At 53.8% G+C, this 278344-nt stretch overlaps 11 protein-coding genes across 21 annotated transcripts; 7 read left to right on the top strand and 4 right to left on the bottom strand.

The window, feature by feature from the left end:
• The first annotated feature begins 39069 nt into the window (after positions 1-39069).
• Positions 39070-61932, top strand: ZNF507 (zinc finger protein 507). Of its 2 annotated transcripts, XM_066242076.1 has the most exons (6): positions 39070-39203; positions 45275-47403; positions 48507-48624; positions 53613-53727; positions 55012-55146; positions 55236-61932. In XM_066242076.1, exons 2-6 carry the CDS (start codon positions 45277-45279, stop codon positions 55582-55584), a joined length of 2844 nt encoding a protein of 947 aa, XP_066098173.1. In that variant the 5' UTR covers positions 39070-39203; positions 45275-45276; the 3' UTR covers positions 55585-61932. The 2 variants fall into 2 exon arrangements, with proteins under 2 accessions (XP_066098173.1, XP_066098174.1); XM_066242077.1 differs by lacking the exons at positions 55012-55146; positions 55236-61932 and adding an exon at positions 54871-54999.
• Positions 61933-62105: 173 nt separating this feature from the next.
• DPY19L3 (dpy-19 like C-mannosyltransferase 3) lies at positions 62106-109688 on the top strand. Of its 2 annotated transcripts, none has more exons than XM_066242465.1 (19): positions 62106-62235; positions 63601-63742; positions 65663-65796; positions 72835-72925; positions 74494-74615; positions 75174-75319; positions 77027-77150; positions 78324-78458; positions 79490-79621; positions 80897-80998; positions 83689-83762; positions 83956-84114; positions 85627-85737; positions 86419-86530; positions 87164-87220; positions 90714-90796; positions 95676-95808; positions 96932-97090; positions 108597-109688. In XM_066242465.1, exons 2-19 carry the CDS (start codon positions 63622-63624, stop codon positions 108756-108758), a joined length of 2157 nt encoding a protein of 718 aa, XP_066098562.1. In that variant the 5' UTR covers positions 62106-62235; positions 63601-63621; the 3' UTR covers positions 108759-109688. The 2 variants fall into 2 exon arrangements, with proteins under 2 accessions (XP_066098562.1, XP_066098563.1); XM_066242466.1 differs by having other exon boundaries at positions 96932-97112.
• A 12078-nt stretch (positions 109689-121766) lies between these two features.
• CPNE7 (copine 7) lies at positions 121767-136119 on the top strand. Its single transcript, XM_066242241.1, has 15 exons — positions 121767-122009; positions 123638-123820; positions 127369-127443; positions 127870-127944; positions 128619-128702; positions 129132-129221; positions 129378-129476; positions 130210-130296; positions 130675-130734; positions 131529-131662; positions 132308-132362; positions 132825-132876; positions 132940-133073; positions 134552-134788; positions 135496-136119. Exons 1-15 carry the CDS (start codon positions 121836-121838, stop codon positions 135631-135633), a joined length of 1677 nt encoding a protein of 558 aa, XP_066098338.1. The 5' UTR covers positions 121767-121835; the 3' UTR covers positions 135634-136119.
• Positions 136120-144741: 8622 nt separating this feature from the next.
• Positions 144742-160256, top strand: DPEP1 (dipeptidase 1). 2 transcript variants are annotated; one of them, XM_066242243.1, is made up of 11 exons: positions 144742-144889; positions 154083-154257; positions 157318-157450; positions 157689-157821; positions 157988-158138; positions 158263-158332; positions 158715-158891; positions 158983-159067; positions 159143-159218; positions 159670-159805; positions 159884-160256. In XM_066242243.1, exons 2-11 carry the CDS (start codon positions 154154-154156, stop codon positions 160043-160045), a joined length of 1227 nt encoding a protein of 408 aa, XP_066098340.1. In that variant the 5' UTR covers positions 144742-144889; positions 154083-154153; the 3' UTR covers positions 160046-160256. The 2 variants fall into 2 exon arrangements, with proteins under 2 accessions (XP_066098340.1, XP_066098341.1); XM_066242244.1 differs by lacking the exon at positions 144742-144889 and adding an exon at positions 153723-153837.
• Positions 160257-161988: 1732 nt separating this feature from the next.
• On the bottom strand, positions 161989-169406 carry CHMP1A (charged multivesicular body protein 1A). Its single transcript, XM_066243220.1, has 7 exons — positions 169277-169406; positions 167772-167791; positions 166030-166107; positions 165035-165181; positions 164468-164596; positions 163870-164057; positions 161989-163410 (listed from the first exon to the last, which is right to left on the bottom strand). The coding sequence occupies exons 1-7, from the start codon at positions 169281-169283 to the stop codon at positions 163389-163391; spliced, it is 591 nt and encodes a 196-aa protein (XP_066099317.1). The 5' UTR covers positions 169284-169406; the 3' UTR covers positions 161989-163388.
• A 71-nt stretch (positions 169407-169477) lies between these two features.
• SPATA33 (spermatogenesis associated 33) lies at positions 169478-177562 on the top strand. The gene is made up of 3 exons (XM_066243834.1): positions 169478-169605; positions 169869-169991; positions 176530-177562. The coding sequence occupies exons 1-3, from the start codon at positions 169569-169571 to the stop codon at positions 176739-176741; spliced, it is 372 nt and encodes a 123-aa protein (XP_066099931.1). The 5' UTR covers positions 169478-169568; the 3' UTR covers positions 176742-177562.
• A 2165-nt stretch (positions 177563-179727) lies between these two features.
• CDK10 (cyclin dependent kinase 10) lies at positions 179728-187582 on the top strand. Of its 5 annotated transcripts, none has more exons than XM_066242459.1 (13): positions 179728-179828; positions 182104-182176; positions 182776-182847; positions 183411-183513; positions 183616-183697; positions 183794-183861; positions 184734-184786; positions 184936-185005; positions 185537-185596; positions 185963-186086; positions 186169-186308; positions 186589-186641; positions 186958-187582. In XM_066242459.1, the coding sequence occupies exons 3-13, from the start codon at positions 182829-182831 to the stop codon at positions 187053-187055; spliced, it is 870 nt and encodes a 289-aa protein (XP_066098556.1). In that variant the 5' UTR covers positions 179728-179828; positions 182104-182176; positions 182776-182828; the 3' UTR covers positions 187056-187582. The 5 variants fall into 5 exon arrangements, with proteins under 5 accessions (XP_066098556.1, XP_066098555.1, XP_066098553.1 ...); XM_066242458.1 differs by having other exon boundaries at positions 179728-179866; positions 182053-182176; XM_066242456.1 differs by having other exon boundaries at positions 179734-179866.
• Positions 187583-187586: 4 nt separating this feature from the next.
• On the bottom strand, positions 187587-191802 carry SPATA2L (spermatogenesis associated 2 like). Its single transcript, XM_066242454.1, has 3 exons — positions 191589-191802; positions 191035-191338; positions 187587-189560 (listed from the first exon to the last, which is right to left on the bottom strand). Exons 2-3 carry the CDS (start codon positions 191335-191337, stop codon positions 188601-188603), a joined length of 1263 nt encoding a protein of 420 aa, XP_066098551.1. The 5' UTR covers position 191338; positions 191589-191802; the 3' UTR covers positions 187587-188600.
• A 956-nt stretch (positions 191803-192758) lies between these two features.
• On the bottom strand, positions 192759-205969 carry VPS9D1 (VPS9 domain containing 1). Of its 2 annotated transcripts, none has more exons than XM_066242449.1 (15): positions 205666-205969; positions 203701-203776; positions 201872-201964; positions 201612-201774; positions 199952-200063; positions 199818-199880; positions 199340-199392; positions 199154-199241; positions 198560-198645; positions 197726-198219; positions 196501-196594; positions 196059-196267; positions 195672-195768; positions 193764-193868; positions 192759-193465 (listed from the first exon to the last, which is right to left on the bottom strand). In XM_066242449.1, exons 1-15 carry the CDS (start codon positions 205762-205764, stop codon positions 193372-193374), a joined length of 1926 nt encoding a protein of 641 aa, XP_066098546.1. In that variant the 5' UTR covers positions 205765-205969; the 3' UTR covers positions 192759-193371. The 2 variants fall into 2 exon arrangements, with proteins under 2 accessions (XP_066098546.1, XP_066098545.1); XM_066242448.1 differs by having other exon boundaries at positions 196501-196630; positions 205666-205967.
• Positions 205970-206098: 129 nt separating this feature from the next.
• ZNF276 (zinc finger protein 276) lies at positions 206099-224076 on the top strand. Of its 3 annotated transcripts, none has more exons than XM_066242453.1 (11): positions 206099-206502; positions 210925-211228; positions 211592-211638; positions 211868-212183; positions 213173-213251; positions 214469-214552; positions 220933-221043; positions 221110-221185; positions 221448-221565; positions 223322-223421; positions 223495-224076. In XM_066242453.1, the coding sequence occupies exons 1-11, from the start codon at positions 206413-206415 to the stop codon at positions 223739-223741; spliced, it is 1572 nt and encodes a 523-aa protein (XP_066098550.1). In that variant the 5' UTR covers positions 206099-206412; the 3' UTR covers positions 223742-224076. The 3 variants fall into 3 exon arrangements, with proteins under 3 accessions (XP_066098550.1, XP_066098547.1, XP_066098548.1); XM_066242450.1 differs by having other exon boundaries at positions 211710-212183; XM_066242451.1 differs by having other exon boundaries at positions 206100-206502; positions 211737-212183; positions 223495-224075.
• A 233-nt stretch (positions 224077-224309) lies between these two features.
• On the bottom strand, positions 224310-267672 carry FANCA (FA complementation group A). Its single transcript, XM_066242447.1, has 43 exons — positions 267594-267672; positions 267085-267194; positions 266766-266850; positions 263809-263951; positions 263593-263688; positions 262586-262659; positions 260762-260871; positions 258515-258594; positions 257617-257650; positions 257069-257135; positions 255697-255809; positions 254655-254731; positions 254277-254418; positions 253769-253902; positions 250631-250741; positions 249884-249979; positions 249741-249800; positions 248886-248974; positions 247754-247814; positions 247609-247658; positions 246053-246126; positions 244158-244271; positions 242851-242987; positions 242395-242465; positions 241989-242085; positions 241720-241907; positions 240065-240161; positions 238583-238759; positions 237392-237465; positions 235338-235466; positions 234568-234652; positions 232255-232421; positions 231447-231552; positions 230705-230764; positions 230463-230567; positions 229553-229662; positions 227896-228049; positions 226527-226589; positions 226026-226128; positions 225593-225668; positions 225290-225446; positions 225052-225144; positions 224310-224557 (listed from the first exon to the last, which is right to left on the bottom strand). Exons 1-43 carry the CDS (start codon positions 267670-267672, stop codon positions 224450-224452), a joined length of 4356 nt encoding a protein of 1451 aa, XP_066098544.1. The 3' UTR covers positions 224310-224449.
• Between the last annotated feature and the right edge of the window lie 10672 nt (positions 267673-278344).

Genomic DNA, 278344 nt, shown 5'->3' with positions numbered 1-278344 from the left:
GAAGACATCCACAGGAAGTGAACCCTATTATTCCTCTGGATTTCTGCTGGGGTAGGTGGCGGGGCACCTTTCTACCCTGGGCCAAGGATGAGGAGTCCAAACAGAATAGTATTAATAGCTGCATGAACCTGAAGAAGGAGAAAGCCAAGTTCCAGGCTGTTGAAGTGGAGGAATTGTGTGGAGCAGACAGCATAAAAGAGGGAACTTCACAAAGACGGGCCTTACAAATCCGGTTGGGGGGTTCACCACAGGACCTTGGCTGAGGGCTGGGGTGTGCATGAGCAAAATGAGATCCCAGGAAGCCTGGAAGACATGTCCTGTGTTAGGGCAGAATGTGGCCTGATGACACTGAAGTTGTGCGTGGACACTGGACACTGGCACATCGGCAAAGCCAGACAGAGCAGCTTCTGTGCATACGCCAAGCCTCCAGCTGAAATCTTCAGAAGACCATGCCTCCAAAGTAAGAGCCGCAGCCCCAAAGCCAAGGCAAGTGCAGAATTAAAATAGATTCTAACCACAATAAATCCAACAAGACAGAAAGGATCCACTGGTCGTGTAACTGCCAGACAGAACGAAAGTTAACACTCTATGCAGAAAGCTGACACCATGTGGAATCCCCACAATGCACCATCACAATGTCCTCTACCCACTCAAAGATTACTATGCATAAAAATAAGCATCAACATCAATTTTTAATTTGAAAAAATGAAAAACATTCCATAGAAACTGACCCCAAGGTGACCCACACGTTGAAATTAGCAAGAAAAGGTTTTTTAAGCAGCTTTAGAAAGATGTGGTCAAGAACTTAAAAAAGACCATCAGAACGACTGAATAGCTGACCTACCCCCTCAAGGACGTCCGTGAAATGAAAGAGGCAGGACCTGAGAAATACAAGCCTGAAATTCAAGCTCTGTGCAGACAGGCTTAGCAGAAAATTGGAGGCCGCAGATGAAAGTCGGTAAACTTGAAGACAGATCAATAGAACAGAGAGAAAGATGTTGAGGAAAAATGGAACAGAGCCGGAGGGAACCTATGGGGACAATATGACATAGTCTAACATACGTGTATGAGAGTCCAGGATGGGAAGGGAAGAGAGAAGACAGAACACTATGTGAAGGAATAACAACCAAGTTTTCTGGAAAGTATGAATCTGTAAAGCCAAGGGGCTCAATGAATCCCAAATAGCACGAATACAAAGACAGCTACACCTGGATCACATCAAAGTCAACCTTCTGAAAACTGAGGATGAAGAAGACATCTTCAGGCTTCCAGTCAAGCTGGCGGCCCAGGTAAACATGGTACTCGCCTCCTCCCACAGCCACGTCAAAATCACAACTACAGAACAACCACCATTCAACATCTCAGGAAGTCTAGCCAAACAGGAGTTGTATAACTAAGGATAGAAAGAGGAGGGATGTCTGGGCTGCAGAGGTCTGCCCTGCAGAGTGAAGGGTCCCCCACACCAGCCCCTCCGCACCCAGGGTTCCAGTGCTTGGGAAGAGAAGTCTCCCCGCCTGGCTGTAAAACCAGCAGGGACTGCGGCTGAGGGAGACAAACGCTGCCTGAGTTCCAGGCATTCCTTACCCAGACTCCCTCGTTCTGAGCTCCAGAGCTGGGGCCACAGTGTGAAAGGCACCCGGGACCCGAGGGGAGGAAATGAATTAATTGTCCAGAATCAGGGAGCTGGCAGAGCCCTCCCCACAGAGCCGGCAGGCGGGCACCAGACCCGAGTCACCATCCACCCGGCAATCAGTGTTCCTCTCATCCTGGTGATTCCCTGAGGCCCCATTCCACCCAACCTGTGAGCCCACTCAAGCCCTTTCCAGTGGCTTTTCCATACAAATGGCCTGTCTTGGTTCACGCCTCAGACTTTCCTTAAATCTCTCAAAGGTTTACAAACCGCAAACAAGCAGCATCTGGCCTCAGCATGTCCCATGCCTCTCAATAAGTGGCCCCAGGCCCAGCATGAGTAACAGCTGGCCTTGGTTCACAGCTTGGCCTCTCCTAGGCACCTCCCAGCCCAGTCCGAGTAGCAGCCATCTGCAGGTCGCCTGTAGCTCATGCTGGGTGGCCCCAGACAGAACACCAGTGGTCGCTGACCTTGGCCTGCACCTCCTGGAAGGACCCCAGAGCCAGGTCACCTGGTAGATAGTTTCAGAACACGACTTAACCACCTCCATGAATGACATACTCAGGGTCACCAGAGCCCCACGGAAGCAAGCCCTGTTCCATGGGGTCAGCCCCTGCATAGCAGTTCCTCTGCTGCGGTCAGTGCCTGTCCTTGCAGCCCATTGGCCTGGGAGTCCATCCTTCCCGTTGACAACAGTGTGCACAACAGAAGGGGCACACCGTCCACTCAGGGGGACGCACCTGGACTTCCCAGCGCAGGTCACTAAGGAGGCTGTGCCACTGAACCCTATAGGACACCTGCTACAGAAAGCCACTCTGCCAAGGTCCATTCGACTGATACGAACATAGTCGAACAAGCTTCCTGTGTCCTTCCTGTCATTTTCCCATCCCTTCACATTCCACCTATTCCTCTTCGTTTAAAACATCTTGGACAGACAGCATTTGGTTGCATATTGATTTTTGAATTCCATCTGACGCTCTGCTTTTTAATGGCCGAGTTTAGTCGGCTGTATTTAAACCTAATCGTCTGCCACAGGGTTGCGATTTGTTCCCTACTTGTTTCTTTCCCCACTACTTTTGCAATGCTGCACTCTTTCTAGCACCCCCTTGTCGTGCGTGCGGCGCGCGCACACACACACACACACACACACGCCCCAGGGGCAGAGACTGCTCTGCTGCGCTGTGTGTGGTCCTGAGGCCGCCTCCCGCCTCTCATTCCCGGTGAGACGGATGCAGCACCAGAACGGAGCTCCTGATCTGAACTTGACTCAGTGGAAACTCGGCTTGGGTTCCGCAACTGCCGAACATAGTCGTTGGGGTTCCACTTACCGGCGGGGAGACCTTGGGCAAGTTACCCATCCGTGCCTCGACTTCCTCATCTGAAAGACAGGAATAAGAGCAGGGCTCAGCTTGTGGAATGGCATGAGGGTTCTGTGAGTTACTCTAGAGCAGTGGTCCCCAACCCCCAGGCCGTGGACCGGTACCGGTCCGTGGGCCATTTGGTACCGGTCCGCAGAGAAAGAACAAATAACTTACATTATTTCCGTTTTATTTATATTTAAGTCTGAATGATGTTTTATTTTTTAAAAATGACCAGATTCCCTCTGTTACATCCGTCTAAGACTTACTCTTGACGCTTGTCTCGGTCACGTGATACATTTATCCGTCCCACCCTAAAGGCCGGTCCGTGAAAATATTTTCTAACATTAAACCAGTGCATGGCCCAAAAAAGGTTGGGGACCACTGCTGTAGGGGAAGGGCGTAGATCAGCTGTGTTCCTTTACATCAGTTACAAACATCACATAAAACTATCTTCCTGGACTTCAAAAAAAAAGGCGTTACCGCCTGACCAGGCAGTGGCGTAGTGGATAGAGCATCGGACTGGGATGCAGAGGACCCAGGTTCAAGACCCCAAGGTCGCTAGCTTGAGTGTGGGCTCATCTGGTTTGAACAAGGCTCACCAGCTTGAGCCTAAGGTCACTGGCTGGAGCAAGGGGTCACTCAATCTGCTGTGACCCTTCGGCCAAGGCACATATGAGAAAGCAATCAATGAACAACTAAGGAACCTCAACGAAGAGTTGATGTTGATGCTTCTCATCTCTCTCCCTCCCTGTCTGTCTGTCCCTCTCTCTGACTTTGTCTCTGTCACAAAAAAAAAGAAGAAGGCATTACCTAGGGGGAGAAAATTAGTCCAGAAAGCCAAAGTTCATGCACATGCTTTGAAATGCACCACTTGTGTGGACATTTTCTATTCTGTTGAGGAAAACTTTACATGTTCTATACACAAGGTTGCTTTTAGCTTAGTCCACGTGAGCGGGATCCTCACCACGGCAACATAAAACAACATCGGAGGCCCCGCCGGAGGAAAGGTGAATGATAAAATTGGGGTCGAGCCATCTTAAATGCAGGGCAATGTCTCAGCTCTGCTCCCCTCACGGTAAGAAATACAGTTGGGGGAGTGAGAAGGGCTGAGGGCCCAGAGCTGCCTGGGTGTCCAGGGCAGCGGCTGCGGGTGGCACTCTGCACTTGGACTGCGCAGGCAGCGAGGAGCCCTCCTCAGTGCCGAGGGCAGAGGCCCGAGTTCCTCAGCGGTATCACTGGCAGGGGAACCCCACACATAGAAGGGTGCTGTCCTATGTGCCTGTCAACAGGGCGGACTCTGGAGTCCCTGCTGTGTGCCGAACCCTGCTGGGGCATGCAGCCACGCCGACATCCGAGAACCAGGCCAGGGGAGGTCCTCACCACCGTGAGGGCAGCCAGACGACAGTGCCACGTAGAACAAGGAGGCCAAGTGCGCAGCGAGCGGAAAGGAGGAGGGTGTGGCTGCAGACTGGGGGCAGCGGGGCCAGGCGGGGGCCAGGCTGAGGAGGGTGAGGCGGTGCCCAGGCTACCACAGGTAAGGGGATGCTCACTCCGGGTGGGGCAGACGCAGGGATGGCACCTGACACTGAGCGCTGACCACACTCCACGCATTGGCTCCTCCCTGCTCGCCTCACCCTGGTGCTGGCCCTCTGCGCGGCCGAAACAACCTTGAAAACAAGGATGCAGCTGAAGTCCTCACGCCTCCTGATTTCAAACTTCCTACAAAGCAATCCCAATGCAAGGAGTGCAGTGCGGGCATAGAGACAGGCCCGTAGACCCATGGCCAGAACAGAGGACCTGGAAGTAAACTCTTCAATGATCGGTCACAAGGATGCCAAGACCACTCAGTAGGGAAAGGTCGGTCTTCTCCACAAGTGGTGCTGCAAAAAGGGGCGTCCACCTGCAGGAGAAGGGAGCTGGCCCCTTGACTCCTAACCGACACAAAATGAACTCAAAATGGAGGCACTACCTAACCATAGGACCTAAAACTATAAAAAAATCTTCGGAAAAAAAAAACCACAGGAAAAGCTTTAACGATGATTTCTTGGATACCACACCAAAACAAAAGAGATAAATTGGACAATAAAAGGAAAGAGATAAATTAGACGTCACCAGAATTTAAAACGTCAGTTCAACAAAAGATAGAATCCACAGAATGAAGAGGCAATCCATGGAATGAAGGAAATATTTGCAAATCTAATGCATCCACTAAGGGGTTAATATCTTGAATAAATAAAGAAGCCCTAGAACTCAACAGCAAAAAAAAAAGCAAACAATCTAATTTTATTTTTTCATTTACTTTGAATAGATATATATTTTTCTCAAAGAAAGACCTACACACATGAAACGATGTCACTAATATCACTTGATGTCACTAATCATTAGGAATGTGTAAATCAGAACCAGGATGAGATAACCCCTCACACCTTCCAGGAGGGTTACAATAAAAAAAAATAATAATAACAGGCCTGACCAGGCGGTGGCACAGTGGACAGAGCATCGGACTGGGATGCAGAGGACCCAGGTTCAAAACCCTGAGGTTGCCTGCTTGAGCAAGACAACCTCATCCGGCTTGAACCCAAAGGTCACTGGCTTGAACCCAAAGGTCACTGGTTTGAACCCAAGGTTGTTGGCTTGAGCAAGGGATCACTTGTTCTGCTGTAGCCCCCCCAGTCAAGGCACATATGAGAACGCAATCATTGAACAACTAAGGTGCCACACGAAGAATTGATGCTTCGCATCTCTCTTCCTTCCTGTCTGTCTGTCTCTATCTGTCCCTCTCTCTGTTCTCTGTCGCTCTTGCTAAAAAATAAAATAACAGGTGTGTGAGCAAGTGTAGTAAAAGTGCCCTCATGATGTCAGTGGGGGTGGGAGGTGTTACAGCCACCAAGGAAAATGGCGTGGATGTCCCTCAGAAAATAAAAATAAAATTACCGTATGACCCAGCGATGTTACTGAATGACCCTACTGACATGAAGGCCCTGGAGGGATCAAGTTCACAGAGACAGAAAGTAAGTGGTGGCTGTCAGGGGCTGGGGGAGGGGGAAGAGGGCTAGTGTTTCACGGGGCAGAGTTTCAGATTTGCAAAATGAACAGCATTCCAGAGAGGACGGTGGTGACGGCTGCACATCCCTGTGACTGTCCCTCATGCCGCCAAACTGGACACTTAACAATGGCTAAGATGGCGAATTTCACGTTGACATGTACAATTTTAATTTTAACACAATTAGAAATAATAATTACAAAAGGGAGGTGAGGTTTGGGCTACGGTGATATCTGGGGGGAGAGTGGGTGGGACAGAAGGTGGGCAGAGGCAGAAGCCGTCACACCCCGCTGACACTGCAGGTGACGGAGGACATTGAACCTTAGTCCTTCATGGGCAGGCCTTGGTGGACTGCCCACATGTGTAAGCCCCTGCCGGTCAGGTTTTAGGGGTGACAACCTCACGAGGCACCCCGACAGTGCCTTGCTGGTCCCAAACCAAGGCCCCTCAGCTGCCTGTGCATGAGCAAGGTGCTGGGGACGAGCACAGGGCAGGAGAGAATGGCGTTTTGTGCCCACAAAGGAATAAGTTCCTTCAGATCCAAGGCTCGGGTGTCTTAAGGGGCGCTGTTGACTCACCTGCTTGGGCAATAAATACACTTCTTTATCGCGGTCTGTCGATAATTAGCTCTCAGACCAATCAGTGACCACACTTAAAAAAGACAGTCTGTGAGCCCCCCCCAATCTCACATGAGGACAGCTGCCCCCCCCTCCGTCTCACACGAGGGCAGCTGCCCCCCGCCCCCCCCATCTCACACGAGGGCAGCTGCCCCCGCCCCCCGTCTCACACGAGGGCAGCTGCCCCCTCCCCCCCCATCTCACACGAGGGCAGCTGCCCCCTACCCCCCGTCTCACACGAGGGCAGCTGCCCCCTGCCCCCCTGTCCCACACGAGGGCAGCTGCCCCCCACCACCCCCCGTCTCACACGAGGGCAGCTGCCCCCTACCCCCCCGTCTCACACGAGGGCAGCTGCCCCCTGCCCCCCTGTCCCACACGAGGGCAGCTGCCCCCCACCACCCCCCGTCTCACACGAGGGCAGCTGCCTCCCCCGTCCCACATGAGGGCAGCTGCCCCCCTGTCCCACACGAGGGCAGCTGCCCCCCACCACCCCCCGTCTCACACGAGGGCAGCTGCCCCCTACCCCACCGTCTCACACGAGGGCAGCTGCCCCCTGCCCCCCTGTCCCACACGAGGGCAGCCGCCCCCCACCACCCCCGTCTCACACGAGGGCAGCTGTCCCCCCCCGTCTCACACGAGGGCAGCTGCCCCCTGCCCCCCCCCCGTCCCACACGAGGGCAGCTGCCCCCCCACCACCCCCCATCTCACACGAGGGCAGCTGCCCCCTGCCCCCCCCATCCCACACGAGGGCAGCTGCCCCCCACCACCCCCCGTCTCACACGAGGGCAGCTGTCCCCCCCCCCGTCTCACACGAGGGCAGCTGCCCCTGCCCCCCCCGTCCCACACGAGGGCAGCTGCCCCCCACCACCCCCCGTCTCACACGAGGGCAGCTGTCCCCCCCCCGTCTCACACGAGGGCAGCTGCCCCCTGCCCCCCCCGTCCCACACGAGGGCAGCTGCCCCCCACCACCCCCCGTCTCACACGAGGGCAGCTGCCTCCCCCGTCCCACATGAGGGCAGCTGCCCCCTGCCCCCCCCGTCCCACACGAGGGCAGCTGCCCCCCACCCCCCCCGTCTCACACGAGGGCAGCTGCCCCCTGCCCCCCCGTCCCACACGAGGGCAGCTGCCCCCCACCCACCCCTGTCTCACACGAGGGCAGCTGCCCCCCCCCCCGTCTCACACGAGGGCAGCTGCACGGAAGTCCACGGCAGCCGCTGGCTGGAAGGGGTTTTATGAAGCTCTTAAATCTGCGGTGCACTCAGGAGCCAGGGCTGCCGCGGTGCATCGAGAAGTCTGCGTGGAGATAAACATTTACTGCATGTTTGGGAGGAAGGGAAAAGTTAGCCGGGATTCATATTTTTCTAGGGCACATGAGGTCATGCTCTGCTTTGCGGCTGGCTCTCCCTCCCACAGGGTCCTGTAAAGACCCGCGAACACGCCCCACATGGCTGCTCTGTTGCTCCCGGAGATCCACGGGCGTTTGGTTCCGTGTTCTCCCTGAGACAGACCCAGGGGCAGACAGACCCAGGGGCAGACAGGCCCAGGGGCAGACAGGCCCAGGGGCAGACAGGCCCAGCTGCTGGGAGGTGGCACGCAGCCCCATCAGCCAGGACAGCAGTGTCCACCACGCCCTCCTGCAGCCTGAGGACGAGGAGCCCGGAACCTGAGCCCAGACCTGGCCCAGCGGGAGCACATACAGGCTCCTCCTTCTGCCACTGGAAAACATTTCGAAATGGGCTCGATGGGCTGGAAGGGTCAGAGCCGTCCCGAACCAGGGTACCACAATGCAGAACCCTGAGTCTGCTCTTCCTAGAGCGGTAAAACACACACAGCATGAAGCTACCGTTTAACAAGTCCAAGTGCACAGCTCAGTGGCAGCAGGAACATCCACTTTGGGATGCAGCCATCACCACCATCCATCTCTAGAGCTTTTTCCATCTTCCCAAAACTGAAACTCCACCCGTTAAATAAACACCCCAATCCCCTGCCACCCCCAGTCCCTGGAAACCACCCTCCAACTTCTGTCTCCACGAGCTTGAGGACTCCAGGTACCTCATCACATAAGTGGAATCACGCCGTATCTGTCTTCCTGTGACTGGCTTTGTTCACTCGGCACAATGTCCTCGCGGTGTATCCATGTTGTAGCGTGTGTGCCAGGATTCCCCTCCCTCCCTAGGCTGAGGAATGCTCCATTGTATGCATGCACCACGTTTTGTTGATCCGTCGTCTGTGAACGGACACTTGGGCGCTCTCCATCCCTTCGCTGTTGTGAATTAACGCCGCTGCGAACACGGGTGTACAAATACCTGTTCAAGTCCCCCCCCCCCCCCCCGCTCTCCGTCCCATTGGCTGAGTTGACGTTTGTAGGCTGCCAAGTGTGAGCTGCATGGTCTAGTCTTTCTATACAGGTGATTTACATGAATAATGTCTTTCCGAGCACTTGTGTGCAGAAAGCTGTTGCCAGGTCCAGGAGAGAAAAGATGGGTACGCTGGGCCCCATCTCCAACACCACGGGGAACAAAAGGGGCTTTGGCACGGGAATGTCAGGAGTAATGGCTGCTGCGCTCCATGAGGACCAGACAGAAGTGCAGGTGACTCCACTAGGAGTCCGAGGAGGGACAAGCCAGCATGGGCTGGGGGACCCTGGGACGGGGCAGTGGCATGGACCATTGTTGCTCAGACCACGCATCTTGTGGTAAGAACACAGGGTTTAGGGCAGACCTTCCAAAGGCTCCTCACCTGGTTGGCATGCAAGCCCCACCCCACACATGGGCAAGGACTTCCCCAGTTCCCAAAGGACAGCAGTGAGCTTCCCGGGGGATGTGATCTTGGTAAGTCACCCGTTCCAGGACGAGCCTCCGTCTCCTCGTTGGAAAACTCAGCAGCTTGTTGCAAGAGCCAGTGGGGTCGTCCGTGTACATACCTAGCTCACAGTACGCACTGTTTCTCCCAGCCTCCGACCTCCATCCGAGCAGGAATTCTGTTTTGCTCCTTGTGCGTCCCTGGGGCCAGCAGTGCCTGACGCTGAGTGGTTATAAAGTAAGTATCTGTGACGTTCTCTCCTCTTCGGGGTTTAGGCCACAAGGGAAAGCAGGACGGGCACCAGTGACTGCAGGCTCTCTGCTCCCTGCGGCTGTGGCTAGTGCCTGCACACTGCCTGCCCTCCGTCCGGGGCTGACACGGGCATGTCTGCTGGGAGGAGGCACCAGAGGGAAGTGGAAGTCCAGGCTTCCAGCTCTTCTCCAGCAGGATGGGCAGCAGTGGCTCCAAACCCTGTGAGCCCTCTAGCCCCAGGGTGGGCACCACTTCCTCACATATTAGTCTCTGGATAACTTTAATTTCTTGTCTTCTCCCACTCTCCCAACACCTTTGTGTTCAATTGCCTGTGTCAGATTCCCTTTAGAGCCCCTGGCCGGTTGGCTTAGTGGTAGAGCATCAGCTGGCATGTGGATGTTCCAGGTTTGATTCCTGGCCAGGGCACACAGGAGAGGAACTCATCTGCTTCTCCACCCCGCCCCCTCTCACTTCTCTCTCTCTCTCTTCCTCTCCCACAGCCATGGCTCCATTGGAGCAAATTGGCCTCAGATACTGAAGATGGCTCCATGACCTCTGCCTCAGGCACTAAGAAGAGCTTGGTGGCTGAGCAATAGAGCAACGCCCCAGATGGGCAGAGCATCGCCCCCTAGTGGGCATGCCAGGTGGATCCCGATCAGGGCACATGCGGGAGTCTGGCTCTCTGCCTCCCCTCCTCTCACACTGAATAAAAAGAAAGTCACTTTAGAAATGGACATGGAATTTTACTGATTTAATGCCCACTGACACAGTTAACTTACTCTTGGAGCAAGTGTCCAGGGGGCCCAGTGAGGCCCTTCCTCCTGGGACACGATAGATGTGAGGTCACCTCTTTGTTGGCACAACAAAGGCTGTCTGTCACAAGGAAGCCCATGGTCCTCTGCATGGAGAAACGGGGCTCTCTATACAGTAGTGCTGGTTGTTGACTGCGTGTTAGCGCCTGGTCAGGACACTCGTGCACCGAGATCCGGCCTCCAAGCCCAGCAGAGACTGCAGGGCCTCTCACCTTCAGGGGCCTTTCTCCAAATTACACCTGAGCTACTGAGAGACGGCCAGGTCCACACCTGAGGGAGGCAGGCTCTTTCCCAGAAAGCACGAAGCCCCAGCCTCCTCCCACGTAGCCCCTGCAGCTGTTTTCTGGGCCAAGAGGGGCATTCCAGAGGAGAAGCATTTCAGTTAGGGTTGCTGGCATTTCCACATGGGTGTAGGCTCAGCCAGGGCTGAAGGGGCTCAGGACTCAGCAGACCTCTGGAGGGACCCTGCCTGGGTCTGGTATTGCCCAAAACATCCCCGGCATCCTCCCAGCTGGTGAGGCCTTGAGCTGGGTGCAGACCCACCATTGCCCTCTCAGACCTCCTGGGCCTTGGGACCCTGGTGGCCACAGATCCTTCTCTGTGGCTCCTCTCACTACATGAAGAACCCAGAAGGCGGCTCCAAATCACATGCTCTGCAGCCAGGCTTCGGGGCCACCAATTCTGTCTAGGCATCCATGCCAACCCTGCATTTTCTAAGGGCTCCAGAGACTCCCACGAGTGAAACAGAATGAAGCAAGCCACCCGCTCTGGGCTCCCTGATCCTGCTGGTCTGTCTCACCGCTTCCCCTCAAGAGAAGCAGGGCGGCTGGAAGACCACACCCGCCACGGCATTCACCCCCCACCGAGGCGGCCCAGCTCCTGCAGGAGCAGACACGGATATGCCTGAACCCCTTACCCACCGTCACCATATGTGCCGATGTAAATAGAAACCAAATGGGACCGTCTGTCGCTGACACACTGCCTCCTGCATCAAGTTCTGCCTTCCGCAGTCGGCTTGATGCTTTGGAAAACGCTCCGCCTGCGAGGGCGCGTCTTCGCCCGCGAGTTCCCGTGCTGCGGCCCCGGCCCGAGCGCGCCAGTCACCGGGAGACACTGCAATCTGCCAGTGCCCCATCCTCCCTGCTCTCTACCTGTATTAATTAATTGGCGCTATAAATACGACTCTTCTAGAGCTAATCAGTCACTGACTCAGTGCAGGACCCGGAGGGAAATTAGAAAAATTGAATCTTTCAAAAGTTGGGCTCAGACGAGATAACATACTCAACTCTGTTCTGGGTTGATTTAGGCTCCAACTGGGTAGAAAGCAGTCTCCTGACCAATAAGCTGGCACCCCAGTTAAGGCGAGAATGACCTGTGTCCTTGCAGGTGGAAGGTACAGGCATCTACCAAAGGCCAACTATATGTCTCATCCTGGGCACCATGACAGTCACAGGGGACAGTCTCAGGCTTTTCCCACTACCCTGTTTGGGTGGGGTCGAGCAGAGCCACGGTACAGTCCTGGCCAGAAAGATCAACTCCAACATCTAGCCAAAGAAATCAGGGGACTTGGAGTTGATGTGAAATATTATAGATTCACTGAGTCATTAAAAAATGATTACTGAACATGTACTCCAGAAACACTGGGAGTAACACTGTGTGTCCTGAAGTTACCCAGGAGGTCTAATGAGGCAGAGTGTGAGCCCTGTCCCAGATGCCTGCACTTCTGTCCACTCCAAGTGCCATAGGCTCTTTCTCTTCCCTATCATTATTGTCCAATAGGGAATATATGACATCGCTTTTTAAAAGTCAAAGGGCGTAAGTCATTGTAGAGTGAAAAGCAAGCCTCCCTTCATCCGACCTCAGTTCCCAACCCCCTTCTGCAAACGCCACCACGGCTGCCAGAGTTTCCTCACTGTCTGAGCTTCTCTGGGTCAGATGGAAGCTTCTGTGCACCTTCTTCTTTGCACTAAGGTAACAATGTATCCTGGAGACTGTCCCACAGCAGGAAACCCAGCTACATGGTATTCTAGTGCACGGGTCGGGTAGGGAACCTCTGGCTCACGAGCCAGATGTGGCTCTTTTGATGGCTGCATCTGGCTCGCAGACAAATCTTTAATAAAAAAAAATGTTAAAAATATAAAACATTCTCATGTATTACAATTCATTTATTCCCTACCGCTCATGTTCATGGTTGCAGGTAGCTGGAGCCAATCACAGCTGTCCTCTGGGACAACACTACATTTTTATTGGATAGTGAGTAATGTACACGGGTCGTTGTATGGCTCTCACGGAATTACATTTTAAAATATGTGGCGTTCATGGCTCTCTCAACCAAAAAAGTTTCCCGATCCCTGTTCCAGTGCGAAAAGATAACAAATTACTAGCCAGTCTCCAACGGATGGACATTCAGGCTGTTTCTTTGTTCTGTATTCCATTGGTTGGTTGGGATTTCACTAACGTGAGCCGTCTGCAATAAAGAACACCTAAAACAGCCCCCACTTTGGTCAGTCCTTCCCTTTTTTTTTCCTACTTTATTTTTTCTCTCATAGCACTTGTCAGCACCACGTCAGGGTGGCCTGTGGTGCGTGCAGGCTGAGAGACTTCTCAGAGCAGAAGGGGTGCTATCAACAACTATAATGGAACCTAAGTGTGACTGTCCCAGGCCACCTGGGGTGCACGGTCACCCTGCCTGACTTCTGGGCGTGTTGCTTGTGTATGTTTATCATCTGCCTCCCTCCCTAGAAATATAAGCTCCCAGAGGGTAAGGACCAGTCAGTTCTGTTCACTGCCATTACTCCAGTGCCTAGAATGCAGCAGGAGCTCACTGAATATTTAATAAGTGAATTAATAACAAATATCTCTGAACATGCCTCGTTAGTGCATGTGTGGCTCTATCCTTAAGATCAAATCCTAGAATCTGAATGGCTGTGTCAAAGGGTGTGTGCATCTTATAATTTAATAGACGTGACTGTATTGTACTCCCTGGAATGTGTACTAATTAACATCCCCACCAGCGATGGCAGTAGGACTTCTGTTCCCTCTTAATCCTCCTGGCCACACCTGTGAGAACCTGCCATAGCCGGCGGTGGTCGACCCTGGAGGCTTCTGACCCCCAAGGGCACATCTTTCGGTGTGGAGGTGGATTAGGAAGAGGCCCTCCTCACACCTGGTGGCGAGGGCGTTGTGTGTGGCCTCTTCTCCTCAGCACCCCTTGTGGGCAGCATTCACCTCTTCAGGCCCCTGAGAATGAGACACAGCACAGCAGCACCCTGGAGGCCCAGCTCAATAAATGTGTAATTAATTAATCAATCAAACCAAATCAAAGATGAGAGATGAGGTTGATTAGATCTTCTTATCTATACAACACTAGGCAACTGGTTAATTGCTTTTTCTTTTTCTTTTCTTTCTTTTTGTTTTTGTTTTTTTTTTTTAGTTTCCTATTGGAATGACAATATGTTTTAGAATTACATAGATAAAAACCTGGGAGGTCAAAAGCCTGATAAGTTTGAAATATTCCCAGGGCGTCTTTAAGAGCAGACTGCAGCAGAAGCAATAATCATTATCCTAGAAGTCAGTGCCTTTGTGTTACCGAAATGCTGAGGTGTATAATACCCCTGGCTTACGATAGGGTAACTGAAATCCGAAAATATGGCTCTGCAAAAAATAAAAAGCCAAACTCAGAGAACTACGTCAGCACTCTTTTCTCCCACTGTGGACGTCCGTGCACATGCTGGCTGTCAGGACAAAGGGGCGTGCTATTGCATAAGGTTCTTTAGCGTGACTCTCCTTGTGGGGACCAGTCGGAATCTCAGCATGTGGCTTGCTAAGAAAACGTGATATTGGAAGAATGCAGGAGCCTGAACACCTGGTCACGAAACAACCCCAGTGAGGAGAAATGCTATGTGGCGCCTGTGTTTTTGTTTGTTTGTTTTTTTGTTTGGTTTTTTTTTTTTTTTTGTATTTTTCTGAAGTTGGAAACGGGGAGGCAGCCACACAGACTCCTGCATGTGCCCGACCGGGATCCACCCGGCACGCCCACCAGGGGGCGATGCTCTGCCCATCTGGGGCGTTGCTCTGTTGCAACCAGGGCCATTCTAGCACCTGAGGCAGAGGCCACAGAGCCATCCCCAGCGCCCGGGCCAACTTTGCTCCAATGGAGCCTTGGCTGCGGGAGGGGAAGAGAGAGACAGAGAGGAAGGAGAGGGGGAGGGGTGGAGAAGCAGATGGGCGCCTCTCCTGTGTGCCCTGGCTGGGAATCGAACCCGGGACTCTCGCACGCCAGGCTGATGCTCTACCACTGAGCCAACCGGCCAGGGCCGCACCTGTGTTCTAATGAATGCCCCAAGGATTGTGGAGACGTCTAGGAAACCCCATCCGACAGCTTCCTGGAGCTGCACGGTGGACTCCCCAAATGCCTTCATGTGCTCACACAAGAGCCATAAACTATCTGCCTGAGTTTCACTCAGATGGCAAGATGCTGAGAATTTTGTGCTGTTTATTTTTAGCTTATAAATATGCGACTAGGCCTTTCTCTGTGTTGAGGTGGTAGGGAGTGCGCTCTTGGTGGATTTGGTGCAGAATAAAGCAATGGCATCTGAGGGTACTTGCCGGGGAAACAGTCAGAACCTGCCCCTCTCCCCCACGGGCACCTGCATAGCTCGAACACACCCTGGACCTCAGGACCGTGCAGGAAATCCTAGCAGGTTCAATCCAGTCGGAAATTTGGGGTAGCTTCTAGGAGTTGGAAAAAAATAATCCGCAAAAGCATCTTTCCCTCTGTTTCTAAAGATTTGCCTTTGCTTTTTAGAAAGCACTGCTGGGCTGGGTTGGATTGGGTTGGGCTGGAGCACTCACACGTTCGTCTGGAGCGGTGATCTGGCAGCAGCCCACGCCTCCGAGCCTGCCAGGAGGACTCCGGTGGCTCGCCGAGGCCGCGGATTCTCGCAGTCTGAGCCCAGGCACCCAGACGCGTGAGCCCGACCAGAAGCGCCGCCTTCACAGGCTGTCGGGGGAGTGTGAACCCGGGACAGCAGCGCTGGCTGCCGCCGCGGGGGGCCCTACCTCCACCTGCAGCCACGCCCACGCGCAAAGATCAACGGCTGTTGCTTCAGAACTTCCCAGTGTTCAGCCTCGCCCACGCAGGTTCAGCCACACGCTGTGTGTGACTCCATCGGTAGGCACGGTGACACACACACACTTGTCACATGTTAACCTTCATGGAGTCATCTCAACCCCTTTAAGCGGTGCAACACATCCCAACAGGATAGTGCCCACCAGCTCTCAAAGGGTCCACAATCTAATCGAGGTCCACCAAGGCTTTGGGGACTGTGGTGTGGGGACCCCGCACCCTTGCAGAGACACACCTGTGCCTTTCTCAAGCCTGGCTCGCCCGTGAGGGGACAGGCATCCTGCATCTAAACAACAAGTCATGTATGAGAAAGCACAGAAGCTGGGTCCAGGGGGGCAACACCTGAGGCCACACGCCCCCCCACAACGCAACCTGAGGCAGTGGCTATCAGCAGAGCGTTGGTGTATCTGCATAGAATGTGCCTGCCTGCTGGCTGCCGCCACCACGTGACGAATTTTCTCACCAGTTACATGTGCAAAGAGCTGCTCAGGTTGACGTGTGAGATCGCTTCACGTGCACGGCCGACTGTCAGCGCTGAGTTTTCTCCGTCGCCGAGCTCCCTGCCATCGTCTCCCGAGTTGATTGCACCCAACACAAGTTCTTTGCCTGCCACCCACCCACCCCACCCCCACCCGCCGCCCAGGCGTTCACCCATCCAATCTCGGAGCTGGGAGCGCAGGGACGTCGGCTGCTGTGGACAGAACCTTCTCCTTCCAGGGGCAGAGAGTGTCTGACCGTACCCTCCACCCAGGCCCGTGAGAATTTCTCTGGCTAGAGCAGTGGGTGTCCTTCTGTGAATACTCACTCTTCTACAATAAAGCAAACCACTGGCCCTGGCCGGTTGGCTCAGTGGTAGAGCGATGTCCTGGCGTGCAGAAGTCCCAGGTTCAATTCCTGGCCAGTGCACACAGGAGAAGCGCCCACCTGCTTCTCCACTCTTTCCCCTCTCCTTCCTCTCTGTCTCTCGCTTCCCCTCCCGCAGCCGAGGCTCCATTGGAGCAAAGATGGCCCGGGCGCTGGGGATGGCTCCTTCGCCTCTGCCTCAGGCGCTAGAGTGGCCCTTGTTGCAACAGAGCAACGCCCCGGAGGGGCAGAGCATTGCCTCCTGGTGGGCAGAACATCGCCCCCTGGTGGGCATGCCAGGTGGATCCCGGTCGGGTGCATACGGGAATCTGTCTGACTGCCTCCCCGTTTCCAGCTTCAGAAAAATACAAAAAAAAAAAAGCAAACCACTGCCACCGTGAGAAAGTACCTGCTGAGACACAGACATTTCCACCGCACATGGCTGCCCGTGGGAGGCCTGACAGCCCCTCCCCGCTGACGCTCACCCACACTCCTCCCCACTTTGTCACCTGCATCTTTGCGGCAACTGGGCGGAGGAGCTTATAGGCAGCACCGCTTCCCGGAAGGGCCAGTGATCTGACTTTTCAGCAGAGGTAGTCTCTCCTGATTTGCAGGCGCCATCCTGGGCTGGGACCCCTTCGACTCCTTGTCGTCGAGGACAGACGAGCGCTGCAGACAAACCCTGAGTGTTAACCAGGCACACTGCTCTGCCCTCTGCTGTTGGGGAACAGTCACAGACGGCAAGGCCACTTTTGACAAAGAATGGAAGGTAACACGTGAAAAGCCTTCTCACCCAGGAACACTCAGGAGAGAGGGAAGTAAGTCAAGAGACCAATATGGGGGGGGGGGGGGGAGACCACAAAGAGAGAAAGGGCTCCGTGGCCCAGCGCGCTGGCCTTGGGGACGCGTGCATTCCTTCCCCGTTAGGAGGCCTAAGCGCTGTCCGTGGTGCTGAACCCCCTCTCAGCTGATACCGGCTAATCAGGTACCCGGTTTCTCTGCGGAGCACTTACATACTGATAAGGGGAGACTGACAATTATCACAGAAAAGGCGACTCTGCACACTGTACATGCTGTTTGTTTGTTTTTTTAATCCAGGACAGAGTGATTGAGAGACATTGGAAGAGTCAGAGAGGCCACTAGTATAACCTGGGTAGTCAGGGGAGGCCTCTCTGAGGAGGTGACCTTTAAATAGAGACCCACAGGCTTAGATAAAGCCATCCATGCAAATAGCAGGGAAGAGCATCCTAACAGCCTGTGGTGACTTCCCACAGCCCATCGGTGACTGCCAGGACAGGAAGTTCTGTGAGGGTTGTGCACAGAGAGGCCTGGCACTGGGTAAGATCAGGAAGAGGCAGGAGTCTTGTCAAGAAGTTTGGATTGCATTCCAAGGGCACTGGGAAACCCTGAGGATTTCCAAGCAGGACAGTGACACCACCTGACTGACACTTTTGAAAGAGGACTGCCCACTGTCTGCAGGTGGACTGTAGGAGGCAGCTGTGGCAGCAGGGAGACTGAGAAGAGGTTCTCACAGGTGCCCAGGGTGGGGTGGCAGCCTGGGACGGGGTGAGAAATGTGGCTGGACTTGGTTTTGTTTGGAGTTCTTGTTTTCCTTTTTTAGATGGAGCCGAGAAGGCCTGCTAGTGGGTTACGTGGGGTGTGAAGAAGCAAAGAACCTCATAGTAACTTCTGGAGTGTTTTGCCTTGAACAAGCCTATGACGGAAATGAGTGATCACTGTCAGTCTTCCCCTCATTGTTGAGAGGGAAACAAGGGGTTCCCTGTTTGTTTGTTGTTGTTTCAGGGGTTTGGGGAGCCAACCCATAAGAAACATAAAGGCTGACAAGGCTCACCTCTGGCATGAGAAGTGCCCGGGCTCTTGTCTGCACAGGATAATTCTCCCTGTGCCTCTAAGAGAAGCCAAAGGCCACGCTCCACCCACGTCTGAAACTTAAGTGACAATAACAAGAGGTTTGGGTGGCAACATTAACAAGTGTTTTTGACTTGCGAAGACAGGGAAAGGCCCCCTTAGCTTGGAGAACTCAGGGAAGAACATGCACACACTTACATGCATGTGTGTGAGTGCTGTGGGCATAAGTGTACATGGGTGTGTGTGCATGACATCTTCAAAGTACCAGGAGCCAGGCTGTTCATTGATTTTCTGACAAGTTGTATTGTCCCTTTCAACTACCAAAAATAGAAAGAATTCTGTAAGCAGACAGGTGCTGTCAGGAAACTTAGGAAGCACCCAACAAGCAGCTCGGAGCACCGTCTCCAACTCCCATCAGCAGAGTGATCCTCCCAGCCATGCCCACACAGCTATGCCCACCCAGCCATGCCTACCGGATGCAGAGCTCATCGGCTCTCCACCCAGTGCACGCACCCTGAAAAGCTGGCCCTGGAGAACCATGTATTGTTTTTATGTGTTCTGTGATCTAGTATCTGTGATCTAATATTTCAAGCAAATACAATCACTTTCCAAAAGAAGGCATTTCCCTTACGCCCCTCTCAGTATCGGCAAGCCACTTGGGACTTATCTTTCATTTGGTGATGTGTTTGCAGGATGGTTTCATTACATATAAAATAAGCATTATTAAGGAAATATGTGGCTTTGTAAAGTGACAGACAAGAGCTTCTCTGGAGTCCAATACAGACAGAGGACTGGGTTCCGGCTGGACCCCTCGCTTCGAGAGGGTGACACACATCAGCACACAGGGAGCAGCCAGACACGGGCCGGTTCTGAAGCCCACGAACCCTGTCCTCCTGAGTGCCACTCACAGAACTCATCTTGCTAGACCGTTTTACACAAATACTTTCCAACATATTCAGTCAGCCCCCTCAAATTGACACTGTCACCAAAATTAAATCAATACTTCTGGTGAAAAAGGAATAAGTGTTTTATCTAATAATCAACTTATCTGCGCTCCACAGAGCTGGCTGTTCTCACCAAAAGGCATTCCTCCTCTCCTTCCTGGGCTGTTTACATTTAACTATAAATTACTTTGATCCTTGTATCCGTTGCATTCAGATAAAATGTGAGCTTCTAATTTAATTTTTTTGGTTTCCTATGACATAACTATTTATGCCATTGCCCAAGAAGAAAAGGCCATTTGCAATAATAACAGTGTGGAAAACACTTATTGAGCCTTTCCAACGTGCCGGGTTCTGGGGTCAAGCCACTGCCAGGACTATTTTAATCTTCAGACAAGTCTGCAAGCAGGACACAAGGACATCCCGGTTGGTATCCCCATTTGGGGGATGACGGACAGGAGCTGCGACATTCAGTGTCTTATCCCTAGGATGTGACCCAGGCAGTCTGACGTGAGAACCTGCTCTCAAATGTTGCACGGCACCTCTTCTTGGGGGCCTGAGTAGTCACTAAGAGGACCCCTTTCCACTCTGAGTCAGGAAATAACCCAGAGGGACCTAACAGAGGACCCAGACCTTGAATGAAACCAAGGTCACTTCTGTTTACTGTCCTCTGGGTTTGGACAGTAAACAGGAGTGACATTGGGAGTATCATATGAGAGACAAGGCAGCAGTCAGTCCAATACGTTCTTCAGATAAAGGGAATTTTCTGAGTGAGAACAAAAGGGAAACAAAGAACCTTGTGGACATGGTGAGGCATGTGGTGGGGGCTTGTGTACAAATCTCAGCTCGCTGTCTATTAACTAAGTGCTCTTAATAAGGGTCAAGTCTCTGAACCTCGATTTGCTCATCTGTAAGATGGGGATGGCCATAATCCCTCCGTAAAAAGGGGTTAGGGAGAGGGTTGAAAGATACAACGCACGTAAAGGACCCCCCAAGCGCCTGATGCAGAGTAAGTCCTCGGTTCCGTTCCATGAGCCGTGATCAGCCGCCGGGACCCCCACCACCCACCACGCAGGACTGCAGCTCTACACCATCTTTCTCCACTGGAATGTGAGCCCCATGGCCTGGCTGCGTCTGGTCATCTCAGGATCCCCGGCCCCCAACACAACCTCTAGCCTCTGCATACAACACACATTCGCTGCAACGCCAGCTCCCTGCGCAGACGAAGTGACCAAAGCCCAGGACCACGCCACTCACCCGGGCCACAGAGTTGGACAGCAGCCCAACCTCTTGACTTCCAGCCCAATGTCTGCAACACCACCATAATGTGCCTCGACTTTGTATTTTTTTTTACAAAAGTTTCATCAAGACCAAAGTGATCATCAGCACATCATTAACATGATCAAACTAAGAACACATTCAGTGTCTCTTTTCCAACTTCCTACAACTTGCATGTCGCAATCCATCGCAAGAAATGAGAAAAAAAAAAGAAAGTTGCACAAATATGTAGAAATGTAAACATTTTTAGTGTCTTGCACCTTAAGTCATTACACAGTAATATTATGATAATCTAATAGCAATTGACAAGACAAAAAAGGTGCAGTAATCCCATATTGTACCTGAATATAAGCAATATTACATCACCTAATACCCTGCCTTTTACACAACTATTTCATTACTTGGAAGCTCCCTGGTAATGAATATGCTATTAAGCAGGGTTTTTTTAATTTGCATGTTTCCCGTGTAGTGATTCCACAATAAATTTTTCTGACTTCCTTCATAAATAAGTTTCATTATTCCTCATTATTTAAAACAACACATTCTCCTTTCCTGAAAGGATACCATATATTAGATGACCTTCTTATGTAAAAATCAGAAATGAAAAAGGGCCACACCACCTGCAGGAAAATAAGTAATCAGACAATAGGGTCCTAAATACAGTGTGGCAGGCATGCTATGTTAAAAGTCAGCAAAAGAATGTTTTACAATGCAAAGGATGCAAACAGAATCTCGCTTGGTGAGATAAATCCCAGCTTTTGCACAATTTACCGCCGGTTCCTTCCCGTTGTTGTCTTAAGCACGCGTTGTAAGACCCACGGAATACCCAGTAAAATTGTACACAATGCAAATGGCTTGGCAGATCCGTTTTATTGACTTAATGCTCTGATAATAAAATTATAACTATCAGGATTATTCTGATTTATTGCGATTTTTACTTTCAGTTCGTCACGGACTGGGGGCCGCCCCGGGATTGAATGCAACGTTGCTGCCACCTCAAGGTCACTCCTGAACATGAACTGCTCGCTCGGGTCTAACACGCCCCCACAGCACACGGGAGAGGGGAGGTTTGAGCGGGTGAAGACGCCCCGCCCCGCCTTGCGGTCTGGTCGCGGTCAATCTAAACTTCTATTTGCAATGAAACAATGTGTCTTAGGAGCACTCTGCAATGCAAGTACACTCCAGGGACGCCCGCCCGCGCTGTGGGAGCCGGGTCCGCGGGAGGAAGGGCTCTGAGATCCCGTCCGGGGGAAGACGTGTCAGCTTTTCAGAGTGAAGGACCATCTGTGCAGAAGACGCACGGTGACAGGGCGCCATCCGCGTACAGCGGCGTCTGGAGGAACAGAGCGTCCTGGAGTTTTATTTTTCTCTCGTGAAGCCCGCTTGGCTTTTTTTTCCCTCTCCTTCTTCAATCTTTCCCAGTTGGTGACCTCTCTAAACCTGACTCTCTTCCAAAGGGATTTATCAACATTCCCCTGAACACGGACGCACCGTTCCTGGAGGAGGACTTGCCAGGGAGCCGGCGGGCTCGGGGATGCGTGTTGTGCCTGACAGATTGTCAAAGATCAACTCCGATCACACTGGGTTGGCACGGGCGGCGCTGCGAGTCAGAAACCGGGGGAGCGCGGGGATATTTCTCAAACTTGAAGATGCCTATACCCTCTGACCGGCAACCCTATTTCTAAAAATTTATTTTTCAGATGTATACATCCGTGCCCACAGAGATGTTTGTACCAGGAAACCCACGACAGCAAAACATGGGACACAAACTAAAGGTCTGTCAACAGAAGACGTGTAAAGAAAATTATAGCAGAGCTGTCGCCGGGGTCTGTGCAGCTTTTGGAACCAACAAGGCGGCTCAGCCCACCCACACGGCGCGGTTTCCAAGATCACACGCCTCGGTGGGAAAAGAAGCAGCGTGCAGAGCCGTGTGTGTGTGCGTGTGTGTGTGTGTGTGTGCAGGCTTTGTGTGTGTGTGTGGCTGCACGGGAAGAAGTCGTGTAAGAAATGCAATAAATGATTAACCATGAATGGTGCCTCTGCGGGAAAGCTGGGGGCTAGTGGTGGAGAGGAAGAGAGACTTCATTTTCACCTTGACCTGCTTTCGTCTTGACTTCCATACTTGCCATACGTATTAACTGCTTGAAAGGGGTAAATAAAAATAAAATATTTTTTTAAACCGCTTTAGATTGTAATAATTCAAAGGGAAAGCCAAATTATGCAGAAAATCAAAGGAGGGTCCGAGAGAAGGGGTCAGGGATGGGTCCCGGGAAGGCGGGCTGGGGCCGGGACTGTGGACGCTCGGCCTCCGCGATGGTCCCGCCCCGGCCGAGGCTGCCAGAGCCCCTTCCTTCCAGCTCTCTCCTCTTTCCATTCATTCTCCTCTGACTTTTCCAGTCCTCAGTTCTCTTTTCAATTTCGTCCCTCTCTGGGGATCATCTCTCCCTCGTTTTAAAGTCAGGAGAAGAGGAGCCAGCCCCCTGTTCCTGCGGCAGCGTGCAGCCTGACTTGCCAGGTACACGCTGTGTGTGCTCCAGACACACGAGTGTGAGGCAGCAGCATCGCGGTGGACAGTCCGCCGGCCGGCCACCACCCTCTGCCGGAACTCACGCTCAGCAGAGAGCTGGCTGTGTGCAGCTAGCCCCTGCTCTGCATCCCGACAGCAGCACCGGCCAGGAGGCAGGGGGAACACTTGGGACAGAGTCTGGACGCCTGGACGCATTCTGATGAGGGAGAATACTGTGGGGGGAGGGGGTGCCCCTTTTCCGAGCCCTTTCAGTGACGCGTCATTAACAGGGAAGCCTAAATCCTACTTGACATCGCCCCGTAGCTCACATTCCATCAACCACCACCCAACGTGTTTATAATATGGCGGCACGGTGATGGTAGGCACGGTGCCCGTCTGTGTTTCCGTACTGACCCAGCAGTTTTCACCAACTCGATCCATTTTGAAAACAGTCGCCATCGTTTTTATTACACACGGAGTTATTGAAAAAGAGGCAACACAATAAACCAGGGTCATTTCATTTTAAACAAATGCCTTTGTCAAGTTCTGGTATGTGGGAGTCCTCTCCCTTTCTCCAGACTCACAGGGAGCAGGTCCCATGGGAAGTCCTTTCTCCAGACTCACAGGGAGCAGGTCACCTGTGAAGTCCTTTCTCCAGACTCACAGGGAGCAGGTCACCTGTGAAGTCCTTTCTCCAGACTCACAGGGAGCAGGTCACCTGTGAAGTCCTTTCTCCAGACTCACAGGGAGCAGGTCCCATGGGAAGCCCTGCCACGCCCTGTGAGCGGGTCCCCAAGGAGGGCGGTGGTGCAGGGCCGTCAGGACCGCTGGGTCCTTGCCCCTACACTATGGCTCCGCAGACCCCCTGCCATGCCCCTGCCCTCCACCCCTAAGACCTTGCCTACTCTACAGTTCTGTAATAGCCATTCTCACATAAACAGGGAAGAAGAAAAAGATGCAAAAAATAGTGGGCGAAGAATGCCGGAGTCTGGAAAGCTGATGGACCCAATGGTGTCAGGAAATACATTTCCATTTTCTTTTTTTTTTCCTTAATGAATTGAGAGACTATTTTTGTGTGTGTGTGACAGAGACAGAGAGAGGGACAGACAGACAGGAAGGGAGAGAGATGAGAAGCATCAATTCTTCATTGTGGCACCTTACTTTCTCATTGATTGCTTTCTCATATGTGCCTTGACGGGGGGGGGGGGGGCTACAGCAGACCGAGTGACCCCTTCCTCAAGCCAGAGACCTTGGGTTCAAGCTGGCGAGCCTTGCTCAAACCAGATGAGCCTGCACTTAAGCTGGCGGCCTCTGGGTTTCAAACCTGGGTCCTCCGCATCCCAGCCCGACATTTAATCCACCGTGCCACCGCCTGGTCAGGCTGAGAGACTGTTTGAGCCTCCAGATTCCTTCTTCCACCTTCTGTGTAACTGCCTGTGATCCTCTTGAACGCGCCCCCACCTCATCCGGTGTTCCAGACTCAGTTCCGAGATGGTTTTCTAGAAACCCAAGACCCCCTGAGGACACAGGTGTATTGTGAGGTGAGAAAAGGGGGCGGATCTGAGCTCTGACGTGATGGCCACAGCCTCCAGAACCAGAGCCCGTAATGGGGCGAGCAGCAGAAGCAGGCCCGCAGGGGAGGACAAAGACTCCCACAATGGGGTGTGGGAGTGGGATCCCCCAGGAGGAGGGACTGAGGTGAGGCCTGCCCTAAACAACAGAGGCGATCGCGATCCAAGGTGGGGTCTCCCTGCTGACCACACCCCAGCGTGGCACAAAAGTGGGTTGGACGGGGTTCATTGCTGCCACTGTTGACCTGGCAGGATTCTGAAGGTTTTTATTCAGCATTCGGAAAGACTTACAGGAAGTCCCCAAGCAGTGAGGGCAAGGGGTCGAGTTGTGTCTCAGCTGGCACCATGCCCACCGCTTGGAGGGACACTAATTCCTGGGATGTGGAGTCACACAGCACTCAGCAAGCAGGCTGACCCTGGTAAGGTCAGAGTCACGGCCAACTACCCTGGGCTCAATTTAGAGACATAACCATGGCTGAGCCCCATCGGTTATTAGAGGAGATTTATTGAAGGATATGCTTGAATAGCAGGGCCATTAATTGCAATTGCCAGACAAGATACTTTGTTCATCTCGGGAACTGGTTGCCAAAATGCCCTGACAACCTTTGAAAACCCCGTGTGCTCTTGGGCTGGCGCTGGCGTCCTGCCCCGCCTCAGCCTTGGCGCTGAGAGGGAGAGGAGAGGGAGCCACCGGCACGGGCCCCCGAGCACAGGCCACAGGGACTGCCACAGCCCCCCCCCCCCCCGTCACCCTCACAGGCTGTGGGAGGTGAGCCGTCCTCGCCTCCTGACCCCCCTTCCCTGAACCCCAAGACAGAGAGCTGCCCTCCGCTTCTGCTCTGCCAGGCATGCTGCCCAGCCCGAGAGGACCCTCGGGTTGCCTCCTGCGTCTGGGGTAGCTCTGCCCAGGCTCCCTTCTCCTTGTGGTCCCCGAGCTGGGACACTCAAGTCCTGGATCTCACCCTGCTGGCCTCCCTTGGGGCAGCCTCCCCCAAACACCCATTTCTCTACAACGGTGGCCACCCCCTGGGCCTCCTGTCCTCTCACTCACCCTCACTCCCCAGCTCTGCTGTCGAGCTATTCACAGCCCCCCCACACACACACACAGAGCCGGTGCCCGAGAGACATGGGTTGAACGAATGAAGGAATGGATTCAGAATCTTCTGCGGCTGTGCTTAAAGAGCTTCTCTCCAGCAAGATCATGACCTCCCTGAAGGAAGACCTTTCTCCTGGCCTCTCCTCCAGCCCACACCACCACACAGTGGGGGCTTCACAACTTAAAACAAGTATTGAAGAGGTTGGGAGCTCCGGATCCCACCCAGGCATCAGAATGGGCGGAAGCACTGCCCTCCACGTCCAGGAGTGACCATCACCATGCTGCAGCCACACTTTCCACAGGGCATCAGGCACCCCAGGGCACTCACCCATAAAAAAAAACAGGACAGTGAAGTCTAGACTGTCATTCTTTGCATGTTATAGGTGAGGGGCTGGGCACAGAGAGGTGAAGGGACCTGCCCAAGGCCACACAGCTCTTCGTTGATGGAGGCATGAAACAAAGCCAGGCCGTCCAGCCCGGAAACTACATCTCCCACGCTGCCGTGCTCTCTCCCGACTTTGAAATCAAGGATTCATACAACAGCCGGTACACAAGAATGCCCGGGGACGCTTTGCACACGAACCCTGGGTCCCCTGGAGTCACTCCCATTTTCCTTTCAATGTAGATCACAAATTACAAATCTCTGCTCCAAACTAAGTGTCCCCTACAATCTAACCCATATAGATGACAATAATAAACACATTAACGGGAAATTAGGGAGGCTAATGAGTTTTGGGACATTCTTTCTGTGGGGGGAGGGGGATGCAGCTCCTCCCCAGAGCTGTGAGGATGCAGCCCCCTCGCCCATTCAGGGCACCACGGGAATTCTCACCCATCCCCCCCCATTCCAGAGCCCCACGGGAATTCTCACCCATCAGTGCGCAGTGGGCCAAGCCCGGTGCCTTCACCATTCCAGCGTTAATGTACAGGAGTAGTGAGGCCACTCAAGTGGCTGGAATGTTCTACTCTCCACTCATGGCAGAAGCCTGGTGATGTGAATTATTCACTTAAATCAGAATTTTCTCAGTGGGCTCTAGAACCTTCTATTGTAACCCATGTTGCCTATTGTCTAGTTCTATATTTTACATAATCAAACGGGGTCCCGCAGGCTAGGTGCCGTGTCCCTCCACAGTGCATGTGTTGGAACCTATCCCTTAAAGCAGTGGTCCCCAACCCCCGAGCCGCGAACTGGTACCGGTCCGTGGGCCGTTTGGTACCGGTCCGCAGAGAAAAAAATAAATAACTTACATTATTTCCGTTTTATTTATATTTAAGTCTGAACAATGTTTTATTTTTTAAAAATGACCAGATTCCCTCTGTCACATCCGTCTAAGACTCACTCTTAACACTTGTCTCGGTCACGTGATACATTTATCCATCCCACCCTAAAGGCCGGTCCGTGAAAATATTTTCTGACATTAAACCGGTCGGTGGCCCAAAAAAGGTCTGGAGGTGGGGTCTCTGGGAGGGGTGATTAGGTCATCATGAAGGTGGAGCTCTCATAAAGAGAACTGGTACCTTTATAAAAGGGACACCAGAGGGCTCTCTTGTCCCTTCGCCACTGAGGACAGTAAGAAGACACCGTCTGTGAACCAGGAAGCAGGTCGAATGCTGGTGCCGTGGTCTCGGACCCCCAGCCTCCAGCTAGTTGTTTACAAGCCCCGCCCCCAGGCCCCAGTGTTCTGTTACAGCAGCCTGCCCGGACTAAGTCAGAGAGACACTGGGCTGATGCACCGGCCGCACCACAAGCATCTCCGTCACTGAGACGGGCTCTACTGCAGTCCTCACCGTGTGTTGTGTCCTTGGGAACATCTACGGGTGCCGGGCACTAGGCTAACACAGCACGCTGGCTGACCTCAAAGAACTCGCCATTCAGGGACAGGGATTGACATCGATGCAACAACCACACAACCGGCCGCTGTGGCCAGAACTGTGACCTGGTCACGGAGGTCAAGGAAGGTTTCCCTGGGAACGTGGCTCCTTGGTGAGACCTGAGGAAGGGGGAGTGACGACCCCAGGAAGAGGAGAGAAAAGCAACAGGAGGAACCTGTCGTTGCAGCTGGGAAACCAACCAGCACATTTCCGGGTGAGCAGGTGTGATAGGGCCAAAGCTGGGGTGTGGCAGGGACGTCGGGACAGCCCGCAAAGCCCGGACAAAGGCCGGGATCTTTGTGAGAAGCCGCTGGAGACACTTAGGTGCCATCACAAGGGAGCGGATTCAAGGACGATTCATACGGTGGAGCTGCCAGCCTGACCATACATCAGCCCTGCACAGGCTGCTGCTTGCTACGTCAGGAAACTGGACAGACACGCTGAAGAGAGAAACGGGTTGAAACAGAAAGGATTCCTGCCCACCGTCGGATAACCAGAGGGCTAAGTGGCCGGGGCCCGCGTCCCCGAATGGCGCAGCGAGCCAGGCTCAGTCTGCAAACCGGAAACACACCTCCCGACGGGATCCTGCCGAGGGTCAGCTCACGTTCACCATGGAGACAGTTCTATTCTGCACTGTTCTCACTAGAACATTAAAAAAAAAACAAAACTCTACACTTCCTTTGCCGGCACCAAGGTTAGTGTGCGTCATCACAGCAGGGTACTAATTTTAATCTGCACAAAAATCAGAGCATTCTCATGCTGAGAGGAAGCTGAAACATCATCTGAATTGTTGTGAATGTTTCTGGTTAGTTCACAGATAGTTCCATGTATAATTTATTTCCCCTTAACATGAAAGTGTGGTGTCTTCTAAATACACACAGTTGTCATGGGCTTACCCCAGGAGTCCTGCCTCTCGGGTCCCTCTCATTCTCACCTCAACTCCGTGGAGCACCCACATGACCAAGGTGGTGCCCAGAAGCCACTCAATCCGACTGTTAGGTGACTGACTGACAACAGACCAAAGCTGCCCCGAGTCTGACAGTCAAAGCTGTACGGTCAGGAGAACCATACATTTAAAAGAATCTGGTAAAACACACACACACACACACACACACACACTCAGGATGGATTTACAATGGCCAAGATCTGGAAGCAGCCCAAGTGCCCATCAGTAGAGGATTGGATTAAAAAGCTGTAGGACGTTTACACAATGGAATACTACTCAGCCATAAAAAAAAAAAATCATCCTTTTTGGAACAGCGTGAATGAACCTGGAGAGCATTATGTTAAGTGAAATAAGCCAGTCAGAGAAACACTCTACAATCTCACTGACATGTGGGACCTAATGAACACAATAAACGGATGAGCAGAAAGGAAACAGAGGCACGGATACCTGGGACACGTGGGTAGCTGTCAGAGGGGGAGGAGTGAGGGGACTGGGTGGAAGAAGGTGAAGGGATTAAGCCAAAAAATGTAGATGCAAAACACATGGACACAGACAGCAGGGCAGCGAGGGCGAGAGGGAAAGGGGGTGGCAGGGGGAGGGAGCAAAGGGGGGGTAATAGGGCAGGAAGAGACTTTGCACGGGGCGGAGGAGGCGTGATGCGGTGTGCAGATGATGTGTTAGTGAGTTGTGCCCTTGAACCCTGTGTGGTTTGGCTGGCCATGTCAAAGAGAAAGAAAGAAAGAAGGAAGGAAGAGAGAGAGAGAGAGAGAGAAAGAGAAGGAAGGAAGGAGGGAGGGAGGGAGGGAGGGAGGGAGGGAGGGAGGGAGGGAGGGAGGGAGGAAGAGAAAGAAAGAAAGAAAGAAAGAAAGAAAGAAAGAAAGAAAGAAAGAAAGAAAGAAAGAAAGAGAGAGAAAGAGGGAGGGAGGGAGGGAGGGAGGGAGGAAGGAAGAGAAAGAAAGAAAGAAAGAAAGAAAGAAAGAAAGAGAGAGAGAGAGAGAGAGAGAAAGAGGGAGGGAGGGAGGGAGGGAGGGAGGGAGGGAGGAAGGAAGGAAGGAAGGAAGGAAGGAAGGAAGGAAGGAAGGAAGGAAGGAAGGGAGGAAGGAAGGAAGGAAACAGGATGCAGATGAGGTGAACCACCACACTCTTCCCTTAGCTCATCAAAGAATGGAAATCACATTCTGGTCCCAGCCAGAACCTGAGACCCCAGCCCTCTCCACGCGGATGAGGGTCGACCAGGAGAGCAGAGAAGACAGCACCTGTCGGGTCAGCAGGTTGGGGGAACATGCACACACTCAGCACAGTGGGCTGCTGAGGTCTCAGACGGACGGACGGACGGACGGTCGCTTTCTCAGACGAGAGCAGGAGCCACTCCAGCTTGTCCTTCCTTTCCTTCCGTCCAGACACGTTGGGCTGAACGAATGTGTCAGCACCCCTATTTTTCAAAATGTTAAGGAGGTAGATCTAAGATTAAACCCATCGAGACCAAACCCTAGATATCATTGTTGTTGCTGAAATAGCAACTCCTGAGCCTTTAACATCTTAAATCTGAAGAGAGAGAAAGAAGTGTTTGTCTGAATAAGCCCCTTAAATAATGCAAATTCAATTCACTTTCGGTTTCTTCAAAGCCAAGTCCAAAGTCTTCTGGACTTCTTAACCAAAAAATGTAACAAAATCCTAGGGTGTTAGCACAAATTCAGTTGCCAACAAAATCAGCATGTAGGGAAAAAATGGGCTGAAACTCGCAGAGTTGTCTGTGACATGCCCAGCCGGTCTCACATCCAACCCAGGACTGACGAGCTGATTTTAGAGTAGCTGGGTGACTGGCCACCCTCCGTGGGTCCTGTGGCATCGGGTTAGTGTGTCTGGTGCCCCGCGTGCGCCTGTCGTCAGCGCTGAAGCCAGAGCGGTCTGTGCTCCCCACCCAGGACACGCTGAAGAGCGGAGGTGCTCCCTGGCCCTGCACTCCACACCCTGTTCAATCATCCCAGTCTGAACTGTTGCCACCATGACACACCATTGCTGATGGAATATTCACTCTGAGTAAGTACATTGGTGCTACGTACCCAAGACGGTCCTTTCAACTTTTGAACAGCCCCATGAGAGAGACATCACTTTTCTTCGTTAGGGATGAAATAACAGAGCACAGAGAGGTTAACTACCTTGCCCTACATCACACAGCTACTACTGAGTACTCATGGGTTTGCAAGGTCAAGGTGAAACTCCCATCTATCACCAGAATCCTAGGGCCTTTCTGAGGGGCAACTCCCAGGTCCCTAATTGGAGACCATCTCTTTTACAGGCCCCTAGCTATTAATCTGAGGCCCAATCTTCAAAAAACAAAATTGCTTTTAAGTAGCTTCTCAGATGAAGTCCATGCCTGGGAGTGTGTCTGCTGAATGAAAACCCTTTTTTCATTCAATCAGTATCTACTGAGTGTAGATAACTTTCCAGGTCCTATTCTAGGCTCAGGGGAGGAGAGATGTCAGTGAACAAGACTGACAAGCTCCCTGGTTCCTGGAGCTCATTGCCACCAAGGGAGACAGAGGTGAGGCAGGGATTGCAGACACAATGAGTGACCACAGAGTTAAGTTCACACAGACGTGTGACACGAGACAAGCTGCACCTCTCACACAGACGTGTGACACGAGACAGGCTGCACCTCTCACACAGACGTGTGACACGAGACAGGCTGCACCTCTCACACAGACGTGTGACACGAGACAAGCTGCACCTCTGACACAGACGTGTGACACGAGACAGGCTGCACCTCTAACACAGACGTGTGACACGAGACAAGAGCACCTCTCAGACGTGTGACACGAGACAGGCTGCACCTCTCACACAGACGTGTGACACGAGACAAGAGCACCTCTCACACAGACGTGTGACACGAGACAGGCTGCACCTCTGACACAGACGTGTGACACGAGACAAGAGCACCTCTGACACAGACGTGTGACACGAGACAGGCTGCACCTCTGACACAGACGTGTGACACGAGACAAGAGCACCTCTGACACAGACGTGTGACACGAGACAGGCTGCACCTCTCACACAGACGTGTGACACGAGACAAGCTGCACCTCTCACACAGACGTGTGACACGAGACAAGCTGCACCTCTCACACAGACGTGTGACACGAGACAGGCTGCACCTCTCACACAGACGTGTGACACGAGACAGGCTGCACCTCTCACACAGACGTGTGACACGAGACAAGAGCACCTCTCACACAGACGTGTGACACGAGACAGGCTGCACCTCTCACACAGACGTGTGACACGAGACAAGCTGCACCTCTCACACAGACGTGTGACACGAGACAAGCTGCACCTCTCACACAGACGTGTGACACGAGACAAGCTGCACCTCTCACACAGACGTGTGACACGAGACAGGCTGCACCTCTCACACAGACGTGTGACACGAGACAAGAGCACCTCTGACACAGACGTGTGACACGAGACAGGCTGCACCTCTCACACAGACGTGTGACACGAGACAAGAGCACCTCTGACACAGACGTGTGACACGAGACAGGCTGCACCTCTGACACAGACGTGTGACACGAGACAAGAGCACCTCTCACACAGACGTGTGACACGAGACAGGCTGCACCTCTCACACAGACGTGTGACACGAGACAGGCTGCACCTCTGACACAGACGTGTGACACGAGACAGGCTGCACCTCTGACACAGACGTGTGACACGAGACAAGAGCACCTCTGACACAGACGTGTGACACGAGACAGGCTGCACCTCTGACACAGACGTGTGACACGAGACAAGAGCACCTCTCACACAGACGTGTGACACGAGACAGGCTGCACCTCTCACACAGACGTGTGACACGAGACAAGCTGCACCTCTCACACAGACGTGTGACACGAGACAAGCTGCACCTCTCACACAGACGTGTGACACGAGACAGGCTGCACCTCTGACACAGACGTGTGACACAAGACAAGAGCACCTCTGACACAGACGTGTGACACGAGACAGGCTGCACCTCTGACACAGACGTGTGACACGAGACAAGAGCACCTCTGACACAGACGTGTGACACGAGACAGGCTGCACCTCTCACACAGACGTGTGACACGAGACAAGAGCACCTCTCACACAGACGTGTGACACGAGACAGGCTGCACCTCTCACACAGACGTGTGACACGAGACAGGCTGCACCTCTCACACAGACGTGTGACATGAGACAGGCTGCACACGTGTGACACGAGACAAGCTGCACCTCTCACACAGACGTGTGACACGAGACAAGCTGCACCTCTCACACAGACATCTGACACGAGACAAGAGCACCTCTGACACAGACGTGTGACACGAGACAAGCTGCACCTCTAACACAGACGTGTGACACGAGACAGGCTGCACCTCTGACACAGACGTGTGACACGAGACAGGCTGCACCTCTCACACAGACGTGTGACACGAGACAGGCTGCACCTCTCACACAGACGTGTGACACGAGACAGGCTGCACCTCTCACACAGACGTGTGACACGAGACAGGCTGCACCTCTCACACAGACGTGTGACACGAGACAAGAGCACCTCTCACACAGACGTGTGACACGAGACAAGCTGCACCTCTCACACAGACGTGTGACACGAGACAAGAGCACCTCTCACACAGATGTGACACGAGACAAGCTGCACCTCTCACACAGACATCTGACACGAGACAAGAGCACCTCTGACACAGACGTGTGACACGAGACAGGCTGCACCTCTCACACAGACGTGTGACACGAGACAAGAGCACCTCTCACACAGACGTGTGACACGAGACAGGCTGCACCTCTGACACAGACGTGTGACACAAGACAAGCTGCACCTCTCACACAGATGTGTGACACGAGACAGGCTGCACCTCTCACACAGACGTGTGACACGAGACAGGCTGCACCTCTCACACAGACGTGTGACACGAGACAGGCTGCACCTCTCACACAGACGTGTGACACGAGACAAGCTGCACCTCTCACACAGACCCTGCACCAGGACGGCCCCCACCAGTGTCTGCTGCCTGTCTCTGCCTGGGCCAGGACCGGCCCCAACATCCCCCTGGCCAGTCCGCTCCTGGACCCCACTCCAGCCCTCTGCGCCAGGCAGAGGCGTCCGGCGTGATGCAGACAGAAGTCCCGTGTCCACCCTCACGTCGCGCTCCCATTCACGTGGAGCCATCGCCCTTCACACGCCAAGCCCGGCTCACCCATTCATAAACCTGGCTCGGGCTTTCTCCCCATCACTGGGCACATGGGGTCTCCTTCCCTGCGCCCCAGAGGTGAGAGCTGAGGAGGGGGTGCTGGTGCGGAGGTGAGTGAACGGCAGCCTGCCACCTGCTCTGGAGCCCGGGTGTGCCTTGTGGCCTGGCTCATGCCTTGATTCTGGAGGAGCCACTGGATTTCAGCGGGGCCTCCGCTCTACGACAGCCCGATGGTGCTTCTAACAGGCCCCTCTGGCCTCACAAGCAGATAGGGTAGGGTATGGACATCCCAGTGCTGACGGCCTCCGGGCGGCCACAGGCATCTTCCCTGCCCTTTCTCACTCGCGTCTCTTTCTCAATGAAGGAAACATCGCAGGCATTCCAATGCTGAACAGTGTTCTTCCGCTTGGTCTTCCACGGTCCACGAGGAACTCCGAGCTGGACGGCATCAGAGGGAAGAGTCGTGCCGCCTGGGTTATACATCTGCAGGCGTCTTCAGGAAGCTCGACGCTGAACTCCTGGGCGGCAGTGATGATGCGGGGTCCTCCCGTCTATCACCCCGAGACGGGCTGTCAAAGTAACAGACGAGGCGTCTTAGGCCACGGGATTACCCCTCGGCGAAGCCCTCGTGGTTTGACGAGCAGTTACTTTTGTTCCTAAGTGCCTTTTCTCATCTTCTTCTCCTCCTCCTTTTCATTTTCTCTCTCTGTGCCTCCCATCAATAACGGTCACTGGGCTAAGGAGACTGCTTCTGTGCGAAGGATTTAACGGGACCCTATTAGAATCACGTTGTCTTGTTCAGAAGCAGGTGGTATTACCTGTCAACAGGGTGTCGGCTGCGGCAAAGGGCTGCGGCCCGACTCAGAGGAGGCGCCTGGGCAGATGAAGTGGCCAAAGGAGACAGGGCCGGGAGGCCGCAAAAACCTCATTTCCATTCCCCTCGTGGAGAAGAGACTGACTTATTGACAGAGACGACGGAAATCTGCCGGAGCGTTCCAATAACCAGCCTGCCGAGGCAGAGAGACAGTCTGGCGGAGACGCGCTCCGTGCCCGCCGCGCAGCCCGGCCAAGCCTCGCGGAGCCGCGCGCACGTCTGCAGCATATGCCAACCCGACTGCGAGGAGCCTCCCAGCGCCTTCCAACAGCCCGCGGCGTCCCCGCCCCCGGCCGGCTGGTGCCGCTCCTGGAGCCCAACCGTCAATCAGCGTGACTCCAGGGACTCTGCCAGAAACCCAACGTTCACACTGATGCGGGGTTGCGCCTGCGTAACCTGGCAGGGCCGAGCTTTCCAGGGAGTGCTCTATGGCTGCACCGCACATTCCAGACACGCCACTAGATGTCACCACCACGGACTCTGGTCCTTCCTCCCCTGCCCTGGGTGCCAGACAGCGTCCCAGAAACTAAGGGAACTCTCTACGCAGAATCCCACCACCACCTGGACAGCAGGGCTGCTCTAGATGTTACACGACAGCCTGAGCTCCTCCCTGGGCCTCTTCTAAACCAGCCGGCCACTGAGACCCAGAGCAGCGGAGCTGAAGGTTAAGCAAGACCCAGGTCAGCCAGAGCCGACCCCAGCTCTTCCCCCAGCCGTTCCCAGTCTTCCCAGTCACCGTCGGTTGTGGCCTGTCCTTCTGAGGTATTCAATAAGAGGAATTAACATGTGTGCCTCATAGCACATGACACGTGACATGTCGGTGCGCTGTTGAAATAATGTAGGTCTGCGGCTTTTAGCGGAGAATGAATGACAGATGGATAATTTATGATGATTCCCAAGACCTGAACTACAATTACAAAGTATTTCTAGGTGTATATTCAGGATGCAAAGTGTAAAGAACCCAGGGCTAATGTTAATTCGTTACTGACAGCTGTATATCTGATGATATATCATGTCTTTTCATCTTACCTTCCTTCTGACTTACGTCAAGCAGCCTTCTCATTCACTAATAAAATCAGGCCTTATCATTACTCTGAATGACGAAGGCCCATTTGGAACCTGGGGAACTCCTATCATTACACTCCCTACTTTCATAGACCAGACATCTGAAGCTAAAAAAAAAAAAAAGAAGAAGAAGAAGAAGAAGAAGAAGAAGAAGAAAATAAAAGAGGACTGATTGAACTCTTGTTTTACAGACAGGAAGAAAACATCAGAAATATGGAGCCCTCCTAATCTCATGGGAGTGAAACAGAAAGTTGGGGGAAGTGTCTGTTTCTCTTCTTAACCACAACACCACACCTGCCACCGGCCCCCTGCTCCTTTTAGCCTTCCTGCCTCCCCTCACTCTTCCACAACCTATCCTTTCTGGAGTCAGGATTTTCAAAGTGTATTTTTTTTTAAAGGTCATGATAAAAATTACAACTAAAAGAAAGACAGGCTGACTTGTCTCCTCCGGTTTTCCGTGCTGTGCCAAAGACACACACGATTAACCCCGTCAAAGGAAATCTAATCTAATCTTCTTACACCAAAGACAAGGTGTCCTTCCTAAGTATCGTGCCTGGGAAGCAAGTTGGCCTTCTCAAGTTCCAACTGGTTCAGTGTCTCGCTCACCTTACAACCCAGTCATCACCTTAGCAACTTACTCCCTACGCTGCCCTTCCGTAGTCCCAAAATCTAAACAGCGCTCTGTTTGGGGGCTGACTGGTAAACCCCACGTATTATCCGACTCCAGCTGTAGAACAAAGAGACCCGTGAGGCTTGTAGAAGAAGCAAAACCTTTAACCTCATCAACTAATTAATGATCCCAAAGTGGAATAATGAGATGTGTGAAGATAGGGACCCAGTTGTCTGGGTCATTGCTCATCTAGAGACAGAATCAGATTCCACCGAGTAGGTACTAGATAACTCAGTAAGCGAGCTTCCTATCTGTCACACTGAATCTTACTATGATCGGTTAATTAAAGCATGATAAATAACATTCTGTGGCAAGCAGAAAGTGCTTAGAAGAGTTTCAGTGGGAAGTCTACAAGTCCAATGAAACTTCATCTGAATTTCTTTGCACTCCTCTGACTTAAAAATGGTAATTTTCGGCCCTGGCCGGTTGGCTCAGCGGTAGAGCATCGGCCTGGCGTGCGGGGGGACCTGGGTTCGATTCCCGGCCAGGGCACATAGGAGAAGCGCCCATTTGCTTCTCCACCTCCCCCCTCTTTCCTCTCTGTCTCTCTCTTCCCCTCCCGCAGCCAAGGCTCCATTGGAGCAAAGATGGCCCGGGCGCTGGGGATGGCTCCTTGGCCTCTGCCCCAGGCGCTGGAGTGGCTCTGGTCGCGGCAGAGCGACGCCCCGGAGGGGCAGAGCATCGCCCCCTGGTGGGCAGAGTGTCGCCCCTGGTGGGCGTGCCGGGTGGATCCCGGTCGGGCGCATGCGGGAGTCTGTCTGACTGTCTCTCCTCGTTTCCAGCTTCAGAAAAATACAAAAAAAATAAAATAAATTTAAAAAAATGGTAATTTTCTGGGTAGCTTGCGTATCGGAGAGAGATATACTGAGGTTCTGCCGCACTGGTCTTTTTCAGTTACCTAGGTTTTTCTGTTGGACTTTGTTTTCATCTGATACATTCTCTGTCTTCGAGGATGAGGTGCTGATTCTCCTATTACCCTTCCTGTCTTCCTGGAATGGTTTCTTCCCGGCGGCTCCGCCTCTTCCAGTGACTTCGGTGAACAGAGGAGGTGTCTCAGTCAGCAGTGGCTGTCATGCTGCAGTAACAAACAGCTCCAAAACCTCAGTGGCTGCCTCGCCCTCCAGAGCCATCATTGTGGGTCAGCTGGGGACTCAACTCTTCAGTATAATTCTAAAATAAAGGCTGGCAGGGTGACCATGTCAAACACTACCTGGTCATCGGGCCAGCAGTGAACAAGGACTCTGGACAAGATTGCACTAGCATCCCTCGTTTCTGCCCACAATTCATAGCCCAAACCAGTCACAGTCCACATTGCTGGGCCGGAAGGACAGCCAGGAGGAGTCCATCTAACCTGGTGCTGACAGGGCCATTGGAAACAGCTGATGAGCACAGGGACTTCAAAGCTTCAGTTACTTTCCTTCATTCACTTTAGAATTCCCTTATTTTCTTTATGTTATGGTTTCTCCATGATGTTTCTGCACTCCTCCCTGATCCAATACTTCTCTGACTTCAGTTCTGCCCACTTTCAGATTCACAGACGTTACCACAGAAAAGCCTCTCTTCGGGGTGTTACCAACTAGGATTGCTTGTGTTGGCAGCAAAAGAGAAAAGAAGGAACTCTCATACTGACGGATCTCACGTTCCTCTTCTTAGGTATTTCTGGTTTTCCTCAATTTTCTCCTTCTATGCTTCCTCGCTAGTCTCCTGTTCAGTCTCATTAATTGAAAATAATTATTCAACCATTTAGTTTTCCTTCTTAGGTATTTGGTCCAACTGGTAAAATAGCAGAATGCTAACTGGTGCTTCCCAACCACCAAGTTCAGGTGACTAGAGGGACAGTCACATGCCTGAGGAACTACTGACCTGTCTGAGCAGTGACTCTAAGTTCTGTGCGCCCTTCCTTCCATCTGATGGGAGCCCGACCTGCTCCAGAGACTCCAGTGCACCTTCAAGGTCCCAGAGGTGTCTCGGTCCATCACTGTGACCAACTCCTCAGTCTTCCTGTCTCCCCACTGGTGGTGGTCGACCTGCTGAGTGCCCAGCGGCGTCCTTCTGAATGCGCCACCGCGTCCAGCATCCTGGGTGAAGTGGAGCGCAATGCTTGCCTCACTTCCTGCGTGACCCTGTTGACAGCGCCGCTCATGACCCTGGTGTGTTTGTCATGAACCAGACAGACCCCAGTGACAGCCACCCGGTGCCCTCCGCAGACGGAGGCCGCGTTCCCGGGTGAAGCCGCCAGGTGTGGCCCGCAGCTGAAAATCCTCCAGGCCTCAAAGAGACATCTCCCGCGCCAGCCCTGCCCTCTCCGGGCCCCCGTGACTGTGAGCCGGGGACCGAGCTGGACCTCTCTCTGCATTTCAGCCACTAAAGGTCCAGCCCAACCAAAAGCTACACCGAATGCTGAGGCTGCAGGGGACGCGGAGCCCCACGGGGGTGACGCAGCGACAGCGCTGGCGCAACACCCCAGCGACGTGGACAAACGCAGGTGACACACGCCGACTCCGCCCCGCGACCCCGAAGGCAGCGCTGCGTCCGGGGCAACCCACCGCCCACTCGCCCCGCCCCCCAGGACCCGTGGGCGTGGCCTGCGTGGGGCCCCGCCCCCGCCCGGTCACCTGACCGCCCCGGATCACGTGACCCGTCCTGCGCCGCCATCTTGGAGCTCCAGCGGGGAGCGGAAAAGCGGGGGAAAGACGGCGCCGAGCGGCGATCGCGGCGGGAGGAGACGAGGGCGAGGGCGCGGGGGCGCCCGGCCGGCCCCACGAGGCCCGCGGAGCAGCAGCCGCCGCCCGATCGCAGGTACCGCGCCCCGGGGGCCGCCCCGCGCCGCCACCCCGGACCCCCGCGCGCCCGCGGCCCCCGCGCCCCGGTCCCGCCGCCCGGCCGTCCGCCCGCGGGGACCTCAGTGCCGGCCCGCGGGGCCCCCTTCGGGGGCGCGCCCGTGCGCGGACTCGGGGGGCTCTGGCTTGGGGGGCGCCCCCCGATCGCCCAGGGCCCCCGGGGGGCGCGCGGGGCCGCGTGGGCAGCCGGGGCCGGGCGAGTCCGCGGAGCCCCGTGCGGACGTGCGGACGTGCGGACGGGCCCGGGGGCCTCGCTGCGCACGCGGCGGCGGGCCTGGAGCCACGGCCGCTCGGGTCCGTTAGGTCAGCCCCGAGCGGAAGCCCGACACGCAGGTTCTCGGAGAAGGTCCCCGAGCCGCGTCCCTTGTCACTTGTACGGAACCCTCAAGTCCGCCTGGTCCGCCGGGTCCGCCGGGCACGTGAGTGCGCACCGGAGCCGGGTTCCCTCTGACCCAGGACGGAGAAACGTTTCGCTGCCCCCAAACCCGTTACTTTGACTCGCCAGGCCGCTCCACACTTCCCTCCCTGCTTGGCCACCACGGCTGGGCTTTGCAGACTGACCCAGGGGGTCTCTTCGTGTCAGGAACTGATTTGAGAGGCACTGGCTCTGCCACTTAGCAACCATGTAACTTTGAGTAAGCCACTTAAAACACACCTGAGTGTTTCCTTATTTGTGAAATTGTGTAACACCACCTAGCCCTTCCGGAAGATCAAACACGCGTGCTTGACACAAAGTCGCTGTGCCGGGCTGACTCTTGAAAGTGTCGCCTACTTCATACACTTTTGTTCTCACTGGGAAATAAGAGGAAATCGGGGGTAGTGAGAAAGGGTAGATTTAGAAGCATATGCACGTGGGTTCCAATTCTTAACCATTTATTACTTTGTATCTGTGAGCCTCAGATCCCTCATCTGCAAAAAAGGGTTAATATTACCAGGAATTAATGTGGAATGCCCAGAATCTGCACAGGTACTGACAGGGGCAAAGGGCCCCTTGTCCATCTTCATATCTCCAGCACCATATGTGACACACTGCAGGTGCTCAATACATGTTAAGTGTGAATATCAGTTAACATTGGCTAGACCGTATGTATGTCTTCACTGCAGCTGCCAAACTAGGTAATCCTCAGGCTAATGCCAGCTAAGAAATTTTATGCTGTGAAATTTATGCTGGAGTTTGTTTTTTTTTTCTTGGTGGCAATTAATAATCACATTAAGCTGAGGAGATTTTAATTCAAATAAATTAAAGCTGACGTTAGTAAGATAAATCTATAAATAATGCATAAGCAGTTTCGGGGTAATTTTTTGCAGGTGGTTTATAACTCAGGGACACAAGTTCATCCCGCTCTGCTTTTGTGTGTACTGCTGTCAAGCCCACAGAAACGGACTCACCTGAGGTCACACGGCTAACTGATGTTCCTCTAGGGTAGAAACCCATGAGTGTGTGTCCCCCTGCCTTCCTTCCGGCTGGAACAAGGTTAATGTTTTGAATTTTAGAAGTACAGTAATCTAGAAGAATGGGGAATTGGTCATTTCTTAGAGCACAGTATTTTTTCTAGGTGGAAAAGAGCAAATTCTTACTTTGAAAGTAAAGGTTCTTTATAACATATATTGAACTGTCTTTGTACATACACAGAAAAGTTACAGCCTTCCTCCAGTCCCATCAGGCCCACATGAATCGTTCAGCTTGATTTTACTTTGATTACCATACTGATGGCTGCTATTCCTGAAAGGAACTAATTAGATATACAAATAAACCAAATAGAAAGTCCCTAGGATTAAGGACAACTGAGCTAATTTAGCTCAAAAGATGTCAATTATAAGCTTTTGCCTATGGAATACTATTATCTGGAAAAAGATTTGAGATTCAGTGGGAAAAGGTAGAACTTTTCTGGTGTGAGATACAACTTGATTTATTTGTAACAATTTGATACTCTTGGTCTCTTGATGTTATGCGGGAAGACTGCAAACAAGAAACCACTGTTAGCTGAGGCCTCTATCTAGTCTTCAGACTCAGTCATGCTGGTCTTTTCACAGCCCCTCAGTAGCACGCTCGTTCTCACTTTTGAAAACATGACGTTGTGGCTACTCTCCTGTCAGTCACACCCTTGTTTCAACAGAATTTTAGGAAAGCGAATTGCACCCTCAAAGTTGCATAATTCAAGGAGGATGTGTTGACAAAGATGCTCATGGTCAATGTGTAGGACATGGGCAGACAAACCACTGGGACCACAGAGGTATCTGGTGCAGCTCGGGAGGAGGAAGAGGGCTCAGGACCAGGAGCATCTTGTAGAGCACTCTGCCTGCCTGGAGGGACACGGCCAGTTCAAGGTGACCTGGAAGGAAGAGGCCGGGGAAATGAGTATCTTGATGTCACTCTGCTGCTGGTCTTCTGTCATGGCTCCCTGTGGACATAACTGCCCCAGAAACCAGAGCGCAGGGCTTCCAGAGATGTTCTCCCTCTGGGACAGAGCCTAGAAGGGCCAGTGGAGGGTGTCATCTGGACCAGTGTATACCTACCTTACCTCTTCAGGAAGCCTTGCTTAGCTTTCTAGACCATAAAAGTTGTCTTCAGTCTCTGTTAGGATTTGGTCATCACTGTTTGTCGCCTTCTGATGTTTCTACTTTGTGTACTATTGCATTGTTTAAAAGCCGTTGATTCTTTAAACTTCCAAATGTTTTAAACTATGAGAACTGTAAATTTAAATTTTTTCCATACTTCCTGGCACTTTACTTGGTGCCTTGCTCATTAAAGTTTTTTTCCAGTAACTTTTTATGTAAAACATGTAATCATTTGTACAAGTAGAATAGTATAATGAACTGATAGGTGCTCATCGTCCCAATTACACAACCTGTCCATCTTCTTCTATTCGCACCCTCTCCACCAGCCTCCCACCATAGTAAGAGTTTGACAGTTGCTTTCCCGTTGATCTTGGAGACCATGCATAGTATGCAGATGACCGTAATCCGTGTTGCCATTATCATCAAGCCACTGGGATTGTGGTCCTTATTTTCATCTCCTGTTACTCAAGTAAATTTTACTTCACTTGACATGCAGTCTTATATATTTATGTGCATTGATGGCCTGAGTGAGCTTTTTTGTGAAAAATTAAAGAATTAGCCTTAAGGTCAAGTAAACTCCCTCTCTGTAAACTTTATTACAAGCTGTTTATCTAACCTGTTTAACAGAGACTTTGTTTCAATGAGACTTAACTCCTCTGTTGATTTTTTCACGCATGCCCAAACTGGTTTTTCGAGTGTCACCTGGTGTATTTCATGTCCTCCTCTCTGTGTTAGAGCTGCAGTGTCTGTATCTCTCCCGAGTGTGCAGCTCGACAGGGAGGCACGTCAGTGCCCTGGAAGCAGGGCATCTGCTGCATGGGAGATGTTCCTGAGCACACACGGCTTTCAGCATGTGAGCGTCGTGTCAGGCTGTTTTGTTATGTTTTTTTCTTGAGGTGAGATAACACCTCCTCTTCAGTTCACTTCTGAAAGTGCACGCTGAACTAACCACAGGAGCGGTGGGCACACTCTGCCTCCCTCCTGCTCTGAAGAGGGAAGCGGGAGTCACCTGTGTAGCCTGTGGGTGAGCACAGTTAAACTCCAGTTATCAGTCAACCCCTGGAGGTCTCATTTCCTAGGAAGGAGGCCTTAGATCTGCAGTAAGGCACCAAGTCTTGCACAAGAGATTGAGTTCCAGGATACTGTCGTTAACTATTACTTCACTGACTTGTAGTTGACAACTGAGCTAGAGAAATAGAGCCTTGAATGAAGGCCCTGAAGGGAAATTGCTAGTCACACACAGACTCACAGCTCTCCTTGACCCAAAAATGTGAAATTCACAGGCAGTAAAGTGACTTAGAAAGTCACAAAGTGTTTTTCTAAAGAAACTAATTGTTCCCACACTGGTGCTTCTTTAGTGACTGGGGTTGAGAACAGATTTAAAACCCTGTTCTCCCTGCATGAGGAAGATGTGCAGAAGCAAGACATCCGTATGCTCCGTACTTTGTGTTTTGATCTTTTCCTGGGCTGGTAATGTGCATATAATAGATACCCCCTGTGATTCTGGACAGCAGCCGCTCCAGGTCGCCCCTTGATCACAAAGGTAAACAGCTCAGACTCTACAGTGTAGTATGGAGTAATTTTTCGACTTGTAAGTCAAGGAGCATCTACGTCTTTGAGAGGGGGAAGAGAGGATACAGGGTCACTGGGCCAGTTGTCCCCGTTGTCAAGGCTGGAGTGCACCCCGCAATGAGTGCAGCGGGTGGGAAGGAGGAGAGGGAAGCCAAGAGCAGCATGTTCGCACCTCCGCTGGAGTGGACTTAGACACGAAAGTGAGGGTACTGAGAGCAGGACACAGGGGAAGAGGGGGCACAGAGAAGCCGAGAGCAGCATGTTCGCACCTCCGCTGGAGTGGACTTAGACGTGGAAGTGAGGGTACTGAGAGCAGGACACAGGGGAAGAGGGGGCACAGAGAAGCCGAGAGCAGCATGTTCGCACCTCCGCTGGAGTGGACTTAGACGTGAAAGTGAGGGTACTGAGAGCAGGACACAGGGGAACAGGGGGCACAGAGAAGCCGAGAGCAGCATGTTTGCACCTCCGCTGGAGTGGACTTAGACGTGGAAGTGAGGGTACCGAGAGCAGGACACAGGGGAACAGGGGGCACAGAGAAGCCGAGAGCAGCATGTTCGCACCTCCGCTGGAGTGGACTTAGACACGAAAGTGAGGGTACTGAGAGCAGGACACAGGGGAAGGCGGGGCTGCTGCGAGGGGGGTGGGAGAGCAAGCTGAGGCCATCGAGCGCGGGGTCCAGTAGAATCCTAGCATGGGCCGTGTTCACCTGACGTAAGGATTCAGAGCCTGTGGCTGGTCTTCGGGCTACAGCTAGTGCTACTAAAAATTTTGCTGGCATTTATTGAATGTTGTAAGATTCCAAAATGCACCTATGATTAAAAACAAAAAAAACTTGTTGCTGGGGGTAAAAGCCTAATCTGAAAAATGTGCTCCAAGTCAACAAATTAATCTCACTTTAAGCCAAAGGGAGTTCTTGAAATGAAAGTAGTCAGGAAATAGAGTATTTCAGATTTAGGTTAGAAGATTGTATTTTCTGTGGAGACTTCCTTGGCCACGACGCATCACGAGAACCTACAGGTAACACTTTCTAAGGACTGCGTGCATGTGTGGACCCGAGCGCGGCGAGGATGTCAGTAGTTTCCATCTCTGATGCCTCTTTCCCTTTCAGGGGAAAAAATAAATATATGAGTGATAGTTGACCACTAATGCGACCTCTGGAAAAGCCACAGCATAGTTTGTGGTTCATCTTCAGGGAGATAAAGGAAGTAAAAGAAGGAACTGGATCATTGCTTTTCTTTCATTTCATTTGCATAGCACTTCTCAAGGTTCACTGTGCCCTTTCCAGTAAGTTAATTGTTATATGTTCACAATTCCAAAATTTGCAGGGAAGAAAAACAAACTTATGATTTTAGTAAAACACTACAATTATATTTTGTGTGAGAAGCTGTCTGTATCAGTCATGTATTGGCCCTAGGGATGGTGTTTCGTAGTCACTGAAGGTGGTTCTGTGAGCCCCCGGAATGGCTGTGTTCCTTCACCAGTTGTGCAGGCACAGCTGATTGGGCAGGCACTGATTGGGTCAGGCACTGATTGGGTCAGGCACTGATTGGGTCAGGCACTGATTGGGTCAGGCACTGATTGGGTCAGGCACTGATTGGGTCTGGCTAGATGTGGGAGGGAAAGGAAGTGAAGATAAAAGGAGGTGCAGAGTGGTAAGGTCTTTTCCAGAGAAAGACATGAAGGCAGAGCTCTCCATCCTCAGTCCTGATGGGGGCTAGCGTTCCAAAGAGAAATTCTGAACCATTCGGGTCTCTGTGGGGATAGCGATACATCCACGCATGGCTCCTAGTGGAAGATAGTAGGTCAGCTTGTGCTCTGAGACTCATTAGGTCTCCTGAGCTGCACACTTGTGACTGTCCTGTGACCTGGCATCTCTCTGTTGTCTGTTACTCTTTCTAGATATGGAAGAGGGCAGCAGTGTCACCATGCTGGTGCCAGATATTGGGGAGCAGGAAGCTATATTGACGGCTGAAACTGTCATCAGTTCTTCCCTGGAAATTGACGAACAAAGTACAGTCAAAACAGACCCATTAATCCATGTTATCCAGAGGTTAAGCAAGATTGTGGAACATGAAAAGTCACAAAAATGTCTTTTAATTGGAAAGAAGCGCTCACGTTCAAGTGCTGGGACACACTCTCCTGACACCCCAGAACTCGGTGGGATTCCAGCTAAAGTCGCCCAGCCGCCTGCTGCTGACATTAGAACGGCTGGGCTGTCACAAATAGCTTTTAGCCCAGACCTTGCCCAGAATGATGGGAAGGCTATGTCTTACCAGTGTAGCCTTTGCAAGTTTCTGTCCTCGTCCTTTCCTGTGTTAAAAGACCATATCAAGCAGCATGGTCAACAGAATGAAGTCATTCTGATGTGCTCAGAGTGCCATATTACATCTAAAAGCCAAGAGGAACTTGAAGCTCACGTAATAAATGACCATGAAAACGATGCCAACAGTCACGGTCAGCCCAAATCCCAACTGTGCATGAGCCCCTCCAACTCCGTGTGTCCGAGACCCGCTGAGAGGAAGAATGAGGCCGCTCCTGACCTCCCCGTTAGTGTGAGCAGTCCACAGCCGCATGCGGCCCCGGCCGCAGCCGAGGCGGACGTGGGGAGGAGGAAGTGGTACGCCTACGAGCAGTACGGCATGTATCGGTGCCTGTTCTGCAGCTACACCTGCGGACAGCAGAGGATGCTGAAAACACACGCCTGGAAGCATGCCGGCGAGGTTGACTGCTCCTACCCGATATTTGAGAATGAGAACGAGCCCCTGGGCTTGCTGGATTCTTCCGTGGCTGCGGCTCCTGGCAGGGTCGATGCCGTGGTCATCGCCATCGGAGAGAACGAGCTGAGTATCCACAACGGGCCGTCCGTGCAGGTGCAGATCTGCAGCTCAGAACCACTGTCCTCTGCGTCTGCTGTCGAGCAGGGAGCAGAGGGGGGTGCTGGCCTCCGCCAGCCGGTGACCCTCGACCCTCACGAGGAGGACGTGCTCGAGGTGATTTCTGACGCCGAGGAGGGCCTGGTGGCCGACAGCCTCCTTTCCTCAGCACAGAAGATCATCAGCAGCAGCCCCAATGAAAGAGGCCACGTCAACGTGATAGTGGAGCGCTTGCCCAGCGCTGAGGAGACCGTGGCACAGAAGCCGTTCCTCGTGAGCGCTGGCGTGGAAGAGCGGAGCGGCCTGGCCCGCACGGGAGCCCAGGCGGGGTGCGAAGGACGGGGTGAAGTTTACCGTGCAGAGCAGTGTGCTGTCGATATCGGGGGGCTGGTCATAGGCTGGAGCAGCACGGAGAAGAAGGAGGGCGAGTTCATCCACCAGGGACTGGCCCCTGACGAGAACGCCCCCCCAGGCCGCAGGAGAACGAACTCTGAGTCCCTTAGACTGCACTCTCTAGCGGCTGAAGCCCTGGTCACTATGCCGATCAGAGCTGCCGAGCTAACCAGAGCCAACCTCGGACACTATGGAAATGTGAACCTCTTAGACCCGGATACTGGCCAGAGGCAGGTAGACGGCACATTGGCAGCATATTCTAAAATAATGTCACCACTTAAACACGCTTCGAATGGATTAACTGGCTTTAACCAAAGCAGCTGCCCCTTGGTGGCCCTCCCGGAGGGCAGGCAGGAACTGTCCGACGGGCAGGTGAAGACAGGCATCAGCGTGTCCCTGCTCACCGTCATCGAGAAGCTGAGGGAAAGGACGGACCAGAACGCTTCGGACGAGGACATCCTGAAGGAGCTGCAGGACAACGCGCAGTGCCAGCCCAGTGGCGAGGCCGGCCTGGCCGGCGGCATGGTGGAGTACGTCCCGAACGCGGAGCGGCCCTACCGCTGCCGCCTCTGCCACTACTCCAGCGGGAACAAGGGCTACATCAAGCAGCACCTGCGCGTCCATCGGCAGAGGCAGCCCTACCAGTGTCCCATCTGCGAGCACGTGGCCAACAGCAGCAAGGAGCTGGAGAGCCACATGATCCACCACTGCAAGGCGCGGCTCTACCAGTGCAAGCGCTGCGCGGAGGGTTTCCACTACAAGGTAGGCGGGCTCCGCTCCCCAGGACCTCAGCGCCTCACGGGGGTGGGCCTGGGAGCTGCAGTCCACCCGCACTTGATAGATCAAGAAACAGGCCCAGAAAGGTCTGGTCGTTGGCCAGGGGGGTCGCAGCGAGTCAGCGTCAACACTGGGCCTGAGAGCCAGGTCACTGGGACTCCCTGCCTGCTCCCACAGCAGCCTCGGTTCCTGGCTGTAGTGTCTCGGTGGGTCTTTACAACATGTGTGGGTTTTAAAGCACAGGGGAATGTGCAGTGCAGGACATCACACTCACACACACGATTGCAGATTTAACCCCACGTCAGCAACACAAGAAGTACCCGTGTTTCACCATCCGTGGCCCCAAAATGCAAGCCGTTCACTTCAGCTACTGCTCAGCTGACCACAGTGCTCCTCTCACGCAGAAGGGCAGGCGGCCTGAGGCGCTCTGGGAGACACTGAGCAGTGGCAGTGGAGCTGTGTGGTCACTCAGCTCTATGGGCAGAGTGAGGGGCTTCCGAGGGTCACTTTGCCTATGTGACTTGAGACCAACAACCAGCATGGACTGCTGTGTTTTGTAAAGGACACTTCCGTTCATTGTATCGTTGATTTAGAACTTCTTTTCTTCAGTGTAATATTGACTCTTTGAAAAGTATGCATATATATTTTTGGTATCCTAAAGGGCTCACCAATAAAACGGGGATGTGGACTTTTTCTCTCGGATCCCCGGGATTGGGGTCCAGCTGGTAGCCAAACAGCAATCAAGGAATAAAGGCCTTTGAGTGAGATTCCAGTCCACTCAGATTCCCTCCTAAAATGTGGGGTGGCCTCAGGCCACTGGACACGGAGGCGTGCAGATGGGGGGCAGACCCAGACGGTGGCACCGTGCTCTCGAGGACGTGGAGAGCACTGCCTTTCTGATGATTCTCCTAGCGTGTTTCTTTCCCTAAGCTGTCTGGTGTGTCCGATAACCTCTGAGCACCTTTGCATTTGAAATCTGGGTGATGTGTTGCAGATTCCAGGCCGTGACAGCAGTTGCTTCTTCCACAGCCTCCTGTGACTGCAGTGTATTCACTGGAAATTGCCTGTTAATTTCTCTCTGTTTGTAGAGTCAGCTGAGGAACCATGAGAGAGAGCAGCACAGTCTTCCAGACCCCTTGTCTGCAGCCGCTCCTGTGGAGCCAAGGGTCCCCAGGGACACAGCTGAGGCAAAGTGTGCCCCGGAAGGTACGTGTGCATTGCGTGCCCAGGCTGCACTGCGCGCCCAGCAGTGGGGGTCGCAAGGGTCCGCAGGGACACAGCTGAGGCGAAGTGTGCCCCGGAAGGTACGTGTGCATTGCGTGCCCAGGCTGCACTGGCACGCCCAGCAGTGGGGGTCGCAAGGGTCCGCAGGGACACAGCTGAGGCAAAGTGTGCCCCGGAAGGTACGTGTGCATTGCGTGCCCAGGCTGCACTGGCGCGCCCAGCAGTGGGGGTCGCAAGGGTCCGCAGGGACACAGCTGAGGCGAAGTGTGCCCCGGAAGGTACGTGTGCATTGCGTGCCCAGGCTGCACTGCGCGCCCAGCAGTGGGGGTCGCGCTCAGGACTGGAGCTGCACCTGCCCTCCCCCGTCTGGTGCTGTGGTCTCTGTGCCCGGGAAGCTCGGATGCTGAACGAGGCAGTCTGTTAGGACATGCTCGGCTCCACCCTGTCGTTGGAGATGGCATGGACATTCCTGCTCTCCTATGAGAGCAACATAAACCTGGGGCACACGCTAGCAAGCAGAGAAGCCACGGTGTGGAAACAGTCCCCCCCCCCCCCAGGAGCAGCTGACCTGAGCACAGCTCACAGATGGCAGCCCCACCTCAGACTCTAACTGAGGCCCTGCTGTGGTCTTATCTTAACCAAGAATTGGCACTCTTTAAAAAAAAGCACCAGATCCTTTTATGTACGGGTTAGGTACCAGTCGGCCAAGTTCCTGCTAACAGGAATATTAGAATCAAAAGATTTAATTAGAGTCCCATGAGAAGGCGGGCACCGCGTCCCAAGAATGAGGGATAAAGCTGCTGAGCCGCGCTGCCTCGCCCAGCTCCCTGGAACTGAGATTCTCCCGTGTGCTGCGAGTGTTTACGGGAAATAAACACATTGGGGTGACCCCCTTTGTAGATTTCCTGAGACTCAGAGGCAGAAGCAACTGCAGAGTAAAACGTTTGACTGTATTGTTCATTAATTACACCCAGAGGGCCCTGGTCGGTTGGCTCAGTGGTGGAGCGTCGGCCTGGCGTGCAGGAGTCCCGGGTTCGATTCCCGGCCAGGGCACACAGGAGAAGCGCCCATCTGCTTCTCCACCCCTCCCCCTCTCCTTCCTCTCTGTCTCTCTTCCCCTCCTGCAGCCAAGGCTCCATTGGAGCAAAGATGGCCCGGGCGCTGGGGATGGCTCCTTGGCCTCTGCCCCAGGAGCTAGAGTGGCTCTGGTCACGACAGAGCGACGCCCCGGAGGGGCAGAGCCTCACCCCTGGTGGGCGTGCCGGGTGGATCCCGGTCGGGCGCATGCGGGAGTCTGTCTGACTGTCTCTCCCTGTTCCCAGCTTCAGGAAAAAAAAAAAAATTACACCCCAGAAAGCATAAGCGACTCTAGAGTGTTCCTAAAAGGACTGATGTGACACCAGCATCCCTTGTCAAGCAGCTGTCACCCCTGCAGACGTCTCCCAGACAGAGGAGTTGATGACGGAGCGTCTGCAAGCGAGGGCTCCACTAGAGCAGCGTGTCTCCCTGCGCAGAGCCTGGGCCTGCGCCCCTGTCCCTGTGCAGAAGGCACCTCACAGCCCTGGCTTTGGGCCGTGACTCCCCCGGGGCAGGGCGGGGTCAGTCCCACTCAGTAGCACCACCTGTGGTGAACACAGCTGGAATATGTCTTCTGCACCACCTTCAGAAGCAATAATGGTTGTAAACAAATTAAAACACAATTTAATAAAAAGATTAACATGTGAGCTCAAAATTAAAGTAACCAGTTCATTATTTTACGATGAGCCCCCCGTACTCTGTTCTGCAGGCTCCCAGGGTGGAGGGAAGGGTTCCATGGCAGCCACGCTGCCCCCACCGGCTCTGCTCGCTCACCTCTGTCATTGTAGTGTGTGTGACAGCTCAGATGACAGACAGCCTCCTGTGTTCTTACTCTCATGGTGCCATATTCACTCGGGGTGACAGCTTCCAAAATCGGGTTGTCGGGCCAAAGGACATGTTTTTATCCCACAAAGGAGGGAAAACTTACTTGCGTTTACTGACACTTCTGTTAACTTTGATCATCTCATTAAAGAAGTAGGGAGACGTGCCCTGAGTCCCAGTCTCTGCCCATGTGACAACACAGGTACCTCAGGGCATGCTTGCAGCTCAGGGGTGCAGGGTCCTGGGCCCAGAGGCAGTGCTGCGGGACCCGGTGCTGGGTGCTGAGGAGACAGGCGGGCTCCAGCAGAGCCACGGGCAGTGCGTTCCCACCTGCGAGCGTTTCCCTGTGAGATTTAAGTAGGTTGTTCTTAATGGCAAACTGCAGGTTTGCAGCCCTGGGGGTCACTAAGCAGCAGGCAGTCCCTGCCCACAAGGAGTCCACAGCCACTGATATGGCAGCCTTCAGACTTCACACGGAAATGAGGAAGCCACAGGCACGGTGGGGAAGGAACGCAGTGTCCTGGGTGTGCTGACCGCCAGTCGCTCCTCTTGCGGAGGAGAACACCAGGCCCCCCCAGGGGAATGACGTGCCGTGATCACACAGTGCTGAGGACAGCGAGGGCACGGCCGAGGCCGCCAGGGGACCAGCAGCAGCTGCCTGCGGAGTGCAGCCCCCTCCTGCGTGCACGCAGCCCTCGGCCGCCGTTCTTTCCAGGGTCGATCTGCAGCATCCTCATGTTCCACCGTCTGACTCGTCACACTCCACGTTTCAGGAACATTGTTTTTTACTGTATTTGGAATAGTGCCACTTAAAATCAAGTCCAAGTTTTTAACCTACCAATTAAGAGTAATACTTAGGTTATAATCATGATCAGTGTGTGGAAACTAGGTCATTTTGTTCTGCCTGGCAAAAGTAGTTACTAGCAAAAGAAAATGTCCATTTTAGAAAGCTTGCATTTAACTTAAGGGTTGTCTTTGTTTCGTTAAGTTTCAGTGTAGGTTGGCTTTTTGTCACTTCACCTTCTCGTGCTGAGACTCCAGCAGAGCCACAAGCAGTACTGTCCCTGCGCTTCCTGCTCCGCCCTGTCCAGCGTCCATGGTCCATGCTTGCTGTGCTCTGCGTGTAGAGCGGTCAGGCTGTGGGTGGCCACGGACTTGGTGCTCACAGAGTGGACAGAGGCTGGTACCTCCAGGAACGGGCAGGGTCAGGTGCAGGTGCATGGGGCTGTGCAGTCCCAGGGTCAGGTGCAGGTGCATGGGGCTGTGCAGTCCCAGGGTCCGGTGCAGGTGCATGGGGCTGTGCAGTCCCAGGGTCAGGTGCAGGTGCATGGGGCTGTGCAGTCCCAGGGTCCGGTGCAGGTGCAGGTGCATGGGGCTGTGCAGTCCCAGGGTCGGGTGCAGGTGCATGGGGCTGTGCAGTCCCAGGGTCAGGTGCAGGTGCATGGGGCTGTGCAGTCCCAGGGTCAGGTGCAGGTGCATGGGGCTGTGCAGTCCCAGGGTCAGGTGCAGGTGCAGGTGCATGGGGCTGTGCAGTCCCAGGGTCAGGTGCAGGTGCATGGGGCTGTGCAGTCCCAGGTGCAGGTGCATGGGGCTGTGCAGTCCCAGGGTCAGGTGCAGGTGCAGGTGCATGGGGCTGTGCAGTCCCAGGCTCTCCGGGGCTCAGCCGCCCAGCTCTGTCACAGAGTGACATGGGGATTCAGCGGGCTGCGTGTCCACACTGGTTATAACCTTTGTCCTCATGACCTGTGAGAGTGCTGGTTGTCCCAACACAGCATTGCATGACACGTAACAGCAGATGGGTGCTTTCCTCCCTTGTTGCATTGACAGCTGACAGTTACAAACAGACTGAAAAGCACTAAGGTCAAGGGTCCCCAAACTAGGCCGCATGCGGCCCCCTGAGGCTATTTATCCGGCCCCTGCTGCACTTCCGGAAGAGGCACCTCTTTCATTGGTAGTCAGTGAGAGGAGCATAGTTCCCATCGAAATACTGGTCAGTTTGTTGATTTAAATTTACTTGTTCTTTATTTTAAATACTGTATTTGTTCCTGTTTTGTTTTTTTACTTTAAAATAAGATATGTGCAGTGTGCATAGGGATTTGTTCATAGTTTTTTTATAGTCCGGCCCTCCAACGGTCTGAGGGACAGTGAACTGGCCTCCTGTGTAAAAAGTTTGGGGACCCCTGCACTAGGTCGTTTGTGTTCAGTTTGTTACCTATACTTTGTAGCCATACTTTGTTTTTGGGTTTTTTTTTGTATTTTTCTGAAGCTGGAAACGGGGAGAGACAGTCAGACAGACTCCCGCATGTGCCCGACTGGGATCCACCCAGCACGCCCACCAGGGGGCGACGCTCTGCCCACCAGGGGGTGATGCTCTGCCCCTCCGGGGTGTCGCTCTGTTGCAACCAGAGCCACTCTAGCGCCTGGGGCAGAGGCCAAGGAGCCATCCCCAGCGCCCGGGCCATCTTTGCTCCAATGGAGCCTCGGCTGCGGGAGGGGAAGAGAGAGACAGAGAGGAAGGAGAGGGGGAGGGGTGGAGAAGCAGATGGGCGCCTCTCCTGTGTGCCCTGGCCGAGAATCGAACCCGGGACTTCTGCACGCCAGGCCGACGCTCTACCACTGAGCCAACCAGCCAGGGCCCCATACTTTGTAATATTAGATCCTGGTATTAAAATACAGCTTGTTGGCAAATCACTGTTTCCTTAAGACAATGTACCCAATATTGATTAACACCTTTCACACGAACAGTGGATCTCTGGTTATGCAGCTGCTGTGTAGTCAGCAAGGCAGCTGGCATCAAGTTCATTGTTAGAAGTTTGCACAAGGTGATGTAGAAACCAGCGCAGTGTGTTTATGTCTGCAGGTCAGGTGGTGTTCCGTTGACATCTGCTCCTAGTTCAGGTGTGGGAGAACCTGGAAAGCTGTGTTCAAACTGTTATCTTTATCAAACAGTGAGAAACCCTTGATGAGTATTAATACTGTGTGGTATAAATATTCATTCACACTGGGATGTAAATGCTGCCGCTTGAACCTAACTAAGGCGTGTCACTAAAACTCTAAAATGCCTTGTCTAGAGAACAAGACTTCAGTCCCAAAACAGTACAGATGTGACGTGTGTGATTACACAAGTACGACATACGTCGGGGTCAGAAATCACAGACGAACCCATAACTCTGACAAGCCATACAGGTGAGTGTGCTGATGCTTGTGTTAAAATACTTTATAATGAAGGAAAAGCAGAAGTTATTAAAATTCATACACTTGATTGAACATGGGTTAAGCGCTAGGAAACTTTCATATACTGGTTTTATAAGCCTTAGTTTGTTAAAGACTGAATTTTAAGCATGAGTCCTAGGACAATAGACATTTCCTTCTGGTTGAAATATAGGAAGATGCCTGTGTCTATAAGTTTTGTGATTTCAGTTTCATAAAATTATGTAACAATTTTCAATAATTCAGGCACTGAGTACTCAAGTATTCCAGCAGAAGATTCTTAACACTTAAAAGCAATAAAATTTCCTGTGAAAGATCCTGTTATTGGAAATTAATCTATTGTGTGTAGAGTAAGGTCATTTAATTTTATTTTGTTACTTGATTTCTCAGAGGCCAATTCTAATACGTGTTTTCAGAAAGTGGCATTCTTGGTTGATGGAGATAGGCTGATAAATAGAAATCATTCTTAAAGTTGTCTCTTGAGGATGAACTGCTTGTTTACATGGAGTCAGTGTGTCCATCTGTCACAGAGCAGCTTGGTCTGCGAGTAGCTGACCCTGAGCAAGGCAGGTTTGAGCTGCAAGTGTCCCTGTGAATGTGGTTTGGGGTCTGCGTCCCTCACCCACGCCCACATCCACACCCCTCTTCTAGAATCAGCTGGGCAGACTTTAGTTACTGGCGTATCGACACTGGTTTATCATTGTGACGGATCTGGGTAACCCTAAAGTGCCGGAAAAGTGTTCGCTCTTTTCTCAAGTACGCAGTTCAGACTTGACCAAGTGTGCCCAATACATGAGACAGTTCTTATTTCCAATAGAAGCTTTTTATCTTTTTTATTTATGAAATATAAAGTGTTGAAGCTTTTCAGGACTACTTCCATTTTCTGTGGCTCTATAAATAAGCACATTGTTTAATTATGTTTTGCTTTCTTAAGAAATAGAGTGGTGTAGAATATTGATTTTGTATATTTTTATACATGTGGTTAAATTAGAGCATAGATTTAGTGGATTATTATATTATAAATCTTTCCAAACACTGTAATAGCCAACGTAATCTGGGTTATTTGTCTTGATTTTTATAAATTCTTCATAATAAAATACTTTATTTCATTGTTTCTAGGATATCCATTCCAGGACATGTTAGCTTGTAAAGTCATTCTGTCTCTTAGATCAGTGAGATGCAGTGGCATTGACCCTTATTGCAATGTCCTTGCTCTTACGGGTGCTGTCAGGGTCACGCGGTGTCCGTCCCCCGCTGCAGGTGCTCCCTGTGTGGGTACGTGTGCAGCCACCCGCCCTCGCTCAAGTCTCACATGTGGAAGCACGCGAGCGACCAGAACTACAACTACGAGCAAGTGAACAAGGCCATTAACGACGCCATCTCCCAGAGCGGCAGGTACCCAGCCCACCCCCCACCCCATCCCATGCAGGTGAGCTCCTGCGTGCTCATCCGCTCAATATCTGGTGCTTCTGTTTGCCTTTAAGGGTCCCAGGGAAGTCCCCCAGGAAGACTGTGTTAGCCAGCACTGAAGAAAGAGCTGACCCTCTCACGGGGAGTGCAGACAGCCTGGTATCGCCCTCAGAGCTGGCTCCCCAGGCTCCCACCGAGAACGAGACACTGAGCCCGACAAGTCATACCTCATGTAGTCTAGAAAAGAGCCCCAGCGTGGCCCCTCCAGGTATGGAGTATTGCGTCTTACTCTTCTGTTGCTGTATCTGTGGTTTTGAATCCACCAGCAAAGAGAACCTGCTGGAGCACATGAAGGAGCACGAGGGAGAGATCGTCAGCATCATCCTCAACAGGGAGCACAGCCCAGCTCTGAACACCAGCTAGACGCAGGGCGCCCTCCCCACAGCGCACCCGGGCGCCAGGCCGCCCACCAGACCCGGCGGGCGAGCGGGTGTGGAAGGAGATGACAGGTGTGACTTTGGAACCAAATGTGTAATGTAACAAAAGGAATTCCAAATGGATAAGCAGTAATAATATTTAAATATTTTGAGTGAGGGAAATGGATTGAGGAGGAAGCAAAGATGTAATCCTGTATGAACCCTCTGTTACCTCTTATTAGCGTTGAGCGTATTTATTATCAAAAGCTTATTATAGTGTGCAGATGCAAGCAAAAGAGTTAAGAAAGGGTTTTTGGGAACTGTTCTAAACTCATTGTTATGAAAGTGCCCCAGCCTCAAGCAGAGCTTGGTTTTCTTCCTTCACAGTTTGAGGGGCTTCCTGTGGGCAGTGGGGGGTGCTCTCTGCAGGAGGACTTTGACACTTCTGCCTACATCTGCCCCCAAACGGAAAGGAATTAATCAGATACTCAACCTGAGGTATATTGCTTTACTCCTTTAAGAAGAAGGAAAGAAAGAAAAGAGACCTCCAAATCCAAATCTAGATTGTAAATAGGCGTTTAAGGAGGAAATCACTGGCTTAAATTTTCAGGGGGCTTCCTGTGGGCACAGGGAGAAATCAGTGAACCCACCAGACTCGGCCAAATCTCAAGGTTCATAAAACTGAGTCCCAGCACCGGCAGTTACTTCCCAGTGGTTCTGCTCCGTGTTTGACGGGTCTCCACGTGGTCTCTACGCGGGCTTCTCGCCCCTCTTCTGAACCAGAGGAGCCTTGCTCTGAGTCTGTTCAAGCAACGAAGAACGCAGATTTGCATTTGATCATCAGGTCTTGGAAGTAGTTTGAACTCTTAAATAAAAAGCATTTTGGGGAAGAAGGGTGAGATCCAGAGCCCCCTTAAAAGGAGGGCTGCTTTGAGATTTTACTTTCCTGAAGTTTATTTAGTTATATTTAGCGTATGAGACATAACCAAAAGTGGCGAAAATGTGGTGACAATTCAGGGTGTTTGTAAAACTTTTGTGAACAAACTATTTGGCAAGCCTATGGAAGCCTCCTCTCTAGGAAATTCCGTTTTATCAACGTGCGCTAGGACCCATGGGGAACCAAACAACACACTTTTGCTGTAAGCTCGCCATCAGATAGCTGTGACTTCTCTACACACTTTGTATTATAATTCATTTGAAGAGTGAAGAGGACAGGGTGTTTGTTTTTGCTTTTGTAGTTTGGTCATTTATTTACGCCTTGTTTTATTAAAGTAGATTGTGCCCACAAGTCAGAGGTAGCGCTGTGCTGTGCCGGCCTCCTCGTGGTGCTCTTCCTGAATCGCTCCCCACCGGCTGCTGGAGCCGTGGTGCCGGGAACGGGGAAGACGGTTTCTGAATGTGACCCTCTGTAGACACCTTTTAGGAAAGAATTCTCTTCCCAAAGTTCAGGTGTAAATGGAATGAATTAACATTTTTAAGATGACATTAGGAACTGTCTAAGTGGGGCCAGGCATCTGGAAACATTGATTTGTTTTTTAATTTCATTCTCATGATGATTTTTAAACGCACAGAATTGATTGTAACTTTGCAGCTCATAATTTAGGTAAGCTATACCTTATCTATGAAGGTCAGTCCCATTTCTGGTTTGTGGTTTTTACAAAGATGAATTTATATATAGTAAGTTATATCCCCCAAGTCCACTGCATGTAGATTTATATTTATTTTCTCCTATTTTCAGAGTCAAAACAATTATATTTCATTTCAGATTCAAATAAAATATTTAAGTGGCCTGTTTTCACTTAAATCACCACCACCCAATCCACTCTTCTGTTGCTGGGAGCTGGGACTCGGTGTTTCTTTAAAAAGCTGTGATTCTGAAAATTAACAACCCCAAAAGAATTTTGTTTTACAAGTTTTTCTCGGCTTTAATTTTATGTGATCATTTGAAAAATACTCATAACCAAAAAACATCCGAAAAATTCTGAGTTAATTTTTAAATCACCTTTCTTCATTTATTTAAAATGGTTTCCATTGATTGTTACTTAAATTTTTCCACTTGAAATCATGGATTTAAATTTTTGCTTGCTCATGGGGAAATAACTAACCCAGAAGTTCCGTCTTTAAATGTTCATCAGGCTTAGAACACCCTCAAAAGCCCTCTCCTTGCCTGTAGGGGGAGCCACAGGCCAAGGGTGTCCTCTACCTACTCGTCACTGTTTGTGGCCAGCCTTAAGTGTCTACCAAGAATAATTATTTCTAAAAGTAATCATGCAGACTAAATATGCAGTGGTAATTGTAGAAGAGATGGGTGTTAACATAATCAGCAGGAATTTCCTTCCTAGGAATAACATTTTATTTACCAACACGGAGCTTTTGCCAGATAAAGCCTATAGAATTTTGTTTTTCATTCGGAACACTTAAGTCTAAGAAGACTTGATAGTGAAAAGAGTTTTTCAAATAAACTTACTGGATAAGGCAGAGGTGGGGAGGGGAGGATAATGTGTTGTGATCATGATTATAAGTCACACTTTTCAAGGCTCCGTCATTTTTTTCTTTCTCTAATAATCCAGAACATGGCTGGTGTCCCAGTGTTCTGGGCTCTGCAGCGCCATACCCATGTTCCAGGTGATCTGGAGGCAGTGCACGGTGGTGACACTTACAAAGCCTCTGTCCCAGGTCTTTCATCCTGTGGGAGGTAGCTGTCAGTGGCCTGGTTACTTTTCTGTCCCTCCTCACGAAGCAGGTGACGGGCACCCACGTTTACATCATATCTCCTGCAATGTAAGAGGCTTGGTGAAGACAAGCAGACTTCCCTGTTGAGACTTAGTATATTTTTTAGTTTTCATAGGCACTTATTTAATCTTTTTTTATTGTACAGCAAGGTGCTCTAAGTAATATTCTATAAAATATATTTAATAGAAACTTGAGTTTGCTATTCATGAACATGAATACATACATGTATTTTTTTAAGAAATAAGTATTGTGTAACACTATGGCATTGCTTCTATAGCCAAAGTCTAAAATTTTCTGGAACACTGACATGCAAAGACTACAGTTAATTCTGACACTGTATCCTATTAAAAATAGGATGATTTGCATTTTGTAAAGTTACCCTGCACAGCAAGCTGCATGCCTTAATGCCTAAAACTCTAGGATTGTGTTCGTGGCAGAAGGGTTCACCTGCTTACAGTGAAGCCAGGTCTGCCATGCTCCGACTACCTTTGGAAATACTGTACAATGTTAAAATAATTTATTTTGCTTTATAGGAGTTTGTCATGTATTGACTTTAATATTGTATTTTGGTAATAAATTTTTTTTTGTTAAAAATACTTGCCTCAAACTTTTATTAACAAAAGGTTATACCCATGCTTCTCTTGGAAATACTGTTTTAATCACTTAGAAAGTTAGGTTTATATCATGAATTTCCCAAGGGTTCAGCTAAGGCTTGCGATCACCCTCTGGGAACTCATTAAACTGACTAGCATACTGCGTCACGCAAAGGTATTGGACAACACATTTAGATTGTTGTAATCATTGTAAAAATTCAGTCTAACTTTGAAGGTTTTTTTTCTTGCGACACGTTCTTCAACCTGTGTTCCAGGTCACATCCTCATAGGCTTTAAATTCTTGTACAAAGTGCTCAAGACTAGCTCTGTTCTTGACAATCAGCGTTCTTTATTAATGGCCAGAGGTGGTATATGTGCCCACATCTTGGTCATTTTGTAGCCTGCATCCGATGTTTTTTTTACATTAGATTTTTGTTGCATTGGGAAGTGAAGTGAACATCCTCCGACCATATCATTGGTCTGGCTGTCCATTTGTGCCTGAGTATCCTGGGCCACCTCATCTTAGCATGTCCGAGGCCAAATGTCCCCTCACAATAGCTGCAGCTCCTCATCCCGTCTCCCTAGGGGCAACAGTTAAGTCCCCCGTCTTTCAAGAACCAGACTCCACCACTATGCACTAAGCTCCAGAGTCACTGTAGAAGAACTCCAGCGTGAGCAGTCCAGAACGCAGGGTGCTGTCTGGTCACCACCAGTCACCACAGCACAGAAACATGACTGCTATGGTCTAGTGTGCAGTACATACAGTTTCAAAGAGTTAATACAAAAAATGTTAAGTACTGTATCAATAGTTTTTATATTGATTACATGTTGAAATGATATTTTGGGTTAAATAAAATATATCATTAAGAGTAATTTCACTTGTTTTCATTTTTTTTTTTTTAATGTCACAACTAGAAATTTTTACATACACAGCTCATGTTGTATTGCTGTTGGACGGTGCTGGTCCTGAGCAGGGATTCAATTACAGCCCTTGTGTCAAATCTGGCGGCCACCATTCCTGTAAATAAAATGTCACTGGAACATGGCCATGCCCATTCGTTTACATACTGTCTATGGCTATTTCCAAGGTCGGACAGCGGCACTGAGAAGTTGTGACAGATTATATCGCCGACAACGCCCAAATTATTTACTATACATTTGACAGTAATTGGCTGGTAAAAAGTTTGCAGACCTCTGAACTGGGACAATGGGATGATCTGTGCTTTTAAGCTACCAGGAAGAAAGCTTTTTATAGCACCATTTTATGACTAAATTACATTACTTCCCCCTCTGTAATTTTTATAAGTGTTCCTGGTCTTCTACAGACCTCATCTATAATTCATAACTCAGTGTTATCATCTCTGCTATTGAAAGCCACACACAATTTGTTTAAAATAATGGCACAATTAAATAATAATGCTGTAAACAATCTTGAATTGTTTTCCTCCTGACAACCGTGCAGGTCCAATGGTATGGTCCCCACGCCCACTGTTCAGTGCTAACTGGTGTCATCATAGTACTCATCTGCAGATCCTTGTTTTTCCTACTTGTCCTGTCACTAATTTCAGTATCCATGTTTCATAAATAATGGATTGCATTTTCCTGAAATAGGCACATCCATCACTCTCATTTAGATCTGCAGGTCTGTTTCCATCCAGTATTTCCAACCATAAAGGTATGAGAAACGCCTATTTCAGGCTGATGAGAAAATGCACAGCAGGTGGTGATTCAGATCTGAGGCTGTATTTCTGAGGCTCTACAGCTAACATTGATGTTACACAAAATCGGTCATAAGGCGAAATATTGAAATGGTAGGAAACTCGTGGTTTCAAGGCAGTGCCCATTTTCTCAGCTCTTTTGCACACAAAGCAGTGGGACATGGCTGGCCTCTGTCATGATGGTGTGGATTCCGTACAGAGCCACCACACAGGTTCCAAACCCTAAGCCTCCTCAGAATCCATGCCCAGCTGGGGTGACCATGTGCTCAGCTCACACAAATGCTGACAAAGAGGTTCCAGTGTGCTGTGTGGCGATGTTTAAAACTTCGTTTGTAATGGAGGGGTGGGGGGTCTTCCTCATGGGAAAGCAGTCGCCCGTCCCAAGTGAGTTCTTCTGGTAAAACTTGGCCAATAAAATTAAATTTCCAGTTTTTAGAAATCTATGTTTTCCCATAACGTCATGCTGTGAATTCTTATGCATAGAGTTCTGTGGGCTAGCTGATCAACACCCACTGGTAGGCTGGTGGGGAAGGTTTGAATGTTAGTGAAAACCCAGCCCATGGCTGGATTGGCTATGATTTAAGGCATGATAAAAACATCTGAATTTGGTTGGAAACATATACATTTCTGACTGGAAGTCCTGCTTCTTTCTACAGAGACACCAAAGCAGACAAATATGCCTTGGCATCTGTTAGTAAGGAAGGTCCACTTCTAGGACTTTATAGACGACTGCTGAGCACATATCTGCGGATGACACTGGACCAATCCAGAGGGACCAACTGGAAAGACCAGCCAAGACCACTGGTCTGCGGACAGGAACAGCCAACGCCTCGGAATCGTCACTTTTGACGACAAGCTTACGTGGTAAAAGCATCATCGTCGGCTTTAATTGAATAACTTGGTCATTTGTGTCCTCGTGCCAGAAGAGGCCTCTTACTCTAAGAACGTACAGGTGAGAGAGAAGCACAGTCAACAGGGGTGAAGAATTCCAAGTGTCCAGAGGAAAGCGAAACGAAATCGACGGTGTTGTCCATTTTATTTATTTCATGGAGTCACTGGACAAGGGCGCACCTGTGCTAAGTCGCCATAAACGGCACTATCCTAAACCACTGCCCATCTGGTCCACAGCAAAGCCGACGCACGGAGCGGAACGCCATGTTTCGTAACGCGGTTTATAAGAATGCGCGTGCGGGCGGACAAGCACTGCCCGGCCGAGGCCTCCGCACCCGCCGCCAAGAGCATGGGCTGGAGGGAACCGGGGAAAACGCCCGCTCCTCCCGGAGCAGAACTCGTCCCCGCTGCCATGGTGACCGGAACTACACTGTTTCCTTTCCGGTCGGCGCCGTACGGGTGACAACCGGAAATTCGTCCCATGTTTCCGGGGGCGGGACGAGGCGGGGCGCCGTAAGGGGCGGGTCCGCGCTGAAGGACAGCTCCGCGAACCTATGGGCGCGGCCGCAGCAGCCGGCCTCCCCGACGCGCCCCCTTCCCGGGCTGCTGACAATCCCAGGCCGCATTTCCCGGGCGGCGAACGACACCACGCGGCTCTCGATCGTCGCCGTCCCCGGGCCCGCGGCGCCCCGCCCGGAGCGGCGCGAGGACAGCTGAGCGTAGGTGTGTGCTCCATGGGCCCGGCCGTGCTGGTCTGCGGTGACCGGCGCCGCTCCGTTCCTTCGCGCGCTGGGCGCCGGGCCTTCTCAGTTGACCGGAAGCTCGTGTCGCGGCCGTGCGGCTCTCGCGGCGCCGGCACTGCGGGGCTGATTGCGGGGCTCCGACAGCCTCTGCGTGCGGGGGCTCGTCCCGCGTGCGCTGCGGGGCGCGTGGTTTTGTGTGATCGAGCGAATGAATGATTGCAGGAGTGGATGGATGGACGGACGGACGGACGGGCGGGCGGACGGACGAAGGCATGAGTGAGTGAATGAGAGAGTGAAAGGACGAATGGATGGATGGATGGATGGATGGATGGATGGATGGATGGATGGATGGACGGACGGACGGGCGGGCGGACGGACGAAGGCATGAGTGAGTGAATGAGAGAGTGAAAGGACGAATGGATGGATGGATGGATGGATGGATGGATGGATGGATGGATGGATGGACGGACGGGCGGGCAGGCGGACGAAGGCATGAGAGAGTGAAAGGACGAATGGATGGACGGACGGACGGGCGGGCAGGCGGACGAAGGCATGAGTGAGTGAATGAGAGAGTGAAAGGACGAATGAATGGATGGATGGATGGATGGATGGATGGATGGATGGATGGACGGACGAATAAAGGCATGAGTGAGGAATGAGAGAGTGAATGGACGAATAGATGGATGGATGGATGAAGGATGGACGAATAAAGGTGTGATTGAGTGAATGAATGAGTTAACTGACGAATGAATGAATGGCGTGGTGTGGGTTGGTCTTCTCTCTGGAGCAAGTAGTTTGCCTTTAGGGATTCATAACCTGTCCAAAGCACCACTGGCCAGCATCACCCATGCCAGACAGATAACTAGCGGAGTGCCGTCCACCTTCTGATGGCCGAGGCCAGTGTCCAGGGACAGCGCCCGATGGGCACCGTTCGGGGGATAGGGAGCACCGGCCTTGACATCCACACTGGACACAAGCCATGGTTCAGTTCTAATGACCAGGCTATCAACGAGCTTGCAGGTGGACACCTCCGGTGGCATGCAGCTGTGGGAATATTATGCACGACAGTTAGGTGACGTGCACGGTAAAGGGCAGCTCAGGAAGGGACAAGAACCGGCAGGGGCTGCTGGGTCTCGGCAGTGTACCTGCCTCGTACCAGGGTGCTTCACAAGCTCGTTACTCAGAGGTTCTTTTTGAGGGGTCAGGGGAGCTTTGCCGTCAAGTGGAGATGTAGCAGGAGGACAGGAAAGCGGTGAGGAAGGTCACCAGGCCCAGGGCGCGCTGGGGCAAGGCGGTGCTGATACGTGGGTGGCAATCACTCTGCTGATTTGGGTGCTGTCTGCAGGATTGGTGGGAAGAGCCATGCATGGGAGCCTTTGACACCATGATGTCCATCAGGCAAAGGAAAGGAGCCAAAGCCACAGAAGTGTCTGAGGATGGTGCCGCCCCACAGGAGAACGTGACACTGGAAGATAATTTGTCATCTGGTAGGTGACAAATCAAAGCGGTATTCAGGATTGCTCTCATTTCTCTGCGTGTTAAATGTCAGTCCCACAGCAGAAGAACGCAGTGAGACCTCATGGTTGAGGAAACTCGTTCTGACACTCCCACGTTTTACTTCTACGGATGACTTTATTGTGATTTGATAATACGAGTTTTGCAGTTCTGATTGTGTGAGCCACGGCCCAGCACGGACGAGAATGCGTGGTTCTCACATCCTCAGCAGCTGGGGGCTGTGCTGGGTGGGTCCTGACTCTGGGGAACAGCTCTCTGGTCCGGTCTCTGCAGGGGGTTTTCGTTTCATTCACGTATTGGCACGTGACTCAAACCAGTTTTTATTTGTTTGTTTTGTTTTTAGCAAGACAGACAGAAAGGGAAATGAGGAGCATCAACTCCTAGTTGTGGCACCTTAGTTGTTCATTGATTGATTTCTTATATGTGCCTTGAATGGGGGGGGGGGGGACTCCAACTGAACCAGTGACCTTGAACTCAAGCCAGCGACCATGGGGTCATGTCAGTGATCCCACACTCAAGCCAGTGACCTCAGGATTTCAAGCCTGGGTCCTCAGCATCCTAGGCCGACACTCTATCCACAGCGCCACCACCTGGTCAGGTCAAACTGTTTTCATTCTTTGTTTCCAGCCAAATTCCTAAAATTTCCTCTTGTTTGTTTTAATTTGGGGGGGGGGGGGTTGGTGGGACAGAGGGTCAGAATTTGGTAAGATGTCTATGAAATGCTGGAGACTTGTTGAGTGTGTGTTGCTGCTACACCCATGGCGTTAAATCACCAACCACTTCCTCCAGAGGTCAAGGTTTTTATTAAAGCAAGAATGAAAATTCCATGTCTGCCAGCCGTTTGGGTACCTGACAGATGTTACGTTAACCACAGCTGCATCAGTTCTTAACCAACCACAGCGAGTAATTGGGGGGAACACAATTATAATAAGAGTAGTCTGTGCCGAGAAGTCAGGTCATCCAACTCAGTTATAGCAGTTTTGGACAAGACAGCGTACCTTCTGAAGACCCGGTCAATGCAAATTGAAATTTGATTTTTAAATTAAAACATAACTTTGGGGATTGTTTGTTTTTTCAAAGCACTGTTTATTTATGTCAGAAAAGAACCTGAACACTAAAGAAAAGCAAAATAGAAAAAATGTCCCCACAAACCCACCCATCCTGAGACTACGACCCAGGGCATTCAACCTTGCTGTCTCCATGTTCTCTGCATATGTATACCTATAAACATTCCCGTGTGGTTTTACAAAAGCACTAACCTACACGCAGTATCTTTCTTATTATGTTCTGAACATCTCGTAAATCAGTCATTTTTAAAAATATTGCCAGTAAAAGTGCAGTCATTATGCAGCTATTGCATAACTTACTTGACTGATTCCATGTTGAATATTTAGACGGGTTTTATTTTTTTTTAACCTTTCCCCTATACAGACAGAACTGTGGCCAAATGTTTGGTTACAACTTTTATTTGTTTGGGGAGTGTATGCCTAGATTTAGAGTTACCAGTCAAATGGTAACTGGATTACAAAGTTGTGAGCAAACCATTTAACTCCCAGACATGTAACCCATTATTCCTCCATTTAACACATTTCGTGGTTACACTGTGGTGGTTTAGCTGCCAGACATAGGCTCTGAGCAGAAAGATGGGTAGGATCACAGACTGCTGCACCAAGGGCTCACATTCCCGTTGGCAGGATGGACAAGTGAGGGGTTAGACACGCTGGGAAAACTGTCAGCAGGACTGAGAATCACGGAAGGAGCCTGCCTGTCTGCTGGGGACAGGGCACTTCCCCCGGGGCCGGCAGCTGGGACTTAGCCTACTTGGTGGTTTGAGGGAAGACTGTTCAGTTTCTTACTGACTTAGTTATTCATCTGTTTGATTTTCCCCAAAGGTGGTTCCTGCAGAAGATTCTGGAAGATTCTGTCATTTACGATTGGTGGAGCCATTGCCCTTTGCACTGGACTCCTGACTTCTGTCTACGTGGCCACTTTACATGAAAATGACTTATGGTTTTCTAACATTAAGGTACGGGGTTTCCACGGCCCTTGCATGTTGTACTCATCAGTGTGTCCAGTGAGAGTGACCAACACAAGGCAGCTTCCCCACAAAGAACACAGTCTCTGAGAAAGTTTGGCTGTGGAGTAAAAAAGACTGTCTTTTCGTTAGTTTGAAATGAGATCAGAATTCTTACAATCAAGTGAGTTTCATAACTTGCACCAGGGAAGCAGCAGTTACTCTAAACCAGTACTTTTGGAACTGGATTGTGAAGTTGGTGCCATAGGTCATGAGTAACACTTTTTTCTTCATGAAATCAAGTCCAAGAGAGTCCTGTCACATATGCTAGGGGGCAGCATTGTCTATGAAGCTTTTTAATTATATGTGGAGATGTACAAATTGGGTCACAGTATAAAACTTTTTCTTCAGTAGAGGACAGTTTTTAAAAAAGGAAAGAAATCTGAAAGACGGTGCTCTGAGGGGTGGAGCCTCCACAGATGACCGCAGTGTGTGCCATGCCTCGCTGCGTGCACATGGCTGGGGCTCAGCCGTACTTTCCTAGGGAAGGAACCTTAATTCTCGTCACATCCTCAGGAGAGTCCTGTGGTGTTCTGAACACCGGTTTCCTGTTGTCTTTCTTTTCTCTCTCTCTTTTAAAGCATTTCTAGATGTTTTTAATTTGGCATTGTTTTCAGAACAATCATATTATGAAAGAAACATAATTTGGCAGTGCTTTTGAACCAGATACACCTTGTTTTTGATCCATAGTGTCATAATGTTTAATAAATATTTAATACTGTGGCTTCTGTGGACTAGCTGCTTACAACCATAAAATTCACCTTCAGTGGTCAAGATTTATCATCTGTGAGAGTATTCAGAAAAATTAATGCAGCATCTGAAAATAGTTTTCCATGGAGTTTTCCAAAATATTTTGAGCTTTGGTTCCCTTACTGAAATGACAAATTTAACTTATCTGACTAGCTCTCTAGTATGCTATGGCATAGTATGTACCCATACTATATACCTTTATACAAATTATCATGACAGAAAAGAAGAATGATTCTTATTCTTCAGTGACAACTGCTCGTTTTTCTTATCAAGAAAAAATATTTTATTCACCTGTATCTCTGAAATGTTGTGCTTATAAACAGATTCCGTAGAACTAAGGAGTTTAATGCTTACTTAATTAGCACAAGTATTTTGAATAATGACTTAAAATTATCCCTGTGTGGGCACACGCTGAAGTGAAGTGCTGGTAACTGAACAGTGAGGAGACGTGTTGAGGAGATCACGAAACTCAACTTCAAACTGTGAGCTCGGTTCTCTGATGCTAGCATCCTCAAGTAAATACACCCCATCTCAAGAAACCTGAGCACCGCTGATTTCTCCCTCTTCACTCTCACCAGGTTAGAGAAGACATTAGACCTTCACCTGGTATCTGTGGGGCACCTGTTCTGAGCACTGATTTAAACACTGTGGGGACACAGAGGAATAACAGAGCCTCTGAATTCGCCCGCAGACCTTCCAGTAAAGTGAATACATGTGGTCAGTTCATACTCGGCCCTGCAACAACATGCCAGTGGCAGTGTCCTCTGCGGCAGCACCACCGCCCACTAAGACAAGCCCCTGCCTGTAAGTTGTCAGTCCTGAGCAAGGCATGTACGTGCGGGCAGCCCAGCGCACATGAGGCCCGCGCTGTGACAGGCTCGGAGAATGGTAGGAGCGCACAGGAGGGCGGCCTGGCCCGGGATGAGACGGGAGGTTTCTGAAGGATGTGATGTCAGTGAGACCTGGAGGATGAGGAGGGTCAGCCAGGCCAAGTGGGGAGGGGGCAAATAACAGGAGATTCAAGAGGCGAAACAGCCTCCCGACCTGACTAGCTGCCTCCCTTCCTCCACTCAAACCACACTGCCTTCCTCACTGCTCCCCAGTGCCCGCGGGCCGTCTGTCTGACCAGCAGGCTCCTGAAGGCAGAGGTTTGTGCCTCTTTTGTTCCCTGCTGCATCTCCCAGCAGAGGAATGCTTGTCCCATGTTGGTCAGCAGGTATTTGTGGAATGAACAAATGAATTCATGAAGGAGGAAGAGACCAATTAGAAGCACAGAGCCCAGCAGGGAGGCTGGTTCAGGCAAACAGCTCTTCTTTCCCTCTCCTTGAAGTCATTTCATTTTTTAAAAGATGCATTATTCTGGCCCTGGCTGGTTGGCTCAGTGGTAGAGCATCGGCCCGGCGTGTGGAAGTCCCGGGTTCGATTCCCGGCCAGGGCACACAGGAGAAGCGCCCATCTGCTTCTCCAACCTTCCCCCTCTCCTTTCTCTCTCTCCCTCTTCTCCTCCTGCAGCCAAGGCTCCATTGGAGCAAAGTTGGCCCCGGGCACTGAGGATGGCTCCATGGCCTCTGCCTCAGGCGCTAGAGTGGCTCTGGTTGCAACAGAGCAACACCCCAGATGGACAGGGCATCGCCTCCTGGTGGGTGTGCCGGGTGGATCCCGGTCGGGCACATGCGGGAGTCTGTCTGACTGCCTCCTCACTGCTTCTCACTTCAGAAAAATACAAAAAAAAAAAAAAAAGATGCATTATATATTCTTTCTCATTGAAAAATAAATCTCTTGGGATCAAGAACTATAATTCTTACACCTTTTTGTTTCCCTAGCAAATAAATGCCCTGTGGCAAGGAAAGCTAAGTCATTTGGCTGAAAGTACTCGAGTGACTCAATGCCTTCAGCCTTTGTCTCCCTGTGCTGACATTTCCCACTGGCACTCTTACTTATTTCGTATTACAGAATTTGTGTATCTTCCCACTGAATACTCTTGCAAAGCAAGGCGTCCACATCAGTAGGGTCGGTCTGCAGTGTGGTAACCACGGCAGGACCAGGACTGACGGTGGCCTCAGTGTCGGCCCAGTGGGAGCGCCGTCCTGTCCACAGTAGTCCAGGTCACTCAGGAGCGTGGCCATGCTCTCACGGCCCGGCCTCCATCACCTCGAGGGCAGGAACCGTTCACACCAGCACAGCAGTTTTCAACCTCTCATCCCACAGCAAACACATAAACTAATTACTAAAATTCTGCAGTATATCAAAAAATATCTTTTTGCCGATCTGAAAAAACAATAGGTATCTTTTTTTTTGAGAGAGAGAGAGAAAGAGAGAGAGAGAGGAAAGAAGAGAAAAAGAAAAACATCGATGTGTTATTCCACTTCTTTATGCATTCACTGGTTAGTTCCTGTGTGTGCCCTGACCAGGAATGAAGCCCACGACCTGGATGTGTGGGGACAGCGCTCTGCCCGGGAAGGCTGCCCAGCCAGGGCAAGTTAGGTGTAATTTTGATTCACTCACACTTGATGGCTATTGTTGTGTTAGCTGTTGACATTTTTTTTTTTTTTGACAATCTAAGAAAGGAAGTCAGGGCCCCTGACTAAACAGTCAGGTATTGCATTTTTAAAAATGCGGCGGCACACCAGTTTAGAATCGCCGTTCTAACAGATGGACATGAATTTAAGCAGACAGTGAACTGTGTATGTGCCATGAGCATGTTTGCTGAGGGCACGCTTCCCGGTGACGGACTTTGGGAACAGCTTTCTCACTGCGAGCTCCTGTTTCTTGGTGAGATGACTGTTTAACTTAATTCAAAAGCAGATTGCATGTATCAGGTTAATCTTCACATGCCTTCCCCGCGACCTGCAGCCTAATTATTTGGAGGGCAGTTATGAGATTTTAAAAGATGAACAATAGGTTTCCTCTGCAAATTCGGTGTCATTTGTCTAAAAGGGTTTGTTACCCTTTGTGCTGCCAAAGATGCACAACATTTATTCTGGGCTGTCTTTTTTTTTTTTTTTTTTTTTGATGTTTTTGCCTTTTAATGCTTCTGTTAAATGACTATATACATTACTACCAAATGGTTTTAGGTGTACACTTCCTTAAGAATACATTTCTTTTGTCTTTCCACTTCTGCCTGCCATTGTCTGTAGAGATGCTGCCCTCTCTCAGCACTCCCTCCGCGGTGGCCCCTACGCCATAAACCGGGGAGAATTTGCTCACGTGGCAGTCTTTAGAGGGCGATGCTCATTGGTGTGCACAGTCGCTGGCGCAATCCACCAGCGGCGTGTAGATTGCTGTAGGACTGGGAAAGTGTCTGAGTGAGTGAAGCAGATGTTGCCTTAGCAGGAAGCAGATGTAAAACTTGCAAATGTCTGTCTGATAAAGTGTGGCATTTGGTTCCATGCAGCTGGTGCCCGGATCACCAATTCATCATGTTCGGATGCTTTTTCACTAATTACGAACCTCCGGGTGTGTTTGAGGGGGGAGGGCCGCAAAAGCCCTCTGCTGCTGGCTCTTTGAGCAGGGTTTCTTCCCTCCCCACATTTACGAGGTCAGTCTGCTGGTCTCAGAGCCACCTGAGAATGACCGGTGCCACTCTCCAGTTTGGTTGGGGGGGGTAGGTTTGCCCTGAGAACATTCCATTGAAGGCAGCCGTCCTTTGAACACTTTAAGGCAGCTGGAGAGAAGAAAAGGAATGTAATTAAACTTAATGTCTTTCTTTTATTTGCCTGGAAGAAAGTGAATATTGGCTCAGTTAACACCAATTCACAGCCTCTATAGTTACTTGACCAACTAGGAGTTTGAACATTCTAGAAAAGAGTGATATGTTATCAGGTAAAGCAATCAAGCCATTTTTCTCAAAGGTTAAGGACGAATGGATGAACATGACACATGACCGCTACGAAAGGTTAACATCACAAATCGATAGCAAATGTAAAATGCTGAAAGAAGCACATCATTTCATAGTTTCCTTTTTACAACGCAAATGTGCTCATGAAATTAAGTTTCAGAACCTGACCAGGCCTTCTTTTCAATGTTTGTTTTTCCCAGATAATTTTTTTTTCTATGAAAGGAAGCTCAGAGTCAGCAAAGATAGCCTGACCAGGCGGTGGCACAGTGGATAGAGCGTCGGACTGGGATGCAGAAGACCCAGGTTCGAAACTCCGAGGTCGCCAGCTTGAGTGTGGGCTTATCTGGTTTGAGCAAGACTCACCAGCTTGAGCCCAAAGTCACTGGCTTGAGCAAGGGGTCACTTGGACTGCTGTAGCCCCCCTACCCTGTCCAGGCACATATGAAAAAGCAATCAATGAACAACTGAGGTGCTGCAACAAAGAACTGATGCTTCTCATCTCTCCCTTCCTGACTGTCTGTACTTACCTATCTCTCTCTGTCTCTGTCACCAAAAAACAATTTTTTAATTTAACCGGCCAGGGCTTAATTTAATTTAAAAGAAAAAAATACGAAAGAGTCAACAAGGATACAACGTAATTGTTTGCTTCTCAAGGCCAATAACTGGTCGGTTATCCTCTTAGGTCATTCAATGCTTTATTCATTTATTGATTTATAATACTTTTTTTTTAAAGAATAAAAGAAATATTTAAAGGGTAGAAGAAATACTTTCCAGGTCTGAAGATAAATAGCATGAGTGGTTCTTTTAATGAAATATTTATTACTATTTGAAAAAGAGTTGGGGGGGTGATACAAATGTGCTGGAAGAAGTTTATCTGTGAGAAAGTCTGATGTGCTGCCTTTATCACCTTCCCCAGGGAACTCGGTCTGTGAAACATGGACTGGCTGTAACAGGAAGACTTAGGTGGGGACACATTTTAGACAATGTGTTGCCGATTCTAGGACCTGGGTTTTTTTAATGTTGGTGTAAAGGAACCTATAGTGACATAGATTATAATTCTTTGTTCATTTGCAGTGTTTTACATATAGATACATTCATATACTCCGATCTAAGAGTATTAATGGGATTATTCCAGAAGGCCTTCCCCATCCTGATTGCCAATTGCCTGCATATTTCAAATTTTATAAAAGCATATTATAACCAAATTGACTAATAGCAGTTGCTATAAATTTTAGTTATAAAATTTACTGTTTATGTAAAAGATTAAATGTCTCGTATCCATTTTCCTACATGAACATCTTTCCACTTGTCAAAGTAAATTTCATATGTAAAAGGTCTGCCCCTTTTTTACTAAAAATATCTAAAATCATTTATCTTATATAATACTGTTAGCTTTTAGGCAGGTATCTAATGCACTTACAGTGCTTTTCAGTTGGAGATTTTTATGTGTTTGTATTTTCTTTCTCACTAATGTTATGTAAGAATGTTGGTATTTTTTAAATTTTAATTTGTGTGAAATACAAGAAAAATGCTAACTCTGAAACATTAACTAAATGAAACTATTTGTCTCCATTTTTTAAATGCTTTGTTATAGAAAATTTTAAACATCTACAAAAATAAATACAGAGTGTCCATAAAGTCATGGTGTACTTTTGACCGGTTACAGGAAAGCAACAAAAGACAATAGAAATGTGAAATCTGCACCAAATAAAAAACCCTCCCAGTTTCTGTAGGATGATGTGGTAGCATGTGTGCATGTGCAGATGATGACGTAACACCATGTATACAGTGGAGCAGTGGGCTGTACGGTACAGAGGAAAGTTCAGTGTGTTCTGTGGCTCGCTAAATTCGAATCCGTGACCAAAGTGCAACGTGAATATCGGCGCATTTATAACGAAGCACCACCACATAGGAATAACATTACTCTGTGGGATAAGCAGTTGAAGGAAACCGGCAGTTTGGTGGAGAAACCCCGTTCTGGTAGGCCATCAGTCAGTGACGAGTCTGTAGAGGCTATACGGGATAGCTACCTAAGGAGCCCTAAAACATCTGTGCGTGAGCCCACATCAAACTGCACTGAATAGGTATGAAACTGGGAGTTTTCCTTTTATTTGGTGCAGATTTCACATTTCTATAGTCTTGTTGCTTTCCTGTGACCGGTCAAAAGTGCACCATGACTTTACGGACACACTGTAGAATATAGTACAATCAACCCCTGTAGTATACACCCAGCTTCAGCAATTATCAGCCTTCTTATTTTTTTATTTGCCAAGATTTCTTAAGACTATGTTTGCAGAGTCGTTTTCCTCTTAAGTTGTAATTTTATGTCCTGTTTCTATAGTGACAATAGATACTTAAACTGAACTCGGTCATGTAAACCCACAGACCTACCTTCATTTCAGGAAGTGGAGCGTGAGATCTCCTTCCGGACGGAGTGTGGGCTCTACTATTCCTACTACAAGCAAATGCTGCAGGCGCCCAGTCTCCTGCAAGGTAACCCCGCCAACGCGACTGATGTGGGATCCACCGCAGTCTTCTCACTATTTCAGCCAAAAACCACTTTTGCGCGAAAGCGTGTTGAATGCTCCGTAGAACTTGTATAGTTTTTTTTCTTTGAACGTGTGCAGTACTTCCTTGTTAAAGAACAGTCAGTCCACGAAGATATTCTGCTCTAGAAGAAATTGTGCAACATTTTATGTAACCCTCCTTTCTTTCCACTCAGCTCTACCCTCCCCCCCCCCCCAAATTAATCTGTCTACGATTCCTTGGTTTTCCAGCTGACTTTTCTCACAGTCGTTTTTGGAAGAGGTCTTTGTTTTGGAAGAGGAAGGGAGTATTGTATAAATGAGGCATTTTGATAGTACTGATGAAGACAACCGTCCCTAGCACCCCATTCATTCCTTGATTTTGCTGTTGCCCCAAGTGTGTAGGGCCCACACTCTTTACCTCCGCTTCCGCTGACGCCCAGGAGGACCCCCTATGTGGCACATGCTGACGTGCGTGTGACATGACACAGGACAGCTGCCCATCCTGGACTCTCTTGGGTTCAGATATATGTTTGGCAAGAATGCTTCATAGGTGATGCTTCATACTTCTCACTTGATCACGATAAGAGAGACACAAGATTTTGGTTATCTTTCTTTTGGGGCCATAAAGTCAAATCAGTCAAATCTGTGGATAGGCAGTTTGGCGTAATGGTTTCAGCGGCCGTTTGAGGATTACTGCCTCCATCCATTATTTCGGTAGAGCTACAGGGTGGCATTCTAATTCTGTCTCTCCTTCCTGTATTTATTAGCTGGAACTCGGTTGTATAAAAAACCTTTTTCTCATCAACTATTACATGGCCCCCCAGGCACAGTGGATACAAAAAAAGGCAAGCTAAGATGAGCCCACTAGAGCCCGCCCTGTTGACCAGGAGGCGGCAGTATGTATCAGAGATGGTGCCTTCAAACAGAGACAGCATAAATTGGTCCCCGCAGCAGAGAATTAACAGGCCCAAAATGCCAACAGTGTTCACATTGAGAAACTGTGAAGGTGAATATAATAGCTTCTTTTTAAATATCACTGTGAATTCAGTTTTAATTTGCTAAGATTATTATTCCAGAAAATTTTAAATAAAAAGAGAGGGTGCTATCATGGATTTCCAGGTCTTACAGATTTTTAGTGTAGTTTTTGAGAACCAAACAAGGTTCCTATATTACAATCATTCGCTAAATCTCTAAGTGGTTTTTTTTCATCTAGACCTTTTTATCCATTTTTTTCTTATAATTTTTTTGGTTGTTGAAAACATGGATTCGTGTAGTGGGTGGAGTCTGCCATGTTCAGGACTTTGCTGGGGCCCCTGGGGGCATCTCCTGCCCTCTGTTGTCTGAACGTCCTGTTCCTGGCAGTGAGGTCTAGAGGCCTGCTGGGATCAGGTTCTGGTTGCGGGAAGAACGCTTCCTACATGGTGTTGTCCACTCCACAGCTGGGCACAAGCTAAAGAATCTCTGACTAGTTTTGAATATATGAATAATTTCCATTGTAATTATTTTTCCTGATTTTTCAAATATCATCCTTAGGTTTTCATGGCTTAATGTATGATAACAAAACCGAATCTATGAGGACCATTAATCTCCTTCAGCGAATGAATATTTACCAGGAGGTTCTGCTCAGTGTCTTATACAGAGTTCTGCCCATACAGGTATGTTGTGTTCTGTGGCACTGAGCTGTTACCAGCAGAGGAACCTCAAACCTGCCGTTTCAGGTTGAAGTGTCACATATGTTATTCTGATCTTCGACTGGCTTGGTATGAAAGCAACAGTATCCACATCAGCTTCATAAATATCGTGAACTTTGCTCTTTATTTATGTTTTATAAGATACTTTGTCCATGGAATTGCTTCCTGGCTCACAGTACATGTGTGTGATCTAGAAGGGATACATATTTCCATGTGGGAACATGCAAATCCTCCTCACTTATTTAAATTAAAAAAAAAAAAGTTGGAAAATTAACAAATCACAATGACCGCTTTTCAGGGGACTAAGGTGAAATGGACAAAATTAGGTGTAAACTCAGCTGAAGAATGGGTCCCCAGCCCTTGGTGGGTTGGGACTGCCTTCTGCTTCTGCACCTGGAGTGACAGAGGCTTATTACCTAACGTGAAGCTTCTGAATATTAGATTTCTACTGTTGTTTTCTAAATGGCAAAGAGAAGGACTCGGGCTTCCCTGACAAATAATTTCTATCGTTCCCTTTTACAGAAATATTTAGAGCCAGTTTACTTTTATATTTACACCTTATTCGGACTGCAAGCAGTCTATGTGGCAGCTCTGTATGTAACCAGCTGGCTCCTTAGTGGGACGTGGCTCTCAGGACTCCTGGCCGCGCTTTGGTACGTGACAAACAGGTGAGTCGGGACCAGTGTGTTGACCGCCCTTTATCAAATGTGAGCAAAAGTGAAGTTTCTCCATTTCCAGTTCAGAGACAGTTGTTCCACCGCAGTGGTTTGTGTGAGAGTTTTTGCCTCGTGCTGTTTGTCTTATTTAGCAAGAACATCCTGCATTCGTGTATGTCCAGCTGAGGAGCAGAAGGTGGAGCTGCAAGTCCAGAGTCATCTGTGACTACCCAGCCCTGCCACCGCTTTGCTGTGTGGCCAGTGTTTCTCCAGCCACATCCCACCTCTTCAAGGTGTTCCCTGATGTCTTCACTAGTCACCTTAGTAGGGTTGTGTGCAGTTTATAATTATCAAAGCATAAAGAACTGTATAAATGCAAGGAACTCATACATTACTCATCTATTTCTAAATACTGGAGCACAATGAAATAGCTTTTTTTTAAAAAAAAAAAAAAACCTATTCGAGATATATTAAAAAATTACCTGACCTACAGTGGTGACACCAATACTGAGTAGAAGTCTGACAAACTCAAACACAAGTTCTAACACTGATTTTATTTTATAATCTTAAAAAAAGATTCCTTTTGATTACAACTTTAGTGAATGATTACTTCATGCCAAGTACTCTGCAAAATGGTTTCTGTGTATTCTTCTAACAACCCTTGTGGACAAGGCCACCGGGGGTGAGGACCACGGAGACGCAGAGACCCGACTCCGGGGACCAGGTTCAGTGACGCAGATCCGCTTAATTCAGGAAGTAGGCTAGCTTATATACACAGGTTCAGCCCATAGGGTGTTACAGCGTGTCCTTCATAGCCAACGGCTGAAAAGATCAGGGAGCTGCGTGGTTGGTGCTGAGTCACTTCCTTACAGCAGGCGAGCTCCGTCCTGGGTGTGCCCGGGAGGGCTTCAGGTGCTGGAGTGTTCTCACAGCATTGCGTCAGCCACAGCTGCTAGGAATGTGCTCTGCGCTCCACCTACAACCCTGTAGAGGAGATATTATTATCACCATTCTAGAGATGAGGAAATGGAAGGTTACAGGTTAACTTAAAACATCATTATATATACAAGAATATAGAGAGAGATCAAGGCATATATATTTATATATATATTTATATCAATATACACACAGCTGAGTCTTGGTCAGAATTCAAACATAGGGTATGAGACCTGTGTTATGCTGCCTTTTAATATGTTAGTCTAACATTATTCCTTCTAAGAGTAAATGAAAGTCAAGTTTATTGTTCGTATTAAGAGTAAATGAAAGGTGTTTATTGACTGCCTAGTATGTGTAGGGATCGTTCTGATGCCAGCTGTAAAGAGATGAAAACTGGCCTGTACTAGCCCGCCACGGGGTCACATTCAAGGAAGGCAAGGAGCTTGCGGAAATGGCCAGCAGGGACAGACGGAGGGCTCAAGTATAGAGCACTGAGGGGACAGGGAGGGTGCGCTCATGACCCTGGCGCAGTGTGAGCAGGCCACACGAGCCCCCATAGGGGGTGCCCAGATCCACCACTTGGTTGTATGTACAGTCAGGTCACCTGAATTGTCTCACTGCTGATTTTATGTCACAAGGACAATGGCAAGAAGAACAGGTTGTTACTGAGCACCGACAACCAGAACCTAACTGTCCCTAGTGTAACACGTCTGTCCCTTTAGGACGCCTGGAGGTGGTCGCAGTGCAAGTGACGGCTGTGGCCACTGTGTCTTCTTTGTGCAGAGTGGACACGACCAGGGTGGAGTTCACCGTCCCGCTGCGGGAGAACTGGGCGCTGCCGTTCCTCGCCGTTCAGGGAGCGGCCGTCACCTACTTCCTGAGACCAGCCCTGCGGCCTGGGGCTGAGGTGAGTGTGTGCAGAGCTTCGTGTCTCTGTGCAAGCTTCAGAAGTCGAGACGTGCCTGGTCTCCCGCAGCCTGGGGACAGTCCTTAGTTCATGACCAGTTCTTAAACTCGAGTTAAATTAAGTCTTCTTCAGGGCCTTTTCCTCCTTTGCCAAGAAAATGGTTTCGGCCCTGGCCGGTTGGCTCAGCGGTAGAGCGTCGGCCTGGCGTGCGGGGGACCCGGGTTCAATTCCCGGCCAGGGCACACAGGAGAAGCACCCATCTGCTTCTCCACCCCCACCCCCTCCTTCCTCTCTGTCTCTCTCTTCCCCTCCCGTCGCCAAGGCTCCATTGGAGCAAAGATGGCCCGGGCGCTGGGGATGGCTCCGTGGCCTCTGCCCCAGGCGCTAGAGTGGCTCTGGTCGCGGCAGAGCGACGCCCCGGAGGGGCAGAGCATCGCCCCCTGGTGGGCAGAGCGTCGCCCCTGGTGGGCGTGCCGGGTGGATCCCAGTCGGGCGCATGCGGGAGTCTGTCTGACTGTCTCTCCCCGTTTCCAGCTTCAGAAAAATACAAAAAGAAAAGAAAAGGAAGGAAGGAAGGAAGGAAGGAAGGAAGGAAGGAAGGAAGGAAGGAAGGAAGGAAGGAAGGAAGGAAGGAAGGAAGGAAGGAAGGAAGGAAGGAAGGAAGGAAGGAAGGAAGGAAGGAAGGAAGGAAGGAAGGAAGGAAGGAAGGAAGGAAGGAAGGAAGGAAGGAAGGAAGGAAGGAAGGAAGGAAGGAAGGAAGGAAGGAAGGAAGGAAGGAAGGAAGGAAGGAAGGAAGGAAGGAAGGAAGGAAGGAAGGAAGGAAGGAAGGAAGAAAAAATGGTTTCATTCTTGTTAAAAAGGTGCTCTATGTAGCCTTAAATGGTGGCAGCAGGTTCACAGATGACTTCTGCAAAGCTGTCAGAGTTCTTGCGCCCCTGCTCCTGAGATGTGATTTGGAGCAGTAGCACCTCCGGATTCGCTGGGGCTCACACACCACGTGTGAACATGTATGTGCCAGTGTCACGCCAGGGTATTTGGAGCTTACAGAATAAAGGCAGAGGGTTTTCAGAGGAACCATCCACGGTTTTTCTCTTTGGTGGTAGAGATCTTGCTGCTCTTGGAAACTTGTCTGCGAGGCGACATGTAAGTCACTCCAAGGTTTTCCGTTCACAGAGGCTGACCCTCCTCGCCATTTTCCTATCAACTTTCATCTTCAGTCTGACGTGGCAGTTCAATCAGTTTACAATGCTGGTGCAGGCGCTGGGGCTGTTTGCGCTGGACTCCCTGGACATGCTGCCGGCCCTGAAGGTGAGCGCCGCCCGCGGCGGGGTCTCGTCTGGTGCTGTGGCTGCGGAAGGCGCGGAGCGCACACGTAACCGCGGAGCACGGCGCTGCTGCGGCTCCGGGAGTGCACCGTCTGGGGCCGATCCTTCACGCGGCCTCGTGCCCCCAGCTTCATACACTCTTGTGCTGCCGACTGTACACTAGATGGTGGAGCACAGATATCTAATGCCGTGGTCCTTTATAGAGATGGCTTACATTTTAATTTATAAGACAGCTCTTTTGAAATGTGTGATGATGTGTTGTCCTTTTTTTTTTTCCTCCAAGGAAATCAGTGGGCATGTAACAACTTTCTGTGGCACTTTATAAAATTTTCACAGTAACGTTTAACCAGCTTGAGTGTGAATCCCTGTTGACTCCCCCATGAAATGAGTAATCATCACCCTTGTGTGCGTCCTCACATGCGTGCATCAGGCCTTACTTTTAAATGCTGACGTGGGTCTGTTTCCTTTGAGGTTAGAAAACAAAACAAGGGGGAATGTGATTTTCTGCTGAATAAAAGTGAAATTGTTCATAAGCCAGCGTGACTAAGAAAGAGTATCCGCTCTTTATTCTTTCTCTTTTTGAGGCATTTTTCTGCGTCCAGGTGGGCTGCATTTTGCTTCTTTCCATTTGAATTACACCCAGGGCTGTCACTGGCACATTCTTCCATGGTCTCCACACGTCACCTCATCTGGCCTGTGTGCAGTTCCCGCGGCACCGAGGCCGGTGTGAGCGTCCCTGCCTTACCCATGAGCTGTCCCCACAGGAAGGCCACGCAGCTTTTCTGCCAGGATGTACTTAGAGCATCATCTGCTCCCTCTGCTTCAGAGCATCCACTATGTTTTCTCTTGGTTACATTTTAAACGTTTCGTGGTTGACATTAAGTAAACAGAAGTAAAGGATTTAGTATCTCTTTTAGCTTGTATTAGGTGGAGTGGGTGTGCTCTCTGGATCTGTAACTAGACACCATATGCTGGTCTCCTAACTGCCTCTCTGTCTCTCTCCGGCTGTTGCAGGCGACTCGGCTCTACCTGATACAGACGGCAGCACTGGTCCTGGTCTGCGCCCTGCAGTTTTTTAATCCCATGATTCTTGGATCGTTGCTTATCAGTTTTAACCTTTCCGTATTAATTGTAAGAAAGTTTCAGGTAGGATTTTTTTTTTTCTTTTGGTCTGTAAATTTTTTTGAGTAGCGTGGTTTGTAGGAACTTATTTTCATGCCGCAAAGGAAAATTGAGGACCAAATTCCTACAAAAAAAGCAAGAAGGGCTTTATTTGCTTTTTCTTTTCTTTTCTTTCTTTCTTTTTTTAAGTGTGTGGTTAGCATTCCTATTTTTGTTATTTCTCTGAGAACTAGAATCTTAATTCAGTTCAGGGATAAACCAAAGATGCTTATTCGAATGCCATGGATTTATAGAAATAAAAGAGAAAATTGTTAAACTTGAGTCTGTGCGCGAACCTGAGGGTCAGAACTGCTGCTGTGTGCAGGGGCCTCCTGCCAGTGTGCGCATGCCCACACCTTGTTACTGATTCATAATGAATTAAAATTAACTCGTAAAAATCTTCAAAATCCAAAGAAACACCTTTATCAATGATGGGATATTTCCTGGGGTGTCATGTTTGAAAACATCCACCTGATCTTTTGACTTCTAATGAGAGTTTCTTAAATTTACTTGAGATATAAGAGTCAGTTGTTTTTTCCTTAATAATATCACAAAGCCTGTTTTCTTTCTCATAAGCATATGAGAAACACTTCTTATGAACTTTTTTCCATCAAGAAGTCATTTTGTTTTCCACTTTGGGAAGAGTAAACCCTTTTTCTTATTAGTCTTTTGTGAGAGCTTTTATAGACAAGCTGTCACAAAAGCTGTTAGAAACAGGCTTTTTGCTGACTATCAAAAACATTAGTTCTCATTCATCCTTTTATCCTTAGTGATAAGTAAATATCACTCATATTTGACCTCTAGATACTGTGATAATCTGTAAAGTTATAAAATCTGAGAGTTATAAAAAATATTAGTATATATCAAAGAGCACCACTGATGTCTTTGTGTACTCATAGATCTTTTATTTAATTGGATGATAGCTACATCTGTGATTTATAACTTAATGGATAAATGATCAAAAGACTTGTTCAATCAGTATATCCTGAGTACCTTATAAGTAACATATTCCATCCTCTGGTTGCAAAGGTCTTTAAAAAAAAAAAAGGACAGATTTTTCCATTTTAGAAAGTTTATTAAAGGATTCATTTACTTTCAGAAAATTACAAATATTAAAACAATGTAACCACATGAAAACCAGTAGGTTATATTTTCCCTATATGTTGCATGATCTAATGTTTTAAATCCTTAAGTAATCTTAAGTGTTTATGAAGTTATATTAAAATTTAAGAATTAAAACTCAACTCTTTTAATTTCTAGAAAAATCTGAAAACTGGAAACTTCCTTAATAGGCTTGTGAAACTATTATTACATTTATTTATGGTTTTGTGCTTGACCCTTTTACTCAACAACGTTATTAAGGTAGGTTAATAAAATGAAGTATTTAATTTAGCATTGCTAAAGAGTTACAGTTTTAATTCAAACAGGCTTGGTTTTAACTTTGTTTCAGTAACAGGATTATTTTCTTGACTTTAGTCCTTTCTATTTACTCTTTAACATGTCCTACCTTGCACTCGACTTTTGAGTTATTAAACTTTCTGAAAGTTCAACTTCTAAAGCATTAAACAAGTAACTCTCAATTTTAAAAATTCCACTTTTTAGAGATCATTTTCTTACATGATTTTTATTGGGATAAGTTAATCAATACACTGGCTGCCCTCCCAGAACCATGCACCTTACTGTGGTGACTGACCCCTGGAAGGCGGGTCTCCGGACAGGACACCCGCTCAGGCACCTACCGACGCCTCTTGCATAGGACCGCGGAGGCTACGCTATGTGCTGCCTACCAAAAATAAAAGCACCCCCCTCTGGACCCGTGTAACTAAGCCCATAAACTACACACAGTTCAGTGCTCCTCAAACCTTATCCGGCAGAGCGGTCGGCACACCTGAGAACCCAGTGGGACCTTCTTTCGATGCTCAGGGATCCACCCTGGCGTGAGGCACAGGCTGGGGCCACTGTTTTGACTTCCCAAGGACCACGTCTGTCCAGTTGCCCTTGATGTTTGGCGGGTGACCTGCTATGACAATGACAGGATTTAGAAAAACTTGCTGGTTCTGTTGCGTCTCCGGCCCGGCACGCTAGATCTCTGAGAGCGCTGGTGTCAGTCTAATGTGAGCACACGGCGCGCGTCTCCGTCCGCGCGCGGCGCGAGCGACCGGCTCCAGGCGCATCTCTCGTGAACGTGCCCGCTCTGCTAACCTCCCTCCTGGACCCATCTTATTTTCTCTTCTATCTTCACTTTTCTTATGAGACAGTCCCCATGTGTGTTGTATGAATTTTTGTAAGTCATAAAACTAGGTGAATTAAAATCATCACTATTGTGTATTCACCCCGTGAGGGTCCCCTGCGTCTGACTTATCTGTGTGACGGGTCCACAGCTGGAAACCCCACAGCCGGACTCACCTTGTGGGCAGTACACCCGCCAAGGCTGCAGATGATCAGATTATTGGTTTTCTGATCTGAAACATCACACTCATTGGGCTTCAGCGGCCTCTCTCTCCCTGACACCAAAGAAGCACTTTTTTTTTAAATCTACTTTACATGTTAAACTTACATGTAAGATTCTATTTGACAAAATGATTCTACTAAAAAAAAAAAGAAAGAAAAAAGGGAGGGAGGAAAGAAATGGGGCAGCTTTGGCGTCCCTGCTGAGGACTGCTCTGTCCTGAGCCTGTGACCACTGAGCTCCCCTGCGTGCTGTTGCGGGGGGGGGGGGGGGGGGGGGGGGGGGAGGCTGTGACCAGAGGCGCTGTGACTGGGGGCTCTGTGACCGGCGCGCCATGGCGGGGGCGCTGTGACCGGGGGGCGCTGTGACAGGGAGTGGGGGTGGGAGGTGCTGTGACCGGGGGGCGCTGTGACGGGGGGGGGGTGCTGTGACGGAGGGGGGGTGCTGTGATGGGGGGGGGGGGCGTGCTGTGACCGGGGGCGCTGTGACCGGCGCGCCATGGCGGGGGCGCTGTGACCGGGGGCGCTGTGACAGGGAGTGGGGGTGGGAGGTGCTGTGACCGGGGGGCGCTGTGACGGGGGGGGGGTGCTGTGACGGGGGGGGGGGCGTGCTGTGACCAGAGGCGCTGTGACCGGCGCGCCATGGCGGGGGCGCTGTGACCGGGGGCGCTGTGACAGGGAGTGGGGGTGGGAGGTGCTGTGACCGGGGGGCGCTGTGACGGGGGGGGTGCTGTGACGGAGGGGGGGTGCTGTGACGGGGGGGGGGCGTGCTGTGACCGGGGGCGCTGTGACGGGGGTGGGGGGGTGGGAGGTGCTGTGACCGGGGGCTCTGTGACTGGGGGCTCTGTGACCAGCGCGCTGTGACGGGGGGGGGGGGTGCTGTGACCGGGGGCGCTGTGATGGGGGGAGGTGCTGTGGCGGGGGGGGGGGGCGTGCTGTGACCGGGGGCGCTGTGACGGGGAGTGGGGGTGGGAGGTGCTGTGACCGGGGCGCGCTGTGACGGGGGGGGGGGTGCTGTGACCGGGGGCGCTGTGACGGAGGGGGGGTGCTGTGACGGGGGGGGGCGTGCTGTGACCGGGGGCGCTGTGACGGGGGTGGGGGGGTGGGAGGTGCTGTGACCGGGGGCGCTGTGACTGGGGGCTCTGTGACCAGCGCGCTGTGACGGGGGGGGGTGCTGTGACCGGGGGCGCTGTGATGGGGGGAGGTGCTGTGGCGGGGGGGGGCGTGCTGTGACCGGGGGCGCTGTGACGGGGGGCGGGCGCTGTGACGGGGGGGGGGCGTGCTGTGACCGGGGGCGCTGTGACGGGGGGCGGGCGCTGTGACCGGGGGGCGCTGAGACGGGGGGGGGGGGCGCTGTGGCGGGGGGGGGTGCTGTGACCGGGGGCGCTGTGACTGGGGGCTCTGTGACTGGCGCACTGTGACGGGGGCGCTGTGACGGGGGCGTTGTGACCGGGGCGCTGTGGCGGGGGCACTGTGACGGGGGGGGGGGGGGGGGGGGGTGCTGTGGCAGGGGCGCTGTGACCGGGGTGTGGACTGGGCCACTGGAGGGGCCAGGGGACCCGGCACGAGGCTCTGACAGAGATTTCTCTTTGTTCCCCCAACAGAAAGTTCTAAACCTGAAGTCAGATGAACACATATTTAAATTTCTTATGGCGAAATTTGGATTTGGAGCAACAAGGTATGGTTAAATTTAATTTTTTTTCTTTAAACAAATGTAATCTTTGTGTACTTTTTAATATTAAACAGCAAGGACTTTAAAACTTAAGTCATCGTTGTGCCTTTGACTGTTCGTTTCAGGCTCATTTTGAAGGGAGAAGAAACCATAGTTTACTGATAGTGAATCTAATTTCCACTTCCCGTGTGTCCTCTAGAGACTTTGATGCGAATCTGTACCTGTGTGAGGAAGCTTTCGGCCTCCTGCCCCTGAACACCTTCGGAAGGCTCGCGGACACCCTGCTCCTCCCCGCTTACCTGTCCGTGCTGTGCGTCACCGGGGCCGCCGCGCTGGCTGGCGCCTTCCGAAACCTCAGGTGTGGTGGGCGTCACACACCCGGGCTGTGCCTGCGGGACTCACCTGCGTGGCAGGAAAACTGCGGATTTAAAAATCAAAGTATCAGGATAGGGTGCTAATGTCCGTTTAGGGTGGACCCGCCCTCGATGGGGAAGCCGGACTCCAGTCTGTGTCATGTAACGTTTCTGTGGTGGTCAGTACTAGGATCAGGATGTGTGGGAAGCGCCTGAGAGGGCGCCCCAGGAAAGCGGAAGTCCCCAGTTCACGGCAGCCGCACGCACGCCTGCCTGTGTTGGACGTGTAGGAAGGTGAAGGGGCCCTTATAGACGTATCACTTTATCTTAAAGGGCAGCCTTGACTGCTCTTTCCTTCTCCCGACAAGAGGGCAGCGTCCATACCGCTCACCGTCAAACCCACCAAGGGGGGACAGGCAGGTGGACATGCGTGTCCCCCAGTGGAATGCAGCACCGAGCGCCTCCCGGAGATGCTTCTTCCCGACAGCACACTGGGCTCTGATGATCGACCTCTAGATCTGATCACACAGAGCAAGGCACTGGCCACCCACAAGGAGACCACCAGCCAAACCCAGAAGGCAGGGCTGGTTCATAGGGGAACTGATACCTTTCCTTCAACCAATAAACAGCCTCACGGGGCAGGGAGAGCACTTGATAATGGACTGAACGGTCATGTAGAGCAGGTCTCCCCAAACTGCGGCCCACGGGCCGCATGCGGTCCCCTGAGCCCATTTATCCGGCCCCCGCCGCACTTCCAGAAGGGGCACCTCTTTCATTGGTGGTCAGTGAGAGGAGCACTGTATGTGGTGACCCTCCAATGGTCTGAGGGACAGTGAACTGGCCCCCTGTGTAAAAGGTTTGGGGACCCCTGATGTAGAGAGACATTGATGGGATGCAGTGTGCAAGCTTCGGGTCCTGACTCTGGGAGACCGTCTGAACGAAACAGCTGCCCAAAGCAGAACTAGACGGTGAGCGGGTGTTAGGTGGTTGCCAGCCGTCTGGGTGGGATCTCTCTAATGTAGCTTGTTTGATAAAAAGTCATGTTAGAGACACATGGGGGGCATACTGGCAGGTTAACATGTGGTCATTAGTTCATGAAGGAACTGGATTCCAAGTTTATGGATGGAGTTTCCTTTTCTTATTTGCAGCAACTTGAAAAACACTGGTAACTTGTATAACATCTCTCAAGATCACTTAAGTTTCCGTTCTTTCAAAAGGACTTTTTTTACTCTTATCATTTAAAAGATTGGAGCACTTTAAATTTTTACTTAAATTAAAATGAAATTTGTTAATTTTATTTTACTTATTAATACATTTATATTATGGTACTGTTAGATTCATGAACAAGTTAAAATCATCAGTGTTGATTCATTTTATCTTAGGGAAATAATATAATTCTAAATGTACGGAAGCATAAGTTTCTTGTATCTTCTTTAAAAAAAAAAAGGTTTGACCAAATTGGCATTCTGCACCCAACTTTAACATACACATGTGCTATTTCATCTGGACCCTTCCAGCCAACCACCCGGGGACCAGACGGGAAAGTGCTCTGTCAGCCTGAGGCCAGAAACCACCTACAACTTAGTGCACACCGTGTTGTTTGGATTCTTGGCATTGAGCACAATGAGGTATTCTTGTTTTATCTGCTGACTTACTTATTTACTTACTTACTTATTTATTTTTCTGAAGGGAGGCAGAGAGACAGACTCCAGCATGCACCCGACCGGGATCCACCCGGCATGCCCACCAAGGAGTGATGCCCTGCCCATCTGGGGCGGAGGCCATGGAGCTGTTCTCAGTGCCTGGGGCCAACTTTGCTCCAATAGAGCCTTGGCTGTGGGAGGGGAAGAGAGAGACAGAGAGGATGGAGAGGGGGAGGGGTGGAGAAGCAGATGGGCGCTTCTCCTGTGTGCCCTGGCCAGGATTCGAACCTGGGACTTCCACACGTTGGGCCAACACCCTACCACCGAGCCAGCTGGCCAGGGCTTTATCTGCCTGACTTTATTCTTTTATTTAACCATTCTTTGCCTAAAATAATTTAGCAATGCAGCCAGAAACCAGCACCACCTGCATTAATGGGCATGGCTCCTGTAACGTGTCCTCGTCTTCTGTCTCCTCCCAGAACCCAGTCTCGTTTGTCACCAGTTCATTCCTGTTTTCACTCTGGTAGTAGTTCTTGGACGGCAGTGACGTCTGTAGCTCACCTCTGGCAGATGTTGTGTGGTTCTGCTAAGATTTGACCAGTGCAGCTCTCTCAGGTTTAATTTGCATACGAGGCACCTGCTGACCTTTGCCTGTTGTCCGTACAGGATGAAGTACCTGTGGACGCCGCACATGTGCGTGTTTGCCGCCTCCGGCCTGTGCAGCCCTGAAGTGTGGGGGCTACTTCTGAAGGTCGCCCACCTGTACAGCCCAGCAAGGGTCAGTGTACCCCTTCCTTACTTCATCTGTGTGACCTCTAGTCTTTCTTTCACACTGATTCTGTCTCACGTTGTCATTGCCCATACATCCGTCTGATAAAAATGAATACTGACATTTGAAGCTAAAAATAGATCCCTGATACATTATGATGTTCTAAGGAATTTTTTAAAATTTTATTTTGTAATCATTTCACCATTTCATCATTGAACCATAAGTTAGATATGCTCATTATGTACAGAATTTGGAAATACTGAAAATCACAAAAAGAAAAATTAAAAACCGCCAGTAATCCCATTGTCCAGAGCTATCACTATGGTAACTATAATGTGTTATCCTAAAAATAATGACTGATAAGCCCACGGTATCAGTTAATAGCCTGTGGATGCGTTTCTGCGCTGTCCTGCTCTCTCCCATCACCGGGGGGCAGCATGGTGCAGGTCACGGCACCTGGTGAGCCATCCAACCCTCACACTGACTCGGTGGATTGCTTTGCATATTGGATACTCCATTAAATCCTCCCTTAACTCATATTTCTGTTGCTTAAAAAAAATGGGGGGGGTCATGTTTATAAAGCAAAACTGTGAGGCAATAGTGTTCAGAACACGTGATCTAAACCATGTCTTTCTTATGCAGATGTGCATGATGCGGTATTCAGTTCCAACATTAATACTGCTCTATGTGTGCTATAAGGTAAGACTAATCTTCCCCATTCTTGCCATCAATCCACACACAAAATAACGAATGGCTTTGACTCAGTGTACCTGGTGTACAGTTGGGGAACAGAGTGGATTGCGGGGATTATAAATACCTCCTTAGCTTCTGTGGCAATTAACTCTGATAGGAAGGCTGCTCTGTTTCCCAAATAGTATTTAAAAATCAAAAACAGAGCAAGAAACTACTACAGCTTAATCATTCCAGTTAATTTTGGTTTCAACTTAATATCCAGCAGATGCAAATTCCGAAAATAAAGATGTCTTCAGACCTATTTTGAGGTGAATAAAGTGGGAAGCTTATTTCCCGGTCACCTGCTTTATACAGAGTAAGACTACACTGAGCTGCGTGTCAGCTGGTGCCCCGGTCACCCCGGGTGTGGGCTGGCCACACAGGAGGGAGTGCAGTTGGAGACCATGAGCTGCGTGTCAGCTGGTGCCCCGGTCACCCCGGGTGTGGGCTGGCCACACAGGAGGGAGTGCAGTTGGAGACCACCCTTGTCCGTCACTCAGGTTGGGTAGGAAACAATGAGATTCTTCGTGTTCTCAGTTGGCTAATTTCTAAAACGGCCCTAATTGTGCTGCGAGCCTGAGAACCCCCATGAAGAAACGCAAGTTGTTGGTCGTGTCGACGACCTGGTGACGCTTTGTCACGTCTTTGACGTCCGAGGCTCGAGTTGTCACCTGGGCAGGTAGCCCAGACTGTGTTTTATCCAAGTGAACTCAGCCACTCTTTAAAATAAAGATCTTACATATTTTTAAAATTCAGATGATTTTCTTCAGACTTTGTTTCAATCAGAACAGTGGGTCTCGACGCCTGCTGTGCGCAGCCCGGACCTGGGAGGTGGCCCGTGGGGACGGGGACTTGCCACAGAGGGTCAGCAACAGCGGCTCAACTTTGGGGTTCATTTTCTTTTATGTTTTCACGTGAGGTTTTATTTGCAGCAAAGGGTCTAGGCTAAAAGAAAAAGTGTTAGATAATCACTATGTTGGATGATTTTATTGTAAATATTTCAAAAAACGATGTTCTAGCATTGTTCTATCCATCAAAACATCGACTGTTGCAGGCACAGCTCTGTGCCAACTCCCAGATACTGGAACCACAGAACCAGATTATGTTGACCAAATGCCTCTGCGCATTTTATTGCTCCCATATAAATAAGCGAAACTTCTTACACACGTTTAAGGATTAAACAAACAGGCTTCATCAGGATGAGGTGGCTTTGCCTGCAGACGCTCCACACAGGAAGCTATAGTTCCTCCCTGTTCTCGTCCCAGGCTGCCTTCCCACTGAGTCTTAGCTGTCTCAGCTACCTATTTTAAGTTTTACTCATTTTTTAAAGCTGTTTGGAGACTTAAGTCCCCTATTCTTGGTAGGACTGAGGGAGGACCCAGTGGAATAAATAAACCCCACTCTGGAGCTCTGGCTATCACAGGGTGGTCCCCAGACAGGCAGCATCAATGTCACCGGGGAACTGTTAGGACAGGCTGTGAGTCCCAAAGCTGGTGTTCCTCATCCCTCCAGGTTGGTGCCCCATGAGCCTAGAGACCCTGTGTGGGCGTGCTGGCTGGACAGTTCTGTGTCACAGGGCAACACCCTGGGCATGGCGGTGTTCAGCTTCCTCCCTGCCTTCTACCCACCAGATGCCAGCAGCCCCTCCCTCCACTTGTGATGACTAGAAATGTCTATGGACATTGCAAAGCGTCCCCTGGCGTGGGGCGGTGCCACAGAAGGATGGTGACAGCTGAGAAAGGTCATTTCCGGGAAAACCTTATGGCTGTTCCCTCTGTGAGTCAGAGACCTCTGGCCTAGCCTCTCAGTGTTGGACTGGGGGGGACACCACTGTGGGAAGCAGGTTAGACATTCAGCTTCTCAAAGCCTGTACAACACGAAGTCACAGGGGAGGAATGTTCATGAGTACAAGTTACCCTGGAGTGAGCTCACTGTCCAGCTATGAGCAGACTTCTCTGTGAGTGTCAGGAACTCATTTCAAAGCCCGATTCGAGCTTTACACACAATTGTAATGAGGATTTCAAAAGTTCCTGTTCATAATACCAAGTTTGCTGTAGGCCTCTTTAGGATAGTCCTGTTTAAAAGGGAAGAGCCTTTACCCGTCTCCACTTTAAAATCAAGAATCGAATAATAGTCTTACCCTCATGATGAATGAATGGCCTACCTGGGTTGCTGAAATTACATATCAACTATTGCAGATTATTCAGTGACAACATGTAGTTATTTCAACACTTATTTTCACATTGGTGAAGGATTTACCACAAGACAGTGTTACTAGAATTTAGAACAGCGACTTTCAAACTAGGAAAAAGATGTAATATCCATTGAATTCACAGCTTTAAGAAATGGCAGGCATCCCCAAACTACGGCCCGCAGGCCCATGCAGCCCCCTGAGGCCATTTATCCAGCCCCCGCTGCACTTTTGGAAGGGGCACCTCTTTCATTGGTGGAGAGTGAGAGGAGCACTGTATGTGGCGGCCCTCCAACGGTCTGAGGGACAGTGAACTGGCCCCCTGTGTAAAAAGTTTGGGGACCCCTGATATAGAGCAAAAGAATGAGAACAGATCATTAAAAGGTTGGTGTCCGTGGATTCTCAGAGTTGTAGGAATAATGGGTGATTGAAATATCACAAAGGCACCATTTGACTGGGACCTTCCTTCCGTCTCTTCTGGAACCTGGAACTCATGGTGTCGACTCCGATGAGCCCTCCTCACCCCCAGGAGATGAGGTCGGAATGAGCAGTAGGAATGGCCAAAGATGAGATGAGAGGATAAGAAGGGGACAGGGCTACCCCAGCGATGGCCGGTCCGGCACCACGTAGGGTCTAGGTGACGGTTCTTACATAACTGATTACACTCTTACATCCCTGAAGCACGCTGCCTTGTCAGGGGCCGTCGTCCCTCATAGGGCTTGAATCCCAGCGTCCCCTTAGGATGGATACAGATGACAGAATCTTCTTAGCCAATTGTCATTTGAGAAAACTATTAACGCTTCATTCATTATCGAATTAGACAGATGTGTTCTGTTAGAGGGGTGGGTGACTCTTACATTGTACCCTCACAGCTCCGGGCGCCCCTGTCTTCCTCAGGGTGCATCCCACCTGAGGGGCGGGTCGCAGGATGAGAGGCACGTTTTCTGATGTTCTGTGAGCTTTCTCGTGTTCGCTGCTCCTCTCATCTCCAAATTAATGTTTCACTAGATTTTAGCAATACCTATGACAGTGTTTTTATTGAGTGAGAGAAAAAATCATTTTAGAAAGTCAACAACCCCTCTCGTCGTAATCACCTTTTGGCTCAAATTGGTTTTGGAAACTTCTCAGACTACGTAGGTCCCCGGGGGCTGGAGGGCAGCCGTGACCAGTGTACCGTCCCGGCTGCCTGTGTCTAGCTCACAAGTCCCCAGCTGAGGGGAGGGTGCGGGGTGGATTTTGTTTTTGTTTTGTGTTGTTTTTTAATTTCAGTTCTGGCCAGGAATGCTGGATGAGCTCTCGGAGTTGAGGGAATTCTATGACCCAGACACAGTCGAGCTGATGCGCTGGATTAAGTAAGAGAACCCCTCACCTTCCACCCTAAGGGGCCCTCCTGAGTCCCCGCCGACCTCCGGGCTTCTGTTCTGCTCCGGCCGGGTCTCCTGCTCACATGTTTCTCCAAAACTCCGTATTTAGTAATATTTGTTTTCATTCATGATCCTTGCGCCCTCAGCCCCGTGAAGAAGGGGAGGCCCCGCCTAGGGAGGGGTTCGGGGAGGGGGGGCGGTTGGGCCCTGGGTGAGGAGGACGCGGCTCTGCTCTCGCAGTGACCGCCGTCAGCACCCCATTCTAACACCGCTCAACTGACCCACTTTTAACGCCCACGCGGAAAGCGTTCTCGCGGGCTGTCTCCCAGTCTCCCGGTCACACCGGCGCTGGTCACACTAGCGCCCACCAGGCCTAGACAACGTTGCAAACAAAAGCGAGAGCTTCCCTCGGGACATCCACGCTCAGTCGCGGCCTCTCGTGCCGCCTGCACGTGGTGCTTTGCCTCCGCCCCATGGCGCTGCCCTGCCGGCCACCTCTACGGCGGCGGTGGGGAGCCTCCCGGGGGGCGGGGCCGGCCCTGCGTCTCCGTCTCCGCTGCGCTCAGGCCCCGGCGCTGCGCTCACGCTCACGGGGGCACCAGCAGTCCGGTGGGGGGCGTGGAGGACGCGGCTAGGTCTCCACGTGCCCTGTGTGGGTTTTACAGAATCTGACTCCATTAGAAGATATTTAGAGACTTAACTGGTTTTGGTGGGGAAAAAATTTTGAGTTGTATTTAGTACTGGAAAATTTTTGTGCGTTTCTTAGTTCCATAGAGGAGTAGAGATCTAAATTTAAGTGCTTTGGAATTACATTTCTCTCGTGCCTGCGAGGACATGCTGCCGACAGTCTTCCCTGTGCGGCCGGTCGGCCAGCTCGGCTGTGCCGCATGGCACACTCTCGCCACGTCTGTGCTTCCCGGCACAGTGAGCTGTGTGTGTTCATGTTCACCCACTTTTGCTGACAGTGTCTCCTAGATACAAAGGTCAAAAACCCAGAGTGGCTTTTTTTTTAATTGCTCTTTAGAGAGAGAGGAAGGGAGAGAGAAATATGGATTTGTTGTTCCACTTATGCACTCATTGGTTGATTCGTGTGTGTGCCCTGACCCGGGATTGAGCCCCCACCCTCGGCATGTCAGGACAACGCTCTAACCAGCTGAGATACTGGCCGGCCCGGGCTGAACCCAGGGGCACTTTCCTAGGCCTGACGTGCATCAGACAGCCCTTCCACGTGAGCAAGGCCAGATGTCAGCACCGGGTGGCACGTGTCTTGTTCTTTTGTGTCTTTAAAGTGTTTCATTCCTGGTGCCTGAAGTTCTCCTTTGACATGCACGGTGCAGTTCAAACAGGCCTGCAGGCTCGAGTAATTTGAGGTGACATTTTAACTGCTTGGCTTGAGGAGACTGTCACTAGAAACAGTCTCTGCCCGATGATGGAGGCTGCACGCCCAACATTTTCTCAATGTGCTGAGACTAAGAAAATGGAACGAACTTCCTCTGCACGTAACCACAGGAGGAAGAATTGTTCCCTGTGTTTTAAATAGGAAGTAGAGTGGGTTCAGACCTGAAATGCCTGTAAGCCAGTTTTAAATTCAGTGCATCATTTGGTCGTATTTGCATAATTCTATAAATCTTTGAGGTGTAGATAAGGCAAATGTTCACACGTTATAATACTCAGTTTACCCATTCGTTCAACAGTAATTAACTTGTTCTGAAGCTTAGAGCTTCAGAAATAAATGAGAGTATTTGTGCAAAATGCCATCAGGCCTTTCTGGAATGACATGTAAATTATATAATGTAAATCCATTTGACCTGTGGGGTCCCTGTCATTATTTAGTGACATTCCTTACGGAATAAATTATTTGCAGGCTGGGCAGCCTGCTATGGAGCTCGACAAGGAGCTATAGAAACAAATTACCCTCCCCTTTTGTGCACCATTTGTTCAAACGTGCAAAGACTGCTTTGTTTTCCTCTAATGGAGGAGTGCCATTCCGGTGGTTAAGAGCACATTAGCTGTTCTAGACACAGGCCACAGGCTGGTCAGCAAACGGGTCTGCGGAGGAGGAGGGCCCAGCCGCGTCTGTCCACGAGGGGCAGAGTCCCTGCTCCTGTCCCCGCGAGCTTCCCACGGAAAACACAGAATACAGTGAATCTCAGTCTCTGAAGTTTAGGAACCATGTGTGTGTTTCTCATTTTTGTCCACTCTGCATGTTTATTCTGACTTTGCATTCGCTTTATGGGTAAAGGAACGTTTAAAGCGCGGTGACGGATCTTCAGCTTGCCCTGGGGCTGAGCTCGTATCTCCTGAGCTCAGAGTCAGCTGTGTGCAGAGAACTATTCTAATTCACTCTACAAGCACAAGGGTGCTTGCATTTGCTGTTTTGAACAAAACCAAGAACCTCAGTGAAGCCTGTGAGCAATCCAGGGGGCAGCTGCTCTAGTGATTAACAGACGACCTTTCTGCTAACCTTCCTGCCTTTTACTAATGAGGCCAAATGTTGAGGCACATCACAATCAAGTGAGCTTTTTCTGTTTTATTTCTCAAGAACATTCAGCAGGCATGTCACACATCACCTTGCTGCTGCATTGGGGACCGCAGCCGCCCACCAGGGGCATGCATGGGGGGGGGAGCTCAGAGCTCTCAGAGCATCCTTGTGGGGGGAGGCAGACGGATGCGTTTGGTGTTCAGCAGACCTAAGAGCCCACAGAAAGCATGCGTGAGTAGTAATAGGCAAATCGTTGATTTGTTGTGGAGGGCCTGCCGGCAGTGGAGGCTGAATGACTTCTTGAAGACAGGCTATCGCAGCATGTGGGCCAGTCCAGCACAGAGTAGGCCCTCAGTAATGCCACAGATCGATAACAAGGTCGGTCACCTGTCCCTGCCTCAGTGATAAACCACACCCTGGACACAACTCTGTGCATGTCCCTGTTATGGATCCCAAACCACCGTGCTGAGACAGCCTCGCGGTTGGAGTGGTACCGCCAGCTCCAGCACCAGGGCCTGTCAGTCGAGCAGCGAGACGGGTCTGCGGTCCTCGGCAGTCAGACTGGACAGACCAGGCCGGCTCTCCGTCGCTCCCGCCTCCATCTCTGCTCTGCCAGACCCGTTTCCTTCTCACATTCAAAGTCTGTTGCTCAGAGGACCCAAAGAGCACTCCGGGCACTGGTCAGTGATGTCATTGTACCGTGAGCTGCAGTGACCTGATTTACGCCAGAGGAGAGGAGACAGGAGGCAGGCTGGCATGGGAAACGGTGGTGCCTCTGTCATTAGCACTTGTCTACTTGCTGTTTTCAGCGGCCGGGGCGCACTATGGGTGAGCACCATAGAGCATGTGGCCAGGGCTGTTTAGGAGGCGCTTGTCGAATAGACTGACCTTCTGGAACTTTCCACTAAGGACCCAGCACCTCACACACTGCCATTTAAACCCTCCTGTTCCCCTGACCACGGGGGACAAATGTCAGGAGCGCCCTGACACGGCTGGTTGCGGGGACGAAGCCCAGCCCTGCTTGTCCCGTGTTCCGGGGTCTGCTGGGCAGCCACACGCAGCGTCATGCTCTTTCCCACCGGGACCCACACTCTGGGCTCCGCCGTGAGAGAGGCCACTCCCTGTGTGCTCACAGCCGCTCTACCCACTGTCTTCACCGCTTCAGAAAGCTTCTTGGAATCTAAGTGAATGGGAATGCCGTTTGCTGGACAGAGGATCTTGATTTTCAGATGTGAATGATTTGCAAACACCACCACTTGAGCTCCCAGACGTGCTCGGGCCCTGCTGACTGGCACTCTCGGCTGTGGTCTTAGCATGAGACTGGAGTGGGCGGCAGGGGGTGGGGGGCACCCTCGTGGACGCCTGAGTCTACGGGGCTTCTCCTAGGAGCCGCAGCCCCTGCCCTGCCCTCTAGAGCTCCTGAGGGCAGCCTGCTCAGTTTTTCTGCAGAGTGTCCGGTTTTAGTGACTTCAGTTAGACTCCCCATCACAAGTCACCAGGCAGGCATGGACTCCTTTCATAAGGGGTGAGCATGTGGCAGTGTGCCCGGGACATCTAGGTGAGTCTGTTGAGACTACGGAACAGGCATGTCCTTTATAGCCCGTGACACCACCCGTTTGCAGGTCACTCCCAGGTTCCCAAAAGATGGGAGAGAGTTGAATCAACTACTAAGATGTTTTTTTTTCCAGGGTGGGAGAAGGAAAAAGTCTCCGTAATCCTGGAATCTCTCCTCACACCCCATGAGGGGCGGAGATGTGCAGCTCCTGGGGTTTGGAAACGGAGCTCGAGACTCAGTGTTGGGGTGCTCTGTGACCCTCACGGTGCCCACAGTTTCCGTAGCCAGGGCTGAAGGACAGGACTGTGTAACGTACTTGTTTCCACACGACACACGTGCCGCCCCTGTTGGGTAGTATTAGCTATTTCTTCCCACATTCTTTTCACTAATTCTTTTTTCCGAGAAGTAATTTGTAGTCATCTCTGTGATCTCTTTTGCTTGTTTTAAGCAAAACCCCTTGGAACTGACTTGATCAGCTGCCGTTTAGTTACAAAAGGCAGTGGTAACATTTTGAGTTCTCTTCTGTGAGACTCTGCCTCTGGTGGAACCAGCGGGAGGGGAGGCTTTTGCCTGGAAGACATAGGTCCTGAGACAGTTAGTTGTGAGAGCAAACCCATCAATCAGGACAGCCAGTCAGGAGCTTCCCAGCCACAAACAGACGCAAAACATTGTGTGCCATAGATTGAGTGCAGGTCAGAGTCTCAGGCAGCCCCCTGCTTTGTTCCTGGTCTTCAGGCACCTGTACCCGAGCAGGGCGGTCCCAAGACTCGTGTGATATTGTCCACGAGGAACCCAGCAGTGGGGCTAATTGGGACTCTGGGGTCTTGCAGCTCTAACACGCCTGGGGCGGCTGTGTTTGCTGGAAGCATGCAGCTGCTGGCTGGAGTCAAGCTGTGCACAGGGAGGACCCTGACCAACCACCCCCACTACGAGGACAGCCGCCTGCGGGCTCGGACCCGGGAGGTGAGAGCGCTGTGCCTTCTCTGCTTCCGGGGTGCTCGTGGGCTGGGGGGGTGTCCGCTGCACCTTCTCTGCTTCCCGGGTGCTCGTGGGCTGGGGGGGCGTCCACTGCACCTTCTCTGCTTCCGGGACGCTCGTGGGCTGGGGGGGCGTCCGCTGCACCTTCTCTGCTTCCTGGCTGCTCGTGGGCTGGGGGGGCGTCCGCTGCACCTTCTCTGCTTCCTGGCTGCTCGTGGGCTGGGGGGGCGTCCGCTGCACCTTCTCTGCTTCCGGGGTGCTCGTGGGCTGGGGGGGTGTCTGCCGCACCTTCTCTGCTTCCCGGCTGCTCGTGGGCTGGGGGGGCGTCCGCTGCACCTTCTCTGCTTCCCGGCTGCTCGTGGGCTGGGGGGCGTCCGCTGCACCTTCTCTGCTTCCTGGCTGCTCGTGGGCTGGGGGGGCGTCCACTGCACCTTCTCTGCTTCCGGGACGCTCGTGGGCTGGGGGGGCGTCCGCTGCACCTTCTCTGCTTCCGGGGCGCTCGTGGGCTGGGGGGGCGTCCGCTGCACCTTCTCTGCTTCCGGGGTGCTCGTGGGCTGGGGGGGCGTCTGCCGCACCTTCTCTGCTTCCCGGCTGCTCGTGGGCTGGGGGGGCGTCCGCTGCACCTTCTCTGCTTCCGGGGCGCTCGTGGGCTGGGGGGGCGTCCGCTGCACCTTCTCTGCTTCCGGGGTGCTCGTGGGCTGGGGGGGCGTCCGCTGCACCTTCTCTGCTTCCGGGGCGCTCGTGGGCTGGGGGGGCATCCGCTGCACCTTCTCTGCTTCCAGGGCGCTCGTGGGCTGGGGGGGCGTCCGCTGCACCTTCTCTGCTTCCGGGGCGCTCGTGGGCTGGGGGGGCGTCCGCTGCACCTTCTCTGCTTCCGGGGCGCTCGTGGGCTGGGGGGGGCGTCCGCTGCACCTTCTCTGCTTCCCGGCTGCTCGTGGGCTGGGGGGGCGTCCGGCCAGAAGTGCTGGGGTCACAGCCTGCACGGGACATGGTGGGGAGCTGGGTGTCCAGGGCTGAGGCCCCACCCCTGGGAGAGGTCATGGATAGCGTGACCGTCCCTCGACTGACCTGGCAGCTGAGTAGTTCTGGGCCTGTCTCCCCCGTGCAGGTCTATCAGGTGTACGCGAAGAGGCCTCCGGAGGAGGTGCACGCCCTGCTGCGGGCCCTGGGCGCCCACTACGTCATCCTGGAGGACAGCATCTGCTTCGAGCACAGGCACCAGCGGGGCTGCCGGCTGCGGGACCTGCTGGACGTGGCCAACGGACACGTGAGCATGTGGTCCCGAGAGGGTGGGTCCCGCCCGGAGTCCTGCGTGCTGGTGGCATTCCTGGACTTTCTACCTCCAGGACGGCGCCGTGACTCAGCACTCGCCCGCACTGCCTCCTGCACACTGGGGACAAGGGCAGGTGGAGCTCTAGGTCCCTTGTTCACGACAAGCAGAGCTGCACACTGGGCAAGGGCAGGTGGAGCACTAGGTCCCTTGTTCACGACAAGCAGAGCTGCACACTGGGGACAAGGGCAGGCGGGGCTCTAGGTCCCTTGTTCACGACAAGCAGAGCTGCACACTGGACAAGGGCAGGTGGAGCACTAGGTCCCTTGTTCACGACAAGCAGAGCTGCACACTGGGGACAAGGGCAGGCGGGGCTCTAGGTCCCTTGTTCACGACAAGCAGAGCTGCACACTGGGCAAGGGCAGGCGGGGCTCTAGGTCCCTTGTTCACGACAAGCAGAGCTGCACACTGGACAAGGGCAGGTGGAGCACTAGGTCCCTTGTTCACGGCAAGCAGAGCTGCACACTGGGCAAGGGCAGGTGGAACTCTAGGTCCCTTGTTCACGACAAGCAGAGCTGCACACTGGGCAAGGGCAGGCGGGGCTCTAGGTCCCCTTGTTCACGACAAGCAGAGCTGCACACTGGGCAAGGGCAGGTGGAGCACTAGGTCCCCTTGTTCACGACAAGCAGAGCTGCACACTGGGCAAGGGCAGGTGGAGCACTAGGTCCCTTGTTCACGGCAAGCAGAGCTGCACACTGGGGACAAGGGCAGGTGGAGCACTAGGTCCCTTGTTCACGACAAGCAGAGCTGCACACTGGAAAAGGGCAGGTGGAGCTCTAGGTCCCTTGTTCACGGCAAGCAGAGCTACACACTGGGGACAAGGGCAGGTGGAGCACTAGGTCCCTTGTTCACGAGGAGCAGAGCTGCACACTGGGCAAGGGCAGGTGGAGCACTAGGTCCCTTGTTCACGGCAAGCAGAGCTGCACACTGGGGACAAGGGCAGGTGGAGCACTAGGTCCCCTTGTTCACGACAAGCAGAGCTGCACACTGGACAAGGGCAGGTGGAGCACTAGGTCCCTTGTTCACGGCAAGCAGAGCTGCACACTGGGGACAAGGGCAGGTGGAGCACTAGGTCCCTTGTTCACGACAAGCAGAGCTGCACACTGGGCAAGGGCAGGTGGAGCACTAGGTCCCTTGTTCACGGCAAGCAGAGCTGCACACTGGACAAGGGCAGGCGGAGCTCTAGGTCCCTTGTTCACGGCAAGCAGAGCTGCACACTGGACAAGGGCAGGCGGAGCTCTAGGTCCCTTGTTCACGACAAGCAGAGCTGCACACTGGGCAAGGGCAGGCGGGGCTCTAGGTCCCCTTGTTCACGGCAAGCAGAGCTGCACACTGGGCAAGGGCAGGCGGGGCTCTAGGTCCCCTTGTTCACGGCAAGCAGAGCTGCACACTGGGGACAAGGGCAGGCGGAGCTCTAGGTCCCTTGTTCACGGCAAGCAGAGCTGCACACTGGGCAAGGGCAGGCGGGGCTCTAGGTTCCCTTGTTCACGGCAAGCAGAGCTGCACACTGGGCAAGGGCAGGCAGGGCTCTAGGTCCCTTGTTCATGACAAGCAGAGCTGCACACTGGGACAAGGGCAGGTGGGGCTCTAGGTCCCTTGTTCATGACAAGCAGAGCTGCACACTGGGCAAGGGCAGGCGGAGCTCTAGGTTCCCTTGCTCACGGCAAGCAGAGCTGCACACTGGGGACGGGCAGGCGGAGCTCTAGGTTCCCTTGCTCACGGCAAGCAGAGCACCTGTCTTCAGCTGCCTTGCCAGGAGGCTCCACACAAAACTCATATTTAAGGTTTTGCTGCTAAAATCTCATCCTTCTTAAAGCCTCTGCTTGAAGCGTTTGTCCAGCTCTTCACAAGTGCCTGTGACAGTGATACCATCATCTCCCTGCTCCCCTTGGGGGTCCCCTTTGTCCACTGGACACAGAGATACTGTCTGGGGCCACCTTACACTCCAGGGCAGAACACCACAAACTAGCCTAAACCCAGAAAGACTCAGTGGACTGTCCAAAACTCAAGATTCAAGAGACTGACCCTGGCCAGTTGGCTCAGCAGTAGAGTGCCGCGGACCAGCGCAGCTTCCAAATAACGGTGCGGAATTAAGGAAACACACTTTGTCAGAACAAAACCGATGGGACCGGGAGGACTCCTCAAACTGCCTGGCAGCATCTGAGTGCCTCACAGCCTCAGTTCGCTTTATTATATGGACCTATGCAAATCAAGGACCCTGATACAAAGTTGCACATCAAAGGCTAAGACAGGAACTCTCCCAAGGCAAAAACAGTATACATTAGTGAATTTTACAAACATCTGAAAACAAAGAGTCAGAGGAAGGGTATGTATATTGCTTCCTGCAACCCAAGGAAGGAAGGGGAGTGGGTGCAAACACAGAGCATCAAAGCCAAATATGGAGATGGAGGGGGTAGAACTTAAGCCCCCTGCCAAGCCTTGAATCTATAATGGCTTTTTGCCATTACCGGTCCACAACATATCCCCCTTTTCTTTTTAATTTGTGTGCGGAGATTTGCACTCATCTGATTTTCTAATTTGGAGGCAGACGGAGAAAATACAGAATAAACACAAAATTAGTATAGCCAATGCTAACAGATACCCAAAACAAGTATACTAATACATCACAGTAATTAAAGCCTTTAAGCAAACTCTTTAAGCTAATAATACAATAAGAATCTATAAAAGAGTAATGTCCTTAAAGTGTTCACCAAGTCCAAGTTGGCACCAACACCATTCCAAATCTCTGCAAATGCAACCCAACCCCAGTTCAGTCCATCAAAAACTGTCACAGGAGCAGGAGTCCAGGAAAAGTCCACTTTCAGGAGAAGTCCACATGGCACTGGAATTGCTGTCACACTTCCACACTCTGCAGCTAGCATCAAAGTCCCAATGACCGCTGCTTCCCAGCTGGCAATGACCCAGGTAGACTGGAAAAGCCATCTGCAGCACGCATGAAGACGGAGCTTCCATTTTCTTTAAACTGGAAAGATGAACCCAGGGGTCCTATACTGGAGCTTTACAGCCATGGAGTGGTGAGGAGAACCTTGGGATACACCAAGCTGGGTGGCAGAGGTAATTTTGTAAATTGGCAAAAAAGGAAAAAAGGAGCTCTGAATTAGGAGTAGGTCCTAGCCTAAACTATGAGTGGGGCATTGAGGCAGGAGGAATAAAAGAAAGACTGTATATTAATCAAAGCAGTAGAAAACAGGACTATCAATACCCACAACAGAGATCTTCGAGGGAAGAATAAAAAACCTGAATATTCAGGCAAGACCTAGTTAAATGACCCTTGTGTAAATGAGACCAGTCTACCAGCTACTTGGAAGAAATACCCCAGGCTCGTCCACAGTGTCGTAGATGGGGCTGACTGCCCTGGGCACCTTTTAGCCTTCAGTGGCAAATCCCAGTATTCTGGGCAAGGTTAGGTCACAGGTGGATGGAGCAGGGCTGGAAGAGACTGAACCCTCCCTTAGAGGAGTGAGGGGGAAGCCTACCTTCCAGTGTGTCCCTTCTTCCTCACAGCAAAGGCATGTAAGCCTGGCAGGCTTTGGCTTAAATGACCATCCTTTCCACTATTGAAGCAGGGCCCTGATGAAGTTCCAGTTGGAGCGTTGGAGCCTCTGAGGGCGTATGCCAAGAGCTAGTATTTTACCTGATCTCCTTTGGGCTTTTTCGGCCTCTTGGTACCTTAAAAGCCATGCTCAGAAGATCTCGCTGAGGGGCTTGAGGGTCCCTATCTGCCTATATATCTGGAGCTATTCAGAATAGAACAAAACAGTGTCATTAGCTGGAATCAAATAAAAGTAAAAAAAAAAGGTAGTAGTTTGCAGGACAAAAATTTGGGCATCTCTTGTACATCAGCATTCAAGATAAACTGTTTGAAGTAAAAAGCGTAACAGGGTAGACCTGCAGGAGCTCCAGGACATGACTCCCCCCCCCCTTTCTTTTTATATTATTTACAATTGAATTACACTTTACAATATTTTGACTTCAAATATTGCAAGAAATTCTTGACTTTGTTAACGTTTAACAAAAATAGAGTAAAAGCACCTCCAAACAACATTCCCACACTTATCAAAACACCCCCTTAACATTAATTAACAGGCACTTTAGAGAGTACATATCAAAACTGAAAAATCCCATTGTGATCTTCATTATTCTTCTACAGCAAAAAAATCTTTACACCTTTATTATGTAAATCTATGCTGCTTCAAGCCTTTCACTTGCGGCCTGGAGCAGCCTGGCCAAACCAGCAAGTCTTTTGGATCCAAAATGAGCGTGCTCTACTTATTCCAAACAAAATTATATTTATATAGGGAAATGAAATTATTCCCGTTTTGTTTTCAATACTACAGCCGGCACTTCCAAAACTATTATTATCATTACTTTTCATGTAAGGACTTATTCAGGCCTTATAAACAAAAACACTTAGACATTAAACAAAGACTTCACATACAATCACACAAATCAAGAGTGAAACCCGGGGTTTTAGAGATTGAACTATGGCCTGCTTGATCTTAAGTAGGGCTATCTTAATAGGAACGTAATAAGGATATATACTAAACAGAGATCTCTCTCGAAAAATCTCAAGACGGCCGTATGAGATTTCTATTCAGCAATACCCAAATCAGGCCCCCCTTTCGCCCTCTTTTCAAGCAATGGATCAGGAAAATAAAATGATCTAAAACATTAAAAAAAATTAGATAATAATTGAGAAAGGGAAAAGAGCATAGTAACTCTTATGCAATTGCTCTTGTGAAGTGAGTCTCTCATCTAGAATCATGGTGTCTCACCAGTTGTTCAGGGATCCACCGAGGAGCTTCAGCAGACCTAGGAAAAACACACACATATCCTCGGCCCCATAAGATAACAGGGTCTGGCCCTTGCCAGATTCCTGTGAGTGGGTCCCTCCATCGCACTTCAGGGAAGGCTTTCCTTGCAGGGTTCCAGAGTCTCTCTGCTGCTGAATGACCCTGTACATCAGTATTTAAAAAATTTAAAGTGAAAAGAGCATGACAAAGAAGATTTGCAGGAATTTGAGGGTATAATTCCCCTTTTTTAATTTTTTCCAATTGGTTTTTAAGTGTTTGATGTGCACGCTCTACAATGCCTTGACCCTGGGGATTGTAAGGAATTCCCGTCCTTAGGTCAAGTCCAAAAGTCTGACAAAATGTAGTAAATGCTTTTCCTACATATGCAGGAGCATTGTCAGTTTTAATCAGTTTAGGAAGTCCAATAATAGAAAATGCATACAAGCAGTGAGCTATAACATGTTTAGCAGCCTCTCCTGTTCTGGCAGAGGCTACTATAAATCCAGAATAAGTATCTACTGTAACGTGGACAAAGGATTGTTTGCCAAATGAAGGTATATGAGTAACATCCATTTGCCAAAGTTGCCCCGGTAGGAGTCCTCGAGGGTTAATTCCAGACGAAGGGACAGATTGTAATATAGGGCACCTTGGACAAGATTTAACAATCTGCCGTGCTGCTTCCCGAGAAAGTTGAAACTGTTTACGCAGGGCTGCAGCGTTCTGGTGATGGATAGTATGAGACTGAATTGCTTGATCTGTCATGGTTGCTCCAATAATTTTCTTTTGGGTAGCTTGATCAACAAGGGCATTCCCTTGCGCTAAAGCTCCAGGGAGCATGGAGTGAGCTCGAATGTGTCCTATAAAACACGGAGCTGTATGTTGACGTACAAGTCTTTGAAGAAGGAGGAACTGCTGAAATAGTTCCTCATCAGCAGTTGTCCCTAAGACAGCAGTCTCTATAGTGGAAACAACCATAAGTAAATATCTGCTGTCTGTATATAAATTAAAGGAGGAGTATGGCAAATGCTGAAAAGCCATGATAATGGCATGTAATTCTACTCTTTGGGCTGATTTTAAGGTGACTGTTTCAGTGTAAAGCTGTCCATTGATTATTAAGCCTGCTATTCCTGAGCTGGATCCGTCAGTAAAGATTGTAGGTGCTTCAGGAATGGGCTCATTAACAATTGTCTTAGGAAATATAAAGGTAGTAATTAATGAAAATTGAACTATTTTATCAGCTGGGTAGTGAGAATCAATTTGGCCTGTAAAATTTGCAAAAGCGATTTGCCATTTTGTGGAAGTTTCCCAGAGCCATTGTTGTTGATCCTTTGAAAAAGGAACAACAATAGTCTGTGGCTCAAAACCTATAAGCTGCAAGAGTCGCCTACGCCCCTTGATAATCAAGGAGGCAACAAGATCAAAATATGGAGATAAAACTTTCTTAGGAGTAACAGCTAAATGAATCCATTCAATAGGACCTGAAGCTTGCCACGATAGTCCTGTTGGAGTGTAACTTGAGGGACATATTAGTAGGGCAATTGATTCCTCAGGATTTATGCGTTTTAGTTGTGCTTGCTGCAAGGCCTTTTCTACAAGCTTTAAAGCTTGTTGTCCCGCAGGTGTAAGTACCCGAGGAGAAGCTGGTTCAGCTGAGCCTCTAAGAATATCAAAAAGTGGCTTCAGTTCTCCAGTAGTTAATTTCAAGGAAGGTCTAAGCCAATTAATGTCTCCTAACAGTTTCTGGAAATCGTTTAAAGTTTGCAAATGATCTGTCCTGATTTCTATTTTCTGTGGGCGAATTTGTTGTCCCTCAATAATTTGTCCTAAATAAGAAAAAGGTAAAGATTGCTGTACCTTTTCAGGAGCTATATAAAGTCCTGATTTTTTCAGAGAATATTCTAGTTGTTGCAAAATGGTCAACACAGTGTCTTTATCTGGATGAGCAATAAGAATATCATCCATATAATGAATTATGTATGCCTTAGGGTGTTGCCTTCATACTGGAGAGATGGCTTGAGCAACATATTTTTGGCACAAGGTAGGACTATTAGCCATACCTTGAGGCAAAACTCTCCACTGGTATCGCTCCATGGGAGCCTGAAAATTAAGTGAAGGAACACTGAATGCAAAACGCTTGCAATCATGAGGGCTTAAAGGAATAGTAAAAAAGCAATCCTTCAAATCAACAACTATAAGGTGATAGTTCCATGGAATGGCAGTAGGAGAAGGAAGTCCTAGCTGGAGAGGACCCATAATTTCCATAGTCTTATTTATTGCTCTCAAATCTTGTAATAGCCTCCAGTTTCCTGATTTCTTTTTAATGACAAATATAGGCGTATTCCATGGACTATTAGATGGTTCAATGTGCCCAAGCTGTAGCTGTTCCTGTACCAATTGAGCAGCTGCCCTAAGTTTCTCCTGAGAAAGGGGCCATTGGTCTACCCATACAGGATTATCTGATTTCCAAGTAATTGGGTCTGCACAGTGCATTATTGGGGTAGCAGGAGCTACCAAGGCCCCTATGCAAAATTTTGATATCCTAATCCATGCCTTCTGGTATTGGGTGCCACTTCTATGGGGGTGAGAATTCCTCGCTGTTCTTTCCCTAGACCCTTAGTGGGCAAAAATCCCTGATCAAGCATTTGAGTGCTAACTAAACTATTAGGACTGACAAGCAATGCCCCCATATTTTTCAAAACATCTCTACCCCACAAATTAACTGGCAATCCAGGGAGCACATAGGCTGAAAAAATCCAGAATGACCTTCTTTATCTTCCCATTGTAAAAAACTAGAACTTTGTTGAGGGGATTTACTCTGCCCTATACCTTGTAATTCTGTGGCTGCTGCATGAGTGGGCCAGGAAGGAGGCCAATGTAGCTTTGCAATAACAGATACATCAGCCCCAGTATCTAAAAGCCCTTTAAATTTACGCCCTTGTATTGTTAGTTCCATTTCAGGGCGTTCCTGACCTATTTTTTGAATCCAATAGGCAGTATCAGTGGAGCCAAATCTTTGATTCTCTTGGGGTCCCTTTAGCAGGGTTTGGCCTTGCCTTAAAAGAAGTAAAAGGATTAATTGAGCAATTTTCATATCAGGGGAGATAGTGACTATATTCCTCAAAGTGTGAGCCATTACTTTAATTTCCCCTGTATAATCAGAGTCTATCACTCCAGGAAGAACAAAGAATTCCCTCATAGTTAAACTACTTTTGCCTAACAAGATTCCTACTGTGTTACTGGGAAGTGGCCCAAAAATTCCAGTGGGTATGGCTTGAGGTCCCATCTCTGGAGTCAATACGAATTGGGAGGTGGGACTGAGGTCCAGTCCTGTACTGCCTGTTGTTGCCTGGGATAGTTGGGCAATGTTTGGCCTACTGGAATCTGAATTTGCTGAGGAAACACTGACATTGCCCCTATTGTTTGATGGGGCCGGGGAGGGCCCCATTGTCCGTTTCCCTGTCCTGCGGTAGTACATTTAGGCCTCCCCTTATTCTTCCAATGTTTCCCATGTCTACAGAGTGGGCAGAGGTCCGGAGCCTTAAGGGCTGGCTGTCCTTGAGGGAGAGGCCGAGACCAATATCCGGGGAAAGCAGGGCAGTTTTTAGCAAAATGCCCCGAACCCCCGCATTGAAAACAGTTTCCACGGGCAAAAGTACTTCCCTGACCTTCCTTCCTTCGCTTGTTCTGTCCTTTATCAAAATTTTGTCCTGGAAATCTTGCCTTATTACCTGTGGTAAAGGCAAGACCTTGCATGTATGAAGGCCCAACATCAGCGCAAATTCTAATATAATCCTCTATATCTCCCTTCTTGCGGTGAGGCCGAAGTGCAGCCTGACAAGCAGAATTAGCATTTTCATAGGCTAGTTGTTTTATTAAAACCTTTCCCACATTTTTATCCCCTACTATTCTTTCAACTGCTTGAATTAGCCGTGAGACAAAGTCTTGAAATCGCTCGTCTGCACCCTGCCTAATTTTACCAAATTCTTCTGGTTTGGTCCCTGGAATAGGCAGGCATTTCCATGCCTGTGTGGCTAGCTGATTAATTATATCATAAATAGCTGGTCGATATTCTAATTGAGTTGCCATATGGGCATACTGTCCTTCTCCAGTTAACATATCTACAGTAACAGCAACCTCCTCTTGCTGATTTTTCTCATCCAGCTCTATAGCCTTTTCATGAAAGTTTGACTTCCACAACAAATAATCACCCCCAGAGAGACAAGCACGAGCAATCGCCTTCCAGTCATTTGGGGGAAGAGCCTTTGCACTAATGGTATCTAATAAACCAAGTGTAAAAGGGGCAGTAGGCCCATACTGAGCACAAGCAAGTTTAAGCTCTTTCAGAGTTTTAAAAGGTACAGGTTCATGTTCTCGCACTAGTCTCCCTGTATCATCCTGTCTTTCCACAATAGGAAAACAGGCAAAGCCATCTATTGTTTCCCCTATATTTCGAGCCTGGTCTATAGATTGTTGGAGAGGAGATTTCCCAGATTTTGAGCTATAGACTATGGAATCAGCCTGATAAGGGAACGGAGGAGCAGAGGGTTGAATGTAGGAAGGAGCTGAGGGCAGCGGAGACCCCGCGGCTAAGGCAGCCATAGCCACGGATTTTTCATCCCCCCTGTCATCCTCAGACTTCAAGTTATCCTCATATTCATATCCCTCTGTTTCCGGCTTACCCTGATACTCTTCAGACAATGATTTGTCTTCATATGGAAACATTTTTACAAAAAGGTCCCTTACTTTTGACCCTATCTGTCCCATATTCTTTTACTCCCAACTACTCTTTCCCCAAAAACTTTCTTTACTCACTGTGCGCACTTCACTTTGGGGAGTTCCGTCACCTTCCTTCAGTTTTAGTTTCCTCGTACTCAAGTCGTCTGTTCGGGCGCCACTTGCCGCGGACCAGCGCAGCTTCCAAATAACGGTGCGGAATTAAGGAAACACACTTTGTCAGAACAAAACCGATGGGACCGGGAGGACTCCTCAAACTGCCTGGCAGCATCTGAGTGCCTCACAGCCTCAGTTCGCTTTATTATATGGACCTATGCAAATCAAGGACCCTGATACAAAGTTGCACATCAAAGGCTAAGACAGGAACTCTCCCAAGGCAAAAACAGGATACATTAGTGAATTTTACAAACATCTGAAAACAAAGAGTCAGAGGAAGGGTATGTATATTGCTTCCTGCAACCCAAGGAAGGAAGGGGAGTGGGTGCAAACACAGAGCATCAAAGCCAAATATGGAGATGGAGGGGGTAGAACTTAAGCCCCCTGCCAAGCCTTGAATCTATAATGGCTTTTTGCCATTACCGGTCCACAACAGTAGAGTGCCGGCCTGGTGTGTGGAAGTCCCAGGTTCAATTCCCGGCCAGGGCACACAGGAAGAAGCCCATCTGCTTCTCCACCCCTCCCCCTCTCCTTCCTCTCTGTCTCTCTCTTCCCCTCCCACAGCCAAGGCTCCATTGGAGCAAAGTTGGCCTGGACACTGAGGATGGCTCCATGGCCTCCACCTCAGGTGCTAGAATGGCTCCAGTTGCAATGGAGCAACAAGCCAGATGGGCAGAGCATCACCCCCTGGTGGGCATACCAGCTGGATCCCGGTCGGGCGCATGTGGGAGTCTGTCTCTCTGCCTCCCCGCTTCTCACTTCAGAAAAATACAAAGAGAGAGAGAGAGAGAGAGAGAGATATTCAGGAGACTTAAGACCAAACCTCCCAAGGGTGCAGCACGTTATTATGACTGTAGTCACCGCGCTGTGCAGAATTTACTCACCTTCTAACTGCACGTTGTTCCTTCCACCAGCCCCGTGTGTTCATGAACTGGACTGTGGTCATCCTGTCACCACAGGTGTGATGATCACCCGCTGTGTACCTTACATGTATACAGCTGTATTTGGCAGCAATGCCTCCGTACAGGTGAAGATAATAATTTGAGATTCAGATTTTTGCCCAAGCAAAAGGACTGTCCATAACTATCTTGAACTCAGAGGAGGTACAGACCCAAGATGTGCATTTACGTTTTGGTTTGTGGGTAACATTTTAAACGAGGCTGTCGAAGGGGCTGGACGGTTTTCTCCGGCCATCGTGATGCCTCTCTGATTTCGTTTCTGTGATTGGACAGTCTCGTCCGTTCCTCAGAACAAGGAAATCGAGTCCAGTTCCAGTTTTGCCGCTGAGTTGGTCCCTGTGCCTGCACGTGCTTCTCAGCCTCAGCTCTCACCTCCGGGGCGGGGGTGGGGGGGGGAGCACCAGATAACCCTCAAGGAGCCACTGACATTGAAATCATTGTCACTTAAGTCAGTGTTTTTCTACCATTGGGCCGTGGACTGGTCTGCCAGAGATTTTGTGCTGGTCCGTGAAAGAATTAACTGCCTGGCTGTTGTATGAAGATTACAGACCCAGTGGTCTTAATCAGACTTGCTTATGCTCAGGGTGATTTCTGCCTCAGTGGTTCCTGAAACAATTTTCTATTTTCACTTGTCCCTGCGTGTGAAAAGGTTGAAAACCACTGACTTAAGTTCACAAAGGAAGCCCAACGCCTCCCCCTGCTGCTGTCGCCTCTTATCTTGCGTTTGCCTGCTGGTTGCTTGTTTTTAACACATTCTACTTGGTGTTGTTTCGGCTTCAGACGATGGATGGCCCAGGAGAGAACGACCCAGATCTGAAAGCCACAGGCCACCCGCGCTTCTGTGAAGAGATCAAGAGAGACCTGCCCCCCTACACCGCGCTCTTCACCAGGGTGTTTCAGAACAAAACCTTCCACGTTTACAAGCTCTCCAGGAGCAAGTGACAGCGTCCTGCTCAGTCTCTGTTTTTGATATGCGAAACCCCGTCACAAGGAAACTCAACAGGTCGCGTTTTCTCTGTAATTAGGTAGCTCAAACCCTAACGCTGTGATATGAGTAAGTTCTACAGATGTTTACACAATGGTTACCATCTCTGAAGTATCTTATACCAGCTCAGTTCTTTCCTGTCTCGTCTTTCTTTCCCTCTAATGTTCCCAGCCCAGATGTTCTCAGCTTTCTAAGAGTGATCTAGGGCTTCGTGGTCGGGAGACGGCACCACGTTGGAAGCCCACAGCCGGTGCGGGATGTGAACACTGTGAATTTTCAATTGGCTTCAGACAGTGATGGTTGAAATGCATTGAGGGGGCACGTAATTAAATCATTTAATATTATGTCACTAGTGAAGACCAACTGGGGGCTTTTTAAAAGCTCTTTATTGTCCTATTTCAACTAAAAATTTTATAATGTTTTCAAATTATGCTTTTAATATTTCAGAAAAATCATGGTCTGGTGTTTGTATGTAACTGAAACTTTTTGTTGCGCTCTGTCTGAAATGTGACATGTAACCTGTGTCATGCACTGTGTGTGCGTGTGTGTGTGTGTGTGTGTGTGCGTGTGTTATGCTGTGCACAGAACAGTTTCAGGTTCCACACTGTAAGTCTTTGAAGGAGCAGAAATGTGTATGTAACCATGTATGTTGTTACTCTTCAGTGTTATTATTTTAAAAACCTAACCGACGCCATTGAACCTATCCTGCAAGAAAGATAATTTTTCTTTATTTCTTACTCGTTTAAATTCACTGGGTTTGCAAAATTTTGTAAACATTTTGTTTTTAGCCTTTGTATTTTTTACAGCCAAGAACCTGGCAAAGTCTGAATATTTTTTAAAAGATTGTATCTTAACTAATTCACTAATACAGTATTTTTGGCAGAGAACATTTTCCTACCAAGTTTGCATGTGGTCACCAATCTCACTGTGAGGGTCCTGGTGGTGGGGTTCCTTCCCCCTAAATGGTGACCAAGTGCCTCTAAGTCCTGCTTCTTTGTACACGGGAGGGTTCTGCGCCCCTGCCCAGCAACAGTCTTCAGAAGTGGCTTTTATAATTAATTTCTATAATGGGGACATGTACATGTTGCTGATAAATGCATATAATGTATTTAATTAGCCATGGTGACTGTGGGGTTAGCTTTCTGCCCTGTTCTGGCCAGTTGGGAAAGACTGACCTGTGTTCTTGCGGGCGTGGTGAGACAGGTGACCTCAGGCAGCCAGGTGCAGGTCTCCGTGGGTCAAATGGTTTTACATCCGGTTATTTCTTATTAAGCAGCATTCTAAAAGAAATCTTACACTGCCATGTTGGGCTCAAGGGTACTCGGCTTTTATCAAAACTTATTTAAATAGGCCCTGGCCGGTTGGCTCAGCAGTAGAGCGTCGGCCTAGCGTGCGGAGGACCCGGGTTCGATTCCCGGCCAGGGCACATAGGAGAAGCGCCCATTTGCTTCTCCACCCCTCCGCCGCGCCTTCCTCTCTGTCTCTCTCTTCCCCTCCCGCAGCCAAGGCTCCATTGGAGCAAAGATGGCCTGGGCGCTGGGCATGGCTCTGTGGCCTCTGCCCCAGGCGCTAGAGTGGCTCTGGTCGCAACATGGCAACGCCCAGGATGGGCAGAGCGTCGCCCCCTGGTGGGCGTGCCGGGTGGATCCCGGTCGGGCGCATGCGGGAGTCTGTCTGACTGTCTCTCCCTGTTTCCAGCTTCAGAAAAATGCAAAAAACAAAACAAAAAAAAAAACAAAAACCTTATTTAAATAAAAATTGACAGTAGCTGGGGTTATTCACTTAGACAACCGGAACTCCTGAATTTTCTCTTCTGTGTCCCTTCAGAAGGGTGGAGACCACTGCAGTCTGGGCTCACAGGCAATGCACACGCTGTGGGCGCTGGGACTTGAACTGGCTGGGAGCCCCTCAGAGGTGCCGGACTCACCATACCACACACACGGGAGCTACTTATCCTCTGCTACTTCCTCAGATAGGTTTCAACTTGTTTTAAATATTCCCGTCTGCATCGATCGAAGCGTTTGGGCGTTGAGAACCTCAGAAACACGTACTTAAACTAAGTTCTTAGGCCTCAGCGTGTGGCTGGGAACCCTCTTCTCACAGGCTGGGTCCTTCTTGCCGACACTTTTGGTGGTTCAGTCTTCAGTGAAAAATGTCAGTGCCAAAAAACCCTGTGAGGCAGAATTCACGCACACACGCCTTCCAGGACCCTGTGACCCCCCCCCCCCCTGCACAGTAGGCATTTTTCCTTCCCAGGGACCAAGCCCAGTGAATCATGGTAAATACTGTCCGTCCCTATCGGCACTCCCTTTGATTAGCTTCTCACGGAGCTCATGGGGGGACAGAGAAAGTGACCGACTACTGCCCCCCACCAGCCCACAGCAGGTGACTGTGGCCCGAGACCCCACCACACACATCTCAGTGCCTGCTGTTATTTGGTAATAACCTCAACTGTGGCTGTTTTTATGGGTGGAGTAACACTTGATTTTCCTTCAGAGTGAGCCTCCAGAGGACCCTCTCACCCTGTCCTTACACAGCGCACCAGGTCCCTCCACAGGCTCCGCCCCGAAAGTGACCAACCAGCCCAGCTCCCGGGGGCCGCTCCTCCTGCCTCCACGCCTGTGCCCACACGTTCACAGGAACCTAGAAAAATGGGGTAGAAACAAAGGCTTGCTTCTGAAGAGAGTAACCTGAAGGGTTTGGTTTGGTTTGGTTTGATTTGATAAAGGCTGAGTTGCTCATAAAAATTACTTTTAAATTGGGTATGTTTGAGGAAATTATAAAATATTGGGTAAACATCAAACCTGAGAAAAACTTCTGAGCTTAGATTGTGTTATACATTTAGTTAAGTATTTGATCCACTTTTTAAAAACCTAAACTGACCAAGAGGTATTAAAATGTACCCAAATCATATATATCAGTGGTATGATTTATGCAAGAACAGAAGTACAATCAGGGGACCCCATGCCAGGGAGAGTCACAAGTGTTAGGGTTCCCTACCGGAGCCTGCTCACAGCACCACACGGCCAACTGCTGATACCACAGTGGCTGCTGGAGGGTCCACTGTAGGTGAGAGATTCCAGTCACTTCTGTCACAGACTCAGAGAGTCAGAGAGAGGGATAGACAGGGACAGACTGACAGTAACAACGGAGAGAGATGAGAAGCATCAATCATTAGTTTTTTGTTGTGACACCTTGGTTGTTCATTGATTGCTTTCTCATATGTGCCTTGATCGTGGGGCTACAGCAGACCAAGTAACCCCTTGCTCGAGCCAGCAACCTTGGGTCCAAGCTGGTGAGCTTTGCTCAAACCAGATGAACCCACGCTCAAGCTGGCAACCTTGGGGTCTCGAACCTGGGTCCTCCGCATCCCAGCCCAACGCTCTATCCACTGCGCCTCCGCCTGGTCAGGCTATCACAGACTTTTAAAAAACAGAAATTCCTTGCAGATATATTATCCCAGAGCAAAACTGGGTGTTATTCAAGCCATTAGCTGTCCACTTGGAGATGGTTTTCTTCACCTTTGTAACATCCACGGGGGTGGGGGGTGAATGTCGGATGAGCCCACTGCCAGGTGACAAGGACACCTGAGATTACATCATTCCCATAAACTTCATCTAAGATGTAACAATTTTAGCTCACCTTTGGCCCAAACCTACTTGAATTGGCATACTATTCCACTTTTTAAACCTTGGCATCAAGAGGAAGATGTTAAGATGTTCTCAGATCATAAAGCATTGGCTAATGTCACAGGCACTTTCTCTATGACAGCCTTGGGTCTAGAAGAGCGTGCTCGTTTGCCGCGAGAGAAGCTCCTTGGAGGAGAGGGTGGCTGACTGTATATTTAACACCCTGTGGGGAAACTCTTTACCAAGAGCTTTTATAACTGTTGTACTGAACTGTATGGAGATTATATACTAAATAAAGCTCTTTTAAATTGTGCAAGGTGAGCCATTTCTTTGAAGGTCAAAAATCAAGGAACCAGCTTAGTGGCGTGTAGTAAATGCATGCTGCGTGAAGTGCAGTCACCAGACGGACGCTCATCCCACTGATGGTGTCGAGGGTTTTCCTCCACGTTGAAGCTTTAAGATAACACATTTATCGTCACAAAGTTTCCACAGGTTGGAGGTCTCACAGGGCTCGGTCAGTTGTCCACCTGGCTGCTTACTCACCTGGACCTGGGCCCTCTTTCAAGCTCACACTAGCGGCGTGTGCTTGAGGACTGAGGCCGTTAGTTCCTGCAGGCCACCCACCACTCGCCGTGGACAGTTCACAGCACGAGTGGGCAGAGGTGAGGCTGGGTAGGAAGAGCAGCATGGGGTGGGGGGCTGTCAGCAGGCCAAGTGAGGGGCTACAGTATTGGGAACAACGGTTGAGAGGACGCATCGGTGAGTTAGAGCAAGATCAAAGGGGGCAGGTGTTTTCAGTGGGTAACTACGGAGCAGCTCCTAATTCCTGGTGGAGGAGACAGGCACAGGAGGTGTGATCGTATGACTTCTTGACTGTGCTCGTGGAGGGTGGGGTGGGGACCCGGACTGGGGACGCTGCTACTCTGGGCCCCTTGTCCAGTTTGCTGTGAAGCAGCCCTCTCCCGTCCCACCCTTTGCTCTTGGCTGGGTGTTGCAGGCGCCCCCAGCAGGGGAGCTAGAGGAGCTCTGGGTGACACAGCAGGTTGTGACCCATAGCTTGCAGCTGGGTAGGGATACAGGTCCTGCGGTGGGCTCGGTGTCCTTGTGTCCGTGTGACAGTCAGCTCTAGGGCCATAACCCTGCCCTGGGCCAGCAGGATCCCAGGACCAGGTTCCAGCCCTGGAGGACACACCTGAATGTCCCCTGAATGAGGGCAGGATGGTGGCAAGATAGATGGTTGCCTTCTATCCTGCTGCAGTTTCACCCCAGCCCCAATTCAGTGGTGACTTCGAGATGCCCAGGGTAGGGCAGAGGCCAGGAGAACACAGCCTGGGTCCTCTCTCAGAGCCCATCCCCTCAGATGCACCGGCCCCTGAGCAGACAGATGCCTTCCTGTGGCTTTAGCAGCTACCACTGCCGTCATTTCTTATGTCGCCCTGAAAGCGTTCACCGCCCACGTGTCCCTTTCTGCAGCCGGGCGCGTTCCATTCGTGGGCTTCACCTCGCCGACTCCTGCGGGCGCAGGCGCGTTTGGCCTCAAAGGGGGCGAGCCTTGTAACTACGACTGCGGGTGGCCGTGCGTCTCGGGGGCAGGTTCCCCAAGTGCCGCCAGCAGTGCCCACGGCGGCCACCAGGGGTGCTCGGGCTCGCGCGGATCTGCCGCCTCCATCCGCGGTCCTCCGCCCGTTTCTGACCAGCGTTGGCCGCGTAGGACTTGCACACAATCTCCCAAGTTACTTACTGTGTGTTTATTTTGCCCTTTTTGGGGGTGGGGTGGCAAGGCATTACGAATTCTCTTTAACTTTCCAAGGCTGTGTTTTTCCTTTTCTGATTATTTTTTTAGTTATCTTACAGTATTTTTTCTTTGGAGGGAGAGTGTGCACATCTCTGAATTTTGACGCTTGGGGGTTATCACTCTTCCTCCAGGATAAATTGTATTTTGTACCCTGTAGTTGCTTTGTTACAATATATGCAAATGTAATTTTTTTTTTTAAAGGAAGAATTAAAATTAACCCTAATTTCCAGTTGCTCCGAATCGGAATTGAGAAGGATAACTGGTCATTTCAGGTTGTTTAAACTTTTTCCCACTTGATTCAACCTAGTTCAGGGCAAAGAGTCGAGGGGTTGCTCCCGGCACAAAGGGCCGGTGCCCTTCTCTGGGCCTCCAATCGCTAGTTTCCAGTTTATAGGTAGTTTACACTTATCATTTTTTCTTTTATGATTCCTGGATGTTAAGTTGTGGGGGTTTTTTAAGTTACAGAAGAAAATTGTGCTCTTTGTTGAGAAAGTTTGAAGGAAGGCGCAGGCCTGCCTCCTGCAGCCCTACAAGCCCCGGAAGGGACTCGTGTGTCATTATGCTCTGAGGTAACAGCAGGGGTGCCCCGCCCTCATGCTTCCACTCAGGTCTCCCCCCTCTGTGCTGGTGGGGGACCCCAGCATTATTATTATTTAGGTAACCCCCTGTCAATAGGGGAACTGGAATAGGGTTGTTTTAAGTTGCATTTCTTGGTTTGTTTGTGAACCTGAGCCTCTTCACATATCTACTGGCAACTTATTTTGTGTGTGCGTGTGTGTGTGTCACCTGTTACATCCTTTGCCCATTTTTTTTTCTTTTTTTTTTTTTTTTTTTTTGTATTTTTCTGAAGCTGGAAACGGGAAGAGACAGTCAGACAGACTCCCGCATGCGCCCGACCGGGATCCACCCGGCACGCCCACCAGGGGCGAAGCTCTGCCCACCAGGGGGTGATGCTCTGCCCCTCTGGGGCGTCGCTCTGCCGCGACCAGAGCCACTCTAGCGCCTGGGGCAGAGGCCAAGGAGCCATCCCCAGCACCCAGGCCATCTTTGCTCCAATGGAGCCTTGGCTGTGGGAGGGGAAGAGAGAGACAGAGAGGAAGGAGGGGGTGGGTGGAGAAGCAAATGGGCGCTTCTCCTATGTGCCCTGGCCGGGAATCGAACCCCGGTCCCCCGCACGCCAGGCCGACGCTCTACTGCTGAGCCAACCGGCCAGGGCCCTTTGCCCATTTTTCTATTGTGATGTGCACCCTGGGCTTGAATCATAGCAGCTCTTTGCATATGAAGGAAGTTTGCCTTCTGTCGTGTTGGCGATTGTTCCAGTTTGCTCTCTCCCTTTCTAGTCTTGCTGACGTCCTTGGGATATGGCTACAGGGTGGGGCGCTCGCTCTCAGGAGACTGCGTGGTGTGGCAGGACCAAAGTGTGGCCTCTGTAGTGGACATTGTTACTCTTCTTGGCTTTCCAGCCTCAGAAGCCACGCTGGAGGCTGTGGGGACCTTGAATCTGTAAGAGGCTACAGGAGCTGACGGGCACCTCATTCCTACCTGCTCCTCGTGACAGGCATGGCCACCAGACCAGGCTGATGAGCCGTCCCCTGTCCCAGACAGGGCTCATCCTCCGTGCTGTCCTCTCCATGGGCGTTGGGATGCCCCGCCCCCAGTTCCAGGAATTTCAGTGTCTTGCACTATTCGCTCACCCAGCTCCTGCTCTCGGCCCACCTGGCACTGACCGTCAGAGACTTTCTCTCAATAGGCACTGAGTGCTGACCACACACTGGGCACCCCAGCGGGCATTGGGCCACAGGTGAGCTGGGGCTGGTTGGTGGTGTGGGCATTGGGCAGGCAGACAGGTGGGGCCAGGGGAGTGGGACAGGGTGTGCAGGGAATTGTTCAAGACAAATAGATGAGGAGGGATATTTACTGAGTGCTGACTGTGTACCAGGCACGGTCCCAGGCTGCAGGGACGCAGCCGCAAACAAGCACAACAGACCGCACCTATATCTTTCTTCCTTCACAGAGATTCTGTTACGAAAACCAGTAGACACAGGCTCTGGCTGAGGCCCTCTGTGCCCTCGCTGTCACATTGTGGCCACACGTCTGTCTCATGGGTCACTGGGAGGGGACATCCACAGTGAACATAAGAGCCAGCAGGTCCTCTCAGGTAAATGCCGTCTGCCCCACTCAGGCTGTGGGCAGGAGGGCAGGGCTTCGAGGGCAGACTTGCTCATTTGGCAAACACTTACTGACCACCTACCACACGTGGGCCTTGCAGGTGCTACACTGAGCAGGACGGAGCTGTGATATCCCCTCACCTGCGAACAGCATAGTATACAACAGGTGCCAAACGCAGGGTGTGCAGAAAAGCCGGTGGGGGCAGCTTGGGGACCCTGGTTAAAGCAGCCAGGCTGCCCCACCCCCCCCCAGGGCTGCCAGTGAAGACTGCCACCTGTTGCCAGGCAACAGGAGGACTGTCTGGTGGTCCAAGGCTCGGAGAAGAGCCATCAGCCTAGGAAGAACGCTGGCCTTGCAGAGCCTTCTCCAGACCCCCTCTCCTGGGAAGGGCTTGAGCGTGGCCCTCAGTGGCGGGTCCCCCTTCTTGGCTCCTCCCGAGTGCTGAGGTCTGGCCAGCTGATCGCAGTCACCAGGGACGTGTGCAGATCAGTAGGTCCGGCTGCAGGATCTCCCAGGGACGTGTGCAGATCAGTAGGTCCAGCTGCAGGATCCCAGCGGGCTCCCTCCACGTCTGCGGACGGACTCCCCATCCCATCATGCTGGGGGCAAAGAGAACACAGCACAGGGCCTGGTCAGTCCCTGCCCTTCTGGAAACTCTCCAGAAAGGGCGGTGCGTCCTGGGGAGGAGGAGGCAGAACTGGGTCACTGATGAAAGGCGCAGAGAGAGTGCAGGGAAAGGCAGAGCCCCCTCCGGGCTGGCTCTTACCGAGAATACCATCAAAAGCCCAGGTGAGTCGAGGAGAGGAAACCAGGACGTCTGTCGGCTGGAGACGCAGCCCCTGCGGACTGTCCTGCCTCCCTGGCTCCTGTTGCCATTGTCCCTGGGAGTCCCTGCAGACAGCTGTGGCCCCCGGGGTCTCTGTGCTCCTGCCCTGTGTCCCCCGCCTCCTGACCTTCACGCCACTGGTCTAATCCTGCTCTTCTGTGTGGGCTGCACCCAGTAACTTGCACCTCCTTGAACAGACAGAAGTGAAGGGAGTCAGGCTGGGATTGGGTGACGAAGGTTGCAAAGATTAGGTGAATGGGTGTTCCCTCTCCCTCTCTCTCTCTCTCTCTCTCTCTCTCTCTCTCTCTCTCTCGTTCTCTTTCTCATCCTTCACCATAGGCGAGCAGACTGCCCTCTTGGGAGCAACTGTGTGCAGAGGTCCCCAGGACAGGCCCCTGGGCACAGGGGAACCAGGGCAGGGAAACCAGAGGGGAAGAGCAGGTCTTGAGCAGCATCCTGAGGGTCCCTGGGCAGATGTCCTCACCGGGGCTTGGTAAACCTTTCCTTGAAGGACCACATAGTAAGATAGTATTTCTGGCTTTCTGGGCCATGCGGCACCTGGGGCAGTGACTCTGCTCTGCTCTTCTAGAACTCAGTCAGACACAGACACTGTTTGAATGGACACTTGTGGCTGTGTTCCAATAAAACTTTATTTAAAAAACAAGCAGCTGCCAGATTTGGCCCCAAGGTCTGTCGGTGTGAAATGCCAGCCTGTTCAGCTGCTGTGACAGGCACCACATTCTTTGTCAGCTCTGGAGGCTGGAAGTTCAAGAAGAAGTTGCCAGCAGATTGGGTGTCTGGTGAGAGTCCCCGCCTGGTCAGAAGATGGCTGTTGTGTGTCCTCTGCAGTAGGAAGGCAGAGAGCACTGTGGGGGTCTCTCATAAGGGCACTAACCCACTTCGTGAGGGATCCACCCTCCTGACATAACCACCACAGGCCCCACCTCCTGACTCCATCACACTGGGGGGTTAGGGTTTTAACATTATGAGTTTTGGGGGTGACAGTATTCTATCAATGGCATGGGGGAAGGCTATCCAATACTGTCAATTATAAAAGAGAAAAACAGGTTACCACAGAGAAGGAGCCTGGCCTCATTGAACACACATTCACTGAGCACTTACTACGTGCCAGGCACAGTCCTGGGCCCAGGAACTTGGCCCTGAGATGTGATGGGGCAGTCCCCCCAGCTGGCAGTCTGCAAACCCTGTGTGGTGAGGGCTCAGGGTTAGAAGCAATTTTTTTTTTTAGATTTTATTTATTCATTTTAGAGAGAGGAGATAGAGAGAGAGACAGAAAGAGAGAAGGGGGGAGGAGCAGAAAACATCAACTCCCATATGTGCCTTGACCAGGAGAGCCCGGGGTTTTGAACTGGCGACTACAGCATTCTAGGTCGATGCTTTACCCACTGCACCACCACAGGTCAGGCTAGAAGCAACTTTTTAAAAAACAAATACTAATCGATTTTCATGGGGGTTCAAAGTCTATGTTAGCAGTTTATGTCTGGGAGCTGGGTCTTAATTTTCACTTGCTGTCTCCCATTTCCAGTTTTTCAACAGGGAACACGTGTTAATGTTTCGTATAAAATGGCAACAGAATATATGAAGTGAGGCATCTCATTCCCTGCGTCTCCCTGCCAGAGCTCTGCCCTCCCAGCCTGGCCCGGCCATGAGCCTGTGTATCCTGGCCGGTGAAGAGGGGATGTGCAGCCCTACAAGCTGGCTGCCCCCACCCCCCGGACCCCTCAGGGAGGCCACACCGGCCCCGCCCCGAAGCCCAGGGCGACAGGACTCCAGCTTTTTCGGCGCAGTGGGTAAAGCGTCGACCTAGAATGCTGAAGTCGCCAGTTCAAAACCCCGGGCTCTCCTGGTCAAGGCACATATGGGAGTTGATGCTTTCTGCTCCTCCCCCTTTCTCTCTTTCTGTCTCTCTCTATGTCCTCTCTCTAAAATGTTGGTGTTGGTGTTGTCGGGAGCCACTGAGCCCTGAAGCAGACACCCAGTGTAACATTATGGGACCTGTCACTGTGAGAATGGGGCTGGAGACCCCCGTGGATCCATTAAACTCTCTGGGCTTCGGAGATTTGAACTCCCCAACTCTGAATTCTCCTCCAGTGGAAACGTCACCTATCACTTACCATGGTGAAAGCATATGTTGTCTAAGAGCTGAACCAGGGGCCCTGCATCACCACGCGCACTCTGGGCAGCCCTGAGCGAGTCACCGATGCCCTCCTTTCGTATTCCGGGGGATGGGCCGGGAGAGTTACCCCCCGTGGCAGGCGGCACGGAAGCTCCGGAGAAGAGCGCCCGGTGCTTGCGCTGTCCTTGGTGCTGAAGTCGGGCTCGGGGGTTAGACTTCGGGATAGTTCCCCAAGGCCCGGCAGGAGCAGCTTGACCAGGAAGACCCTGAGCCTTGCCAGGAGCGACTGCGCGCGCCTTCGTGGGGCTGGGTGCTCACCAGAGTAAGCCCCTCGCCCGGGTTCCCTATTCTTGTCCCTATAGAAGCTCAGGATGGCGGAGGGGTCCCGTCCGGCAAGCAGCCCAGGCCGGGATCTGGGGAAGCTGGCTTTGGGAGGCAAGTGCAAGAGATCCCCACAGCCCACGTGCACAACTGGGCAGCTAAAGACTCAGCGCCCCTCCCCCCTCCCTGCAAAGCTGGGCTGGGAAAGACAGGGGATGGTAAGCCCAGAGCAGCTCCAAGCTGGTTTCCAAAGCTATCTGAACCCAGGCCAGCTTCAGAGAGGGGCGGGCACAGGGTCTGGGTGGGACGGGAGAAGGGGCTTCAGGTTGGCTCCACGTTCCTCTCTGTGTGTGACCTACCCCTCGCTTCATTAGACAGGGGCTCAGGAAGTCAGCCTGGGTGCTGGGGTCCAACTCACTCAATCCGGCCCTGGGACCTTCGCCTTCTCTTCAAAGCCTTCCAGGGGCACACAAGGCACAATCTCACTGTTCAGTCTTCAGGGACGCTGTTCTTTACATCCTCCTTGTGGGGAGTGCTCCCTGTGGCACAACCTCCCACACCCAATGTCACCTGGGGACATGTTCTCCTGCAGGTGACAAGCCCTCTGACCCCAGGAACACCTTCTGGGGTCCTGGTGGCCACGGCTGAGCCTTCAGCAGCCCGAGTGCACAGAGCCTGGTCTCTGCTCCCCTTGTCTCTGGACCCCTTGGCCTTACACCTTCCTGCCTCCCTCCAGCCATGGCTTTTGGTCAAGTCTGTGCCTTATTTTTAGGCAAAAATCTGCAGAGAGAATGTGCTGAGAGTGGTTTCTGATCTGCCAACACCCCTCTCCTGCAGGGCTTCCGTCAGGACCAGGTGGTGGGAGGATGAAGAACAGGGGAGAGTGGGGCCCCTCCCACGGAGCTCAGCCCCACTGCCACTCAGCTCTGGGGGATGGGTGTGGAAGGGCCCCAGGCACCCCTGGCTAGACCCTGACCCTCAGCCCAGGCACCCCTGGAGAGCGAGGGGGATGGGTGTGGAAGAGCCCCAGGCACACCTGGTTAGACCCTGACCCTCAGCCCAGGCACCCCTGGAGAGCGAGGGGGATGGGTGTGGAAGGGCCCCAGGCACCCCTGGCTAGTCCCTGACCCTCAGCCCAGGCACCCCTGGAGAGCGAGGGGGATGGGTGTGGAAGGGCCCCAGGCACCCCTGGCTAGTCCCTGACCCTCAGCCCAGGCACCCCTGGAGAGCGAGGGGGATGGGTGTGGAAGGGCCCCAGGCACCCCTGATTAGACCCTGACCCTCAGCCCAGGCACCCCTGGAGAGCGAGGGGGATGGGTGTGGAAGGGCCCCAGGCACCCCTGGCTAGACTCTGGCCCTCAGCCCAGGCACCCCTGGAGAGCGAGGGGGATGGGTGTGGAAGGGCCCCAGGCACCCCTGGTTAGACCCTGACCCTCAGCCCAGGCACCCCTGGAGAGTGAGGGGCCAGCCCTGCTCCTGGATGACAAGTTCGAGGAGAGGGAACTCCAGCTGTTCTGTCTCCAGCCTCAGCCCCGGCAAGGTGCTGGCACACAGTGGGCACCCACTAACTGGATTGAGGTGGCCATCACTACACACCTCGGAGTCTGAAGATGGGGCTGAAGAGCTCAGGGAAGGGGCCCGAGGATTTGGTGCTAAACTGGGGCTCGGTTGCTCCCTCCCCTCCTCCCTCAGAGGGACCTTGGCCCAGGGCACCTGAGGGGTTAGCATAGTCCAGGAAGATGCACCCTGGCTTCAACCCTTCACCTGGGCGGGGCTTCCTCAGGGGAGGGTCGTGGAGAGGGGTTGTGGGATCAAGGCCCCCCACCTGGCAGTCCCTTGCCCAGTTCTCTCTCCCAGCCCCTCCTGGGCCCCTCCTTTCCCCGCGCTCCTGGCCCAAGCCCCCTTCCCCTGCCCTCTCCCCTGTCCCCCCCCCCCGTTACTCCTCCCCTGCCCAGGCCCCGCCCGTCCTCTGTCCCACCTGCCCCACCCCCTCAGTCCCCGCGTGGTGGCGGCCGCTGGAGCCACGTGTGCCCGCGCCCGTGCAGGGACGCGCGGCCACGCCTGACCGGGCCATCTTTAGCCCGCGCGGCGGCGCTGACTCGCGGGCAGCGGCCCCTCGGTGCGCCTAGCCGGGTCCCCCGCGCCGGCGCCGGGAACATGAGCGCGTGCTGGGAGCGCGGGGCGGCGGCGGCCCCCGGAGCGGTGCCCGCGCCCTGCGCCTCGAAGGTGGAGCTGAGGCTGAGCTGCCGGCACCTGCTGGACCGCGACCCGCTCACCAAGTCCGACCCTAGCGTCGTGCTGCTGCTGCAGTCGCAGGGCCAGTGGGGGCAGGTAGGGCCGGGCGACGGCTGGGGACGGGGACGCAGGGACCACGGTGGGTTCGCCACGCTAGTGCGGTGCGGGGCCGGGTGTCCAGAGCTGGGGCGCGCAGGGTCGAGGTGAGGTTCCCGGGTCTGGAGAGAGGGTGCCAGGAGCTGTGGGCGAGGCGGGGGCCGGGCTGGGGGCTACAGCGACGGACCGGGCTCTCGGAGGAGAGGGGTGCTCGGGCTGGAGTGCCCCCCCAGGCTCCCGCGGGGTCTCGAGGCTGCGGGCAGGGGGTTTGACTGTGGGGCGTGGAAGTGAGGGCGCGCAGGAGTGAGCGGTATGGCCTGCCCAGTGGGGACGCAGGGGCTGGACTGGGGTCACGGGTCCCCCTCTGTGCGCGGGGGAACCAGGAGCTTCGCTTCTGTGCCAGGTCCTCATCCTTCAGCCCGCAAAGCCTCGGAGCAGGGAAGGGGAGCGGCGGCTCCGGGGCCGGGACTTGATCCCGGGAGTCCGGAAACCCCGGAGGGCTTCCCAGCCTATTGCCTCGTCCCTGGAGCTACTCCGGGCCGGGTTCCCGCGCCCCGCTTACCTGGTTTTAGTCCCTGAGGGTTGGGGTTCTCCCCTTGGCACCCTCTGCTCCTGAGGGTGCCTCCCCTTTGGCCCGCGGCACCTGTCACCTCCCCACCCAGCCCTTCCTTCGAGCGGGTGGGGAGCCCTGGGTGCTCTGCGCTGTACAAAGAGCTTCCTCGGTCAGCATCTCACTTCGAAGGGGCGCCCCGGCAGACGAGGTCCAGGGCTGAAGTCCTGGTGGCAGAGCCAGAGGAGGGGAAGGGAAGCAGGGCAGTGGGGACGTCAGACCCTGGTGTTGGCCACCAGGAGCCTAGGTGTACTCTGGAGGGGGCACATCTGAGGTCCCCGTGCTCTGACCTTGCACGGTTTCTTGTCATCTCTGTGCAACCAGCCTCCTGGGGCTGGAAGATTCTGAGGATTCCCCATCTCAGAGGTGGGAGGCAGCCCAGCCCAGCGTCTGCCTGGCAGTGGGGACACTGAAGAGGGTGTCCAGGAAGAGCCCTGTGCCCCAAACTCTCGTTAGCCCTTGTTGCTTGACTTGAGTGCTGCCTAATGCAGACAATGCCTCATTTGGGGTTCCAGAGTTTGTGGGACCCTGGAGGGTACCACAGAAATCTGTCCAGCTGGGATTGTGCTCTAGGAGGAGGGGCTGACTCGGACGGAAACAGCTGGACCCAGGGGAAATCTCTGCCCCCGAAGTCTCTCTGCCTGTCCCGCTGGGTGCTGGGGGGAGATCCCGGCTTTGGGTTTGCCCAGCCCAGGTTCCAGGGTTCTGTCCTTGACTTAGACCTCTCCCAGAGAGCTGAGCCTCAGTGGCTCCATCGTGACATGGGGATGAGACGGGGAGAGGCAGAGAAGCTGCATCCCCGGGAGGCACCTCTACTTCAGTGAGGAAGGTGTCCAGGGTCTCTGGAGACTCAGCAGCACTGGGAATCGAGTCCTGATGGGGGAGGCAGGTTGAGGGCGGGGCTTCTCAGGGTGTGACCCAGGAGTCCACGCCCCAGGAGAGGGGAGTCCGCGGGCCGGGCCTTGGGGAGTGCCTGGTGGAAGTCCTTCCCTGTGGTCTGCTCGCCTGGCTGCTGCAGGTGGACAGGACGGAGGTGGTCCGGAGCTGCCTGCACCCCGTGTTCTCCAAGGTCTTCACCCTCGACTACTACTTTGAGGAGGCACAGAAGCTGCGTTTCGAGGTCTACGACAGCCACGGGCCAGGCAGCCTCGGCTTCCAGGATGATGACTTCCTGGGGGGCATGGAGTGCACCTTGGGGCAGGTGGGCACCCTGTCCCCCTGGGAGGGACGAGGGCAGGTGGGCACCCTGTCCCCTTGGGGAGGGACGAGGGCAGGTGGGCACCCTGTCCCCCTGGGAGGGACGAGGGCAGGTGGGCACCCTGTCCCCCGGGGAGGGACGAGGGCAGGTGGGCACCCTGTCCCCCTGGGAGGGGCAAGGGCAGGTGGGCACCCTGTCCCCCTGGGAGGGATGAGGGCAGGTGGGCACCCTGTCCCCCTGGGGAGGGACGAGGGCAGGTGGGCACCCTGTCCCCCGGGGAGGGACGAGGGCAGGTGGGCACCCTGTCCCCTTGGGGAGGGACGAGGGCAGGTGGGCACCCTGTCCCCCTGGGAGGGGCGAGGGCAGGTGGGCACCCTGTCCCCCTGGGAGGGATGAGGGCAGGTGGGCACCCTGTCCCCCTGGGGAGGGACGAGGGCAGGTGGGCACCCTGTCCCCTGGGGAGGGGCGAGGGCATGTGGGCACCCTGTCCCCTGAGGAGGGACGAGGGCAGGTGGGCACCCTGTCCCCCTGGGAGGGACGAGGGCAGGTGGGCACCCTGTCCCCTGGGGAGGGGCGAGGGCAGGTGGGCACCCTGTCCCCTGGGGAGTGGCGAGGGCAGGTGGGCACCCTGTCCCCTGGGGAGGGGCGAGGGCAGGAGAGACTACCCAGGAGGGCTGAGAGGCAGCTGGGCTAGCCTGAGAGCTGGTGTGACAGCATGGTGGCTGGGGACAGGCTCCACAGGCCCTCGGGAGGGGCGCCCTAGCTGTGCCATCTCCATGGCTACTTCTCTTTAAAATTCCATATTAGTCATTTTTTAAAATGCGTCATTTGGAACTGGGTAATACGTTCACAAGTCAGAGAATATAAAAGTCTGACCTGTCTCCCTCCTGCCCTGAGCCCTGGCTCTGCTACGTCCAACCAGAGAGAAGTATGTGTTCTCACAAAAGGAAATGAGCGTGTAATTTTTTCTCTATATGGTTTTAAAACACAAATTGCACACATTGTTCTGCAACCTGCTCTTTTCACTTTCCTGGCATGAGGGAGCCCTTTTCCTCAGCACGCAGGCCTCCCTGTCCCTCCCTGTGATGGAGGCCGGCCCAGCAGGGCTGTTCATCCAGCTCCCCCAGGTAAAGGGGCGACACTGCATCCCGCCATTCACCATCCATGTAAGAAGAGCCCAGTGCCAGGCTGTGCACGGAGCATCTCACGTGCCCGACACTGAGTGCCCACAGAAGCCGTGGGGGGAGGGCATTTCTTTTTTCACTGAAGTCTAATTGACATACAAGAGGCTATGTAGACTGTAAGGCTTGAGACTGATGAGTTTAGACACCTGTGTACACCTGAGCATCCCCAAATCACACAGGACACCCTCACCCCTGCAGGCCCCCTCACTCCTCTGCAGCCTGTTCTAGGACCTCATGTCCATGAATCACACGGATGTTCTCACTTGTGTCCGGTGTCTTTCACACAACATGATGTCTGTGTGACTCATCCCCTTGCTACCTGGGCCAGAGCTGGTTCAGGGCACATCCTTCTCCCTCCCATTTCACAGATAAAAAGACTGGCATTAGGAAGAACACGGCCCCAAGGAAAAGCAGTGGGGCAGGAGGTCACCCAGGTGCTGGCCTCCCACCTGCCATCGTTAGCATGGAAGAGAACAGCACACCCATGACACAAATGCACACACATGTGCACGTGCATGCACAGGGCATGTGTGTACATACATGCATACACAGGCACAGTGTACGTGCACACATAAAAAACATGTGTAGGCCCTGGCCGGTTGGCTCAGTGGTAGAGCGTCGGCCTGGCGTGCAGGAGTCCCGGGTTTGATTCCCGGCCAGCGCACACAGGAGAGGCGCCTATCTGCTTCTCCACCCCTCCCCCTCTCCTTCCTCTCTGTCTCTCTCTTCCCCTCCCGCAGCCAAGGCTCCATTGGAGCAGGGTTTGCCCGGGCGCTGAGGGTGGCTCTGTGGCCTCTGCCTCAGGCGCTAGAATGGCTCTGATTGCGGCAGAGCGATGCCCCAAGATGGGCAGAGCATCGCCCCCTGGTGGGCATGCCGGGTGGATCCCGGGCTGGCACATGGGGAAGTCTGTCTGCCTCCCTGTTTCCAACTTCAGAAAAATACAAAAAAAAAGAAAAAAAGAACGTGTATATGTGTGCGCACGAACCCATGTACAGGCACATGCATGGCTACAGATCCATGGACACATGTCTGGATGTTCATGTAAATTTTAGACAACAAACACGCCCATCAAGGACCTCCTGCTCTGTAGCCCCCCCAGCCGCCTCCCCAGGTCTGCACGGCCTCATTCACTGGGGGTGGAGGGAGGGTGAGATGCTGGTCTCACATCCCAGTGCTGTGACCTTGAGCGAGTCCCTGACCTCTGCCTGACCCTCCTCATCCAGGACGCGGCCACTGAGAGCAAAGCCACCACAGCGGCTATTGGAGCGCTCAGTCTAACTGAGTGGCATGACCAGCCCAGAGCCGCAGGCAGGAAGTGCTACTGGCCACTAACTGTTACCAGACCAGCTGTCCGTTTTTCCTAATGAGAGATCCCAGAAGTGAAGCCCACCAATGGGAGAATCTGGGGGGGACTACACGAGCCCCCACACCTCGCAAAGAACTTTCCCACCCCTGGACCTGTTTCCTCTTCTGCACAGAATGTTCCCGAGAGCTTGGCAGCTGTTAGCCAGGCAGCCCCTGATGGGTGGGTGGGAATAGCCTGTCTCCTGCCTGCTCTCGGCTCAGTCTGCCACGGTCCTCCCAGCTGCCCCCAGACAGGAGCCCGTGGGGGGGGGCAGGTAAGCACTAACAAGGGTCAGGGCCACTATCACCGTGGTGACAGCTGAGGGCACTCTGTATCTTCGCTGGCCATTGAAGGGTGGAGTGCCCCCACGCAGGAAGTCATTGATTCTCTGGCAGCCGGACGGGGGTGGTCATCACTTATCAGGCGAGGACACCCTGCCACCCGAGCACTGCCCTCCGCTGAGCAGGTGCCCCTGGCTGCGTCCAGCGTCCCTGCGTCTCCTCACCAGCCTCAGCTCAGGGCTCTAGCCTGATGGGGGAGGAAGCCGGGTGGAGAGACAAGACCCAGGAAGGGTGCCGCCCCGGTGTCCACACTGTGGGGTCCCCTGCACCAGCAGGCAAGAGGTGGGCTGCGTCTCCAGTCCGACTCCCGAGCCCAGCACCACCGCCTGGAGCTGTACCAGCCATGGGCTGCCTGACAGGCCCAGTGCCCACACGAGCGGGCATGCATGCTCACCCACCTGTGACCCTGGTTGGTCTCTCTCACCGCCTCCCTGAGCCCCAGTTTCCTCTGATTCATGGCAATGGGGGGTCCATGAGGTGGTGAAATGAGGGTGCTGGGCAGAGCAGGAGGTGGCCACACAGATGGACATCTCGGGAGCGGTCCTCGGGCTGGTGACCGCCAGACCCGAGGGCACAGGGCCTGTCCAGCAGGTATGGAGGAACCAAGCCACCAGGTGAGGACACAGGGTCCCTAGGGGAGGCAGGGACCAACCCCTCCCTGACCTTCCTGACTTCCAGATTGTGGCCCAGAAGAAGATGACCCGCCCACTGCTGCTGAAGTTTGGCAGGAATGCAGGCAAATCTACCATCACGGTGAGGCCACTGCCCTCTCACCCAGCCCCCGCCCATCCTGCTGGCTAGAGAGGGCCTGGGGGGTTCGGACGCCTCCCCCCAGCGGGCTGCAGTCCTGTCAGGGAGGGGTGGGGGTGGGCCCTGTCCTTCGAGCTGAGGCCACTGCCCTCTCACTCAGCCCCCGCCCATCCTGCTGGCTAGAGAGGGCCTGGGGGGGTTCGGACGCCTCCCCCCAGCGGGCTGCAGTCCTGTCAGGGAGGGGTGGGGGTGGGCCCTGTCCTTCGAGCTGAGGCCACTGCCCTCTCACTCAGCCCCCGCCCATCCTGCTGGCTAGAGAGGGCCTGGGGGGGTTCGGACGCCTCCCCCCAGCGGGCTGCAGTCCTGTCAGGGAGGGGTGGGGGTGGGCCCTGTCCTTCGAGCTCAGAGCTGTGGCTTCATCCTGCCCAGGTGATAGCTGAGGACATCTCCACAAACAATGGGTATGTAGAGCTCTCCTTCCGGGCCTGGAAGCTGGACGACAAGGTGAGTGTGGGGTGCCCACCTGGGGCTGGGGGCTGGCAGAAGGATGAGAGACGCCCAGCCCAGCTGGGGCCCCTGCGTCAAGGCCTTCCCCCTGTGAGAGGATGTGGGACAGAACTGGTCAAGGCCTCCCCCTGTGAGAGGATGTGGGACAGAACTGGTCAAGGCCTTCCCCTGTGAGAGGATGTGGGACAGAACTGGTCTTGGGGAAACAAGCCATGTGCTCAGTGAGCAGCTCTTGGGGTCCCACATGAGGCCATCATGGTGTTTCCATCATTGCTGTGAGCTCGGCTGTGCCCTTTCTGTGCCTCGGGGAGAGGTCACTGGGTCAGCGGGTGGTGTTGGCTGCAGCTGTGCACTTGAGGCCAGAGAAAGTTACAGCGAGGGTGCTGGGGAGCCAGTGAAGGCTCTAGAGGCCAGGCAAGGCGTTGGCGGTCTGAGACCTTCTTGGGGAGAGCTGTGTCAGCTGTGCACTTGAGGCCAGAGAAAGTTACAGCGAGGGCGCTGGGGAGCCAGTGAAGGCTCTAGAGGCCAGGCAAGGCGTTGGCGGTCTGAGACCTTCTCAGGGAGAGCTGTGTCCGAGGAGACAGAGGCTCTGGAAACGCAGGGGCAGCCAGGAAGGGGCAGCGTGCGGCTGGGCGCGCCCACTGGAGCCACACACCCTGCTGCCCCTGCAGGATGTCTTCAGCAAGTCGGACCCCTTCCTGGAGCTGTACCGCATCAACGACGACCAGAGCGAGCAGCTGGTGTACAGGACGGAGGTGAGGGTCCCCGCCTGGCGCCCTCGGAGCCGCGGGCGTGACCCAAAGAGCTGGCATTCCCTGCAGGACAGCCGGCCCGCCCCTCCCCTGTGCCCCCTGGATATCACGACTGTGGGGGTCAGCACTCCCAGCACTGGCCATCCCCATGTGAACAGGGAACCAGTGGGTGTGGAGCGACAGTGGGAGGATTCAGCGATTGTATTGTTGTCACAACCTGCAGGTGACAGGCGTTTCAGGGACAGCAGTGAGGGAGCATTTCCTCTTTAGATACATTAATTTCAGTTTTTAGAAAAGAGTCTATTTAAGAAAAAGAAGCCCAGGTGGCCCAGGGACATGGCAAAGGTACGAAGGTGCTTCCCAAAGGGATGAGGTCTGGAAACTCAGCTCCAGGCCTGAGACAGCACCCCCAGACGGCCTCCCTGCCCACAGGTGGTGAAGAACAACCTCAGCCCAGTGTGGGAGCCCTTCAAGGTGTCGCTGAACTCCCTGTGCAGCTGCGAGGAGACGAGGCCTTTGAAGGTGGGGCTGACTGGCCAGGCAGGGGGGGCAGGGGGCCGGGGACACTAGGCTGGGCCCTAGGTGCACACGGCTGAGCGGCCAGGCAGGGGGGACAGGGGGCCGGGGACACTAGGCCGGGCCCTCGGTGCACACGGCTGAGCGGCCCGGGCTCCACAGTGCCTGGTCTGGGATCATGACTCCCGCGGGAGGCATGACTTCATCGGAGAATTCACCACCACCTTCGCCGAGATGCAGAGGGCCTTTAGCGAGGACCAGGTAAGCTGGGCCCCTCCCGGTCACTGAAGCTCTGGGGACCGGGTCCTAACCCAGCTTTGAGGGGTCTTCTTGGAGCAGCAGCCACAGGAAGCAGGTGGGTGCTGGGTCCTCTGGAGAAGAACCGATTATGACTCACCGCACCTGCCCGGAGGCCAGAGCAGAGACAGCTGGGAAACCGAGCAGGACACGTTCTCGGGCCTCCCTGGCCCCTTGGGGTAGGGTGCTGGTGCTGGCACTCCGGGTGGGGTCTCTGCCTGTCCCTGTCCCCCAGGCCCCTTGGGGTGGGGTGCTGGTGCTGGCACTCCGGGTGGGGTCTCTGCCTGTCCCTGTCCCCCAGGCCCCTTGGGGTGGGGTGCTGGTGCTGGCACTCCGGGTGGGGTCTCTGCCTATCCCTGTCCCCCAGGCCCCTTGGGGTGGGGTGCTGGTGCTGGCACTCCGGGTGGGGTCTCTGCCTGTCCCTGTCCCCCAGGCCCCTTGGGGTGGGGTGCTGGTGCTGGCACTCCGGGTGGGGTCTCTGCCTATCCCTGTCCCCCAGGCCCCTTGGGGTGGGGTGCTGGTGCTGGCACTCCGGGTGGGGTCTCTGCCTGTCCCTGTCCCCCAGGCCCCTTGGGGTGGGGTGCTGGTGCTGGCACTCCGGGTGGGGTCTCTGCCTATCCCTGTCCCCCAGGCCCCTTGGGGTGGGGTGCTGGTGCTGGCACTCTGGGTGGGGTCTCTGCCTGTCCCTGTCCCCCAGGCCCAGTGGGAATGCGTGAACGCCAAGTACAAACAGAAGAAGCGTCATTACAAGAACTCGGGGGTGGTCATCCTGGCAGACTTGAAGGTGAGTGCAGCCCCAGCCCGAAGACCCTCCCCACCTGCCCTCGGGACTGGACCCCTGTCTAAGGTCTAAGCTCTGCCGACAGCAAACAGCAAGGAGCGACCCCATCCCAAAGTCCTCCGATGTCAGAGGGACTCTTGAGGGCCTGTTCCTAATGCCTGGTGGTATCCACTATATGGGGGAGGAGACGGGTGGAGTGGAGAAGGGGAGAGGGAGACAGAGGAGGGGCTGCTGGACTTTCAAGCAGCCTGAGGGGCTGAGAGGGGAGGGCACCCCGGCAGTCCAACCCCCAACCCCTGCAGCCCTACAGCTCCGGCCTTAGTGGCGGGGGGAGGGGGTGTAGTGTCGTGGGCAAGCCCTGCTGACTCTGCTGCCTGGAAGCTCTCCAGGGTTTACTCCTTCCTGGACTACATCATGGGCGGCTGCCAGATCCACTTCACAGTGAGTTCCTGGGGCCCCCCTGCAGCCAGCCAAGCGTACCGCAGAAAGACGGGGGTCAGCACCCAGGCCCCGCAGCTCCCGGTGGTCCCTCCCCAGCCTGGGGGTAGCTCAGAGTTGGTTTGACATCCAGGACAGGTGGGAAGAGATATGAGGACGGTGAGGCCCTTCTGCCAAACCTGGAGGCCCCTCCTCAAAGTCCTCCGTGTGCCCATTCTTGAGGGTCCTCCTGCTGTGCAGGGAAGCCGGGCACCCTCGGGAGGGAGGTGGCCAGGACTCACCCTCAACAAAAACATAGCGACAGAGAAAATGCACAAGGAAAGAACAAGGGGGCATTGACTCCCAGGTACAACAGGAATGACAGCACAAAGCGGTGTAGCCCTCTCAGGACCCACGGACGCAGGGCAGCTGAACAGAGAGCCCAGGGTCCCCTGTCCCCTCCTGCCTGTCCTCCATCCCCCTCACTTCACTGAACAATCAGACTCACCTGAGGGGCATGGCCGAGCAGGTGCCGGGGACCAGAGCGCAGGGCTGGCTCCTCAGAGAGGGTGGCAGAGACGGTGGGAGCTCAGAGGTGCCCAGCCCCTTCCCTCTGCCCGGCTCACGAGTCCAGCCGAGTGGCTCTGGACGCAGGAGGCACCGAGTGGTGTCCCCACAGGGATCCCTGCCAGGCCCTGGGAACCGCGCTGAGATGCTTCCTAAGCCTGGATTTCCGTTACCTGTCAAACGGGGGTGCAGGACCCCACCTCAGGCCAGGCAGGAGAAGGGCTCTGGAGTCACCGTGGGGGCCTCCACAGGTGGCCATCGACTTCACGGCCTCCAACGGCGACCCGCGGAACAGTTGCTCCCTGCACTACATCAACCCCTTCCAGCCCAACGAGTACCTGCAGGCGCTGGTGGCCGTGGGCGAGGTCTGCCAGGACTATGACAGGTGTGTCCTCCCACGCCCACCCTGCCCCAGGCTCCAGCTCGGGCCTGGACCGTGGGGTGGGCACCGTGGACATGCTCATCGATCCAAAGGAACCCACCCAAGGCCGGAGCGCACAGCATGGCTGGTGGCAGCCGGAGGGGCTGGCTCCTCTTGGCAGACCAGGCACCCGGGTGGCTGACCCTCGGGCAGGCACAGCTCCCGGGGTGGTGCAGGGGTCAGAGTCCTGTGCCCGTGTGGGGCTGGCCTGTACCACAGGGTCATGCTCACCCTCCACACAGACATGGGGAGGGTCTAAGTCCCACTTTACAGAGCAGTAAACTGAGGCCAGGAAGGGGCAAGCCTGCAATTCAGGGGCGGGTTGGGCGGCTGTGCAGCAGGCAAGAAGCCACCCTCCCAGCAGGCACCCGGGCCGGGAGCAAAGTGGGAGGAGGCAGCATCGGGGACGGCCAGAGCCGTCCAGGGGCTCTGTCCCCACCTGCCCACAGCAGGCTCTTCACTACACCGTGCCTCGGTTTCCCCCGTGGCTTGGCACAGAGCCTGGCTGGGTTACAAAGGAGCGGCTCAGAACTCTGAGTGTTGCCCAAAGCACCCACAGGCCCACCCCTGAGTCGGGGACCCTGTGTGACAGGGCCGCCTCTCTTCCAGTGACAAGAGGTTCTCTGCTTTGGGGTTTGGAGCCCGGATCCCCCCCAAGTTTGAGGTAAGACAGCTGCAGGCCGGGGCCTCGGTGTCTCCCCTGTGCCCGTCCCAGCAGAGGCTCTCCCGGGTCCTGGAACCCCTAGCGGCTTCCCTTCCGCTGGGACTTGCTACCATGTGACAGGTGCAGGGACCCTGGCTTCCCAGCCTGCAGAGGGGCTGACTTTGACCTCTGGAGACAGGAGAAGAAGGACATTTGTCCGGAATCCTCCACTTACAAATAACAGTCCAACTGGCTTAGGCAGAAAACCATGGGGGTGACTTATTGGTAATGCAACCCAGGGTCTCAGGTCCTGCTGGGTCCCGGGGCTGGAGCAATGCCCAGCACTGTCTGCCATCTGTCCTGGGAACTCCCTTCCAGGGAGGCTCTTCCCACATGGGCCTCCAAACCTACCTCTCCCAAAGGGCGAGGCTGTGGGGTCCCGGGAGGGTGGGCAGCTGACAGGTCCCTTTTGTGTTCACTCAGGTGTCCCACGACTTTGCCATCAATTTCAACCCTGAGGACGACGAGTGTGAAGGTAGGAGCCCGAGAGGCTGGGCGGGGGCCGCAGAGGGCCTGACTCACCGCCTCCCCCCCACAGGAATCCAGGGTGTGGTGGAGGCCTACCAGGACTGCCTGCCCAGGGTCCAGCTCTACGGCCCCACCAACGTGGCTCCCATCATCAGCAAGGTGGCCCGCATGGCAGCGGCCGAGGAGCGCACTGGGGAGGCCTCTGTAGGTACCCGGGGCAGCAGCACAGGGGGCACTGCATGCAGTAGGTGCAGGTGGCATGGGGACGAGGGTAGACTATGTGTGAGGTGAGGACAACTCGTGCAAAGGCCCTGAGGCTGGAAGGCAGAAGCTGGTGTGGGGGGAGGCGCGGGGCCCCAAAGCGGCTGGCTCACTTCTGATCGCAAAGCTCAAGGGGAATTCTCACCTGGAGGGACCACGGCTCTCCCATCCCGTCCTCCGCACCTGCTGCAACCAGCGACTGAGATTGTTCTGCTGTGCATAGGGTGTCATGTGTGTGTGCACGTGTTCTTGACTTGCACAAAGAATATTGTGCTTCAAGGCTGTGCAGCTTGACCTCTCTGTGTTTTGTTCTGTTTGTTTGTTTTTGTATTTTTCTGAAGCTGGAAACGGGGAGGCAGTCAGACAGACTCCCGCATTAGCCCGACCTAGATCCACCTGGCATGCCCACCAGGGGGCGATGCTCTGCCCATCTGGGGCGTTGCTCTGCTGTAACCAGAGCCATTCTAGCACCTGAGGCAGAGGCCCCGGAGCCATCCCCAGCGCCCGGGCCAACCTTGCTCCAATGGAGCCTCGGCTGCGGGAGGGGAAGAGAGAGACAGAGAGGAAGGAGAGGGGGAGGGGTGGAGAAGCAGACGGGTGCTTCTCCTGTGTGCCCTGGCCGGGAATCAAACCCGGGACTCCTGCACGCCAGGCTGATGCTCTACCACTGAGCCAACCAGCCAGGGCCCCTCTCTGTGTTTTGTACACCGGTCTGTGCTGGGCACAGCTGGTCGGCTGCTTTCTTTTCACTTTTATTTTGAAAACAACATCAAATTCACAGAAGAGTGGTGAGACCAGGACCATGGTTTCGGCACACCCTTTCCCCGGATTCGGTGATCGCTGAGTCCTGCCTGGCCCCCTCTTTCCCTATGTATCTGCTGTCTCTTTCTGGACTATTTGAGAGCTGCTCACCTCCTGACACCCCCTCCCCAAATTCCCTGTGTACATCTGCTCACAGCAGGGACACTCTGACAGTGACCACCATGGAGCTTTCGTGGGTGGCACACTGGAGGCGACACCTCCTAGGAACTCCTTCCTCTCCACGTGCCCACGTCCACCCGTCGTCCGGGGTGTCCTCTCTAAGTTTCGTTCCTCAGGTCTCAGGGTCTCTTCGGGGTGTGGGGAGCCCCCTGTAGACCCCTCCTCCCTGGCCTCAGTCCTCGATCTGTGCCGGGAGACCGGTGCCTTGGGCAGCGTGTGCACAGGGCAAGGCTCAGACGCACTGCGGTTGCCATGTAACGTGTTAAGTGTTACACTTCAGCGAACACACTCCAGAGGAGCTCGTGAACCACGGTTCAGGGGCGTCTGCGGCCAGCCTCCGGCCTTCTGGGAAGAAGACTGGTTGTTGGACTTGGAGGTTTGACAGAGCGGGGGAGGCAGCTGCCCTCAAGGGGGCCTCCACTCCTCCCCTGTGTCCCCAGCAATACTACATCCTGCTGGTCCTGACGGACGGCGTGGTGACCGACATGGCAGACACGCGGGAGGCCATCGTGCGCGCCTCCCACCTGCCCATGTCCATCATCATCGTGGGCGTGGGCAACGCCGACTTCACGGACATGCAGGTCCTGGACGGGGACGACGGCGTCCTGCGTTCCCCGCGGGGCGAGCCCGCGCTCCGGGACATCGTCCAATTTGTGCCTTTCCGGGAGCTCAAGAACGTGAGTGCTCGGGACAGGCTGGGGGTCAAGGGCCCAGCCCCAGAGGTGCCCACTGTCCCGGTGACTGTGGCAGGGCCCACTCAGGAAGCAAACTGGGAGGGACAGGCACCAAGTGGACAGAGCCCAAGCTGCCCCTCCCCTTCCCCTCCTGAGCCGGACCGGAGCTGCGTTCTGTTAGGAAGAATGTCCAAGCGACACCACAGCCTTGCACCATGGCCCGTAAACGCAGTCTCTCAAACCTCTTAGTGCCACAGAAAGGAAAGCCCGTCACAGGGGCGCACGCAAAGGAGCTCTGTCACTGAGACACTCAGCTTCACTGGGGAGCGTGGGGCCGGGACCTGAGCCACGAGGTCACCTCCCTGCCTGCTGCGGCCATGTTCTCTGTGCTTGGCGAGCTGGAGCCCCCTGAGGGGAGCGTCACGTGAGCATGTACGCCACTCAGGACAGGGCCTGGGACCCATCAGATGTCACTCACAGTGTCCACCTCTGTGGGGACGGCCAGGGGCACTGCCATCTCCTATGTTGGGATCTGTATGTTTAACAAAGGCTCCTCTGGCTACCAGGTGAATTCCTCATTGTGGTCCCCTAAGCTGATCCCACACCATGTGGCAGGCAGGCTCTAGAGGACGAGGCTGGGGCGTGACCAGGTCAGGGGCACGGAGGATTGGGAAGGCCACCAACATGAGCACATTGTCCCCTCTCCGCAGGCAACCCCCGCAGCCCTGGCCAAGTGTGTCCTAGCCGAGGTGCCCAAGCAGGTGGTGGAGTATTATAGCCACAAGGAGCTTCCTCCCCGAGGCCTCAGCACCCACACCCAGGACAGTGGCCCGGGCTGCACACCATGAGGACCCGCAGAGAGGGGAGTTCAGCCAGGGATGCTTCCTGTCTCCAGCACCCTTGGGGTTCCTCCGATCCCCCCTGACTCCCACAGGCCTCCTGTCCCCCAGCCCAGGCCCACCACTTGTCCTCTGGGGCCCCCCAAGGCTGAAGGCTGAACAAATCCAGGCCCAGGGAAGTCCAGAAGCAAGAATTGAAGGTGTGGGGGCTGGTGGTAGCCCCCATGCCCGGCCCCACCTCAGGAGAGAGCAGGAGGGATTGGAGGCTCTGCTCTGCACCTGATCTTCATGGGGAGGAGCCAGCAGGCAGCGTCCCCATCATGGAGAAGCCGGGTGCCCCCAGACCCCTGTCCCCACAGTTAGACTGCTCTTTGCCCAGCTTGTAGCCCTTTCCTGCCCCTCCCTGCCCCGGCTCTCAGCGTCCTGCCTCAGCACCTGCATTGTGGGGCCGCGGCTGGGAGCTTAGGTGCAATAAAAGGTCATCTTTTCCTGGCAGTAGTTTGTGCATTTACTGAGCCCCTCGCTCCCCACCTCTGCAGAGGAGGACTGCCCCAGTACTGGAGAGAGCAGCGTCTGCCCCTTCCAGCCTCATCCCTGGGACAGGGAATCTTCTAGACCGGGCCCACTGCATGCAGGGCTCTCCCAGCGACACAAGGGTGTCAGGAAGGCTGGACCCTGGGGTGGGGGGTCAGAGGGCTCAATGGCTGCCCAACTTCCGAGTGACCCCTGCTAGGCTCAGATGGGGAGGGGCTGCCATCAGGGCCCCCAGGGACCTCAGCCTGCACTTGGCTTTATGAGGACCTACTACGCACAGCAAGCAATACTCTCTGTCTGTAAGGGGGCCCCACTTGCCAGAGCCTCCCAGCCTTGCAGGAGTGGGGTTCTAATTGAGATTTCCCCTGAATTATCTTGTCTGAGAGAAACAAACAGTCCTGATCCTGAATTCAGGTCCACTACCCATTGACCCACCCATCATCCACTCATCTGTCCATCCATCCACCCATCCATTCACCCATCCATCCGTCCATCTACTCTGGAGGCTATTTTTAGCTCCTGATTCATCTCCTGTTAAGCAGGGATAATGGACATTGCCATGGTAACCTGGCTACACTGAAAGCTGGAAGGGCCAATGTTGGGCTCTTTGGCAGTGAAGAGGACAACAGAGAAGTAGCTCCCCCATGCTGGGAGGCAGCTAGGCACAGGGTGGGTGGGTGACGTGGGGGGCCCCAAGGCGGAGGGGCAAGTGTCAGCCTCATCCTGACCCAGGCTCTGAGACCTGTGTGATGATACAATGGTTCCAGAGACAGGAAGCCTCAGACTCCACTCAGAGACAGAGCTGTGAGGTTGGCCAGTTGAAATCTTAGGGGAAGCAGAAGGCACAGAGGGGTCAGACGAGAAGAATGGGAGGGTCCAGGCACAGCACGGGGCAGTGGTGGCCCAGGGAGCAGCCCTCCAGCAGGGCAGAGGCCCGCTGAGCTGGCTGCAGAGGGTGGTACCCTCCCAGAGCTGTTGTCTTAGTGGGATGTGGCCACTTCCAGGACCCGTGAAGCAGGCAGGGAGCAGAGGCTGAAGCCCCAGAGAGCAGCGAGGAGCAGCCACTGGGGACGCCCCAGCCAGGGGGCCAGAGCAGGGTTGGATGGGGAAGAACAACAAGGCAGCGGCCAGGAGACCCTGCCTTAGGCAGGTGGGGCTGGGCACATGCAGGTGTGAGGGGCTGCTGGGGCGTGGGCTGGGTCAGGGAGAGTCCAGAGCTCTGCTGTCAGGATGCCCAGGCTGAGAAACTGTCTGCCTCTGCCGGGGGGCACAAGAAACAGGAAGTGCTTGCGGCCCAGGGTGCAGGGCTGAGAGGATGCCCATCTCCTTCCTAAGAGCAGCCCAGTTTTGTTCAGGGCCCCACTCACCCTTGTTACTTCACAGTTCCATATATTTAGTGGAGACTCCACCCAGGCTTAGCCAATCAGAGAGCATGCTGTCCTCTGGCCACAGTGATTGGCTGGGGGGTGGGGTGGGGTGGGGGCACATGACCTGATCTAGCCAATGAGATTCAGTCCTGGGATTTTTGGCAACCTTTGGCTTTTCCTCTGGTTGCTAAACCAGTGGGCTGGGAGCCGGGAGCCTTGGTGCCCACTGTGCCACCACTGGGCAAGCCCACCTGAGAATGACGCCAACAAGGGAGAAGTGGAGCACAGAGAGACGGCACCTGAACCCGCTCCTGAGCCAAGACCTTCCCATTGAGGAGCCGCGAGTTCCCTTTGGGCTCGGGCCCACTGGGGTGGGTCTCTGTCGCTGGCCGCCCAGAGTGTGGCCCAGAAGGCTGGTAAATACTTCCATTTCACAGACAGGAAAAGCAAGGCTCAGGGCAGTTTAGTGGCATGCACAGCTGGCCAGTGGCAGAAGCAGGACCCACCAACCCTGTGCAAGTCCTGGATTTACACCTTTTACCACAACTTCTTCCATCACGGGATGTGCTATCCGGCTCCCAGGGAGGGAACCCAGGCCACAGGGTTCAGAGACCCTGCCAGTGGTGTGGAGCCTGCACACCGACCAGCGGGCAGCCAGCTCTTCAGCAGCCCTCCCGCCTCAAGGCAGAGTCACACTGCAGCACGGGGTGTGGCTTTTCTCAGCCACCAGACCAGAGACGGTGCCCTGGGCCAGGAGCCCACAGGGAGAGCTCCTTGGGACCAACTTGCTCTTCACAAATTACCTCCAGCACAGCATTTGGAGAGGCCCACTTTCTCAAAGCGTGCGTTTGAGACTTGCAAACAGCCTGGAGATGCTTGCAAGGGACCGTGGGTTAAGCAGTGGTCCAGGGTCAGGCTGGACACCAGCTCCAACTTTCAGTGTGACCTTAGACGGCTCACCTCATTCCGAGCCCCATTCCTCATCTGTCACATGGGGGCTCCAGCTGCTTTCAATCATGGTCCAAAATACCTTGGCCATCTTCCCACGAAGAAGTGGGGTGGGTGTTCCTTGTTGTTGAATCCAGGCAGACTTGGGAAGTCCTACGTGACTTCCAAGGCCACACTGCTGCCCTCCTCACTTGAGACACTGGCTCTTGGTACCCAGGCCATGCTACCAGGATGCCAAGCCACCATGGGGCTTTTGGAGGCCCCAACAATAGCCAGCACCCATTTCCCGCTACGTGAGTGCCCCACTGTAACCCTGAGCCAGAACCACCCAGCTGGTCCCTCTTGTGTTCCTGAGCCACCGTGTTTGTCTTGTTCTAAGCCACCACAGTTTGGTGTGATCTCTTACACAGCGACAGACGACAGACACACCCGCCTCACAGGGGTCCCGTGAGAACTGAACGGGTGATGCCGAGGGCCTGGCACAGAACGCCTGTTTGGTAAATAAACATTGCTTTTGCAAAGTGTGGCTTCTCTCTGGTTCTGTGGGATGAGTGTGCGAAAGCTCCGTCTCTTGGACTGTAAATGTGCCCCCACTCTGCGGGGGAGCAGGGACTTGGGGTCAGCGTCCCTGCCCCCAGGCCTCCTCTGCCATCCTCAGAGCCAGCGTGGGCTGGAGGGAGCGGGAACAGGGGCAGCTCAGCGGCAAGGCTGTTCTTTCTTCTGCTGCCGAGAGGAAGCGCGACAGGAAATTGTGACTAAGTGCCTGTAATTGGTGCGGGGGCGCCAGGCTGTCAGACGCAGAGCCCTGGTACAGGGGGCCGCCCTGGCACGGGGGGCCGTGGGCACAGCTGTCTTCCTTCCTCCCCCACTCCTGCGTCAGTGTGGCCCCTGAGCGAGGGCAGCAGGACCCTCGCCAGAGTGGACCCTCGTCCCCCTCAAGAGCTGTGGCAGCCACGGAGCTCCCCCCCACCCCCACCCCGTGTGTGTCCTTCTCCTGCTCAGGCCCTTGCCAAGCTTGGCTCCAACATCACTGCATTGAATTCTCACAACAACCCCATGTGGCCGCCCACTGTGAGCGGCATTTCACAGAAGGGGAACCGGGCTCAAAGAAATTGAAGCCACCTGGCCCTGGACACAACTGGGAGGGCGGACAGGACTCAAGGTCCAGAGCCAGCAGGCCCTGGGTGTGTATGCGTGCATGTGTGTGTGCGCACACACGTGAGGTTTTGAGGGGGTGGGTTGTCTTCAGCAGCTTCACTGAACCCTGTTTCTGACCTCTCGGACACCCAGGGGCAGCCGCAATCATGTTGCCTCCCTTTGTGTGGGGCTGCTCTCTGACCAGATGCTGGGAGTTGGCCAAACCAGGGTGCATGGACCAACGGCCGTGGTGTCCTTCCCAGGACAGATGTTTCCTGAGGTCACTCAGTGTTGACATTCTGAGAAGAGGAGATGCACATGTTAGACCAGAGAAGCCTTTCCAGTCGTGGGACGAGCCAGTCTTGGGGGGAGGGGACGGATTCCCTGGAAGCAGGGACAGACAGACAGACCCCACTCCCAGCAGGGACGGACAGACAGACCCCACTCCCAGCAGGGACGGACAGACAGACCCCACTCCCGGCAGGGACGGACAGACAGACCCCACTCCCAGCAGGGACGGACAGACAGACCCCACTCCCCTGCGACGGGCCCACAGAGCTGAGGGCCCGTGGAGGAGATGAAACTTGGGAATTGGCCAGAACCAATGTTTACCTAAAACCGGGGTCAGACCAAGCCAGCTGCCCTCTGAAAGTCGGGTGGAGCAGTGAGCCTTGGTCTAGCTCGTGGCTTTGCACCTCCCACCGTCTCCTCCCGGGACCAGGAGGCTCTAACACCCATTCTGCTTTAAGTGGGAGGTAACATCAGCTGGACCCTCTGCCCCGGAGCTCAGCCTGGGGGGGGGGTCTCAGGTGTGAGCTGACCCCCGGGCCCAGTCTAAGCTCATCCTCAAGAGCAGGTGCATTCTCCTTCAAAAAGGACACCGGCTTGAAGCCCAACTTGCTCTTCACAAATTACTTGCTGGCTTGAGCAAGGGGTCACTGGCTCGGCTGGAGCCCCCCCAATTAAGGCACATATGAGAAAGCAATCAATGAACAGCTAAAGTGTCTCAGCTATGAATTGAATCTTCTCTCTCTCCCTTCTTGTTTCTCTCTCTCTCTCTCTCAAGAAAAAAGATTTTATTTACTGATTTCAGAGAGAAGGGTAGGGAAATGAGCAGGAAGCATCAACTCCTAGCTGTTTCATAGTTGCTTGTCATCTGTGCCTTGACTGGTGGACACGCCCAGGGTTTCTAACCAGTGACCTCGGCGTTCCAGGTGGGCACTTGACCCACTGTGCCACCACAGGGCGGGCAAGGACCCCCCCCACCGTTTTTAATGTGATAACTTTTTTAATTTTTTATTGAATTTATTGGGGTGATATCAATTTATAAAATTATACAGGTTTCAGGTGTACAATTCTATAACACAGGAGTCCCCAAACTAAGGCCCGCGGGCCACATGCAGCCCCCTGAGGCCATTTATCCGGCCCCCGCTGCACTTCCGGAAGGGGCACCTCTTTCATTGGTGGTCAATGAAATGAGCACATTGACCATCTCATTAGCCAAAAGCAGGCCTATAGTTCCCATTGAAATACTGGTCAGTTTCTTGATTTAAATTTACATGTTTTTTATTTTAAATATTGTATTTGTTCCCGTTTTGTTTTTTTTACTTTAAAATAAGATATGTGCAGTGTGCATAGGGATTTGTTCATAGTTTTTTTTATAGTCCGGCCCTCCAACGGTCTGAGGGACAGTGAACTGGCCCCCTGTGTAAAAAGTTTGGGGACCCCTGCTATAACACATCATCTGTATGTTGTACGGTGTGTTCAGCACCCCAAGTCAAATCATCTTGTCTCACGCTTTGCCGCCCCTTGGCCCTCTCTTCACCATTCCACCCTCCCCCTCCCCCTCTGGTGACCACCACACTACTGTCTGTGTCGGTGGGGGTTGCTTTCCTTGCTCGGTCCCTTCCCCTTGTTCACCCAGCCCCCCACGCCCCCTCCCCTCTGACAGCGTCAGCCTGTTCTCTGTCTCCAGGAGCCTGTTTCGTTTTGTTTGATCGTTTGTTTTGTTCACTGGAGTCCACACGTCAGTGAAATCATGCGGTGTTTGTCTTTCTCTGACTGGCTTACTTCAATGCGGTAACTTGTAAGAACGTATTTTTGTCGCACGCAGAACGTGAAATTTGGATCGCCCACCGCTCTGAGTTTCAGGACTCAGTGGTTTCTGTCCCGGAAATGAAACTGCTCGGGTTCAGCAAAGCTGCCCCTAGTCTGAGCTCTTCCGTCAGGGAATATCCCAAACAGAAGAAGTGACGCTCTTTTTTTTTTTTTTTTTTTTTCTCCAGGCCTCTTAAAAAAGAAACTAGAACAATATTATAAACCTTTCAAGGTTCCCGTTGAGCGTAGTGTTTTGGGGAACTTGCCGGACGGCCAGGGGTAACCTGGGTTCACGTCCATTAGGAATCGGGAGCCTTGGACAGCAGGTCAGAGTTCTTGCCCGCACTCCACTTACCCAACTCCTGAGGCAAAGGCATGGTGAGGGCCCTTCCCCCAGCGGGTTGCTGTCTCCTTCCCCAACCTCCACTGCCCGCTCGCGTCCCTGGTCCCCACCTCTGAGCAAACCACACCACGTCCACTTGGGGCTGGGGCCTTTGCCCTCTTGCGTTACTTATTACTGAGTCAACTCTGCCCACACTTTAACTCACTCCCAGGGTGTTTATCTTTGAAATGAGCTTGGCTGGCAGGCAGCCGCCTCCTCCGTCTGCCCTGTTTACGGGACTCAGAGAGGTGACTGGGCAGGAAACGCAGCCAACAGCCAACGCAGTCCTGTTCTTCAGCACAGCCTCCTGCTGTGACAAACGGCAAAGAAAGCTCATCGTGGAGGGGGCGCTGGGCCTGGTCTTCCCTCTGCCACTAACGTCCCTCCTGGGCTTAGAAATACCCTGGAGGCCCCCGAGGTGGGGCAGTCTGTGGCCACACTGCCTGCTTGGCCCACTCATAGTCTTCACCTTCAAGAGAAGACACAGGCCAGCAGGGTGTCCATCCCTCGGTCCTCAGGACCCGCGAGAGAGAGCAGAAGCTGGGGAAGAATTCCCAGAGACGAAAGGTCAAATTGGATAGCAACGTCCTGAGAACAAAAGGGAAACACAGAGCTCCCCAGAGAAGCCAGGAGGAGAGGGGAGGCTCCCACCACATCAGGTGCTGCAGACCCCCTTTGTTCTTGGGAAGAGGAGCCCCATCCTACCCCAATATTGCCCTGCACCCCCCACCTTGGCCCCTGGACCCACCCCTTTTCTGGGCTGCAGCCTGAGGGGGCCTTTAAGAACCCAACTGTGAGCCCCTCCAGTCCCTCTACCTACTCCCGCCTCCTCCAGAAGCCCACCCTGATGCGCAGTCCATGCATCTGTCTCCAAGTGTGTAAGCTCCTGGATGCAGGTGTTCTCAGGATCTTGCCTGTCTGGTGTCCAGTGAGTGTGGAAGGCAAGAGTGAAAGAGTGAATGTCCTCCCTTTATCCATCAGGTGGAAGTCTGGTGCCCTCCCTGGCACTGAGTGGAGATGCCTTTGTAGGCCAGCAGTGTTGGTCCAAGGCACCCTCTCCAGGGTCCAGGGACCTGTCCCAGCTGAGGGATGTCCTCAGCAAGGACGGGCACTGGTGGACCCTTTGTTCCTCCGAGCCTGGACACCTCCCTCACCTGGCTGGAGGAGAGAGGTGAGAAGAACGCTTGGTGGACCCACAGCGTGGGAGAGGCATGTGTCTTCAATGCCCAGTAGGACTGGGCTCTGTACCCCCTCGGCCTGAGTCTCACTCACCCAGCTGGGTGGCCTTGGTGTCCGGGAGCCCCGCTGTGAAATGGGGCACCAGTACCTGCCACAGGTGTCGAGTGAGGGTCCTCTTCCTGGCTCATAGGTGGCCACCTTCTTGCTATGTCCTCACACGGCCTCTTCTCTTCTTAAGAAAGCACTAATCCCATCGCAAGGGCTCTGCCTCATGACCAGTCACCTCCCAGAGGCCTCCTCCTGATACCACCGGGTTCCAACACATGAACTGTGCAGACACGATCAGTCCAGAATACAACACCGGCCTCGGGAGTCACTCAGGCCCCTCCCACTACCTCCTGCTGAGGGTAAGACAGTCACGAACCCGGACAGAGGGCCATGGACCCCACCTCTCAACAGAGGGAGATATGGCTGTGGCATCTGGGGTCACATGCCACCTGCCACACAGCCAAAGTGCCACTATCAGAGCATGGGCTCTGGGAGACGGCAGCCATGGAGTACTATACAGCCATGAAAACGAGACCAGCAACTACAGAAAACTACAGAAACACAAGAAGAGGGGGAAGTTACAAACAGGACAACAGGGCACCAGGGGGCTGGTGTCTAGTTCCCGAGTTGGGTAATAAGTGGTTAAACTACAGATATTTTTGGTAACAGCTTTATCAAGATATAATTCACATACCAAAAAATCTACCCTTTTAGTGCACACAACTCAGTGCCTTTTAGTGGATTCAGAGGTAAGCAACCACCATACTATTTAATGTGAGAACATTTTCATCATCTTAAGTGGGGACCTTGTGCCCCTTGGCGGTCACTCCCACTTCTCGCTTCCCTGACCCTGGCAGCCACTCGTTCACTCTCTGTCTCTATGGGTTGCCTCTTCTGGACATCGCACGCCAACGGAATCACACGCGAGGTGGTCCTTTGCGTGGCTTCCTCCCCCTAGCACCTGCGTTCGAGGTTCACCAGCTGGTAGCATGTTTAAGGGCTTTGGTTTTCCTCTTCATGGCTGCATAGTATCCCTCACCGTGTGGGTGGACCACATTGTGTTTGTACATCGTCAGCTGATTAACACTTGGGTTGTTCCCACTTTTAGCTTTTGCGATGAGGCCGCTGTTGAACACTCGTGTCCAAGTTTCTGTGCGGACGTACAAGTCTTACATTGTTTCTCCAGGTGAGTATCCATGTCTTATTTTCACAATGAAAATGTATATTGCGAGAAGAATAAACACATTTATAGATGCCGACAAGGGGCAGCCTCGGGGGTCTGCGTTGGAAGCTGGACAAGATGACCAGCGCTGGCCATCTCCCTGAGCGAAGCAACCACCCCCTCCACCCTCCCTGCCCGACTTCTTTCTCTCAGACCCACTTCTTTCCACCCCCTCCCCCCTCACCACTTCCTTCCCCAGACGCAGAGAACCGGAGCTGCTGTGGCTGGAAATAGGGCCTTTTCACCTTCCTGGGGACAGGCCTGGGAGGAAGACAGGTGGCTGGGGCGGAGCCCCGGCAGCTGTGGTGACGGAGCCCTGGCGGGGGACAAGCCTGCACCTCTGAGGCCACGGTGAGTAGGCTGGGCACCAGTGGGCTGGGGTCGAGGGGCGCTGCTGCCCAGGGAGGTGCTGTCTGGAGGGGAAGTGGCCAAGCACGGCACCTGCCCTGGGACCCGGGCCCAGCAGGCCCGGCTGGGGACCAGCAGCCGGGAAACAGATGGAATTCCAGAAGGTGGGACATGTGTCGTCAGCCCCACGTTGACAGACAGGAGACTGAGGGTTGCTGCCCTTCCCACCTCTCCCCTGTGCCCGTCTATCAATCAATCGCCCCCTCCGTCCCAGGACAGGGCCCAGACCTGCTGAGGCCCCTGCTGCCCCTCCTGCCCACGTGCCCACTCTCACTGTCCGCTCTGCCCAGAGGGTCCCTCCCTGGTTGCTCGCCCTTTGGGACTCGGCTGACGTGTGTTCATGGGGACGAGCAGGGGGGCACTCGGCAGCCCCATCACGGGGTACAGAGGCATCGTTTTCTTAGGGGGAGGTCCTGCCCTGAGATTTGGGGGAGATCGCTGAGACTGTCCAGCCCCAGGAAGGAGGCAGTTGGAAGTTATGAATAGGAGAGGCATCTGGTGCCTCTCTGGGCCTCTGTCCCTTGTGTGCCTCTCCGAATCACCCACGAGGCCCACCAGGAGCGGGTCCAGCAGCCCAGGCAGGACAGAGAGCACTCCTGCTGAGTCCTGGGTGACCAGGGACTGAGGGAGAAAGTACAAGGCAAGGAGGGTCCAGGTAGTGACGTTGGGTCACCTCTGACTGCCCACTGGGGTGGAGGCAGCTCTGAGAAGCCTCAGGGTGGAACACAGACACCCCCTTGGATGGACAGACAGGCAGGAGAGGTCAAGGGCCCCCTTCTTCCCTCACACTGTCCTAGGTGTTTCAAAACGTAACACAGTGAACGTGCAACTTGTGCTCTGTGCTGGAACCAGCCCTGAGCTGTGCAGCCCGGACATGTGCAGTCTGTGCTCTCTGGAACCAGCCCTGAGCTGTGCAGCCTGGACATGTGCAGCCTGTGCCTCGGGTTGCAGAGCGGGAAAAGGGGGTGACAGTCCCTGAGCAACCTCCAGACCTCCCCACAGGTCATTGACCTCCTGGGTCAAACCGCAGGAGCCTGGCCGGCCACCAGAGGGCAACTGGGGTGTGGTCAGCAGGGTGGACGAAGCCAGCTACAAGGACACCCTGCTTCCTGGCTGTGGGGGTGCCCTGGGCTCATGTCCGTGGGGGTGTGGGTCTGAGGAGAACCGGCAGCCTTGACAGGGACCAGCCCTGAGCCTCTGCCCAGCCCCTGAGTAACACACCAGCCTCCGGCCAAGTCTTGGCTCATTTCACAGGCAGGATACTGAGGCCCCCACACTGCCCCTAAGAGTCCCCAAGCATTTTCATACACTGTCCCCATCCCACCGCCCAGGGGACAAGGCCGGGCCCAGCAACCTTGATGCTCTGTGTGGGAGGGTGGGGCTGGGCTCCCAAGGTCATGAACCAGGAACTCCCTGCGCCAGATAAGGGGCTATAAAGGCCTTTATAGAATCTGCTGGGGCAGCTGTGAGAACCCCAGGTCTCAGAACTGCCAGGCGAGGACGTGACCTCACCCTCAAAGGGACACCCTGGCCAAGTCCACCGAGTCACCATGGGGCCCACCAGGAGCGGCCCAGCCGCCCAGGCGGGACACAGAGAACACTCTAAACTCACCCACAGGCGTCTCGTACTCTCAGATGTCCCCGGTGCAACCACCAAACAGCAGACACTTGGGCGTCCCTCGCTGGGACTCGGTCCAGCAGGTGACAGGCCCCCGGCTGAGCCCAGGGCCCACCTGAGCCACCGTCTCAAATGGGGGAGAGCCCACTGGGCAGATGTGGGGTCAGAACCTCTGCCCTCGGGGACGGTGGGTTTGGTCTCGGGACAGCAGGCAGTGGACAGCAGAAGGCCCTGTGAGGCGGAGCCTCCAGCAGGCAGTGAACAAAACAGGGAGAGATCCTAACAGCTGAACCATGATCAGTCTCAGGAGAAATAAGCTGGGAAGAGAGGGGGTGCCCCCTGTCCCCTCAGACTTCCTTACAAAACACAGCAGAGAGGAAAGAGGCCTCTCAGGGTGACAACAGCAGAGCCTGAACCCGCCATCGGGGCCACCCCAGGGGCTCGCCCGGAAGGCCGTCCCCATCAGAGCCTGGTGGGGGTCCCCAGCACCCACTCGGGGACCATCAACTTCCTGCCTTCCCCGCGGGGCCCAGGCGCTGGCTCTGAGCCAGAACATGTGGGGGACACTTTAGGGACCCAGGGCCGCCACCACCATGAAGGTGTACTTCCTTAACCCCGACTTCCTCTGGAAGCCTCTCCAAGGGACTCCCGGGGGCCAGTGGATGGCTATCCCCGTCGTCGGCCCTCTGACCTGCCCCCTTATTCACCCTAATTCGGGTACATGCTCCCCGGGGACCTCCTCCCCCAGGGCCACACCTGGGAAAGCGGGGAGAGCGAGACCCACAGAGGAGGCCGGCACTCCGCCACCTGCCGACATGCCCAACCTGCCTTCTATCCCGGGTCCTGTCAGGACGCTGACCCCGAGGTGGAGGTGGAGAGAGGGCTCGGGACCAGCGGAGCACCCTGAACAGAGGGCTCGGGGCCAGCGGAGCACCCGGAACAGAGGGCTCGGGACCAGAGGAGCACCCGGAACAGAGGGCTCGGGACCAGAGGAGCACCCGGAACAGAGGGCTCGGGGCCAGCGGAGCACCCGGAACAGAGGGCTCGGGGCCAGAGGAGCACCCGGAACAGAGGGCTCGGGGCCAGAGGAGCACCCGGAACAGAGGGCTCGGGGCCAGAGGAGCACCCGGAACAGAGGGCTCGGGGCCAGAGGAGCACCCGGAACAGAGGGCTCGGGGCCAGCGGAGCACCCTGAACAGAGGGCTCGGGACCAGAGGAGCACCCGGAACAGAGGGCTCGGGACCAGAGGAGCACCCGGAACAGAGGGCTCGGGACCAGAGGAGCACCCGGAACAGAGGGCTCGGGACCAGCGGAGCACCCTGAACAGAGGGCTCGGGGCCAGCGGAGCACCCGGAACAGAGGGCTCGGGGCCAGCGGAGCACCCGGAACAGAGGGCTCGGGGCCAGAGGAGCACCCGGAACAGAGGGCTCGGGGCCAGCGGAGCACCCTGAACAGAGGGCTCGGGGCCAGAGGAGCACCCGGAACAGAGGGCTCGGGGCCAGCGGAGCACCCGGAACAGAGGGCTCGGGGCCAGAGGAGCACCCGGAACAGAGGGCTCGGGGCCAGCGGAGCACCCTGAACAGAGGGCTCGGGACCCTGAACAGGGGGCTCGGGGCCAGCGGAGCACCCTGAACAGAGGGCTCGGGACCAGAGGAGCACCCGGAACAGAGGGCTCGGGACCAGAGGAGCACCCGGAACAGAGGGCTCGGGACCCTGAACAGGGGGCTCGGGGCCAGCGGAGCACCCGGAACAGAGGGCTCGGGACCAGAGGAGCACCCGGAACAGAGGGCTCGGGACCAGAGGAGCACCCGGAACAGAGGGCTCGGGGCCAGCGGAGCACCCGGAACAGAGGGCTCGGGACCAGAGGAGCACCCGGAACAGAGGGCTCGGGACCAGAGGAGCACCCGGAACAGAGGGCTCGGGGCCAGCGGAGCACCCGGAACAGAGGGCTCGGGGCCAGAGGAGCACCCGGAACAGAGGGCTCGGGGCCAGAGGAGCACCCGGAACAGAGGGCTCGGGGCCAGAGGAGCACCCGGAACAGAGGGCTCGGGGCCAGAGGAGCACCCGGAACAGAGGGCTCGGGGCCAGCGGAGCACCCTGAACAGAGGGCTCGGGACCAGAGGAGCACCCGGAACAGAGGGCTCGGGACCAGAGGAGCACCCGGAACAGAGGGCTCGGGACCAGAGGAGCACCCGGAACAGAGGGCTCGGGACCAGCGGAGCACCCTGAACAGAGGGCTCGGGGCCAGCGGAGCACCCGGAACAGAGGGCTCGGGGCCAGCGGAGCACCCGGAACAGAGGGCTCGGGGCCAGAGGAGCACCCGGAACAGAGGGCTCGGGGCCAGCGGAGCACCCTGAACAGAGGGCTCGGGGCCAGAGGAGCACCCGGAACAGAGGGCTCGGGGCCAGCGGAGCACCCGGAACAGAGGGCTCGGGGCCAGAGGAGCACCCGGAACAGAGGGCTCGGGGCCAGCGGAGCACCCTGAACAGAGGGCTCGGGGCCACAGGAACACCCGGAACAGGGGGCTCGGGGCCAGCGGAGCACCCTGAACAGAGGGCTCGGGACCAGAGGAGCACCCGGAACAGAGGGCTCGGGACCAGAGGAGCACCCGGAACCGAGGGCTCGGGACCAGCGGAGCACCCTGAACAGAGGGCTCGGGGCCAGCGGAGCACCCGGAACAGAGGGCTCGGGACCAGAGGAGCACCCGGAACAGAGGGCTCGGGGCCAGAGGAGCACCCGGAACAGAGGGCTCAGGGTGCAGAACAGGCGAGGACCCCGTCAGTTGTGTGGAGGACCTGGTGGCCAAATGTAAAAACTGTGCAAAAAGTAATCACATGAGAAGTAGAAATCTCTTTCCCTCACACCTGAGCCCTCCGTCCCTAAGTGAGGGTCTCACCAGAGGAGCCTCTGGTGACCTCAGGGCTGAGGCAGACCCAGCAGGAGAGTCACCCCAAATGTGGAGCCCGGGACTGCCCCACTCTCCAGGCCGCAGTCAGGGATGTCCAGAGCACATGCAGCCTTGTCCTCCCCTCCCCTAGAGCAGGGCCCTCCCTCAGCCCCTCTCCTGGGCCCTCACCTTCTGTATCCTGTTCCCGGCCAGCCCTGCCCAGGGGCAGACGGCCGGGGAGCCACGGTGGGCAGCCCTCTCACAGCCCTGCCCCCCTCTACTTGGAAGCCTCCTCCAACCAGAGCCCCTTCTCCCTCCAGACTCGACTCGGCCCTGAGGTGAGAGGGGCCCCCACCTGGCCCCCAGGATCACCCCTGTGTCCCCTCCCTCCCAAGGCTGGCCTTGGAACCCTTTATGGCAGCGCCCCAACTGGGGACTGTCCCCCATTTGAGACGGTGACTCCACCTGGCTGCTGGGACCCTGGGTGGGGCTGGAACAGCTCACCAGGGTGTGCCCCCGGCCCCACCCTCAGCACTCTGAAACCACTTAGGTGAAGCCACCGCCAGCTGGACCAGGTCCGAGGCAGACATTCCCTTGATTTCGAAAGTCCCTGCGGCTCGGCCAGAGGGCTGGTAGCTGGGAATGTGGGGAACCCCCCGCTGTCACATGTATGCACACCAGAGCCCCGGTCCTGGATCAGGGACAGGGTCCCCGGGGAGTGAGGGCGGTGCCAGGGGTCCGGCCCTGAAAGTCGGGACCTGGGTTGGAACTCCTGAATCCTTAGCTGCCCGCTGTCAGGGGCGCTGCGGGCTTGGCAGCAGGGGCCCAGGGATCCAGGGGCCTTCGGGGAGCTCCAGCCCAGGGCTGCCATCTACTAAGTCAGCCCTCCCACTGAGACAGCCCCCACCTCAGTGCCCAAGGGCCCCCCATGCCTCGTCACCAGCACAGTCCCTGCGATGCTGCCTGCCCTGGGCCCAAGGCCAGCCTGGGGGTCAGGGGGAGCCCGAGCCCAAGAGGTCCAAGCCGTCCGAGGCCTCGTTTCTGTCTACAGAAACTAGAACCAGCTGACATGTGTGAGGCATTAGGCCCCTTGTCCTGCTCTGGTGATATTGCGAAGGCCCCTGGGGGAATTTTTTTTAAGAGGTGGCTTTTTTGTGCAAGTGAAGCTGGCTGAAAAACTCAGGGGAGGGATGAAACTTGAGAAAAACAGCAACAAACCCCCAAAGCTCCTGAGCAGGGACAGAGTGGCTGGGAAGCAGGTTCCAGTGTCACCACCAGGCTCGGCCCAAGGTGGGACTCGGGACACAGCTGAGCTCAGGGCACCTGGGTAAGGGGACGCCGGCCAGTTTGTGGACACCTGCTGTGTACCCCAGGGGGCGGCCTCTGAGTTTAAACTGGGGGGAGACAAACAGGTGAGTGCATCCTGGGCAGGGTGCGGAGGGCCCGGCAGGCTGGGGTCCCGGGGCTCTCTGGTGATGGATGGAGGGCAGGCTGGGGTCCCGGGGTTCTCTGGTGATGGATGGAGGGCAGGCTGGGGTCCCGGGGTTCTCTGGTGATGGATGGAGGGCAGGCTGGGGTCCCGGGGTTCTCTGGTGATGGATGGAGGGCAGGCTGGGGTCCCGGGGTTCTCTGGTGATGGATGGAGGGCAGGCTGGGGTCCCGGGGTTCTCTGGTGATGGATGGAGGGCAGGCTGGGGTCCCGGGGTTCTCTGGTGATGGATGGAGGGCAGGCTGGGGTCCTGGGGCTCTCTGGTGATGGATGGAGGGCAGGCTGGGGCAGGGGTCACTGCCGCCTGGCCGAGGGGAAAGAGGGTGGCTTTTGGGTGGGGAGGCAGTGAGATAAGGCAGGAGCCACCTTCCTCCTGGGTGTCCCTAAGGGAGGGACCTACTGCCATGCCAACCGGGGTGTCACAGGGAGGCCAGCAGGGCTGCATGGCCACATCAGGCAGAGTGAGGTCAGGGCAGGACCACCTGGAGGATGTGGAGACGCCACCAGCTTTGAGTTTGTGAGCTGCAAATTCATCAGGGTCTGGGGCCTCCGCTGGAAAAGTCAAAGGTGGGCTGGGGTCACCTGAAGGCTTCGGTCTGGCCGGGGCCACGCTAGGGTTGCCAGCAGAACCAGCTACGCCAGGCTCCCGGGCGCTGTTCCAGGAGACAGATGCAGACATCATGCCAGCCACCACCTCCAGAGCGCGAGCTCAACGCTGCACCCTCCCACCGCGAGACGAGCAAGTGGGGTGCAGGCCCCATGCGCTCCCTGAGCCCGCCTACGGCAGGTGACGCAGGAGGGCGGAACCGGGACCGGAAACAGAAGCGCAGCGAGAACACGCCTGCTCACGTCCAGCTCTGGCACCAGCCCCTGGAAGTCGGCCACTCTCTCACTCTGCACGGAGCCTGAGGTCGGGGGCCGGGGTGTGGGAAGGGGGGGCCCAGTGCAGGGGCTCCCCCACCCCTGTCGAGGGGACAGGGACCACCCGCTGCTTCAGGAAAGACTGGAAACACAACCACAGGTCCAGATAAACAAACAAGAAACATGAGTCCTGGGGACACAGACTGCCCAGTCAGCGGAAGACGAAGGCCTCTGGTATCAGACAGTCTTGTTTCCAGAGCCAGAGCCCGGTGCCTCTGGGAAAACGCTCACACCAACCAAGACCTGCAGGGAACCACTCTTGAGACATTCCATGTACATCGTTCCCCAAGGACACAACACAAGGATGTGCTGGGAGGGCACAGGAGAAAAGCAGAAGAAAATCTAAAACTGACAGAACACAGGAGACAAAAGGGTCAGCGCGGGAGCTGGACAGGACGTGCAGGCGTCCCTCGACAAAGAGAGTCGGTCGGTCGGCTGGGGTGCCGAGCCTGGAGCTCCTGAAAACAGCCCGGCGCTCCACCGTGCCCTGCCGTGCCGCTGGGAGGTTGCAGAACCCTGAGAGTGACACGGTGACTCAAGATGACGTCGTCCACAAAGAAGAGGGACTCGGACGACACCAGGCTCCGCACCACAGCCCAGCACACAGGGGTTCCAAGGGGGCGTTCCATCACTCAGAAGTGTGTCTGGCACAGCGCCGGCCTGCCGATGCCCGAGGACACAGACACCTGCTCCCCAAGACCCCACATCCCGGGGAGGATTTGAGCACCGGCTCTGACAAAATAAGTCACAAGAACCAAAACGGAGGGAAACGGAAGTGCAGAGATCACGCGGAAACTGCGGGTTTTATGAAGGGCGGAGCTGGGGGACAAAGGCAGCCAGCAACTCGGACCAGAAAACCCACGGAGCAGATGGGTTCACGCGTGTGTCAGAGGTCCCCACCCGCGGGCCGCGCGCGGCAGGGACAGCGCTGGCCTCCTCTGTGCTGAGGGCAGCCGTGGACCGGACCTGCCACGGAACGGTCTGATTCCAAAGCCCAGGCCGCACTCGCCTGGCCACCCCGCAGGGCACAAGTCAGGCGTGAGGTGGGACCACCCAGCCCCGCTCGTGGGACGGCTCCCGTCTGTGTGAACTCTGCTGTCTGGAATATTCCTGTAAGGTTGAACAAGGGTGACTGGGAGCCTCCCTCACAGTGTGACTGAGTGGGCTGAGCTTTTTCCACCTGGCACCTGAGGGACTGTGGTCACACCCACAGCGTCCCTTCATGAAATGCCCTCCCGTCACCAACTTGCAAAAGACACCTGCCGCAGAAGCTACGAGGCACTACATGAATGTCCCCCAGGAAACTGGAGCCCTGTGGAACCCCATCAGAGCCGGCAAAAGAAGTCAGAGCCCCGGCCTTTTCTTTACTCAGAAGTGGTGCATTTTGCTCATCGTGGATTACGTCTGAGCAAAATGTTTTCTTCTTTTAAACTATGTGCATTAAAATTCTGCCCACTGCAATGACTGAGATGGCTGGTGCCACCGGTCTGATCACTGTGCCCCAGCCGGGTGCCTGGCTGTCACTCCCCTAGGCCAGCAGCCCTGCACCAGCTGAGCCACCGAGCAAGCCGGGCAGAGCCAAAGCGGGGTCAGCGGTGTGAGGAAGACAGGCTGCCCTCCTGACAGCTGGGCTTCGGACCCTCAGGGCCGGGGGGCTGGAGTGCACAACGGGTCGGGACCCCAGCTCAGAGGAGACGCTGACGGTCTGGGCTTCTCACCAGCGTGCTCGGCCGGAGTCCCCAGTGGGAATGTAGGTCCCCGTGAGTCGGGGTGCAGATCCCAGCCCTGGGTGTGGTGGGAGCAGAGTTCAGATGACTTTCAGTTCTTATTTGCAGACCTCAGACAGGCCCCCGTCCTGGCAACGGAGGTGGCAATAGCTCGGCCTGTAGGGAACGGAACAGAAGGCGGCACACAGCGAGGCCCCCAGGGCACCCCCAAATCCTGGTCCCACCTGCACCCTGGGGGCCAGGCCCCAGGTCAGAGTGGGTGCTGGGGCTGACGGGCACTGGGTGCCGCCTCTGAGCTGTGTCCTGTCTGGACTCCGGCCACTCCTCAAGGGTCAGCAGCCTCTTACTGCCCCTCAGCCTGGGCCAGACAGCAACGCCCAACCACAGGTTCCGGGTCCTGCATCCTGCACCCTGTCCAGGAATGTGCTGATGCCAACAAACGGGCGGCTGCTGGCAGCGGTCACCTGAGCAAAGGCCTCTGGTGTGTCTTCCAGCCGCAGCTTGTCCTCCGTGCACAAGACAGCAGGTCCGGAGCCGTGCGGACCAGGGCCCTGGGGTCTGGGCCATGTGGACCGGCGGGTGGCTCTGGGCCCTGGTGGCCGTCTGCGCTGCAGACCAGCTGCGGGAGGAGGCGGAGAGAATCATGCGGAACACCCCTGTCATTGATGGGTAAGCGGCCACTCGGCGTGGGGCTGGGAGCAGGCCCCGTGCCCTGACTTGAGGCAGGCACCACCCTGTCTCCAGCTGGACTCGGTTCCCTCAGCTCTAACACGGGCCATGCTGTTTGCTGGCCTGGTCCTTCATGGGCTCCAACGGGGCAGCCAAAGGCCTCTGCAGATGAGGGCCTGTAGGGAACGGAACAGAAGGCGGCACACAGCGAGGCCCCCAGGGCACCCCCAAATCCTGGTCCCACCTGCACCCTGGGGGCCAGGCCCCAGGTCAGAGTGGGTGCTGGGGCTGACGGGCACTGGGTGCCCGGCCGGGGTCATGCCTTGCTCCAGCTGCACGGCCCCAGGGAGCACCTTTCCCCCTCGGGCCTGTTTCCTCACCTGCAGCTGCAGGTGAGGGTGGCATCCACCACAGGCCCTGGGAGGCACCCTCTCAGCCTCTGAACCATCCTTCCTGAGACCCTTTCCTCATGCCCCTCCCTCTTCTGTGTCCATCTGGGGTGACCCTAGCAAGCATGGGGTCCGTTTGACTTTACTGCAATGCCTGGAGGGGGTCCCACAATTCCACACACCAAACCAAGCCTCTGCTGTGCCCACACCTGCAGCGAAGACCCTGGTAATACCTGTCACTCTTCTCTGAGCTCAGCCAGCTTGAGCACACCTGTCCCCTCTCCCTCCCAGCGCATCCACATCTGCCCCCCCTCCCAGCTCTGCTCTGAGCTGCACACCTCGTGAGCTAGACTCACCCCATGCTTCCCCCAGCCAAGGTCCAGTCTGTGCTTCATGATCGGGGGCAGCCTTGGAGACACAAGTCCCCCCTCCTGTCTGCCCTGTCAATCCCCCACCCCGCCCACAGCTCCTGTGGACCCCAGCACCTCCCAGTGCCCTGCACACCTCACCCCGGCCCCACTCGTCCCGCACCCACTCTCCGCCCCCAGCTCCCCAGGGCTGTATGCAGGGACGTCTGACCTCTGTGGGCACATCCCCTGCACAGCTTGCCTGCAGCAGCACTGACTCTGGGCTGAGAACAGGGACTGGGTCCCCGTGCACCTGGCCCACAGGTGGCATCTGTGCTCACTGGCACTCAGGCCGGCACACAGTAAGTGCTCAGTGAGTGTGCAGTTGCCACTGTTTGGCGGATGCCCCTGGAAGGGAAGCCGTGGTGGCCTCAGAGGAGGGAGTATGTCTGCCCGCCTGCCTGCTCACCCTCCATCTTCTTCCTGGGCCTTGCGACCTCTCTGCATCCGAAGGTCCAGTCCAAGGGTCTCCACACCTGTGCTGTGCTCGGGAAACTGGGGCCGCTGCCTTGGAGTCCAGCGGTGTGGCAGGAAGGCAGCAGGGGCAGGGGGAATGCCCACAGCAGGAGCCGGGGGCTGCTCCTTCATTCCAGGACTCTGGGCAGCTGGGCACAGTGGGAAGGGGTCTGAGTTCAGGTGCAGGGGCTGTACAAAGGCCCTCATGTGGAGTAAGATGGCTGGAAGGGGCCAGACAGTTGGGAATATTCAGGGAGCTGCGAGTTGGGGATCTGGGATTGTCCCAAGACCTGGACAGCTAGGACTAGGCTGACAGAATCAACTCCAGTAATAGCGGGTCCATTTGTCTTAGCTGTTCTTGCAGGTCAGAGATCCAGATAAGTAGCTTCAGCATCAGAGGGAGCCCTGCCACCATGCTCCATAGTCCTTGGGACTAGGCGTGGCCACCGTTCCCTGTGGCACCTCTGGGTTTAAAGTGGCTGCACCAGCTCCGCCCATCGGAGCTGCCTGCCATCCAGAAGTAGAAGGGCAAAGGGTGAGCAACAGCTCTCTCTCAAGGTCAGCTTTTGGAAGCTGTCACAGGACAGATTTAGTCACATGGCTATGCCCAGCTAGAAGGGAGCAGGAAGCATCTATTTCAGATGGACAAATGCCCTGCTAAAAATGGAGGAGGGGTCTTCCCCAAGGAGAAGGCGGAGAATGGCCACCGGCCGTGCCTCCCACAACCACCCCAGTGCTTGCCGTCAGCACTTCTGGCGCTCAGAGCCGATCTTCCTCCTCGAGTGGGTGCTGTCACCTCTGAGGACGATGCCCAGGCCACTAAAATAAGGATGGCAGATGGTAGGCTCCAGGACAGTAGGTTGACCCTAGGGTGGAGGAAGCCTCACTCCCACTTCAGGACCCAGCAGAAGGGGGAGAGGCTGAGGGCAGAAGGCAGACAAAGCTCCCTCTCGGTGGCCACTGGAAGGTGGGGCTGGGCTTCCTAGAGAGGCTGCGGGTCCTCAGGGGAAGGAGTGATGCCCTCTCCAGAGGCCCTGTCCAGCCCTGCCCCAGGGACAGTGCCCCGGGTTGGGACTCCCCCCCAGCCCTCTAGTGAGGAGTGACCTTGCCCACTGTCCACCACTCAGACAGCAAAGGCGTGCTGACCCCCAGCTCCGTCCCTGTTGTGTCCATCATGCCTCACAATCCACAGAACCCTTTCCCCATCCCAGACAGCAGGGGCAGCTTCTAGGGTCAGAGAAGGAGCTTGCAGAGAAAGGGGGAGTGTGGTAAGCGGCCTGCAGTGGCACCGGAAGGCCCAGGTGTCCCCAGGACAAAGCCCCTGCCGGCCCAGACCATCCTCACAGCCCCTCACCAGATTAGGAATCCAGAGGGCACCTGCCTAAACATCTTGTGTATGTGTGTATGCTTGTGTGTGTACACCCTTCTCTGTGTGTGTGTGTGTGTGCGCGCGTGTGTGAATGCACTCACACACAGTGACTGGGAAAGCCCAGGTCCCGACTAGGGAGTCTGGCTGGGCCTGAGATTCTGCATTCTAACTGGCTCCCGGGGCCTGTGTTTCTTGCACACACAAGCAGGACGCCTAGGAAAGGCCCTTGGAGGGAAGACCTGTCCGTGTAGGGCTCTCAGCTCAGGGTACCTGGCTCAGGTATGTTCAGTAGCGAGTCATCTGCAAGCCCTGTGGCCAGCCCTCATCATGAGTGAGAAGCAAAAACTGGAAGCGGGTAGAGGACAGGGAGGAAGCTTGGAGCCCCAAGTTCCCGTGGCCGACCTGACCCGCCTCTTACCCCTCCTCCTACCCCCTCCAGGCACAACGACCTACCCTGGCAGCTGCTGACCAAGTTCAACAATCAGCTTCGGCACGAGGGGGCCAACCTGACCAGACTGAACGACACACACACCAACATCCCCAAGCTGAGGGCTGGTTTTGTGGGAGGCCAGGTATGGCCAGCGGGCCCTGCAATCGCCTGTGTAGGGGCCCATCCTCCTCCCCCTTGGGTCCTGAGGTACAGCCCCTCCATGCTGGCGGCATACCCCCCTCTATCCTTGGGACCATAGGTCTTTGGAGGGTAATCCGATAGCTGGCCAGGCTGTGGGGACGGCTCCCCAGACTGGAGGGAAGCCGGACGTTCCTGTGTGTGTGGCCTCCGGTCCTAGCCCCTCACGCTGTGGCCCCTAGTTCTGGTCTGCATACGTGCCCTGCGACACCCAGAACAAAGACGCCGTCAAGAGGACACTGGAGCAGATCGATGTCATCCACCGCATGTGCCAGATGTACCCTGAGACCTTCATGTGCGTCACCAACAGCAAAGGTGTGTCCCGGCCCAGCCCACCTACCTGGCCCAGCACCACCCTCACCCTAGTCCTGAGCAGAGGCTGCTGCTGCGACTTGGCCTTCCTCGGGTTGAAGCTTTCCTTGGACGCCCAGGCATGCCTGCCGCCCAGGTGCCCACAACCCCGGCCGGGCTCTGCTCACAGGCATCCGACAGGCCTTCCAGGAAGGGAAAGTGGCCAGTCTGGTTGGCGTGGAAGGTGGCCACTCCATCGACAGCAGCCTGGGCGTCCTGAGGGCACTCTACCACCTGGGGATGCGGTACCTGACCCTCACACACAGCTGCAACACGCCCTGGTGAGTGGCCCCAGGAAGGGCCGGGACTGGGAGCAGGCCACAGGTGGGCTCGGACACAGCTCTTCCACTGACACCTTCCTTCCTGATGTGAGTGGGCAGGGACGAACCCTCTCCTCCCTCCCAGGGCCGACAACTGGCTAGTGGACAGAGGGGATGACGAGGCCCAGAGCAAAGGCCTGTCACTCTTTGGGAAGGTAAGTGGCAGGGGCAAGGACCACAGTCACCAAGGAGACATGACCCAGGACAGTTTCTTGCTTTCTGGGACTTCAGTTTCCTTATTTGCAAAACAGAGCTGGCTGGGGTCGCCTCAGGGTGGGTCTTCAGCTGGAACCCACTGGTCACAGAGAGCGGCCCCAATCTTCAAGCCATTTGAAGGGTTCAGTAGCACCTGCTCGTCAAGGGGCCCCTACCCACATGCCCTTCCCCCCCCCCACCTGGACCTCTCTGGGGGGCAGCAGTAAACCCCAGAAGGCTGTGCCAACACAAGTGTGCAGCCTGCCTGGCCCAAGGCAGCAGCCATCTACCCCCATGACCAGGGCTGGCTCTCCTGGTCTCCTGAGCGCCCTGTCCCCTCAGAGTGTGGTGAGGGAGCTGAACCGGCTGGGTGTCATCATCGACTTGGCCCACGTGTCTGTGGCCACCATGAACGCCACTCTGCGGCTGTCCAGGGCCCCTGTCATCTTCAGCCACTCCTCTGCCTATGAGCTATGCAAGCACCGGCGGAATGTGCCGGACGACATCCTCCAGCTGGTGGTGAGGGCCCCTCTGTGCTCCGGGCGGGCCCTGGGCCCACAGGTGGTCCTCATGCGCCCCCATGCCCACTGGTCCTCTCTATCCTGAGCAGAAAGAGACGGGCAGCCTGGTGATGGTGAATTTCTTCAATGACTATGTCGCCTGCAAAGCGGAGGCCACCCTGTCCCAAGTAGCGGGTAGGTGGGCACGAGCAGCCACTGGCTGAGCAGGGGAGTGCCTCTCACAGGACCCACACCAGCTCTCCCCCGCAGACCACCTGGACCACATCAAGAAGGTGGCCGGAGCTGGCGCAGTGGGCTTTGGTGGAGACTTTGACGGTGTTTCAAGGTAAAGACCAAGATTGTGTCCTGTGCGTAAAGTGGAGGGTCAAGCCTGACCTGTGGTGGTGCAGTGGGTAAAAGCGTTGACCTGGAATGCTAAGGTTGCTGGTTCAAAACCCCAGGCCTGCCTGGTCAAGGCACATATGGGAGTAGATGTGTCCTGCTCCTCCCCCCTTCTCTCTCTCTCTGTATCTCTCTCTCTCTCTCTGTTTCCTCTCTCTAAAAAAATAAATTTAAAAAATCTAAAAAAAAAAAAAAAAGTGGAGGGTCAAGCCTCCCCCCCCCCCCAGGAACCTGCCATGAGGGTGGAGGACAGAAGTGTGTCCTGAGGGCTTCCTCAGCAGGTCTCGTTCTGAAGGCCACCCCTTAGAACTCCCATGCCTCAGGACTGGGGTGGACGGGTCCCTATAACCCGTCCGCAGGGCTGCAGAACCTGGTTCTCTCTGCTCTCTGCGCAGACTCCCCTCGGGGCTTGAGGACGTGTCCAAGTACCCAGACCTGATCGCCGAGCTGCTCAGGAGGCAGTGGACGGAGGCGGAGATCAAGGGCGCCCTGGCTGACAACCTGCTGAGGGTCTTTGAGGAGGTGGAGCAGGTGAGGAGGGCTGCTCTGTCACCCACCCCTCTCTCGGGGAGGGAGGCAGGCCGGCAGCCAACCTGTGTGTGTCCGCAGGCAAGCAACCACAGAATGGCCCCTGAGGAAGAGCCCATCCAGGACACGCTGGAGGGTTCCTGCAGGACCAACTATGGCTCCTCAGGGGCCCCCAGCCTCCACCACCAGTCGTGGGCCCTGCTGGCCTCCCTCGCCACCCTCCTCAGCCTGTATCTTCTATGACACTCGGGGACCAAACCGCTTGGGCTCCTGAAGCTCAAGGAAGACTGGCCACCGGGGCAGCCCAGACTCCGGGGACACTGCTCTCCCATACAAGGGCTGACTGGCCTGTCCTGAGCAGGCAGCGAGGCTCACGGAAGCAGCACCCTGTCTGAGAACTCAGGACACAGGCCCACAGTAGACCCTCAATAAAGGTACTGACCCCTTTGCGTCACCCTGGAGGGTCTCCTGTGTGTCCCAGGGCAAAGTCTGTGCAACCGCCCCTGGCTGGACACCCAGGCACAGGAGTGTCCGAGCAGTGCAGGGCCAGGGCCAGAAAGGGCCCAGGGTCTGACGCGGGCTGCACATGGACACTGCTGGAAGGTTTTAGAAATCAGTCGACTCCGGTACCACCGTCTTGTACACACATACACACCTACACACCCACACCCTCCTAGGTGTGCCTGCACACACGTACACAGCTGCACACTCACACACGTGTGCCCACACCCCACGTGGCTCAGCCTCTGACAACAGACTGGAAGCGAGGCCCCTCAGAGCAACCCCTGCAGGACCTCCCACATAGTGAGCGTGTCCTGTGGGACCCTTGGTGGGAGGGGACAGCGCCTCCTGCTGGACACTCAGTGGATGTCTCCAGATGAACCACCTCGTGGGCGACAGACTCCATCGTGGGACCCCAACATGTCAGGGCCCTTTGCAGACCCGAGAACACCCCCTCTGGACAGGGCAGGCTCCAATTCGGGGCGTAAGTCCAGCCTGACAAGGCAGGGACGCCCTGCTCAGGGGCCCCCGCCCCACATGGGCCCAGCAGCCCCTGTGCTTTGCTGTTAGTTCCCTCAGACTCCCCCGTAAACAAGTGTAAATCCCCCTGGACCACACGTCCCGTGGAGGAGGCAGGTGCCTGGCTCCCCCAGGCCCTGGGGGACGTCGGGGACCTCAGTGGGCAGGGAGGCCTCTCCTTCCCAGACGGCACATTCTCTGGGAGGATCTAGTGACCAAAAGGGACATTTGTGGGAATTTACTGATCACTTCGGATCAAATCCATGTTAATGGAGAAAACAGGCAAGTGAGGGTTTCTCTCCAGAGCTGGGCAAGTCCGGCCAGCACCCCGACCGTGGCCGGGCTGTTTCTGCCCAAGTGTCCGACTGTGGAGCAGATCCCTCAGGGGCTGCAGGAGCTCACCTGGTTTGCTGATTTTCTCGAAAAAGGCTTTAATCTCATCCAGAAATAATCTCAACCACAGTAAAATCACACCAGAGATAAGATACACATCAAGTGCCCCCACAAGAACATACAGGGGTCTGACCTGACCAGACGGTGGCGCAGTGGATAGTGTCGGCCTGGGACGCTGAGGACCCAGGTTCGAGACCCTGAGGTTGTCGGCTTGAGCGCGGGCTCACCCGGCTCCAGCACAGGGTGGCTGGCTTGAGCAAGGGGTCACTGGCTCGGCTGGAACCCCCCAGTCAAGACACATAGGAGAAGCTATCAATGAACAACTACAAGCTGATGCTTCTCATCTCCCCTTCCTGTCTCTCTCCTCATTCTCTCTTATTCTAACTTTAAAAAAAAAAAAGGAAAAAAGAAACAGGACTGTCTCATATTGGGAGATGGAGGCGGGACGAGGCACTAGCGCCTGGTGGTTCCTGCTTCAGCTGGTCATGGGTCACGTCTGGTTGACCAGGAAGCGGACGTGAGGGAAGCTGGTTTGCACAAGTACAGAAACAATGAACTTTGCCACTTTTATGTAAGTTTAAAATTACTTCAGTGTAGAAACTTACCTCAGATTCCATCTGTCTGGGCCTGGTCTGAGAATCTGCTGTCCCCAGACTCCCGCCTGCCCTCCTCCAGGTACCCCCTCAGCCTCCACCACGGGGGCTGGACGGCCACACTGAGGGCCCACCTATGGCTCCCCTCACCCCAAAGCCACTAAAGCAAACCCAGAGCCGTTTCTCAGGGAGCAATTTGTTTATTTACAACAGCATTGTAGGAGCTGCTCCTCCGTGCTCCACGGCCTCTCCCCACACTGGGTCCAGAGGGCTCAGGACCTTCTGTGAAGCCCCAGCACATCGGCGCCCTGAGGGGCCACAGCCAGGGAGTAAGGCGAGGTCGGTGTCCTAGGAGAAAAGCCAGACAGCACCCCGCCCCCACTCTGGGGTCTCACCCCACGGCCCACCAAGCTTGCCCAACACCACTCACTGCACAGAACACCACAGGTTCAAGTCCAGGAAGAAACAAGCACAAAGTCAAGGTCACAGTCTCCAATGTTTCTGTTCATAAGAACCATTGGTGTGCGTCCAGACTGGACAGCCAGAGCCTCTGGGAAGGGCTGGGAAGGGTGGTCAGCTGTGCACAGAGCAGCCCGGCCAGCACCCACTGGGCAGCTCCCAGCAGCTCACGCCGAGGAGTGGCAGACTCAGCCCTCCCCATCTGCTTCCCACTCCTCCTATTTTGGCAAAAAAAGAAACCCCAAAGCCAAAAAAACCTCAAAACAAAACCAAACAGCTTAAAAAAAAACAAAGTAAACTTCAGGAACGTGAAGAACAGAAAGTGCAGCCACTTCTAAGCCGTCCAGAGGTCACCGGGATGACCTGCTGCTCTGTCCAGGACGCATGGCCACAGCAAGCCCTGCTGAGGGCAGCTCTCTGGTTTCCAAGGTCAAGGGTGTGAACACAAGGCAGAGGGGCTGCTGGGGAGGCACACCAGCGGAGTGTCAGGAGATGTGACCCTGTGGCTGTCGATTGCTGGCACAGGCCGGGCTCCGAGGGGTCACTGCATACACCCAGGGGCCCTCCAGAGGCAACGGTAGAGTGAGGACACAGTCGCAGAGTGGGTACGCCTGAACTTGGGGCTGCACACCTGAGAGGCTCAGCAAGAGGCCAAGGCCAGGCTGGAGGGGACATGACCCTTCCTCTGGGACATTCCACAAAAGCTTCAGAGGGAATATTTGCTGGGGGCCCCTGAGGGCATCCCCCATGCATCTTGGGGCACTGCCTGGGCCTGTGTCTGTCCAGGGGGAGTGGCAGCCCCTGCCCGCTGCCAGGAGGGCTCCAGCTGCCGCCTGACGCCCACTGGCTGACACCAGCAGCACACCTGCCACCACAGTGTCCTCAGGGTGGGGCACAGAAGGGAGTCGCTGATTCTCCAGATGCTTGGCCCAGAGTCACAGAAATTACCCACACAGAAGTCAGAAGTTTGTGCAAACTCACCCACCACCCAGCCTAGGAGGACAGGAGGGTTCCAGGCCGGCAGGGATGATACGCTGAGAGCCGTGAAGGCTGACGCTGCTGCAGGGTCAGCGGAGGCGACTGGGAGGACACAGCCCGGAGGCAGTGTCCTGCAGCGGCTCCTAGTTCCTCAGGGCAGCCAACCTGAAAATCACAACAAAGCCGTGGTGAGGGAGGGTAGGGCCTGTGAGCCGCCCACCAGAGAGCCCAAGGCCCCTTGCTGCCCTCAGGCCAAGCCTGCTTGGACCTCCTTTCCACGCAACCTGCTTCTCAGGCTGAGCTACCGGGAAAGGCTCTGGGAACAGCTGCATGACCCTGTCCTGCTGCACAGTGAGGACATGGACGAGGGGCTGCACAGTGAGGACATGGACAAGGGGCGGAGAGCCGCTCAGGGGCCCCGACACAGTAAGCGTTTCTCTGAAACAGGACCCTGAGAACAGAGCCACCCGCCCGCTGGGCCCGGCTGTGCTGTGGGGTGGGGGCGGGTTCTGAGTCGGGCTTCTCCTTGAGGACAGGAGCCCGGGGGTCGAAGCCACATCACAAGCTGTCTCCAGTCTCCGTCACAAGCAGCCGCAGACCCAGTGCATGAGGCAGCCCACACACCTGCGGGACAACTGGTCCTCCTGGCTGCGCACCGAGCTCTCGCCCACCGCGGATGCACCCTCGGGCAGCTGGCTGAGCTGGTCCAGGACCTCCAGGCCGTTCTCCTCTGCGATCTGCACGATGAGACTGTCCACCTGCTCCTGCGGTGTGGTCAGCGTGGTGGCCGAGCTCATGGAGTCCTCCATCACCTGGAGGGGGGGTCAGGTTCTGTGCAGGCAGGCCCAGCATCCCACCGGAGCCTTACAGAGCCATCGGCCCCTGCCAAGGTCCCCCATCTGACCGCATGTCCTGCTTGCTCCCCCTCCAGCCTCCTCACTGCTCTCCCTGCGGCACGTGTCCAGCCCTCTCCAGCCTCTGGGGGCCGAGGGAGCGCTTCTGGCCACCCCACCTGTAGAGGAGCCAGCACCCCCAGCCCTCCTCTACTTGAGCTCTGTGGGTTACTGGAACCCCCAACAAGGGCTCAAGGTACCCTGGAGGTGGCCCCACAGGGACTCAGCACAGAGAACACTTGCCAACCCCAGGGAGGGGACATTGTGTGGCAGCCACATGAGCCAACCTGCCGATACACAGCCCACCCGCCTGGACACAGCCAACCTACCGAGGTGTGCACATCCAAGTTCTGCACCTGCTGCTCGAACCGGTCCATCACTGCAGACACCTTCTGCAGATCCATGCTGCTCAGCGCTCGGTCCAGGGCTTTAGTCACCTGTGCCATATTCTTGGTCACCTGGCACAGGAAGCAGTGAGGAGGCGATGGGGCTGAAGGAAGGGATGTCCCCACCAGGGGCAGACCCTCTGAACCCTCCCCTACCTGGGCCAACAAGACCCAGCCTGGCCATGCCAAGCAGCCCATAGGCAGGCTGGGCCTTTCAGTTCCCATGGGCTCTCTCTCCCCTGGCAAGTCCCCAGGAAACAGTGTAAACCAAATGACGCACATAAGGAGACCAGGCCGCGGCACTCAGGAAAGCCCAAGGACACCGTGGATCGCTGGTCCGTGTGTACTCTTTGGTACACACTTGCTATGGTTAGGGAATTCCCCCCAACAGACCCAAAGGGCTCTGCAATGATGCCCCCCAACCCCGGCCCTTAGGGCCCCAGCCAGCTCCATGGACAAGACCAGCAGACGAAGCAACTCACGTGCATGAGGCGTGGGCCAAGCACTCACCCCTTTCATGGTCACAGCTGTCTGCACCTTGGAGGCCACTGCGTCCACACGGGATGCCATGCGGAGCCAGTTGACGCCTTCATTCTTCTTGCGAATGGCATTCTCCGCATACACACGGGCACACTCCACATTCTTCTGCTGCAGGGCCTGAAATTTGGGGTGAGGCCAGCTCTGCTCAGGGGCCTTGGGCCTGGCCTTTCCTGGGGTGTGTCTGCTGGTGTGCCCCTTTTACAACCCTCTGCAGGGCTGTGAGCTTCATGAAATCACAGACACCTAAATCCCAAGCCGGCCCAGGAGCCAGGGTGTCCAGTGCAGGGTCACCAGACCGGCCACAGTGGGGTTAGATGGGAAAGCCCTGGAAACACAGCCACTTCTCCCCGTCCCTCCACTGCCCCCAACGCTTCAGCTCCCTCCTGAGCCTCTCACACCACCACCCACAAAAATCAGAGTGAACAAGGCTGATTCCAAAGGAACCAGAAGTTGAACAGAAGGACTCAGACCTGGAGTAGGCTCTCTGGCCTTTCTGCCCTGGGAACTACCATCTGAGTGAGTAGTCACCAAATCCAACACCCCCATCAACAGCTGTGACAGAGACTCCTCCAGCCCTTCCTCCTGACCCTCCCTGCTGGGCACAGGGACTCCCAGAGCCCCCAGAGGGGCTGCCTCCCCTCTGCCCAGGCTCGGCTGCCTGAGACACCAACTGCACAGGAAAGAGAGGGCTCGGAGTGGTGGGGTCATGGAGGGACCGTCAGAAGCCCACTTCCCACACAATTTTGGAGAAACTCAAGTTCAGAACACTGAAAATGACAAAAGGCACGGACATTCAAAGAAAAAGCTCAGATGATGTCTGAACTTTCTGCTCTGGACGTCTGGACATTGGGTAGGCAGACAGAGCCACTGTAGGCTTTGGGGGGGGTCCCACCCTATCTGTGTAAGGAAGAGACACCCCCCAAAAGAAGACACAGGAGCGGGAACCATGGCAGCGGCCGCCTCACCTTCTTCACCTTGGCCTGCTCCGCCTTCGAGTCCTTCTCCGCCTTCTTGGCCAGTTTCTCCAGCTGCTTCGCTGTGAACTGAGCAGAGGCGGGAGCCTGGGTCAGACCAGCCAGGCCACCCCAGCCTGCTGGGCAAACAGAGCACAGAGCCTTCTTTCGAAGGTCACCCCCCAATTCCTAATCACCCAGCTCATTCCTCAAGTGCTTCTAAGCCAATGTCTGACACGCCAACTCTCCTTTCTTCAAACTCTGTAAGCCTACACCGTCCAATCCAGCTGTCACAAGGGACAACCTAAGTCCAGTGCTGGGCACAGCTGGTACAGGCAGCAGCATCTAAGAGCCACCACCGCACAGGGCAGGTCCCTCCCCCAGCTCTCTGCCTGTATCTGCAGCCCCGGGTCTGCACTGCTCTGAACTGGGGCTACCCACCCACAAGGAGCACTTCAGTGGGCACTCTTGTCCACCCAAGCAGGACACCAGGCTTTTTTTCTCCTCCTCCACACCAAGCTCTGCCCCTTTTACTTTGCAAGTTCAGTGACGGACTGTCCTCCTCACCCCTGCCCCGTCCACCCACGCCTCACTCCCCGCATGCCTGGCCACCCACAGGTGCTCACAATCTAATCACCTCTGGTCTGGTCCTCCCCAAGAGCCCCAAACAGCCGAAGCGCACACCGGGCCCCATTCCTCCCTCAGAGCCCTAGGTAGCTCCCCCACCTCTAAACAAAGTCCACTCCTCGGCCAGGTGTCCCGGACCCTCCTGCCAGCGGCAGCAAGAGGGATGCTGCAGCATGATCTCACACACCCAGCCCCCTCCAGCCTCAACACTGCTCACAGTCCCTTCTTCCTGTGGCCCCACCCCAGCCCTGGTCAGAGTGGCCCCAAGAGCCCCCAAACAGGCCTCACTTAACCAGGAAGCCAGCAGGGGAGCACACTCCGGTGACCCACTGCCCACAGTCTCCTAACACCGGCCCTGCAAGTGGTGCTCCCGTGGCCTGCAACACCAGCCACCTGGGAGGACCACTGCCCCCAGGCCCTCCCACTGCCCTGGGTTTTGCCCTCACACTTGGCACTTGGAACTCCGTTACAGAGAAAAGGTCTCACATCTGTCGACCTCACACTCCTACATTCCCTAAGGAAAAGAGTCCAGATATTCCTGCCCTGGGACTCTGGCCCCGATGACCTACATGGTGCCTTCCGCACCAGTGCTGTGGACAAAGTGCCTGAGGCCTCCATGCCCCTGCTCATCCCGTCCACGGCTAAGCCAGGTGCTGAGCTACACCAGCAGCGGGCGCACAGCACTCCGGCCCATCGTTCCGCCCTATCCAGGATGGTTAACTACGACGGCATTTAAGGGAAACATAGAAGATGGCCTGACCTCACTAGAAGTGCTAACACCAACCCGACAGGAGAAACACCCACAACAGCCTCCCATAAAACGTCAGTTTTAAATGCCTAGTGGAACATCAAGGAAGGAGCCTAACGCCCATTGTGTTTCTTAAAGATAACACTCCGCTCTCTCATGGATGACCCAGGTGACCCGTCCACTCAGGGTCTTCTTGTCAGCCTTACACAAGAAAAGAACATGCCATCAAGCAACTCAATAACCCGTCGTAAGTCTGGCTGAGCGCTGTGCAGCAGTCACCAATTCACAATCCGTCCCTCTGAGAGCAATTTACACGTGTCATCGTCTCCATTTGCTAACCAGCAGGATGAGGTTAGGGTGAACAGTATTCAATACATACCTTCAACTGGAACAGGGTATCTGCAAAGAGAGGAGATGGTTTGAGGACTTTAGAAACGTGACAAGCAGTACTTCCAACAAGCAAACAGTTTCACTGAGACCCTCTGGGACAGAGCACAGGCGTGGACAGCACTGGCGGGGCCTCAGGAAGATGGACCAGCACACAACTCTGCTCCCTTGCTCCCACAGGGCCTTCTGAACCCCCAGTTCCTCACTGGCAACACCAGGATGGCACCAGCTGACTCCCAAGGGTTAGTGTACAGGCACAGGAAGTCATGGAGGCAGCATGTGGCCCAGTGAAAACTCAAGGTGGTAGTTTGCAATTAATGCAACTTCACAAAGGTCTCTGGGAATTCTTTTCCAACTAAGTAAGGCTCAAGACTTGACAAGTCTATTTGTGACATACTTTCTCCCCAAAAGTAATTGGATGAAAACAGCAGGGTAGTGACTCTTATGCCACCAAAGCGCAGAGCCATCACCCCGGACTGTGGTGCCTCACCACGCACACGGTGTGTTGTTAGTGGCTAACCCCCCCGAGGACTGAATCGGCTACTCATTCACCAAAACGCAAGAGCTGGGTAGAGCCCAGTACATCTTAAAACTATCTCAACTGATTCAATTTCTCAGTTTGGAGAGTGGTCCCTGAAAGGGTTTACACACTAATTCAGAAGGAGGACATCAAGTCCTGTAAACAGGGGTGCTAAGGGCCCCAGCAGAGCCCAGTGGGGGTTTCTCTCAGTGCAGAGAGGTCAAGGCCACATCAGCTGTGACTCTAGAAACCACAGGGCACCTGACTGGGGGTGCGGGGAGGGGAGACTGTGCTCACAGCAGGGAAAGCAGGGTTGGTCTGGGCGTGGCCTCCACCTTCTCAGCTGGGCTTGAGTGGCAGGAACTCACTTTGTTATCTCACCCCGAAGAGAGTGATATGAGCAAAACAAAACTCCTCTGAACTGCGGAGCAAACACCAACACACGTGTGTGTGTGGGGGGGGGGGGGGCTATTCATCATCTCAGGCCACGTGTGCAGAACTCCCTTCACGACAAGAACACGGTGGCGTGGCTTTTTACTTGTCACAAAGTGAATTGCAACACCTCCCTCTCGCGCCGGCCCTTAAGCATCCTCTGGCGTCCCGAGCCGCGCGGGCTGCCCCTCGGCTGCGTCTCCGCAGATGGGAGGGCCGGCGCCACCCCAGAGGGCGGTCGTGGGCCGGCCTGGCGGCGAGGAGCTGCTGGCCTGGGCTCCCCTGTTTCTCTTCGCGGGGTTCTGGGGCACCTGCTGCAACTGTTTCCTTTTCCGGTGCCCTCTGACCTGACACCCCCGGGCCCCGAACGCCGAGGGCCCTCTCCGGTACCGGAGTTGGGGGTGAGGGCAGCCGCACGCTGAGGATTGGGGCTTGGGGGACCGGGGGTGGGGACCGGAGACCGGGAGCCTGGGGCGGGGTCGGGGTCGAGGCCTGGGGCGCCCGCCTGAGCCCCCGCCCGCGCCCCGAAGGGCGGCGGCTCTTACCGTCCATGGCCAGTCCCGCAGCGGCAGCCCTCGCAGAGCAGGAGGGACGGGACTCTCCAGGGGGCGTCGAACGGCCGACCAGCTCTGCCGGCGGGAACTTCCGGGTAGAGCCCTACTTCCGGCGGCCGGCTCCTCTCGCGAGAGGACGGCGACCGGTCTCGCGAGCCTAGGCGTTGCCGTGGCGACCGACCGAGCGGCCGCCGCCGAGCGGCGGCTTCTGTGAGTCACTTGCGCTGCGTGCCCACCGAGGTGTAGGTGCCCGGGTTGTGCCGGCGGGGCGGCGGGCTCACCTATGGGACTTGGCAGAAGCAAACACAAACCCGGGCAAGGTAAAGGGTCGCCGGCCCGCCGTCTCTCTGGAGCGGCCCGCACTCGCGAGGGCTCGGGTTGCTGGGCGCCCCGCCCCTCCTGATGACCATGCCTCGGGGAAACTTTTCTTCCGTGGAAATGTCCAGTTTAGGGAAAATGCAGTGAGCCAAGCCTTTCAAGCCACCTATTTCATTCTGAACCAAAGCAGCCAATTGAAGAGAAATGAATCCATTGCTCTAGATTCACTAAATCATAGGTCGAATTCATTATCCCTATATTCCAGGTGGGGAGCAAAAGAAGGGGTACACCTATTCTGAGAAGCCTCTAGACACTAAGCCTGCAGAGGGCTTCTCTCGGAAGAAAGGGACAGCCAAGCAGCAGTGGCCATCACCTGAAGAGGATGAAGGTAGGACCCACCCAGAAAGGGACAGAGCCCGAGGTCGCAGCTTCAAAGAATTTTGAGCATGTTGTAAACTAGAGCCTAAGTGAGCGACCCCGACAGCAGGGGGCCCGCCCTAAGGGTGGAAAGGCTTAGGAGCTTTATATCCGAGGGGAAGATGCAGAACTCTAGATGGGAAATACAAGTTCAGTGAAGTTCAGGGAAGCTGCCAAGTGATACCTGCATAGCAGATAGTCAGTAGGGACCCAGTGCACAGACACAGCACTCTGCTGTTGTCCCGGAGGGTGGACGCACTCTCGTTTTTCAATACTCAGGACCGGAACAGACGCTTGGAAGGAAGGCTGTCCCAAGCTGGACACAGTCTGTGTGAGAATGAGACGGATCGTGAAGGGAGCAGAACCTCAGTGGGACAAAGGGTGCAACAGTTTGGCAAATTTATTCACTTTGTCACAGCCCGGTGTGGCCAGACCTTCCCATGGGTGGGGTGGGGGTGGGGGTGAGGCCACAGACACTGCCAGAGATAAAGTCTTCTGTCAATTCTACCATGTGGGATGTGGAAATGGGACAGTTAATTAAAACAAAGGACATGTGATGGGGTTTGTGCCCTGGTAAAATCTGTCTCTAGAATAAAGGCTATTAGGGGCAGTGAGGAGACCTGTCACAGGCCTGTTGCTGCTGTTAGGTAGGAGCTAATGAGGCAGTGGCAGGGAGAATTACAACGGGCCCAGGAGGTAGAACCGGCGGAACCTGACATATGATGAGACGTAGGGAAATCAGAGCCAGTAAGGTGGGTGGCAGTGACCGTGAGATTGAGTAGTTGCTGGGTCAGGAGGAGTCTTGTCTGGAGGGTAGAGATGGACTCAGGCAGGTTCAGATAGAGGCATCTGTGAGGACCAGAAGGGCAGGAAGCAGTTTGAAATGAGCGTATTGGGCTTGGGAGCGAGGCCTGGACTTCAGATCGTGGTTTAGGAACACTCGTTTGTGGGTGGAAGACCGCAGGAGGGGCCAGCGTCCTAGGGAGGAGGTTTGGAGGATGCTTCCAGTCTGTCAGGAGGCTTTGGCTGCAGGTCACGGAAAAGCCAACCAGACGTGGCTTCACTGCTTAGGGGTATGATGTCTCCCAACTAAAAGAAACTCAAGGACCCGGGTTCGATTCCCGGCCAGGGCACACAGGAGAGGCGCCCATTTGCTTCTCCACCCCTCCGCCGCGCTTTTCTCTCTGTCTCTCTCTTCCCCTCCCGCAGCCAAGGCTCCATTGGAGCAAAGATGGCCCGGGCGCTGGGGATGGCTCTGTGGCCTCTGCCCCAGGCGCTAGAGTGGCTCTGGTCGCAACATGGCGACGCCCTGGAGGGGCAGAGCATCGCCCCCTGGTGGGCAGAGCGTTGCCCCTGGTGGGCGTGCCGGGTGGATCCCGGTCGGGCGCATGCGGGAGTCTGTCTGACTGTCTCTCCCTGTTTCCAGCTTCAGAAAAATGAAAAAAAATAAAAAATAAAAAAAATAAAAAAATAAAAAGAAACTCAAAGGCAGGGGCACTCAGGATCCATGTCACCCTCGGGGTCCATGGTCCCAGATTGGTGGACAGCTCCAGGTGTCCCATGCAGACAGGACTGCATCTAGTCTGTTAGCAGGGAGAACCTTTCCCCAGCAGGCCTCACCTGCCTCCCATCTCCAGAATGGGCTCATCTGCTGATTCCAGCGCTGGGCCTTTGCCTGCAAGGGAAGGTGTGGGCAGGGGACTGCCTGTTAGAAAGGCACCAATAGGGTCTGTCATACTGACATGTCAGAGGGTTGAGGAGAGGATGGATGCAGAGAGGGAAATGTCAGAGAGCAAGAATGAGGATGGAGTTTTGAGAAAGAGGGTGAAGAATGTGGTTTCCCCATGAAATGGAGCAGCACGGGACACTGTTGACATATGCAGCGTGAGAGGATCACCAAGGCCTGGCCCTGGAACTGCAGGTAAAGGCCACGTATTCTGTGACTCCATTTATGTGAACTGCCCAGAAAAGGCAGGCGTGTGGAGAGGGAAGCCCGGGCCAAGGGTGGGAATGGGGGCTGGCTGCAGATGGGGACGAGGTCTTCGACTGGACTGACGGCTGCCCACCCCGGGAAGTTTGCTAAAAATCATTGAACTGTGTGCTTTAAACAGGTGGATCTTATAGTATGTAAATTATACCGCAAAATAAGCTGTTCAGAAAGAAAGCTAGCGAACAGTGTTAAATGCTGCCCAGAGATTGAGTAACGCCAGACAAGACTCCATGGAAGGAGGTGAGGAGCTGGTCTTGACCGCCCGGCAGAAAGCAGCGTCCAGGAACCAGAGGTGAAGGCAGTCCACCAAGAAGAACGTCGAAACCAGGGCGCAAGCATCTACTTTTCCATCTGTATTTTATGTTTTTACGTTTATTTTGGGAGTATGTTTATTAAAGCTAGGGACAGTGAAAAAGGAAGGTTTAGGAGAGAAGCAGCAGCAACAGGAGAAAGACTCGATGGGGCTGCTTTGACTCTCTAGAAAGTTATAGCAAAGAAATGAGCCCATGTGGGGCTGGTTTAGCTCATTAGGAAGTCAGAGAATAGGGGTCCTTGAAGACAGGTTCAGGGGGTTGCCCTTGGACAAGCTGCCACTGCCCACTGCTCCCCTGGTTGCAAGTCTGTGGGGACCCTGAGAGTTGAGGAGAATGCACACCTGGTGGGGAGGAAGAGTGGGAAGGGAAAGGTGCAGGCGTGCTCCGTGAGACAACATCTGTATTTTAAAGCCAAGGAATTTTCCTGCTAGATTTGGAAAAGTTTAGAGCTCTTGGAAGTCTAAGTTTTTCTTAATTAACCTAACACCATAACAGCTTCAGGGAAATGGAGAGTTCCAACAGGTCAAGAATTCTGTGTATCAACCAAGTATTGAAAGTCAGCTTTACTACTACGGAACAGAAAGCAGACTGGCTGCTAGACTGGGCTTGGGTGCTGGCTGACCGGAACCGGGCCGCGGGACGCGGTAGGGTAATGGGACGTCCTGCATCCTGTTTGGGTGGTTACACTGTGTATACAACTGTGAAAACTCACCCACGAGCACTTAAGAACTGTGCGTTTTGTCTTGTGTGGATTACCCCTCAAAAAGAGCATGGAATATAGGCGAGTTCTCGTCTCTGAGAGCTGCACCCAGATTCTTTAAGTCTAAATGGATGTGATAGATGGACACAGTATCTGAGGTTTGTGGCAAAGTGAAGATGTCCATGTGTGGCTGCTGGTGTTTCCCAGAAACAGCCCAAGTTCTCCCACCTCCTGTTCCATGGTGTCTCCTTGATACTCTTCCCACCTGGAGGTGGTCTCGTCCCCACCCTCCAAATTGCTGTAGGCTAGACATTCTTTTGTAACCAATAGAAAGTGGCAGAAGTGACTTCTGAGGCGGCCTGGGGCTTGGAGCTTTGAGCTGCCCCCTGGTGGAGGTGCTGCGATCAGCCGTCCCGGTCTCTGAGCCTTCCAGCCGGGGACCGCCACAGGTCTTGCAGAAGCCAGCATCAGTTACAGCCCTGTGAATGGCCACCCTGCCTGTCCTGCATGCCCAACCAGCCTAGCTTAACCTTCAGAAACTGTAGCTCCAGGCAACATCTGATGCAGTCACCTGGGAAACCACAGGTGATAACCCCAGTTGCACCAGTCCTGAATCCTGACCTGTAAAGCTCTGAGGAAATACATACAGTGATGGTTCTAAGTGGCTGTGGTTTGGGGTGAGGTGCCAGGCACCTGCCCTGACCAGAACAGAGTGGTGGTGCTGGGTAGAGGTGAAGTTTGACCACGAGTCTGTACCATGAGACATGTTGTACTATTCTTGCTACTTCTGTATATGCGTAAAACTGCTTTACAAAACCGACAAATATATACTTCATGGATACCAACACATTTGCAATCACCAATTCCAAAATGCTGGAAATTTATTATAGGTCTCAAAAAGTTAAACAAAATAGGATGATAAAAGTACTAAATGAAAATGGGTAAATGTTTTTGTAAGTCTTGAGTAAGGAATGCCTTTTGACTGACAAACCCTAAAAACCACAAGAAAAGCCTGACCTGTGGTGGCACAGTGGATAAAGCGTCGACCTGGAAATGCTGAGGTCGCCGGTTCAAAACCCTGGGATTACCTGGTCAAGGCACATATGGGAGTTGATGCTTCCCCCCCTCTTCTCTCTCTCTCTCTCTCTCTCTCTCTCTCTCTCTCTCTCTCTCCTCCTTCTCTCCTCTCTAAAATGAATAAAGTCTTTAAAAAATTTTAAATAAATAAATAAAACCACAGGAAAAGACTGATGAAATCCAACCATCTGCTACAAAAAGCAACAAAGGGAAGAAAGCAAGCCAGGGACTGTCTTGCTGGCAGTACAAACCAGTGGGGCAAGTTCCTAAATACAGAAAAACCTCTTACCAAAAACAAAGGTCATGGTAGAAAATGTGGAAAGACTGTGGTATGCATTCACAGGAAAATAAATACCACTGTCCACAGACAAGCAAAGCATGCTCAACCTCTGGTCACAGGGGCAGAGCCTTGGGGCAGTTGATGGTGACCAGTGGAGGTGGGAGTCAGCACTTTTGTTTTCACTGTGACACAGAAAAAGACTTAGACAACTAACAAGAATCTGGAGGGTGCAGAGATACATCCTGCTTCTGGCCTCTTAGTGAGAATATAAACTGACAGAATCTTTATGGACAATAATTGGACAATATTTACCAAGATTTCTCTGCTAGTAGCTTACCCAATCGATAAGCCCTCATAAGTATGCAAATACACAAATGCAAGGGTGTGTGTTGTGACACTGTTTGAAAAAGACAAAGTGAGAAATAACATGTTACGTCAATTATGTGCATCAAAGGGGCCGCGCCCATGTGTGCCGAGGCTCCGTTTGTGTGTGTATGTGTGAGGACACCCATGCAGACACCTGTATGTACGAGCACCTGTGTGTGCAGACACCTGTGGGTGGACATGCGTGTGTGAGGACACTTGGCGTAGCCAAACCACATGGTCAGCTGCAAAACTCAGTCTCCCACAGTGTGGTCCTGAACACCTCCAGCTGCGTGCAGACACACAGGAAATGTCTGCAAGGAGAATCATTCCATACGCAATTGTTAACCTGTGTGTGTTACTTTAAATTAATATGTAAAAAGCTTATATAAATCAAAGTAAATAATACACTCCCCAATTTAAATTAAATGCAGAATATGATAAAAGTGTCGGCTTAATAATAAAAAGGAAGAAGACTCTCAGAGCCCAATGCAGGGCCTGGTCATTCGGCAGTGGTTGAAACAATTGAGGTTGTGGACACAGCCCTGAAGCTCAAGGCATCTCCCTCTGCCACGAGCCGTGGGCAGGTGACTTCAACTTTCTGTGCCTCAGTTCACATCTGTAAAACACAAGTCATAAGAAGACCCACTGCATAAGCCATGGGTCATTACTGTCATAACTCCAGGGCACAGAACGGTCACTATTTGTCCTGTGTGCCTGGGTCCATGAGGTGTTAAGGGGGACAAAGCACGCACCGCAAAGCCATTTTGTCAAAAGTATGCGATGATGTGAGTATTCTATTTAGTGCACATATATGCAAGGAGAAAGACCTCTCTGTAGCCTTTAGCAGACGTCTGAATGGATGTCCCTTAAACTGTAACCTCCAGGGTTTGTTAACATTTGACAAACTCAGCATTTCACAAGTGCCATGCACCCCCTATTACCTTAACAAATTTAGGAAATTGCAGCCAACATCAGAAATGTACAGCATTCTGACTGTTAAAAGTTCTGCCCTGGCCAGTTGACTCAGCGGTAGAGCGTCGGCCTAGCGTGCGGAGGACCCGGGTTCGATTCCCGGCCAGGGCACACAGGAGAAGCGCCCATTTGCTTCTCCACCCCTCCGCCGCGCCTTCCTCTCTGTCTCTCTCTTCCCCTCCCGCAGCCAAGGCTCCATTGGAGCAAAGATGGTCCGGGCGCTGGGGATGGCTCTGTGGCCTCTGCCTCAGGCGCTAGAGTGGCTCTGGTCGCAACATGGCGACGCCCAGGATGGGCAGAGCATCACCCCCTGGTGGGCAGAGCGTCGCCCCATGGTGGGCGTGCCGGGTGGATCCCGGTCGGGCGCATGCGGGAGTCTGTCTGACTGTCTCTCCCTGTTTCCAGCTTCAGAAAAATGCAAAAAAAAATAAATAAAATAAAATAAAAAAATAAATAAAAGTTCTGTCTGTACAGAGAGCTTTTTACCAGATCTAGACTCCTTTGGAAATTGCACCTGAACCTTCTCCTCTGGGCACACCTGCATTTTTGAGATCTATTCCCTGAGCCTTTGGCAGCTTAGTGTCTCCACGGTAGATGGCAGAAGTCTCATTTTTTGTCCTGGAACGAGGCTGTCTAGTTAAAGCTTTGGGATGTTCATGTCCAGTTCTGAACATGAGGTTCTGAACTGCTTCAATCTCGCCTATTTCTTTGTCCTGGGCCACGACCCCAATCCCTGTGCTTTGGCTCTGACACAGATGTTGTCTGCTTTTCCACAGACTTACTAAACACCTGGAATTTCCTTCCTTGTAGAGAAACCCGAGGCAAAGGTAAAGTCCAGTAAGAGGAAAACTACCATCCCACAGATCATCATCACTAGAGCCTCAAACGAGAGACTAGTCGACGACAGCTCCATCGAAAGCGAAGAGCAGAGAACCATTCAGGAGAAGACAGAATGGGGCCCCTACTCCCGACACCGGAACCCCAGTACAGTAGATGCCTATGTTCGACAAAGCCCAGATTAAACGACCGCTCCAAGTAGCCATCCTTCCCCAGCGTGCTCTGAGTCTCGGCTGCGGTGGCAGAAGGGTGCGTCTTCAGGAGACCAGGTTTCCCCTGACCACCGCTATGGTCTCAGCTTCCCCAGAGCTGCTGGCAGCTTGGCCAAGGGCAGGAGTGGCTCTTAAATGAGCTTAAGGGAATAAATCATATCCCCCTGTTGGAACTGCCTGGCTGTACCGAGTGACGGAATTTCTCGCTTCCTTCAGTTCAAGTCCTTCCCAATCTAAAGGAGCATGCAGTGAGTCCCGGGGCAGCTGTGACTGAGCTGTCCCCACGCTTGAAAATAAGATGGGGCTCTGAGCAATGAACTGGACGGTGTCATGTTCTCTGGAGGGCCTAAAGGCTCCCATTCTGACTGCAGTCTGATCCCAGGTATTAAGACTCCAACAGGAGAGTGTGGAATTTGAGGGGTCAGCCATGCACTTAGAACTTTGGAAGTGGCCTTGTTACAGCTGCCCTGGGAAGAGGCATGTTGAACTGACACTTCCCTGCCTTTCTGCTGTGAATGAGGGCTCCCTATGGTGAGGGGACTCCTCAGCTGACCCACCCTTAGCAGCAGTGCTCAGGTCAGGCTGGAGAGAATGCCCTACCCGGGCTGGTCTTACCTTTACTCTGGAAACAGTGTTAGCTTCCTTAATTCCTAGAATGGTCAGCAGGCTTTACACGCAGTTTCTATTTCTCTCTCTATGGGGATTATGATCTTTTAGTATTAAATAATACACTTGACTTCCAATCAATTAGTTTTGGTATAACCTGAGAAATAATAAATCTCATATTGACATTGTTCTTTTTTTATTTTTATTGATCTTTAAAGACAGAGAAGGGAGAGAGAAACATCTGTTTATTGTTCCGCTTATTTATGCATTCATTGGTTGATTTGTTTTCTCTAGAGGGGGCGGGGGGCAGGGAGGGAGAGAGATGAGAAGCATCAGCTCTTTAGTTGCAGCTCTTCCAATGATTGCTTTCTAATATGCGCCTTGACCCAGGAGCTTCAGCCAAGCCAGCGACCCCGCACTCAAGCCAGCAACCTCAGGGTCTCGAACCTGGGACCTCAGCAGCATCCCAGATCAACGCTCCATCCACTACACCACCACCAGTTCAGGCCATTGGCTGATTCTTGTATGTGCCCTGACCGGGGATTGAACCTGCAACCTTGGAGTATCAGGAGGTTGCTCTGACCATCTGAGCTACCCAGCTCATTATTTACTAACACATTATTAGTATCACTATATATATTTATTCAATATATTTATGCATTCTGACTGCCACAACTATATATATATATAGATAGATAGATAGATAGATAGATATAGATATAGATATAAATTGAGCTCTTACAAATCTGGATCTGACCCCATAGGGTCAGCATGCTTACCCTTCTCCATAAAGTTTCTAGTAGCCATTACATTTCTATTATTGGACCTAGAAATTGCCCTCCTACCTGTGCCCTAAGCATCTCAAATAATCTAGACTGTATGTACCACGGTACGAATTGTAATCTCATTCTTAGCTTATGAGTGAATTCAAAAAGGCTAGAATGGCCCTGGCCGGTTGGCTCAGCGATAGAGCGTCGGCCTAGCGTGCGGAGGACCCGGGTTCGATTCCCGGCCAGGGCACACAGGAGAAGCGCCCATTTGCTTCTCCACCCCTCCGCCGCGCCTTCCTCTCTGTCTCTCTCTTCCCCTCCCGCAGCCAAGGCTCCATTGGAGCAAAGATGGTCCGGGCGCTGGGGATGGCTCTGTGGCCTCTACCTCAGGCGCTAGAGTGGCTCTGGTCGCAACATGGCGACGCCCAGGATGGGCAGAGCATCGCCCCCTGGTGGGCAGAGCGTCGCCCCATGGTGGGCGTGCCGGGTGGATCCCGGTGGGGCGCATGCGGGAGTCTGTCTGACTGTCTCTCCCTGTTTCCAGCTTCAGAAAAATGAAAAAAAAAAAAAAAAAAAGGCTAGAATGAACTGAAAGCTGCCAGAATTGGGATTGGTGGCTGGGTGGAAAAGGTGAAGGGATTGAGAAGTACAGATTGGGTACCTCTCTGGGACGAACTCGTGAAAACAAGGATAACAAGCAGAAGCTAAAACAGAAGGAAGTCGCACGGCCTTTGGCTATGACTTGATGGGATATCTGGAAAGCTCAGGATGATGCCTTCTGGGCAATACCAAACAAAACATCAGCAGCTGTGGGACAGGTGTCCTCACTGGAGATTCCAAAGCTGAGCTCGAATATGTCCCCAACCACAACACAATGGACCGCCTGACCAGGTGGTGGCGCAGTAGATTCTGTTTTTAAAAAGTACAAATTGGCAGAGAATGGCACAGGATGTAGGCACAGAACAGAATACAGTGAATAATATTGTAGTAACCATGGAGGGTGCCAGGTGGGTACTGAATATAACTGAGGATCACTTCGTAAGTTACACAAATGTCTAACCACCGTGCTGTGCACCTGAGACTAACATAACACTGAAAACATTTTTTATAAAGTCTAGAATGAGCTAGTAGTGTAAATGGAAACGTACATGATTTGGACGCATTAACCTGATGACCGGCGCGCCCACTGGCCGGTCCTCGCAGGTACGGCTCTCCAGCCGCCCACTCCACCCTGCGCTCCGCGCGCAGTGGGACTGCGAGCCACAGTCGGGCAGGGCGAGCCCTCGGGGCGCTCAGTGCGCACGTGCCAAGAGGCCTGGCTCGGCCGCCACCGCCGCGCGCGGCGCCCCGTTCTTCCCCGCAGGCCCGGCCCACGCCGTCCGTCCCGCCGCCTACCGCCCCCCCCCCAAGCTCCGAAGCCCGGCTCCCGCTGCGAGCCGAGGATGGAGCCCCGCAGCCCCTCGCGGCCCGTCCTTTTCCAGTCGCCATCACTCAGCGGCCCAGCTTGGGCAGGTGCTGTCTTCGGTTCCCTTGGTAACCGTTGTCAACGAGGGAACGCCCGGAAGTTGGCAACGCGCCGGCGCCGAGAAACCCCGTCTGCGCTTGCGCGCCCAGGACGCTGGTGCCGCGCTCGCCATGGCGGAGCCGGAGCCGGAGACGGAGCAGATCCGTCTGAAGTGTATCCGTAAGGAAGGCTTCTTCACGGTGCCTCCAGAACACAGGGTGCGATCTGGGGGTCGCTCGGGGTCGATCCGCCCTGGCCGGCGGCAGGGCGGGGCCGGAGCGCTCTGGGCCCTCTGTCGTGCCACAGCGCCGAGGTTTCCGGCACGGGCGGGAACGACAGTCCCAGAGTTCCGCGCGGCAGGCGCGGAAGCCGGCGGCCTCCTCGGGAAGAGCAGGCTCCAGGCTTCAACGTGGTGGTCCCTTAGTTTTGCTCCTGGGCCGGGCCTTGTATAGGAGGAGCAGAGTCGTCTCGTGGGAAGCCTTGGAGGCGTGGCCACCTGCTGGGCTTTGAATGGATCGGGCCGCGTCCGTGTGTGCTCTGTTCTGTGCGGCAAAGGGACAGCACCGTGTTACTGTCCCTTTGCCGCAGGGACCATTGCTGGACGCCTTGTAGAGATGAGGACGGTGAAGTCCAGGGGAGTCGAGTGACTTTACCAAGGCCGACAGCTCCTGCAGGTGCAGGTCTGAACCCTGGCGGCCGGGTTGTGTGTTTTCAGTCCTTGCTGGAGCTCTGAAAGGCCAGGTCACGCATCCAGTAAGGGTCGTTAACAGACTGCAGCTGAGGGAGCGCCAGGGGCCACCCTTGCGCCCCCGGTGCTGGCGCGTGCCTGGCTCGGGGCACCCCGCCCTCAGAGGGGAGCTAGGGTACACCCAGACGAGGACAGCGCGAAGTGGACAGTAGTAGGTGCTTCGAGACAACACTAGCGGCATTTCAGAGGGAAAGGATGGTGTCCACCTGGGGCCAGGACGTACTTGTGGAAGGGGTGGTGGGGAAGTGAGGCGAGGATTGGGACACGCAGAAATGAGCAGTGGCAGGAGAAGAGAAAGTGAGAAGGGAATGAGGTGGGAAACGGAGGTTGAGGTGAGTTCATGGAAGGGCTTCTTCAGTTTTGGCCACTTGGTTCCTCAGGTGCTAGAAAGGCAGCTAGCTGGGGGGCAAGGGTTGGATAAGAGAACAAAGGCCAGAGAGGGTCTGTGAGCATTCAAACCTCGCTGATGTGCTCAGACACAGGAGAGATGCTCACTCACTCTACCCACGAGGGTGCCATATTATGAAAGTGTGTTAGATTACAAACTCTGCTAGGAGGTAGAGAGACACCCCCTCCCTCCCTCAAGTACAGGACTTTATTTTTTCCATCACCTTCCCGAGAGAGGCAGCTATTTTCCACAAGGTGGGCCAAGCTTTCAGGCTGTCTCTTGGTGGCCAGGATTTAGTTGTATGATTATACCTGCTACAAGGGAGGCAGGTGAACAGGGCCACCATATTGGTGGCTGCATGCCACTGGAGAGTGTTTTGTGACTCGAAGGAAGAAGCAATGTTTGCATGTAAGGGACAGTTAGTCACTACCACAAACATTTCCACTCTGGTAGATACTTCATCAAGATCTTGAAGCTTTGGCCCTGGTCGGTTGGCTCAGCGGTAAAGCGTCGGCCTGGCGTGCGGGGGATCTGGGTTTGATTCCTGGCCAGGGCACATAGGAAAAGCGCCCATTTGCTTCTCCACCCCCACCCCCTCCTTCCTCTCTGTCTCTCTCTTCCCCTCCTGCAGCCAAGGCTCCATTGGAGCAAAGATGGCCCGGGCGCTGGGGATGGCTCCTTGGCCTCTGCCCCAGGCGCTAGAGTGGCTCTGGTAGCGGCAGAGCAACGCCCTGGAGGGGCAGAGCATCGCCCCCTGGTGGGCAGAGTGTCGTGCCGGGTGGATCCCGGTCGGGCGCATGCGGGAGTCTGTCTGTCTCTTCCCGTTTCCAGCTTCAGAAAAATACAAAAAAAAAAAAAAAAAAGAAAGATCTTGAAGCTTTGCCATTCGCAGACCATATTTTAGACCAGTGCTGCTCAGTAGACTTGCTGTGATGTTGGGACTGTTCTGTTTTCTGAGTCGTCCACTGGCCACCACGAGCCACATGGGACCGTTGAACACTTCACACCTGGCTAGTGCAGCTGAAGAAGTGGACTTTTTAATTTTAACCATAGTTAGCTGGTGGTTGCTTTTTTAGACAAAGTATGCCTGGACCATGGGGTTGAAAAATGGTTAGGCCGTCTTTGGTATTACATTCAAAGTGTCTGGGCCAGTATCATCACCCCACTTTTCTCATCGGAAAAGCCCAAGAGTGTGGTGTGTGGTTACCTTTCTCTTTGGTGAGTGAGACATTAGTGGTGCAAATTAAGTGTGAAATGTCCATCTTCAGTTGTTCCATTAGCTGCCAAATCCTCGCACTGCCAGCACCTCTGTTTTTCAGCTGGGACGGTGCCGGAGTGTGAAGGAGTTTGAGAAGCTTAACCGCATCGGGGAAGGCACCTACGGCATCGTGTGTGAGTGGCCCAGACGGGCGTCCAGGGGCTCAGGAAATCCTGCAGTAGCTGTGTTAGGGCTGGAAGGAGCCAGGACAAAGGCCTGTACAAGTGATTACCTGTCTGGAATAACCATAAGCATCAGATTACTAACATGTAACCATTAGTGGCCCTAACTGTTACAGCAGTAAAGGGCAAAACTTCCAAAAGCAGGCAGAGCTGCAGTTTGCAGCAGCTGCAACATGGGTGTGCGTCCTGCTGCTACGTGTTTGGGGAATTTTCACAAATCAGCACAATGCTGGGGAGCCATTCTGTGCAAAATAAAGCTTTTTTTTTTGTTCTATGTAAAGGACCTGCTAGAGCAGTGACCTGCATACGGACTGTAAGAGGGAAACACAGGAAGCTTGTTATAGCTAGATGCCCTGCACCCAGCCTAGAGTGGGTGTCTAGTGGGGCTGTGGGTGTTGGCTTACACGGAGTGAAGACCAAGTGTCATCAGGCATCTGGTTGTCTAGAAGAGAAAGGGAACCCTGAGATGTTGGGAAGAGGCCCCCGTGTGGCACAAGGGCGTGTGATCAGGGGGCAGGTTGTAGTCTATCACAGATGAGGTTCTATCCTAGATCGGGCCCGGGACACCCAGACAGATGAGATTGTCGCCCTGAAGAAAGTGCGGATGGACAAGGAGAAGGATGGTGAGCAGGGCCACTTCCAGCTCAAAGTGGGAGGGGCAGAAAGGTACAGGTTGAGACCCCCCCTAGGACTGGACCCTTGGTACTGAGAGTGTGTGGCGGCCCTTCTGGGAGCATCTGCTTGGTGTCTGGGGGCACTACCTTGTCACCGCCACCCCCACTGTAGTCCCCCTTCTCTGTCTCCCTCATCTTTCTCATTCCTCACACCCCATAGGGCCTTCCCCACTCAAGACCTAGGAGGCAGCCCAGTATGCTCCATGCACCCCTGCTCGCCTCCTCCTGCACCTCCCTGGCTGCTTGTGTCGCAGGGCTGTGCCATCTGCACTGTGGACCACATACACAGTGGTCAGTGCAAGGAGCTGCTGCCTTTCATTTGACAAAGGAAGGGTTCAAGGTGCTTGTTGGGACGGCCTTGATTCTCCCTGAGCTAGTAGCGGGCAGAGCCTGACAGTAGTAGAGTGGGGGTCACTGAGGGCTACCATGGGCCTGGTGGGGGCCTGTTGAAATGGTTGAGTGCAGGGGTCCAGTCATCTGGGGTGGACTTGCTAAGGCACGTTTGTTTGCAGGGGTCCCTATCAGCAGCCTTCGTGAGATCACGCTGCTTCTCCGCCTTCGCCATCCAAATATAGTGGAACTGAAGGAGGTGGTTGTGGGGAACCACCTGGAGAGGTGAGCAGTCTGCTGGCCCTCCACACTGGGCATGCTGGGCCCACTGCCTAGCCCCCACGGGAGGAGGTGTGAGGTGGCACGTGTCTCCCGTTTTCCTTCTAGCATCTTCCTGGTGATGGGTTACTGTGAGCAAGACCTGGCCAGCCTTCTGGAGAATATGCCAACGCCCTTCTCTGAGGCTCAGGTGTGAGGTTGGGGTCCTGGGGGGGCCTTCACAGGTCCTTGTTCAGCACATTTGTTCCAAATAGGCTCTCCCTGACCGTCCTGGCCCTCTGCACAGGTCAAGTGTATTGTGCTGCAGGTGCTTCGTGGCCTCCAGTACCTACATCGGAACTTCATCATCCACAGGTGGGCGGCTCCGGAGGACCAAGGAGGCTGGGTCTCTGGAAGCTGGGTCTGGATGGGGGCAGGGCCTCAGGTTGCTGAGATGGCATTAGCCTGGAGGAGGGCAGGTCTGGTTCTGGCACGGGGAAGGCGACCTCCAGTGCTGACCCCTGGCTTCCAGTGCACCGTTGTCCAGGGTCCAGGAGAGGGGCAGGAGCAGACCAGCCTCGGTGCAGTGGATTTTCTCCAGATCCTCTTGGGGAAGGGTCTGGGACCGAACATGACCTGCCCTCCCCTCAGGAGCTGGTGGTGTGGACATAGTCAAGGCTCTGAGAAGGCCTGCAGTGGAGAGCCTGCCTGGAGTCTTGTGACCCACACCAGGGGATTCTGAGACGTGTGTGTGAAAGGGGACCTTGTGAGCCCAGAGCAGGACTGCAGACAGCAGCTCCATGTGCCTTGGGGCAGTTTGTGCTGCCCTGGGTGGGGAGCTCGGGCAAGCCTAGGAGTTAGAGCCGGCCTGAGACACGGCTCTGCTGCCTCCTCGTAAGGGCGCCGAGAACTCTGGAGTGCCCAGCTGCCGGTGCCTGGTGCCGCCTTCCCTTCTTATTAAAGTTTTTTTTTACAATTTTAAAGTTTTTTTATTGATATTAGACGAAGGGAAAGAGAGAGGAAAACAAGAACATTGATGTGTTCCTGTATGTGCTTTGACCGGGGATTGAACCCATAACCTTTGCGTGTGGAGACAACACTTAACCAACTGAGCTATCCAGCCAGGGCACACATCCCCGTTTGTAAAAAGTTCAAACGAGATAGTTGGGAGAACGTTCTGAGCTCACTGTAATGGTGACAAGACTGCCCCGGGAGCTCACTTTGTGGACATTCCCTTTATGTCACAGGGACCTGAAGGTTTCCAACCTGCTCATGACCGATAAGGGCTGCGTGAAGACAGGTGGGTGCGGGCTCTGAGGTGGGTGTCTCTGAGTGGGTCACCTGCCGGGGGTGGGGGTCAGATCTGACCTCAGAAGCACCCTGCAGGCTCAGAGCTGGCCCCTCACTGGGTGACACGCCTTCCCTCCCGTTTTTGTGCCTCTGTCACAGCGGACTTCGGCCTGGCCCGGGCATATGGCATCCCAGTGCAGCCAATGACGCCCAAGGTGGTCACTCTGTGGTGAGTCCCTTGGGACCTGGCGTGCCTGCTGCAGGGAAACGGGGTGTCACTGCAGGCCTCTGAGTTGCACATGCTCAGGGAAGCTGGGTCTGGAGCAGCTCCCTGGCAGCGGGACCAGCCTGGCTCTGAGCCATCTCGGGAAGGGAGGTCGTGCCCTGCCTGAAGGGTGGGGTGGTCCAGGTGGCTTTCTGTGATTGCTCACTGCATTTTCAGGGGGCAGGACAGGCTTGTCGTTAAGGGGTGAACACTGGAGACATCCTCCTGCCGTGTCCTTCAGCCCCGTCTCTACAGCAGGCAGACAGTAGACCCCGCCGAGGACCCGTGTTGCAGTGAAGCAACTGTTACTACAGTGCTGCTTGCGTGGGCAGAGCATCACAGGAAGGGGTGGTCTAGGTGGCATCTGCAATCCTGCCATCCAGGACATCTCGGGCTCGCAGGAAGGGCTGGTAGCTGGTGGGTGGGCTGCACATGTCCACTGTGCCCTGTAGAGGCCCAGGAACTGCCGGATGTGAGGGGGTGCTTTCTTCGCAGGTACCGAGCCCCCGAACTGCTGCTGGGAACCACCACGCAGACCACAAGCATTGACATGTGGTGAGAAGAGGGGTGGGGAGATTGTGTGGGAGCTGGCAGGGACCGAAGTGGGGCTGGCATCTGTGCTCCCTGCTCCTAGGGAGGTGGGCCTACACCGGGGGCCCCCAAAGGAAGTGTGAGAACAGTTTCAGCACTCATTGGCCCCCAGCACTGAGGTCAACAGAGGGCAAGCCCTGCCCTTGGGGTCCCCAGAGAGGCCTGCTGGGACCCAGTGGTGTGGCCACTACACTGCTCTCTGGAGCTCCACCCCGTTCTCTGACCCTGGCACATGGGAGACTAGGGCAGAGTTCGCCCTCAGCAGGTCACGTGGGAGTGGTGGGACAGGAGTGTGAGTGAAGTCCTGCTGTGCTCTGCTCTGCTCTGCAGGGCCATGGGCTGCGTCCTGGCCGAGCTGCTGGCCCACAAACCCCTTCTCCCCGGCACTTCTGAGATCCACCAGGTGGACTTGATCGTACAGCTGCTGGGGACTCCCAGTGAGAACATCTGGCCGGTGAGCGCCCAGCCTCCGCTGTGACCCCCCCCCCCCCAGCTCCACCAGGCCTGCCCTGTGCTCCAGCCCCTGCTTCCTGCAGGGTTTCTCCAAGCTGCCGCTGGTCAGCCAGTACAGCCTGAGGAAGCAGCCGTACAACAACCTGAAGCACAAGTTCCCGTGGCTCTCGGAGGCCGGCCTGCGTCTGCTGAACCTGCTGTTCATGTACGACCCGAAGAAAAGGTGTGCTGCCCGTGGGCAGGGGCGGGGACACCCTCAGCCTGAGCTCTTGAGGAGGGTTCCTGAGATCACCGCTCCTCCTGCCAGGTGGCCCCTCCCAGACGTGTACATGGCAGCCAGGTGCCCAGTTCTATGGTCTCTGCCCACTCAGTTCACGGCGCCCATTCTGAGGTTCCAGCTGGTTTCTGGACCTAGACCCCTCCTTCCACCCACCTTTCTGTTGTTGGGAAGGGATAAGCCTCTGAGGCCCAGGCTCGTGTTGACGGCAGGCTGTCCTTTGCAGGGCAACAGCCGGGGACTGCCTGGAGAGCTCCTACTTCAAAGAAAAGCCCCTGCGTGAGTCCCCAAGACCCCTCAGAGTCCATTTGCAGAGCCCTTGGCTAGTGGCCTTCCGTCCCGGGTGATGTTGGGACAGCCTCACTGAGCCCCTCAAGGACCCTACCTCCTGCAGAGTGGTGTGGTGGGCTCCCAGCCCAGACCTGTCCGAGTGGAGTGTTGGCCCTGCATAGGCAGCAGCTAGGTGCTGGCCACACACACTATCTGTAGGTCACAGCAGGGGAGCAGAGGGAGGTGCAGGGTGGCCCCAGGGGCTCGTCCTGAGAGCAGTGTGTGGCTCAGATGCCCACCCAGTGCTGACTCCCTCTCCCCGCAGCCTGTGAGCCAGAACTCATGCCCACCTTCCCCCACCACCGCAACAAGCGGGCTGCCCCAGCCACGTCCGAGAGCCAGAGCAAGCGCTGCAGGCCCTGACCACAGAGGTGCCTGCAGGCCAGTTCCTGAGGTCCACCTCAACCCTCGGCCGGACTCACTGAGCACACCCGTTCCTGCTGCCTCCACTCGCAGCTGCCCCAGAACAGATGGCTGTGGATGTGGGGATGGTGCAGGGTGGGTGCATCCTGAGGCTGGCCCCGCCTGGGCTGCGGTGGCACCATCTGGTGGCCTTCCTGGGTCCCGCCCATGGCCGCACCTTTGGCTCCTAGAACTCAGAGAGTGCCCGCTGGACCCTCTCAGTGGTGGTTGCTGGCTGGAGACATGCAGGTCTCTCAAGGGTGCTGTGTCTTCTCTTGATCACCGAGGTCTCCCTGCCTCGTGGGCAGGGGCGGGCACACCCTCAGCCTGAGCCCTTGAGGGCTCCTGAGATCACAGCTCCTGCTGCCCCTGGGGTGGGGTAGACCGGGGTCCAGGCCATGACCACCCTGAGACCACTGGAGCAAGCACCCTGGGCCCGGGGCATGAGTGGTGCTGTAGAACTCGGAGATAAAAGCTCTCCTGACGTGCTGGTGAATTCAGTGTCCTTTAATGTACTTGAGGTTCGGTCCTGTGACAAGTGTGGGAAGGAGGGCAGGTGGGGTGGACGGCGGGGGGCACCAGGCAGGGAGAGGCCGCGCAGGAGACGGCACCTGCCCCGAGGGCCACGGCAGGAGGAAGACCCTCCAGCTCTGTGAGCCAGTGGACCCAGAAGAGGGGCTGCACCCGCTTGCCTTGGCCTCGGGAGTGCCTCAGGGGCAGCTGTTTGGTGCCCGGCCAAACTTTCACCATTGGTCCCGGGGTGGGCTTCATGGGAAGCCTGGGTGCTGGTAGCCAGAAGGGACTGCGTCTGTCCAGGCTCCGTCAGCACTGCCGGCTGCTCTGTTCTTGTTTGGGCACCACCTCTCTCTGGTTTGAGATCAGGTGGTTACTCCCATCTGGGCAACCCCTGCACAGCTGTGACTGGGCATATGGGGCCAGTGTCCAGCCAGCACTCAGTGCTGACCTGTGACACCCCAAGGAGGGTCCAGGTGTTCCACGGCCAGGTCAGCTGTGCCCCTGCCAGAGCCCTCAGACTGGGCCCAGCAGAGCTCAGGCTCAGTGTTCCTCCAGGTTCCTCTGGACACTGCTGTGTGGAGAATCCCCTGGGCACTTGGGGGGAGGCAGCATGTCCCAAATCACAACCTGCAGGGAGCAGGTCAGGAACTACTAGCTAACCACTGGGCCCTTACAGGGGCAGGGGGTCCTCCATGGGGACAGGCTCAGGTGCTTTGACAGGCACACAGGCTAGGTCCGTCCACCTGGCACATTCAGGCGTGGGTCTGGGTCTGGGTCCCGAGGGGTGGGGGCTGGCCTGAGGCACGATCTTACCACAGAAGGCAAGACCTCACCTCCTCCTTGTAGGTCCTGGGCTCTCCACACCCATCACTGTGCTCAGGACCCCTCCTGTGTCCAGGGTAGCCGGTGCCCAGGCCTGAGGAGGGATGAGGGCTGGAGAAGCACCACAGAAACACTCCGGAAAGCCCTTGACCAGGGGCCTGGCTAGGCCTAAGGTCGGGCCCCGGGGCGGTCATAGAGCAGGGTGTCCACCTCCGCACGCTGCAGCCACAGGCGCTGCTGTGTGTCACCAATCAGGGCACGCAGCTCGTGGCCCAGGCGGCAGGCAGGCAAGGCGGCACAGTGGACAGTGTGCAGCTGGCGACATGTGTCACAGCAGAGGGCGGGCAGGGCACCAGGGGCCAGGCAGCTATGTGCCTGGTAGCCCGGGGGCTCGGGGACGGGCCTGTGCACACGCTGGGGGCTGGCCCGCCCAGGGCTCCCAGGGGCTTTGGGGGCAGCCAGGTCCCCAGGCCGAGTCAGCAGCGCTCGGTGCAGGGAGAGGAAGGGGTAGTCTCCAGGCGCCAGCTCTTCCTCCTCCAGGGCCCCGTAGGGTGGGCTGCTGGCTTGCTGCGACGCCTCAGCCTCCTCCAGGGGCTCCCAGGTCTCACCCCCAGTGCCCCACAGTTTGGCACTCTGCTCCCAGAGCAGAGGCCTGTAGGCTGGCTCTGAGGGAGGCGAGGCCGGGCCTGGAGAGGACCCTCCGTACAGGCTGGCCTCCTCCGAGCCCTCGTCCTCCTGCAGGTCCCGGTACAGGTCCAGCTGGGCCCGGTACATAGCCGGGGAACCCCGGGGGGGCAGAGGTGGTGGCTCCTCTTCCCGGGCCAGCCGCTGCTGCAGCCACGCCACGCAGGAGGCCACATCTGCGCTGGCTCGCCGTGCCTGCAGCAGCTCCTCGGCGGGCAGCACACTGGTGCCCAGCTGCGCCAGCACCTCGCTCAGGATCTCACACTCCAGCCGCAGGGCGAAGCAGCCCAGGGCCACCTGCACCAGCTGGCAGGCGGGGGGCAAGGCAGTCACCATGAGGCAGTGGTTGTCCCGGGGCACATAGCCCATCTTCTGGAAGCTCTGGATGAGGAGGTCATCTGACAGTGCACCCTTCAGCACATGCACATAGCCCCCTGAGAACATCTGCAAAGGAGGGACCTAGTCAGCATCCGCCCAGCCCCTGCCCTCGGCCTTGGCCAACATCAGAGGCCACCACTCCCACTCGAGATGGCAGCAAGGTGCCAAGTGACTAGACAGTACCTGGCAGCTGTGCTGACACTCAGGGCCACCCCCAGAGTCTCATGGACTGGGGCAGCCCCAGCCATCACAGTTTAAGAAACGAATCTGTTCTCCTGGCTCATGAGTCAACAAAAGAGAGACCCTACTCTTCAGAAATCTTGCCGCCTTCTGGGTCCCCCTGGGGTTAGCTACTCTGATTAGTTTCCAAGGTGCCTGTCTGCTCCTGACCAGGTAGTCTCCTACACACACTGCTCTGAACTCTGCTTTCCCTGTTTCCGGACCTTCTTCCCAACTGTGTGGCAGTCCACCATGTGCGTGACTCATGCAGCAGGCTGACACCCTGGCGTGACAGGTGATTATGTGCTTTCTGGACTGCAAAGTTGTGAGAGCAGGCCAAGACTCGTTAGGATGATGACTGTGTCTCCCAGCTCCACAGTTCCACAACCCTGGGAGCCTGGGAGCGCTACTCTGCTCACAGCATATTGACAGTACCTCCTTGTCAGCCTTATGACAGCTCTACTGTGTGCAAGCACTGTACTTGGAGCTTGGGGCTTTGCCTTCCCTTTACAACGCACGGACCTAAACTGGACTAGTCCTGAGTCCATTTGTGCTATGGTTTCAGAGATTAGGGAACTTGCCCAAAGCCACACAGCCAGCCAGGAGGGGGCAGAACCAGATTGGCCCAACACCAAAGCCCAAATTGACCCTGGCTTGCCCTCTGAATGCATTAATAAAAGTCCTAGAACCTCGAACCAACTGGTGTCCTCTGAGCAGTGGGCTCCAAAGCTCACCTCCCCAGAGAGGCTGCTGCTGCCATGGCAACCGAGAGGCAGCTCGCCCACGTGCCCAGTGACATCATCACCTGCCTACTCTTCCCAATTAAGCACCAGGCCACCAGCCCCCACCTGCTGGCCGGCAGCTCACCTATAGGGACCAGGCCAGGCCTGACAACAACCTCCATACCTGGGTGGAGGGGTAAACTAGGTTCGTGCCCAGCCTGGCCGCCCAGCCCTTGACGGCTTCAGAGCTGTACACCCACCTGGCTTCCTTCTCTATAAATGGTCCAGCCACGTCCTGGAGAGACTAGAGTGACTGTGGAACCTCTAGTCCCTCCTGTGTGCCTGCCCTATGATATTTATGGCAACTGGGGCCAAAAGGCCACTTTTGGGGAGGGCAGTGACACAAGTTTTAAGGGGCAGGATCCGCCCAGCCTATATTCTCAGCGCTGGGAGTGCCCAGGGGGACCTCGACCCAGAGCTGCCCCAACACACACAGGCCTCCTGGCGCGCTCTGAGCCCTGAGACCTCCGGGCTAAGGACACCTGAAATCCCTCTTCCCGGACTACTGGGCAAGGAGGCCTCTTCGGCCGGCGCCCTACCTTGATGGTGGTGAACTCCTTCCTCCAGGGCAGTAGATACAGGTGCACGGCGGCCAGCTCCAGCAGCTCGAAGGCGCGGGCCAGGCCGCGCAGCGCGGGGGCCAGGTCGGCGCGGCCCCACAGGCCGTCGGTGAGCAGCGCCAGCGCGTCGTCCTGCAGCGCCCCGTGCAGGTCGAAGTCTTCCACCAGAATCTGCCAGAGCACCGCGCGCAGCGACGGGTCCCCGCACACGCCTGCGCGTCCGCGCCGCAGCTCGCGCTCCAAGCACAGGCGGTAGTCCTCCGACAGAGAGCTGCTGCCCATCCTGGCGAGCGGGCAGGGTTTTAGGAGCCAGAGGCCGCTCCCCGCCAGCCATGCGCCCCCAGAGCCGCCACCCAGCGTCCACGGGCCCCCTCCAGCCAGGCGACCTTGTCCTCGCCAGCCGAGCGGCCCCGGGTACCTACAGCAACCCACTTCCTGGAAACCCGCCCCGCCCGCCAGCTAAGTGCCCCCTCCTGGACAGACAGCCTCTGGCCACCAGACCCTGCCGTCAGCCCCGCGGGTGACCGCACTACCTGTCGGTCCCCAGACGCCCGCCGCTCAGCTCGGGCCTCTCCTGCAGCGCTGCGCTCCCGCCAGGAGCCGACGCCGCTCCTCCGCCTTGGCCCTGACGCTCGGGGCGGGGCCTGAACCAGGACCCACCCACCCCAGACTGACTTTGGCGGTGCGGGGTGGGGCCGTACTAGTTTCCGCGGGGGCAGCGGCCTTGGCTTTGGTCCCGGAGGACCACCGCAGTCCCGCCCCGCCGAGCACGCGTACGGCCTCCTGCTCCCGCGTCGCCCGTGCGGTTCACGGGCTTAGTAAATGGGTGTGTCCCAGCAGCCCGTTCCACCGAGGCGAGCACCGGGGCTCGGATGGCCGTGCCCCGCTCTCTCTGGCCAGGCCCTCGGGAACGCACGGCAGGAGAACCCGCCACCTAGAAGTCGGACGCAGGGCGGGACTCCGCCTTACCTGGCAGAGTGAGTCGGTGGGCGCTGGTGGGCAGGGGACCCCAGCCCACAAAAGACCCCAAGACAGCGGCTCCAGATGCCCACTGGCCTCTAAAGTTGACCTGCTAGGCTCAAACCCAGCCCCATCACCATGAGATGTGAGCAGGAGAAGGCACTTCACCTCCCTGGGCTGTTACCTCACGGGCTTCTCGAGGGGCAAACCTGCAGAAGGCCTGGAACACTGGCCCAATAAATGCCAACTGTCACTGTTTTGTAAGAGCCTTTCCCAGAGAACCTGACACTGCTCTCATGACCAGCATCTGCTGTGGCTGGATCCACACCACCCATCTCTGTGGCCACCCAGGTTGCTGGGGCCCCTCCCTCCCTGCAGGTGCTGCCCATGAGTAGGGCCCAACTGTGTGCCCTGTCTTCTCCCATTGTTGCAGCTACCACTGCTCGGTGCGCCCAAGTGTGTTTGCCACAAAACCTACTCCTGAGAGCCCTCTGGGCAGAGTGCTCTGGGCTCAGGTTCTGCCCAGGTGTGACCTCCAACCCTGCCAACCCACTGGGCTCGGTAGAGCATCCTTCCCTAAGGCCACCCCAGAGCTATCCTCCTGCACAGCCTGGGGGACGAGCCTGGTGTGGTAAATGCTAGTGGTCTCTGGGAGTCTGGCTCCTGCTGGTCAGTCGAGACGTGGCTGTACTGCCTAGGCCTCCACCCAGCCAGTGAGTGAGGAGCAGGCAAGCTACACAGAGTGAGACATCAGTGACCTCTTTATTTTCAGTCAGGTCAGCAGCTGCCAGGCATGTCGAGTCAGAGCAGACGGCTACAGGCAGGCACTGACCCTCTGGTTCACACTGACCCACAGGGTATGTGCATGGTTAGGAACTTGCCAGGAGGTGTCCGATGTCTACTGTCAAGGGTGGGAATGTGGCCCAGAGCCCTCAGACATAGGTGGGTGCCCCAGGGATGCCTGGGCCTCCAGGGGAGAGTGGAGTGGTCAATGCCCAATAAATAAACAGTGCAGTCTCAAACCACCTGGGCCCCAAGACTCCAGGGGCAGGGGCTGACAAGCTCTCATCGTGACTCTGACAAGAAAATGGCTCAGGGAGCTGTCACAGGACACCGAAGGCCCATGTTTGCTCTGCCCTTGTGCCCCCAAGGGAGCCCACAGCTCTGGTTTCCTGCACAGGGCCTCTTGGAGGCTGGAACAGGAAAGAGAAGGGCCTGGTTCCTGAGAACTGACTCAGCTTAGCCCCATCCTGCCAGGAGCAGCCCCTGTGGGCAGATGTCGAGTTAGTGGGAACAAAAGCTGCAGAGCTCGGTCCACATGGCTCCTGGACAGTCCTCCGCAGGTCCCGTCCTCCTCTACTTGCCCAGGGCCCCCCGAGGCAGCAGCTCCACATAACTCAGGGCACTCTGCAGTGACGTCAGGCAGTAGCCCCCTTCTCCAATCAGGTACCTGTGTGGAGGCAGCACCCGTCACTGGAGAGGATACAAGCAGGCCCTGGCATTGTAGAAGGGGCATGTGCCCTCAGGGAGCAGGACCTAGACACTGAGGTCCCAGAGGAATTTCAGGGAGGTTGAGCAGGGGACAGGAAGATGGTGCTCAGGGCTTGGCCCCCCAGCTCCTCCACCCCCAGCCCACACAGTGTGAGCAAGGGGTGGCACAAAGGGGCTGGGAAGAGGGACTGTGGCCATGTGTACAGGTGGACCCCAGCTGGGAACGCATGCCCAGCTCCCCAGCCTGGGGCTCCTACCCCTCGTGGATGAACTCCTCCAGAGCAGCACACTCGGACACCAGCTGAGGGAGGCCGCTTCTCAGCACCACGAAGGACAGGATGGGCAGGAGGTCATCAGCACCGCTGTCAGACAGAGGCATGGCTGGCCAGGAGGCTCCGGGGGGCCAGTGATGCTGTTCAATCCCCAAACCCCCAGCTCTGCCCTTGGAGTGGTCCTGGGCTTGCTGGCTGCTCTCTCTGCACAAAGTACCTAGGAGCGGCCAAGTCATCTCCAAATAAGTCCCCACGGTGGACAGTGGGGACAGCTGCAACCTCACAAGCGTGCCTGAATCTGGTGGGCAGGATAATGGAGGGGATGGTCCAGGTCCCAGGAAGCCTGCTCACTCCTGAGATCAAGCGTCACTCAGCTCAGCATATCGGGCACCCCAGACCCTCTGTAAGAGGTATCTAAGTGAGCTGAGTGGGGAGAGAGGTCCTGGGGGACCCCCAGAACCCAATGGCCCATGACTAATGGTCTCTAGAGAGAGCATGAGGCAGTGTGTGTCTTGAATCTGACTGGGGAGGCCTCTCACACAATGAGCTCCTGCTTGTGGCTTTGCTCCACATCCCCAGGCACTGCACAGCTGCTGGGACTCGGATGCCCAGAAGAGCGAGCTACCTAGTGAGGGCTGGAACCAGACCAGGAACTACTTTCAGTCCTAGAACTGGGTCGCCTGCAGCAACTCACTTGGAAGCCAGATGGCAACCTGGTGAAGGGGGCCTGTGGGAGCCAGGCTGGAGCCCCCGTGAAACCTCCCACTGAGGCCAAGCACCCTGGCTGTGGGGTGAGTGGGGAGAGCATCTGTTTTCCTCTGCATGGGTGGACTCCTCCCTGCTGACCTCACACTCAGCTCACACTTCTAGTGATGTATCTGTCACCTGCAGACCCCTGGGTGTGGGCAGGCCGTGCTACAGCCCGCCCACCAGACTGCAATGACAAGTGGCTTTGGGATGACCCTGGGGCAGGGTGGCAGGAGGGAGCGTCTCTGCAGGTGCTGTGGGAATGCTGGCCTCAGGTCAGCACCAGGACAGGAGGTTGCAGGCCACAGGCAGGTCCAGGTGAAACTGAGGCAGAATGAGGCCTCAGAGCCCCACACAGTAGCACCCAGGTGAGGAAACCCCCACCCCACCTAGAGAGGGTGGGGCAAGGAGATGCAGGAACCCCAGGGCTGGGGGCACAGTACAGGGAGCAAGCTCTTCATTAAGCTAGGTGGCTTCCCCAGGTGTGCAGCAGAGGGGCCAAGCACGTTTCTGGAATGAGCGCTCCTAATTTTTTTTTTTTTCCTTTTCATTTTTCTGAAGCTGGAAACGGGGAGAGACAGTCAGACAGACTCCCGCATGCGCCCGACCGGGATCCACCCGGCACGCCCACCAGGGGCGACACTCTGCCCACCAGGGGGCGATGCTCTGCCCATCCTGGGCGTCGCCATGTTGCGACCAGAGCCACTCTAGCGCCTGGGGCAGAGGCCACAGAGCCATCCCCAGCGCCCGGGCCATCTTTGCTCCAATGGAGCCTTGGCTGCGGGAGGGGAAGAGAGAGACAGAGAGGAAAGCGCGGCGGAGGGGTGGAGAAGCAAATGGGCGCTTCTCCTGTGTGCCCTGGCCGGGAATCGAACCCGGGTCCTCCGCACTCTAGGGGAATTTTATCAGATTAGCAAGAGGGTCCCTGACCCTAAGAAGCCCGGCCCAGAGGAGTGGGACTTGGTCATCCACGGGACTGTAGCCCAAAGTCCTTGTGCCCTCCTGGGTGAGGATGCCTCCTGCAGGGCAGGGAACTGTGGCCCTCGTTTCCGGGGCAGAGTAGAAGGGTCCTCTCTTCACCCGTCCCTGAAGGCAGCCCCTCATGTGCCCAGTATCCAGCCCAGGCCGTGCCCTCCCAGCACTCACATGGCAGCGGTGCCAGGCTGTGGTCCCGCCTCGAGTGCAGGCTCCTGGGCCCGGTAGTAGCCCTCGGCACAGGCACAGATGACCCGCAGGGCCCGGACTGCAGCACAGAAGCAAGGTTTTGGGTGAAGGGTAGGGGAGTCCGTCCCAGGAAAGCCAGCAATCAGAGCAGCTCTGAGCACCTGGCACTGCCCCTACGCCTGTCATGTGGATGATCCCTCCCGAGTGTTTCTCACTCACACCACTCATGTCCCATGGGACGCACCACATTCAACAGAAGAAAGACCTGCAGCTCAGAGACAAAGCTCACAGGCCCTGAACCATTCACTGGGACAGGACGCCATCTCGTCTGACCACCTCCCCCCTGCCCTCTTCCCAACACCCCCTCACCAATGCACTCCAGCTTCTTCTGGGGGCAGCTCTCCAGGACCAGCAGCCCCAGCTCCTGGGCTGCTGCACAGTAGGGGTAGGCACTGGCTCCCGGGGCCTCAGGGTCCCGAGGGAGCAACTTGGCGGGGATGCCGACAGCAGCTGGGGGCGCGTTCCTGTAGAGCTCCATGCTCCTGCTCAGGGCGGCCTCCCGGGGGCGGTGCACACTCCTGGGGCCAAGAGAGGCCAGGCTCAGTGGCCCAAGGGACCCTGCCCTGAGGACAGAGGCAGGGCGGGGGAAGCTGGCCATGCCCGAGTCCCAGGAGGGTGGATGTGGCCCCACAGGCAAACCAGCAGCAGCTGAGGATGACCTCAGTGTAAGCACCAGGGGAAGCAGAGTGTGCGGGATGGGGTGGGGCAGTGACATGTGGGGGACGCTGTGCAGGACCCGGGCTGGCAGCACCTGTAGAGGGCCAGCAGCAGGGGCCACAGTGGGGAGAAGAACGGTTCCTCAATGCAAGCCAGGCAGCGGTCCTTGGAGGCGGCCGTGTTCAGGCCTTCGAAAGCCAGGAGGGTCAGCGAAAGCAGCCTGTCTGCCGGGACAGAGCCGGCACAAGGCACGTGGGGCCAGCTGGCAGCCCCTGGACATCACCCAGACAAGCCCGCCACCCACCACCTCCTCTCTGTCCCCCCAGGTCCAGCCTCAGTGTGGCTAGGGCCACAGCCAGTGTCCTGGCTCGGTGGGGAGGGAGATGCCTGGCCCTCCTTCCACTCCCCTTCACACCACCCCCTGAGGTGTCCATGTGGCCAGGATCAGAGCTGGGAGTCCAGACCCTCATCCCTGGGTGCTCACAGGGCCAGACCCAGCTCCCCCGAGGGGCTGAGGAGGCACACCTGGGAAGAGCAGAGGATGGGCTCTTCCTGAAAAGAGGTGGACCCCAAACTGCAGGAACCCCGAGAAACGTTAGCAGCATATTCGAAAACAAGAAATCTCAGGCTCAGAGAGATGGGGTACCCCCCTGGGGATGAGGGACACCTGCCCAAGGATATGGGAACCCACCCTGAGACGCAGGGTGGGGGGAACCTGCCCCAGGTCCCTCAGAGAGCTGCTCCCCGCCCCCACCCCCGCCCACAGTGAGAACAAAGCCTCTGACTGCCATGCCACCATCGCCAGTTCTCAGAAAACCCTGAAAGCCCTCCTCCTTGGAAGGGACTTGGAAGTCACTGGCCACCCCAGGGCCCCACCCTTAGGGAACCCACACACTATTCTCAGAATGCAAAGAGCTGGGCAGAGGAGCCATCGGCACCACCAGGCTACACACATCTGACAGTCCTTGGTTTGGAAGGACACTGAGTCTGACCTGATCCAACAGCTAGGACCACGTGGCTGCTGGAGGCTCTGACAGCAGACTGTCCCCAACCACAAAGCTGCAAAGGACCAGCTGCACCTCCCCATGGCACCCAGTGAGACATGGGTAATGGAAGGAGACCCCACAGCCAGCCCCGCTGTTCCCAGAGGTAGGGTGGGTGCCAGTCTGGTAAGCAGGATGTTTGGCCAGAGAAGGGTGGAGGAGAGGGCTCTGCAGGTCAGGGCTGGTCTGGCTGCCCCCCCTCCCAGAGCCTAGCTCAGCTGCTGCCCGCTTCAGAGTGAGAACAGCTCAGCCCCCGCCCTGGGGAGCAGCCCTCACCAACAGCATCATGGATGTCCGTCACGGTGCTCCTCAGCTGCTCCAGCAGCGGCTCCGCCTGTACCCCTGAGGTTGGAGGCTCAGGCCACCCCCCAGGGCCCGGGCCCCACCTCTCAGAAGTGGCCAAGAATTGTTCCAGGTCCTCGAAGGAGCTGTCCTTGCCTGCCAGGGGTGAGGAAGGCCCCTTAGGGCTGCTATCCAACCCTCTGTCGGGAGGCCCGGGTTGGAGAGGAGGTGTGGGGGGGCTAGCAGGGGGCCCTTCAGGGGGCCGTGGGGCCAGGCTGGGCTCCGGGGGGGACAGCATGCAGTAGAGGCTCTGTGAGGGCCGGAGCCGCCGGCTTCCAGGAGCCAGCAGCCCGTCAGCGTCAGGGGGCAGGGAGCAGCAGCCTGGGGCTGAGGCGGCCACGGTGCCCCTGCTCACGACGGGGTACAGCGCCCGGTACACCGCACACTGGAGCTTCTTCAGGAGCTGCGAGATGGGGTGGTCGGGAACGCTGTGAGCAGAAGTGGAGGCCACGTGTGTGGGCACAGCTGGGGGAGCCCAGGTTGGAGGGGATGCAGTCCCCTTGCAGGGGCTGAGCCAGCTGGCCCTTGTCCCACATTCCCTAGTCCAGAGAAGCACCTCTCCTATTCTTTCCTCAAGAGGGAATGTTGTACATAAAGCCTGACCCTTCCCACCTCGGAGAAAGCAGTGAGTGGCCGATTAAACAGCACTGGGGCAAGAGGACTAGTGCCCTGAGGCCAGAGAGCATGAGCCCCAGGCCTCCTCATTCACCTCTTCCCCACCACTCCTTCAGCCAGCAGCCAGAGGACAGGGACCTTCGGGTCTTGTACCTGAGCAGGTGGGACACCAGGCTGGACACCAGGGACAGGTCTCCAGGGCTCCTCTTGAGCTTGGCTCTCCAGTGCTTTGGCCAGTCCTGCAAGACAGGACACCTTGGAGGAAAGCATGGCAGGACCCCCACGATGGGACACCCTTTCTCTCTCCCCACCCCCTCACCACAGCTGCACCCAAAAGACCAGCTACTGACACCCTGGGAGGCAGGGAAGAGCTATTGCCATCAGACCTACGTGACCCTCCTCAAACCCCGCCCTCAGGACCCACAGCACGTGACCCTCCCCAAACTCCACCCTCAGGAACCACAGCACGTGACCCTCCCCAAACCCCGCCCTCGGGAACCACAGCACGTGACCCTCCCCAAACCCCGCCCTCAGGAACCACAGCACGTGACCCTCCCCAAACCCCGCCCTCAGGACCCACAGCACGTGACCCTCCCCAAACTCCACCCTCAGGAACCACAGCACGTGACCCTCCCCAAACCCCCGCCCTCAGGAACCACAGCACGTGAACCTCCCCAAACCCCGCCCTCAGGAACCACAGCACGTGAACCTCACCACACACGGGCGCTTGCTGCCCACAGGACTTACGTGGTCTTGCTCGTACTCGAGGATGGCAGCATACAGGGCTCGCTGCTCCCGCTCTTCCGGTGTCAGCGCAACCTGACTGCAGAACCTCCTGCAGAGAAGGGACCAGGCTGGGGCCTCAGGCCGCCTGGCAGGGGACCCCACCAGCCTCCCGGATGCCTTGAGGCTGCGACCACAGGAGGGACGCACCTGTTGGCAGCCTCCTGGAGCCGCAGCCGGCGCTCCTCCATCTTCCTCTGCAGCTGGGTGGAGAGTTAAGGCAGTGTCTGATAGCCCCTGCACACGTGCACTGAGCCCAGGCCAGCACAGGACCCTTCTTGACCCAGTGCCCACAGTGGACACAGAGTCCAGCAGGCAGGGGCGATGCCTCCGCCCTCCAGGTGGTAGGGTCTCGCCAGGCATGCCAGAGGACACAGCAGGGCCAGAGGATGGGCACCCACTTTGGGGGGGAAGGCAAGCCCCAAGGTGACTTGAAGGATGGAGAGGAGGACGGTCTTTGCAAAGGCTGGGAGTTGGTGGGGGGACCATTCCCTGAGGACGTGCCTCTCTCGAAGCTGGAAGAATTCTGTTCCCATTCCCCAACCCTGTCACCTGTACTCCCCCCACCCGTTCTCTCTCAGCTCAAGGTCACATCCTGCATCTCCCCCATGAATGATGGAAAGGATACAGTCTCCTCCCGAGCTTTGGCGATCACCAGGTTCTCCATCATCTGCCGCTGCAGGGACAGGGTCTAGGAGGGGAGGGGGGAATAAGGCCTGCTTCTCTCCCCACCAACACAGAACCTCCCCGGGACCCACTCACCAGCGATGTCTTCTGCAGAGCCTGGCTAGGGTCCAGACGAGCCATCCGAGCCTCATATGCAGCCTTCAACTTCTGATTCTGTAGGGAGGCCTCCTCCAGGGGTGTCAGCTCCCTAGAAATGATGACAAACTGCTGTCCCAGGAAGCCCAGGAATGCTCTGGTGACCTAAGGACCCTTCCTGACCCAGCCCTGAGACCAGAAGCTGAAGAAATAGTGATGGGGTCCAGCAGGAAGTATAAAGGAGAGAGGAGGTCTGGGTGGACTGGACCCCTCCCCGCTGAAATGTGGGTGTCCTGTTGCCCAGACTGCTGACTTTTCACAGGAAGCTGGACATCAGACTTTGATGCAAAGCAATCTTGTGTTTGGCAACAACATGAAACTTTAAAGGCTCCATGTGAGCCAAACCGATTAGTTTGCAACCCACAAATGGGAGAACCATGTCTATTGGATAACAGCTACCAAGAGCCACCCACCACGGTGCTTTGTTTGCATGTCTTCCTGCTTTCCTGGGTGGGGGAGTGAGTCTGTCCTGGGTGGAAGTCCTGTGCCTGGCCCTCCCTCGGGGCTGCACTGGGAGAAACGAGGGGCCTGAAAGACTCCTGAGGAGCAGTGGCCCCTGAGGCCTGGCGGCAGCAGGGCCAGGAAAAGCTGGTTCTCCTGTTTATCCTACCTGAGATGCTGGCATCTGTGTCCTGATTTTTTCATCAATTTTAGAGAACTGCCATTGTGTCTTCAAACAACACACCTCTCCTGTCTTTTTTCTCCTTTTCTGGAACTTCACTAACCTTATGTTAGACCTTCTATCTCCCTAATTTTCTGTGTTTTGTGTGTGTGTGTGGAGTTGTTCTGGATGTCCTTTGACCTCTTATCCAGTTCACTAATTCTCTCTTTAGCTGTGTCTAACTCTGTTGTTAGAAACTTGTCATTTTGTGCACGTGTGGGTTTTTACTGGAAGATATACAACTGACCCTGCACAACACAGGTTTGAACTGCACAGGTCTACTTATATGCAGGTTATACTTATTAAGTTTACTTAAAAATCAACATATAAATGGGCACAGTTTAAACTCATGTTAAGGGTCAACTGTTTTTTTGATCTGCTGTTGGGAATTATGTATTCAGAGGCCAACTGAAGTTATGCCCAGTTTCTCTACTGTGAGGGTGTTTGGTGCCCTAAACTCTTCAGTTGTTCAAGGATCAACTGTAATTTGTTGTTACTGTTGCCACTTAGTTTTTAACAATAATGTTGGTACTATATTTTTCATTTTGTTTCTATTTGGTTCTTTATTTGCTAGGCCAGGCCTTGTTCCTTGCAGGTATTTTTTTTTTCCCTGTAGGTATTTTCACACTTGCTTTTTATTTCTCTGATTACAGAGACCATGGTCATTTTATAAGCAATGTCTGATAATTCTACTTGAAGACTCTGTAGGTCTGTTTCTGCCGTCATTCCTTCGTAGATTCTTACTTCTGTTTGTTCTTGGTTATCTTGGACTGTGTGCTACTTAGTTTATGAAAGTGGAAGGTGCTTTTATCCAAAGACAATTTACATTTAGTTTCTGCTAGGTACAAGGGTATTCTATTCCGGGACTCACCAGGATTAGCTCCCTTTGCCTGACCTCCAACCCAGATTCAGCCCACCTCCCATTTTGCCCCCTCTTACTTCTTAGAGCTTTGCGACTCTACCACTTGAAGCCTCTGGAAGATCTCAGGCGGCAGAAATGGGAGGAGCTTCCCCCCTTCATCTGAGTATACCCGGCGGTGTCGGCTGGCAGGTGAGGGCACAGGGGCAGCCACAGGCACGGCTGGCTTCGTGCATGCTTTCCCTGCAAGACACAGACACACGTCAGCACAGGGCTCCACATTCCACAGAGGAGACAGACTTGAGGGGGAATGCCCAGGAAAACCTTCTGCTGGACCCACCAAGCTTGGCAGCTGTCGACTGGGCCCTCTCCAGACACTGCTCTGCCAGTTTCAGCATCTTCAAAGTATCCAGGGGCACAGTCTCCCCAGGTTCTGGGGAGCAAGGGACAAGAAGACTGGTCACCATCACTCCAATCACTAACCAGATTATTTTTCTTTTTTCTTTTTTCTATAAAGACAGAGAGAGTGTCAGAAAAGGGATAGATAGGGACAGACAGACAGGAATGGAAAGAGATGAGAAGCATCAATTATTAGTTTTTCGTTGTGAGACCTTAGTTGTTCATTGATTGCTTTCTCATATGTGCCTTGACCATGGGGCTGCAGCAGACCGAGTAACCCATTGCTAGAGCCAGCAACCTTGGGTCCAAGCTGGTGATCTTTGCTCAAACCAGATGAGCCTGTGCTCAAGCTGGCAACCTCGGGGTCTTGAACCTGGGTCCTCCGCATCCCAGTCTGATGCTCTACCCACTGCGCCACCACCTGGTCAGGCACTAACCAGATTCTTGCTGAGATAAAAACAAGAGCACATTTGCTGTCTTCTAACCTCTGACTCCTGGGACAGTCCACCTACCCTTCATCTCTGACCATCTATCTGCCTTGGGCTCTGAGCTTGGCCAGCCCAGCATCTGACTGACTATCCTCTCATCTCAGCTGCACCATCAGAGCCCCCTTTCTACCTAAGAGGGCTTTTGTTCCTGAGGACTTCACTTATGCCTACAGCCCCTCCTCCAGGTGGGCCACCAGCCATGGGCCACTTCACAGAGGCAGCTTCGTCACCCATTTCCCAGCCTCTGGCTGTGCTCAACCACCCGCTGCCTCCCCAGGGCTTCCGTTCTGCACCCCTCCTCTGGGCCTTGTTCCTACCAGCAGCACTACTATAGCAGCTGCCACCCAAAAGTTCCTGGACACCACAGGCCCAGTTCCTGACCCACCTCCTTTCTTCAGAGCCAGCCTCATCTCATCCGCCCACTGAAACTGTCCTCACCCCCCCCTGTCTGCCCAATTTCGAGTTCCCCCAGACTGACTGCTCAGGGTCTCTCTCCTCCAGCCTACCCCAGGGGCTACTGCCATCAAGCTCCTCCCAGTCCTCAATACGAGTGCCCAGAGCTCTGCTAAGCTCACTGGCTTCCTAGGACAGCTCCAATTCTTTTGACTCCCACCTCTCCCTGACCACTGTGCCTTTGTACATTGGTCTGCTGCACACTTCCAGTAGAGTGTGCTTGTGGTAGAGCTCTCTACCCCTCCTTCACAAGTTTTCCCTGCACCCCATCTTACTGCTCCCCACCAGCAGCTCACCGTCTTCCCCTCCAGCAAGTCAGGTGAGGTCCACCTTTAAAGAACATCCCAAGCCCTTCTACCTCCAGGCGTTCTCACTGTGGGAACCTCCAGGAGGCTCTGCCACCGTGCTGGCCTCTCTGCACTGCGCTGCCATGAGCTAATTCTCCCATAAGAACAGCACCAGTCCTACCCACGGCCTTGCCTGCTGCTACTGCACCTCACCCTCTTCAGCCTTCCTGCCCTTCCTTGTACCCACACCCACTCTCAGCTCAGGGCTTTTGCATACACCTCTGCTGGGAATGCTTCCTCAGCCTCTGCTCAGCTCACCCCTCTGTGGTCGTGTCCCTCCTCATCTCACCACTCAGTGCACCTGTCCTTTCCTGTTTCCACGTCACACCATGATAGCTCATGCTTACTGAGTGCCCACCCATTCAACTTCTGCTAATGACCAAGTGGGCAGGACAGCACATGCCCAGGCCTGAAACCCACCAAGGGCAAAGGTATCCAAAATCTGCCCCGCCCAGGAGCAGCGGTGAGGCCAAGAGCTGTACCTTTGGTGGTTTCCACTTCTTCCAGCAGCACCTGGGAGATATAGTGGATGCTTCTCAGGTATTCTGTATATGCTTCCTGTTCCCGAGGAGGAGAAATGGCAGAAGTTAGGCAGTAGAGACAAAGGCTTCCATCACTCCTGCCTGTTACCCTTGTGAGAAACACAGGCCCTGGCTGGTTGGCTCAGCGGTGGAGCATCAGCCCAGTATATAGAAGATCCGGGTTCGATTCTTGGTCAGGGCACACAGAAGTGACCATCACCTGACCAGGCAGTGGCACAGTGGATAGAGCATCGGACTGGGATGTGGAGGACCCAGGTTCGAGACTCTGAGGTTGCCAGCTTGAGCACGGGCTCATCTGATTTGAGCAAAAGCTCAACAGCTTGGACCCAAGGTCACTGGCTCGAGCAAGGGGTCACTCAGTCTGCTGTAGCCCCCTGGTCAAGGCACATATGAGAAATCAATCAATGAACAACTAAGGAACCACAGCAAATAATTGATGTTTCTCATCTCTCTCCCTTCCTGTCTGTCTGACCCTATCTGTCCCTCTCTCTGACTCTGTCTCTGCCACAAAAAAATAAAAATAAAAAAGCGACCATCTACTTCTCCACCCCTCCCCCTTCTCTTTCTGTCCCACAGCTACGGTTTGAATGGTTGGAACAAGTTGGCCCAGGCACTGAAAATAGCTCCATGACCTCACCTCAGGTGCTGAAATAGCTCAGTTGCCGAGCAACAAAGCAGAAGCCCCAGATGAGCAGAGCATTGCCCTGTAGGGGGCTTGCAAAGTGAATCCCAGCCAGGATGCATGCGGGAGTCTGTTTCTGTGTCTCCCAGACTCTCACTTAATACAAAATAAAAAAAAATTGAATAGAAGAAAACACAGGAATAGTGCTGTCTGCTTATCTCTGAGAGACACAGGAGTATCTAGCCTGAGGCGGTTAGCTGATTAGCAGGCCTGCCTGGGGCACTGATAGGGTCCCTCTCCTCCAGACTTGAAGGAAAAGATGCCCGGCTGAGTGTTCATCCCTCTTCCCACTGCCTTTCTCTCCAGCACAGGAAGGAACTGGGATTCTCCTTCAGTGGCCAGGGGAAGCGGCTTTGTGAGTTGCTGTCATTTTTCACTATGCTAAAAATTTCCTTCCTGTGCCGTTCTGGGAAGTTCGTGAGAGAGTGATGTTGCAAAGTTTAGACTCACTTTCCGGCTTAGGTTCTGGGAACTTCCTTTCCTGAACCCCACTGCCTGGGTACGCAGGAGTTTAGAACAGGAGAATATTGCCAGTTTCAGGAGTGAGAATACTGTTTGGTGCTCCCTGAACAAAGAGCAGGGCATAGGGAAGCCACAGCATGGTGTTTTGTTCTGTGTGTGCTGCATCCCGGTTCTCAAATTATTCATGTTGAAGTCTACACCTCAGAGATTAGGATAAAATGGATTCCAGAAAGGATTTCTGACTTGTAGGGCACCGGCTTGCGTTCCCCAGATGCGCGCAGCCCCGTGCGAGCGGCTCAGCCGGCTCTCCCACCTGGTCGCCACCCTTGGATCGACACCCATTCCCGGAACGAGGAACAGCGTCCCCGCCTGCGGCGGAGGCGGCGGGGAAGGCACAGCTCGGAGGGGCCGCAGTGAATCCGTTCGGGATGCCGTCCCCTGTGGGAGTCTCATTAACCCTAAGCGTCTGCCCGGAGTGCGCACGCGGAGCTGCCCGCCAGCTGCGCTTTGGAGGCTCCTCCGCGGACCCGATTGTAGCCCTTTGACAAATAAAAGCGCGTCTCGAATTCCCGACTCGCTGAACAGACGGGAAAACCGAGGGCAGACAGCCAGGGAGCTGTCCAAGGTCAGCAGCCGACACCCGCGCCCAGCGCCCCGCCGTCGCCGTGGGGTCCTGGCGGCGCCCACCCACGGCCCCGCCCTCGCCCACGCCCACCGCGCCGGCCTCGCGGGAGGGCCGTGCCCGCCGCGCCTCGCCTCACCCGAGGCCGGTTGCCGGTGTCCAGCTCGATGGCCCCATTAGCTAGCTTCATGGCGCACTGCAGCGGCTTCACCGCGCCGTCCCCGGCCGCAGCGGCCATGGCGCCGGGCGGGGAGGCGGTGCTGGCGGCCCCAGGGGTGGGGCGGGCGGCCAGAAGACCGGAACAAAGAGTGTGCGGGAGCGGGCGCAGCCCGAGCCGCGGACCGACGGAACACCCGGGACCCGCACGGGCGCACTTTCCGGCTGCCCCGCCCACGCCGCGCGCTCGGCGCGGCGGGCGGAGCGCCCTAACGACCTCTGCACGCAGTTGCCAAGAACGCGCGAGTTCAAGAACCGACCCCTCCACTCCACGTCTGCGGCCCTCCCACCGCGCGGCCCCGCCCACCTCGCAGTCCCGCCCCTCGCCCCGCCCACCCGCTTCCCGGGAGCGGAGCGGAGCTGAGCAGAAGGGCGGAGTCGGGCGGGAACGAGCGCGCACCGTCCAGCCGAGCGGACGACAGCTCCGGGCTGAGCAAGACCCAGCGGGGCCAAGCCGCCGGGCACAGCGAGCCGAGCGGGGCCGAGTGGAGCCGAGCGAGGCCGAGCGGGGCCCGAGCAGAGCCGAGAGGAGCGAAGCGGAACGCCGGGGCCGCCGCCATGAAACGGGACCGGCTCGGCCGCTTCCTGTCGCCCGGGGCGGCGAGGCAGCGCGGGGGCTTGGGCGGCGGCCGGACCCGGGGCCGCCCCGCCCGCAGCGGGCCCAGTGTGGATGAGGCGGCTGCCTTGGTGGCTTCGCGGCTGGGCTGGGGTCCGGCGCGGGCTTGCGGGGACGCGGGCGAGGACGGCGTGGACGAGGCGGGTGAGTCCGGTCCGGCCAGCCGCACGGGGACCGCGATCCGCTCGGGGACGGCGAGGACCGCGGCCCCGGGGACCGCTCCCCCGCAGCGTCCTTGGGCGGCTGGAGACGGGCCGGGCCTCGCCGGCGCCCGCGCCCTTGCGGGGGATGTTTCGCAAGACACTGACCCTGCCGACCGCGCGCGGTCATCAGCGCTCCGGTTCTGCAGGCGCCGTGCCTGGGAGTCGGTCCCAGCCCGGCGCTGTGGCCTCTGACCTGCAGGTCATGGCTCTACCGACCCCCGCGACTCAGCGGCCGGCTCGTGACAGCAGAACCCAGGCTTCGGGTGGGAGGCGCCCAGCCCCGCCGGGCGAGGGTTGGTTCTGTGCCCGGTGGTCTGTGCCCGAGCGCGCGCGTGGCCTCCTGTGTGCTCGTGCCCCTCAGCTTCACGCTGCTCTCGTGTCATCCTGGGGGGTTGGGGGGGGGCAGAGGGGGCGGCGGTTTCATCCACCTGCATGCGGCACACGGGGGACCCCGCGAGGCAGAAGGGGCGTGGGGTGGACACCACCCCTTCACGTCTGATCTCAAACAGTGCTAGGGAACGAAGTTTCCAGCTTCCTTTATGAACTTACACAGTTGCGGAGACATTTATTTATTTAAAATGCTTGGATTTAAAAAAATTTTTTTTTTTTACTGATCTGTAATGGACATATAACGTGATGTTCGTTTCAGATGGACAGAATAACGATTCAGTATTTGTATATATTGTGAAATTATCACAGTTTCTGTAGTAGTTAACATCACCTCACAGTGACAACTTTTTTTCTTATGAGGAGAACTTGTGAAATCTCTCTTAGCAACTTTCATACATACAGGACAGTGTTGTTAATTGTAGTCACCGTGCTTGCATCCCCAGGACTTAAGTCTTTTATCAGAGGTCGTTTGTACTTTTTGACCACCTTCACCCAATTCACCAACACCCCCTCCCACCCTGGCAACCACCAGTCTATTCTGTTTATAAGTTTAGTTTGGGGTGTTTCTTCTGTTTTGTTGGTTGGTTGCATATGTAAGATCATATGGTATTAGTTTTTATCTGCCTGACTTATTGCACATTAAGGTCAATCCACATTGCCACAAATGGCAGGATTTATTTCTTTAGGACTAAATAATATTCCATTATATAGGAGTTTATGTAGATATCTGCATACAGATATACATGCACATGCACATGCACATTTTTATCTTTCATCCGTTGATGGACACTTAGGCTGTTTTTAGGTCTTGGCTACTACTTTTTCCAGTAACTGTTTTTGTTTCCTTCATATATATAACCAGAAATGGAATCAGCAGTTCCCTCTTTAATTTTTTTAATTTTTATTTATTGATTTTAGCGAGAGAGGAAGGGAGAGAGAGAGACAGGAACATTCATCTGTTCCTGTATGTGCCCTGACTGGGGATTGAACAGGCAACCTCTGCACCTCGGGACAGGTACTCCAGCCAAGCGAGCTATCTAGCCAGGGCTCCATCTTTAATTTTTTGAGGAACCTTCATACTGTTTTCCATAGTGGCTGAACCAGTTTACATTCCCACCAACAATACTCAAGGCTTCCCTTTTCCTACATCCTCGCCAACACTTGTTATTTGTTCTCTTTTTGGTAGCCATTCTTGCCAGTGTGAGGTGGGATTTTATTGTGGTATGGATTTGCATTTCCCTAATGATTAGTGATGTTGAGCATCTTTTCATGTTCCTTAAATAACATTGTTTCGTCAGTGTAGTTTTGTTATAACTTGGATGAGATGCCATAGGTACTTAACTCTGTTTATATCAATGAGTCTACTGTAAAGTTGGTTTCCTTATATGTCCTTTCGCCATTTCCAAGAACCCAACAACAACATTAAGTGAGAACTTACTGTACTTGGTGGCCATCTATCTGTATGTTTTCTTTGGAAAAATGTTGATTCAGATCTTCTGTCCACTTTTAAATCAGATTTTTGTTTGTTTGTTTTTACAGAGACAGAGAGTCAGAGAGAGGGACAGACAGACAGGAACGGAGAGATGAGAAGCATCAATCATTAGTTTTTCGTTGAGCGTTGCAACACCTTAGTTGTTCATTGATTGCTTTCTCATATATGCCTTGACTGTGGGCATTCAGCAGATGGAGTAACCCCAGCAGACTGAGTGACCCCTTTCTGAGCCAGCGACCTTGGGCTCAGGCCAGTGAGCTTTTTGCTCAAACCAGATGAGCCTGCGTTCAAGCTGGTGACCTAGGGGTCTCGAACCTGGGTCTTCCGCATCCCAGTCCAACGCTCTATCCACTGCGCCACGGCCTGGTCAGGCAGAAATCAGATTGTTTTTGTTTTTTTGCTATTGAGTTGTATGATTTCTTTGTATATTTTGAATAATAACCCCTTAGATACCTGATTGGAAAATAATTTCTCCCATCAGTGGGTTGCCTTTTCATATAGTCAGTAGTTTCCTTGCTGTGCAGAAGCTTTTTAGTTTGATATAGTTCCTCTTACCTTTGCTTTCGTTGCCTTTGCTTTTGGCACCAATTTTTTTTTTTTAATCATCACTGAGACCACTGTCAAGGAGTTTACTGCCTGTGTTTTTTCTGGTAACCTTATGGTGTCAGGTCTTTCAGTTTTGAGTTGATTTTTGTGTATGTCATAAAATAATGGTCTTTTATTTTTCTGCATGTGGCTTTACAGTTTTCTCAACACCATTTATTGAAGAGACTGTCCTTTCCGCATTATATAGTCTTGTCTTCTTTGTCATAGATTATTTGACTGTATATGCATGGGTTTATTTCTGGGCCATCTATTCTTCCATTATGTGTCTGTTTTTATGCCGGTACTATACTACTTTGATTACATGAGCTTTGTAAAACAGTTTGAAATAAGGAATTGCGATACCTCCAGCTTTATTATTCTTTCTCAAAACTGCTTTGACTGTTGGGGGTCTTTTGTGGTTCCGTATAAAATTTAAGATTGTTCATTCTATTTAAAAATGTTGTTGGAATTTTGATGGGGATTGCATTGAGTCTTGGATGGTTTGGGGTAGTGGGGACATTTTAACAACATGAATTCTTCAAATTCACTGAATATTTTTCAATTTATTTGTGTCTTCAGTTTCTCTCATCAGTACCTTACAGTTTTCAGTGTACATGTCTTTCATCTCCACTAAATTTATTTGTAGGTATTTTATTCTTTTTTGATGCAATTGCAAATGGGATTGTTTTCTTAATTTCTCTTTCTTTTAGTTTGTTATTAGTGTATAGAAACACAATTGATTTTTGGATATTGTGAATTTACTGAATTTTTAGTTCTGACAGTTTTTTTGGTGAAGTTTTAGGGTTTCCTTATATAATGACATTTGCAAATACAATTTCACTTCTTTCTTTCCAATTTGGATGCCTTTTGTTTGTGTTTCTTGCCTAATTGCTCTGGCTAGGACTTTCCAATACTATGTTGAATACAGGTGGTGAGAGAGGGCATCTTTGTCTTGTTTCTGATCTGAGAGAAAAGTTTTCAGTTTTCACAATTGAGTATGGTGTTAGCTATGAGCTTGACATGTGCAGGCTCTGTTATATTGATGTATGTCCTCTCTACCCACTTTGATGAGAACTTTTTGGGGTTTTTTTTTTCAAACATTAATGGATGTTGACCTTTGTCAGCTACACTTTCTGCATGTACTGAGATGATGGTATGATTTCTAGTCCTTTATTTTGTTACTGGGGTGAATCACATTGCTTGGTGGATGTTGGACTGTCCTTGCACCCCTGGAATTAGTCCTACTGGATCCTTTCAATGTATTGTTGGATTTGGTTTGCTTGTGTTTTCTTGAAGGTTTTGCATTTATGTTCATTAGAGATATTGGCCTGTAGTGATATTTTTTAAAAAGCTTTAATTTTTTGATTTTAGAGAGAAGGGTGAGGAAGAACCAGAAGCATTAACTCATGGTAGTTGCTTCTTGTATGTGCCTTGACCAGGCCAACCTGGGGTTTCATACCGTTGACCTCAGCACTCCAGGTTGATGCTTCATCTACTGCGCCACCACGGGTCAGGCAATGGCCTGTGGTTATCTTTTCCTGTGGTACCCTTACCTGGCTTTGGTCTCAGTGGAATGCTGGCCTTGTGGACACATTTAGAATTCTTTGAAAGTCTTTTGAGGCCAGAAGGCCCTCCACTGGCCCCATCTTCCCAGAGGCTGTGTGTTCAGCTGGGAGCCCAGAACCTGCCTCTGGCCCAGACACAGGCTTGTGTTGAGGAGTGTGTGTGGGAGGCCGCATGGAGGGTCTTCTCCTCTCAAGGAGCTGGGAGCCTGGTGGAGTATGGGCTCCCCCCCCCCCGGGTCCACGTGGCACCCCTCCTGGGAGCGTGTGTCCTGCATGTGCTGTGCAGCAAGCAGCTTCGCCTGCTGACGTAACATCTCCTGTGCTTGCCCAGGAACAGGCCGGGCTCTTGCCATGGGACACTGCCGCCTCTGTCACGGGAAGTTCTCTGCGCGGAGTCTACGCAGCATCTCTGGCCGGGCACCTGGGCAGAGCTCAGAGAGACCGCCCCCAGGGGAGCGTGTCTTCGTTAGGGACTTCCAGCACCTGCTCGGGGTGGCCGTTCTCCAGGACCCAGCTCTGTCTCAGTTTGTCTGCAAGAACTGCCACGCCCAGTTCTACCAGTGCCACGGCCTCCTCAAGTCCTTCCTGCAGAGAGTCAACATGTCCCCTGCGGGTCCCCGGAAGCCCTGCACACAGTAGGTGCTCCCTTTGTTCCTTTGGGGTGCTCAGCTAAGGCCCCTGTGTGTGTGCTGTGCTGTTCTCCGCAAAGCGAGTGCCTGGAGGGCACCTGTGCAGTGGGGGCAAGGTGTGGGAGCAGCAGATGTGGAAGCCCCAGGGGGCGTGGTGTGGGAGCAGCAGATGTGGAAGCCCCAGGGGGCGTGGTGTGGGAGCAGCAGATGTGGGAGGTAAGGGCCGCGGTGGCTCTGAGGGTAAGGAGGCGGCCATGGAGGGCAGAATCAGCCTGCATGTGGGAGGGGGCAGGTGGAGAGAGCGAGCCTGCACAAGCCTGCACCATGCTCCCTGCAGGGCCCAACTCACACCATGCTGATCCTTTGCAGGGTGGGTGCCCAGCCCCCAGCAGAGGCAGAGGATGGAGCATGTCTTGGTGAGTGCCCCAGAACGTGGTGTGTGGTATGTGGGTGGGCTTGTAGTGGGCTGGGTGCTGACCATCCACAGGACTGCTGTCTCTGTGCCTTTCCTCAGTGGATCTGATCACTTCGAGCGCCGAAGGCCTGCGCGGCTTGGTCGGGTGGGTACATGGACACGCGGCTGGCTGCAGGGCCCTGCCCAGCCTCCAGAGGACGCTGTCCTCCGAGTATTGTGGTGTCATCCAGGCCGTGTGGGGCTGCGACCAAGGCCACGCCTACACCATGAACGCGGACTCCAGCTGCGGGGCTCTCTTGCTGGATAGTGCATTGGCAGTCAAGTGGACGTGGGACAAGGAGATGGCCCCACAGCTTACCCAACACCGGAGGTCCAACCCCACTGGGGCTGCCCCTCCAAGCTCCCAGGGCAGAGTGACCACAGCCTGGGCTGAGACGGAGACACTGCCCGACAGAGACGTGGCCCAGCCTTCTTCAGATGACAACCCTGTGGGGCCTGGGCCGAGCCCTGTGCCTCAGTCAAGCCTCCCCCAGAGTGGGGCTCCAGGTAGGGGGCTCCTCTGGGCTGTTAGACCAGGATTCCTCCTCAGCAGGAAGTGGATGCCCCTATCGTTGTGGGCAGTTGTGGTGGTATCGTGTGGGCATCTGACAGAAGGGGAGCCTGCGGCCCCTGTGCCAGCAGTGTCTGTGGAGGCAGAGGCCCCTGTGCCAGCAGTGTCTGTGGAGGCAGAGGCCCCTGTGCCAGCAGTGTCTGTGGAGGCAGGCTTTTCTGCCGTCCATCCTGCTCAGCCTGCTCAGGCCAGGGGACCGGCGAGAGAAGAATGGGGCCCTTGTTGTGGGGCGTGGGGGAGAGGACAGCTGGTGCCTCTGAGGGTGTTCTGGGTCATGTCCTGGGCCTCCGCCAGAGCCCTGGTGACACCCCAGTGAGACCAGTGTGGACAGGCTCCTCTGCCGAGTGAGGAGAGGAACACAGGCCCTTGTGTGCAGCCTGATCTCACAGCGCCATGGGTGTGGTGCTGTTCACAGGCCAGCTGTCTGCTGCCGTGTGTGCCCCTGTCTGCGTGGGGGTGCTTGGCCCCGAGTGCAAGCCCTCTGCGGCACTTCCACAAAGTTCAGCTCCCAGGATGGCTCAGGGAGGTGGGGATGCTCATGTGCTGGGAGGCAGCGGGGACTATGGGAGCGTCCTTAGGGCTGCACAGCTTTGTAAGTCACATGCAGTGCTTTGAGAACAATGATGTTGCTAATGTCCTGAAATATCCACAAAGCGTGAATCATCCCACCCTGAAAGGGCTGAATCTTAACCTCGGGGGTGGCGGGTGCTCAGCACTGGCTGCCAGTGCTGGATGCGGGTGACCCAGGGCTCAGCTGTGCTGGGACCTTGTGGGGAGAGAGTTGGGAGGTAGGTGGAATTTGGGGCTGGAGGACCCCAGGCTTCCCAACAAGGAAGGCCCTGTGGTCGTACAGGCTATGCCTACTTGCCGGAAGCCCCGCCTGCCCACGGTGTTGGTAACGGGAGCCTTGTCCTTTGTTTCTCAGGGCAGTTGGGTGAGAAGCAGTTTCCATCTTCAACCTCGGATGATCGGGTAAAAGACGAGTTCAGTGACCTTTCTGAGGGGTGAGAGAAGAGTGGGTTTAAACAGCCTAAAATTTCTTCTTGGAAAACCAAACTACCATCCTAGGGGCTTGCTGCCCGTGTCCTGGCCGGGGGTGTTTCCAGCCTTCTCAGTCCTGATCGGGGGCTTCCTGGGTCCCAGAGTGTAACCTGCCCTGATGCAGCTACAGGGGAGCAGGGCCCGGGCGGTGTGGAGCTCCTGGGATGGTCCCACAGGCGTCCTCTGCTGCTGCCCGCTTGTCTCCTCCTTCAAGGCCTGAGTTCTGTGCTAACCCCACGCCTTCCTAGAGCAGAGGGAGCTGGCCTCTGGCCAGGACAGAGTGTAACTTGGGGCTGTCGCTTCTAGGCTGCCCTTGCCTCTGAGCCAAGAACCACTCCCACCCTACCACCCTACCGCACAAGCCATGGCTGGAATGAAGATGAACCCTGTCCATAGAATAGAACAGTTTTTGTTAATTTATTGATTGATTTGAGAGAGAAAGAAATTGATCTGCTTCAGTATGTGCCTTGACCAGAGATCAAATTGGCAACCTTCGCACGTCAGGACGATGCTCCATCCATGGAGCTTGCTTGCTAGGGCGAAGAGTAGAGCAGTTTTTAGTGCAACTCCGGTGGGACTCCCATGGCTCTGTGTGCTAGAAACACCTGTGGGACCAGGAGTGGCTGCAGGCTGTCCTGCCGGCCACCAGCCAGCCTCAGCCTTTCTCTGTCTGATGGGTGGTGGCCTGCAGAAGGCATGGCTGCCAGCCTGGCTGTCTACTAACAGAGTGAAGAGTGGTTCATACTTCAGGATGAAGGTTACAGATGGACAGAGCTTTTCTAAGTCTTCATGACCTTTGAAATGGCTGACAGCTGACCTGTCGCTCAACAGGTGCTCAGTTACAGGTTGAGGCGATGTTCTGAACATCCACTTACTGAGAAGCCCACAGCCTGTGGGGGTCCTCACACCTGCCTGGGCCCACAGAGAGGCTTCTGAGTTTGGGATCCTGGTGTAAGGAGAGCATGGCTTATGGGGGATCGTCATCTTGTTGTGCTTCAGTGACCCTGACTTGTCCTTTCTATTAGGAGACGGGGTCAGAGATTTAGGGGTTATAGGATTCTCCTTTCAGGAGATTTAAACCATGGGATGTGGGGATCCATACGGTGTCTTTAGACAGGAAGTTACACTGAATCTGTCACCCACCCCAGTACTTTGCTAAAGGTTCTCTCTTCTGTCCTAGGGACTTCCTGAGTGAAGATGACAGTGACAAGAAGCAGAATGCCCAGTCCTCAGATGAGTCCTTTGAGCCCTACCCAGAGAAGAAGTAAGGGGACAGCTGGGGTGCAGGTGCCTTGGGCTGGGAGCCATGTCCAGCAGAGGTCTGGGCACTGCCTCTGGACTCCCGTTAGCACATACTTCTTGTGTCCCCCTGCCAAGCCCAGTGCAGCGCGGCTTCTGAGTGAGCTGAGACCTTCCCGGTTCAGCTCTGGGGCCCGGTCCCAGTGTCACTTGTGAGGCAGCAGACAGCCACGTGAGGGTGGTAGGGGCCCCGTGGGCAATGAGCCCGCCTCATTCTGGAGCTCCTTGCCTTCCCTGTGCCGGCCCTGCTTGCAGCCACCCGTCTGGTTGACCTGCCAGCCTCTGACTCCTGCTTTCTTCCTGCTGCCCGGGCTGAGCTTCAGGGGCTCAGGGGTCGGGCCCCGCAGCTGTTCTCAGCTTCCCTGCCGCTTCCTCGCTGAGTCACTTCTCTGACCTTGTCTTTTCAGGGGTTTGTTCTGTCTCTAGTTAGAACGTAGGGTCCTGGCAGCCAGGGCTCCTCCACTTGGGTCAGTTTGCTCCCACCCTGTGTCAGGAACTACCCAAGCCCTTGCTGTTGTTGATGCCCAACATGGATGTCATCCTTCAGCAGTTCACACGATCCGCCAAGAAAACGTAAAGCACAGATTGAGAAGCAATCACAACTTCTTTTCCTTTAAGTTCTGACATGGGTTACGGAGAAACAGGAGGACAACCAGCGACTCTGGGGAGAGATCAGAGTCAGCGAGCTGCACTGAACCCCCGCACGGGCCTCCGTGGCTGCAGAGACCCCCCTGTGAAACCCACGGGCTCTCCATGCACGAGTGGTCTAGGGTGGGAAGGAAATGACCAATCACAGTCACAGTGCAGCTCCGACGGGGTGCCTGTGCCACTCGGAGGTAGAGGCCAGGGAGCAGGGGACACACAGCCTGGTGTCAGAGAGACAAGCAGAGAAGAAGCCTGTGTAGGCATCAAAACAGCTCTTTTAATGTACTCTTTAAAAAGAACAATTATTTATAGTCCTTTTTCTTTTTAAGAGAAAGTAAATTTTTTATTGGTATTACAGCAAAGGCCACATAAAACACACAAAGCCAAAAGGATGTAAAAAGCATACCGAATACAGATGGGGATACCACTATACTAATGTACTAACGAAGACAGTGGTTTTTTTAAGATTTTATTTATTGGTTTTAGAGAGAGAGGCGGGGGGAAGAGCGGAAAGGATCAGCTCGTAGTTGCTCCTTGTACGCGCCTTGATCGTGCAAGTCCAGGGTTTTGAACCGGCAACCTCAGTGTTCTAGGTCACTATCCACTGTGCCATCACAGGTCAGGACTTTTTTTAAATTTGTGGTAAAATACACATAAAGTGGACCATTTTAAAAAAAATTTTTTTTAAGAGAGAGAGAGAGGGGATAGACAGGGACAGACAGACAGGAACAGAGAGATGAGAAGCATCAATCATTAGTTTTTCGTTGCACATTGCGACACCTTAGTTGTTTATTGACTGCTTTCTCATCTGTGCCTTAACCGCAGGCCTTCAGCAGACCGAGTGACCCCTTGCTCGAGCCAGCAACCTTGGGTCAAAGCTGGTGAGCTCTGCTCAAACCATATGAGCCCACGCTCAAGCTGGTGACCTCGGGGTCTCGAACCTGGGTCCTCCACATCCCAGTCCGACGCTCTATCCACTGCGCCACCGCCTGGTCAGGCTAAAGTTGACCATTTTTAAGAGTACACTTTGAGGCATTAAGTACATTCACAGTATTGTACAACAGTCACCAGTATTTCTAAACTTTTCTTCATCCCAAACAGAAACTACCCATTAAGCAATGACTTCTTCCTTCCCCAGGCCCTGACAATCTCTAATCTAGGTACCCATTCTAGGAACCTCATAGAAGTAGAATTATATAATATTTGTCCTTTTGTGACTGGCCTCTCTCAACAGAATGTTTCTGAGATTCACCATGTTGTAGCCTGTGACAGAACTTGATTCCTTTCTATCGCTGAATAACACTGTATTGCTGCATTTTTCAACCTATGTGCTGCAAGAATTTTTAAAACATGCAACACCTATTTACTCAGGGGCACTGATCTCTTTTCCCTTAGATTGCCAAATAAAAAAAATAACAACAGCCCTGGCCAGACAGCTCAGTTAGAGTGTCATCCAGAAGTCCAGAGGTTGCCAGTTCAGTCCCTGGTCAGGGCACAGAAAGGAACAGATCAATGTTCCTGTCCCTCTCTCTTACTAAAATCAATAAATAAAACTTTTATACATACAAAAAAAAAATTTTTTTTTTTTTTCCTGAAGCTGGAAACGGGGAGAGACAGTCAGACAGACTTCCGCATGTGCCCGACCGGAATCCACGCCCACCAGGGGCGACGCTCTGCCCCTCCGGGGCATTGCTCTGTTGGGACCAGAGCCACTCTAGCGCCTGGGACAGAGGCCAAGGAGCCATCCCCAGCGCCCGGGCCATCTTTGCTCCAATGGAGCCTTGGCTGCGGGAGGGGAAGAGAGAGACAGAGAGGAAGGAGGGGGGGGTGGAGAAGCAAATGGGCGCTTCTCCTGTGTGCCCTGGCCGGGAATCAAACCCGGGTCCCCTGCACGCCAGGCCGATGCTCTACCGCTGAGCCAACCAGCCAGGGCTACAAAAAGTATTTATAAAATAAATCAATAAGTAAATTTAAAAAATTTTATGAATACAAAAAGTACTTATAGAATGCTTAATATTTTAAAAATACAATAAGTAAAATTTTTTTTAAAAAAATTAAAAAATGGCCTGACCAGGTGGTGTCACAGTGTATAGAGCGTCGGAGTAGGATGAGGAGGACCCAGGTTCAAGACCCCGAGGTCACCAGTTTGAGCACAGGCTCATCTGGTTTGAGCAAAGCTCACCAGCTTGGAGCAAGGGGTTACTCAGTCTGCTGAAGGGCCGCAGTCAAGGCACATATGAGAAAGCAATCAATGAACAACTAAGGTGTCGCAATGTGCAACGAAAAACTAATAATTGATGCTTCTCATCTCTCTCCCTTTCTGCCTCTCTGTCCCTATCTATCCCTCTCTCTCTGTCTCTGTAAAAAAAATAAAATTAAATTAAAAATTAAAAAATGACAACAGCCAACATAATAGCCATCCAGTGTGAATGAATCAAAATTATACCTTCTTTGCGCTCAGAATTTTAGTAGTTTATGTGCCATAAGATGGAAAAGGTTAAAAATCACTGCTGTATTATATGGCTAGAGCATATTTTGTTGATCTATTCACTGTTTTTGGTTTTCACCTTTTGGTTATTGTTAGTAATGCTCTGAACACTGAGTCCTGGTGTTGAATTCTTTGGGTAGATACTCAGAAGTAGGACTGCTGAGTCACGGGGTAATATCACGTCTTACTTTCTGAGGAGCTGCTGTAGTCAGTTTTCACTGCACATTTATATTCCCACCAACAGTGCACAATTGTTCCAGTGTCTCCAAATCCTTGAAACATTGTTTTCTTTTCCTTTTTAATAGTCATCCTAATGGGCAGGAAGTGGTATCTCGTCATTCTGACTTGCATTTCTCTACTGGCTAGTAATGTTGAGCATCTTTTCACATGCTTATATCTTCTTTGGAGAAATGTCTGTTCAAGTCCTTTGCCCATATTTTAATTGGGTTGTCTTTTTGCTCTTGAGCTGTAGGCTAGTTCCTCCTATTCAATGGGTCATTCTACTCTCTTTATAGTGTCATTTGGTGCACAAAAATTTTAATTTTGAAGTCCAGATTACCTATTTTTACTTTCACTTCCTGTGCATTTGTCATATTTAAAAAACCATTGCCACCTGACCAGGCGGTGGTGCAGTGGATAGAGCATCAGACTGGGATGCGGAAGGACCCAGGTTCGAGACCCTGGGGTTGCCAGCTTGAGTGCGGGCTCATCTGGCTTGAGCCAAAAGCTCACTAGCATGGACCCAAGGTCACTGACTCGAGCAAGGGGTTACTCAGTCTGCTGAAGGCCCGTGGTCATGGCACATATGAGAAAGCAATCAATGAACAACTAAGGTGTCACAACGAAACACTGATGATTGATGCTTCTCATCTCTCTCCGTTCCTGTCTGTCTGTCCCTATCTATCCCTCTATCTGACTCTCTCTGTCCCTGTAAAAAAATTAAAAATAAAAAGAAACCATTGCCAAATCCACAATCATGAAGATATCCCTGTTCCCTTCTAAGAGCTTTATAGTTTTAGTTCTTACATTCAGGCCTTTGATCCGTTTAGTTAATTTTTGTATGTGGTGTGTGTTAGGGGTCCAGCTTCCTACTGCTTGTGGATATTATCCTTTTCCTACATTGTTAGAGACTGTCCCCACTGAATGGTCTTGGCAGCCTTGTCAAAAATCAGTCTGTACTTGGGAGGGTGTTTTCTCAGTTTTCAGTCGGTCTACATGTCTTTATGCTTGTCCCATACTGTTTTGATTATTCTAAATTTGTAGTAAATTTTGGAATCAGGAAGTGTGAGCCCCCAGCATTGTTTTTTAAAATTGTTTTGCTTATTCAGCATCCCTTGAAATTCAGTGTGACACTTAGAAATTTTTTCCTCTGCAAAAATCACCATCGGGATTTTATTAGGAATTGCACCTGTAGATTGTTTTGGGAGAAGCATTACCATCTTAATATTGCCTTCTTCTTTTTTTTTTTTTTTTTTTTCATTTTCTTTTGTATTTTTCTGAAGCTGGAAACAGGGAGAGACAGTCAGACAGACTCCCGCATGCACCCGATCGGGGGATCCACCCGGCACGCCCACCATGGGGCGACGCTCTGCCCACCAGGGGGCAATGCTCTGCCCATCCTGGGCGTCGCCATGTTGCAACCAGAGCCACTCTAGAGCCTGAGGCAGAGGCCATAGAGCCATCCCCAGCGCCCGGGCCATCTTTGCTCCAATGGAGCCTTGGCTGCGGGAGGGGAAGAGAGAGACAGAGAGGAAGGCGTGGCGGAGGGGTAGAGAAGCAAATGGGCGCCTCTCCTGTGTGCCCTGGCCAGGAATTGAACCCGGGTCCTCCACACGCTAGGCCAACAATATTGCCTTCTGATCCATGAACATGGGATGTCTTTTTATTAAAGTCTTTAATTTCTCTCATCAATGTGTTCTGTAGTTTTCAGTGTATGAGTCTTTCACCTTCTGGGTTAAGTTTATTCCTAAGAAATTTATTCTTTTTGATATAACTGCATGAATTTTTTTAATAGGTCATTTAAAAAAAAAGATTTTTATTGCTATTTTTGTAAGAGAGAGAGATGGGGTGCCAGAAAGCATCAACTCGTAGTAGTTGCTTCTCATATATGCCTTGACCAGGCAAGCCCAGGGTTTTGAACTGGCAACCTCAGCGTTCCAGATTGATGCTCTATCCACTGCGCCACCACAGGCTAGCCGGTGACTGCATGAATTTTAATTTGCTTTTTTGGGTTGCTCGTTGTTACCTTATAGAAATAGGACTGGTATTTATGTTGATTTTTATACCCTGTAGCTTTACTGAATGTATTTTGTATGTGGATTCTTTAGTTTTTACATAGAAGATTATGTCATCTGTGATTAGAGGCAACTTTTCTTCCTTTCTAATGTAGGTGGCTTTTTTTATTATTTTGCCTAATTTCTCTGGCTAGGATACCCAGTGCTATTTTCTTGTTCCTGATCTCAGAGGGAAGCTTCCAGTCTGACCATTGAGGATGATGTCAGCCATGGCTTGTCACATGTGGCCCCAGACACTCCTGTTTTTGACAGAGTTCCTTAAATGTCTGGGTCCAAAGAGGAAAACAAGTGTACGTGACTCTAACCCTTCCATCGACCCTGCAGAAAGAAGCTGCTGCGTCTGGGCTGATGACCCACACTGTTGGGGACGAGCCCTCACACCCACCCTGGCCCCAGCAGCAGAGCTGAGGACCTGGAGGGGCCGCTGGTGGAGCACATAGCTCTCTTCCCAGACACAGCACTTCTTCCTCAGGGACTTCCCCGGTTGCTGTGAGTCTCCCATCAAGGTCCAGAGTTCCTTGTCGATTCTGGCCTTTTTTTATAGCTTAGTGGTTGTTCTAGTGAAAGGACTGACCCCTGAAGCTCCCCTGCTCCACCATTTCCCATGGTGTCACCAAACTGGTTTTGATGTTTAGCATAGGGAGTGAGGCTTCAGTCCTGAAAACCCACTCCTGTAGTTGCTGTGGTCATCGTCCTACATTTGGCCCTCCTGAGGTGGCAATACTGGGCCTGCCTCTTGAGTTGTTCTGGATTCGGTCACAGGGTCCATTTCAGGTCCCTCAGTTAGCATGGGATGGAAGCATGTAGCCCGGGAAACTGGAAAAAGCCCCGCCTCTCCCGTGGGAGGAGAGCACCTGAAGGAAAGAGAGCTGCACACAGAGGTCGGACACACTGCATCTTGCACCGTTTTTCCTTAAGGATCTCTGGAAAGAAGAACGGAAGCAAAGAAGCCAAGAAGCCTGAAGAACCAAAAATCCGGAAAAAGCCAGGACCGAAGCCGGGCTGGAAGAGCAAGCTGCGCTGTGAGAGGTGAGGCCGGGGAGCTGCCCGGGGGCTGTGGGCCAGGCAGCAGCTCCATGGTGCACTCTGTTGCAGGGAGGAGCTGCCCCCCATCTACAAGTGCCCGTACCAGGGCTGCACAGCCGTGTACCGAGGAGCCGACGGCATGAAGGTGAGGCAGGTGCTGTGGGAGCCAGGGGAGGCGCCCGTGAGTCTGGGGAAATGGACACAGAGCAGCCCCACTGTCACCGTGCTCCATGGAGGAGGGTGCACCAGCCTTTGCTCTTGGGAAAGCACCCATCCCGAGTGAGGAATGGCTAGATCTGTTCCTTCAAGGGCGCTGGGCAGGACCCATGGGAGGTGACAGGTGCTGCAGGGTGGGCGAGCTGTTGTCCCAGCTGAGCTGCGCACTCAGGGCCTTGCCCACCCTGCAGAAGCACATCAAGGAGCACCACGAGGAGGTCCGCGAGAGGCCCTGCCCCCACCCTGGCTGCAACAAGGTGTTCATGATCGACCGCTACCTGCAGCGGCATGTGAAGCTCATCCACACAGGTGTGTGCCCTGCCCCTCGCGTGGGAGCAGCTCCCAGGGTCCACGTCTCAGGGCCTCGTGGGCCATGTGTCTATGAGGTGCACAGGACAGCTTAGTTGGTCAGAGTATAGAACTAGCAGCAAAGAAATTCCAGCGCCTTTCTGTACATTTATTGTGGTGGCTTTTAAATTTTTTAAATATATATTTATTTATTCATTTTAGAGAGGGAGAGAACAGAGAGAAGGGGGGTGGAGCAGGAAGCATCAACTCTCACATGCACTTTGACTAGGCAAGGCCAGGGTTTTGAACCAGTGACCTCAGCATTTCCAGGTTGAGGCTTTATCCACTGTGCCAGCACAGGTCAAGCTGTGGTGGGTTATTAAATTGCTTTAAAAGATAGCATGCTTTGGGAATTATAAGAGGAAGCCACATGCATTGTAGAAATGGTAAGAAATAAAAGCAGAGAAGGTAGGCCCTGGCCAGTTGGCTCAGTGGGTTGAGTGTTGGCCTGGTGTGGCATGCAGACGTCCTGGATTTGATATGCAGCCAGGACACACATGAGAAGCGACCATCTGCTTCTCTTCCCCTCCCTCTACCCCTCATCTCTCTTCCCCTCTTATTGGTTCAAGCATGGGTCCTGGCTACTGAGGACAGCTTGGTTGGTCTGAGTCAGCCCCAGATAGGGGCTGCTGGGTAGATCCCGGTCAGGGCACATGCAGGAGTCTGTCTTTCCTCTTCTCACTTAAAAATAAAGGTAAGTGCCCCTAGACACAGCCAGTCAGCACTTGAGGGCCACTTCTTTGCTACATTACAACCCGGCTCACACAGGTTCATCAGTTTCATGGCTTGCCTCCAGTTTTAATGGTGTGACCCATACAACCCACAGATCAAAAAACAGGAGAAGCGCACATACATCTGACTGCCGTGGGGCTGCTTCTGCAGAGGGCAGCTCCCAAACCTGCACTCCACCTGAAAAGACAGCTCCCCATGTCTGTACTGACTAGCTTCCTCACATCGAATATTAAGAGTTTTGCCCATTTTTTAACTTTGTAAAAATGAGCCACTAGAGAAAATTCTATGTGATTTACTTTATATTTGTCCACTCTATTGTTGGGTCGCATTTATTTTCAATGACACCATTTCCCAGAGGTGTTTGCTGTAAGTGTTCTTGTGTGTGTTGGGCTCCTGACATAAAAATCCTGAGTCTTCAAGCTTTGTCTCAGACTAGACACCAGGGGTCACAACGATTAACCATTTTTAAAACTCGAAGACAGAGCACAGAATATCAAGGTGGGCTGCATCTGGACGGGAAAAGCCATCTGAGGCTAGTTCAGATATTGGTAGGTGAGCGGGCAGAATGTGAAATGACGTGTGGCCACTGTCTAGGTGCACATCCAGGGGTGGAATTGGTGGTGGAAAGTGTCACCATTCATGTTCTGATCAAGAGTGTAAGAAACTGATTTCCAAAGTAGGTGCTCCATGGTAGATTCAATGTGGGGGTGACAGTAGTAGAAGCTGAGACCTTACAATGTGACTCTGCTAAGATCCTGTGCTCAGTAAACGGAGACCTTCTGTGATGTTTAAGAAAACAGGCTTCAAATGTGCAGCAGATTTAGAGGGAGCCCCAGCCACAGGTTAGAAGACTCATAACAAATTGTGTCAGCACTGTCTTTCAACTGAGTACAGTTAAGTCAGCAAGTTCCTCTGCTCGGGCAATGAGTGTAGGGATCCCAGGAGGGTGGGCCTTACTGGAGCCTGTGCTCCTGTCTGTCCTCAGAGGTGCGGAACTACATCTGTGACGAGTGTGGACAGACCTTCAAGCAGCGGAAGCACCTCCTTGTTCACCAGATGCGGCACTCGGGAGCCAAGCCTCTGCAGTAAGTGTGGGTCAGGGCTGCTTCGTGGCCACACTGTTGCCCAAGTCCTTGCTCACTCTCCTCTGCCTTCCAGGTGTGAAGTCTGCGGGTTCCAGTGCCGGCAGCGGGCATCCCTCAAGTACCACATGACCAAACACAAGGCTGAGACTGAGTTGGACTTTGCCTGTGACCAGTGTGGCCGGCGGTTCGAGAAGGCTCACAACCTCAATGTGCACATGTCTATGGTCCATCCTCTGACACAGACCCAGGACAAGACCCTGCCCCTGGAGCCACCACCCAGGACCACAGAGAGTCAGGCCGTGAAGCCTGAGCCCACCTGAGGGAGCACCAGCACCTGAACTCACCAGGTGGCGGAGGGGGTTGAACACGACTTGCGTGGCTCCTCCCAGGAGAGCTGCGGCACAGTCTTGCTCGCTCTGGAGAGCCCCACACTGAACCCCACCCTGTGCTGGAAGGCGGGAGGCTCAGTGCCAGGCCCAGGTCACCTTTCTGCGTCCATTCCAGGACCAGCGGTTTCTTTTTCCTATCAATACTGAGCTGGGGGCCAGATGTAAATTTTAAATTGATTCCTGTACCCCACTAAAGCAATCAAAGAGATTTGTAATCCACTTTTTAGTGCAACAAGAGCTCCACATCAGGCTCATAATAAATTATTTACAAAGGAGTGGTGCATCCCTGGCCTGTTGGCTCAGTGATAGTGTCAGCCTGGCGTGTGGAAGTCCCGGGTTTGATTCCCAGCCAGGGCACACAGAAATGTTCATCTGTTTCTCCACCCTTCCCCCTCTCTGTCCTCTCTCTCTCTTTCTCTCTCTCTCTTCCCCTCCCGCAGCCAAGGATCCATTGGAGCAAAGTTGGCCTGGGCGCTGAGGATGGCTCCACAGCACTAGAATGGCTCCGGTTGCACCCGCCTCCTGGTGGGCATGCCAGGTGGATCCCAGTCGGGCACATGCGGGAGTCTGTCTCTGTACCTCCCCACTTCTCACTTCAGGAAAAAAACAAAAACAGGAGTGGTGAATATGTGGGTCCAATCAGAAGAGACAGGGCTCCTGGGAGAGGCCAGTGTCTGACGTGGCCTGCTGCCTGCTCCGGAGGGCGGCACTGACTTCTGGGTCACAGTCTCCATGAGTGGCCAGCAGCTACAAGAAAACACCGGGCTTAGCACAGACCTGACACCAAGGGCATAGGGAGAGGGCAGCTAGTGACCACAGCCAACCATTAAGTGGCCATAGCAGCCACAAGGCCAAGTGTTGGACCTCCACATCCTCGTGCTTACATAGTGATTGGGATTTAAAGACAAACACCAGGTGGTGGTGCAGTGGATAGAGCATCGGACTAGAACATGGAGGACCTAGGTTCGAAACCTCAAGGTCGCTGGCTTCAGCGCAGGCTCATCTGGCTTGAGCAAGGCTCACCAGCTTGAGCCCAAGATTGCTGGCTCTAGCAAGGGGTCACTCAGTCTGCTGTAGCCCCCATCAAGGCACATAGGAGAAAGCAATCAATGAACAACTAAGGACCCACAATGAAGAATTGATGCTGCTCATCTCTCTCCCTTCCTGTCTATCTGTCCCTCTCTCTGTCACACACACAAAAAAATTTAAGAACAAACATCACAGAGAGCATCCTGTGTTACCTCTGCCATGCCTGTGAAGCTCTTTCTGGGGCACCGAGGTATCAACTGCAGTAGAAAAAGACGAGCTTTCATCATCAGGCTGACAGGGTCGCCCTAGAGAGAGGACGGGCAGAGGCACGGTCAGGGTGCCCACATGTGTGCTGGGACAGGCCATCTCCAGCCTCAGGCCCCAGAGAGCTTGCCCCATGAGCCTGTGGGATGTGCCATGCGCCTGGACACAGCCCATCCGTGCACCTGCCTGGCCCTGGAGCTGCTGGCTCCTGCTGGCTGCAGTCGAGAGTGCACCTGTCTCCCCAGCTACGAAGAGGCAGCACAGCTTCAGGTGCATGTCCACAGCAATGCGCAGGAAGGTGCCGTCCTGGAGGAGGGCATCTTCATCAAAGGAAGAGAGGAGGCTGAAGGAAAGACGGGATGTCAGGGGACACAGACCTCCCAGAGACAAGTGCAGTCAGCACAGGAAGTGAGAGGCTGGCTCTCCCGTCTGGAGACCCACAGTGGTCAGGGCCGGCGCTGTGGCCCGACCAGAGCAGCAGGGCGTTACCTGTAGAAGGCGACGGGCAGCAGCCTGACGTGCTGGTCCGGGAACAGGCGCAGGAGAACACGCCCCAGGCCAGCATCTGCAACCCGAGGGGCTCACGGTCATCCAAGGACACCTCCCCCAGGACTGGTGTCCTCAAAGGACCTCATGTGCCTCTGGGGGCCAGGCAGGTGGACTTCCCCAACAATGGCCAACACCACCCTGGGGACCTCAATACTCCACTAAACTCTTGTGGTTCAAACAAGCTTAAACTGCTTTTGTCCTGACAAGAAATTAGGGGTTTATATGCTTTACAAGAAAACCATTTGAAAGTTGCTTCTGAAGAGAAAGACAAATGTCAGGGGTCACAGTCCGATGGTGCTGGATCACCTGCGCTCCTCACAATGGCAGGTGACTAGGAGACACCCATCTGCTATCAGCTCCATGGATATCTTACCTGTCTCTGTCAACTGAAAGAGTGGCAGCCAGGGCACTTTCCTCTCCTGCAGAAACCCCAGGATCTCTGCACAGACGTCCAAAGCCCGCAGGGAGTCGACAGCCTGTGACCCACAGGAGGGAGCACACCTCAGACAACAGTGTCTGTAGAGCGGGGCGTGTGGGGAAGAGGGATGGCCCTCTCACAGAAGGGAGCCTTTCCTTGTTCACACTAGAAGTCTTAAATGGAGACAACCTACAGAGAATGTCGCCCTGGCCTCTGACGGAGGGGGGTCAGGCAGTGGGAGGTGGCCAGAGACCCTGGGTGCCCACGTTCTGACATCAAAACAAAGGCCTATAGCTGAGGGGGTCCCACTTCAGTGACCACAGGACTCCTGAGAAACCTGGGGAAAGTTCCAGACCCTCCCCCCCATCCTGACCCAGGAGGTCGGCTGGCACCCAGGGACGTGGAGATTCAAGCACCACAGGGAGAGGCTTCCTTAGCAGATGAGGGACAACGCACCTGTGGGGTCAGGTGTGACGACAGCAGGTCCATCAAGGAAAAGAAAAACAGGGCAACCAGCAGCTGCAAAGACAGGCAGGGACACTGCAGCATGAAGTCACCATGCTGTCCCCGCAGAGCAGCTCTAGGTATAAAACACCCACAGCCCCTCATCACCATTTCCATGTCCAGGCACGCACCTTTCCTGTAAGGGGATCTTCTCAGAAAAACCTCCAGTCACTTTTAAACAGGGAATTTAATGGAGGTAAATTATTACTGACTGGGTCATTTTTGTGCTTGTCTCTAGACTAGGCTGTTGCCAGGGGTCTCCCTGGTGTGAGCCTCCGCTGCAGGTAGCTTACCTGTGCAGTGAGCTACCAGCCCAGGCTTGTCCCAGGTTTCCTGGTTAGATGTGTTTGTAAAATCCTGGAGATAAGTCCACAGGCTCCATCCCACCTCTCCCAACCCCAAGGGTGCACCCAGGCTGGGTTGGATCTCTATGGACCGTGTCCCCCAGTACACCAGGCCTGAAGGCTTTGGAACTACTCAAATCCCTTCCGACAAAAATAACCTGAAAACAATCATGGGAGAATCTTATTTGTAGTTTTACTTTAAACTATAATTAACAAAGATACCTTGGCTCAGCAACTGATGTAGCTGCCAGGCAGGCAGGCACCTGCTAAGCTGAGACATGGACCCTGGCTCTGTTCTAACTCAGAGAGGCAGGTGCTCTGAGTCCAGATGGGTCCCACGGCTCCCAAAGGGTGTGTTTCAAGACGCTGGCCTGGAACACCTTCCACCCGCCCTGTCTCAGCCCCTGCTGAGATGCTACGGAGGAACCAAGGCTGTGGAAAGGGACACAAGTTCCACTGGCCAGAGAGCCTGGTTGGTTAGAGCAGTGGTCAGCAAACTCATTAGTCAACAGAGCCAAATATCAACAGTACAATGACTGAAATTTCTTTTGAGAGCCAAATTTTTTAAACTTAAACTATATAGGTAGGTATGTACATTCCTTATCGAGGTAGTGCCCACACGTGGCATTCTGTGGAAGAGCCACACTCACGGGGCCAAAGAGCTGCATGTGGCTAGTGAGCCACTGTTGCCGACCAGAGGTTAGAGCACTGTCCCGATATACCAAGGTTGCAAGTTTGATTACGGTCAGAGCACATAGATGTTTTTATTCCTGTCTCGCTATCCCCCTTCTCTAAAATTAATTTAAAAAACAAAAAACCCTTAAACTCAATAACTTTTACTTCCAAATAAAGCGCAAACTTCCTGTCTGTCCTTGGAAAAGCTCAGTTGATTCAGGAGCTGAGAAACACCACTGACCAGAGCACCAAGACCGGGCCTGCTGGGGAAGGGAAGGGAGGAGGTAGGGATGGGTCCTTGCCTCCGCCCTGGGGCAGTGCAGCCTCTCCAGGCCTCTCCTCAGGCTCCCTCTCCCGGCTTGTTGAACGGCAAAGTGCAGAGCAGCAGCGGAGACCCAGGCCAGGCCCGGGGGAAGGGGTGCTGCGTCCGGGGGCTCTGTGTCGGGGGACAGGAAGCTGGGAGGAAGAGACGTGTGTCACCACAGGAGCCTGGCAACCAAGTCGCCACTGAAAACCAAAGGTCCTTGTTCCTGACACTGTCACGGTGTGGATCACGCCCACCTCAGGTGAGCGGCGAGGGGCTCAGTCAGTAGAAACGGAGTCTGCAGGGCCCAGCCTGTCACGGGCTCATCCTAGCAGCACACCTCTGCCCTGGACACGAGGAGCAGTAAGGCCTGACCAGGCACCTGGTTCTAGCTGCCTGGAACACCAAGGCCCATGCCACAGTCTGCAACTCGGACCCTGCTCTGACTGCAGTACTGCTGAGAGACTCTCCAGCAGGTTGAAAACCGGCTGGAGCCTGACCAGGTGGTGGCACAGTGAAGAGAGTGTCGGATTGGGATGCAGAGGACCAAGGTCCGAGACCCCGAGGTCCCAGCTTGAGTGCAGGCTCATCTGGTTTGAGCAAAAGCTCACCAGCTTGGACCCAAAGTCACTGGCTTGAGCAAGGGGTTACTCGGTCTGCTGAAGGCCCGCGGTCAAGGCACATATGAGAAAGCAATCAATGAACAACTAAGGTCTCGCAATGAAAAACTGATGATTGATGCTTCTCATCTCTCTCCATTCCTGTCTGTCTGTCCCTGTCTATCCCTCTCTCTGACTCTCTTTCTGTCCCTGTAAAATAAATAAATAAAAACCGGCTGGAAGTTAATAATGGAATAGAATGCAGTGGTTTAAGAAACTGTAGCTGCTCTGTAGAGTTAGACTGGTGGGCAGGACTTGCTGTTTTCTGAGATTTTGAGCACCCCTGACCCTGCAGAGAGACACAAGTGCACACAGAGATCAAGTCAGAGACGTAGGAGTCTGGACAGAGGCACTTCCTTCTGATGACCTCACAGCACCCCACATCCAGTCAGATGCAGGAGAGCATCCGCCCAGCAGTCCCAGGAGGTGGGCTAACCCAGGTCGCTGGCTCAGGCCAGGAAACCTAACCAGGGTTTAATCAGTCACTTAGGCTAAAATCAGTCTTTCCCAAAACATTTTTGAACTTTCCACTCAGGGACCCGTCAGATTAGTTGTGCTTCTCTCTCACACAGGTCCAGCGCAGCCCGCCCACAAGGCACGCCTTGAGCACCCCAAGGTGTCCACAGAGATAAACAGAGCAGATCCTCCAAAACAAAATCATCCAGGGTCCTGGCTGCTTGGCTCAGTGGATAGAGCGTCAGCCCGGTGTGCGGAAGTCCTGGATTCGATCCCTGGTCAGGGCACACGTGAGAAGCAACCATCTGTTTCTCTTCCCTTCCTTCTCCCTTCTCTCCTCCTCTCACAGCCAGAGGCTTGACTGGTTCGAGCACTGGCCTTAGGTGCCGAGAATAGCTCGGTTGATTCAAGCATCAGCCCAAGACGGGTTGCCGTATGGATCCTAGTCGGGGAGCTTGCAGGAGTCTGTCTCCCCTCCTCTCACTTAAACAAGCAAAAACTGTCCACACTTCCTCCCCATGTCCCACAGCCAGCACCTACCTGCTGGCAAACTGCCAGGCCTCACACAGCCTCTGCAACGCCCGGGGCAGTGGGCTCTGGAGGCCCCTCCACCGAGAGTGGAGCTCGGGCTCCAGGCGTGGCCACCACAGCTGCCAGACAGAGATCACAAACAGATCAGGGTGACTATTTTGTGACCACTGAGGTTGGGCAAGAGATGTCGACCCTGCCAGCCAACAACCCCCAGCCTGGCTCACATTTATCTAATGCTTCTTAAGGTCAAGGGCAGGATCTCACGCGAGCCATTTAAGAGAGGCTCAGAACCATTCCATGAGGCACCTTCAACCCCATGCCAAGGACACAGGATGGAGGCCGTGCCTAAGGCGGTGCCTGTGTGGAGCCAGCCACACTCCCTGAGGGCTCAGCCGGGGGCTCCAACATCCCCACTGAGTGCTGGTGTTTAAAACAGGACACGTCACCCCACCACTACCCCGTGAGGGAGTTTGGTCCCACGCAGCTCGTGTCAGAATCCCACCAGTGAGATAGGAAAGGGAGTGAGAAAGCCGTGTTGTCAGGGCACTAAGAGAGCCAGCGAAGGCCCCACTGGCCCCACCAGCACAGCCAGCGGGGGCTGAGGGGACCTCTGCTCTCCGTCCTGCGACAAAAACCAAGATGGCAGATGCAGCGAACACAAAAGCACACCCAGAGGAGAGCACAGGCTGCTGCTGGCCAACCTCAGCCCACGCAGCCCAGGCGGTGACTGGACAAGCGCCCACACGCAGGAAGGGCGTGCTCCTTCTACACGTCCAGGTTCCTGGGCTGCCTGAGGCAGGCGCTGGGCCTGTCACCCACCCGTGTTGTGACACGTGCTCCTTCCCCCGCTCATCCCAGAGTAGCTGGATGAGGGTTTAGTGGGAAACAGACAACAGCCTGGGAGGACGGCTGGGCCTACCAGGGCAGAGGTCAGAAGCAAGGGGCACTGGGTCTGGCAGGCGGTCAAGGTCAGGTCGGCCGTCTGCGAGGGGTCTTGGCTTCGGGAGCAGGCGTTGAGGAGCCCCTGCGTGAGAGAGCGCACCACAGCTGAGCTGTTTGCAGGTGAACCCAGGCCCTGAAGACTGGCTTCCAAGCAGCACTGGACACGGGGACCCGGCCTGGGCGGTCTGTGCAGGCCAGGTGGGAGGCAGAGGGCATTACCCTGAAGAAGTGGGCAGTGATGTCATGCGTCAGGGCACCTCTATGAGAACAGAAGTTTCTCTGCAAAACAAGCCAGGCCAGTGAGAGAGGAGCCCCTGGCGGGAGGGCAGGGTCAGCGTCTCTCAGGGGGGGCTGCAGGGACCGCTGCCCGCTCTCAACACCACTACGGGCAGTGGAGGGTTGGCTACACACTATCCTGGAACCTTCCCTGCTCACCGCCTCCCCACACATCTGGCACTAACACGGGGGACTCCAGGCAGCCGGGCACCCAGGAGGTGGGGAAGCAGCTCTGTGACTGAGTGGAATTTTAGTTCACTCTCTAGTCATATCTGTGCTTTTCTAAAAACTAGAAACACACCTCCCAGTAGAGGCTCTTCCCTGAAGTGTGCAGGCGGCACATTTACCCGTCACCTTACTGACCCTGTAAGTAAGGACCCTGAGCACCTTCCAAATAGAAGGAAACAGGCCACCTGGCAGGCGGCGGTGTGGTCCCAGCATCACCCACAGTCAAAATTGAAAAGAGAGAGTTGTGTGGCAAGCAAATGGTTTGCAACATTCCTTGGTCCAAACTATGAAGACCAAGGGCAGTCTTGTGGAGGGGGCAAGCCCACACCTGCATCTTGCTGGCCCACACTGGCTGTGGGCAGGCAGGGCTGCACACCCCTCAGAATCAAGACCCACAGGAGGAACCACGCCTCAGTGACCAAATCGTGCCTCACCCATGTCCCGAGCTTGCACCTACCAGCTCCGAGTTGACCAAGTGGAAGAACTCGGTGCAGTCGGGAGTGGCCGGCTGTTCTGCCCAGGGGACGCTGACGAGGATGGAGGGAGGGAGGCCAAGGAGGATCCTTAGAGTGGAGGCAGCATGTCAAGGGTGGAGGCACAGCCTCAAGTGGCTTCCTGGGAACTCAGCCCTCAGGGCCGTAAGGAACCACCTCTCACCCCCACTCACTATTGGAACCACAGTTGTTTTTTTTTTTTTTTTTTTTTAATTTATTTATTAATTTTTAGAGAGGAGAGTGAGAGAGAGAGAGAGAGAGAAGGGGGGAGGAGCAGGAAGCATCAACTCCCATATGTGCCTTGACCAGGCAAGCCCAGGGTTTTGAACCGGCGACCTCAGCATTACAGGTCGACGCTTTATCCACTGTGCCACCACAGGTCAGGCAACCACAGTGTTTTTTGTCTACAGCCCCCACCAGCCCCAGCCTGGGGCTGTGCTGAGCACCTGGACCCCAGGCCAGACACTCAGTGTGTGACCAAAACCTTCATTTAAGTTGCACAAGAAGCAGGTGCACCAGTCTGAGCAGCTCCTGTAACTGGAGGACTCTGGCACACGACACCATTATACACGCTGTAAGCACACACGGTCTTCCTTATTGTAACAGTTTTCTCAGCTACATCTTCAGCAGAGGGATTCTGAGCCTGAGCAGGAAGGCTATACTCCAGAGTGACTTTCATACCTCTGGGCCCTGCTCTCCACGGGACCCTGAGAAGATGCCACATTACAGGCTGGGGTCGGGGGGACAGGCACAAGTGACAGGTGCTGTTACCATTTGTACATGAGCAGCTCCCGCTGTCTCTGAAGGTGGGAGGCCATGCTCCACCTGCCTGCCAGAGGCTGGAGCCGTCTCTGGAAAACTCCGAAGAGGAAGTGTCCCCGAGAGGGCATGCGGCTGAGGGACACTGCTAGGCCCTGCTCCAGGTCAGCAGCCATCTCCTAGGGAAAAGCAAGGCCGCTACAGTCACGCACTTTTGTTTCTGGTTCTGGTGGTTCTCTGTTCCCACGTGTGAAGGCATAAAGTCCCCGGGACGTCCTGTCTGCTCCAATCAGGACCCTGAGATGAGCTTAGGAGAGAGTTCTTCACAGCAGCTCAAAGGGGTAAGTGGGAAAAGGCTTTTTACTTGAAATCATTAGAAAATTGCAAAAATAAGAATAGTACAAAGAATACCTTTTGCCCAGGCTCACCCACAGCTACTGGCTGCACTGTGTGTCACTGGCTCTCACCCTGCACGTACCGTGTGCAGGCTCACCCACAGCTACTGGCTGCACTGTGTGTCACTGGCTCTCACCCTGCACGCACCGTGTGCAGGCTCACCCACAGCTACTGGCTGCACTGTGTGTCACTGGCTCTCACCCTGCACGTACCGTGTGCAGGCTCACCCACAGCTGCTGGCTGCACTGTGTCACTGGCTCTCACCCTGCACGCACCGTGTGCAGGCTCACCCACAGCTACTGGCTGCACTGTGTCACTGGCTCTCACCCTGCACGCACCGTGTGCAGGCTCACCCACAGCTACTGGCTGCACTGTGTGTCACTGGCTCTCACCCTGCACGCACCGTGTGCAGGCTCACCCACAGCTACTGGCTGCACTGTGTGTCACTGGCTCTCACCCTGCACGCACCGTGTGCAGGCTCACCCACAGCTACTGGCTGCACTGTGTGTCACTGGCTCTCACCCTGCACGTACCGTGTGCAGGCTCACCCACAGCTGCTGGCTGCACTGTGTCACTGGCTCTCACCCTGCACGTACCGTGTGCAGGCTCACCCACAGCTACTGGCTGCACTGTGTCACTGGCTCTCACCCTGCACGCACCGTGTGCAGGCTCACCCACAGCTACTGGCTGCACTGTGTGTCACTGGCTCTCACCCTGCACGCACCGTGTGCAGGCTCACCCACAGCTGCTGGCTGCACTGTGTCACTGGCTCTCACCCTGCACGCACCGTGTGCAGGCTCACCCACAGCTGCTGGCTGCACTGTGTCACTGGCTCTCACCCTGCACGCACCGTGTGCAGGCTCACCCACAGCTACTGGCTGCACTGTGTGTCACTGGCTCTCACCCTGCACGTACCGTGTGCAGGCTCACCCACAGCTGCTGGCTGCACTGTGTCACTGGCTCTCACCCTGCACGTACCGTGTGCAGGCACTCACGGGAGGTGCATCGCACAGGTCAGGACCTGCACCGCAGGCATGCGATGGACACCAGAGTGCACACATGCAGTCTCCCACACTCAGGGGCCTGCCATGAGCAGCCGCACAGCCTGCAAATCCCTGCCCCACCAGTCACCTGGGCCTCGGCTGTCTGACACCCCTGGTCACTCCTCCTTTTACATCTGTCATGATGAATGTGGGGAGCAAGAGGTCAAGGTGAGGGGCTGAGGCAGTTGGGTCTCTTTTTTGTGGGATTGTCACTCATTTCTAAGTCAATTTCCCCAGTGTTCCAAACCACAGCCTCCACAGCCTCCCCGTCAAGTCCACTTCCTAAATCCAGGCACTGACAGTCAGCAGGAACGCCACCAGGAAGCATGACGTCCACACACAGAACCCTGAAGAACAGAACCTCTGAAGGCAGGCTCTCCACGTCACCGTGGGCCTGACCTTCACGCCTGGGCAGGTTCGAGGAGAGCGGCACGCTGACTGCACCGTGTGCTTGCTCTCCGGGTGCTACTGCTTGGGTGAGAGAGCCCAGCTGCCCGGGAAGGTGCCAGCCCACCCTGTGACACTGCACTGCTGGCCCTCCGCCCGGTGGAGTCACTTATCTTACTTCTAGACACCCAAGTGGAATAGCCAAGAGTGAAGCAGGAGGTAGTGGGGTAGCAAGCTTTTTATTACCAGAGTTGGTATTTTCTTAACTGCCGCCTCTACTTTCACAAGTGTCCCAAAGCTTGGAGATGGTTCCAGCGTTACAGCTTTGGTTTCTGTATTTTCATGATGTTCACTGGGCCTATTCACAGAGCACCTGTCCCTCTGGGTCTGGGCCACCACGCTCCATTTGCCTTGGAACCCATCAGGGATATTCACTACAAATGCCTCAGTAACAGATGGCTTAACATAGTGAGCATACCAAGTTTTACATCTAACTCACCTGCAATCTTGAAAAAACATCCCCATTTCCCTTGTAGCCACCAAAAACCAAATCAGAATTCTCTGAATGGCCGTAACTCCTTGAACTGAAACAAAAACACAACAAAAGCCTCTGAGTATCTCATAGCTTCTGTAGCGTTCCTGCTTCTCCTCCTGCCTCCACAGTGGCGAGCAGTCCCAGTCATCAACGGCAAACCCTCTGTGACAAAATACGCGCAACATCCAGCAGCCTACAAAAACAGTTCTGTACTATGACCTACTGGGACTTAGTCCAAGGACACGAGGGTGGTTCACCATCCAGAAAACAGCTAATACAACACACATATTAGCAGAATAAAAGACAACCATGTACCATCAATAGATGCAGATAAAGCATTAGACAAAATTCAATACCCTTTTCAAGATTAAAAACACTCCACAAGCTAAGAGAAGAGCAGTTATGAAAACCACACAGCTAACCTCACACCAAATGACAAAAAACTGAAAACTTTCCTCCTAAGATCAGGGACAAGACAAAGATGCCTCCTTCCTCTCACCACATTCGCTGACCCTAAATTTCAGGTGGCAAAGCAGAAAAATGAAGTCGTTGCCACTGGCAAACGTACACAAAAGAAACTGGTTCAGTAAGCTTGCCTTTATTTCAAATAAACTCAGACTTGCTATCGAAGTATGTTCAATTGTGCTTTGGATAACAAATAGAACTGAGGGAAATAAAACCATTCTCAGAACTAAAGAAATGAGAAGATGCCTTTTGGCATCAGCATTCCTGACCTTTGGCAGAAGTCCATGAGCACGCTGACAAGGATGGTGCACGCGGTCTCCAGGTCTCCATCGCAGCCCCCTAAGGCGGTGGGCATGGGGAGGAAGTGCTCACGGATGGCCCACTGGTGGAAGTCCCACCTGCACAGCAAACACCAGGTCTGCGCTGAGAATGACTGCAAGCAGGGGCCCCGCAGCGAGATGTGAGCTCCGGTGAGGGGCACAGCATTGCAGAGCTGGGACCAGGCGGCCTGGGGCTGCAGGAAGGCCCTCAACCACCAATGAAGAACCTCTCAGGGGCCACCCACACCCGCTGAGCTGGGAACAGAGGCAGAGGAATCCTCCCAGGGTGCTGTGAGCTGCCCCAGATCCACAGCACAGGTGTCCAGATGTGGAGAGCGGCTCACAGGGAGGGTCTGAGGACAAACTAAACACAGCAGAGACACTCCCACTCGAACATGAGTGGGCAAGGACGACCGTGAGCTTTCCCCATCTGAACTGTGCGGATCCACCCAAGTATTTGTAGTAATTCTTTTGTTGTTGTTGTATTTTTCCGAAGCCAGAAATGGGGAGGCAGTCAGACAGACTCCCGCCATGCGCCCGACTGGGATCCACCCAGCATGCCCACCAGGGGGCGATGCTCTGTTGCAACCAGAGCCATTCTAGCGCCTGAGGCAGAGGCCACAGAGCCATTCTCAGCGCCCCGGCCAACTTTGCTCCAATGGAGCCTCGGCTGCGGGAGGGGAAGAGAGAGACAGAGAGGAAGGAGAGGGGGAGGGGTGGAGAAGCAGATGGGCGCTTCTCCTGTGTGCCCTGGCCGGGAATTGAACCCGGGACTACTGCACACCAGGCCAACGCTCTACCACTGAGCCAACCGGCCAGGGCCTATTTCTAGTAATTAACAGAAAACCCCAGAATAGGTGCAAACACAATGTCCACATGCAGTGAGCTCAGGATGCATTAAATGGTCACAAACCTTCACACCAGAAAAAGAACCCCTTCCTTTCCTGCTGGAGAGAGGAGGCCAGAAAGGGCAGGGTGTGTGAGCATGTACACAAAGCCCTCCCAAAGCTAGCCTGGCACAAGGAAACAAAACCCACGTTGTTGGGAAAAGCAGTTAGCTGTTCTTTCCATTGCCACAGCCTTTCCTTTCCAAACTTTCTGTATTGTTCCATCCAAAATCTGACACCACAGAACAAGTGTGGCACTCCATGTGAGTGGAAAGGGTCTCTGACCTCACAAAGCACAGTGGGGCTGGGGGATGGCCGAGGCTGACCCTTGTCCTCAGCTGCCCCCTTGGACTCCCATGCCCTTCCTGACCTGCATCCCCAAACCCACGGGCCCTGTCAACACCCCACTTCCATGCCCAGAGCAGCACACCAGACCTCCTGATGGTCTATTATCAGCCCGCAGACCTTGACTGACCCACTCCCAGAGCCACCCCTCACAGCTGGTGCTCCACTGGGCACATGCCCAGCCCTCGGCCTTCTCAGTGGGCTGCCTGTGCTCTTCCCATGTGGCAGGTGGCCGCGTGGGCCAGCAGATACCAGCTGAGAACATGCTCAGGACCCCTGAGCAGACAATGTGGGCAGGCCCATCACAGATCCTCACCACATCCAACAGCTCCGTCCACACCTTGGGGAGCGTGTGCTTGCTGCCCTTGCTGCCCCTTCTCTGGGCACGCACTCCCATAGCCCTGCCCGGTGTCCTCAGAGCACATGCCTACCGCCAATCCGCTGTCTCACATAGACAAGTACTGTCCAAGGCCCACACGGGTGTCAGCTCTGTGCAGTTCCCTGACCAGAGTGACCAGTCAGCAGTATCAGGGGAGAAGGGGCCACATGGAGAGGCATGTCTCATTTACCAGGCATCCCCCAGTTTCTAGAACATTCTAGAAGTGCCTAGCAAACTGGAGCTCAATGTTTCTTAAAGAAATGAATGAAACTGTGCTCATAGGTAATATGCTAAACTGAACATTATGTTAAAGATACGACAAAACTCAAGACTTTAAGACAATGTAGAAGATGGTATAACATTTTGAAGGGCAGAACCCTTTAAACACTTACTTTTCCATCCCTGAAAGAAAATCCACTTCGGGTTGAATTTCCAGTTCCTGCTGCACCCAGTCCCTGTAAGTTAACTGAGAAGAGGGCCACCTGAGTGTCACCATGAGGAGGGAACCTGGAAACCACAGCTCCAGTGGACCAGCACCCCACAGGCAAGCACCCTCACACGGTCAGAATGCCCCCCCCTCTGACCACCTCCACTGCTGGACTGAGATGTCAGCCCCAGGCCTCGATGAAGAGCTGGTCTGCTGCTCACTGTGAAGGGAGCGTGAAGCTCACTGAAACGGGGACACGGTGCCTTTGGAGCGACTGCCCCAGCACACTGCCGGGTTGAGCAGGTGCCTGTGGCAGCGCTCAACAGCACCGCAACAACATCGTGCTTCAAACACTCACAGGAGCGTATTTCTTATATTCAAATCCTTGGAACAATTCCACATATCAATGCGGAGTAATCTTAGAATCGAACACTAAGTGTCAAAAAGCATGTCACAGAAACACGTTACAGTGGCGTAAGGACCAAAGCCAGGCAACATACAGCAGCAGTGCTCAGGAACATGCATAGGGTTAAACCAGGGTCAGGGCCACGATGACCCAGGGCCAGGACAGTGACCCGGAGGCTCAGGGGAGGCACCAGCTATCAGTGAGTGTGGCTATTCCCCACATCATTGCTTCCCACATTAAACAAGACTGTCAGACCTACTCTTGTATAAATGATATGGTTAACAATAAAAGAATTGAGAAAACAATTGATTATTTTTTTTCTCTCAAGACCAAAACAAGCAGGCAAACACCCAAGAAATAAGTTATGAAAGGGAAGCAGAGAGGAGCAGCAGGGTCACACGGGCTGGAGTGGCGAGGCTCCCAGGACTGTGCTCAGAGAAGCCCGGCCCCAAATCAGAGCCTGGCACACGTTTGAAACAGTTTTACTCACTCTTAAAATTCTTTGCAAAATGTTCCTGTTGGGGGAAGCCAGGCAAATAGCACAGGCATCTTTCTCTCTGATTCCTTACACCTGCATGTGACGCTACAATGATCCCAATGACAATTTCAACCAAAGCCACATCTGTGCTGCGCAGGTACGACTAGGTCAGGCCAGCTTCCTGCCCGCCACATCCGCAGGCCCCAGATCTGTACTCACAAGCCCAGGAGTTGGGTCTAGGTGAGAAGCAAGGGAAGGGCAGAGGGACCTACATGAAATTCCTTCTCTTTCAACAGTTCCTGGAAGGCTGTCTGTCTCCACAGACAGAGGGCGGCTCGCTGCCAGTCTGCGGGGGGCAGGCAGAAGGGCCCCCAGGGAAGGCCGCCTGTGTCCTCTGCAGAGAGAGGGCCTCGGGCTTCTGAGAACAATCGGAGCACAACAAACTGAAACTGAAAAGAGAGGGATGTGTCTGTGAGGTTCAGTAATAACCTGGCTGTGTACAGCAGGGTGCAGAGACCCTATGTCACCTGTGGGGGCCTCGCCCTTCCCTCATGGGGCATGCAGGCGCCCAGTGACAGATAGCGCCTCCATGAGACCTACTCGAAACCCTTGGCACACAGGAGGCCTTCCCTGGGCTGACGCCTGGACGCAGAATGGCTGGGTCTGACCCGCCCTCCACAGGGCGGCGCCGCCCACGCCTTGGCCGACACGGGCGTCTGCTCGAGGAGTGCGCACTGGAGGAGCAAAGCCTGGCCAGCGTGTTAATTTGTACCCCCTTGCACTTTAGGAGGTGAGACATCCCCCGTTTTTCTCAAGTGTAGGCTGGACCACACAGGAATTGGGACTTCCTTGCTGGGGCCACCCCTGCTCTTCGTCCAATGCTTTTAACTGGCACCTGGGACGAAGTTCCCACAACAACATCGGCCGGTCAGGCCCGGGCAGGGCTCTTACAGCGTCTCAGTCGATCCTAATGCAGAGCTTGACTGAGAGCCAAGTTCAAACCTCACAGGCGACGCTCCCAAAACCTCTGCAGGAGCAGCAGCCACCTCAGCAGCACTGCTAACATTTAAGGTCTCTAACACTTAAAATTTCTCATCTCCTAGTAAGTGTAACAAGCATTCACAGGAGGAACTCTCCAGAGGAAATCTGGAATTCTTTGAATGGGAAGACACTCTTCAATGAAAACTTATATATATTTTTTAATTTTTTTACAGAGACAGAGAGAGTCAGAGAGAGGGATAAATAAGGACAGACAGACAGGAATGGAGAGATGAGAAGCATCAATCATCAGTTTTTCGTTGCGACACCTTAGTTGTTCATTGTTTGCTTTCTCATATGTGCCTTGACCATGGGCCTTCAGCAGACCAAGTAACCCCTTGCTTGAGCCAGAGACCTTGGGTCCAAGCTGGTGAGCTTTTTTTGCTCAAACCAGATGAACCCGCGCTCAAACTGGCGACCTTGAGGTCTTGAACCTGGGTCCTCAGCATCCCAGTCCGACGCTCTATCCACTGCGCCACCACTTGGTCAGGCTATCTTTTAATTTACCTATTTTATAAATATCAGTCTGTTTCTTTTTAAAAAGGGAGGAATGCGTGAAGTTGTCATCTTACAACTCTCCTTCTAACTTGGAACAGGAGGAAAAGGCAGCCACTGGCCCCGGCAGCCAGTCTGATAAACAATGGCCACGGGCCTGGGAACCCTGCATAAAGCCCAGAGACTCAGGAGGACGGAGAAAAGGAACCTGAGAGACCTACCTTTTTTATAAGGCCTGGAGAGAAGCAGCTGCACCAAGCATCACGTGACTGGGAAGAAAACTTACACAAAGAGTAAGAAATTGCCGCAGTACAAAATCTGAAAATGGAAAACAAATTCTAACCTAGAAATGTGACCTGCACCATAAGGGATGAAGGGAAGTAAATCTCACCCAGTGTGCCTTCAAAACCAGGGGGCCTGTGCGTCCACCCTCGGCCTCAGCTCCTGAGCACTGGGGAAGTGGCCCCATGGCACATCTGTCTGGTCTGAGCTCTGTCCACATTGTAGGCTGAGACTCAGAGGAGGAAGACTGACCAGGACAGACTGACCCTGGGCCCAGAGGAAGTCAGGAAGGCGGCAAGGAAGTGGGCGCCTACAGGACTGACTCCAGTGGGGACTGCTGTCATGTCAGTGTTGCCAAACGCCCACGAGGGGGACAGGGTGGGGGCTGGCCCTTCTGCCTCCTGGTGTGGACAGTGTGGACGTCGGCTGGGCAGTGGCCTGAGGCAGCATTTCTGCTGTTTGTCCCTCCCACTCCTCACGCTTCGTCAGCTCTGTCATAGAACCTCGACCCCAGCCCAGCCAACAACTGCCCCTCAGAGCCCTCCCACCAGGAAGCCCTGCCCAACCCGGGCGGCTGATCTCACTCCGACACACCACCTGTCCTCAGCACCTGCCACCCTGCGTGCTCCAAACCACTGACTCAGCAGGCACCCCGGCACAGACGGGAGGAGACGGGCCCACCCCAGGCCTGGCACACTGGTGCCTTAAGGCAGTGGTCCTCAACCCCTGGGCCGCGGACCGGTACCGGTCCGTGGGCCATTTGGTACCGGTCCGCAGAGAAAGAATAAATAACTTACATTATTTCCGTTTTATTTATATTTAAGTCTGAACGATGTTTTATTTTTTTAAAATGAACAGATTCCCTCTGTTATATCCGTCTAAAACTCACTCTTGACACTTGTCTTGGTCACATGATACATTTAGCCATCCCACCCTAAAGACCGGTCCGTGAAAATATTTTCTGACATTAAACTGGTCCGTGGCCCAAAAAAGGTTGGGGACCACTGCGTTAAGGGACCTATGGGGTGTAAGCTGGCCCAGAGTTACAGGATGATGGGTCTCAAGGCCCTGTAAGATGAGTTTACCTCTGGACAAGGCATTCCACAGGTAGGGACTGTACCTAGAGAAACAGCTGCAGAGGCTGCTCAGCACAGGGAACCAGGAACCTAACCAGAGGCTGCTCAGCACAGGGAACCAGGAACCTAACCAGAGGCTGCTCAGCACAGGGAACCAGGAACCTAACCAGAGGCTGCTCAGCACAGGGAACCAGGAACCTAACCAGAGGCTGCTCAGCACAGGGAACCAGGAACCTAACCAGAGGCTGCAACCCAAGACATAACAGCTTCTCTCACTGGCCCGAAGGACACTGAGCAATGTGCAAGGGTGCCAGTCTAGTGCCAACGTTACATGCAGTTTAGTGCAGTATGTGACTCCATTTTTAGAAACAGAAACAAACACTCTCACATAAATACATACAGACAAGATTCTGGAAAAATAAACACCAAAACGCCCAATCGTCACTATCTGTGAGTCCCATCTGCGCTTTTCTCAACAGAGGAGACAAGTGACTGAGGGACCATGAGAAGCTACTCACTTGAGGCAGAACAGTGAGGACTCCTTGGACCGGCAAGTCAGGAGGCTGTCGAAGAACTCAGGGATGGAGAGGCCGCTCGCGGGGTTAGGAGGACCCACACAAACCTCCGGGAGCACAGACCTGGACTCACTAAGGTGGACGGCCAGAGCAGCCAACCCCAGGACATGCGAGGCACTCAGGCTCGGGCCCTAAAACGGGAATGAAAACTGATTCTGCAAGAGGGAGGGTGCGGCACCCACTTCCCAGCTGTAGGGAGGCAGCAGCCCTACCTGGTGACGGAGAAGTTGGCAGAGTCTGGCGAGCACGGCAGGAAGGAGTGTGCGTCCACATGTGGCTGTCACAAAACGGGCGGCCCAGGAGCCCTGCCTACAGAGACAATGGCCTGTCCCCATCCGACACAGCCCTCCCAGGGTCTGGGATACAAGCCCTTGGACAGAGGAGGCCTTAGTAGGAACCGGGTGCTCCCCCAAAAGCAGAGCCTCTTGTAGCAATGCTCGACTTCTGTCACACACAGCCCCCCCCCATAAACGTCAGCATGGCCCCCCACCAGCGGGAAGCCAGTGAACTAGGAACTGATGGCCACTGTCATCACGGAACATAGAGAGTTCTGCTCCAAAAGGAGGCCCACCCAGAGCACCACACCGTCCCCAGGATGGCTCTAACTACCCAGACTACCTGTCCGGTGGGGCAAAGCTGGAGGCTGCCATTAGGTTCTGACAAAAAGATGTCAGCAGGAGATCCACGACCTGAGAGAAGAGATGTCACTGAGGGCCCAGTGCCCCGAGAGGAGCGTGCCAGGTCTTGTATCATAAACACAAGTGACAGGCTTGCATTTGGAGAGGACAGAATCCCCACTCCCAGTTCTGGGAACATGACAGGCCATGTGCTATCAGGCAATCTCCACTCATGAGATTTTACAGAACAGAGCAGGGCAGAGAGCAAACATTTTAGGCTGTGGGGCCACAACGGCCTCTGCTGCATGTTCTTTGCACACACTGGCAGGGTACCGAGCACCCTGACGTCTGCTCCACGTACACACTTTCCGTAGCAGAAAAAGTGCAGAGAAGGGCTTTCAGTTCTTGAGCACAGCCCAGCAGGAGCGACAGCTGAGCTCCGGTGTCCCACACGCACCTGCTGCTCCCGCTGCTCCAGTTTGGGAGCAAGGACACTGAGCTGGATCCTCGAGACCTCAGAGCTGCTGCTGTCCTCACTGTGGCCCAGGACAGAGCTCAGCCTTTCAGAGACCACTGCAACCTGAGCAGATAAAACTGCAAACGGAAAAGCCCAGTCGGGTGAGTAGAGGTGCGGGGAGGAGGTGCCCAGGGGGCTGATGGGGGCACAGAAGCCTGCCTGCCTGCACCCAGGGCTGGCTCACTGCAGGTGGCAGTGACTAGACTAGGGGACCATGTGGTGCGGCAGAGGCCAACCACGCCTGCCCTGCACATGTCAGGGTTGACCCATTACATCACCACCACAAACCTCGCCAGTTATTTAACTTCTTCGTCTGAATCACGTGCCACCTCTCCCCGATGCGTGTTCGCATCCCAGCTGCCACTGTGTGTGCCAATGGCAAACACCACAGCCTCCGGGCACCAGAGGGCAGGTGGGTGCCTAGTGGGCCAACCACACCGCGTAGAGATGGAAGCTCTGGGGCCTTTGGAAACAAGGCTGACCTGACCTTCCAGCCATTCTACTGGAGCTCTGTGGTCCCGCCAGGCCCCAGGGTCCCTGGACACCACGTTCCGCAGGAGCACCGCTCTGAGAGGCCACACCCCCAACCCCATCGCGCACGCAGCACAGCTGCGGCTGAGGCCTGCAGGCACCCGGCAGGCTGTGGAACTCAGAGTCGTCAGTATTTCCTCAGCAAGGCTCTCACGGAGCAGTCTTTCCTCCCCGAATAAAATGGATTCATAATAAATAAAGTCTGTCACACTTACTAGGTAACAAGTGGCCTATTGTTTTGGATTCTGTATTTTCTATCACAAAAGCCTGAAAGCTGGAGCTCAGTGTTTTCTTTCATAACTCGTACACGACTGTGGGCTCTGCACTGTCCGGGCCCCTCCTCCAGAGCACACTCACAACTCACACACAGCAGCAAAGGCTCAGGGCTCAGTGTCACGGCCACTCGGGCACTGGGACGAGCAAAACCCCACGCCTGGTAACGTCACCCACCCTCCTCTCCATCCCCTGTCCTGCTGGGATGCCAAACAGCAGGAGTCACCTTCTGCCAAGGGTTTATGACAGCTTGAGCGACGGGTCTCCCATCCTGTCTGAAGGGAGGCGACACCCTCGACACCAGTCAGCTCCATGGTCAGGCTTCACCACCACACGCTGACTCACAGGAATAAGCCCTGGCCGCTACCACCACGAGGGGGTAGACCAGCCACTGAGTTCATGAACCCCCAGTGTGGACAGCCCCGCCCACTGCCCATCCTCACCATCGTACTGGGCGGGGTCTGTGAGGGCGGCCCTCAGCTCTCGTAGTGCAACTGTGAGCAGTCCCAGGGAGCCTTCCGCACAGCCGGGTTCCAGCTTTCTTCCCAGGACTGCAGCTGAGAGATGCAGGGTTGGGGGCATGACTTTAACAATTAGACCAGACAGAAAGCACACGCAGCCGAATATGTCACCTGCTGGTCCCTCTGTCCACAGGGCAGAAACGAAACCATCCTGAGGCTGCGTGCTATCATATAAAAAGTCAGAACATTTATAAACAAGCTGAAGACCAAGCATGGTCTGTGCCTGACGGAAGCACACGAGCACAGCAAGCAAGGATGGGCAGGAGGCTGTCACCAAGGACGATTTGCTCGCTTCTCAAACTTTTAGGCAACATTGTTATATTGTTGTTTACCATAAGATATTAAAAAAGAAAAAAGAAAAGAAGAAAAATCATGTTTTTAAAGCATGACAAGTTCAATTAGGGTGTGACTGGAGAAGACACTGCAGGTGCCGAGAGCTCACACAGGTCTCTCCACACGACACCAGGACTCAGGACCTAAGGCTCCTGTTCGAACCCCTCACGTTAAGTTGTGCAGCACAAGACGCTCTAAGTGCCCTCAGAAGTTGGGACTGTGGCCGGTGAGGGGGACTGGGCTGGGTGAGGGGGACCAGGTGAGGGGGACTGGGGCTGGGTGAGGGGGACCAGGTGAGGGGGACTGGGGCTGGGTGAGGGGACCAGGTGAAGGGAACTGGGGCTGGGTGAGGGGGACCAGGGCCGGGTGAGGGGGACTGAGGCTGGGTGAGGGGGACTGGGTGAGGGGGACCAGGGCCGGGTGAGGGGGACTGGGGCTAGGTGAGGGGACCGGGTGAGGGGAACTGGGGCCGGGTGAGGGGACCAGGTGAGGGGACCGGGTGAGAGGGACTGGGTGAGGGGGACTGGGGCTGGGTGAGGGGGACTGGGGCTAGGTGAGAGGGACTGGGTGAGGGGGACCAGGGCTGGGTGAGGGGGACTGGGGCTGGGTGAGAGGGACCGGGTGAGGGGACCGGGTGAGAGGGACTGGGTGAGGGGGACCGGGGCTAGGTGAGGGGACCAGGTGAGGGGACTGGGGCCGGGTGAGGGGACCCAGGGCCGGGTGAGGGGACCCAGGGCCGGGTGAGGGGGACCAGGGCCACACCCCCCAGTGCAGCTGTTGTTCTCAGTACTACACTTAAGAGGTGTGAGGTTGGGGACACTCATCCATCACCCGCTCAGGGGTTCCAGCAAACAGAACCCCAGGAGTCTAACCGGCCCTGAAGATGTCAGAGGGCTGAAACCAGCAAACACAAGCTGCTTCCGTTGACAGTTCTGGGAAGCCAGCCTGATGGCACAGCAGAGGCCACCCTGCTAGTGGCCAGGACAGGTGGGCAGGACCACACCTCCACGTCTGCCCAGCTGCATCAGGAACAGACACCTCACCTCTACATCCTCAGAGGGACCTCGGTCCATGGCGGTTCCCAGAAGCAGAAAGACACCCCCACACACAGAAGAACCACCCAAATGGTCAGAAAGCTGTCACAGACCAGTCCCGACAACAGGCCTGGATCTCCTGAACTTAGAGCCTGACAAGAAAGAGCAAGGACAGGAAAGAGAAACCACCCCACCCCAATGGGGCACAGAGACAGCAGAGTGGATTCTGTATGGCACACACTACGTCAGGAATGTACCCCTTTGGGGAACATCAGGCCTCCAGGCTCAGAGCTGTGACGATGGTGTCACGCCCGGCCCTCCTGGCCCATGACTGATGCAGGTTGGGCAGTCTAAATCCAGAGCTCTGGCCGGAGCCAGCACAACCTACCGAGACAGCACTGAACAAGGAGTCACTGACACACCTCATGACCGAGAACCTGTTAACCTTACTTGCTGACTTCTTCTCCTCATCAGAGCAGGCTTGGCGGTAGGTGGAGTACAGAGATGGAGGGATTTTATCTGCTCTGGATCGAAACAAAACATAAAAATCAAGTCAACTATAAGGAGCTAATTCTCAAGCTTACTGTTCCAAAATCGACCACTGAACACAAGTGTGCGACGCAGTGGCTGTAGTTACACGGTTGTACATTACAACCGTTTTAGAAAAACCACTGCAGTGTCCACCGTCCTCACTGGTTCACAGCCACCAGCAGTGGTTCCACTGGGCACAGATTAAAAATGATTTTTACCTCTCTCCTTCAAGTTTCAAAAATTTCCAAATTTTAAAAGTTAACATATTACTTTTAGTGAATTATACAAACAAGATCACCCAGATGTGGTTAAAACTACAAAGAATTACAGAGAAAGTCTTATGGGCATCTGCAAAGTGAGGACCCCCAGCTGGCACTGTCTCAGGTCACAGCGACAAGTCCACGGACGAGAGCCATGGAGTCGTCCTCAGAGGAGGAGCCACGAGGAGCAGCACGTGTGGGATGTGTGGACAGTCGCACAGCCTGCAGGACAAGAGCCATGAGGCGGGAGAGCAGCTGACCCACCAGTGCCGCAAACCATGACAATGACACACACAGAAGGAGGGCACAGCTGTGCTCTCGAGTGCGATCTCATCGGGGGACCCCAAATGAGGCAGGGAACAGAACCTGCGAGCAGGAACTGAGGGGACCACCTATCGACCAGGTACTGGAAAGACTTTAGCTTAAAAATAAACACCAACACAGATCAAAGGAAATGGAGAAATTCAGAGAGAACAGAAGACGGTGCTGGGAGAGGCAAGGCAAACACGGCAGCTATGATGGGACCAAGCCGTGCACAAGTGAGTCAAAGACCACTAGGAACTCCAGAGGAAAGAGGAAAACAACCAGATTCCTAACGGTCAACTCTGAACAGTATTTATATACCCTAAGAAACAAAGAGTAGAGCTTTTTAAAACTATTATATAAAAAACAGTTAATTATGTTAATGGAAAAAAGCTAGGTCCTTGGAAAATCAATTGATATTTCCTAAAACAGAAGTGATAAGTAGCAAAATAAAAATCCTATTTAGAGATATAAAGAGAAATTTTAAAAATCAACTAAGAGTTGAAAATAGCTGTCTACAGAGAAAGAAGTGGCAGGGAAGGGTGGGTGGTGGCTGTTTTTCTTAAATTTTATTAGAACTATATGATTTTTTCTGCATCCATATTTAACTTTGAAAAAACTAGAAAACAGTGTCAAAAAATTAAAAAGCTATACTATGCAAATGCCAAAACGAAGCTGGCATTAATTCTTCTTTCACAATGATTTTGTACCAATAACACTTTAACTCCCAAACCTACACATCACCTAAACATTTGTTGAAAAATGATGTTAAGTGGTGTTAATAAAAATCTTCTTTTAAAAATTTTAACCAACTAATTTTGAACCAGTATTTATAAATAAAACACATCCCTACAAAAGGATCCGAGTTCTCTGCATCGTCAAAACCCTACTAGAAACAATGTCCTTGCAAACCTCTTCAGGGACTCGATCAAGACCACTCGGGAATCAGGGGTGCTCGGGAGCTATGAGAGGAAAGACGAGATTCCAGTGAGATGCAGACGGGGATGTCCTTGCTCTCTGCCACCTCTGTCCCAAGTTCCTGAAGACGCATACTGACCACTCGAGGCGTGAGCAGGGCAGGCAGAAAGTGAGACACATAGTAGGGCCTCCTGAATATGCTGCAACAGAGAAGAGAAGAGAAGAGAAGAGAAGAGAAGAGAAGAGAAGAGAAGAGAAGAGAAGCATCAGGACACCTCAGTGGACACAACACAATCTAAGTCTCCACACAGAGGGCAGCACCAGATAGGTCATCTCATTTCATGGCTATGATGTTTTATCACATTTTAAGTCTTAGTTCATGCAGCCTGACCGGGCGGTGGTGCAGTGGATAGAGCGTAGGACTGGAATGTCGAGGGCCCAGGTTTGAGGCCCCGAGGTCGCCAGCTTGAGCACAGGATCCTCTGGTTTGAGCAAAGCTCACCAGCTTGGACCCAAGGTCGCTGGCTTGAGCAAGGGGTTACTCGGTCTGCTGTAGCCCCACAGTCAAGGCACATATGAGAAAGCAATCAATGAACAACTAAAGTGCCACAACGAAAAACTAATTGATGCTTCTCATCTCTGCATTCCTATCTATCCCTCTCTCTGACTCTCTCTCTGTCTCTTAAAAAAATGAAATAAAAAATAAATAAATAAATAAGTCTTAGTTCATGCAAAGGGTCGTCTGTGCTGGTGACAACTTGTGTCCTAGGGAATCTGGACATTGTTCTGACCCCTTGTGTGACTATGGATTTGGGTTAATCCAAAGCCACAAGAGCCACTTCAGGTCAAGGTGAGCATTGTCCTTGGAGCTGATCTAGAAATCCCAGTAACTGGGACATTTCTCAGAATTAATACCTTAAATAAAGCTGCCCCACAGTGGTAGCAATCAGAATTTAAGAAGTATTGGAATCGTACCAAATTCAACACAATTTTGCTATTCGACTCCCTGTATTGGCTTCATACTGGTCACCAATAAAGCATTAATAAAAACCATTGTCCCTCTGAACATTGTGGAATCCACTCAGCCCACCAGTTGGCTGGATCACGGGTGTTGCATGCTTTTCTAAAGAAACCGCACATCACAGCAGAACTCTATGCCAGTCAGCCTCAGGACCATCACTGGGACATTCACATGGACTCCTGGGTCTCCCTACAAATGACCACCCTGCTGCATGTGTTTCTGAAAACAGATAAGGACAGCCCGACCCTACCTGGCCTCCATGACAGCCACGGGAATTTTCCCTGTGTGTTCAAACACCTGGATGGCCTTCTCCACATCCTGGGAGGCCTGGCTGTGGGGCTGACTCCATGCAGGGAGGAAGAAAAAAGAACACAAGATTTAAGAGACTTGTCATTTTCAGGTAAAAGGGACCGAGCTTGATGCACGGCACAGGGGGACATTCAGAACCACGCAGAGGCATCAGCGGCTTTCTCTCTGCCCTTAGCAAGTCAGACCAGTGAGCAGCCCAGTGGACGCAGGGCCCTGCTGGGAAGCCACCGCCACCCTCTGTCTGCAGGTGTCCTTCCTGCCGTTCCTCTCTGCTGCCCCTCAAGGACAGGAAAAGTCTCCAACTAAAGATTTTCCGGTGAGAAGGAAGACTAAATTTTGACATTTGGAAGAAGTACAGCAATAAACCTTAAAAGAGAAATGCATTAAGTACTTAAAACAGTCACTTTAACAGCATCTGTAATGCTCTCCAGCAATTCACAACTCTTTAATAAAACGGCCTTAAAAAACACACATACTATATGACCATGTGACATTTGGTTTAGATGCATGCAGTTAACCCTCCTCTCTGTTTTTACAGACCATTCTTACACTCAAACCCATGTGGATGAAGCTCTCCTAAGAGGCAACCCTTCCCACACACAGTGACCACCCGCTCCTGCTCTGAACAGTGTGGCTATTACAGAACAAGCTCCTTGGTGTCACTGTCAGGTTCCAACTGCACCAGACACCAGGTCCCACACAGAAAAGGCTCAAGCGCTAAACTCAGTCCCAGGAAATAAGACTGTGCCTGGTGAGCACAGAGCACCCCCAAGGCAGCAGCACCGAGGTGAGTTACCTCTGTGACGTCTCCGGCTGAAGACAGATCCTCATACAGCCCCATGTTTTCCATAGAAACCTGAAGACAAGACACGAAGGAGAACGTGAGGACCACATGGACACAGTGGCTACAGGGGAAGGTGGAGGGAGGCCAGCACTCACCTTCAGGTCAGTCAGCCGCGTCTTGGCCAGAGAGATGTAATCCGTGAGCAGGGAGCGGTACTTGCTCGGGACGAGGGGCGGGTGGAGAATGTGCACCTATAGCCAACAACATAGCAGGACATCAGCCTGTCAGCTGTTCCTGACTGCCAGGGAGATGTCTGCACTGAGGACAGCAGTCAGAAAACTAGCCAAAGACCAGGTTGGCAAAAGCAGAAGGTGGGAAGGACGAATCCAGGGTGAGGGTCCCCACATGCATCCACAGGGGCGCCTTCAGAAGGGGGCAGGCAAGGGTCCTGTGGCAGCACTGGGCCCTCGGCCGTTGACCCTCAGGAGCTCCTCTGCACACCTCTCTCAAATAAAAAGGAAGACTTACAGAAAGGGCATCTTTTAATCATGAGATTAATACAGACTTCCTATAAAAATGATTTCTCACGCCTAGAAGTTAATGGCCACTAGCAGTTCAGGGCACAGCCTTCTAGATGAGTCTTTAGTGTGAAGACGTGTCACCCTGAACAACAGAAGTGGGGTCATTCTCCTGCGCCAGCTCTCGAGTTGCCTCACGGGAGGGCGGTGGCTGTGTCCTACAAGGCCACTACCCAGGGACGGACAGGGGCTGGTTTCGGGCCTTTCACCAAGTGCACCCCAACATCCCTGTTGTCGATTTGCATCGTTTAACCGGCACCTGCTCAGAAGTACATCCTTGGACTGAGGAGGACATGAGCCCAAGTGTGGCAGCTAGCTTCTCACCTGCAGGTACCGGGGGGCCTCAAAGGGCACAAGGTCGGACAGAAACTTGAAGAGGAAGACCAGCGCCTTCTTGCTGCTGCAGTGGTGACTCCTTGTGCTCCCAAAGGAGGTCTGGAAGGAGATGGGCACGAGGCATGGGCAGTGATGCCCCTCTGTCCACACCGGGACCTGTCAACACAGTACCTCAAAAACAAAACTGCTGCTGGAAAAGAAACCAAAGCCCTGGTTCACACAATTTCTGAATGTCACAGGGATTGACTGAAGAAGTGGGCTGAAACAGTCACTATGACGTCCTACGAACGTCAGAGGCACAAGTCACTCACTGCCTAACTCTCCTTGGCAAGCATACTCCCTCCACCCAACAAAACCACTTCAACAGCTGTGAGCACAACTTCCACACTTGTCTGCATGAACAGGATCACCACAGAAGAGGCGGCATCCCTCAGGTCAGAGCCCTGATCACAGCAAAACAAGCAGACCTTCCAGAAACCGAGAACACCTGGGGTGACTGGGGGAAGGGAAATTTTTCTAGGGGGGAGATTCTATTTATTGTGAGAGAGAGAAAGAAACACCAATCTGCCGTCCCATCTATCCATGCATTCCAATGGTCGATTCCTGCAGGTGCCCCTACTGGGGATCAAACCTGCAACCTTGGTGTATAGGGACAGTGCTCCAACCAACTAAGGTACCCTAGCCAGGGCTTTTGTGGGGTTAATAAATGTTGGCCCTGCCAACAAGGACTGCCAGCAAGCAAGGAGAACCAGACACGTCACCCCACACAACCCAGGTCCTGCAGCCGGTCCTGCAGCCAGGCCTGCTGCCACAGCCAGGCTGGCAGAGCCCTCAAACGCTGTGGTCACTATTTAATCACCACGAGACCAGCGGCAACTCTTTCCCAACGAGAATTTGATTCTTGAACACCTCAGTGGGGTGGACAGATGCAGAGGCCATTAGATAAAAACGGGACCCCCACACTGCCATTCTGCTCCCACCTTATGCTCCCCAAGGCCAGCGGGTCACTTTTCTCCATTTAACTGGTTTACACAGAATGGTCTCGAGACTTGGCAACACCCACTCAATCGAGAAGGAGCCTCAATGCTACAATGAAAATGGGCATAGAAGTGAACCACCACCTCAGAGCCATAGTTCACTGAGATTTTATGTAAAATAACACGCATACCCCCAGACTGGGGTAATAGAAGTATTTAGTATCATTCCAGAAAAAAAGCAGCTCTTGGCCCTGGCCGGTTGGCTCAGCGGTAGAGCGTCAGCCTGGCATGCGGGGGACCCGGGTTCGATTCCCGGCCAGGGCACATAGGAGAAGCGCCCATTTGCTTCTCCACCCCCCCCCTTCCTCTCTGTCTCTCTCTTCCCCTCCCGCAGCCAAGGCTCCATTGGAGCAAAGTTTGCCCGGGCGCTGAGGATGGCTCTGTGGCCTCTGCCTCAGGCGCTAGAATGGCTCTGACTGTGGCAGAGCGACGCCCCAGATGGGCAGAGCATCGCCCCCTAGTGGGCGTGCCGGGTGGATCCCGGTCGGGCGCATGTGGGAGTCTGTCTGACTGTCTCTCCCCGTTTCCAGCTTCAGGAAAAAAAAAAAAAAAAAAGGCAGCTCTTTTCATTATTAGGAAAATTATATCCAAGTACATATCATGAGGAGCAAAGAATTATATTCCCAACCCCAGAGGCTCAAATTTGCCACCACAGTGGTCTAATTATGTGGATTCTTGAAAAAGATGAAAACAGAACTTCAAACATTGAACATATGCATAAATGTCAAATACATCCAACCATTCACTGAAACTGGGTACACTTTATATACATTATACCCCAGTAAAGTTGACTTGAAAAGATGGAAAGAAAACTCCACAAAACAAAACAAACAAAGAAAAACAGAGAACCCTGAGCCTGACCAGGCAGTGGCACAGTGGATAGAGTGTTGGACTGGGATGCAGAGGACCCAGGTTCGAGACCCCGAGGTCACCAGCTTGAGTGTGGGCTCATCTGGTTTGAGCAAGATCCCACCAGCTTGAACCCAAGGTCACTGGCTCCAGCAAGGGGTTACTCGGTCTGCTGAAGGCCCATGGTCAAGGCACATATGAGAAAGCAATCAATGAACAACTAAGGTGTTGCAACGCGCAATGAAAAACTAATGATTGATGCTTCTCATTTCTCTCCGTTCCTGTCTTTCTGTCTCTGTCTATTCCTTTCTCTGACTCTCTGTCTCTGAAAAAAAAAAAAGAATAAACCAATGAATGCATAAATAAGTGGAACAATAAAATTGATATTAAAAAAAAAACAAAAACAAAAAGCCCCAGAGAATGCTGACACAGCAGTGCAGCCTTCCCCAATGCCCTGTGCTGCCCTGAGAACTGAGCCACGCAGGGCTGGGGACACCTGGTCGTGACAGAATCACACCCGGCAGAGCTCTCAGCACATGCAGACAAGCAAACACAGGGAAGTGCTGGGGGCTCTGGGGACAGTCCCTCAGCGTCCCGAGGACACTGCCATCGACCCCATGCACATTCCTGAGAGGTCCTGGGCCAACGGCCTGGACCTGGGGGCACAAGTCACAGAAGGAACACCAGCAGATAAAACAGTGGAGAAAGACCACAAGACCTGTCCTCTGCCCACACACCAGACAGAGCAGCCAGGCTCCCGCAGGCCCTGCCAAGGGCCACCCTTGGGAACTGCAGGCAGGTGAGCACTCCGTGGACAGGCACACTAGGCTTCTACAGAATCACAGGCTTAGACGTGCCGAAGCTCCTGAGCCGATGTCCAAGAGATGTTCCTTGCCCCAGGCATGGCACTCTCCCAGGGCCCTAAGAAACCTGGTCTCTGCAGGCAGGAAACAAAGACCCCAGGAAGCCCCTGAAAAGCACCTTCTTGGACTGACGAGAAAACGGTCGGTCACCACATTCTGCAAAGGCAGCGGCCTCATGCTTCTACTTCTTCCTGACAGATAAGGCTGGTGAGGGGGCAACCCGGGAAGGGGCCAGGCCCTGGGTGGGCAGCCACGGTGCGTATGGGTTTGTTTGGTGTCGTCTCTGCAGAGCTGACCCCAGAACTCTTACAACGGCAAGTTGGGGGACATTCCAACTACTTCCTGGGAACACCAGCTGGTCAGCAAAGGTAACACACCTGGAACCAGTCTGCATAGGACAGGAACACGGAGGGACCCTCCAGCGCAGCCTGACGCACAACCAGGAACACGGTGACCATGCTGTCCAGGTCGAAGCTCTCGAACGCACGGGCCAGCAAGCGGGCCACCCAATCTAGGTGAAAGCGACCAGGAGAAATAAAATGTGTGTGTGCTGCAGCGGAGCAGCAGTTCCGGTTCTGTCTCGCGTGCCCAACGCCAATCTCTAGGGACTGGAAACTGATGAGACAAACGGCAACCACGTGAGCAGCAGGCAGAGCAAAAGAGGGCACAGTCCCCAGGACAGAGGGCGCCTTCCGTCCTCACTGAGGTTCTGCCCATGGGCTCACCCAGGTGCTAGGGTTTTGCCTACAACAGTACGTGTGTGTGTGTGTGTGTGTGTGTGTGTGTGTGTGTCGCTCTCTCTCTCTCTCTCTCTCTCTCTCTCACACACACACACACACACACACACACACACACACACACACCAGGACACCCATAAAAGCGCACCAGTTACCAGCCGCTGTGCTCCAGAGAAGCAGATCACCAGTGTGGACACACAGGACAGCACGTGCTGCCAGTTCACCTCGTGCATCTCCAGAACTTCCTGTAAGTGGGCGATCAGCTCCTCTGGACTCAGGAGTACAAAGAGCTGAAACAAAGCACCCTGGGCTGTCAGACCAAACCACTGCTGGGCAGAAGCGGGATCTCACACTCCCACTTCCTGCAGAACATGACACAAAGTTGAAATGGGACACTTCTGTCTCCTCTCTGCAGTCGTCAGTACTGGCTGACGGCTTTCAGAGTTCAGGCTCACTCCACAAGGACTGGAACCACAAGCTCTGTGGAAGATCTTGATGGCCCCTTACGCCTGGCCCCACAACTCACCCTGCGGTACAGGCCGGTGAGCAGAGGGTGGGTCCTCGCGAAGCTCCACTCCTTCTGCATTTGAACAGCATCAGAGACTTTGCCACGAGAACAGACAAGAAAACTCAAGTCAGTAGTCATAAACAGCTGCTCTGCCTGACCAGTGGTGGCACAGTGGATAGAGCATCAACTTGGGACACTGAGGTACCAGGTTCGAAACCCTGAGGTCTCCAGCTTGAGTGTGGGATCATCGACATGATCCCATGGTCGCTGGCTTAAGCCCAAGATTGCTGGCCCAGCTGGAGTCCCCCGTCAAGGCACGTGAGAAAGCAACCAATGAACAACTAAGGTGTCGCAACTACGAGCTGATGCTTCTCATCTCTCCCTTCCTGCCTGTCTATCCCTCTTGCTTAAAAAAAAGAAAAAAGAAACATGACATTAAAACAGAACCTTAGAATTTTGAAGGTTCTGTTTTCAAAAAACTACTGAGAGCCTGACCAGGTGATAGCGCAGTGGATAGAGCATCGAACTGGGATGCGGAGGACCCAGGTTCGAGACCCCGAGCGCGCCAGCTTGAGCGCGGGCTCATCTGGTTTGAGCAAAGCTCACCAGCTTGGACCCTAGGTGGCTGGCTTGATTGAGCAAAGGGTTACTCAGTCTGCTGAAGGCCCATGGTCAAGGTACATATGAGAAAGCAATCAATGAACAACTAAGGTGCCGCAATGAAAAACTAATAATTGTTGCGTCTCATCTCTCTCCGTTCCTGTCTGTCTATCCCTCTCTCTGACTGTTTCTGTAAAAAAAAACAAAAAACAAAAGTACAAAAAAAAAAAACTACTTAGAAAAATCCATATGAAAGATTTCGTATTAAAGATATTTCTGTTTTGGTGACAAGAAGGATGAGTTTTTCTTTCTACCTGTCTTTAATTCTAAGCTTTTGAGAACGTTACTTTGTGATCAAGTGTCCTCCATGACCTCAAAGTGCCAGAGAGCATCACCATGGGGCCTACGCTCCTGTCAAGGGAGGCCAATGGTACCCAAACACACTGGGCCCTGGACCCACCTTTCAGCACAGGCTGGTGAGTGAGTATCTGCATCAGCGTGTGCCTGAAAAACCTCTTTGGAGACTCTGTTGAAATTATACTGCGGAACGTGTGTCCACTGAATCCACTGAACCTGCAAACGGAGCAGAAAGAGGATCTCAGGAAAGGAGAAGCCTGCCAGGTTCCTTTTTTTTTTTTTTCTTTTTTTTTATTTTTTTTTTTACTTTTATTTATTCATTTTAGAGAGGAGAGAGAGAGACAGAGAGGAGAGAGAGACAGGGGGGAGGAGCTGGAAGCATCAACTCCCATATGTGCCTTGACCAGGCAAGCCAGGGTTTTGAACCGGTGACCTCAGCATTTCCAGGTCGACGCTTTATCCACTGCGCCACCACAGGTCAGGCAGCCTGCCAGGTTCCAAACGTCACCCTGCCAGCTGACTGATGCGTCGTTGCCATGCACACAAACAACTCGGCAAAGGCATTTCTGTCCAGCAAAGCGGCCCTGGACTGTGAGGCCCTGGTGCCCAGCTCAGAGGCTCACAGGCTTGCCCTTTTCACAACCCTGTAATTCTCTGCCGGGCCACCGTGCCACAGCCTTGAAAGAGAATCCAGGACATGTAGTCTCAACAAGAGAAAACCACAAGAAGGCAACAGCAGCACCCGTCGGGCAAAACAGAGGAAAGGTCAGACAGATCAGCAAGAACCACATTGGAGGCCCTGGCCAGTTGGCTCAGTGGTAGAGCATCAGCCTGGCGTGCAGGAGTCCCAGGTTCGATTCCCGGCCAGGGCACACAGGAGAAGCACCCATCTGCTTCTCCATCCCTCCCCATCTCCTTCCTCTCTCTCTCTCTCTTCACCTCCCACAGCTGAGGCTCCACTGGAGCAGGGTTGGCCTGGGCGCTGAGGATGGCTCCATGGCCTCTGCCTTGGGCGCTGGAATGGCTCTGGTCGCAGCAGAGCGACACCCCAGATGGGCAGAGCATCGCCCCCTGGTGGGCATGCTGGGTGGTTCCCAGTCGGGTGCATGCGGGAGTCTGTCTGCCTGCCTCCCCGTTTCCAACTTCAGAAAAATACAAAAAAAAAAAAAAAAGAACCACATTGGGATGGAGGGCCCACAATCAGGGACCTGGCCCAGCACACTGCCAACATTGCAAAGCCTCAGGGTCCCCTTCTGTGAGATGGGAATCAGACAGCAGGGTTATGCCAAGCCTTGCACTGAGCGTCTGGCACACACAGGGCTCAAACTCAGCAACTCTTCCTGTAATCTCTCCTGACACCAACACAATAGCAGAGCAAGTGTGCTCACACATCACCTGTCAGTATTTCGGAGTGCCCAAAATACCTAGAACTTCTCACCTATTGGGAACCAACCCCGGGACCCCTGAGAACGTACCAGCACTGCACTGCCTTGTGTGCTGAGGACTCCTCCTGCACGCCAGCAGCCAAGGCTTCAAGTGCGACTGATGCCAGAGCATGGAGAGAAAACAGACATCAGCATGTCATCTCCGTCCATCAAAAACCACCCCTGACTAAGTGCTTCTGGACAAGCTCCTGGTAAGAGCCCACCACTTAGAAGTCACAGACTTCCCAGGCTATGTAAGCCCCAGACGGCACGAGACCGTCAGGCTTCCAAGTGTCTCAGTGAAGCCTTTAAAACCAATCAAAATGTGTAGATAATGAAATGTTCCCCAATTCACTGTTAAATGTTACCATTCACAGCTCTGGAGGAACTGAGCCAGGAGAAAGAGTGGAGGATAAGTTAGTACCAAATGACAATGAAGAAAGGGTTTACCAGTACCAGGACTCGATAGGAGGCATATACAAACAGGTAAAACCCTTGAACTGGAAAGGCAGAAAACAGGGAGCTCCCGGTGAGCACACAGTGGTTCAGGGCGGGGCCCGGGCAGGGCACTCAGGGCGGGGCCCGGGCAGGGCACTCACACAGCAGCATCCTCTGCAGCACGGCCACAGCGACCTGTGGACAGAGGCACCCCAGTCACCCCCGCACCACACTAGAAAGCTAGTGTTACTCGAAAGCAGCGATTTTCAACCTTTTTCATCTTGTGGCACAAGCTCATTACCAAAATCCTGCGGCACGCAAAAAAAAATTTTTTTTGGTGCTCTGACAAAATAGGTACAATTCTGATTCATTCACAGCAGACGGCTATTGTTGTGTTGGCTATTATTTTTTATTTGGCCATCTAAGGACAAAGAGGTCCATGCCCTGGACTAAACAGCTAGATATTGCGTGTTTTAAAAATACTGGCGGCACAACAAGTTGAAAACCACTGAAAATAGTCAAATACAAAATTGACTTTTCAAAGAGGTGCCCTGTTGAGATTTCCTTTTAGGTCTATGTATTATCCCAACACTGAGGACACCAGACAGAGTGAAAGGTAGACTTTCTGGAAGTGTCCACTGTGATGCCTCTAGACTGCCCAGGGCCAGCCACATCCCAGTGGCCCATAGTCCCACCTCTGGCATGTCTGGATGGCCCAGCTGCTGTCCACACAGAAAAGTCCTACTGAGGCTGCCCTGGCTGTGCCCCGTAACTAGTGCCCTCTTCCCTCATCTGAAAGCACAGGCCCGGGCTCTGGGCCATGGTGAACACCTCTGCCCTTGAGTTTTGGAAACCAGAAGACATGGGGGCAGATCATGACCTGTTCTCACTTCTCACACCTACTGGACTAGGGAGGAACACTACGGGGACATCTCATGATCACGAGGTCAGGCACTCACTGGTCCAGAGATGTCCAAGGAAGAACACCATGGGGAGTTGGGTTTGGGGACGGTGCTTATTCAGCAACCATTGTACGCTTTCCTTCATTTTCCCTCCTACCTGGGGAATCCGCTCAGCCTCCACATTTCTTGGAACTGAATCTTTCTGAAATCCTCTCGAAACAAATATTTGCACAAAATCTGAAAACCACAGAAACAAAGTGTTTACATACACTGTGGCTTCTGAGCAGCGTGGCGTCACAGGCCACTCTCTTCAGGGGCTTGCAGGCAAGGAACCACAGGTAGCGGTGAGGACACTCTGCTCCTGGCCCGGAGGAGCCCTGCAGGTCACTGCCCTCCAGACACCGCACATTAAGTGTTCACCAAACCCAACCCAGCAGACCCTTGAACCACAGGTCTGCACTGCACAGGTTCCCTTAGCCACGCCTGTTTTCAATCAACACACAGGCAACCCTCCCAGGTTTCCCACCCAGTTAACCAACCTCAGACCAAATCCAAGACGGGGACCCCAAGCACACAGAGGGCCCACGTCGGTTTTCAGATCTGACTCTGTAAGGCACTGGTGCCCCTCACCTCTGCATCATTCAAGGGTCCACTGTACTTAGAATGAACCAAGTTTATAAGTAAGGGATTTCACTTTAAAAAGTAGCCTCTACGGCCCTGGCCAGTTGGCTCAGTGGTAGAGCATCGGCCTGGCATGCAGAAGTCCCAGGTTCGATTCCCGGCCAGGGCACACAGGAGAAGCGCCCATCTGCTTCTCCACCCCTCCCCCTCTCCTTCCTCTGTCTCTCTCTTTCCCTCCTGCAGCCGAGGCTCCACTGGAGCAAAGATGGCCCGGGCGCTGGGGATGGCTCCTTGGCCTCTGCCCCAGGCGCTAGAGTGGCTCTGGTCACAACAGAGCGACGCCCCGATGGGCAGAGCATCGCCCCCTGGTGGGCAGAGCGTCGCCCCCTGGTAGGCGTGCCGGGTGGATCCCGGTCGGGCGCATGCGGGAGTCTGTCTGTCTCTCCCCGTTTCTAGCTTCAGAAAAATACAAAAAAAAAAAAAAAAAAGTAGCCTCTAAGGGTTTCCTGGGAATTCTCCAGCCCCTCTCCTACACCACAACACAGGAAGCTTTACAGAAGAACCCTGAGCATTGCATGCTGGGAGATGAGGCAGGAAGTGGACTCATACATCCTGAACAGTTATAAGAGTCGATAAGGCTAAAATTAAAGATTTCCTACTTAATCTCCAATTTAAACTTAAACTACCTGGGGCTGAATTAAGGACTCAGGACTCATATAAAGTTTTGGGAAGAACATCTGAATGTTGATTTCACTCCACAGGGATTACTGGGTTGGAGATCAGCAGGGCAGGGCTCACTCCAAGAGCAGCTCAGGAAGGCTGGGTGGTTCTGAGTTGCTGCCTAAGACAAACCTGTTCACACCAAGTCTGGACTTAGATAAGGACTGAACTTAGATTTCCCACCCACCTCACTTTTCCTGGAACACCTTGTAAGGTAAATTAGAGTTGAGACCAGGAAGTCAGTGACCTCTGTCCGCAACCCCCTTGTAAGTAACAAGCGCTCCTCCCCTGCTCTGTCTCCTGTGATGCATCCTCTGTGGGGGTGAAACTGTGCCTCCATCAGCACGGGCCTGGGACTCACTTCCCCCACGTGAGCTGCTGAGGGAGCTCCTGCCACCCCTTGTGGGGGCTCATGCGTCCTCACTCAGCAAATCATCATCTCCATTTTTTTTTTCTTTGCATTTTTCCGAAGCTGGAAACGGGGAGGCAGTCAGACAGACTCCCGCATGCGCCCGACCAGGATCTACCCGGCACGTCCACCAGGGGGCAATGCTCTGCCCATCTTGGGGCATCGCTCTGCCTCAACCAGAGCCATTCTAGCACCTGAGGCAAAGGCCATGGAGCCATCCTCAGCACCCGGGCCAACTTTGCTCCAATGGAGCCTTGGCTGCAGGAGGGGAAGAGAGAGACAGAGAGGAAGGAGAGGGGGAGGGGTGGAGAAGCAGATGGGCGCTTCTCCTGTGTGCCCTGGCCGGGAATCAAACCAGGGACTTCTGCACGCCAGGCCGACGCTCTACCACTGAGCCAACTGGCCAGGGCCCATCTCCATATTTTTAACTTAACACACCAGCTACAGGTAACACAATGGGTCGGCAGGCTGACTTACCAAACTTTGCACATAACTCAAGTTAAATGCGAAGGCACCATGACAGGTCTGGCCCAAGGTGATTTCATACTAGATTAACATACCATGGGTATGGGGCCTGTTCTGCTTCCCACAGATCCTCACAGCAGAAAGCTGACCTAAATTCTACCCAAGAACTCACCTCCATCATGAACTTACCAGACAGCATATCCCTGGTGATGTCAGCATGCTGACTGGACACGTTCTGCTCACACAGACAGCGCAGGTTCCTGAAGAGCCATGCCTCCACGGCCTCCACGTCTGCGTGGCTGGGGACACAAGCAGACAGCACACCTGTCCCACCGCTCCACAGCCAGCAGGCAGTTCTCTTTCCCCATCTCTTTAGGACACTGAGAATAAGCTGGCAACCCTGAGCTTTCTGTGCCAAGAGTCACAGCTGACAAGGAAATTGTCAGGGGTGCCTGCTGCTAACATCAGAAACAATCAATTTCAAGTTGTTTCCTTTTTTGGAAATAGCACACTATTGTTGGGAGGGGAAAGAAAGTTTCATACTAACAATCAGACTTAAAAAAAAAGATAGCATCAATTATAGTCTGTAGGTTGTCACCAAGGTGATCAGCCATGCAGGAAAATCCGTGTGACGATCCATGTGGTCTGCAAAGCCCTCATGGCAGGGAGGGCCCTCACCTGTCCCTCCTGTAGGTGTGCCTCTCCCTGATCTCCAGTGGTGCTGAGCATCTTTACGTGCTTGGCTGCCTGCACAAATTCTCTGGAAAACTGACTACTAAAATGCTTCATCCATTTTTAATTGGAGCATTCAGGCCTCCCCCACTTCAAGGTCACAAGGAATAATTCTATGATTTCTTCTAGTGCTTTTATAATTTTTTCCCCTTCTTTGATTCACCAGCAATGTTTTTGGTATAAAGACCCAACTTAAGAACCAGACTTGGCCCATGTGTGCCACCACCAGTGGTTTCAACATAGCATTTTCAGATCCGCTTGACAATCCTCCACACGAAATGCTGTTTTTCCAGACCAGAGAAAAAACATGCAGACCCCCGGCCTCCTGCTTGGCTAGGGGAGGAGTAACTGCCCAGTGACCGAGAGCAAGGAAGCGACCATCTAAGGATCCAAGTGCTGCTGGCACTTGCTTTTAATCAAGGAGTCTCTCCTTCACTCCTACATCAAGAGGCGCCTGGGGCGATCAATCACTGTCTGTGCTGCAGAAAGAATAAACTGGATTGGTTCCCCTTCTTCCAGACTGCTGGCTTAGCACTAGCCCACATCCAGTCTGATCATTCATCTGCCTGCTGCTTCCAAACTGTTCCCTTCACGTCCTCTTCCACACCCTCCCATCTTCATGAGTTGCGCCTTTTTATAAAATCCCTTTGAGTCTTGGTATTTCAGGAGGATATAAAAGTACTTGAACACATTCTGTCAACCATATTTACCCGAACATCTTTTCAATTTTTAAAAATACTTTATTGCATGATGTATCTTATACCAAGATAACATTACTACAACTATACATAATAAGACTTCAGTAACAAAAACGTCCTCTTTAAATAATGAAGTACAGTCAATTTTCAACAACATGGGGGTTGAAAATCGTATATAATGTTTAACTCCCCCAAATGTCTTTGTCCCTTGTTATTCACAGGCAACTGTTTCCAGGACCCCCCACCAATACCAAAATCTGCAGATGCTCGAGTCCATTAAAGTGGCACCTGACAATGTACAGAGCTGGCCAACTGCATCTGCAGATTCCCAGCTACAGATCGGAAATACTGTTTTATGAACCTCTCAGTTGGTTAAATACACAGCCCATGGATACAGAGGGCTGACTGTACTTACCGGAAAAAAAAAAATCCACATATCAGTGTACCTGTACAGTTCAAACACATGCTGTTCAAAGGTTGGCTGTAAGTTTCTCCAGGCAATTTTTGGCTTTGATACATAAATCATACAAGATTACAAAAAAATAAGCCATGTAATATTAAGGAAATGTTATAGTACCATTACCTTTCCAGGAACTCTTGTAGGCTCACAATGTTTTGTGTATGAAGACGCCACACAGCTTCGAGCAACAAAGAATCCTGAAAAAATAAGTGTTATTCATGCTGCATTTTCCTACAGAATGTTCAGCCTGTGTTCTTAACCACCAAGCTCTACTGAAAATTCAAGTCGAGCACAGCCTAAAACGTGTTTCACCCACTACAGTTTTAAAACACCGCACATTGCCGTCTTTCCCTCCTCGTGCCCGCCCCCCACCACGTGCAGGCTCACAAAGGACCCGCCCAGTCTAGCTTCACTACCCATTCCTAGAGCTTTCTCCCTGTGGTCAACACAGATTCCAAAATGTGAAGGGACATGCTGATCTCTTCTAGAATCCTTCATGGCCACTCACAGCTCCCAGGACAACTCACTCTTCCCCTGGCACAGCCCTCTGAGGTCTGGCCCCATCTCTCTTCTGTCCTCTGCAGCACAGACACGCGGTCCCCTCAGCCACCCTGCTTCACACACATCCGTCTCCCAGAAACCGCACTCCTCCTGGACTCCATGCATCTTTCCCAGCCATCCAGAAACAGTCGCCCCTCCTCTCTGCACCTGTGAACACTAACACAAGTGTGTGGGGGTACTTCCCAGTCGCCCCTCTTCTCTGCACCTGTGAACACTAACACAAGTGTGTGGGGGTACTTCCCAGTCGCCCCCTCTTCTCTGCACCCTGTGAACACTAACACAAGTGTGTGGGGGTACTTCCCAGTCGCCCCTCTTCTCTGCACCTGTGAACACTAACACAAGTGTGTGGGGGTACTTCCCAGTCGCCCCTCTTCTCTGCACCCTGTGAACACTAACACAAGTGTTTGGGGGTACTTCCCTCCCATACAGAGGCAGCTGAACACTTTTCTCCACTCTCTAATGAGGTGCTTGGTGGGATTCCTAAAAAAATGCGGGAGTCCTGTTGGGTTCAGCCAAACAACAGGATACTGCTCGGGAAACCCTGGAGTCAGTCACAGCCTCAGGTTTACCTGTACTTTCCACAGTTCTTGACAGAAGGAGAGACGGGAGAACATACTGCGTGCTAATAAATGCCCAGTGATTTCTAACAAGGAAGACAGTTTCTTCTGTAAAGAGAGGTTAAGTTTTTTTTAAAAATGGGCAAATACCCAAAACATAACATGCCCCGTTTCCCCCAAAGCTTGTAAGTGAGAGCAGCCCAGTTTCCGCATCATGCTGTGCCTTACTCTTTGCTCCGGGTCCAGCAGCACCCCGTGAGAGAGCTCAGCACGCGCCTCACAGATCTGCACAAAGCTGGAGGCCACCGTCTGGCTGGACAGGACCGCCACTGGGACCCCTAGCCGCGAGGCTCGATCCTGCAAAGCGGAGCCTTCAGACAACACAAAACACAAGAAAGACACTATAAAATCTAAGACAGAAGAATTCTTTAAAACACTTTTAAATTGTAGCACCACAGAAAATTGCTATTTGAAGGCAGAACTGATCTCCAGAGGAAACACAAGGTCCTGAGTGAGACGACATCAGACTGAAGCAGCTTGATCAGGGCAACTGAAGCCCATGACTGCATATGCGTGCTCCAGTTTCCTGGGACACAGAACAAGGGAGCTTGGCAGATAAACTTTTTTTTCTTTTTTTTTTTCCTGAAGTTGGAAACGGGGAGGCAATCAGACAGAGTCCCGCATGCGCCTGACCGGGATCCATCCGGAATGCCCACCAGGGGGCAATGCTCTGCCCATCTTGGGGCGTCGCTCTGCCACAATCACAGCCATTCTAGCGCCTGAGGCAGAGGCCACAGAGCCATCCTCAGCGCCCGGGCCATCTTTGCTCCAATGGAGCCTCGGCTGCGGGAGGGGAAGAGAGAGACAGAGAGGAAGGAGAGGGGAGGGGTGGAGAAGCAGATGGGCGCTTCTCCTGTGTGCCCTGGCTGGGAATCGAACCCGGGACTCCTGCACACCAGGCCGATGCTCTACCACTGAGCCAACCGGCCAGGGCTGGCAGATACATTCTGACTAAAAATTTTATCACCTTTTCCAAAGGAGCACAATAAATTAAGAACTACAGTAGACTCTTAATGAATTCCTGTTTTCCTAATTACTTCAGCATCAAAGACAGATCAGCTCCTACCGACGTTACAATGTCTGAGTGGAAAATGGGTGTTTTCCCAATATTATGCCATGCACCTGTGGGCAGCTAAGGCACAGATGTGCTGTCCTGGGGCTGCCAAGGGGAACCTGGGTGCTGGGCCCCTAGGAAGCCACCAGCCTGCACTCAAAGCAAAGAAACACTGGGCAGCCTGGAAACAGACGGTGCCTGTAAGTACCTTAAGTTACTTGACTTCCAAAACTAATTCTTTAAAACTACGTAGGCCCAGGACAGGTGGCTCAGTTCGTTAGAGCATCCTCCCAACATGCCAAGGTTGCGGGTTTGACCCCAGTCACGACACATACAGGAGCAGATCGACTTTTCTGTTTCTCTCCCTTCCTCTCTAAAATCAATAAATATTTTTAATGAAATATAGGATGCTGTAGTACATACCAATATATCACTGGAAACACTCACAGTAGTTATAGATTCCGAATGACATTATTAGGAACTACCAACTACTGTAGTGAAGAAATAATTTACAGTAGAGGCCCTGGCTGGGTGGGTCAGTGAATAGAGCATCATCCCAGCACACGGAGATAACAGGTTTGACCCCTGGCCACAGCTTGTGCAAGAAAAAAAACCAGTGAGTGTACAACTAAGTGGAGCAATGACTTGATGCTTCTCTATCCCTTCCCATCTCAAATCCATGTAAAAAGTAAAAAGAAAGGGCCTTTCTTTTTACTTGGCTCAGCGGTAGAGTATCAGCCCGGTGTGTGGAAGTCCCAGGTTTGATTCCCGGCCAGGGCACACAGGAAAAGTGCCCGTCTGCTTCTCTATCCCTCCCCCTCTCTTTCCTCTCTGTCTCTCTCTTCCCCTCCAGCAGCCAAGGCTCCATTGAAGCAAAGTTGGCCCAGGCGCTGGGGATGGCTCTGTGGCCTCCATCTCAGGCGCTAGAATGGCTCTGGCTGCAACAGAGCTCGCCCCCTGGTGGGCATGCCAGGTGGATCTCGGTCCAACGCCTGCAGGAGTCTGTCTGACTGCCTCCTTGCTTCTGACTTCAGAAAAATACAAAAAATAATAATAAAATAAAATAAAAATTCACAGTAGGTATAAAACACTAACTTCTAGCTATGTCCTTCTAGTGTTTCCATGAGAAAGTTATTTCTTTTTATTTACAAGGCTTTTTCTCTTTTATTAAGTACCAGTATGTATGGCAGTCACCATCTTCAGCAGGAAAAACTAAAAAATCCTTGAGTTAAAGGTCTCTTTATATTTCTGTGGTCAAAGATAAGGGCTTCTTAAGCAAGTTCTTATTTCCTGATTTAAAGTCCATACAAGAGTATGGCTAAGTCTGACCAGGCGGTGGTAAAGTAGATAGAGCATCGGCCTGGGATGCTGAAGACCCAGGTTTGAAACCTTGCGGTCCCCAACTTAAGCATGGGATCATAGACATGACTCCATGGTCGCTGGCCTGAGCCCAAAAAGGTCTCTGACTTGAAGCCCAAAGTTGCTGGCCTGAGCCCAAGGTCACTGGCTCAGCTGGAGCCCCCAGTCAGGGCATATATGAGAAAGCAATCAATGAACAACTATGGCACCCCAACAAAGAATAGATACTTCTCATCCCTCTCTCTCCCTGTCTTTCTGTCTCTTTCTCTTGCTGGTAAGTGTGACTTAGCTAGGCTCCCTAGAAAAATGCATAACTTGTCAAATTTAAACATGATATGGCAGTAAAAAGTCAATATATTTCACCAAGCTTACTGTTTAAAGTTATCTCAATAGAAACCAAACATCATCAAAATTAGTAAACTTCTCTGGCTTCCTGTCTCCCAAGTTTCCACCATTCCCTGAGTGCACCACTATCTACCTTTCCCAAGAGACACATGCTTCCTTCTGGCCCAAGTGAGTCAAACCGAATTTTTAAGTAACAAACCCATAACGTTCCCCATGCAAATCACAAGCACCTGCCTCCAGGTGGCTCACGTGCAAGGAGAGCACCCCCTACCCTGGGAGTTTGATCTCTGCTTCTCCTGAGCACATCGGGGAATGTTACAGAGAACTCCTGATGACACGGTGTGGAGGAAGACAGCGGCTGACTCACCGATGAGCGTGCTGGAGCTGCCGCGGCCCACCCACTCGTCCATCCATCCTCCGAGATGCTGCTTTGCAGAGGATGGGCCTTCGACCTGGAAGCACACAGAAGCTAGCGGTGTGTGCGGGAAAGCCTGCCTCCGGCCTCGTGCTTAGGTGTTTCGACTCAGCAAGTGGAGCTTTCTAGAGACTTCTCAGAACTAAGCGCCCCATTTTTTTCCTTGCCTGTCAGCACTAGGAGGGGTCCTCCCAGGCCCCCCCCCCGCGCTTTGCAGGCGCCTCCCGTGGAGAGCACCTGTCCCCCGCACCGGCCAGGCTCTGCCCCTTACCTCGAGTAGAAGCTGGCTCAGGTTCAGATGGCGTCTCAGGAGCCGCAGGGCGGCCATCTGCACCTGCTGTCCCCGCTCCGGACCGGCCTTCTGCTTCCTGACCCTGCCCGCTGCGGGACCCGGTTCAGACAATGTGACTGCCGTTCAGTGACCCCGCCGACGACCTGACCCCGGTCCCATCGAAAACGAGCGCCCGGCGCCGAGCCCAGGCCATACGCCACCGTCACGGGCGCTCCCGGGGCACCACACCCCCTTCGCAGAACAGCCTTTCCCGACGCCACGCCGGATATACACAACCACCCGGGGACAGAACGGGCAGGGAGCCTGGGCGCCGAGAGTTCGGAGGGTCGGTGTCACGAGAAGGGTCAGGGGTCGGGCCCGGAGCTGGCTGAAAGCAGCCTGCAAGCAGAGGACCGGGGCCTGCCGGGTCGGGCTGGAGGAGGCGCGGATCGGAGGGGAGCTCGCGCCGCCCGGCCCCTCCTACGCCCGGGATCCCCGCGCCCACTTACCTAGCAGCTCGGACCATGTCCTCTTGCGACCCCCGGGCCCCGGGTCTGCGGCCGCGTCCAGAGCGCGAGAGTCCGACATAGCGAGAACGCTGCACTCGGCCGCAGTTCCGTACGTCCGGCCCGCGCCGCCTTCCCATTGGCTGAGGCTCGCACCGCCTTCCCATTGGGGATTGGCTGAGGCCCGAGCTGCCTTCCCATTGGCTGCGACCCGCACCGTCTTCCCATTGGCTGCGGCCCGCTCCGTCTTCCCATTGGCTGAGGCTCGCACCACCTTCCCCTTGGGGATTGGCTGAGGCCCGAGCCGCCCTCCCATTGGCTGTCAGCGGCCCGGGACGAGACGTCGTGGGGCGGCAGTCTTCAGTGGCCGGAGCGCGGGAAACGCCTGACACCCGGCTAGGCGGAGCTGTTGTTGGCTTTGGCGGTTAGCGAGGCGTGTTCAAAACGGCATTGCTTGAGAGAAAACTGCGGCATCCCTCATGCTTCACTCCTGCCCAGCGACGCACAGCGAGGCAGGAAGAAAACCTGACAAACTCAAGCCCGGGGAGACGCTAAAAATCGCAGGCGGCGTCCTTCAGACCATCGGTGTAAACCCGAAAACGGGAGGTCGGCCCGCGGGCGCCGCCCAGAACGACCTGCGGTGACAGACCGGGCGCAGAACGACCTGCGGTGACAGACCGGGTTTGTGTCCCCGCGTTGGAGCCAGGCCTCGGGCTGTCACCACCGCCCCCCACTGTTTAGCCGCCACAGGTAACAGAAGCCTTCGCTCTGCGGAGGGAAGACCGCCAGGCCCCGTCCTGGGTCGGCTCGGCCGCGCGGCTTAGGGTCTCGGCCCCTCTGAACGCAGGCGCCCCAATAAGTTGTCTGAGCCTCACGTTTGGCCTGGCTTCCTTCTCCGCGCGACCTAACAGCGGGGCGGCCAGTGACACCCAGCAACTCCATGCTCCGTGTCATTTGACTTGTAAGTTTCTTGGCCGCGCGTGCGCGGCCCCCCCAGTGGGCAGCACAGCACCACCCTCGAGCCGCACACGCGGGGGTCGAAGCAGGGGGGACCCTCCGGGTGGGGAGTCCCGCAGTCGTCTGTACAAGGCCCATCAAATAATGACACGGGCTTTCTTATCACCTCAGGCGGGAAGAACGGTCTTGCTTTGTTGTTTGTTTTTGGACAGAGATGAGAAGCATCAAGTTGTAGTTGCTTCACTTTATTTGTTCATTTATTTGTCGTTTCAACGGAACGATGCTCTGAACCGACTGAGCTAAACCCGCCAGAGAAGCCAATTCTCACAGGTTCCCCCGTTCCCTACAACCTGTGCCTGATTTGGCAACAAGTTGGGGAGTTCCATGACCCCCTCCTCCAGTTCAAATAATTTGCTAGAGCGGCCCACAGAATTCAAGGAAATATGTTCACCAGCTTTTTAAAGGATATGGTCAAGGATCCAGGTGACCCGTCAGATGAAGGTAAACCAGGTAGAGGTCTGGGAGGGTCCTGAGTGCCAGAGCGTCTGTCCCCGTGGAGCTGGGACGCGTCAGCCTCCCGGAGTGGATGTGTTCATTGGAATGAAAGCCCTTCCAACCCCGCACGTTTGGGATTTTATAGAGGTTTCCTCACTTGGGCATGGTCGGTAGTTAACTCCACTCCCAGCCTCCCCCCACCTTCCCTGGAGGATGGGGGTGGGGCTGAGATTCCAAGCTTCTAATCGTGGCTGGGTCTCTCTGGGGACCAGCCTCAGTCCAGAAGCCATCTGGAGCCGCCCAGAGTCTGCCTCATTAGACAAAAGATGGCAAGGGTTTCAGGAGCTCTGCCAGGAATAGGGGCAGAGACCAATATATATAGATTTCGATTTCTACTATCTCACAGAGGGTTGAGTCAGGCCACCTTTCAGCTCAGTCTCACTGTTCAGGTTTTCCTCCGGCCTCTGCCTCTCCTGCTCCTCCTCTCTCTCTGACACTTCTGCCTAGCACACGTGGGGGTGTCCCTTAGTTCATTACACTCTCTATGGAAATGGACAAGAACGCGCACAGAAAGGAAGAATTTTTCCTTGTCATTGGCCAAGGTGGCAGGAAATCCTGGGGACAAGGTGGGTCTGTTGCAGACCCTGATCCCCACGCCCAGCCAGTAGAAAATGGCTGCAAGCCTTTTTTTTATATCTAAAATCAATAGCTTCTGGGGGCTCTTCAAAGCCCTGAGGGCAGAGGAGACCACTAGGTGGCTCCACGTGCACCCCTGTCCTGTTCTCTGGTTAAAGCGCCGCTTTTCTGCCTGAGAGTGAAGCCCCCTCTGGACCGTCTGCCCGCCGGGGGGCCGTGCTGACTGCTCAGGTCCGGCTCAGGACAGCCACGCTCTTTATTGTGACTGACACACAGAGAACGGGACCTGGTGTGGGACGTGAACACGAAGAACCCGTGAGGTCCGCGTGAGAGTTCTCGGAGCCTCGCACTCTCAATTCCGATGACGAGGAAACCACAGGGAACAACAGGCTAATTAATAAAAGGCAGATTGTAGGGGTGGGGGTGGGGGGGTGTCCTGTTAGCAGTCTTGTATCGCAGTTCTGCCCCTCCCCCTCCCACCCAGGCCTTACCTCAGAGAGACCCCAGACCACACCAAAAGCTGCCTGTTTTCAACAGCTTTGAGGTTATTTGAGGGGGAGTCTATTAAACTTTAGAGAACACCATTTCCACTTTAGCCATGAGTCACTCCGAGAAAAGCTTCTTTCTTATTTCCTCATGCTGCTGACTGGGATGGAGTCCTGATTATTTTAATTACTTTAATTAACAATAAAACCAGACTTGTGTTCTCCTAAAGCTTGCCAAATTCCAAAGTATAGACACAATAGTTCCTTTTTTTTTTTTTTTTTTTTTTTTTGTATTTTTCTGAAGCTGGAAACGGGAAGAGACAGTCAGACAGACTCCCGCATGCGCCCGACCGGGATCCACCCGGCACGCCCACCAGGGGCGACGCTCTGCCCACCAGGGGGCGTCGCTCTGCCACGACCAGAGCCACTCTAGCGCCTGGGCAAAGGCCAAGGAGCCATCCCCAGCGCCCGGGCCATCTTTGCTCCAATGGAGCCTTGGCTGCGGGAGGGGAAGAGAGAGACAGAGAGGAAGGAGGGGGGGGGTGGAGAAGCAAATGGGCGCTTCTCCTGTGTGCCCTGGCCGGGAATCGAACCCTGGTCCCCCGCACACTAGGCCGACGCTCTACCGCTGAACCAACCGGCCAGGGCCTATAGTTCCATTTTTTAAAAAAGATTTTATTTGTTCATTTTAGACAGTAGAGGGAAAGGGAGAGAGAAGAGGGGAGGAGCAGGAAGCATCAACTCCCATATATGCCTTGACCAGGCAAGCCTGGGGTTTTGAACCGACAACCTCAGCATTCCAGGTTGATACTTTATCCATTGAGCCACCACAGGTCAGGCAATAGGTCCATATTCTTGGTAACCATTAAATTTCTCTAACAAAGTGAAGTTATAAAAGGGCTTTACATAGACTTGGCCAGATGGCTAGGTTGGTCCCAAAGCACAAGGTTGCCAGTTCCATCCCCAGTCGAGGCACATGCAGGAGCAGATTGATGTCCCTGTCTCTCTTTCTCCTCTCCCTTCCTTTGTCACTAAAATCAATATTTTAAAAAAAATTAAATTAAAAAAATAAAAGGGTTTTATAAAACTTGCCAGCACATGGAAGCCATGTCTGGCTGGTGCTTGGAGGGATGCTACGCACAGACACCCCGCCCTCCCCCAAGGCCACACACCTGCTACCCTGGCTGTGTCTTGTCTGGCTCAAGTGCATGCTGCAGATGACGCCTCCTGCAGCTATGCAGCAGGGCACTTGTAGCATCAGTGAGACCACCAATATTTTGCATTTCTACCCTTAGAGGTTGTGTTGTAGGACGAGGTGACCAGAGGTACTTTGTGCTGCAGTGTGACCTCCTAACCAGGAAATGATGGCATTAGAGTTGGAGGGGTAGAATTCAAGAAACCCTCTGCTGTAAGCTCAGACTGCTCAGAGAGGAAAACAAGACAAAGAAAACCTTCCAGTCTCAGTTTCTCCATTTGTAAAACCAGTCTGACAGATGCCGGCAAGTTTCCCACAGAATGGGATGTGAAAGTCCAGAGCACTGTGTTCCTGGTCAAGAGCGACCTTTAGTGTTTAACCTGCAGCTGAGAGCAGGCTGAGACCCACCAAGGTGACGTGCTAGTGAAGAGACCCCATTTCATGCGAAGTGCTCCTTCCCTGAGGGCAATATCTAGACAGCCCACCATTTGGGAACAGCTAACATCTGTGCTAAGGAAAGATGTGGGTTGCTCCAATTCCTGGAGCACAGTTTATGAGACAGAAGTGGAGGTGGTGGGAGAGGCAAGGAGGGGTGCAGGCAAGAATGGGGAGTCTGTACTGACGTCCTTGTGTAGTGGCTGCCACGAATCTCAATTAGAAAAAGCCATATAATGAAGCTTGGCATGTGTGGGCGCATGCACACACACAATTCATTTAAATCCTACCACTCTGTGTGCCTCCCAGCAAAGTCACCCGTCAATGGCAGCGACGAACAAAATCACGAGTAAGGCAGCAGTGACATGAAAACGCTGGATGTTATGAACCCCACTGCTCTGCAGACAGGAGCCCAGGGGAGGAGGCAGCTCAGGAAAGGGTTAACGAGCCTCTGAACAAAGCTGAGCCCACTGTGGGGTGAGCCAGAAGAGGCCTATCAGCATCTGCCTTGAGAGGGACAAGGAAGCCCTAAGAGCTTGACCTTGAGCTCTTAGACCAGAGTCAGCCCACCTGCTATGCAGGTGGGGACACAGTTCCAGGTAGCCATGGGACTGGTTTGCACTTCAAAGTGACAGAATTTATTTAGACCCAAAGCAAAGAAGGGAACTGCCTGACCAGGTGGTGGCACAGTGGATAGAGCATGGGACTGGGATGCAGAGGACCCATGTTTGAAACCCCAAGGTCCTCAGCTTGAGCACGGGCTCACCAGCTTAAGTGTGGGGTTGCTGGCTTGAGCGTGGAATCACAGACATGACTCCATGGTCGCTGGCTTGAGTAAGGGGTCACTCACTCTGCTGTAGTTCCCCAGTCAAGACACATATAAGAATGCAATCAATGAACAACTAAGGGCCACAACGACGAATTGATGCTTCTCATCTCTCTGTCTGTCTGCCCCTATCTGTCCCTCTCTCTGACTCTGTCAAAAAAGAAAAAGAAAAAAAATCTGCCTTTAGGCCCTGGCAAGGTGGTTCAGTGGTAGAGTGTCAGCCTGGCATGTGAATGTCCTGGATTCAATTCCTGGTCAGGGCACACAGGAAAAGCAAACATCTGCTTCTCCACTCTTCCCCCTTCTCTCTCTCTTTCTCTTCCTCTTTTCCCGTCCTGCAGTCATGGCTTGATTGGTTCAAGTACATCAGCTCCAGGCAGTGAGGTTGGCTCTGGAGCCTCCACCTCAGATGCTAAAAATAGCTCAGTTGCGAGCATGGCTCCAGATGGGCAGAGCAATGGCCCCAGACAAGGGTTGTGGTCAGGGCACATGCAGGTGTCTATCTCCCCTCTTCTCACTTGGAAAAGAAGAAGAAAAAAATTCTGCCTTTGTTTTATTTAAAATCACCTTGTGAGTTTCACTTGCAGCATCTAGGACAGGGAAAGCTAGAAAGAGCATCATTCCTCCCTAAAAACAAGAAAAAGATAAATCTCAAGTAACGCATTTGCTTGAATACCTTAAAAGCAAGTAGCCTAATTGCCCTGGCCGGTTGGCTCAGCGGTAGAGCGTCGGCCTAGCGTGCGGAGGACCCGGGTTCGATTCCTGGCCAGGGCACACAGGAGAAGCGCCCATTTGCTTCTCCACCCCTCCGCCGCGCTTTCCTCTCTGTCTCTCTCTTCTCCTCCCGCAGCTGAGGCTCCATTGGAGCAAAGATGGCCCGGGCGCTGGGCATGGCTCTGTGGCCTCTGCCTCAGGCGCTAGAGTGGCTCTGGTCGCAATATGGCGACGCCCAGGATGGGCAGAGCATCGCCCCCTGGGGGGCAGAGCACCGCCCCTGGTGGGCGTGCCGGGTGGATCCCGGTTGGGCGCATGCGGGAGTCTGTCTGACTGTCTCTCCCTGTTTCCAGCTTCAGAAAAATGAAAAAAAAAAAAAAGCAAGTAGCCTAATTAACATCTCTGGGAAGAATCCCTCCAAGAGGGGCCGAAAGCACTGACTCACGCAGTACAGCACACACTGCAGACACCAGGTTTACCTGCACAGGGAAGAATTCAAATGAGATATTTGCGCAACTTGCTGACAGCCACACATGGGTAGTGTAAGAGGACAAACTCAGGAGCCTCCACCACAAGGAGCTTATGCCCACTATACCCACTTGTAGTTTCTCACCACACCTCCACCAGGAACTCATGAGGGTCTCCCACAGCTGTCAAACCTGGAAAAGTCACCTCTACCAGAAAAGCATCACTCCACTAGACCCTTCTCTCCTAGGAAGCCAAAGCCTTAATACAGTGGGTGGGCAGCCCTCAAGGCAACAGTGAAGACCACTGTGTTGGGGGCAGTCTACAGGAAGAGCCATCTACCCCAGGGGGGTGGGAAGAAACTCACCTCAGCCCAGACCACCAGGATGGGGGCAGGAATCACTCTCCATACAAGAGACATTAACACAGTTTACTTCAGACTCCTCTGGTCCACATGTTTCACATTCAATAAAAAATTATTAGATAAAAAAACACAAGAAAAAACCCACTCTTAAAAAATGTTTTTAATTGATTTTTAGATAAGAAGGAAGAGGTGGAGAGAGAAACATCGATTCATCTCTCCACTCACTGATGTTATTGGTTGATTCTTGTATGTCTCCTGACGGGGATTAAACCCACAACCTCAGTGTGTTGGGCTGACACTAACCAAATGAGCTACCTGGACAGGGCCTAAAATCAACTCACTCTTAAAAGACAAGGCGAGTAAAAGAACCAGCCCCAGATGTGACCCAGATGTTGGAACTATCAAACACAGAATTTAAAATAACTATGGCTGATGTCTCCAGTGGAAAATATACCACGGATAAAAAAATATGAGAGACAAGAGCATGGTAACATAAAGAATGCCTTCATCAATAGGCTGAGCAAAATAGGAATTACCGTATTTCCCATGTGTAAGATGCCTTAATTTGGGGGCCCAAAATTTAAAAAAAAAATGTATTACATAAAGTTATTGAACTCAAGTTTTATTCATCATAAAATTCATACAACTCATCACTGTCAAAACTCCCATCCATTAGCTTGTCCTCATCTGTGTTTGATGACAAATCACTGTCTTCATATATTGCCTCATCCTCAGTTCCATCTATGGCATTTGAAATGCCACAACCACTGTATAAGACGCGCCCAGTTTTTTAGACTCCAAATTTTCCCCAAAAATGTGCGTTTTATACATGAGGAAATGTACCCAGAATGAAAAACAAAGAGGAATTTCTAAAAATATGTATAAAAGAGCTGTGGGATAGTGTCCATTGGCATAACCCCTATGGAGGGCCATTTGATAGAGTTTATTAAAATAATGAATTCATATACCCTTGGACCCAGTGAGTCCATTTCTCTTTTTCCCCATTGATCTGAGAAAAGGAGAGCGAGAGGGAAGCATCAGCTCCTTGTTCCACTTAGTTGTGCACTCAGTGATTGCTTCCAATATGTGCCCTGACTGGGGATCAAACCAGCAACCTCAGTGAACTGGGATGACGCTCTATCCACTGAGCAACCTAGTAGGGCCCTCAGTGCATTTCTTAGAATCTACAATGCATACCTGTTAAAGGGCCAGTATCAGGTATCAATGCTTCTCTTAAAGGGTCCAAGTTGCTTGGGACAGCAACCATTAAGCCAACAGGACCCTATCCTCGGGGAGCTTAAGCTGCGAATGTGCCCACCAGTGGGACACACAGAGCTCCACAAGCTGATACCAAGCACTACCCCCCACCCCCTCACTGACAGGTGTAAAGCAGTGCGTAGGAGAGAATGTATGGTGTGGTGCCCTCTGTAAAAAGGGGGGGGGGGATATGTGAGTTTTTGATAAATAGGCCACCTTTTTTGTTGTTGATTTTAATGGGAGAGGAAAGGAGAGAGAGACAGGAACATCGGTCTGCTCCTATATGTGCCCCGATGGGATCAAACTAGCAATATCTACGCTTTGGGACGATGCTCTAACCAACCAAGCTACCTGGTCAGGGCTAGCCCACCCTTCTTTGACAATAAACGAAAGACCAGCGTTGGGGGCCAGTGTGTGAACATCAAACCATGTCAAATTAGCCAATGGGTTGGTAGTTATTGTATAATTTCACAGAGATGTCAGCTGCAGTGAAGACTGGCTTCACAGCAGGCTGTGAGGAAGGCAGGGGACATGGACACGTCCTTACAGCCAGTGTGTGAGTAACACACTGAGTGTTCCCCTTGTTTGTAACCACCCTGGATTCCCTGTTCAAAACATAAGTTCAGACTTTGTAAATGACCCCAATGTCTTCAGTGGGGAGCAATCCCCTAAGTCCCCTTCTCCCGGTCCTGCCCCACATTAGACACCAATCTGTGGTGGTCTTCTGGGGTGTCCTCTTGTCCTCCTGGCCTAGCTATGGGACCTCAGTGTCCTGTCCTATGCTCTGGACCTCCTCTCCCTTCTTATCCTCTGCACCAGCAGCCTAGAAACCTGCAGCAACTACCCAGGGCCCTTCCCTGGGAGCTGTTCTGGGCTCCCATTCAGACATCAAGCGCGGCCTGGCTCTATTGGCATCCCTTGGGATTCATGGCCTTTATCATTATCCCAAAATAAACCTAAAGTACAAAGCCAAGGCCTCTCACGTTTCAGCTTTTCCTCCTGGACCCCTGAGCCCTGCCTGGCTGTGAGGAGCTGGACAAAAAGGGCATTCAGGGGCCTCTGAGTCATGGCAACAGGGGCCTGGCTGCTCACTGCACTCTGTAAGCACAAATCCCTGGGGGGAAGCCGACCTGTTTTTTGATCTGAAGTGGAATCCGTGAGGGGACAAGAGAGCCTCAGCAACTCCACTCCACAGCGGAAGCAGTCTGCCTGCATCGAGGAGAGTCGATGAGCCTTTTATCTCAAATGTCTTTGATCTTAAACCCAATTGCCCATGTGCCTGACTCACTCTGACCTTTGTCTCAATACACAGTGTCCCTGCTACACAATGTTGGACCTGGAGCCCTGCACTCGCCTCCGGAATCCTGTACCTGCCGTTCACAGGTGTCTGGGAACCCAACCCCAATTTATCCTTTTGGCCTCAAAGATACTCTAGCTTCTGTGTCTTCAAAGATGCTCAGAGGTATAGTTCCTAGAGTTTTTAAATCTATGGCCACATTCAGTCCTGAGCCACCCCACCCCTCTGACTGCATTGCCATGGTGTGGACTGATCACAGCTCCCATAAAGCACCCAACACAGAGCATGGGGAGGAAACCAGAGGGGCTTCCTTCACATTAGCACCTGTAGCCCTCACCCTCCTGCAGGGAGGGTGCTCTGTGTGCCATTTCCCCTTAAGAATGGGAGGAGAGTGAAGGGATCTGGTTGGGTTTTCACTGGTCTTTCCTGGGCATACGACATCAATGCCCAGCGCTCAGCAAGTATGTGTGAATGGACAGTCTACACCATGAGAAGAATATCGGGAAGTCTCTGCTAATGTGATAACTTGATAAAGTGATTTTCCAATGCCAAGCACTAAATGTTTCTATTCTCTCCCTAACCACAACCCATAACGACAGGCAAGGTCCCGCCCCTGGGATTTCTTCCTGTACTGGAAATGAAGCATGAGCAGGCTGCAGGTGATCCCATACTGTAGAAATGACCTTGATCCAAAGCTTTCCAAGAGAGTTAATGATTGAACTCGATTGATTCTACTTGCTGCTCAGGTGAGCGTCTTTTTTTAACTGCCGAAAATACACTTTATTTCGAAAATCCAAGTGGCAAGATCAAATTATGGAAGAACTAACATATCTCTGATTCTGATCATACTCTGTGGACAAATAGCTAAATGTTTTATTAACCCTAGTGCCAATTTTAATGGGGATAAACCCATTTCCTTCCCTACCAGGCATCCATGGTGTGCTCACATTAGAAGCTGGCATTTGTGCTTCCCTTAAAAAAAAGTGTACAGCCCAGACAACTATCAGTTCACCCCCACGAGTCCCTCATGGTAGAGCCCTTGGTGTGATTACTCAAAAGTGTGGGCAAAAAAACAACAACAAAAAAACAAACAAAAAAAATGGCCCTGGCCGGTTGGCTCAGCAGTGGAGCGTTGGCCTGGCATGCGGGGGACCCGGGTTCGATTCCCGGCCAGGGCACACAGGAGAGGCACCCATCTGCTTCTCCACCCCTCCCCCTCTCCTTCCTCTCTGTCTCTCTCTTCCCCTCCTGCAGCCGGGGCTCCATTGGAGCGAGGATGGCCCGGGTGCTGGGGATGGCTCCTTGGCCTCTGCCCCAGGTGCTAGAGTGGCTCTGGTCGCGGCGGAGCGACCCCCCCCCCAGGGGCAGAGCGTCGCCCCTGGTGGGCGTGCCGGGTGGATCCCGGTCGGGCACGTGCGGGAGTCTGTCTGACTGTCTCTCCCCGTTTCCAGCTTCAGAAAAATACAAAAAACAAACAAACAAAAAAAAACTGTGGGCAGTGCTTGGGACCAGCCACAGGAAGACAATGATTATCTCAATTTTGACTTGTGACTATTGGGTGGGACTTATTGCTGTATCAAAGCTCCCACCAACCAGTCAGAACCTGGGTACATCTAATGCCAAGTACA

The sequence above is a fragment of the Saccopteryx bilineata genome, chromosome 9 (assembly GCF_036850765.1).
Source record: "Saccopteryx bilineata isolate mSacBil1 chromosome 9, mSacBil1_pri_phased_curated, whole genome shotgun sequence".
In the NCBI taxonomy this organism is placed as follows: Eukaryota; Metazoa; Chordata; class Mammalia; order Chiroptera; family Emballonuridae; genus Saccopteryx; species Saccopteryx bilineata.
The sequence above is the reverse complement of the archived record's forward strand: the minus strand, read 5'-3'. Positions and strand labels throughout refer to the sequence as shown.

Bases quoted from the DNA above. Each gene is read 5' to 3' on its own strand.
- VPS9D1 (XM_066242448.1), bottom strand. From the start codon at position 205,764: ATGGCCGCTGCGGCCGGGGACGGCGCGGTGAAGCCGCTGCAGTGCGCC. The intron at 199,393-199,817 runs GTATCCTTTCCA...CTCTCCACCCAG, and splicing joins CCAAAGCTCGGGAGGAGACT to CTGCAGAGGAAGATGGAGGA. The intron at 196,268-196,500 runs GTGCTGCCAGCC...TCTTGGCCCCAG, and splicing joins CTGCTGCTGGCCCTCTACAG to GAGTGTGCACCGCCCCCGGG.
- DPEP1 (XM_066242243.1), top strand. From the start codon at position 154,154: ATGTGGACCGGCGGGTGGCTCTGGGCCCTGGTGGCCGTCTGCGCTGCA. The intron at 159,068-159,142 runs GTAGGTGGGCAC...TCTCCCCCGCAG, and splicing joins CACCCTGTCCCAAGTAGCGG to ACCACCTGGACCACATCAAG. The intron at 159,806-159,883 runs GTGAGGAGGGCT...GTGTGTCCGCAG, and splicing joins TCTTTGAGGAGGTGGAGCAG to GCAAGCAACCACAGAATGGC.
- CPNE7 (XM_066242241.1), top strand. From the start codon at position 121,836: ATGAGCGCGTGCTGGGAGCGCGGGGCGGCGGCGGCCCCCGGAGCGGTG. The intron at 122,010-123,637 runs GTAGGGCCGGGC...TGGCTGCTGCAG, and splicing joins CGCAGGGCCAGTGGGGGCAG to GTGGACAGGACGGAGGTGGT. The intron at 134,789-135,495 runs GTGAGTGCTCGG...CCCTCTCCGCAG, and splicing joins CTTTCCGGGAGCTCAAGAAC to GCAACCCCCGCAGCCCTGGC.
- FANCA (XM_066242447.1), bottom strand. From the start codon at position 267,672: ATGTCGGACTCTCGCGCTCTGGACGCGGCCGCAGACCCGGGGCCCGGG. The intron at 254,419-254,654 runs GTGAGTTGTGGG...GCTTTGTTTCAG, and splicing joins TCACCGGCCTGTACCGCAGG to CTCTTTGTACTCCTGAGTCC. The intron at 248,975-249,740 runs GTAACTCACCTC...GCATGGAGTCAG, and splicing joins CAGCCGGAGACGTCACAGAG to CCCCACAGCCAGGCCTCCCA.
- SPATA33 (XM_066243834.1), top strand. From the start codon at position 169,569: ATGGGACTTGGCAGAAGCAAACACAAACCCGGGCAAG. The intron at 169,606-169,868 runs GTAAAGGGTCGC...CCTATATTCCAG, and splicing joins CAAACACAAACCCGGGCAAG to GTGGGGAGCAAAAGAAGGGG. The intron at 169,992-176,529 runs GTAGGACCCACC...CCTTCCTTGTAG, and splicing joins ATCACCTGAAGAGGATGAAG to AGAAACCCGAGGCAAAGGTA.
- DPY19L3 (XM_066242465.1), top strand. From the start codon at position 63,622: ATGGGAGCCTTTGACACCATGATGTCCATCAGGCAAAGGAAAGGAGCC. The intron at 75,320-77,026 runs GTGAGTCGGGAC...TTCTTTGTGCAG, and splicing joins CTTTGGTACGTGACAAACAG to AGTGGACACGACCAGGGTGG. The intron at 86,531-87,163 runs GTCAGTGTACCC...TTTCTTATGCAG, and splicing joins ACCTGTACAGCCCAGCAAGG to ATGTGCATGATGCGGTATTC.
- CDK10 (XM_066242455.1), top strand. From the start codon at position 181,892: ATGGTTAGGCCGTCTTTGGTATTACATTCAAAGTGTCTGGGCCAGTAT. The intron at 184,787-184,935 runs GTGGGTGCGGGC...CCTCTGTCACAG, and splicing joins TAAGGGCTGCGTGAAGACAG to CGGACTTCGGCCTGGCCCGG. The intron at 185,597-185,962 runs GTGAGAAGAGGG...TCTGCTCTGCAG, and splicing joins ACCACAAGCATTGACATGTG to GGCCATGGGCTGCGTCCTGG.
- CHMP1A (XM_066243220.1), bottom strand. The intron at 164,058-164,467 runs GTAGGTTGGCTG...CCCCCCCTCCAG, and splicing joins ACTTGGATGTGCACACCTCG to GTGATGGAGGACTCCATGAG. The intron at 163,411-163,869 runs GTGTGTGGGCTG...TGTGATTTTCAG, and splicing joins GAGGACCAGTTGTCCCGCAG to GTTGGCTGCCCTGAGGAACT.
- SPATA2L (XM_066242454.1), bottom strand. From the start codon at position 191,337: ATGGGCAGCAGCTCTCTGTCGGAGGACTACCGCCTGTGCTTGGAGCGC. The intron at 189,561-191,034 runs GTAGGGCGCCGG...CCTCCTTTGCAG, and splicing joins AGGAGTTCACCACCATCAAG to ATGTTCTCAGGGGGCTATGT.
- ZNF507 (XM_066242076.1), top strand. From the start codon at position 45,277: ATGGAAGAGGGCAGCAGTGTCACCATGCTGGTGCCAGATATTGGGGAG. The intron at 48,625-53,612 runs GTACGTGTGCAT...TGCCTTGTCTAG, and splicing joins GGCAAAGTGTGCCCCGGAAG to AGAACAAGACTTCAGTCCCA. The intron at 55,147-55,235 runs GTACCCAGCCCA...TTTGCCTTTAAG, and splicing joins GCCATCTCCCAGAGCGGCAG to GGTCCCAGGGAAGTCCCCCA.
- ZNF276 (XM_066242450.1), top strand. From the start codon at position 206,301: ATGAAACGGGACCGGCTCGGCCGCTTCCTGTCGCCCGGGGCGGCGAGG. The intron at 212,184-213,172 runs GTAGGGGGCTCC...TTTGTTTCTCAG, and splicing joins CCCCCAGAGTGGGGCTCCAG to GGCAGTTGGGTGAGAAGCAG. The intron at 221,044-221,109 runs GTGAGGCCGGGG...ACTCTGTTGCAG, and splicing joins AGCAAGCTGCGCTGTGAGAG to GGAGGAGCTGCCCCCCATCT.